At 42.8% G+C, this 264,396-nt stretch overlaps 2 protein-coding genes across 2 annotated transcripts; both read right to left on the bottom strand.

Moving 5' to 3' along the window:
* Positions 1-24,135: 24,135 nt before the first annotated feature.
* Positions 24,136-99,744, bottom strand: DAPK2 (death associated protein kinase 2). The gene is made up of 10 exons (XM_077829322.1): positions 99,733-99,744; positions 91,608-91,705; positions 55,628-55,849; positions 41,030-41,168; positions 36,174-36,303; positions 34,749-34,797; positions 34,083-34,109; positions 28,271-28,423; positions 25,886-25,931; positions 24,136-24,777 (listed from the first exon to the last, which is right to left on the bottom strand). Exons 1-10 carry the CDS (start codon positions 99,742-99,744, stop codon positions 24,136-24,138), a joined length of 1,518 nt encoding a protein of 505 aa, XP_077685448.1.
* Positions 99,745-112,293: 12,549 nt separating this feature from the next.
* On the bottom strand, positions 112,294-176,393 carry TBC1D2B (TBC1 domain family member 2B). The gene is made up of 13 exons (XM_077829321.1): positions 175,734-176,393; positions 159,392-159,545; positions 143,927-144,092; positions 138,029-138,192; positions 135,366-135,592; positions 132,955-133,347; positions 131,156-131,266; positions 126,455-126,648; positions 125,216-125,710; positions 120,200-120,317; positions 119,711-119,896; positions 118,328-118,449; positions 112,294-115,185 (listed from the first exon to the last, which is right to left on the bottom strand). Exons 1-13 carry the CDS (start codon positions 176,391-176,393, stop codon positions 114,990-114,992), a joined length of 3,186 nt encoding a protein of 1,061 aa, XP_077685447.1. The 3' UTR covers positions 112,294-114,989.
* Positions 176,394-264,396: the final 88,003 nt, after the last annotated feature.

Raw genomic sequence — 264,396 nt, 5'->3', positions numbered from 1 at the left:
GGATACACAGCAGTGGAAGTTATTGTGGACTGGATAGCGCTAGATGTAAGCAGTGACAACAGCCAACCCAGGGAAAAAAGAACAAAAAAATCCTCCAGAAACCTCAGATCATAGCAGGTTAAAAAGCCTTTTAATTCATCTTTAATTACAAAGAGGGCTGTAACTGATTAACAAACCGAAGCATGAGAGGCTTCCACAGCAAGCTGCCCCTTTTAATAGCTCCACGCTCCACTGCACTTTAAATTAACAGACTATATTCCATGGGGGATCTTATAGCTTTGCTATTTCTGTCATGTTCTGTTCCTTTTCTTTCAATGCAAAACTGTCAGAAGAGACTAAAAGACCCGAAGAACATAAGAATGGCCATACTGGGTCAGACCAAAGATCCATCCAGCACAGTATCCTGTCTACTGACAGTGGCCAATGCCAGGTGCCCCAGAGGGAGTGAACCTAACAGGTAATGACCAAGTGATCTCTCTTGATGCCATCCACCTCCACCCTCTGACAAACAGAGGCTAGGGACACCATTCCTTACCCATCCTGGCTAATAGCCATTAATGGACTTAACCTCCATGAATTTATCTAGTTCTCTTTTAAACCCTGTTACAGTCCTAGCCTTCACAACCTCCTCAGGCAAGGAGTTCCACAGATTGACTGTGCGCTGAGTGAAGAAGAACTTCCTTTTATTTGTTTTAAACCTGCTGCCCATTAATTTCATTTGGTGTCCCCTAGTTCTTATATTATGGGAACAAGTAAATAACTTTTCCTTATTCACTTTCTCCACACCACTCATGATTTTATAGACCTCTATCATATCCCCCGTTAGTCTCGTTTCCAAGCTGAAAAGTCCTAGCCTCTTTAATCTCTCCTCATAGGGGACCCTTTCCAAACCCCAATCATTTTAGTTGACCTTTTCTGAACCTTTTCTAATGCCAGTATATCTTTTTTGAGATGGGGGAGACCACATCTGTACGCAGTATTAAAGATGGGGGCATACCATGGATTTATATAAGGGCAATAAGATATTCTCTGTCTTATTCTTTGTCCCTTTTTTAATGATTCCTAACATCCTGTTTGCTTTTTTGACTGCCACTGCACACTGCGTGGACGTCTTCAGAGAACTATCTATGATAACTCCAAGATCTTTCTCCTGATTAGTTGTAGCTAAATTAGCTCCCATCAGATTGTATGTATAGCTGGGGTTATTTTTTCCAATGTGCATTACTTTACATTTATCCACATAAAATTTAATTCCCCATTTTGTTGCCCAATCACTTAGTTTTGTGAGATCTTTTTGAAGTTCTTCACAGTCTGCTTTCGTCTTATCTATCTTGATCAGTTTAGTATCATCTGCAAACTTTGCCACCTCACTGTTTACCCCTTTCTCCAGATCATTTATGAATAAGTTGAATAGGATTGGTCCTAGGACTGACTCTTGGGGAACACCATGAGTTACCCCTCTCCATTCTGTAAATTTACCATTTATTCCTACCCTTTGTTCCCTGTCTTTTAACCAGTTCTCAATCCATGACAGGATCTTCCCTCTTATCTCATGACAACTTAATTTACTGTAATAGCCTTTGGTGAGGGACCTTGTCAAAGGCTTTCTGGAAATCTAGTAAGACATGATCTCCCTTTACAGAAACCATGTTGACAACAATTTATGTTCTTCTGTGTGCCTGACAATTTTATTCTTTACTATTTCAACCCTGTTAGTTGTCCTCTTTTTAAAAAAGTATATATGAGAAGGTTGTTGCAGCAGTGAGTTTTATTTGTTGGGCCATCATGCAGTAGTTTGCTCTAATGTTAATACCAGCTATTAATTATTAGTACCTCTAACTTCAATGGACTCAGTCACAAGCCATTCTACATGCAGGCTACGTCCGAGATCCAGCAGCAGAACAGACAGAATTATTTCAGGTTTTTCCTTGGTCTATGTCACCTTTAGGTTTTCTCTGTACTTCTGAAAAGTGGCACTTATTTGAATGGTTTATCAGAATTATCCTTCCCTGTAGAGAGCACTGGAGTGAGTGCTCTTAAGGAGGAAAAGCAATATTTTCTTCATCATTAAGAAAAGTTATTCTCTCATTTGTATTTATAAGAATCCTACGGGTTTCAGAGTAGCAGCCATGTTAGTCTGTATTCGCAAAAAGAAAAGGAGTACTTATGGCACCTTAGAGACTAACAAATTTATTTGAGCATAAGCTTTCGTGAGCTACAGCTCACTTCATTGGATGCACCCGATGAAGTGAGCTGTAGCTCACGAAAGCTTATGCTCAAATACATTTGTTAGTCTCTAAGGTGCCACAAGTACTCCTTTTCTTTTTAAGAATCCTACAGAAGTTTGAAACTCAATTCTACTTCAAAAACAAAGGGTTCGGTGATTTGTTGGATAATGAGCAGCTAGCTTGCAGCTAGAATGAACAGATGTGTTGCTGTTGACAGATTTTATTTTTAAAGGAACAAAGGTCACTGAAATGTTGGTTTTTGGTTTTTGAGTTTGGTTTTTTTAAAGGAAAAAACACAGTTACGCAGGACTTTAAAAACAGATGCAAGAAAATTAGAGGTAGATCAAATTTGGGGCTATCTGGCCTTGAGAACATCCCTTTAGGCTGAACCTTAAGCGAAAAGTGTAAATTTAAGGAATGCCCACAGCCCTTAATGTGCTTAACTCTTTAACCTCACTCTGCTCCCCGAAGATTGCTCTCTGAAGAGTCACTCAGAAACCTCGCTTTCCACTCTTCCTGCAGTGGATCAGTGCTGACCACAAAAAACAGCACAGGAAGTGAAAGCTGATGTTAAATAGATAAATTCCATCTCCTCCTGCTGAGTCATTTTTACAAACTGTTTTATTTTTCATGAAATAATATGGGTGCCTACCCTCATTTTATGAAAATCTCAGATGTTACTTTTGCTTGAAGTACTCAAATATATCTTCTGTGGCCCCCATGCTACTGTATGTAGTCTATATTGTTAGAGGAACATACTACCTACATTCAAAAGAAACATAAAATCTTCTTTGTCGGAACAGAGAGATGCTGGTTTTGAGGGTGTTGAGGTTTCAGGCCCTTGGTATGCATTTCTAATTATGCCATTAGCATATTGAAAAAAATTGCCCTGCCTCTTTAAGTATGTTAAATACCACAAGGAAAAAGAGAGCGAGATGATTATAGAAACTTATTATAAGTGTGCCTTGCAGCTTGTGTTTGAAAAACTGCTCAAGCTTAATATATGTATAATAATAATATAGTTCAATCTAATGTGCAGATTAAAAAAAGTTGAAAGAGTAATTAACAGATTATTTGCTCTGAGATATTTAAAGGTACATTCAGTGTTTTCCTCTGTTTTTAATACCTTCTTAGATGCTTGAAATTATGTTTTCTTTAGTACTTGATGGCTCAGAGATTAGTCTCAGAAAAGAGAGTTTTCCCCCACACTTAAAAAGGCCCCATCTCTTGTTTCTGAATAAGGCTACATTTATTACCCCAGGAAGAGTAAGATGGGGTCAAAGGAGATGCACTAGCTGACAGCACTTTCCTAAAAAGTCTCAAAACTCAAAGGAAGTTTTGTGCAGGAAGTTTTCAAGTGAGGGTCACAGACCACATTTACATTAATAGTTTATATCAAGGGTCAACTTGCAGCAAGTCAAGAGAACCCCAGCTGCCTCTCATCACTACCTCCTATATGAACAGTAAGGAAAGTCTAATATGAAAAAAGTTCAGTAATTTAAAAGACAAACCAACCACACATGCCACCCACAGAATGGAGGATCAGGTCCAATGCACAGTACAGGACTTAGCAAATGGGAGACCAGGGTTCAATTCCCTGCTTTGCCAGAGACTACCTGCATGAATGTGGGCAAATCACTTACTCTTTCTCAGTTTCCCATCTGTAAAGCAGGGGTAATAGCACATTACTACCTTACAGGGGTGTTGGGAGGATAAATACACTAAAAGATGGCAAAGTGATCATATTCTACAATAATGGTGACCATATAAATTCCAAACACCATATGAACAGGGATACAATAAGAACTACCATATATGAAGTGTAGTTGGTGCCTGTGAACTTTTTCCAGTCTTCCTCTCACTGGCTAAAATGTGTCACTTAAAGACTTTGAGGGTGAGTTTGACCCAGCAAACAGCACCTGAATTTCAGTTTCATGTTTTGGCAGATTTCATAACAAGAATTCAAGAGAAGCTTTACTTTGGTTTTGTCTCCTCTGACACCTAGAGCAACCCTTGGATTAAATCGCTCAGGTTTAATGGCACCTAATCCCAGAATAAAGCCAGCTGCGACTATAGGAAGGCCACACTGCTTGGTGCATCAACACAGTTTACATAGGAAAGGGTGTGTGTGAGGAGAACTTACTGGGGACTGACCCACATACAGGCTCTCACCAGGGCCGATTTCCAATTAGGCACATTAGGCACGTGCCTGGGGCACCGGTGTTCTAGGGGTACCTAAAAATTCAAAGTTTGCTGTGCATGGTTCCCAGAAGGGTGCGGGGCCGGCAGAAGTGGAGACAGCCTCATGCAGCCCTGCTGGAGTGCTCCTGCCAGTAGGGAAAGCAAAAGAGCCCCCTGTGTAGGGTTGCCAACTTTCTAATAGCAGAAAACTGAACACCTTTGCCCTGCCCCGCCCCTTCTCCGAGGCCCCATCCCTCACTCCCTCCATCTCCCCTCCCTCCATCGCTCGCTCTCCCCCACCATTACTCACTCATTTTCACTGGGCTGGGGCAGGCGGCTGAAGTATAGGAGGGGGTGAGGCTCCGGCTAGGGTCAGAAATGAGGGGTTCAGGGTGTGGGAGAGGGCTCCGGGCTGGGGAAGGGGTGAGGTGCAGGAAGGGAGGAGAGTTCTGGCTGGAGGTGCGGGCTCTGGAGTAGTGCCAGGGATGAGAGGTTTGGGGTACATGAGGGGGCTGGGAGGTGGGGGCCGAGGGGTTCGGAGTGTGGGAGGAGGCTCCGGGATTGTGGTGTGGGAGGCGATATGAGCTCTAGGTTGGGGGTGCTGACTCCAAGGTGGGGAAATGAAGGGTTTGGAGTGCAGGAGGGGACTCCGGGCTGGGGAACGGGGTTGGGGTGTGGGCTCTGGGAGGGAGTTTGGGTGCAGGGGGGCTCAGGGCTGGGGCAGTGGGGTGGGGTGAAGGAGGGGGCTTCTGGCACGGGCTCTGGGCGGTGCTTACGTCAGGCAGCTCCCGGAAGTGGCTGGCATGTCCAGCTCCTAGACGGAGGGGTGGCCAGTGGACTCTGCGCACTGCCCCATCCGCAAGCGCCACCCCTGCAGCTCCCATTGGCTGCGGTTTCTGGCCAATGGGAGCTGTGGAGCCAGCGCTCAGAGGGGCAGCACATAGAGCCCCCGTGGCTTCCCCTACACCTAGGAGCCAGAGGGATATGCCAGCTGCTTCCTGGCATCTGAGCAGAGCTGGGTAGGGAGCCTGCCAGCCCTACTGCACTGCCAACTGGATTTTTAACAGCCTAGTCAGGGGTGCTAACTGGAGCCATCAGGGTCCCTTTTCGACCAGGTGTTCTGGTCAAAAACCAGACACTTGGCAACCCTACCCCTGTGGCAGGAGAAGAGCTCAGCAGTCCAGTGCAGGAGGCCCTGCCAGGCAAGTGGGTCCTGAGGGAACCCGGCCTGGACAGGACCTGCTCCTGCTCCAGCCTGTCTGATCACGCCACTCCCAGCAGACACAGTCACCTCCCACGGGGGCCGGTGAGTGCAGCTGGTGGGTAGGGCATGGGAGAGTGGGGGATTTGTGGAGGAACTGGGGGGGTTGTGGGGGAGATCTGTGTGTGCTGAGGTGCTGGGCAGTGGGGGAGGCTGTGTGGGGCACTGGACAGTTGTGGTGATAGGGCTGTGCAGGGGGTGCTGGTTGGGGGTGGGGGTGTTAGGTTTGCCAGTTCTGGTTTGATGTATTTCTGGAGGTTTCATCGCATCACATAATATTTAATTGAATATTAATCTTTAATTGCTGGAGAGAGTTGGCAACCCTACGTGCTATGCAGGACGCTGTGCAGTTGTGCTGGCGGGTTCTCCGGCCTGGGTAGCCAGGGGCGCTGAAAATGCTGTGCCTAGCCCTGGCTGTCACCGGAGAGAAATCAACGTTTAGCAATAGAAAAACAACCTTCTCTTCTGCTTCCCCTTTTCAGCCAAGGAATTTAAAGTAATTTTTACTAACCTCAAACTTAGGAATGGACTAAAACATGCAAGGAAAATCCTGATGTCCTTCTCTGCTGTCACTCCCACTTCCAGCCATTTTATCTCCACAGAGCTTTCTTTAGACTCCTCCTCCTTGCTTTGCTTTCTCTCTCCCTTTTTATTTTCTCTTCTTGCCTCTTTCCCCTCCTGAACCTCTATCTAGTTTTCCCTCCCACAGCCTCTTCTCCTTCTTGTCACCACTCAGGTCAGCAGCACCCAGCCTAGTTCACCTCAAAGGCTGTATCTGTGGCTTAGCCTGTTTTAATCCTTGGGGAAACTTATTTGGAGTTTATTTGCAGCGTTTTGAAGACACTCAAATGAGCGCAGTCAGCAAGTGCCAGCAATATCACATTTCAAACGACTACGCTTAATTGTGATGCAGACAGGCTCAGCCACCTCCAAAACTCTTCATTTACTAATCAGCTACTTTACCCTTTAAAGCAGTGCTTCTCAAGCTATCTGATGTGAGGGACCAGCAATTTTTTTTTCCGGTGTGCGCACAGACCGGCAGCCGATGGCTCACAGACCGGCACCGATCCGTGGACCACCACTTCAAGTAGCACTGCTTTAGACCACTCTCTAATGAGATGATTCGAACAACCTGTGACTCCTTGCCATCCTGGCTGAATTGATAATGAGCCTCAGCTGCCTTTCTGAAGACCCACACAAGCTCCAGAAGGATGTGTAAAACGTAGCTAGGATAATGCAGACTCTTCAAGTCCCTAGTGTCAGCTGCTGGCTTTCAATCCATTGCTGAGTGCTCAGCACTGATGACAGGGATTTACCCCAGAATACACTCTGAAGAGGGATAAGGGTTCACTTGCTGAATCCCAAAGGACTTTTTTTCTTAAAAGTCCATTAAGAGAAAGAAGCGACCAGCTTACACATCTCAGCCAAAAAGGAGGACCTAGCTCTCACCCAGTGAACCCTTATTACAAGGAGACTAAATGGCCTCAATTTTTAACAGAAGAGACTTGATCTTCTGTAGATATTGAGCATTAAGACCCAGACAACCATGTACACTATGTTTGAGCCTGGCTGACCCATGCTGGGGAAGGCCGCTTGATGGAAACAGAAGGGGCTATTTATTGCATGGGAGAATTACTTGGGGGCAAAGGGCATAGTAATCCACTGCCTGAATTCCTCCTCACTCAGGGTATGTCAACACAGCAAAGAGAAACCAGCAGCTGGCCTGTGCCAGCCGATGGCTGCAGAGCCGTTTCATTGATATGCAGACTTCTGGGCTGGGGATGGCGTCTGAGCTCTGGGACCCTCCCACCCTGCAGGGTCCTAGAGGCTGGAATCCAGCACAAGCCCAGAAGTCTGCACAGCAATGAAACAGCCCCAGAGCCCAAGTTGGCTGGCACAGGCCAGCTACGGGTGTCTAGTTGTGGTGTAGAGATATCCTCAGTGCCACTGACACACATGCACAAACCACTGCCATGTCCTTCAAATCACGATCAGCCAATTCTCCAGAAGTTTCCCCAGCATGTGGTTTGAAAGTGGATATATTTATAAACAGGACTGAGTGCCCAGTTACTTATGGCTCAGCATGTGTAACTGCTCTTCTTTCCCCACAGAATCAAAAGCCATTCATATTAAAATGCCAACTAGATAAACAGATGTTGCAAGCTGATGCAATGACCTACAATGAAGTAATTTAACTAGAAGAACATTAATTGCAGGCAGTACTTGAAATCAGCAAAACCACTGGGCTTCCTTAAAAGTTGTAACAGGACCCAAATGAGAGATCTAAATCAGTTTGTACAGCTCACCCTGGAAACGGTTCAAACATTTCCTATCACTTCAGGCAGATAACTCTATTTGCAATGCAGATTACACTGATTTTGCTTAAGTAGCTGCAGAAGGCTGGATGATCTACTGCATAATTCATCTCTCCTAATGTCATGCATGTTAAATCAACTAGCTCAGTGATGCAGACTCTTAGAAGGGCCTGTGAACCAATTCTGACTTTAACTCCCCTCCCCCACACCATTTTGAAAGAACTAGGAAAGGGAACAAGAGGTGGCTTCATCACACACCTAATCTATCCAATACCCACCACTGACCCATTGCTACAATACTGATGGACCAACAGTGAACAGCATATTCTTTCATAGGAAGCAGTCATGGAAATTGAAATGGTTTGTGAAAGAGTGGAAAAAGTACATATGTAACTATGTAATTAAACATGCATTACCTCTTCTCTCACATACACAAAATTAAGTAGCTTTCCTGACCACATCCAAATGTAAACAGTATTAACTTTTGAAAAGTCACTTACACCAAGATATGATCAATGTGTTCATGCAGGGCTCAGAGCTAGTAATAACAGAGCTTTCAGTTATTTAAAGGATGCAGACTGAAAAATGTATCTGAGGATGTGAAGGGTTTCCTGATGCCCCACACCTTAGTGGTCACATTCCAGTCCCAGTCCCACTCTCTTGGTCCTTGGGTTGGCCGGAGCTAGGTGCATCCTGGAGGGAATATGTGCGGTGCCTGGGAGGAGGAAGCATGCCTTGCATCATGTCACAATGATTCTGCTCTCCAATTTAAGTGTATCTCTGGTTATCCCCCTGCACATGCTAAAGGGGGGGGGGTGACTGTACCTTTTTTGTTTGCTTGTTTTTCTGACTCACGCAGCACTGCTGTGCTGTCTCCAACACACTTCCACTTCAGCCTGCCGTGTCCAGTGCCCTAGTTCCCCACAACTCCCCCAGCCAGCCAGCCGCTGGACTGCATTGGTGCCAGGCACCAGCTCTGGGGTGCAACTTTGACAAGTCAGCAGTGCACATAGAAAAGAGATGAAATTTGTTCCAGGCAACTGTTGAGGCAACTCCTCTAGGCACTGGCACTTGGGGGTTGGGATTTCACATCCTCTGAGCCCTACCCCTCTCCAAATGGCTGCATTCTGCAGCAGACAGTAGAAGAATGCACCAGCCTGCAGTGTTGCAACATTTCTGCCACTTGCAGCTCCAACCTGACTGGGACCCTAAATCAGTCTGCTCCTCCGAGGCTGCCAGCAGCGTAAGTGCTCTTGCATTCCATGCCACGTCTTGAGCCCAGCAGGCTTAGTGTGTCAGCCTCCTCCTGCGCTGTTGCTATTTCTTTGTCAGCTGTCTGCTGGCTCTGCTATGTTTGACATCATAGGACCTGTGTAACACTTGCTTCTGAGACCCTTAGGATCAGCGCCATTTCCCTGCTGCATAAACATCCTGCCCCCAGGTTTGCAAAATGGACAGAAACTCCAGCAGCTTTACACAGCTCTATTCAGCATTTACCCTCAGGTAAAAATCTGACGGACTGCAGAGGAAGAGCATCTGATAGCATTTCTAATATGGCAGCAGCACAGCAGAAAAATTCTTAAATTCTCTCTCTCTCAGGTATTTATATGGCCCCCATTACTGTAATATCTGAACGCCTCACAATCTTTAATTTATTTATCCTTGCAGCACCCCTGTGATGTACAGAAGTGCTATTATCCCCATTCTACAGGTGTGGAACTGTGGCACAGTGTGGATAAGTGTCTTGCCCAAGGCTTCACAGAAAGCCTGTGGCAAAGCTAAAAACGGAGTCTCCAGCATCCCAGTTAACCACTGGACCATCTTTCCCTCTCTATTAATACAAATGCACAGGGAAATAAAGAGATTACACTCATTAATATTTTGCAAAGTTTTATTCGCAAATCAGAATGACAAATATATTTCATGCGTTCTGATATAGTTTGTATTCTTGCCAGATACTCAATAAAAATCTGAGTATTTCTCCTAGTAAAAACATAGGTACAGAGGTTAAAACAGCACTGGTGTGTCAATAATAAAATATCCATATTATGTCAATTGATTTATAATAAAATATTTATTTATTCTTTAGTCAGGCTATTGCATCCCTCTTCTTCAGATTCCCAAGGGGCCAGGAATGCATTAAAAATATAGATCTTCTCCCAAAGAGGCATGTCCTGTAATATGTGCAATCATTATAATGAAGTACATTCTTACATTCTACTTTCAGTATCAAGGGGAAACCTCAAGGCTGTTGTACAAGGATAATTATATTTAAGATTCCAAATCATTAAGAGTGAAATTCACCCCTATGCACAGAGCAGGATGAGGACTATGCACCACGTAAGTCTTCTAGAAAGATCTTAACTAAGTGGTGCTTATATCTTGTACTGGTCCTTCTGCACAGGAGTGAATTTCACCCCAACAGAATACATAGGTGTAGAGGAAAGAAAATATAGTAAAACGTACTAGTAAACCAGTGACTAGAGTTTGCACTGAAACCTCCAAAATATACACAGGCATTGGATTAGTATTTGAAAAAAGATCAGGAAATAGTTTTGCTGAAATATGAGTATTGCCTATAACACCCCCTGGTGGTTCCCTTGCACTGAATGCCACATCCCATACAAGTCATGTGAAGCTACGGCTCACAGAACAGTTTAGTAAGGAAAGGAGGGCAATGCTGGTTTATCTGGGAGTGACAGTACGGTTGTGGTTATTACTGCATACTCATGTCCTTAGTTGCACAGGGGTACAGCCAAAACTAAAGGGCAAAATCCTGAAAAATGCTAACTCATACTGACTTCAGTGGGAGCTGAGTGCATTCAGTTCCTCACAGGACTGGGTCCAAAGCAATGTCAGATGTTATAATCCAGGATGTTACTATAACCAGGACTCAGGGGCCTGATTTTCAGAGGTGCTGCACACCTGCAGTTCATGCAGACTTCAAATTAGAGCTGTGGATGCTCAGCACGTCTTTAAATTCTTTCTTTGCTTATCTCAAAATCTCAGGGCCAGAGCTTCATTTCCCATATCCCATCTGACAAACTCAGGCTAATCTGAGCACCATCATCTGGGACAGGACAAAGAGAATCCTGAACTCAGAAACTGGGAGACAAGTGGAGGAGCCATTGATTTTTCAAATATATGTTTTTAGTGTTCTCTTTATAAATATTCCTCTGTAGAATGAAAAGAAAATACTTTTTCTATACACTATTCTCTTGTTATTATCCATTACTACAGTACAAATTCACTTTTAGTCCAATGTTTAAGTCTACACAAGCTGATGTGTAAAAAAATATAAAAATAGGTAACTGAACGATACACTGAAGACTTGGTCTCCATTAGCTTGTAAACACAGAGGAATTGGGTGAGTGAGTAGAAGAGCAAATATAATTTAAGATGTGGAACCTGGAAAATAACAATAATAAGAATGCAATCATACATTAAAATATCAGCACAACAGCTAATAAAACTATATATATATATTTGAGTGTAGTATATTACAACATATGACCACACTACGGACAGTGTTGAAAGTCCTCAGTATGATTGTACAATATAATTTATCAAAACCTAGGTTTTAATATTGAATTTGTACCATTTATGTTAAAGTAATATTATAATCCCCTTTCATCCTTAATAGTCAATTGGGCTATCTGGAATTCTGCATAAAAACAGAATTGATATTTTGCTTGGTCCATGTGATATAGGTGCATTGTTGCCAGTGTTCAGCAATTACTCACTGTCTGGATACCTTATTAGAAAAGTGATAACAGCTCAGGACTTTAGAAGATGAGAGAGATGAAGAATCGGATATAATACATACTGCTGTACAAACAGTGTAAAATAGTTAAGGATGGTTTTAAGGACATGCATATATGACCAAGTGGCTCGGATACATGAAATATCCGTCTCCTGGAAGTGAACACAAAAATAAATTCCTTGCACACCGAAATAAACACGAATTCTTAGTGACCTAAACTGTAATCATTAGCAAACTTACCTTAACTTGGGAGATATTAAATATTATACACACAGAGAACTGCAGAGAGTAAGCAAAGAAGTAAATGGGTAGAAACATTGCTCTGTTGGGTACCTGGCTGACTCTTCAATATAAAAAGTGCAAAGAGAAGTGTTTGTTCTGCAAAGTGATGCTGACAAGTAAGCCAGATCCAGCGTTCCTCACAATGCCATTCTGGTGTTCAGATGCTGCTGCAGTACCTGGTCTAACTCAGAAGGCAGTTGTCCTCAATTAAAAACAAGGCTTAGTACTCAGGGAACAGTTGATCAAAGCAGAATTAAGTTAATTTTTTAAAAAATGTAGGGAAGCCACCTCAGATTTTACAACAAATATTCCGAACAAGGCTCAAGTCCATATTTCCAATCATCTACCCTTGACTTTTCTACAGTGGCCTACTAGCATAGTATCTAAGTGCTGGTTCAGATTTGTCATGCACAATGTCTCTCTAGCTCTCAGTAATCTAACGTTTCCTCCACTATCATCACTGTTGGGAACCAGGCACTACTGCTGTGATAAGTGAATTTTTGGAAGCAACTTGTAACAAAAACAAAGATGTAGCACTTATTTCTTTGTGGGGAAAAAGAAAAAGGAGCTACCAAGACAATGCCAGTCACTGAGGCTAATGAGAGAGCATGGAAACACAGTAGAAACACTGAGGCAGAGCCTCAGCTGGTCTTAAATTGCCATAATTCCATTAACTTCCATGGAGCTAGGACAAGTTATGCCATCTGAGGCTCCATCTCAAAGAGTTTAGAATCAGACTTCTGAACAAGTCTAACAAGGTAAGGGAAGTCAAGAGTAGCTAAGAAAGTACTGTAGAAATCTAGATGAGAGATAAAAAGATTGCTGCATAATTCTGATACTCTGCAATTGGTCAGTTAGGTATTGTCTTCAATAGGAAAAAAAGGTATATTAACTTGAATTAGCTATCACAAGGCAAAATCCTAGTAAAGACAAGGCACTTGTAGTTTAAAATGAGTTAGCAGATCAAGATAAACCCTAGATAGCCATGTAGTCTTAACCTCAGCCAGCTAACGTGTGCAAACAAACTGCCTGGTCTTCACGAGGGTTTTACCTTGTGTTTGCTAACGCAAATTCAGAATACACCTTTTCATCCTAATGAAGACAAGGCTTTTCAGGCTGAGGATCACCATAGACTTAGCCCTGGTCTACAGCATTGTTGAACATGAGGTAGCCTATTTTTTACATCAACTGCTTCAGACTGTTGTCTGACATTTGGTGGAAACACTCTGCTTTCCATCCCTTTCCTTTGTAATCCTCCTACTCTATTTTCCCTTCTCTCCTCCAGTCTTTTCTAACCTCCCCAGTTCTTTATCTACCCTTCCTAGCTATCCCTTTCAGTCATTCCTCCTCATGGATAATTTCCCACCTGCTTACCATTGTGCCTCTTCCCTCACACTTTCCTTTCTGCTTCCACTTATGCTACTCTTTCTTCCTGGATGCTGGATACTTCTTCCTGATGCATGTGCTATGCATGTTTTTATCCCCACTTAAAATCGGATATAAAGCTATGACTCAAATTTGATTTTTAATGCTTTGCAAAATGTTCACAGTGAAACCTGAAGCCAGGCAAAATTTACCTGGTGTTATGTTTTAACACAAACTTGCAACTCTAACCTGTTAAAATCTCTAGCTTGGGATGACTGATACAAAACCATTCAAATCAGGTGAAATTTTGTAGAACAAGCAGTTAATTCAGCTGATTTTGCTTTGTGGTTTTAGCTACATCAAACCCAAAACAAAGGGTTGGTCTCCACATACTTTGGTACCAATTTAACTATATTGGCTTAGAAACCAATATAGTGAAAGTGGTGCAACCCCCTAGTGTGGATGCAATTATACCAGTGTAGAGCTTATTTTCACAGATTTGTAGAGAATGGTCCCTAGTATAAAGCACAAATAGTCATTGGTCCAAGCAGAGAGTATGGGACCAACTCTATAGCCAGTGGAGGAGGGAGACCCCAGATCAAATCCCTGCTCCAATGACTATTTAATTATTTATACACTGTAAAAACTGCTTCAACAGGAGAAACTGAGCGAGCTCCACATCAGAATATTCCATAGCCCAGTGGCTAGGGCACTTTTCTGCACCGAGGGAGCCCCAAGTTCAAATCCTTTCTCCACCTCAGGTAGAAGGGGGAACTGAATCTGGGTTTGCCACGAGTGCCCTAACCACCAGGCTAAAGCTTATAAGGAAGACAGCAACGGTGGTACCACCACTTCTCCCTGTCTTTTGCCAATAGCATCTCAGTCTTTGGGAAAAAAAAATTTTTTTGCTGAAACTATGCAGCCCTTTGTGTTGATTCTGTGAATAGTTTCAGTTTGTTGAAAAATGCATACTGTTTGTTGCAAAAAAAATTCCCTCAGGTCCACTCCTTACGCCAGTTCTGTGCCATCAGGCTAGAGCCTTCGATGATAAAATGGAAAAACACGATGACTTTTCATCATGATAAGGATAGCGGTATTATTGCAGACCTCTCTCAGACGTGTGTATCTGTGTTACTAATAATAATGATAAAAATTATTTGTAAAAGTTTGCTTAAGAAGCAATAACAGCTTCACTGCCATAAAGGCTGATCCTTTGGTATTAATACGCACATTCGTATATGTGGCTCAGGATGTGAATTGCGCTACACTTAAGAGAATGTCAGTAAAAACGCAATGTTCTGGATACAGGTGATATCACAGTTCACAGATGAATTCAAAGAAGAATGAAAAGCTCTACAAGTAAAATTATTCCGACGGTGTCGGTGCTCCCGCACTTCTCAGAGAATCCGGACTCCCCAGTTTTGTAAGTTTTCAGCGGATCTTGAAAAATATTATGCAGGTGCTCTGTGTAATTTGAAAAGTGAGCAGCACATCATCACTGAATCTGATCATAAACCAGATTTGCTCTTAGGGCTGCATTTTTAGCCAGGGTGAGGTTTTCCTCCTGTGTCTCTCTAGTGTGGAATACTAGATAAACTAAAATATGCTGCTTTTCCTCAGATGAGTGCCATTTCTTTGGGAAAGATCTTCTTCCTGGTCACTTTCACAATTTCTCTGAAATAAAGAGGCTGCCATGTTTCAGTCTGTTGAATGAGATACAGAGTTCCTACATAGATTAGCAAACACATACTTAATCTGTCACCTATGGGGGGATAAGCAGTAGTGTGAAGAGAAACATCACTGAGTTTCTCTAGAGGTGTAAGGTGCATTATGGACATTTTCCCCATCAACTGGAACATTTAGTAGGCCACAGCGAGACACAGGATTCTAGTCTGGTTTGTCCACTTTGGGGTGGCTGTTCCCAGATGAAATTATTGGGCCAAAACTAAAATAAGTGACCTCCCAGCCAAAGTACAGCAGATGGTGTGTAGTGGGGTTGTTGATCTGACCCTAAAGCAGGACATCCTTGTTCCTATTTTTCTATATTGACTAAAACTCACTGTCAAAACAGCTTGACAGAAACCCCTATTTTATCTTTGGCTAAATAGAGACTGGGAAAATGCATGTAAATAATAAAGCAAAAAATAAATAACACCCACTAAAAAACTATAGATGGTATAAGAACCTATACAGAATAGAATACTTAGACAAAAATGCATCAGGAGTACGTAAGCTTCTTATACTTGCAACCTAATGAATTTTTCGAATCACGTTTCTGCAAACCTAAAGTTTAAGCAATACAAACCATCCAGTGATGTGCTCTCATGAGAAGCCACTGAACACAAGGGTTTTCCCATTTTAGATAAGACCTTTTATATTCAAGTGCTTCCTTAGTCCATGTTTGCTCACATAGCAACCTTCTGCTGAAGTCTACGGCAAAATCTCACTGGCATCAGTAGTGCAAGATTTGCCCTTAGCATCAAATTTCCATTCCCTATGCAAAGCCCATTTATCTTGGCTTTGCACGGGGGAACTACAATACATAGTAGGGTTTGGGATGAAATCCCCCCTTCCCCACCCAGCACAGAGCAACTGCACCTCCTCGCCTCTCTCAGTTAAGGGTTTGATACTATGCTCATCACTATGGTAGCCATGTACTTAATGCAACTTTCATACTACTCCCCCATATTATAATTTTGGCCATGAATTCAGTTTGCAGAGCCACTGGCCACTCCTTGCTCCCCATTTATGCCGCAGATAGCACTGTTGGAGCAATGGCCCAGGGTACACAAAAGGTACAGTATCTCATGGTCTGGTTTCTCCATGGGTTGACTACCCAGAACCATGGCAGTTCAGATTTTTTTGGACCTTAGGTGCCCATGCTAGGGGAGCAAGATTCACTTCACAGTAAAATGGTTACTTTTCCCTTCCCTTTTCCCCTTGTTTTTTCAATGTACCTACCGAACTTTCATCCTGCATCAGTGAGACCTTTCTCATCTGTGAGCGAGATAAGTGGTTGCACAGTGAGACAATACTGTAAGAGAGCTGGGGGAGGGGAGAGATGAGAATTAAGTGACACTTGCAATGCAGAAATCCCTAGCATACTTAATACAGCGATAATGCTTTACACCTTCAAAGCACTAGGCAAATGTTAACTTGCCCTCAAAGCCCCTCAGCGTAAGTAAGTATTACCACATCAGTATTAATGTCCCAATGCCGTACCTTCCATCGCCTTCTGGCATATTGCCTTTTGAAATTTTCCAAGTTAATGACAGATTCTCGCCTCACCAAGGCCTGCCGCTTGTCCATTGGCTGGAAGACAAAAGATGACAAGTTTCAGAGTAACAGCCGTGTTAATCTGTATTTGCAAAAAGGAGTACTTGTGGCACCTTAGAGACTAACCAATTTATTTGAGCATAAGCTTTCGTGAGCTCCGATGAAGTGAGCTGTAGCTCACGAAAGCTTATGCTCAAATAAATTGGTTAGTCTCTAAGGTGCCACAAGAGATGACAAGTTGATTGCTTAGCTTTCCCTATGGACAGAAAGTAAACATAACTCTGCTTCTGTCAGTTACACACTGAACTGAGTTAAAAACCAGAGAGAGGATGGCAGAGAGGTGCTCAGCCGAGGGAGAAGTTCTTGACTGTGCTAATTCTTCAGAGCGCTTCCCTCTGTCGACCTGTAGCACCAGTGTCTTATCTGCATTGAGCCTGAGTTCGCTGGCTTTCATCCAAGCCCCTTTCTCTGAAAGGCATTGGGAGAGCAGGGAAAGGGCTCCAGCAGGGGCTGTTGAGAAGGAGATGGAGAGGTGTTGTCAGCATATTGATGACATTTTAGCCTGTATCTCCACAGCCTTCCGCAGGGTTTTGACAAGTGTCTCTTTGGAATGATGATAGAACAGAACCCTGTGGGGTTCCTTAGTCAAGGCCCTTTAGGAAGGGAAACAGGTTGCCTGGCTCTACCTCTGACTCCTTTGGAAGTAATGAGGGTTTAAAATTAATTCCATCCAGCTGCCATAGTTAAGTGCATAAGGAACCCTCACAATCCATGGTGCTGACAGACCAAGTAGTATTAACTTGAACATCTGTCATAGGGAGCTAGGAATTGTTATACCAGATCAGGCCTGTGATTCATCTATTTCAGTGTCCTGTCTCTGACACGCATTCTGTATCTGTTTAGCTTTTTAAAGCCAAGCCACTGTTTCAACTCCTGAGAGGGTTTAAGGTCCCATCAAAGGCAAAATCTCAGTTCAGCCTTAACTCTAAAGTCACTATTTGTTCCTCCAGGGTAAAGGGAAACAGACGAGTGTACTTTTTTCATTGTCCAAGCTGAGTGTGATGCTAAAAGTAAACAGCACAGATGGTGAAGGGCAAATTAGATTGATGATCAATGATCTGAAGTGTTTAACAGAGACATTACTAAGAAAAGCTGCTTTTTAAAAAAAAGAAATATATGATTTTTAAACCTGATAGTGTTCCCTTTAAAAAATAATACCCTTTTCAGAGGTTCCATAGGGCTTAGTCAATATCCCAACTGCTAATCAGCCATGTCAGATCCTTCCCTATGTTCACTGTCAGGTGGGTGGGAAATGATGCTACTGATGTCATTACTAGTACTTTAGAAATCAGGGAACTATATCAGTCCCAGTGTACTAATGAAATACTAACAATGGAAAAGCTGAGTAAGCCCCCAAAAAGCCAAATCATTGTTATTAAACAATCTGGAAATTTTTGCATTACACTAGTTCAGAGGTTCTTAACCCATGGGCCATGTCCTCAAAGGAATTCAACCAACTCTTATCTGCTCCCATTCCCTCTCTCTGGTATTCTGCTGAAACTAGTTTATTCAGTTACTTGCATTGAGGTCCCCCATAAAGATGCTTCACATTGTACCAATCCTAGTGGTCCAAAACAACTGCATAGGATTCTGGGTGCATGCGAGAGGAATCAGATGCAAGGAGTTGCACATGGGCTTATGTGATGAAAGAGGTGAAAGGAGAGATAATCTCCACTTAAGGGGAACATAAAATGTTACAAACATTTTAAGACGTGATCACTAAACCTGATTCTCTGTTTTAATGCACGCAGCTTTTTCTAGAGATGAGCCCTAGTGACAAAGTTCAGATCTAGATCCTAGCTTTCTAGCTTTGGATGTGTTAATATTTAGGGTTTCCATGTTAGGCCCTTTAGAAAGATACACTTCAGCCAAAGTTCAGAGTGAACCTTTCCCTAATTTCGTACCTCTTTTTTCCCCCCAGCATGTCTTTTTGGTGTGTAAGTTTACTGGGTTTACTATTTACCAGAAGGATTTGATAACCCCACCTCGACAGTGCTGTTTCGTGCTACCAATCGGCACAGGGAGACTTTATAGACACAAATAACTTTTTGAGGGACTTGTTAATCCAGTTTTGAAACTGGAGAATGTATAACATATGAACAAGAAATACTGAGAAACTTCAAAGAGATCTATCTACATGTCCTCTGCTACTCACACATCCAATTGTAACGCACCAAGAGTGCTGCTTCTCCGCTGACCCAGGAAGTAGGTCAGTAGCATGCTGAAGCAATGGCAAAGACCTAAATAGGCCATAACTATGAGGGGTTTGCTGATCAGTAAAACAGGACATAAGAACAAAGTTATAACAAAGATAGCTTTCAACTGGAAGTGATTCACATTACAAGAACTGGACAGTTATTTAAGATGGATTGCAGGAGGTGCTCATTTAGGTTGTGAAACCAATAGGTTCGATTCAGAACTGAACAGGAAAAGTAACGGAATACATAGGTTTCACTTGCATGAGGCCTGTCATGAAGTATCATTTTCATGAAATAGTGCAAACTAAAAATGGGAACTTTTCCCAAACTCCTCATAATAAAATGAGAGAACATTAGCTGACATTCAATATCAGTTACGGTACACATGCTACATCAGTAAATGGGGTCCAGGGAACTTATGTTGTAAGTAGATGTTATGGTGGTGGGAGATCCAGAAATGCTTAGATTTAATTGAACGAGAATGAAACAAACAAGGAAATAGAAGCACCAGAGCAGAATGGAAAGTGCACCCTCAAAGATTTAAACATCTTGTCAGAAAACTGGTAATATTGTTGAGCAGACAGATTCTCTTTCACACAAGCTATAATGCTGTTAAACAGCCAACACTGTTCTAAACAATACACCTATAACAGGGTACAACACCACATCTTTTCTTGTCAATAGTTCTGCAATTTGGCTGTAGCCCGTCTGCTGATGTATTTTACAGAATCTTTATAAGAAAGGGAGAGAGAGCAAGGAGGTGCCATAGGACATCAGCATCAATGAGGGACTCAGAGTTTTAAAGCTTTATGCACATGTATTCTGAGATACTTGTCAGCCCAAGGACAACCTCAGAGCCAGCAGCATCTAAGTGCAAGTTGTTCAGCTTTGGCTCTAAGATTTTAACAAATATTTTTATGCAACAGACAAAAGGTATGTAACACCTTGAAGATATGCTGTTAGATAGTCATGGCTTGATCATCAGAGGGGTTGAGATTTCACAAATCCCTTTCAAATGGAACCTTTTAGTGCTCAGCACTTCTGATAATCAGGTCATCAATGTAAAAACTCCAGAGGATTTACCATAATATAGCAGACCACCACTCAACCCTTTCTTCAGTCTTGGCCAATACCTGATCCTATCCCTTCTGGGCCACCAGAGGGCAGGGAGGCCATATAAATAGGACCGCGTGTTAAATGCGTACTTTTTCTAAAAAAGAGGATATGAAAATGTCAGTTCTAAAAAGAACACTTTTTGTGGGAAATCCAGGACAACTTTCACTGTTGCACAGAGAAATGTTTAAAGCCTAATGGCAAACACCTGAACCATTTGCATTGCTTCTGCTTCCCATCATTCTCCGAAACTGTCCTCAGCTTTGGAACCTGTACAAATAAATACAGAGGCTGCGATTTCATCTCCAATGACAAAGTATGTCAATACCTCTGAGAGAAAGGAGCTGAAATTATCAGCCTGCCCTCCATCTCCGTTAAAGATAGACAACATCTGTGCACAATTGACCCTGGATATTGAAGCATGAGATGTCAGTTCCCCACATTATAAGGGGCTAGGCAGCATGCCACAAATGTGCTAAGTCAAAAAGACTGGTGAGAAATCAGGTTAGACCTACAAAATGTCCCTGTTAAATGTCAGTTGAATAATCGTCAAAAAACATTTAAGTGCTCGTTCAATGGCAGAGCCCTTGAAGCTCCACCAAAATAATTAGTTTTTTGATACTCCAGACTGTTAATAATCAGTTGCCCCATATTGCTAAGTACCTTGCAAAGTTGTGATCTTGTCATTCTCAGCTGGACATGCTCCTTTCTCAGGAGTGGTACAGCACTGTCCTCCTTCAGCTCATGAAAAAAGCACAGGCCTTGAGGAGTGGGTCATAATTATACTAGCCTCAGACATGCTAAAGAGCAGAGCACCTGCTCTAATGTCCCTTCTGTTCTGTGCTGATACATTCATACACAGAGATAATCCAAAAGGACAGAAATATGGGGCCAGAAATGGGGCAGACAGATTCTGTTCATTGAGGGTCTTTTCTCCAGATTTTGAATCTTACTAGATTTTCTTATTTTTCAAAATGAGGGGAAGAGAACTTAGATTCTGAAAAAGTTGTCTAGTCCCTTTGGACAGTGGCCTCTTCAACGTACCGTGCAGCACTGGGCAGAGCTCTAGGCTTGGACTCTCAAAGGAGCCTGACGCTCAATGGCAGTTGGGCCCCTCCCTCCCTCCCTCTGGCACCCTTGAAAATTACAAACGAGATATAAGATTTATTAGGTCCTTGGTAAAATTTTCATTTAAGCACTTAAGTGACTTTTGAGCCTGAGTCCCTTTTTCAAAGATATTTAGGCACCTTACTCTCATTGATTTCAGTGGGAGTTAGGCACCTAAATATCTTTAAGGATCTGGGCCTTCGGCACTTAGCAACCTCAGTCTCATTGAAAGACAATGTCACTTATGTGCCTAAGTCACTTAGAAACTTTTGAAAATTCTACTTCCATCCTGTCTAATGTAGAATGTGTCTCAGGATAGGGTGCGTGTCTATTTTCTGCCCATCACCAGACACAGCTATTGTGCTTCAGATAGGTGTAAAACAAATATATACATTAAGCATGGTTTTTCACTAGTCTCCCAAAGTCACTATAAGAACATGGCACTTTCTGATTTATCATTCTCTGTGAACTGAATGAGAATACATTGGTGCTTTGTAGATAAAAATAATAAACAGGATTATTCTTATAACCTTATGAGCAGCAGCCCATTACATTTAAATTATTAGCTTTTCCAGAACAGAGGAGTGGGCTTTTTAGGGGAGGGCAAGGGCGGACAAAGAGAAAAGTCTGACATGTCATCTCTCCCTTTGTCCTCTTCTTTGTTCAGAGCATTATTATCTGAAAAGGGGGATTTTGGCCACTAAGACTGGAGAGTTTGCCTGAAGCTATACAGAGTGACTCTCACTTTTACCCGTTTTGGGAAAGCAACTGCATCCATTTCCAAATGGGCTGCTAGAAGCAGCACTGAGAGCAAACATTGTTGTTTGACTCTTCTCTCATGGCCCATGCCAGAACTAGAGAGCCCAGGGGGGAGGGATTTCTTGCTTGATCATGTTGTTTGTATTGTGGTAGTGCACAAAGGCCCAGTCAACATCAGCCCCATTGCAATAGCTGGCCCTGTACAAATCTGTGGGCCTGGCCCCAAGAGACTTCCACTAGATGCATCACAGAACTGGCCATGCAGATATTCTCTGACAATCTGCAGTCTTTATGTCAGGTCATTAAAAACATGGGTTTGATTCCTGCATTGGACCCCGCTATGGCATGGTCAAGTTCCCATTCCCTGGGCTTCCAGGCAGCTCTATGTTGCACCACTGGTAAAGACTCCTTGAAAGGACCTATGCCAGTCTAGAACTGCCATGTGACACACAGGTCCACCACACTCCCTCCTGACCCACGACACACCCCTCATACCAAAGTGGCAGGCAGCAGAGGGAGAGAAACGAGGAGTGTGTGTGTGTGGAGTGTGAGTGTGACAACTGTGGTACAGATGCCCCAATTCATTTTCTCTGCAGGGCATTTGCCACTGGATTACAGCCCCTTTGCAGTACCTCAGCCTCACAAAGGAGCCATAAGCCAGCTAGAGAATCTGGCCCTATAATTACTTCACTAAGTAGATGTTTAAATATCCTATTTCAGTCACAGACTTCCCCATCAGAGACTACAGCATCCTGAATAAGAGACTATTTATTGTGTCCAAAACGTGAAATGGTTACATTTGTGCACATAAATACAGCCCGAGCAGTTAACCTTTCCTTTGAAACACAGGAAAAAGGTGCATTATTCTGTTTAAACATTGACTTTTTTTCCTTTTCCTTTCTTGTAAGTTTCAAAAATGACCTTTGGAACAAACACACCAGTCTCAAGTTCTACCACACTGAGTCAATGAATTGTTTCCTTTGAGAGACCTTTCTTATTGTGGAATAAAAGTCAAAGGTCTATTGACACTGCCTGATGGATAATCATCCTCACAAATAATTTTCCACAGCAAAATATACATACACAGTTCTCCAGTCATTCCATTACAGATTTATCATTCTGTCTTTCGAACAAAATATTTCTGGTACATAAAACATAAGGTAACTGTTTTTATGGCAAGAACTTCACATTAAAGAAATAAAAATGATCTAACACTGGTCCCCAAACTTTTTGCCTCGGGCCACCCCTTACCCCTGTCCGTGCCCCCCCCGCCTCCAAGCTGGGTCTGGGAGCAGGGCTGCTGTACTGGGAGGGGGACGCTGACAGGGTTAAGGGGGCCAAGGCTGGGGCCACAGCCGGGGTCAGTGACGGAGCCTAGGCTGGGGCCAAGGCCGGCAGCTGGGGCCCAGGCACTTGACCGGCAGCTGGACCACTGGGAACAGAGACCTGGGCATGGGGGCAGGGCCAGGAGCAGAGCTGGGGTGGGGCGGGGTGGCGCTCCTACCCCAAACCCTGTGGAGGCTAGCCTGTGCCCCAGCTGCATCCCCCAGACATTCCTCTGCACCCCCCTAGGGGAGCATGTCCCACAGTTTGGGGACTTCTAACATCTGATGATAATGAAAGAGAGACTGTACCCTGAATAACTAGCCTATAAAATAACCTTAACTTTCCTTCATTAGCTGTGATTTTCATGGTGTGAAATAATAAATCACTGCATCATTTGCTCCGTCTCAAAGGGCTGCAATAACCTTCATAAGTGTTTTTAATGATCTGCTGTGCAGAATTATCCCCAGCAAGTCTGCAAGACTATTGCCCTCATCCAAACAAGAATGCTACCAGGTGATTTTATAGACTTCAAAGCATGCTAAAAAAGGAGTGACATAGTTTTTCATTTCAAGTGAATTACCTAATAATCTTCAGGACCTGTATGTTTACGTATTATTAGAACATTAGTACAGAATAACTGCAGGGTTACACATGCCCTAGAACAAAGTGATTTCTAATTCTAAGGGTTCAGAAACTGGGCTGGTCACAACATCAGCACAAAAACCACCTCAGAGTATAAGTTTTTGGTCAATAGTTTGTGCAACATTTCCATATTTCTATTTTAATGCATAGGTGGTGGTTTTGTGCTGAAGTTACACACTGAGATGATTTCTTACAGCTGCACATTGAGACAGACAGACAGCAAGGGGTTCTAATGAAGATTTTTGCCTACTAACCAACATTACTGTCTTGATTCTGCAACATCAAGATTCAAGCCTGCAAGGAATTCCTCACAGCAAGATCTATTTAACAGCTCCATTAGTGATTCATTAATATCTTTGTTGAAAACAGAGCCAAAGTTTCCATTCACACGTGCTTCATTTCCATTCTCCAGCTGAAAACTACTCATTAAATCCTGGATCCATGCGAGTTCCTCAGAAAGTTCCTGACTCAGAGATTCATACTGAGACTTTAGATCAATGTATTTCCCAGTGACACTTGCAAGACTAGAACCTACAGTCTTGATGTCATCCTGAATATGTTTCTTCAGGGATTCAATTTTACGGTGCTCATACTTCAGCTGTGAAAGCTTGTGTCTCACATTTTCATTTTCTTCTTTGTACCAAGCTTCTTTTTCATTATATATGGAAACCAGAGCATCAATGTCCTCCTGCAGGGAATCGTGGGACATAGCCAGAGTGCTGAAACCATGTTCCATCAGAGAAATGTCTTCTACCACCCGGGCAAAGCGCTCAAAGTTGATGTAGGTGTTATTTGGTGGCATACTCGAATGGCACTTGATGGTGTACTCTTTCAGACGTTTTGTCTTCAGCTGACTGTTCTCAGCCTTCTTGTTTTCTTGGACTTTTGTTTCTTCTATCAACTGGTGAGTCTTCAGACAGAAGAACCAGTATTACTGATTGTTTATCAAGATTGAAAGATATTGCACAAATTCAACTCTACACAGCAGACAAGGGATGCAAGACTGCATTTCCACAATGCTGGGGAGAAGCGTCGTTTCCAGTCATTGTTCATGCATTTGATTAAAATAAAAGGGGTAATGTGACAAGCATTGAGCATTCATTCACATGGGACAAGTGTAAATAAATTAAAGGGCCGTGAACTATTTGCATGCTACAGTTTGTGCAGTTAAATTTGCAAAACCATCAACATTTGTGGGGGAAAAATAATCCTGAAAACACTCCACTCAATGTTTTGTACAATACATAACAAAATTAGAACGATCCAGTGTTTAAACATCCACATTTGCCATGCTGAGATTGCTAAATTTATCTTCATTAAGAGATTTATCTACGGAGGCAAGCTTTGCTTAGAACAAAACAACACACACACACACACAAATCCAAATACCAAGCAAATCCAGACAGCTACTAGCTCACTACACCAATGACATTTTGAGGGAGCTGATTTGTTTTCACATTTGGTGTGGTCAGCTCTTAACACCCAAAAGCACTACACGAGAGGTATGGTTTGTGTCCATGCAAACACTGAGTTGAGATGAAAACAATACAAATTGTGTTCTAATACAGAATACTGTATGCCGATTTATTTATAGTCCAGTCACCTCTCCTTTGGCATTTATTGTAATAACAGAAGTCATAATTAAGGCTTGCAGAAATCCAAGATTTTGGAAGGAATTGAAGCAGTTTTTACTACTGTTTGTCTTGCACTCAAGGATCTCAGAGTGTTTAGTAGCCAGTTATTTCTCATAACTTACCTGTGAAGAAGGGGAGTATTCTCCCTGCTTTGCTCATAAGTGAAAGTGAGACATGGAGAGGCTAAGGTTCACTGTCTGGTTCAAACTGATTTCTGAAAGCCGTAACCATGATGAATTCTCTTGCCGTTTAGGCACATAGCCTTTTGTGTGGAAATATAAATTCCCATAAAAATTCTGTACTAGTTTGTCCTGAAGCAAATGTTCACCTGTTACAAAATCACCACCCATATTCTGTCACTATCTTTGGCCTTACCGTTATCCAAGGATGAGTGAGAGCTTCTTGAATTGTGAGCCGTTTCCTGCAATGAAACACAGACTTAAATGGGAGCCAAGCTGCTTACCATACACTTCTTTCAGGGTGTTTATGAACCAACACTTTAATATTGTACTTTGTATCTATAACACTGTCACCAGTAGTGACAGGATTACTTACAGTGAGGTACAACTTTCAGGCAGAAGGGTTCACACACAGTTTTCTGTCTTCAGTGTTAATACAGTGCTATCCCACAGCAGAGCTGTCAGCTCTACTTAATTTTCATTTCCACACAATCAAAATCTCTCCCTCTCTCATTGTTCTGTTAAAAAGAGGTGAAACGCTACTAATGTTTCATGATATGTTCTGTCTTACTAGTCTAAAGTGCCTAATGAGTGAATTCTTCCTGCACACACTTGGTCTGCCTTTTTCTCTATATCAATTGATTTAAGCTTAATGTAATCAAAAACGTCTTTAATGCACGAGCTATTAAGTCACCCCTGGAGCTCTTGCTTCCTGAAAGCAGTATTCCTGGGCGGGATGCTTCAGTACTAAATCAGAAAATCTCCCTTTCTCCTACACCCTAGCAGCACTGCAAACAGTACACTATCACCTTCAGGCAGGATGGACATAAACAGGGTACTGCCTTCACAGCTGGTTATGGCACAGATATCAATATGCCTGATCTGCCATGCTTGAAAGGCACTTGCTAAACCTGTGCAAAACATTCACATCAGGCTCTAACATATCCCAACATATCCTGGGGTCTGAAGTTTGGAGAAATGTTTGCTGATGTGTTTGGACAGATACCCTAGCTGGCATCCTTCTCCCAACAACCCCCATTATTTACCTTCTCCCCCAGATGTCTTTAAAGGGCACCCTAGTGACCTGCCTTCCCACACCTTTCTGCAAGTGGCCCCCACTCTGTTTTCAGGGGACAACCGATGACCACTCCCACTAGTACTAATAGACTCTTCAGAGGGCTCAGCAGCACATAACCCACAAGGATGCCCTTTCCTCCCCCCGCCCACCCCAACATAGTGCAGGAAGTGTGGCAAGATAGTCCTGGTGCATCCAGCTCATTAAAAAACTTCAGAAGCAGAGATCCCTCTCCTATAATCCCTACTGCAGTAGCTAAAGAATCTCTGATTCCCTAATCACCACGAGGTAGGAGAAAAGCCCCATATAGCTGCTAGAGAAGTGCCAGGTGTACCTAGCTGATGCACAAGAGTTAATGGGCCATATTTGACACGAAGACAACTGAAGAGCAAGGAGTTTGCAGCAATAAAGGGTACGAGCTGAGTGCATCTCACTTCCTAGAAGGTTCCTAATGGCTTGGGATGTGGGAGCAATTATCCAACATCCACGACAGACCAGGGATAAGAGTCATCCTGCCTCAAATGATGGACTCTGTTAGGACAGTGAAGAGAAAATGGTGGCCTACAGGTGTGAGTAGATAGGGTGTCCCTCTGGAGGTTTGAGACCAATGAACACAAGCCTCCAAGTGAACACACAGGAGCTAGTTTCCTGACAATCTCTGCAAGCCAATCTGCAGGCTTTAGCATGTGATTAATAGATTCCAAGGCCAGAAGGAACCATTGTGATCATCTAGTCTGACCTCCTGTGTAGCACAGGCTGATAGAACTTCCCCAAAATAATTCCTAGAGCAGATCTCCTAGAAAAACATTCAACTTTGATTTAAAAATGGTCAGTGATGGAGAGTCCACCAGGCCCCTTTTATTCATAGATACTAAGGTCAGAAGGGACCATTATGATCATCTAGTTTGACCTCCTGCACAACGCAGGCCACAGCATTTCACCCACCCACTCCTGTTCCAATGGTTGATTACTCACTATTAAAAATTTATGCCTTACTTCCAGTCTGAATTTGTCCATGCAGAGCAGCTGCTTTTGAAACACTGAATATAAAATCAATGCTCTCTCTCTCTAATTCACACACACACACACACACACACACACACACACACACACACTGACTCACTCACCCAGGACATGTGAATTGAGATGTCATTAGAGGCAATAAAAAAAAACATTTAAAAATTACCAGACACAAGGGCAGCTTCTAAAACCCAATAAACTCCAGTAATTTGCACTTTACAAAAAAAAATAAATAAAAAAAATCCAACCCTACTGGTGAAAGAAAATGCATGCCAAATTTTGGCACATTTGGTGAATTTTGGTATAGGGCATATTTGTAGGTCCTCTGTATATAGAGATTTACAAGGGACTCAGCAATACACTTGTACTTAATGCCTCACTCTGGGACAATGACCAACTCTGTAATGAAACTCTGAACTGCTCAGTGTGCTCATTTTTGCCTGGGTGGCATGAAAGGCAGCCAGCCATTTTTGTACATTCACTTACCGCGTGTCTTTCACCAGGAGTTTCCGGATAAAGTCTTTTGCCAGATCACTGGTGTGACTGAAAAATTCCTCATCAAATTCGTAATTCACGGCTGTGATGTTGGCGAGAGTTTCCTGCTTCGTTTCTCCAAGGAAAGGGGATGCGCCACTGAGCCTGAACAGGCCAGACAGGAAGATCATGTTTTGATTGGGGAAAAATAAAGTTACTTTGACGTGATTCTGAGATTGTGAAATGACAACGATAGAATGTGGGTCTCTCTTTCAGGGCAGCCAAGAAGATTTGGAAATAATAGGCTCAAATCTGCGTCACCATATATATAGCTACAAAACAGACTCACAAAAGCAGCATTAATGTGTTTCCATGTGCGACACCAAAGACCCTATTCTCAGACACCCCCATCCCTGAGACACACACAGGCTATTGCCCCCCAGGGTAAGAATAATCCGCACTGGAGGAGAGGTCCAGTTGCTATGAATGCATCAGGGGTACACACACAGATACTCACAGGCTATGTCAGGGAATGTCCCCCCATAGTTCCCATCAAGGAAGCCCTGTTCAGTAGCCCCTCTGTAGGCTTTTTGGGAAAACTCCTGCCCTGTGCTGTTTTTCCGCCTGCAGTTCACTGGCAAGCATCTATGCACAATGTGCACCTAGAGTTGGGCCCAAGAGGTCCACATAAATAGAGAAAATTAATTGCTCAGATTTTTGTGGCCTTGCCCTGATTTCTGCAGGGTGGGAAGAGGACATGGCATTGATTAAAACTAGTCCGCAGGACAAGCCAGGGGACTTACAGTGCAATAAAATAGAACATGAAGAGCTAATTCTATCAGAGCTCAGCTCCATGCTTAAAACTGCAAAGATACACTGCAGTCATCATCCTCATAAAACACCATTCAGCGATCTTTTAGATGGAAAGGGCTGTGAGCCTGCCTTGCATCTCTCTCAAATATAACTGACATCCTTCATCTGAGACTCATATTTACCTCAATCACACAAAAACCTGGGGTTAAAGCACTTCTATTAGAGTTCCTTTTTTAATACCATGAATGCTGAGTCAAGAGAGTTAGATATCCAGCAAGTGTTCTTTATACTAAGGAAACTGATCTAATCCCATTAAAATAGTACTACTATTCTTGCCTCCCCGTTTGGACTTTGATAGTGGAAGTTCAGGATGCAGTGGGTTCAAAACAGAAATGCAGCAAACCGTTCAGCTCTAGGAGGAGTGACGTTGCTTGTTTAAGTGATTCTGCTCACAATGGGCCTTTATCATCCAACACTGTCACACTAACCAAGGATCTTTTGCATTACACCTTAATAATGGTGATTACGTCTGCTCAGTGAGGATACGAGAAACACGGAGGCACTATGCACAAAAACAGGGAGCTCCGAAATGCTTTCATAGTGTGGACCAAATCTCAACAGAGAAAGTGCCATGTAACAACCCAGAACTGCCACAGCTGCTGACATGGGAAGGTAATATTAGAGCACCGAAGAGCTAAAAATACTTCCCTAAGTATTGCCCTATTTGATTACAGTCAATTGTTCTGACTACTTACGCTCTTCACTCATCCCCCACTTGTCCCTTTGTTCCATTTCAGTCAGCTAGAAACAAGGAGGACAGCAGGCAACACGTGAAAAGCCAGCTCTTTGTGGCCCACCAGTGGTTACAAAACAGAGCTGGGGAATCCCTGCCATAATGTCTTTGGCCATATTTTTTCCCTTTCCTCAAAATCATACTGTGGGGCACTTGGCTTCTCTCCTCCCATCCACTGTCCCCTCAATTTGTGTGTCGTATTGGTCCTTTGTGACTTTGGGCAAGTCACTTCACCTCTCCATGTCTCAGTTTGTACATACGTAGAATGGAGATGATTCTCTCCCAACTTTAAATCACTAAATGATCCTTGAAAGGCACTGTATAAATGCTGCTTTAGGACCTTGGCTCTATGAGAGTAATCATGAGGATGTAGAGAAACTGGAAAGGATCCAGAGGCAAGCAACAAAGGTGATCAAGTTGGTGGAATGCAAGCCTTATGAGCAGAGGCTGAAGGAACTGGGTATGTTTAGTTTGGAATAGAGGTGATTAAGGGGGGGCATAATAGTGGTCTTCAAATACTTGAAAGGCTGCCATAAAAAAGATGGAGAAAAGTCGTTCTCTCTTGCCCCAGAGGGCAGGACAAGAGGCAATGGGTTCAAACTACAGCATAGCAGATTTAGATTGAATCTCAGGAAAAACTTTCTACTTGTAAGAAGAGTAGGACAATGGAACTGCCTAGGGAAGTCATGGAAGCTCCTCACTGGAGGTTTTCAAAAAGAGACAGGATTGCCATCTGTCCTGGACGGTCTTTAGACACAAGAAATCCTGCATCTTGGCAAGGGGTTAGACTAGATGATCCTAGTGATCCCTTCTAACCTTATGGTTCTATGATTCTATGTCTCCATCAAGAGGCTGGCCCCAGTGATGATAACAGCTTACTACTTAGAACTAAATTAATTATTCCTTTAGCTCTGATGGTAGGGGCTCGTGCTCCTGGGGCTGAAAGATCTGGGTTTGACCCCTGCAGTGACCTTGGTGTCCATAAGAACGTGGTCATGTGTGTTACAGTAGGTGATGGTATATATACACTCAGTGTTCGTTAAGCATTTTGGGACTCCTTACAATGAGAGGCACCGTACGGTATCAACGGAAGTTAGTATCAATAAAATTAAGAAACAACTCTAGAAAAATACAAAATGGGTTTAAAAGTATTATAGTGTGTGCAGGGTCATACCCCACCCATTCAAGGGCTCACACAATCGTCTCCATCCCTTTTTACAGAGGGCTACTGTTTTTATGCTTGTTTACTATGTTAACCATTGCTACTTGTATTAGCCATTCTGGAAGCTACTGTTAGGGTGGGGAGAATATATATTCACAAGAACCGGGTAAGATTTTTTTGATTTGTAAATGCTGTCAAAGGATTTATGTCAGGTTAACTGTGCCACTAAGGATGTGGATTTTTCACACACCTGACCAATGTAGTTAAACTGACTGACTTGTCTAGTGTAGACCAGGCCTGAGAGAGCAAGATATGGATGTCACCTAGCTGTCTGCGCCTTAGTCTCCATATCCAAATACCAGGACACTGACACCTAGCAACCGAAAGCCCAGAGGGAGACAGACATCCCTACCTCTCAGCAGGGAAACTGAGCAACATACCCCTGCTCGAGAACAAAGGACTGGGGAATAGTATTCCCCCTAATTTTTTACGTCCATGTGCGGAATGAATTTTGTTATGTGCACCAATATGGAGGTGTTGTGAGACACATCACCTTCCTATTGGTGCACATAATAAAATTCATGTAGTGGGGGTTTGGAGTGTGGGAGGGGGCTCAGGGCTGGGACAGAGGGTTGGGGGGTATGTGGGCTCTGGAGTGGGGCCAGGGATGAGGGGCTTGGGGTGCAGGCTGTCCCCAGTCTGCAATGGGGAGAGAGGACTTCCCCCGCCCTCTCTTGCTTCAGCAGCTCGGGGCCAGGGGAGCGGAGCCTCTCCCTGGCTGTGGCAGCTCCAGTGGGGCTGGGCTGGGCTGGGCCAGGCCGAGGGCGGGGCACCTCTCCCCACTGCAGCAGGTCCGTGCTTTGGCTGGTGGGCAGGGGCACCTCTCCCTGCCATGGCAGGTCTGCGCTGGGGCCGGTGGAGAGGGGCACTTCTCCCCGCCGCAGCCCTGAGCCCCTGCATGAGGCTTAATAGGCAGCTGCATGGCTGCACAGCTTAAACGGAACTTAGCTGGGGAGGTATGAGGTGTGCGTTGGGGGGGTAAAAGTTGGCTGCTGGAAGGAGTCAGGGTTCTCACCTGGTATCTGACCAAAGAGACAGACAGACACCTTGAACAATGGAGTTCACTAGAGCTCAGCTAGGCTCTGGGCTGACCAGAATGGTCTTGTTTTAAGTACTCTATGCTACTCTTTAAGTACCATTCTGTATGTTAACCTAAGGACTTCCTATGCTATGTTCCAGTTGACTAATAAACCCTACTGTTTTGACAACACTGTTTGAATGTCTCTACAGAGGCTAGCGGACATATATTGATCCCTGGAGAACGTACAAGTCTCTACCAGGAATCTATCTTGGTTGGACTCACAGAGCAGAGCTCATGGTATGAAGCAGGAGTGCTGCAGGCCCAGAGATCCAGTCTAAGGAGGTGGAGAAGCCATCTGATTTACTCTGGAGGAAGAGGGAGACCCCTAGCAGGTCTGGCACACTGAAGGGGTTCCTCCTAGAGCAGTGGTTCTCAACTTGCGGCCCAATCAGCGCATGGGGCGGCCCATGTAACATCCTCATGGCCATAGTTAGTATTGATGTGGCCCACAATGGTAAATAGGGGGAAAACCACTGTCCTAGAGACTGTTCCAAAGTTGGGGGTATAGCACTAATGCTGTGGATCCATGACACACCCCAAATATACTGCGATACAACAGAGCCCGGATTAGTAGTAATCTAAAGGGATACATTGTTTGCATTTCTCTTTTTTTTTCCAATGGAGATTTTAGATATAAGTAGAGATGGGTCAGAGAAAACTCCTGTTCTGAACCACCTCCAAGTTTGGGGAAATTTGGATCTGGAATTCATGGGGCAAGCCCATCTCTGAATACAAACTTATTGTTGCAGAAGGTTTCTAGGTCATTTCGACCCGATGGAGCAATGCAAAAGCAAAATCAATGCTTCTATCTCTCTACAGAGCAAAGGTATATAAGTAGAAAAGAATTGTCCTATTGGAACAGAGTACTGCTCCACTCCCTCTATTATCCTGCCTCCAGCAAAGGCCTGTGTATGCGACACTTCAGAGGAAGGTGAAGGCCTCTCAGAACACCTGACTATCTGTGCATTACTGTCATCACAGGGTAAGCATTCTAACCTGTTTCTTCTCAACATCCCGTCTCCCTTCCCATTAATCTATAAACAGATGTAAATAGCAATTTATGAAGACATTGATGTCCTATCACGTTCAGATGTATCAGCTGATGACATGAGGAATGCAAATAAAGACAATTTTAGAATTGCTCTTTAGCTGCTGGTGGGCTACCTAATGTGTCTCGGACTGTATCCATGTGCCCCTTACTGTACCCCAGGGCATAAGGGACTTCACAGCATCCCGGCTATGTTGTCAGCTTACAGCCCTTTTATAGCGGGCGGGGTCGAAGCTCAGGGAACAAACCAAAAGCTTTCAGCATGGCCTGTGGGTGTGTTTAATTCTGCTCCACTTGCTCTGCCCACCAGAAAGAGATTCCTCTTTTAAGTGTCTCTATCTTTGTTGGGCCTGATGCTGCAAAGATTGCTAATGCAAAATTCCCAACGAGGCCAATGGGAGCTCTCGGTAACGGCTGCAGCATGTAGCCCATTGAGCCCACCCAGAAGAACCCCAGGGCTAGAGAGGCTGAGATTTAAGTGGGATTTTCAAAAGTGCTCAGTATTAGCCTAACTCTGTTCCCATTGAAGCTGATGGGTGTTTGACATCAATGGCAGTAGCGGTCGGCCAACACTTGGTGACCACTTTTGAAAATCCCACCCCCAAAAACATGAGGCACAGGTGCTTCTGGTCCTATGTAGAGGCATTTGCTGGTCATTGGTCCTATCGCCTCTCTTTTAGTTTCACTTAATTTTCTTTGCTTTCTCTATTTTAAAAGGCCTCTAGAGATCACTTGTCCATCAGTCCCTTGCCCCATTCCTGCTGTGCAGCTCCTTCCCTAAGGGACTGATGAGAAGAGCTGCTTTTCACTAGCTTCCTACAACTTTTACAGCTGTTCCCATACAAGTGGATCAAATTCTGTACTTACAGTATGTAGGTGATGACTCCTATGCTCCTAGAAAACAAAAAGAGCAATTGATTGTAGGTTTTATACATGTGTGACATGAGTCAATTATAGCTGCTAGATTGGCAGATGAACTATGATATTAGCAGTCAGACAAAACCTATGTAAAAGTCAGTGCTTCATAAAAAGGAACATGAATTTTGGATACAGGCTCAAATGATGTGGATATCTGGGCTTTCTTTATATGGATTTCTTAAGTCATGTTGGTTCATGGTAGCTAATTAGCTATGGTACATGTCAGAAGCATGGAGGAATATCCGCACGGATGTTTTAGCCACTATGACCATTTTGGGCAGAATAGCTTGGTGTCGAAGCTTTCTCTATTCACAGCACTTTTATAAACAAAGCTATCACAAGGCATTGCAGGGACAATGGTGCCTTTCAAGAGGCTCTCTCCAAAAGGTGACAGCTAGTGGCAAATTGTTAACTCCTATTTTATATAATTCAATTTTTTTTATATCATGAGTAGAAGTTTACTATAAACAGCAGGTAAAAATGGAAGGATTGAATGAACAGCTATTTACTGTATGTCAGCATTGTCTGATATGTAGAGAATGGATTTTACACAGAGCACCCTTAAGAAACTAGCAGTATAACATCTTGGAAGAAAAGTTAATGCCGAGAACTTACCACATATCTGCAGCTAGCCCAAGTGGTTCATAGTTCACTATTTCTGGAGCTGTAAGAAGCATTTATTCAAACATCAGCAACAGATTGAGTAATTAATTTTAGCAACATGAATTGTATGTGTAGGTCAAGAATTATATCAGTCCTTGGTAAAAAGCATGCCAGTAGTTATATGAGGTCATTTCTGTTTAAAGTTCTACAGTGGTGTGCACATGTGGCAGTAGGAATTTAATCTCCCAAACAGAGGGAGAGCTAATTTAGAGTCAATTGAGCATGAAAAGGGATCAAAGAATAAAGAACAGGAAGACATTACAATCCATCTACAGTACTAATTATACCTTCAACAACAAATTACTTCATGTAACAGCATCCCTAAGCAGATGGATCTAAGCATTTTCTCCCCAATTATTTCAGAATGGCAATAAACTGATGCCATTAATGCCCGGTCTTTACTTAGTAATTGGCCAGTCAGGGACTGCTCTAGCGCAACTTGCCCAAGGTTTCTTTCCAGCCAACACACCATTCATTACTATTGTTGTCAGCTGTTACTGTAACTTCATTGTAGCATCTGTAGAAGAAACACCTTGTGGATGAAAAATATCCATGTAGAGGACTGAACAAAGGAAGTGATAAACGGCAGTGTATCGAGGTGTGAAGAGGTGTCTAGAACAGGGCAGCAGGGATCAGTGTTTATTTAACAGCTTCATTTATTATCCAGAAGAGGAAGTAAATTAAACCGAATAGATCTCTGATTGGCAGATGTAAAAACCAGTAAGGACCAAGAGATAATACAAGCAAACCTAGAGGTTAGAAACATGATCAGGAAGTCACAACATGACAGTCATCCTGGAGTAACAAAAGGAAGGGAGCTATAATCCAAACAAAAGGAGTACTTGTGGCACCTTAGAGACTCTGGTTAGTCTCTAAGGTGCCACAAGTACTCCTTTTTTTTGTGAATACAGACTAACACGGCTGTTACTCTGAAACCTGTCATAATCCAAACAGGTTCAGTGGGAGGGAGTTATACTTAGAAAGCAGTAACATCAACAGAGACCTATATTACTCCATTTTACAGATGCAGAGTGGCTCTGACTTGCCACAGGGAGAATAAGTAACAGAAATGGGATTAGTGCGTGCGGGGGGGGGGGGGTGTCCAAAATTTCAACCCTGTATTTATTTCTCTAGCTCATTAATTAGATAGCACCCTGATCTCTTCAGCTCGACACCTACAGTTTACAGAAGGCACCTTTTGGCTGCTCCACTGAGAAGATTCAAGCATGCCCTCTAGATGCAGTGCACCCAAATGGGGTGGCAATTTTAGGGGACTGAAAATGCAGAGGTGTTGCTGGCTTCTCCCTGAATTCAGAAAGGTGTTGCTGGCTTCTCCAGTGAAAAGCTGCAACACAAAGGAATTGCTTGAACACTCACCTACAAACTCGGGTGTCCCAAAAATATTCTTAAATTCAACTCCATCTTCTATTTCATGGGCTAGGCCGAAGTCAATGACTTTTATGTGTGGAATAGGAATATTCTTGTCTAGAAGCATAATGTTTTCGGGCTAAAAATAATGAAACAAAGATTAGTTATATTATTTGTGAGGAAGCTAACAGATCAAGAGCCTAAGCAGTATCCTTTGAGTCACCTTTTCATGCTTGTACATGTTTGCAATACTGCAGAACAGGTAAAAACCACAAACTTACTCCCGGCAATGCAGACTTCATTGTTTTGATAAACTGAACATATTTATGTAATGTGACATTCATTGTCAAATCATACTTGACAGCAGCAAAATTAATACTCCTCAGTGTCTGAAGCCTCCCTCTCAAAAGCAATACTGTAATTCACTTCACTTATTGCCTTTATTCTTTTCTGTCACAAAAGCTGCAGCATGTCCTGCTTCCTAATAAGTCAGGACCTTCCTTGTTCTCTTCACCAGTTGCTTTCTCTCTCTGCCTGCCTATGTTTATTTTGTTAATTATAGTTGTTGTGGCAGGATGAAGATAAAATACACCTGGTTTCCAGGGAAATGATGACACACCAGAGTTATTCACATAACTGTAAATAATTGCTTGGCTCAACTAGATGAGTTACGAGATATGTTATGAGACTGACATGCTGAGCATGGTGGTACAACACAGAGGGTGAGCTTACCATGGCCTGGTCCCTTCCACCGCAATGGGGTATGTTCAGATCCTGGGATGAGGATCTGAATGTCTCTGAAATTAGAAGGGGCTAGGATTGGAGATTCTGGCCCACCTCTAGTAACAAGCTATTCTAAGAACACATGGAGAATTTCTGACTGTTATGCAACCAAAAGCACCAGGCCAAACCTGATAGAATTGTGAAAAGAGAACCATTAGCATCCCTAAGCAGCAGGTTCGACTCCATACTCTGTGCTGTATCTATTAATTATTTTTCCACTAACTTTCTTAGCCCCTGTCATTCCTCCTTTATTTTATAGTTTTTAGAGCAACATGGCTAGCACAGCTCTGACGAAGAGCTCCAATGCTATTCAATTTTCATTTTTTAATCATAGCCTGGAAGCAATAGTCAGAAAGTTTGATTCCCTGTTGGCAGCTGCCTGACCATTTCAGAACTAATTCTCATGTGCAAGGAGCTACTGCTAACACACACGCTCACTCTGCATTACACTTGCAGACAGGCTACATGAATAATTTATTTTCACAGCCACTGGACTAAGGTGATTTTGGCTCCAGGCTAACTATGCTGGTTTTCGTCTGAAGATTCAGTGCACTTAGCTGCCAGCAGTGTATGTTGCTGAGGTGATGCAGGCCTGTTTAGAACAGACTTATGCTAGAGGCTGTACAGCATGAAACAAGAAGTTATTCAACAGTCATCTCTATTCATCGCCTCTGCATCTTGGTGCAGATCCTCACCTGACGTACATAGGTACAGTTCTGCTGCAATCAATGATGCTGTGCCCATTTACACCAGAGAGAGCTGATCCCTGGTGTTCTCAGGCCTGCATCTGGGTTTCAGCAAGTGACAAGGTGCAGACTATACCAGCTGGAAGTAGGTCATGAGAACAGACTAGCAGGAAAGGGGGAGCTATCGGAAAAGTGGTTGCCTGGCTAATATCATAGGAATAAAACACAAATCCGTATTTCACTTCTCTCTAGTCACATAACTGGATACATGTACATGTCTGCCTTGTTCACAGTATAATTAACATTTTCATTATGTCACAATTCTCTACCCACCATCTAATCCTTTTTACTGCTGCAAAACATCCCCCAATATGTCCTGCTACCCCACTGATTTCAGCAGAACATTAGCAGAGGCCTGACAGTGCAATTATTATTGATATTGCACCAAGCTCTTCAGGGCAGGGTCTAGTTCTATTGTGGGTCTTTGTACAGTGCCAAGCCTACCATCAGTGCTTGTAAGAAATTAGCAAGAAATGGTTATATATTTATTTAAGCTTCCTTTGCCCCCAGAATCTCTGTGGAGAGTGCTAGGGTTTATGGGCCACTTGGGAGAAAGAAATTTTCAGTTGTTATAATGGCTATAAAATATTTTAAATGTAATTTCCCTCTTTTACATCCCCCTCCCTCCTTTGGTGTATTGTCCATCTCCAGCAGTTCAGTGGCACTGGGTTTTGAGTTTTGTTTGTTTGTTTCGCTTCAACAGCCTTTGTTTTTGCAGACACTTCCACAGTCAAATCTCCGCAAGGCCACTAAAAACAAACAAACAAGCAAGCCTCCCCCCAAAAAACCCATTTCAAACTAGTTCCCATTATATGTTCCCCAAACTTCTGTTTTTTTATGGCAAGACTGAAGAGATTGATAAGAGTGACAAGATAATTATGGATCTCCATTTCCCTAGTTGGATTATTGCTTAAAAATAAATGCCTAGCTTAATGCTGCAGAAGCTCTAAAAATAGTCCTATAAAAGTCAGATGAGTGATATCTTGAATCCTGCTTTAAATCGCTTGTGAGTGATTTATTTACTGTATTTATGAAATGATATCTCTTCTGCCCCACGTGCACATTTCTTTTTGCTCTTTTTCCAACATCATTATTGACCACTGAACTTTATTGACATGGGACGTGGATTTCAGTAGCCAGAACTCACCCTGGGAAAAGTTTTATTCATGTTCACATAATTATATTCCATCACTGAATGGTATCATATTTTTCAAATGCACAGTGTAAACCTTTGTTCTTGGGCTACGTGGCTTCAGGGTAACCCCAACATACTCACACCCATAAACAAACATATGGACAGAAGTTTGATGAAGTGTACTATATTGCTGGGATATATGCAATTGCAACAAGAAGAATATATATTCAAGAGAAGAACTTGGGCATACATCTGCCCATGTAATACTCATCACTGCAGTATCTAGGCATCACAGAATTCTAGAACCAAAATTATGGTGAACAGCATGTGATCTACTCTAGGCCCCCCGCTCCCATTTTAAAGTTCCTCATATCTCCTCTACCTTCCACCTTGCTCTGAGGAAGGATGGAGCCATGTTTTGTACATAGTCCTGAAAATGGCAACATTTGTGGAAGCAAATTCCATAGCTGCAGGCCTGCTGCTGAGAATGCTCAGTTTCCCAGCCTCAAGTTTCATCCTTGTGGGTGACAGAATCCTAGTTCCAGAGGCACATTGTTGCCGAGGCAGATCACAGTCATGGACAGAGACAGAGTCTCCCAGGAAGTCTGGGCCAGTTCCATGAAATGCTCTGAAGGACTAAAACTATAAATTCACCTGCTAGTACATGGGGAACACTGGGGTGATGTGCTCTCAGTGACCTGGATGGCTAAGCAGGCCAGCAGCCATATTCTGAACCAACTGATACTTGGTGTTGGAATGACAGTGCCAACTAAACCAGTGATTCTCAACCAGAGGTATGTGTACACCGGAGGGTACAGAGAAGTCTTCCAGGGGGTACATCAACTCTTCTAGATATTTGCCTAGTTTTACAACAAGCTACATAAAAAGCACTAGCGAAGTCAGTACAAACTAAAATTTCATACAGACAAGGACTTGTTTATACTGATCTATATACTATACGCTGAAATGTAAGTACAATATTTGTATTCCAATTGATTTATTTTATAATTATATGGTAAAAATCAGTAAGTAAACAATTTTTCAGTACCAGTGTGCTGTGACACTTTTGTGACACTATTTTTATGTCTGATTTTGTAAGCAAGTATGTTTTAAGTGAGGTGTAGCTTGGGGTACACAAGACAAATCAGACACCTGAAAGGGGTACAGTAGTCTGGAAAGGTTGAGAGCCACTGAACTAATCTACCTCTTATTTCCTGGTCAAACATACATTGCCGAAGCTGTTTGAACTCTGTAGTTTCAGAATAATGTTCCTCATTCCTCATAGAATTCTAAACACACTCACTGTTGTAGTTTGTGCTATGTTTGGTAAAGAAATGAACTGGACAGGACTGGAAGCAGCATGTAGCACTCACAACGCACATACTATAACTTGAACCCAGATCGAGTGGGTCTCTACATAGGAAATGCTTGCCAGAAGTGGGAATATGGATTAAGTCTAATATTTACAAGGCAAATGTTATATTGACTGTTATTAATATTTAAAAGTTCACTTAGACTAATTTGCTTTGATGGAGTTAGGATTCCAAAGGTAAATTACTTAGAAAAGGACTCATGATGGTTACTAGTTTGTGAGTTCTCTGGGGCAGGTACTGTACATCTTCCAGTATGTTTGTAAAAGCATCCACCACGTTTTGGGTGCTATTATATAAACAATAAATAACAGTAGCATTAATTAAAATATCTGACACCCACAAGATGAAGGCTTCTTTGATTTCTCATTCTCATCACTAAAAAGAAATACAAGGCTGGACATTAGGAAAAACTTCCTAACGGTCAGGGTAGTTAAGCACTGGAATAAATTGCCCAGGGAGGTTGTAGAATCTCCATCATTGGAGATTTTTAAGAGCAGGTTAGACAAACACCTGTCAGGGATGGTCTAGATAATTCTTAGTTCTGCCTTGAGTGTAGGGGATTGGACTACATGACCTCTTGAGGTCCCTTCCAGACCTACAATTGTATGGTTCTAAAATCTTGGGAAATACCATTTCTGCTTTCCACTGAGTGCTGTCATGTCCATCCATCACAGGAAGCCTCAGTCCAAAAAGCTAAGCATTCTACGCTTCCACCTTCTCTATTATCAAACATATTTTATATACCATCACATTTAAATGTATCACATATGCTGCATTATAGAATATATGCTATAATTATTTCTTTTAACTAGGTCAATGTTTTTTTACCTTTAAATCAAAATGAGCAATTTTCTTGGCATGGAGGTAGTTTACACCATCTAAAATCTCCTTAATGAATCTGGTTGCTTCCTCCTCACTCAGAGACTCTTTCTGTGCCAGAAAGTCAAAAAGTTCTCCTCCAGACACTCTGCAAGACATACAGGGAAGCCTTGGGTTAGCTACAGCAGGGTAAGGCACACAAACATCAATATAGTTAAAATGGCAAACAAACAAAATGCCACTCAGAACAAGCCCACTCTGAAGTGTGAGCCAGGATATGAGAGTTCTAGTCCCAGTTCCGCCACAGACTTCCTCTGGGATACTGAACAAGTCACAACCTCCTTAAGTCCTACGGTAAACTGGGGATAATAATCCCCTATCTTCCAGGTGCTTAAAGGCTTAATTCATTAACGTTTGTAAAGCACTTTGAGTCTCACCTAAAGAGTCCTACAAAAATGCACAGCATTATTAACACATATATATGTGTACATACGTACACTATAGCACTGTTAACAAGTGACTTTTTTACTGTCCATTTTAATAGGGATGGAGGAAATAGAACAAACTAATATTGTTGTCTTGATGAAAAACCATTTTCCTTATCTTTCACCATCAGTAGTATGATGCAATGAGATCTGCCAACAGAATCTGCTTCCTATCCCAGGACATAGATAAAGACCTATTAGTGCTCTTATGAGAATGCTTGTTTGACATGTACCTGACAGAGAAACCTTTATTTTGTGCCAGATTTTAAATAAGCAAATTAACTAAGCCTGGAAGATACTGTAAGCTGTTTCCCCCAAACAAGGAAATGTGAAAATAACAATCTACTTACAATTATGACCTTTCAGACCAATAGTAAAAAAATATTTACCCCAGACAAGAATTCTGCGGCCATTTTTGTTTTCTTATATTATAAGCCTCGGGACTGTTTTCTATATTGCAACATGGCAGAAGATCAACATAATGACTTAGCCAACATCTCTAGTGCTATTATTTTACAGGTCTGATATTTATACTATGATATTCCTCTTTCAGCTCATCACTTGTAGTACACAGCACGAATACTGAGTGCCTTTGGGCCTGCCTGATCCTGTCATTACTCACTCAAGGCCTCCTACTGAGAACCCAGCACTGAGCAAAGATTTCAGGATCCAGCAGTTACTATGGAAAATAAGCCACTGGCATCACTGATCAAACAACATATCACTAAAAGAACCAAGGGCTGGAGGCCTCAGATGCTTGAAGCTAAATATGCTGGAGCAGCAGCACAGAAGTAGCTTGATTGCAATATGATTTTTATAGCTGTTCCTGCCTACTGCTGATTTGTTTAGCAGCAGGGTCATATGCAATCACCTGTCTGAGCTCAGGTTTCAGAGTAGCAGCCGTGTTAGTCTGTATCCGCAAAAAGAAAAGAAGTACTTGTGGCACCTTAGAGACTAACAAATAAGCTTATGCTCAAATAAATTTGTTAGTCTCTAAGGTGCCACAAGTACTCCTTTTCTTTTTGTCTGAGCTCAGGTTCCTATGCAGTATTTTTTGTGATGTGACTATGACTCCCATTCCACCCTCTTCCAAACAAGCAAGTGATTTTCTGGGCACGGCTATAAAAGCTGCCCCAGAAAGTCAAGTGCAAACAAGAACTCGATGAAAGCACTGTTAAAATACACAACAGAGAACTGGGTGTGAGCTCATTTCTTAGCCTGTGCGGTTGCTGTGGGCAATGAAGTGTATTCAGCTCTTCCAAAGCCAATGACCAGAGCCATCCCTGGGGTACGGCGAATCAGGGTGACTGCCCCGGGCCCCATGCTTTGGGGGGCCCTGCAAGCGGGGAGGTGAGGTGGGAGGCGGGTAGGCCAGCGGGGTGAGGAGACGAGCAGGAAGGTGAGTGGCAGGTGGGGGGGAGGGGGGGTCGAGGAGGAGCCTCCCCTACCAGAACCTCCCACTCCCCGCAGTGCTTCCTGCCTGCCAGCGGGCCCCATCAATCAGCACCTCCCGCTTCCTCCCAGCACCTACCGCGGATCAGATGTTTCACAGCATCAGGAGGTGCTGGGGATGAGGGCGGAGGAGTGAGGGCACAGCACGCTTGGGGGAAGGGGCAGAACTGGGCAGGGAAGAATCATAGAATCATAGAATATCAGAGTTGGAAGGGACCTCTGGAGGTCATCTAGTCCAACCCCCTGCCCAGAGCAAGACCAATCCCAACTAAATCATCCCAGCCAGGGCTTTGTCAAGCCTGACCTTAAAAACTTCTAAGGAAGGGGATTCCACCACCTCCCTAGGTAACGCATTCCAGTGTTTCACCACCCTCCTAGTGAAAAAGTTTTTCCTAATAGCCAACCTAAATCTCCCCCACTGCAACTTGAGACCATTACTCCTTGTCCTGTCATCTGCTATCACTGAGAAGAGTCTAGATCCATCCTCTTTGGATCCACCTTTCAGGTAGTTAAAAGCAGCTATCAAATCCCCCCTCATTCTTCTCTTCCGTAGACTAAACAATCCCAGTTCCCTCAGCCTCTCCTCATAAGTCATGTGTTCCAGACCCCTAATCATTTTTGTTGCCCTTCACTGGATTCTCTCCAGTTTCTCCACAGCCCTCTTGTAGTGTGGGGCCCAAAACTGGACACAGTACTCCAGATGAGGCCTCACCAATGTCGAATAGAGAGGAACGATCACGTCCCTCGATCTGCTGGCAATGCCCCTACTTATACACCCCAAAATGCCATTGGCTTTCTTGGCAACAAGGGCACACTGTTGACTCATATCCAGCTTCTCGTCCACTGTCACCTCTAGGTCCTTCTCTGCAGAACTGCTGCCTAGCCATTCAGTCCCTAGTCTGTAGCAGTGCATTGGATTCATCTGTCCTAAGTGCAGGACTCTGCACTTGTCCTTGTTGAACCTCATCAGATTTCTTTTGGCCCAATCCTCCAATTTGTCTAGAGGCAGGGTGGGGGCAGAATGTGAAGAGGCGGGTGGAGGGGGGGTTGGGACCTTGGGGGAAGGGGTGGAGTTGGGGTGGTGCCTGGGCAGAGCAGGGGAGGGGGGAGCACCACCCAGCAGATATGCGCCGAGTTTCTAATGTCCCAGGCCCTGCACCCTCCTACGGATGGCCCTGCCAATGACTTACAAATGTTAACTGGCGCTGAGCAGGGATGATTATCAGTTGTATTTCAGAGCTTCCTCATGGTCGGAATCATAAGCAGTAGGACGCACGACATGGAGCATACTGATCTGGGAAGGAGTCGCGCAAAACTTTTGCTTTTATGAATAAATTGCTGGCAAACAAAAATTAACTTCATATGACCCAGGAGTCTGATACAACTATGGTTTCAATAGCTGCATTTGCTCCTTCTTCCTACTAGTCTCAATCTCCTCACCATACAGTCTTTTCTCATTTGATCTTCTGTCTTCCTTTTAGGTGATGTTTAACAAAGCCAACCTAAGCACTGACACCATGCCAGGTAGGTTTTCCTTCTACATTGAACATTTCAGGAGCAGGGGAACATTGGCAAGTAGTAGCAGATTTTAGGGCCTTGTAGATCAGTTTAGAGGGGCCTGGAATAGATCTGCATAGATGGTGGGAGGAGAAAGGAATGTCACATATTTTCTTAGAGCAATTTGTTTGTTTACCAAATGTACACAAGTCCCATTTCCTTGAACAGAGACAAACTGCACACAGGCAATGCCCTGTGGCAGGCACCACTGCCCTGTCACCAGGAAGTAGCTGTTTTGGGCCTCTGTCGTGAACTCTCCTGGAATTTGACAGTCTGAACACACATTCTTCCTATGGGCTTTTCTTCCGTGAAACCTGCTAGTCCACTCAGCAAGGACTTGGCCTGGAAAAGTGAGCGTGGGCATCAGTCCACCTCTGGTGCAGCTGCTTTGTAACAGGGTGCCCTCGCCTCTTGTGAGTGCCCCCTTGGCCGAGTGCATGCCTGCACTCTCTCTCTCTCTCTCTCTGACTGTCCCTCCTCTGGGACAGAGCAGCGCCCCAGGGCTCCCTTTCTGGAAACAATGTCTTCACCCTCTTGGGGCTTCCTGGCTCCAGTCCTCCAGTCGGGCCACTATAGTTCAATCCCCCCCTCTGGGGTGTCTCACTGTTCAGGCCAGTGGCTAATAGGGGTTGGGGGGGAACCCAGGTCCACCCACTTCTCTGGGTCCCAATCCAGGGACCCTGTAGATAGTAGCGGTCTGCTGTGTCCCTTTATCTAAGTCACGCTGCCGCTCTAATTCCCTGGGCCACTTCCCCGTGGCCCTGTGCCATCTACAGCTTTACCTCAGGGCCTTGTCCTGATGGAGTCCCTGCAACCATCTCAGGGCTCCTTCTCACTCTCCCTGGCTTCCGACAGGACTACCTCACGACACTACTGTGTCCCACACAGCCACTCTAGGAAGCTTAGAGGACCCTCTCCACTGCCCACTTTTGGGGGCAGGGTGTGGCAGGACCACGAGGCCTCCAGCAGTGAGCCTCAGAGGGTCTGGTATACCCCATCACAATAATACAAAAAAATCTCAGAAAAGGGTTGACTGCCTACACAGGATACTTTATTCCGCATGATCTCCCCACTAGCTCTCACTGCACCCATCCTGAATGTTTATGCATCAGTGACTTAGAACACGCACGACATTAGCACCGTCTGCACTAACAGGAATGTCAGTAATATCACGATCCATTAACAGAATCTTGGTTGACGCTGAAGAAACTGCCAAGCTTTTGAGAATGGGAACTGTAGATGTATGCTGAAATAATTCCTCTTTTCTGGATTTTCCTTTTTCATTGTAATTTACACTGAGCTTGGTACAGACTGTGACTTTAGGGAATTAGACTGTGGAGAGAAAATTTCTGAGGTAGAGCATACAAAGGCAAAACAAACATTTAACGGAAGATTTGTGAGGTAGTGAAAACTAAAACCCCTCACAGAGCTAGTTCAACACAAAAAAAAACACCACAGGAATATAGCATCCTCTAAGAAGCAAAGAGTACTTTATAAACAGTAATGATTTAATCTCCAGCACCCTGGTAGGGTAGGAAAGAATTGTCCCCACATTACAGAGAGTTTAAGTAACTTGTCCAAGGTGATATAGTAAGTCAGTTGCACAAGTGACACTAGAATCCAAGTCCCCGGACTAATAGACCTGTGTTTCAACCATTCGGTCCATGTTTCTCTAAGGAAAGAACTGTACCTTGAACCCAAACATTACCTGAAGGGGGAAACTACCTTTGTTAGTTCAGTAAGAGATATATCACCTAACTTGGAGCTCAAAGAGACACAATGGCAGAAGAACCTACTCCTTCCCAGCTGCACCTGATTTCCCAAACATTTCTGAAAACAGTGCCTTTAGACAGCCACAGGTGAACCCACAGCAAAATGCTCTCAACACACTTACTCTTTTGTACCACAACACACAGATACACATTACAACATTTGTAAAAGCGGCAAAAAGTCCTGTGTCACCTTATAGACTAACAGACGTATTGGAGCATAAGCTTTCGTGGGTGAATACCCACTTCATCAGATGCACGTAGTGGAAATTTCCAGAGACAGGTATAAATATGCAAGCAAGAATCAGGCTAGTGATAACGAGGTTAGTTCAATCAGGGAGGATGAGGCCCGCTGCTAGCATTTGAGGTGTGAACACCAAGGGAGGAGAAACTGCTTTTGCAGTTGGCTAGCCAGTCACAGTCTTTGTTTAATCCTGAGCTGATGGTGTCAAATTTGCAAATGAACTGAAGCTCAGCAGTTTCGCTTTGAAGTCTGGTCCTGAAGTTTTTTTGCTGCAGGATGGCTACCTTTAAATCTGCTACTGTGTGTCCAGGGAGGTTGAAGTGTTCTCCTACAGGTTTTTGTATATTGCCATTACTAATATCTGATTTGTGTCCATTTATCCTTTTACGTAGGGACTGTCCAGTATGGCCGATGGACATAGCAGAGGAGCATTGCTGGCACATGATGGCGTAGGTTACATTGGTAGACGTGCAGGTGAATGAACCAGTGATGGTTGTGGCTGATCTGGTTAGGTCCTGTGATGGTGTCACTGGTGTAGATATGTGGGCAGAGTTGGCATCGAGGTTTGTTGCATGGATTGGTTCTGAGTTAGTTACTATGGTGCAGTGTGTAGTTGCTGGTGAGAATCACAGGACCTAACCATCACCGGTTCATTCACCTGCACATCCACCAATGTAACCTATGCTCAGGATTAAACAAAGACTGTGACTGGCTAGCCAACTGCAAAAGCAGTTTCTCCTCCCTTGGTGTTCACACCTCAACTGCTAGAAGAGGGCCTCATCCTCCCTGATTGAACTAACCTCGTTATCCCTAGCCTGATTCTTGCTTGCATATTTATATCTGCCTCTGGAAATTTCCACTGCATGCATCTGACGAAGTGGGTATTCACCCACGAAAGCTTATGCTCCAATACGTCTGTTAGTCTATAAGATGCCACAGGACTCTGCCACTTTTACAGATCCAGACTAACATGGCTACCCCTCTGATACATTACAACATTGGGATATCCGTATGATTGTATTTTTTAAACTGGTGCCACACACATCAGACTGAGTTCCCTGTCTGCCCTAAGAACCCTAGCCAAGAAGAACATCCCCAGTCTTTCCCTCCACACAGCTTCTTCACTCCCACATTTAGCAGCTGGCATCTTATCCTTGTTGTGAAGGATGAGGCTATTCCAGCAAAAGCTAGTAAGAATGGAATGATGCTATCCGCTTATCCCTTGGAAACAGCTGATCATTTTGTTGTATGTACACAGACTTCAACACCCACCCCAAACACAGACTGTTGTTTCAGGGCTGAGAGCTGGCAGGACCCAAGAGGCCAAGAATGAAGGAAACGGAACAAAGAGCTGCAGCCCCAGGGTGACCTCCAGGTGCAAGGGCATGTTGTGGAACTGCTGAGCTGCACGTAAAAAGGATCAGCTGCCGACTTAGCAGTCTTCTTCCTGTCCCCTTGTCTTCGATGGAACATATTCTGCAGAGGAGGAACGGCAGCAGTCACATTTGCTATAGGAGGGGGCCATGGCCACAGCTGAGCCAGCAAGTTTTGGTTGGGGATAGGTTCACCTCTCTCCCCAGGGTACTGGAGATCCTCCTGTAAATACCCTGTCAATAAATCAAACGGAGGGATGGGGTGGGGTGGAATTGGGTGGAGTACAAGGGAGAGCAAGGGGAGCTACTGAGACTGGGTGTGGACAGCCAGCTTCAGGTTGGGAATGGGCATCCGGGCAGTTCCTCCTGCCATTCCTATAGCAGTTCCTCAGCAGATGGTGCCTTGTGGACCCCTCCCTACTGCCCTGTACACTGAAGCCCCCTGCCCATGTGCCAGTGCACTGTCCCTCACCCCATCCCAATGGCCTCTCCAGCCGCTTCTCTGCATCCCGCTCTCCCCTCAAGCCCCAGTGCACGCATGTGGGGTGGAAACATAGCCGGGTCCTGCTCTTCCCTCCATGAGATATTGTGTGGATGGAAAATATTGTGGCGGCAGAAACATACATCAGACCCACGCCCAACATTTTTATGGAGGGGGGAGGAGCTAGTCCCCTCCCCCAACCACTGTACCTCCCCCTCCCCCCGCCAGCCCTGCAATCAAGGATATTGGATATGCACATTCAATTCTTCCACTCTCTGCTTTCCCCTGCTTATCATTTGTCAGCTTCCCTAGATCAGGAGCATGGCCAGACACTCATTACAGTTCCCCATTTCCCTGTGGGATAAGGTTTCTGCTTCTTCAAAGTGGCACCTTTTAGAATAGGTTTAAGGGGCTGCCCTTTGACATACTCCCTTGTTGCTCCATTGAACTCTGATGATTCTGAGTGCTTGTCTACACACGCACACCAGCTCTGAAATAACTACATCTGTTTTACCAACTTGAGTTACACTGAAATAAGAGGGGCTACTCACAGACTTGCACCCAAATAAATAAAGGTCTGAACTCAAACTGATTTAGTTATTGTGCCTCCAGTTTGTGTGTAGACAAGCCCAGATGCTTTGAGCATCTCCCATCCCTGTTGTAAAAAAACAGAACATTTTGGGAGTGGGGGATTTCTTTTGGCTCAGTAATTGACAACAAACAGTTGCAAAATTTTCTTGAAAATGAGATTGAAACCAGCAAATTGATAGCAAATCTCTTAAATTTGGGGACAAACAGACATGCACTGTGCTCAGCTCAAACAAAGGCAGTACAGCACAGACTTGGTGTTTCTGTGGTGTTTAAGCTGTGATGACTGGCTTGTTCTGAGTCAATGTCATACCATTTACAGCACGTCAGAGTGGCTGACGAATAGTACTGAGATGGAACAGACACTCTTGGAAGCCACTAAAATCAGCAGCATTTGACCACTTAATGTTGCTAGTTGTCAGATTCAGCCTGTGGAGAATTTCACACCATTATGCGGTGAGCTGTTTGCACAGTCACAGGATGTATCTGAAAAAGGTCAGTGACACATTTAGGGGATGATTTTCAATAGTACCCAAGACTTACGTACATTTGGTCAGTCAAATTGCTTGATCAGCTACTTTTTTTAATACCGTCCCCCAGCTTTGTACAGTGGGACTATCCTGGACAACATTGTCGCTGCTGTATGGACGTAGCTGTATTGTGTGTCTGTCTGTCTATGCTTCCACAGTAGTACTGCAAGAACAGTACTGTGCTCTGCTGGGATGTCATTGGCAGGCCTCCTACCAAACCTCGGCCTCTGTTCGCCTTCACAGCAAGCTGCAGTGACACGGGGAGAGAGAGTTCCTGCTGCTTAGGTCATTTTGCATTACGTGTTACATTGCCCAGACTGGGTTGGAGGGGCGGACATGCTGTACCGAGTAGTGAATGCCCAAGTCCTCCCCATTGCTACAAAAACTGAGCTCCCGTGGCGTGGCTGTGGAAGGACATTTCTCCTCTACATGGTCTTCCTCACCTCTCTCCCTGCCCTGTTTTGTGCTATACAAAGGGAAGGAAATCCCTTATGTTGACATTTATTTGCATGTCTGTGGTGCTCACCTTGAGATTACTACCAGCTTCACAAACCAAACCACCCACCTACCCAGCCCAAGTATATAACCCAAACAACTTAATCATTCCTGGAGCACTGTAAAATTACCTGGCACCTCACACACAATGTAAGACAAGTTCCTAGCCCTGCAGAGTTTATAATCTAAGGCCAGGAAGCCGAGGCATTTCAGTTTCAAATTGTCACACATACAGTGACAATGTCACTGGGAAGCAGAAATTAACGTGGGCAGAAGAATGTGTGTCATAGAAAGGCATACAGTACCACCCAACCCATCTACAAAATGGGGCTACATCAACTGTTTGGACTCATTTTCCATTGGTGTAGGAAGGGCAATGCAGTGTTAGAAATAGCTGGCTGGATCCCGCTGTCATTTTGTATCCAGAGATGTTGCCTTGGGAGAAGTATTTCTAGATCAATGGGTAAAGCACCACTAGGGGGACCAGATTGCAAGTGTGAAAAATTGGGACACTTTTCCGGGGAGCGGGACTCAGGGGGCTAAGCTGCATACATAAGATAAAGCCCCTAATATTGGGAAGGTCCTAAGTGCCACTGGATCAGAAGATGTACAGCTAATTTATTGGTTATTTATTGGTTACTGTTGGAACTAGGAATTTTGATACTATCCTGAACGAACCCCATTAAAATGACAATTCTTTAATGAATAAAATCCCATGAGAGGGATTTTCGCACTCCGTTATTGTCAGCAGTATTAACCTTACATCGAGGGATTGCTGATGACATTATGATTAACCTTACACATAAAGGCAACTCCCTGAATGCAAACTCAGAGTTCTAAGCCATGCCACATGAATGCTTCCCACTCACGGCTTCGTTAACAGGATTCCCAAGCGCACCGCCAGCCTGCCGCTGCTGTACATTGGTAAAGCATACAGACACACAAGTAAAAGTTTGTTGTTATCCAAGCCAAGAAGCAGGTGAAGAAGTCAAATTGTTTTCAGTCCTTTTAAACAGCACAAACTGGTCTGCATTAAAAAGCAAAATCTGAAGCCAGATGATGCTTAGCCTTGTTTTGCAAACCATTCTTTCCTTTTAGGTCACACACTAGATGAAGAGTACGTTCTACACAATCTGTGCAACTGGTTCTTGGGGGAGGAGGTTGTTTGTGTGAGGAAGCTGCAGAACCCTAAGGATCTGCATTTCCCCCCTGCTGTTCTGGATATTATCCTTCTGGCTAAGGACAGAAACAACCACAACCTCTTTTGCCCATTACCTTCATCCTCACCTGTACCCCAGTCAGACACAGGCATTCCCATTCATTGGCCAGAGACACTTTCTCTGCAGCACTACCAGCTCCTGCTGACTCAAGGAGCAAAAGTACATGTCACACTGTACACAGGTCTGCCACATGGTGGGGCAGAGCACCACAAAAGGCTAATTAAATCGAGCTCATTGGCAGTTTTCAATTGAAAATGCAATTTCTGCAAAATCAATTTTTTTTGCGGAAAAATCTAAACAAAATATTTTGTTTTGGGTCACTTCAACATCAAATTGGTGTTTGCTGGAGTTGTTTCAGTGCATCATGAGAGCTTTAGTGCAGGCACCTTATGCTCTCCATTTTCCTCTATTGGCCAGGCTCCCTGGCAGGACTACAGCTCCCAAGATGCACTGCAGTCTGTCCTCTAGTTGAATCATCACAATGCATCATGGGAGACCAGCTTTACTTATTAATAGGATTTCACAGCAATTCTATTGTCCTTGATTCGTCATCAGGTTAAACTTCAGACACACTGCAGCAGTTTACCCAAGGATTTGACTCCAAAGCCACATGCATGTGATACACTGGAGGCGATGCAGAATTGGGCCGTAAAATAGTTAAGGCATCTAATTGTCTCCTTGAAAATAAGGACAGACACCTTAAACTTGACTTAATATTCTTTGAGAAGTGTCAATATAGAACAGAGGACAGTTTTGAGGCGCTTGTGAGAGTCTGAGTTGCTGAGGAGACATGCTGCAGCGTTCTGTACTTGTTGGAGTTTCCTAATTGCTGATGGCTTCATGCCCAGATATATCGCATTGCTGTAATCCAGCCTAGAAGTGACTAAGGCATGAATAACTGAGGCCAGGTTATCATTCTCCAGGATGGGACAGACTCTCTTAGCCAACTAGATGGTATTAAGTGTTACTCTCAGATGCTGCTATGCAAGAATTTAGTTTCAGCAAGGAATACAGGAGTACTCTTAAACTATGGACTGAATTGACCAATTGTGGGTGTGACCCTTCAGCTAAAGTTGACTGCATTGTGGCTGCAAACCTCTTCAGAATGCTTTCATATGCCCACCAGCATCACCTCTGTCTTGTTGTGGCTCAGCTTCAACCAGCGGTTCTTCATCAATAAGCTGATCTCATCCAAAGCATGGGGCTGTCTTGGTGGTACTGGTGTGGTCATACATGGTGAAAGATAAGGAGCTATATGCTATCTGCATACTGTTGGCTCTGCGGTGCATATCATCTGATCAGTTCATTTAAGGGATGCATGCAAACAGGATCTGTTGTAATGACTGGGCCTACCCATTTGCCCTAATTGTGAGTTCTACTGTAAGGAGTGAACGAACATTTTGTAAATGACACAATGACTTATAACAATACATTTTGATGGGAAAAAGTACAAAAGGGAGACAAAGAAACTTAATTAGCCTATACAAGAAGGCCTACAGATATAATTCAAGGACTGCGTTAAGACCATGCCTGGTAAACCAGAGAAGCATGGGACCAGAAATTAACGGATCAAAATTGGTGTGTCAGAAGCTAGCCTTACTGATGAACAAAACAATGAGAGGATGGGCTATCCTGCCCATCATTCCCTTTTGGGATCCTCAGAAAGATATTTTGGAGGGAAAAGTTGGCTACCATGACACTGGCTGACTGAAAGGAGGAGGAGGAATGAGTGTCACCATCATGGCTGCCACCCCCACCATTTCCTGGGACCCTGGACCTTTGTTCTAATCTAGAGAGATGTTCTGACCACTCCAGGCCAGAAAGAGGGAGCCAGATGAGCACTGCTCTGGCTAATTCCTGAACACCAGCTGGGACTGACACTATGACAACAATGCAAAATAAAAGAACCACTGCAGCAAGTCTCAGAGACCAGGTTAACTGACTTGGGCTTGTGGGGCTCATGCTACAGAGCTAAAATATTAGTGTGAATGTTTGGGCTTGGACTACAGGCTCTGAGATCCACCCCCTCACTGGTTTCAAAGCCCAGGCTCCAGAACTTCTACACTGCTATTTTTAGCCTTGTAGCACAAACCTTGAGAGGCTGAGTCAGTTGACCTGGGCTTTGAGACTCACTGCTACGGACTCATGGACTTTAAGTTCAGAAAGGAGTACTGTGATCATCTCGTCTGACCTCCTGCATATTGCAGGCCACAGACCTCACCCACCCACTCCTGTAATAGACCCCTAACCTCTGGCTGAGTTACTTAAGTCCTCAAATTATGATCCGCCTTTTACACTAGTTTAAACCTGCAAGTGCAGAGGAAGGTAAACCCTCCCCCCCACCAGGGTCTCTGCCAAACCAGCTCCAGGGCAAAATTCCTTACTGACCCCAAATATGGCGATTAGTTAGACCCTGAGTATTGGAGAGGACCCACCAGCCAGACACCTGGGAAAGAATTCTCTGTAGTAACTCAGAGCCCTCTCCATCTAGTGTCCCGTCTCCAGTCGTGGGGGATTTTTGCTACAGGCAGTAGCCAATGGGCTATTTTTGCAATACCCTTTAGTTCCCCATCCCTGGCTCTCTCTTCCAGTGGGTTCTTTTCCTTCCCCAATTTATTTCTTCTCTTTCCTATCCTTCTCCTTCTTCCTTCTGCCTATTACAAGTCTAGCTTAGCTGGCCAAGACTGCAAATTTTGCAACATTACTGCAAGCCTGTGACCAAAAAGACAGCTAAAACAAATGCCCGAAACAGTCCGGTACCAGTACAAGTTTGCCAGGTCTCGAAGTGCATAATAAGACCGGGTGCTGTGTCTGTCTTTCTCCAGCAGCAAACTTGCAAGTGACAGTTAACATCAGAGACAGAAGTTGCATTTTCTGTCTTTGCTGTTCTTTTTTCTCCCCTTTCGTGTGTGTTTGTCTTGTTTTGCCTTCTAGGAGACTGGACTAGACTTTAACAGCAGCAGCAGCAGTTCCAGCCCATCTCAATTACCTTCTTTTTTCCCCACAAAAGGACAGTTACCACTGTCTTTAACACCACTGTCAGATAAGGATTTTTCCCCTCTAAAGACTCTCTACAGCTAACAGAAAAAGGAACATGGGATGGTGTTAAATGAAATAGTTATTTAATGCTTTACATTTCAAATGCTTTTTCTTTCTGTTTTTCTTTCTTGTATCTTTAATAAAAGGTTAAAGAGGATTTCTAATAATGTTTTTGCCATGGTACTAAGCAGGCTGAGGTCTCTGTGTACCCAACCCTGAACCTTGTTTAAAACTGTTTAATGTTGGACAATATCAGGATCATGTTAACATTTTTGACTATTTGGGCACCTTTATTTCATCTAAATTAATACAACAGATCCTTGCTTTACCCCGGTCCATTGGGTTCCTTATATCCTTTGAGATTATTTGTTTATTAGACAATTCTGCTTTAAGAAACCTTTGAAAGAATCATCTAATTAAAAAAAAGCCAGATAAGGCAAGTGACACAGTGCTACCTGGGGCACTACAATAAGCTCAACCTTATCAAACCAGTCAGCAATGGGCTACAAACACAGTACCAAGTGTGTACTGGTGATAGGGCTGGGATTATATTACTACTGTGTAAAACCTTAATACGGGATGGGCTAACAGGTTGGAGAACATTACAAACTGGTCCAAACTTCTGCCTGTCTCCCTAACAATTCTGACAGGTTTAGAACATGTGCCTTCCTCCATGCTTCAAATCCCACCATACCCACAATTAACTTCCACCCTCCTTCCCCGCCCCCAACTCTCCAACCAAGGGAGAAGCAAACACATTTGTCTATAATCAGATTCCCATCACCGGCTCACCCATTCTCAACTCCACGAGTGAAAAGAGTGAAGGCAGAGCTGGTGCTAGGGAGGCGAGAACAGTGCCAGGCAATGCTTAGTGCCCCAGAGCCATCAGAGCTCTAGGCATCAGCTGTAAACTAAAGTTTTCTTTTGTAGAGCCTCAAGAGGATGCAGAGCATTTGAGGGGTGGATGAACATTGGATGTTTCTTGGGGTGGGCAGAGCAGGAGAGGAACTGAAGAAACTGGACCCTGTTAGAGATACTTGCACTTCCTCTAAATGTACGTGTTAGGCCAGCAGTGAGCAAACATTAGGTAATCTCTGTGTTCACAAACCAACAGGACTCCATGGTTTTGCAGCAGTGACCCGAGAGGACTAACAGGCACATCTGTCTCTAGAGCGTGTGCTGATTTATTCAGGGGAGGCTGTTTACTGGTGACCTCATTCTATTTTCCTGCCTAGGTCTGCTGTTGGTTTCTCTAGCCCTATGGCCCAGCAGTTCCATTTTAAGAACGCTCCTGTGCTCAGGAGGCCTCCACAGCTCTTTCCTGTTCCCATTTGCCTCATCCTACAGCGGAGGATAGGAAATCACTCTACTCACAGCTCGAGGATAAGGACCATATCTGTCCTGTTCTCATAGACATCGTGCAGCTTGATGATGTTGGCATGCAGGATCTGCTGCAGAATGTTCACCTCCCGCTCAATTTCCTCACGTCTCACCCCCCGGCGGCTGGCCCGGCTCTGACGCTTCTTAATGAATTTGGCAGCATATTCCACTCCAGTGCTTTTCTCTCTGCATTTCTTCACTATCGCAAACTGGCCACTGTAAGGACAAAGTTATAACAGCAATTACACTAAAAGCTTTCACAAATCCCATGGGCAATACCATGAAGCTCCCAGAATTAGCTTGCATAGACAGGGTCTGAACCTGCAAATCCTTTGGTGAATAACCCTTATTCTTACTAAAAAGAAAAGGAGTACTTGTGGCACCTTAGAGACTAACAAATTTATCTGAGCGTAAACTTCCGTGAGCTACAGCTCACTTCATCGGAAGCTCACGAAAGCTTATGCTCAAATAAATTTGTTAGTCTCTAAGGTGCCACAAGTACTCCTTTTCTTTTTGTGAATACAGACTAACACGGCTGCTACTCTGAATCCTTATTCTTACTGCTACAGTAACAATTTTCAGGATTGGGTTAATAAATTGTACGTTCTGCATTCACCATACTTTAATGCAGTGCTTTAGACCATGCAAAACAAAGTAACCTGTCTGAATGGAAGGGAGGGTCCTAGATACAATCATCAAAGAAATTTTTTAAATCATCAAGGTCTGAGAGCTCAAGTCATCAAAAACTAGAAAATTTAAAGTGAGTCCAAGCTGCCCTTCATTTGCTAAGTGAAGTTCAGGAACTGAAGTACACAAAATACAGAATGCCGTCTGATGCTCTGGAGGGATAGATAATACCTACTACACACATTTGTGTCAGACCTGTAGGGTGTAATTTTCAGAAGGCTCAAAGAGTACACCAGCCTTTGTAATTGGAAAGTTAGAGACAAGTGCCCAGTTTGCATGTACAAGTGCAAGTTTGTGTGTGGAAGATGCTGGTCCACACACATTATTGCACTCGGCTTGAAAATCTGGCTCTCAATGTTATTTGAAACTATGCAAGTTTCTTAATGTCAGTTTAAACTAAGAAGAATGTTTCCCTAATACTTAGCAGGACAATAGTCTAATTCACTGCATCAAACTTTTAAACGGCAGGCAATTGTTTGCAGTTGCAAGCAGACTTTTCCTGACAGCAGCTGCTAGATGTAGAGGTCATCATTCCAGTCCCAAATTTAATATTTTCTCCCATCCCATAAAAAGGAAACACTTGGAGATCAGATCACTAATACAGAGTATAATGTTCTACATGTTTCAGTCTCATTTACATGATGGGAGCCTTGTGAAATGAGACATTTCCTTTAACAGGAAAGGGCAGGGGAACTCCTCATTTTAACCTGCATGAGGTCATTATCACCGACTCTGTTCCTCAGTTAGCTCCCTCAAGACGCATTGTTAGACCACAGAGCTGCCACTTTGGGTGCACAGCTGATAGTTGTTCCATTTCGTTTCTCTTTATGAGAGCTTCTCATAACTGGACAAAGTGAAAGATCATGTCCAAGGCAGGAATATTGCACAAGATGGAGGGGTTATTCATGTGACTCTCTGACCAGTTCAGTTCTAACAACTTATTCTGGACAAAGAAATCAGTGGTGTGTGAGTATGCATGTGTGTATATATATATATATGCTTAGCCATGCAAAAAACATAATAAGTTTACAAAGCAGGATAGGAAGGCAAGGGGATAGCCTTGGACTATGCAGTTAGTCTGTACAGGACATGTACATAAGCCACTGATGTTTACTCAAAGTTTTTTAATAGAGAAACATAGAAGGAGGATGGTCTTGTGGTTAAGCCAATGGAGGGACTCCGGAGATCCAAGTTCAATTCTCGGCTATACCACAGATTTCCTGTATACCCCTGGTCAAATCACTTAATCTTTTTATGCCTCAGTTTCCCCATCAATAAATGGGAATTACACTTATTTTCTCCTACTTGTCTTCTCTATTTAGATTTTACGCATTTAGTGCAGGAACTCTCTCAATATGTGTTTTACAATGTTTCACACAAAGGGGTCTTGACTTCATTTGGGTACTACCAAAATAGAATTATTATTCATAATCTATAGATGTTTCCAGGAGTGTCACTCCAAAGCCTAGAATGCCTGTTGAATCAGTGTGAAGCAATGGAAACAGCTACAAGCATGGCTGAGAGCTTTTTGTTTAGAATATCACCAGGGTCAATCGTCACTGGGACTCTCAGACTGTTACTATCCAATTTTTAATTTCTCAGCTGTTTTTGGCACCCCCCCCCCCCTTTTTTTTTTTTTTTTTACATTTTACAAATTCCACCCGTACAGCACCATGGGCTTTCACCTAGCAACAATAATAAATGGCATTTGGCAAGCTAGCAAGATTCCTCTTAAAATCAGCTGCCTTTAATTACTAACACAGCTTATGTAGGATGTAGCAGTAGGATGTCACTTCAACTGGATCTGAAAAACAGACTAAAAAATGTGCTGTGACAAAAATGGGTTGCTTTTAACCAAGGATAACGTAGGGGATTTAAATGGAAACACTTATTGCTTATTATTATTTGGCTTGATGGAAATTTGCACTATTCATAGTAAGCAGAGAAAGCAGCAAGCACATGTGTATGAGCATATGTTAACCTTGTGCACAAAACCATGGTTGATAGGTAGGTCTGTGAAAAATATTAACAACAACAACATCTGAAACCAAGTGAACCTTGCCCAACTTTAGGTTTCATTACAAACTTCAAATTCAGACAGGTTCATCAAAAGGGTCCCTGAAGTTCACAAGCCTGGCCAGATTTAAGGTTCCACACAAAATTTGTTCAAAGTTGTTTAGTTTGGATACAAATCTCTCACATTTCAGGTTCTTTCACTCAGATTTTGTGAAACCAAAACTGAAAGCTGAACTTGGGGCAGGAGGGGGAAGAAAGAGCAGGATAAAGCCAGATAAAATGCTGGCACAAACCTCTGCCAACCAAAAGGACGAGGATTCACACAGCTCTTCTAGCCAGTACCAGTAACTCTGTTTAAATTACAGTGCTAAAAAGGTATCATTTCACCAGATTCAGATATACCTCCATATGAGGCTGCAGGGAATTCAGCCACAATTAGAAAGAGGAAGTGGTCAGTCTACTCCACTCATCGTGAGTTTAATTCGTTTACTGGCATCACTTAGTTCAGCAGAGAGTTCAGTTTTCTCTACTGGTGAAAATGCTGATCTTTTATACAAATCGACAACACCTAAACAAAATTCTTTTATAACTATTAAATAGGCCATCTCAGGGTCTTCTCCAAGGTGATGGTGCTTTCAGAAATATTTATTGATCTTTTCATTATCAGCAACACATGGCTGTTACATGGAGACCTGGTGAGACAATGCAATCATGTGGAAAGTACAGGATGAAATTCACTTCCCAGTATTAGCAGCTACCTTTTGTTACATAATTGCATCCCCACTGGAATTCACAAAATATTGATACTGATTTATGGCTGGGGGAAAAGTAGAATGAATGTTTAGACAATGTGCTGTTGTATATGTGCTGGGATAGTGACAAATGAACCCCATTATAGGGATACAAAACATTAAGCCACCTGAGGCTTGGATCTGTGGTTAACATCAAAGGCTTGGTGTTCCATCCAAGCACAAGAGGCATAAAAAATGGTGACTTGTATAGAAAGCAGAGTCGGTTGGAACATTTTTGGCAAAACTAAGTTTTAAAATCTTGAAAGTTCCTATGAAACAGAATTGTTGTCCTCAGGTCCAGTCAGCTCTAATAGTGTGTGCAGGGGAAACTTGATCCTGCATTAATGAGAGCACTTCTGTGAAGACAAAATAATTACTCATGCTTAATAGACTACAGAGGAGTTCAGAGCTATGGTCTCATTAATAAGAGGAGGATCAAGCTTAAACCTGTATCTCTTCAGAAACTCCCACTCTCTGCTCGTGCCCTGCCCCATTTTCATACTGTGTACTTGCAAGAGAAGGGATGCAAGATTTCGTACTGCACAGAATAAAGACAATGCCCAGCACTTCACTTCACTTATACCCATGAGCAGCATCCATTCCCCCTTGTGCTGGCACACTATAACTTTGAGCAACCCACTGAGCACAAATGGGTAGGATCCTGGCCCAAATGTATTTGTTCAATATCAGGTATATCCTCATTCAGGACACTATATCCCAAGCTTGCAGGTAGTTCCATAGTTTCTACTATGAGCTTACAGACTACGCTCTATGCAAGGATCTCCTGATAACAATCACAAACATACTCATTAAATGCAGGTTTCAGAGTAGCAGCCGTGTTAGTCTGTATTTACAAAAAGAAAAGGAGTACTAGTGGCACCTTAGAGACTAACCAATTTATTTGAGCATAAGCTTTCATGAGCTACAGCTCACTTCATCGGATGCATAAAGTGGAAAATACAGTGAGGAGATTTATATACACACAGAACATGAAAAAATGGGTGTTTATCATGCACACTGTAAGGAGAGTGATCACTTAAGATGAGCTATTACCAGCGGGGGGGGGGGGGGGGGAGAGGGGGAGAAAACCGTTTGTAGTGATAATCAAGGTGGGCCATTTCCAGCAGTTAACAAGAACATCTGAGGAACAGTGTGTGTGTGTGTGGGGGGGTGTAAATAAACAAGGGAAAATAGTTTTACTTTGTGTAATGACTCAATCACTCCCAGTCTCTATTCAAGCCTAAGTTAATTGTATCCAATTTGCAAATTAATTCCAATTCAGCAGTCTCTCATTGGAGTCTGTTTCTGAAGTCTTTTTGTTGAAGAATAGCCACTTTTAGGTCAGAAATCGAGTGACCAGAGAGATTGAAGTGTTCTCCGACTGGTTTATGAATGCAAACACCTAAGATTACAGGCTTTCACTTACATTGGAGAAGCTATGAGCTGCAGTGATTTTCAACATTATTATATCCTTCACTGGCTTGTATGCAAGTGCAGTTGGGAATATAAATTATGCAGCACACACTGCAATTGTATTCACTACCTGATAATGAAACACTCTAAGAACCTTACATAATTAACACAGAAACAGCTATTTGGAGTCAGTCTTAAATCTACAAAAGGCAAGGAAACCAAGAGTTAAAACCTTCCCTTGACCCTAGCTTGCCCTGGAATGCCTCGGTAGTATGGGGTAAAATCTCACTCGCTAATTTCAGATTCTTATAAAAACATATTGATATGTTTATGAACCTTAGAGCCATTCCAAACATTTCTGGTGTGGGCTAGAAGATTTATTTATTTAGAAGACTTTTAGTGCATTAGACGTGATGTGTGATTAGACTAATCTACAACCACCTGCTTAAAGAATTTTGACAACAGACTACTAGTGTTAAAGTTCTCCCTTCTTTAATTTACCATTATGCAAAATCCTTACAACAGAACTTAATAGAGAATGAGATTCCTGCTATAGAATACCATAGGTTACTTTAAAAATTCTATTACAAGATTTGATCCCCCAATAAACCCTGTAGGTTGTCTAGAGTGATTTCTATAGAACCTGATAGTTTTAATTCCTATTAAATCCTCCAGGAATCATCTACCAGAGTATTCTTTCCCAGGCAGGATTGTTTGATCATGTGTTTCTAAAGGAATTTGAAAGTAGCACTAGTTTTGTTTACTTCCTTGTCTTCATGGCTGTGTCATCAATTTTATTAGTACAATTCTGGGAAGAGAAATCACTATGTTGCATCCGATGAAGTGAGCTGTAGCTCACGAAAGCTTATGCTCAAATAAATTTGTTAGTCTATAAGGTGCCACAAGTCCTCCTTTTCTTTTTGCGAATACAAACTAACACAGCTGCTACTCTGAAACCTATGTAACCACTGATTCAGGTGTGTACACACCACACACTCTTGTACGTATCCTAAATAAAACAGTGGTGTTGGGTAGCTTGGAGTTTTATCTTTTTAAAAAAATCATTCAAGTTATCAGTTACACAGCACAAAAATTGTTTTCCAATAGGTATTTATAATCCAGGGGGGTGCTGACTATTACAAAAAAAAATTTAAATTATGGCTTCCTGAGACATGGACTTTATCGAGTACAGGGACAGTCCAAGGGCTTGAGACAGTTGAAAAGAGGATGAAAATAATGAAGAGAAAGCATAAAGGAGCCAAATACACCATTGGTTAGCCAGAGATGTTCAGAAAAAGTTGATGTAATAGCACTGACATTATGAATAGTCCATATACATACACTGACCTGGAAACCTTTTCAGGTTTTTTCTTACATTAACATCAAGTGTTAATTCCCTTCCCCACTCCCTGCTTCTTGCTATATGGTGCAAATATATCCACTTTATATATATTTGTTGCCAAGATCCCATGACAGTATCAGTGGACAATCAAAGCATTATTGGACCATTCTTGAAGATGAATGGCCCAAAATAGCAGCTAGTGTTTAATGATTTTCTGCACCACCAGCTCATTCTTTTATAAGGAATGGATATTCTTCATTACATTAAGGCAAGAGCTAAGAGTTGGAGGGAGGGATGGGGGAAGACGAGAGCACAATAATCTCAGTCAATGGTTATAAAAGCCAGCCTGTTGCTCTCCTTACACACTGACAGAACCTGTGTCTCAGTTACCCAAAGTACATATTGCAAAACCCCATAAAATTATCTTTTATGACATCAAAGAGATTTCCTCTCATCATATAGCAGTTCACATTCACTGCCAGGAATGTGCTCTAGCTTCCTTGTTAACGATCATAAAAAATGACAGCCTACCGTCAGAAAAAAACCCCGGTACTACAGTATTTCCTTGTGACCCTGACCAAAATAACAGCCCCTCCTCCCATGCACCATGTAAGAAACAGTTGCCTGCCCCAAAGAGCTTGCAATATAGACAAGACAAGGGCTAGAAGAAAGGAAATATGACCTACATATATGGAATTGAAGCACAGTTAGATTAAGCCATTTACTTACCTTAGCACAGAATCTTTAGCAAACCTGATAAATGAATCCAGATCTCCCAAGTTCTAGCCAAGAGCTTTAACACAAGCCCACACTTCCTAGTGCATCAGTGAAATAAGGATGACTGAAGTCCTACATCGCAATATGAACAGCACACACGCAATATAATCCCAGAGACAGACATTTGCTAATGTTTTTTTAAACTAGTGAAGTTTGTTGCATTCCTCAAATATTTGGACGGCAGTACTGCAGTCCTGTCTCCCCACCACAGCCCTAGGGCAGCCTGCACCCAAAACCCCTCACTCCTAGCCCCACCCCCCATCGCAGAGCCTGCACCCCCAGCCGGAGCCCTCACCCCCACAAACACTCCAACCCTTTGCCCCGGCCCTGAGCCCCCTCCCACACTCCAAACCCCTCAGCCCCACCCCCACCACACATCACCTCCACATAACAAAATTCATTCCGCACATGGATGCAAAAAATTGGAGGGAACATTGACAGTGCTTAACGTATTTAGATTCCATTTTAGAAGCAAAATTTAGATGAGTACAAAATGCAGTTTATTTTATCATCCTATAGTTTGTGGGCAACAAAAAGACCAGAATGATTGATACCACCAGTTTGGTTTGCTCTTTTTTAATGGTTATTTTTAATTCTGATCTCGGAGGGGTAATCTTAAACTGAGTGGAGTGAACGAAACACTTTGTGGCATCCCAAGAAGGCAGACAGCAATGTTAACAACAGTAACATCACCATGAAACATTAGAATAAAAATAGCCTTTCTAATAAGATGTAAATATACATATGGGATGGCATCCCCCCCCCTTCTTCTTCTATTCCAGGAATACTGCTTCCTAGAGTGGCCGTCCTGAAATGCTGCAAAATGCACGAATAATATTGAAAAGACACCGTTAGCTCCGGTGTCCCAGCCAGACCCTCTTTCCCTGTTTGTGGGATGGGGCTGTCAGGCAGCTGACTCCTCTTGTGATTTGAGAAGAGCAGATAACTTTTTTTAGTTCAAATATCACAAACATACATTTGGAAGTGATTAAGTTACTGTTTTTATATTTTGTTTTTTAAAAATGCTGCGATTTGGAATATCTGTAAGATAGTCGGGAATCCACTGACAGGGGCTCCTAGACATTGGTATACCAGTGAAAGATGTGATATAAAGCCAAAAGAAAACACCTCTTACAGTTTGACTGTAGTCAGAAAATGAGAGATTGTGCGGTTAAGGCAATGGGCTGGGACTCAGGAGAAGGAGGATAGTCCATGGTTAGGGTGCTAGACAGAGACTTGGGTTCAAGCCTCTGCTCCCCCACAAACTTCCTGTGTGACCTTGGTGTGACCCTGTGTGACCAAGTCACAGCGTCTGTGTGTCAGCTCCACATCTGTAAAATGCAACTACTACTAAACTCAAACTAAATGATAACATAATTATCATTGATTATAACAAAGGGGCCTGGATTTCAGTTTGGGCCCCCCAGGAACTACTGTCATACCAATAATAATTGTAATCACTCTCATTTTTATTTTCTCTCAATACCTTTCTATCCACATATGCCCAGCCCAGCCTAAAAGTCACGAAGCTGAGTTCTCGTGTCATCCGCCCTGCAAACTCAATCTTGGACACAAGCATTGAGCTGGGCTTCCTTCCGTTTCCACTTCTGGAGTCAGAACATGGCTGACAATTCTGTCATTGCACGAGGCAGACCAGAACTCAGCTCACTTTTTTATTCAGAGATGTTAACAGCAAGTAAGATCAGCAGAGGGCCTGTAAAGAAATGCTAATAGTAATTTAGTTCAGCAGAGGGTCTGTAAAGCCAGCAGATAGAGCTCAGGACGTATGTAGAGAGCACACAAAATATGTTGAGCAAAGCACAATTTTCCAGTAATTTTTCTGACCCTTCCTCCATTTGAATGGCACCACAGGGTAACCCTACTGGGCCTTTTAGTGACAACAGGTGCAGAAAGTTGAACATCCCAGTTTCCCTTGACACGCCTGAACAGGCTGTTCTTTCCTTTCCCCTTGAGGACAAACAGAGTGCGTCAGACTAAGGGACAGAGGTATGATAAGCAACAATGTGTAGTTGTAAGTAATTTTGGCATTTTACCTCTGCCTGATGCAGTGATATTACACATGGTAAAGTTCAATAAACTGTGGTAGAGACAGAAAAACGTGCCTTTTTAGGGAAGCAAAGATGACCTTCCCCCACTTACTTTTTTGTGTGTGTTTTGTTTATTATGTTTAGCAAGGTTACACTTAACTTCCTACTGTGGTCCAGTTCCTGCTCAGATGTGCACTTCTCTAAAGATAGAAGCTGAGTTAAAGCAATTATGCTTGGTATGCCAGCCAGCTGGCTTTAACACAGTTCAGTCACATTCTGGACCTAGGGACTTCAAGTGAACTTCGAACATCAGAAGAATAAAAAACTTAAACTGTAGATTTACATGCAACAGAAAGCTTGGGAAGGGATACCATAAATATATACGTCTTTTTCTTTGCAATTTCTTTACACATTTATTCTCCAAGAGAATATCCCCAAAAGATAAAGCCGCCAAATCAATAAGATTGAATGGGAACGCTTGACCAAAGATAATCTGTAATCAAAGAAATGTCTCTACTCCATATTATGGATCTCTGTGAAAATGCAAGGACAAACCCATTAAAACCAAATCACCTGTGCCAGAACACACAGTTATTTTTACATAGGCTGTACTGTGCTGTTAAACACTTGCTACATTTCACCCCAGCAGCGGCTGCATATCTGCAGTGGTCAAAGGAATTACACAGTGATATAGTGTGTGCAGTTTTTAAAATGTAATCTGAGATCTATGTGGATGGAGAGGAATTATATAAATTTGAATAAGATATTTAATCTTTTAGAGAGAAAATACTTATGATTTTTTACTTTAATAACTTAACCTCTAGGACAGGGGTGGGCAAACTTTTTGGCCCGAGGGCCACATCGGGGTTGCAAAACGGTACGGAGGGCAGGGTAGGGAAGGCTTTGCCTCCGCAAACAGCCTGGCCCCCACCCCCTATCCATCCCCTCTCACTTTCCACCCCCTGATTGCCCCCCTCAGAACACCCGACCCATCCAACCCTCCCTGCTCCTTGTCCCCTGACCACCGCCTCCCAGACCCCCCAGGACCCTGCCCCCTACTTAATCCCCACTGTTCCTTGCCCCTGACTGCCCCAACCCTAGCCACACCCCGGCCCCCGACCGCCCCCTCCTGGGACCCCCATCCCTAACTGCCCCCCCAGGACCCCACCCCCTATCCAACGCTCCCTGCTCCCTGTGCCCCCCATTCCCGGGACCCCCCAACCCCCTGGGATCCCATCCCAATCCAACCCTCCCTGTCTCCTGACCGCCCCCCTCCCCAATCCTCTGCCCCATCCAACCACCCCCCTGTCCCCTCACTGTCCCCCGGGACCTCCTGCCCCTTATCCAACCCTCCCTCCCCCCACCCCCTTACCATGCTGCTCAGAGTGGCAAGACAGGCTTACTGGAAGGACTGGGAGGTGGGCAAGCACAAGCCACGCTGCCCGCGCGGCAGCATCATTACAGGGGAGAGGGGACAGTGCGGGAGGGGCTGGGGAGAGCCTCCCCAGCTGGGAGCTCAGGGGCCAGGCATGACGGTCCCGCGGGCCGGATGTGGCCTGCAAGCCATAGTTTGCCCACCTCTGCTCTAGGACAAAGAAATTTCAGAAACTATTAGGCCATTGTTTTACATATTTGTCCCTTTAGGGGAACTTTTAAATTTTTTTCTATTAGAATACTGAATACATTTTAAAAAGACAACCACTAGAAGCACTGAAGAATGGAAAGTATGTATGGACTTCCAACTGTCAGTTAGATAACAGTACCATAAGATCAAAGTACATGTTAGCTTATTTCCAAGAATCATCTTGACTGTTGGCAGGGCATCCATATGGCCCTGGAAAGCAGGATGCTCTGATATTTCAATACTGTGCATATTCCCAAGAATGTGTCAGGCAGGAGAGGCCGTTGATGTAATTCACACTCATGCTTTACCCAATGCCTGTGACAGGGCTAATTTTAGGGTTGCCAGACTTTTCAGGATTTGCCAGTTGTTGGCTCTCTTACTATTTAATGGAATAAAAATAATGTTTGGTCTCTTGACAACCCTGATCTATAGAAATTTTAAAAAATAATCCCATCCCATGCTATATATCCTCTGAGCTAGGCGATACTATATTTTAATCTGAAGATAAGCATAGCCATCTATGCTTACTGACAGCAACCAATTTGTTCATTTTATACTGTACATTATGCAGAAGATTTTCAAAGTCAGTGGCAATCAGGTAACTAATACCTAATAATATCTAGTATCATGTAATGTTGAGAGGAATCCCATCATGGCTATGCAGCATTGCTTATAGTTGAAGGGTCACATTGCATAGTACCTAGTGAATTATATATAATGACTTCTAGTTATATTTTGTGTGTTAGAATAATCTGGAGATCTATCAATAGCATGGTATCCATTCTAGTAGATATAAAATGGTTCACTATGAATGTTTAACATTTTCCTTTGAATTTAAAAAAAAAAACAGATAATTTAAGTGAATTTAATGCTAGCGAAAGATGCCAGAATGACCTAGAAATAGGACTCATCTGTGTGACTTGAAAAGATCACCACTAGAGGGGAGAGGGTAACTCAATCTTTATGGCCCATTCACGCCTTGCCAAGCTCAAATAAGGGACAATTAATATCAATTATGGTGGTAGTTTTGATGCCACAGACTTCAGATATGAACTTTTTGTTACTACTGACCTGGGCTCGATTTGAACCAGTGACTTGGAGTTGAGAAATTTCTATATCCTATTACCATTTCCTCAATGTATCAGTCTCCATCTCTTTGTTTCTTCTTTACTTTTTTAGGAGGTGGGAAGGTTTACATAGTTTTAAATACCTCAGTAATTACTATAGTTGCCTGGCTTTCAAAGGTAAGCCCTTTGTTCAAAGTCTTTTTTTAAAAAAACACAGGAACTCTAACACTGCTGTCCTCTCACAGTTAAGTAATTTTTCTTAATGGAATTTGTCTTATTACTCTACTGCTGGTCAGAAATTGTCCTCTCTCTTTCTCTGTATTGCCTGAAAGTTGCCTGCCCAATTCTGCTGGTAATTTTAAGTGGCATGTTTTTCCCAGCAGAGAGGCAGCCATACGTTTTGATAATTCCCCATACTAGCTGTTTTTTCAGTTTTTGTTTTCCTATGACGCATGGCTCAGACATAAATCATGCATGGTTCACAAGCTAAATATGTAAAAGGACTTTCCTGGAGGATCTCTGTGGTCACACTTACCACTTTCTGAAAACAGAATGCCACAGTATTTTTAACATGTTTCACTTCTAGTGATCACAGACAGCAAACTATACAGTGAGGTCCAGCAGTCCTTTTCAGGCTAAGCTACCTAGATTGCAAGCTCTTTGGGGCACGGACAGTCTTTCTCCACAACACCTAGCACAATGGGGTTCTGGACCACAACTAGGGCTCCTAGGAACTATGGTATTACAAATAATAAAATAAATAAATAATTGCTTCAATGAGAGTTTAATCTGACCGCAGTACATAGTAACAATCTATATCAGAGGTGGGCAAACTAAGGCCCGCGGGACCATCCTGCCCGGTCCCTGAGCTCCCGGCTGGGGAGGCTCGTCCCCTGGCCCCTCCCCCACTGCCCTGCCTTCCCTGCAGTGACACCGCTCAGGCTTTCCAATAAGCCAGTCCTGTCGCTCTGAGCGGCATAGTAAGGGGGAGGAGGGGGTTGGATAAGGCAGGAGGTCCCAGGGGGCAGTCAGGGGACAGGGGGCGGTTGGATGGGGCGGAGGTTTGGGGAGGGGGTGGTCAGGAGACTGGGAGCGGGGGGGGGGGAGAAGTTGGATGGGAGGGTCCCAGGGGGTGGGATTAGGGGGGTTGGATAGGGGGTGGGGTCCTGGGGGAGCAGTTAGGGATGGGGGTCCCGGGAGGGGGCGGGGGTGTGGATTGGAGCGGGGCAGTCAGGGGACAGGGAACAGGAGAAGGTTGGATAGCAGGTGGGGTCCTGGGGGGCAGTCAGGGGACAAGCAGCAGGGAAGGTTGGATGGGTCGGGGGTTCTGAGGGGGGTAGTCAGGGGGCCCTCCATACTGTTTTGCAACCCTGATGTGGCCCTCGGGCCAAAAAGTTTGCCCGCTCCTGATCTATAGCATGGTATTTGAGACAATGGAAAAGAAATCTAAGTAGTGGAAAAGTCGTTGGAGAAAGTGTCACTTTACTCCCATGCAATTTTATGGAACAAAGACCTTATAGTAAATCAGGGGTGGGTAAACTTTTTGGCCCGAGGGCCAAATCGGGGTTGCGAAATGGTATGGAGGGCACAGCTGGGTAGGGAAGGCAGTGCCTCCACAAACAGCCTGGCCCCCACCCCATATCTGCCCCCTCTCACTTCCCACCCCGACTGTCCCCTTCAGAACCTCCGACCTATCCAACTCCCCCTGCTCCTTGTCCCCTGACTGCCCCCTCCCGGGATCCCTGCCCCTAACCGCCCCCCGGGACCCCACCCCCTATCTAAGCCCCCCCTGTTCCCTGTCCCCTGATTGCCCTGACCCTTATCCACACCCCTGCCCCCTGACTGCCCCCTCCTGGGAGCCCCGTCCCTAACTGCCCCCCCAGGACTCCACCCCCTATCCAAACCCCCCCACTCCCTGTCTCCTGACTGCCCCCCTCCCCAAACCTCCGCCCCATCCAACAGCCCCCGTCCCCTGACTATTGAACCTTCCATCTAAACATCTCACAGTATTTAACAGACAGTGAAATAACCCTCTCAACAGATCTTTGAGATAGGGAAGGAAAAAACACCTAGGTAGGCAGTAAGTGATTAATCTCTTTTTACTTGAGGTGTCTTATAGGCATGAGGCAGTCAGAATACTTCCACCCAAACAAGATATGGTGACATTAGGTTGTGTCACTGCACCCTGAATTATCTTATTACTCTTCTAAAAATGGACTGGCTTTTTATTCTGTTAAAGACACTTTATTTTGTTCATAAAGATCAAAAATGTCAGTTGATAGTCAGTTCAAAGTATGGCATGGCATTTTCACAGACAAGTCATATTTTTACATTTATTAATTCATTTTATGATGCCATTTCAAGTCTTCTTGCTTTAGATTAAGATTTAATATAAATGATTTGAAATTCCCGGTGCCATCCAATAAACTTGGCGTCTGATAATACTGACTGCCGTTTCTATAACATCTCTCTTCCAAAGACCTTTACAATCTAAGCAAAACTATCACAATCTGTATAAAAAAAGGGATCACTCTGCTCATCACCAAAACGTAGCTACTGTTGTGGCATACAGAGCCTTTAAAAGAGAAGTACTGAAGTAAGTTGAATAGGCAGAATGTAAATTACCCCTTTATAGGGATACGATTTTGTCATGGAGGTCACAGAAATCGTGAATGTGAATAAACGCCACGCAATCTTGGAAATGGCTGTAAAACCCATTTGATTAGGTGTTCCCTTCATTGTCTTTCCAAAATGCAGTCCATGTCATATGCTGAAGTCAATACAAATCTGTACTGATAATTGTTTAACTGTGTACACACACAGTGGAGCCCGCAGCCATGGACGTATTATGAATGGTGTGTAGCACTGGCAGGTGCGCCAATTGGGAGGTAGGGCCAGCCGGGGGGGAGAAAAGGGGCAGTTTACACTGGACCCCCGTTTGAGAGGGTCTTCCAACCGAGTGGCATGGCAACCTGGCACATAAGGTTGCAGTGCCACTCAGATTTGACCCACTGGTCCCTTGATGGGGGAGCTGCTGACACAAATCTGAATGGAGCTGTGCCCCTGTGCCAGGTCACACACCGGCCGGGGGGAGAAGCCAGACCACACCCCATTGGAGAGAAGCCATGCTACCACTGAGGTGGCAATGTGGTTCAGTTGTGCGCATCACTTGTTTAGTTGTGTTTTTATGTATGCTGATGTTGTGTACGTTGATGTAGCAAAAATTACATTGTTTGATTAACTTTCTGTGACTTATCACTTTTTTCCACACCTGTGCTGTGAAATTTACTAAAAATGTCCGTGCCAAAATTGTAGCCTTACCCATTTGTAATTTAAATCAGGACACTGGGGCTAATACCGCCACTCTTTTGAGCAATGCTATCGGTTATTAACTGCCATGGATTAAGTGGTGGGGATATTGGCTTTACAGCTCTCAGCTACACAACACCACACTGGGACACTGCCTGAAGAGTGACTCGGAAGGAACAGTGCCACCTACTGAATCACCAGCAGCATTTTCTTTAGTAGCCAGGCATTTCTTGGAAGTCTCCCAACCAGGTAATGACCAAGCAGATTTGGCCCTTCTGAAGTTGCAGGAGTAGATCACAGGCTCCAGTAATATGCTCTAGCCCAGCAATTCTGCCCGTTTCCTGATAGTCTGACAAGTATTTTACATAGTCTCAAGCACAAAAATAAAACATGCATACTAAAATATTTTTCACTTATCACAGTAATTGATGAGGCAGAATGTCAGCAACTGGAATGACAACTAATAGAATCCAGAGAACTTTGGAAGGTCAGAGCTGACACTTTTAGAAGTAATGGTTGGATTGATAGGGGTAATTGCTCTGTGCTGCTAGGCTGAGCATGCGAGTGTATAGATAATATTTGTGTAGTGGTTTAGTATAACCTTTCTGTACCTTCAGTTTAAAGGTCAAAAACTGTTTAACATGTACAGGCTGCATCAATTATATAATGCACCCGAGAGCAGGAAAGATAGAACTTATGCTGTGCTATGAAAAGACATTCAACTATCAATAACTCCTTGGTTCACATGGGCCAGAGCTGGCTCAGGCAGAAATGAAAGGAGAGGAGACATTTTTTTTTAAAGCTAGCAAACAATTCAAGTCTTTAGAAAAATCCACAAGGCCTATAGTGAGCACGTTTCTTTAAGCCGCCAATTTCTTTTTTCGTCAGGGATTTTTCTATTCTTCAGTGTAACTTTCTAGTCTCATTTAAAATCTGTGTTACAAGTAGCTGATGAGAATCCACCCTAGGTAGGAGGACAGCACAATGTCTATGCTGTTTATTCCCTCTGCTGCTCCAGTGCAGAGGGGAGGAATCTTAAAGGGGCAGTGGGGGAATAAATCTCTCATTACCACTGTTCTGAGCACATAGGATGGGACATTCAGATCAATATTGAGTTCATTTCCTGGGAAAACAGCAGGTTCTGCGGTGGGAAAGAATTGACAAACTCCTTAGCATCCAATTACAGAGCAACACTGAAGCTTCATTGAAGGCCGCCTGTCATCCAGTGGCAGATTATTGACAGGCAGAGAAACAATGGTGAAGAGAGAAAGGTACAAAGAGTGGAGAGCTCCATAATGCATCCTTTAGTTAATGAATTGACGAGCACCCCTTTAAAAAGGCAGATACACTGTGTATCTTCCAGTGTAGGAAATCCTATGACTGAGGATTCCTCCATGCAAGAATATGGCAAACAGTTATTCCAAAAAAACACCTCCTTCAAAGTCCATGGGTAGCGTGGTAGCTTGTTCCCCATACATCTGAAAGAGGAGGGGATGGCTTTCAATTGCATCAGGTACACAGCCTACTGATCTCTCCCTAACATGGACCAGTTTTACTCCAAGCAACACCTCCAAGCAGTGGGACTAGTTTAGCTATTTGGATTATTTTAAACTTCTTTCCCCTCTAAGGTGTCAACATGCTTTAAAAGCCCACAGCCCATACTGAGTTCGTTAGAAACAAGAATGAATGAAGGAAAATCCAGAAGGAACGAATGTTATAGACTCCTGATCACAACCACACATATGGTGGTGAAAGAGCCAAGTGTTGGAAATGCTCCAGCACTAAATTCAATCCACACCTGCACGTTCCCTTCACACATATGTAATATTCTTCTGGATTTAGTAGCAAAATATTAGAGAGGTGCTGGTCACAACTAGAGTATGTCAACACTGCACATTAAGCCTGGGCTCTGACTCAGGTTTGAGACCAAGCCCCCTTTCCGTCTATGCTCAAATCAGACTCGGGTCAGCAAGCACTTAGGTCCCAGATCATAGGACCCTGCAAGGGGTGGGTCAGAATCAGCGTCCCACTGTGACTGACTCCAAGCCCTGTCATTCTGCTGTGTGGACACAGGTGAAGCTGCAGACCCAAGTCAGAAGGTCTACATAGTGCTGTATGGACGCAACACGGCTGTGAGATCCGGGTCCAGCAATTGTAAACTCAGGTTTACAACACAGTGTGGACACTCAGGCACAGTTTCGAAACACCCAGTCCCACAGACCCAGGTTTAGTGTGAAGTGTAGATGTATCCATAGAGTTTAATGCCAGAAGAGACCAACATATAGTCTGACCTCCTGTATATCACAGGCCACCAATGCTACAACTCAATAGTTAAGGTAGAGTTCCATTATGCATTTAAAGCAGGGAGTCAACCTCTGTGCTTTGCATGAAAAATACAGCATAACCTCCCCAAATTTAAGCACTCACTCTGAATACTGAATGGATTTAAGGGCAGAGTTAAAGGTGTTTGGGTGGCTTAATTGTGAATTTTTTATCTCAATATGTCTGAATTTCTTTTAAGTGTAACCTCAACTCTAAATTTCCTGGGTTTGTATTGCTTGGCTTTGGGATAATTACAACATCCCGAAAATGCTTTTTACCCTTACGTTCACAAAATGTACTCTCAACCATAACACCATCTTGACAAGTTCCTAGAAAAAAACTGTAGAAGCATTAAGGTCTTTGCTGAATAAATTTTCTTGTGAGGGTGGCACAACTTAAGCCGATTTAAGCAGTACTTATTTTATTGGACTTTTTAAAAACATGATTTTTTAAAAATTGTAAAGCATTCACTCTTAACTTTTTCTCACCATAGCTTAATTTGGAAGAAATTAAACCAAAACAATAAGCACTCTATTTTCAGTTCTATAGTATACTAAAGATCAGTAGACATCTCATTTTCTACTTCCTTTGAACCGGATACAAAAATATGTCTAGTGTTCAGTTATCTTTTAAAATCAAAAAGACATATTCTAGAAAATATCCTCTCAGAGAGATAAAAATATTCTTTGGAACCTTGTTTTTTCCTTTAAAAAAATTACCATTCCTGCCTCTTTCATGAACAAGTGTCAAAATCTGCCTACATCACAAATTTTCTGGCAGAACAAAACAAGGCCCTTAGCAAAATGTTGAAAAGGAGCCATTTTAAAGTCTTTCAATCTCTTAATTTAATCAAAGTTTTAAGAAAATGTTCTAGTTTGTTAATGAGAACTAACCCTAAATAATAAAATTAGGACTTCTCTTTTTGTTAAGATGACATTTTGAAAATACAAGGATCTGTTTTCTTCTTAAATGTCCGCAGGGTGACTGGCCCCTTTAAGATGGAGCAGGGCACAATGCCCAACTGGGCTTAAGGGAAGGCACCTGGACCTTATAAAGGAGGACACCACTGCAGGCAGGTTTAGGCAGATGCCTTCAGGGAGTAAGAAGGCTCCTGCAGGGCCCTACACCAGCAGGGCGAAGATACCAGCTGGGAAGGCCAGTGGAGAAGGCCAAACTCCAGGCAAGAGGTGTTGGGAGAGAAGCAAAGACAGACCCTCAGAGAGGTGGGTTGTGCCCAGCTTGGAAGTGGGGTGGGGAAAAAATTAACTTAAAGGGATGATAGACATGGTTTGGGGGGTGGGGAAGCTGGGTCCAGCTAAACCTGGGATGAAGACTTTGTAGGCCTGTGTTCTATTCTGAAAAACTTTGTGCAGGACTTAATAAATTGGACCCCAAAGAGGAAACATTTTGAATATCTAAACTATGTTGACATTAAAGGGACCTGAGTGAAGGGAAAACTGAGAAAGACCTCAGTTGAGCCATGCTTGACCATCAGGGGGAGCTACAAGGCAGGCACACCCATTTGACTCCTCATCAGATCAGTCTTATAATGGGACGCTGCTGGTTTTAACATCAACCATGGGTAGGCTATTACTTTCCCCATACTAAACCACATACACCTACAGAGTTGAACTAGAACCTGGTTCTACTGCTCCAAACACACTGGTCTCTCCCATGTGAGTTAAAGGACCATTTCAGTTTCCTCCAAACTACAGCACTGCAACCCACCAAGAAACATGCTCTTTCATACACAGCACCCTATTTTGTTCCCAGTAAAGCCATCAGTGATGAAAAATACATAATCCACTGATATCAATGGGAGTCCAATTGGGTCCAAGGCTATTCACACACACACACAAAACTTATTTTCTTCAAATATAACTACTGCATGAGATTTCAAGGAATTGTAAGTGTCATTTGCACTGAAGGGGCATATGAATGTTTAGCATATCTGGCACGTAAATACCTTGCAACTCTGGCTACAACAGTGCCATGCAAACGCCTGTTCTCACTTACAGGTGACATTGTAAATAAGAAGCAAGCAGCATTATCTCCCATAGATGTAAACAAACTTATTTATCTTAGCGATTGGCTGAACAAGAAGTAGGACTGTGTGGACGAATAGGCTCCAAAGTTTTACACAGTTTTGTTTTTGAGTGCAGTTATGTAAAAAAAATTCTATTTTCATAAAATGCACTTTCACGATTAAGAGATTGCACTACAGTATTTGTATGAGATTAATTTAAACATACTATTTCTTTTATCTTTTTACAGTGCAAATATTTGTAATAAAAATAATACAAAGTGAGCATTGTGCACTTTGTATTTTGTGTTGTAATGGAAATCAATTAATTGCAATTATTTTTTAAAATTGTTTGACAGCCCTAAAAATAATATTGACCTGTAACTCAAAACCAGCTTGCTGCATTCTCTTCACACTTTGCAGAAACATTCTCCTTTGCCTTCAGAGTAAATCTGACTATTTTCAGGCCAAACCAGTTTTCCAGGCCAAAGTTATAGGTGGGCTAAAATAAGATGTTACAGTGGAAGCTGGCTGCTATCTTAGCCACTCCCTAATACACAAACACACACAAAAGATACATTTTTCATACATATATGTATGTGTACACACACACACTCTCTCTCTCTCCTAGTATTTGTTTGGCCGGCTGTCCAGAAAAGAGCAGTGTTCAAAGAATTAAACATTGCTTCGAAGGATTTTCACAGTTAGAAAAAATAAAAGCCCTGACCTGAAGCTATGACCAGTCCACACAAGAGATCCACTTCCTGGACACTACAGTGCTAATAAACGATGGTCACATGAACACCACCCTATACCGGAAAACTACTGACCGCTATTCCTACCTACATGCCTCCAGCTTTCACCCTGACCACACCACATGATCCATTGTCTACAGCCAAGCTCTGCGATACAACCGCATTTGTTCCAACCCCTCAGACAGAGACAAACACCTACAAGATCTCTATCAAGCATTCTTACAACTACAACACCCACCTGCGGAAGTGAAGAAACAGATTGATAGAGCCAGAAGAGTTCCCAGAAGTCACCTACTACAGGACAGGCCTAACAAAGAAAATAACAGAACGCCACTAGCCGTCACCTTCAGCCCCCAACTAAAACCCGTCCAACGCATTATCAAGGATCTACAACCTATCCTGAAGGATGACCCAACACTCTAACAAATCTTGGGAGACAGGCCAGTCCTTGCCTACAGACAGCCCCCCACCTGAAGCAAATACTCACCAGCAACCACATACCACACAACAGAACCATTAACCCAGGAACCTATCCTTGCAACAAAGCCCGTTGCCAACTGTGCCCACATATCTATTCAGGGGACACCATCACAGGGCCTAATACCATCAGCCACACTATCAGAGGCTCGTTCACCTGCACATCTACCAATGTGATATATGCCATCATGTGCCAGCAATGGCCCTCTGCCATGTACATTGGTCAAACTGGACAGTCTCTACGTAAAAGAATAAATGGACACAAATCAGATGTCAAGAATTATAACATTCATAAACCAGTTGGAGAATCTCTCTGGTCACGCGATTACAGACATGAAAGTTGCGATATTACAACAGAAAAACTTCAAATCCAGACTCCAGCGAGAGACTGCTGAATTGGAATTCATTTGCAAATTGGATACAATTAACTTAGGCTTGAATAGAGACTGGGAGTGGCTAAGTCATTATGCAAAGTAACCTATTTCCCCTTGTTTCCCCCCCCTCCCCAGATGTTCTTGTTAAACCCTGGATTTGTGCTGGAAATGGCTCACCTTGATTATCATACACATTGTAAGGAGAGTGATCACTTTACATAAGCTATTACCAGCAGGAGAGTGGGGTGGGGGGAGAGAAAACCTTTTGTAGTGATAATCACCCATTTTTTCATGGTTTGTGTGTATAAAAAGTCTTCTGTATCTTCCACAGTATGCATCCGATGAAGTGAGCTGTAGCTCACGAAAGCTTATGCTCAAATAAATTGGTTAGTCTCTAAGGTGCCACAAGTACTCCTTTTCTTTTTGCAAATACAGACTAACACGGCTGTTACTCTGAAACCTATAACCAGAATGTACATTACAGGAAATTTCTCTCAGCAAGTAATCACATCGCTGGGGAGTATCTGTGCATAACACATGTTTAAACTAGGACATCTTTTCTTATCATGGGTTGGCGAGCTCCTCCCATGTGTAGAATACCCCAGTTATCTCTGCTTTTCGGTTTCACTACAGTAAGTAAATATTTGCGAGCCATGTTACTAAAACACTGATTGTATGCCAGGCTTCAAGGTCTTATTGCTGGTTGTAAAACACTGAGTTTGATATCCTTTTAAGTCTATTTAATCAGTAGTGAATTTCACTGAAAAGGGCACTAAGGCAGTTGAAAACTCAGCACCTTGCAAGACAAAGCCCACTGAAGTCAATGGGAATTGAGAGTGATCAGCACTTCACAGGAGGCACTCAGCAGCCTGAGGGATTGGGCCTTTCAGAGCAACTAGCATTTCAGTCTTCAGCATACAAATCAATCGTGTTGATCCTACCATAGAGTATGGAAGGAAACAATATTGGCCAAAATAAATACCTACAGTAATTATGGGTATATTTGCAGAGCATACTTCCTGTTTTATTCTTCCGTGAAAGATCAGTGTCATCTAGTTCTCACACATTTAAAAAACCCACAAGAACATTTTATCTCCCATCAAAAATCTTACAGTTCAGAGACAAGTAAAAAAAAAAAGAGAGAGATTCAGAAGCAGCCTTGATAAAGTAATGAAATGACAGTTCCCAGCTGGACACCACAAGAACAAAATCTAGCTCATGCACTGATTGGACCTTGTAAAGTCGGCTACTGAGCATGGTGACATAGCCAGTTTTTCAGGATATTTAACAATAGGCGACTGCATAAACCGAGAACAAGATCAAGCCTTCAGTCTCAGGCCTTTTCAAATAAAGCCAAGTAGTTTCTCTTGTGAAGCAGGAGGAATAGCCACCGTTAGTTCACCCAGAATGACCTTTTACTTAGCTCATCAGAGTAGCAGGAGGCTGATAAAGGGTTTCCTTTTTCTTCCGACTGACAGGAAAGCAGATTTCCACAGCATTAAAGATACGGACATTCACTTGAGTCTTATTCTTTTCCTTATTATTAATCATTTTATTATGATAGTGCCTAAAGATGAGGGTCCCATGGAGCTAGGTGTGTATATCAGCAGAGTAAGAGACAGTCCTGGCCTTGAAGAGCTTATAATCTCAATAGACAAGACATGCAAAGAGTGGGGAGAGGAAATATTAATATCCTCATTTTACAGATGGGGAACTGAGACGCCAAGCAGTCCTGCCTTAAATCTGCAGAGAATAAAATGCAAGATAACAAGGCAACATACAGTGGTTGTAATTTTTAAAGCAGAGATACTGTACACTGAGTACAGTACATTATATTGGGAGCTTTATTATAGGGAGTGAACAGCCCAATTCATTAGCAAATCATGACTGATTTTTTTGTAGCCCTGTATTGTATTAAACTCCTTTGTTGTTCAGACATTTGGAGAACTGGATGTTGGAATCTATCTTTTGTCTCATTTCCCGCCCCATTCAGGACTGCCCAGAAGCGGGCATACGCTTTGATCTGCGAAGGACAAGGTAGCATATACTGCCCCTTCCACTACACAGAGCCCCACTGAAAATAATAGGTCTTGAAGATACATAATGGTCCATTCCCCAAGCTCTGAACAGAAATACCAGGACAGACAGATGATTGAGTAAGAAATGAACTAGCTGCAACATGCAGTTAGTGATATCTGAAATAACTTCGCTCCGAAAATTAAAACACAAGAAAAATGAATAAAAAGAGGATCCTAGCAAATATGCAGGAAGTGAGGATTTCAGCCAAAGTCTCTCTTCTCCAACCCAGTTTGAAACCCTCCAAGAAATGCACAGAAATGGCATGCATGTGCAGCCAAACTTGATCCCTCTAAGGTCTACAGTCTAAGCACAGCACTGACTGATGATAATGCAGGAAAGACCAACTTGGATTCAGCACAGCTTTTGTGACAAGTGAGCATTGCTCCGACTAACCCATTCCTGGTCTCTCTGGGCAGTATGTAGTACCGAGGAACAAGATGGCTGTGTCACCACACCGATTTCCGTACCTTCAGAAGGCTGTATGTGCTTCTCCAGACACCAAAAGGTAACCTGTACCGTGAAGGCACACCTGTCTGCCCCTTTGTAGGCCAGGGTGCAGTATAAGAAGCCATATCAAACAGCCAGGTGTTTCCTGCTCATTCCTATGGCCAAAAGGATTTCAGACACGCCTGAGTATTTACTAGCCCTAAGTTGGCAGAAGCGTTCCTTGCTTTTCACACATACTGAGCAACTTCTGGTTTTGGTCCCCTTCTGACATCAGCTCAGCTCCTGCCCCCTAGATCTGTGCAAAGAGGGGACCTTCCCAGAGGTGAAAGTAAGCTGTTACAGTCCAGTATGGGATACCAGCAAGAGCTGGTACACAGCTGACCGTACCGGCAGGGGGCAGCTTCCCCAGGAGGCAATTTAAAAGGGCTCCCGGACACCGCTACTGCAGCCGGAGTCCCAGACAGGGTGATCAGATAGCAACTGCGAAAAAATGGGACAGAGGTGGGGGAGGGGAGGTTAAATAGGTGTCTATATAAGAAAAAATCCCCCAAAATGGAATTGTCCCTATAAAAACAGGACATCTGGTCACCCTAGTCCCGGGCCCTTTAAATCGCTACCCAGGCCCCAGGGTAGAGGCGGCAATTTAAAGGGCCCGGGGATTTAAAGGCCCCACCCCTTCTGCCCAAGTTTCCCCCCCCCGGCCCCCTTTTAGGACCCTGGCCCTGCGTACTGGTAAGTCCCTAAGTTACTTTCAGCCCTGGACCCTCCATGTGTGGATCTTCTCCCTCCTGCACCAAAGGCTGCTCAGCCCTCTCCAAAAGAGGAGGCCTCATGGCCGGCTCCGGACCCACACAGGGCAACAGGCTCAAGATAGAGCATGCAGGGGTGAATGCACATTATTCCTCCCCCAGTGCCATAGACTTGCCTGTCACATATCGCCTAGGGCTATACGAACATCATTTTCACAGCCCCTAGTGGCTGCTATCGCCAAGGAAGCGGGAGGGTCCAAGCCAAGAATGACAGGCTGTTGGAAGCACAGGGTCTTTCAGAGAGCTATCAGATTTGGAGGAGGAAGTTGTTGCCCCACTATCATGACCGGACAAGAAGGTGGGAAAAGAAGAGGGGATCTGCAGAGATTTCTTCCCCCAGAATTGCCTCCCATGGTAAGGATATCCTGGGCCTCTGGATGGAAGAAGAAGATACTGTCCCAGGGACCCGACTCATGCCAGGCACCGCAGAACAGCACCTGAAGTTCCTACCTCTGCCGTTCCTGCAGCGCTCTGTGTTTGACGTGCTTTCTTAGGGGAAAGACTTCACGCAAAGCTTCCCTGTGAGCCACATCACACTTCCAGACAGCTCCATATGTGTAATACACAAGGTGGAACAATACTGTCAGGAGGACAAAAATGACAACATCAGCCTGTGGATGAGACTATGACATATTTAGGGGACAGTCTAATGACTCTAAAAGATGCACCCTTCCATTGATGATGATGATGATGTTAAACAGTAAAAAGCCATACATACTGGAAAGCCCTTGTCACCATAAATCCATTAATCAGAGGAGCTGTGGTCTTTACAATTAAAATACAAAACACTTAATACAGCTACTCCTTTTGCCTGCATGCAAACTTCTTTTAGCTGTTATTTTTGCTTTGAAGACCATGAGACTGCAGGCCTGGCACATTTAATAACCCAATGTTTTATGTCTATTACTAAGGTGGGGAGGGGGTGGGTGTGTGAGAAAGAGAGAGAATGTGTGTTGTGGTGTTACTGTGGCTTTAGGGGGATGAACAGAATCTTCAGGGCGTGGGAGCCGACAGTGGGAGGACGCTGTTGGTTTTAGTTTAGTTTGATAGATTGACTGAGTTAAGATGCTCGGTATATAAGTTAACTCTATATGTAATACAGATTGTTAAATTACTAGCAATGAATTATTATTAAGATTTGTGGATTACCTGAATACAAAACAATACATGTGTATGTCTGTGTGTATCTATCTATCTATCTAAATGTGTGTGTGTGCGTGTGTGTGTGTATTGACTCTAGGGTAATTACTGGAATGATTTTACCAAGAGATGTGGTGGATTCTCCATTGCTGGAAGCCTTTAAATCAAAATGGGACCTCTTTTTCTTTAAAAATGTGCTCTAGCTCAACCACAATATAGGAGTTTAATGCAGGGATTACTGGATGAAATTCTGTGGCCTGTGCTATGCAGGAGCTCAGACTAGGTGATCATAATAGTCCCTTCTAGCCTTAAAAATCAATGAATAAATACTGCAAACCACTCTAGAAGGCTGCGCTGTCAATGCTATTAATACCAGCTTTTATGCACCTTTGATACTGCACAGTGTTAACAATATAATTTAAGGAGGACAACTTGGCCCACACTGCTTCAGACAGAAGTATCTGTCAAGCCCTGTCTCATTTATGTGGGCTCTGTGTGGTTAGAATGATCTGCCACTGCACTGCAAGCACATCTGTTCAACACTTACAGAAGGAAACAAAAAAATGGACAGGAAATGCTTACAGACAGCCTGTAGTGGACTGTCACAAACTGAACAACCAAAAGGGCCACACAATTTGCCATTACGTGAATAACAGTGACATTAAGAAGTCAAAGAACCTTTTATATACCCCTGAATGGGCTTTAGGGGGTTAACGCTAAAAAACATTCTGTGGAAAATAGCCTTTGGAATTTCCATTCTCTAGGAAACATCCCTGCCGTCACATAGGTAAATGGGAACTGGCTCCTCTAGTCTGGTTTCCTGTCTACAAAAAAGGCCAGCCCCAGATGCTTTAGAGGAATGTGTAAAAGTCCCATAATGGACAATTACGCAGTTGGATACCTTTGGGTTAGGAGCAAGATGGGGAACCTCTGTTCCTAACCCTGGGACAGGCAAAAGTTAGCTTATGCCATGAAGTAGGAGTGTTGATTAGCTCTCATACAATTCTGCCCTAGCTAGTAGAACAGAGGGTATTTTTATTATCCATATAAAAGTCTAGCCTTTTTTCTTGCCCTCAGTAGTAACAACAGTGGCACAAGACCCACTTCAAATCTGCTCATCACAAAGACTTCTGGCAGGACTACAGTACTGCAGGATAGCATGAAAGTGCCATGTCCCCTCTTTCCACATCCTGGCCAGAGGAGCTCTTGGGAGCCGCAAACCAGCTAAGCAAACCTGAGTGTTTGAAGTAAACATCAGACCCAAGCATCAACCTCTGCAAAAGATTTGTTTTGCCCTTTTGAAGATGGAAAGGAAAGTGTGACAAGTGCCAATGTTTAGTCCATCAAAAATACAGTTATAGCTGTAGTCAAACGCACTCCGTCAAGAGCAGCCATCCCCTAAGCAGGAATGTATCTCCAGGCTGAATCTCTGACCCCAGGGCAGAACAATGCTGGGCTGTAATAAGAAATACTGTGCGTCTGTGTTTCTCGCCATATATTTGGGTAAGCTTTCACATTTCAAGGGTCATGATCTTCTCAGGCTGATCAATTGTGACGGAAGAGATGGCTCCCAATCCCTCAGCTGTAATAGCATGTCTGACCAAGCCCACCTACGCCATGGAAATAAAAGCCTAACATGAATCCAGTCTCTCTGACTTTAACCAAAAGCCCAAACCCTGAAGTGTCCACTGCCATTAAATGGAAAAGGGTCACAAGGAGCAGGAGAAAGAGGCTTTGTACATCTAGCAGGAGTTGGTCCCATTGCTTGCTCTCCATGTACTCTCACCTTGTGTGAACAATGTTTAAGTTGATGCTCAGCTGTGTTCTTGGCAGTTTCTTGCTGCTGTCCTCCAAACTAGACAGATGACAGTGTCCAGCAATCCACCTGCCACCCCATGTATTTGTCTCAGAAGTGTTAAAAAAAAAAAAAAAAGGGTGGAGAACTAACAACCAGGCATCTTCTGGCCACCCATTTGGGGATGAAGCTGTGGCTCTTTTCAGACTAGGAGTAGGCAGCAGTATGCCTTGGCTGAAGTTATGTTTGGATAGCCAGTTCATTTCTCTCCTATCTTAATTTCTCTAAACTGCTTTTTATATACTATGAGGGGGAGGGATTCATGATGCAGCTACTGCAAAGTTTTAACTCTGTTTCCCATGTCGGCACCTCCTAAGGATTACAGACAGGATCACTGATACATGGAGTCAGACCTGTGTCCAAATCTAGCACAGGAGCCTTCCCCTCTTCCTCATGACAGCATAATGCAGTCCGTAAAGCATGCAAAGTAAATATACAAAATTTACTTAGACTAGATTTGTAAAACAGCAATGCATGGACAGTGTGCATGAATATGCAATGTTCTACTCTATCACTCGTGTGTGCAGGAAAGAGACTACATTGTCAGCTGCATCACTTTAAATCACGCCTCAGTGTCCGATAATGTTGCAGTGGATACATATCCTGTTTCCATGTCTAATGTTGTTGTCAGCCCCATGTTTATGGTGGAGAATGGGTGCCAGGAGTTTTGAACCTTCATGTCACATTTTGAAAGATTACTGCTGCATTTGAGGGGTTCAGTACTGTAATCTCAGATAGGTGACTGTGCATAGCCACAGCGGTTATAAAGTTTGCAGTTGTTCTTGTCTTACAACTGAGCTTATCAGTCACGTGATACCAAGTCAGAGTAGGGCTGAGTGTTAGCTGATTGGGAGGGATGATTAAAAGCTATATTTCTATATCTTGGACACTGCTTTCCTCTGACCAAACTGCAGCCCCGCTTGTAAGTGTCTCATAGCCAGAATGTAGCAACTGGCTCCGAAGAGCTGCAATCCTTTCAAATACATAACTGCAAGGATACCTGAAATGAATCCCAGTGATGAAACTCTGATTCCTCAGTGTGGAGGCAGGGATCCCTCCTCCAGGATTGAAAGGACACAGAGCATCTCAATTAACTCCTATTTCTAGCTTCATCTTCAGAGCTCAAAATAGAAATGCAGGCTTTGCTTTGCATCTGACTGCAAGAACCAACTGAATCTCGGAACTGAGGACTCAAAATGCTGACTCTCAACTCTGCAGTATGTTCTGCATGGGTAAAAATAGATACCTGAGTAACCAGTAAAAGTCACATTCTCTAGAATAAGCAAATGTACTCCATTTATACTTCGTAGGTGGCACAAGGCTAAATCTCTGTGTGTCTGTATCTATAGATACACACACAGATTTTTTATATATATATTTTAAAAATATGACTTTGCAGACTTAACTCAAAGTTGCTTTTGCTGGCAAACAGACAAGTTCAGATAATCATATATTGAAAGCTTCAAAGCTTAGAACTGAAGTCCCAAAACATCTCACTTGATCGAGAGTTCTAGAATTAAAGTGCAATGCACCCTCATTAAGCAGCACCTGTCATTTTGCTTTTTCCAAGTTACGGAGGTATTGGTAGTGATAGTGACCCTAGAGTTGAAGATGAATTAAGATTTACACTTAGAGCATGACTCAATTTAGTTTCCATTTTATACACACTAACTCTTCCTAGAACAACTGAATGTTCTACACATTCTTCCTCTCTGCCCCTGACAAAACCCCATATTTTCTTTTTGAAAGAGGAAACATTTAAAGAGCAGCCCTTCCTAAAATTTGGTCCTGAGACTCTCAGTTTTCTAGGGTCCCTTTGAGCTAAAGAGCCATAATCACCATAAACTCCAGTCTTCACATGCACACTCTGATAACATATTGAAGGCAGCCTTTTTGAAAGTATTTATATCAAAATAAATTATTCCCCTGGCATAATCTATTCTAGCTTCGCCAGGTGTAGCTGATGGAACTATCAAGTACCACCAGCTCCTTCAATTTTCCAGTGCTGCCTGATGGACCAGATGTGTTCTGCACTTTGCCCGAGGGAGACAGGTTGTGCAGCATGGGTGAAGCGGGTGTGACAGCTTTCACACGGATGCACAAGAGGCCAAGGAAAAGGGAAGGAGAGGTTCTGTGCACCGGAGCTGGGGAGACTGGGACACACTATGGAACTGGGAGTGCGGGAAGCTCAGAGCCTTTACTGCTGCAGCACCCGCACATGAAGAGTTCCATCTGCAGGCTGTTGTGATTTGTACGTTGTGAATGGTTCCACGTTAGAGCTGAAAGGGATTTCGCTGTGGAATCAGCAAGCGTGTTTGGGCAGAAAGAAAAGGAGTACTAGTGGCACCTTAGAGACTAACCAATTTCTTTGAGCATAAGCTTTCGTGAGCTACAGCTCACTTTATCTGAATGCATCTGAAGAAGTGAGCTGTAGCTCACGAAAACTTACGCTCAAATAAATTGGTACTCCTTTTCTTTTTGCAAATACAGACTAACACAGCTGCTACTCTGAAACCTGTCTTTGGGCAGAAAGTTATGCTTGGTGAAGTTGCTGTGGCTGTGAACATCCTCAACTGCGGGGTTATAGCCAGTTGCTGTGGATGCGCTGATTGATGACTGTAGGGAGGGGTCCATATCACTAGTACATATTTATGGCTTGTCGAGAAGCGCCTAGAGCAAAGGACAAATGCTCCCTTTTTAAAATGGATGTGTATATAAATAAATGAATGTGTTTGCTTTACTTGCGACATCCTGGATTTTTACTGAATGTGCTGGTTGAATCTGAACTGGAACAATCTTAATCCTAGGTTAATGAAGATTTTTGTTCTGAAGTAATAAATAATAGAGTCAAGGAGATACAGTTAGAAGTTGAACAACTGCCAAAGCATGGAGATTACATTTCATACAAACCTCTTTGTTTGCCAATTACTTACCTGGTCACTGCTCCTGTAAATGAATCTTTTTATCCACCTGTTTCTGCCAGCATTGAAAGCTGCTGCAAATACGAAATAATTAAAAGCAGCTATTTGCAAAGAGCTCCATCAGCCAACATTGGAAGAAAATCTTCTCTTAAAGTTGCTGGAACATGTCTAGTATGTTACTTTACTTACACTAAAGCAAGTAATCACTTGTCACAGAACCTGTAATTACTGCTCAGAGATCAAGGCTTGATAACCAGCTCAAACTACAGATTCAATGCACAGCTGGAACAAGAAGTCTGTGAAGCCCTCACAAGATCCGAAAGAGTGAAAATAAAGCCAGCATAGGAAGTCAGTGTGACATTATATGCATTATAATTCCAACAATACATCCTGAAATTGTTAAGAATAAAAAAGGAATTCCAATGTGGATCTCCCCTGCTATAAGCGTTTACAGGTTAAAATTATTTACTTACAAAGTCTGAATTGGTAACAGAAAAGCAAGGAGTCAGAGTCTAGGCTTATCCATTAAAGTCTTTCATTGAACACGTTTTCCCTGTTGCAATCCTAGATAAGTAGACCCAAATTGCTCATCTGTACAGAGAGAAGATTTCCTCCCCTGGTAACTAATCATGATCATTCGGAACACTTGGAAGTCAGATGTGAAAAATGTACTAAAATGTTAGCTAGAATAGTTTTGCAGTGTGCGTTTCTTGGCTCCAGAGGATGGAGTCTCCTTATGGTATGCTGAGAGTACTTGCGCACATAGAGGAGTTCCCTCTTCTGGCTGATCTAATGGAGCAGTTCCTGTAGCTCACTAGGAAACGACCATGCTTCTGGATCCAAAGTCTAAGTATTGCATATGGTTGTCAGATAATCATGGTGCCACTAAGTGAAAGGTCAAGGGATTGCTACACACCAAAAAGGAATGCCGATTTTTACCCACAATGTTCTGACAATTACAGCACATAATACTAGGATATAAAGTGACACTATATAAAAGATACAGTAAAAAATTCTGTACTGAGTAGAGAACTAGAAGATATTAAAGCAAGGATGATACTAATGGCTATAATTCAGGTTACCTATGCATCTTCATTACAAACACACAGACACAAATGTCATTTCAGTCACAAATTTTCACCTTCCAAGCTGAAATATCCCAGACCCAGTCTCTGCCCAAAGTTAATCTGTTTCAGAATGTTTGAGCATTTCTGAGAGAGGAGAATGGGAGCAATGGAATAGCTGGGGGTGAAGATAAAGATTTGGCAGGTGTGACTAAGTGGGATTTTTTGTAATATTTTTATGAACCCTATGTGTGTCTCAGTTTCTCCTATATGCTGCATTGTTACCCAGTGGGGAGAAAAGGACTGTTTGCTCTTGGGACAAGCTAGGAGATAGAGGTGTGGATGTTGCCTACCTGTTTGGCCCTTAATCCCCATATCAGTGGACCTCTTGAGAATACAATGGCAGATCCAATTGCCCGGACACTTAGCAAGCAATGACCCAAAGGGATATGGACTTCACTGCCTCTCAGCAAGGAGACTGAACAGTATTTCCCCACCTGGAGAACAAAGGACTGGAGAGGTGTTAGGTGGGGGTTAACGTGGACTTGGGAAGCAGTCAGGCACACCTGGGCGTCTGACAAATAAGCTCAGATAGACAGAGAGAGATGGAGCTTGAACAACGGAGTTCACTTCAGCTTGGCTTGGCTCGGCTCCGTGTTAACTAGAACAGACTATGCTTTAATCTTCATTCTTCTATGCTAGCCTAAGGACTTCCTGTGCTGTGTTCCAGATGACTAATAAACCCTACTCTTTTGATAATGCTGTGTCAATGTCACTGCAAATGCTTGGAGGGGTGCACTGATCCCTAAAAACTCTACAAGTCTCCATCAGGGGTCTGTCTCTGTTGGACTCACTGACTGGAGTTCACAATATGAAGCAGAAGTGCTTCAGGTCCAGAGGTCCAGTCTAAGGAGGCGGTGAAGTCGTGTGGCTTATCCTGGAGGAAGAGTAAGTTCCATGGCACACCAGAGGGCTTCCTCCTAGAGACCATTCCAAAGCTGAGGCCATAGCACTGATCCTGTGGATCTGTGACAGCAGGGAAACAGCCCTTAGTGAGGAGTTTTAATATGACTAAGTTATGGGCCTTTGAAGAACACAGTATGTACATGCACAGCCATTTATCAAAGACAACTGCCTGATGTCCAGCAGGCGATAACTTAGCTGCATGTTAAAAAATTATTGGAGGTGTGATCTTTTTATGGGTCTGGGCCTTCTTCATTCAGTGCACTGTAAAGTGCAAATTTAGTGGAGGAGACTTGCCTTATTTAGTCCCCAAATCCAGCAGAGCACTTAAGCATTTGCTTAACTATCAGCATGGGAGTAGTCCCATTGATTTCAAAGGTAGTAATACTTCAGTGGTAGTTAATACCCGTAAAGCCCTTTGAAGACTGCAAGTGATATGAAAGTGCTAACTATTAAAGCTTAAAATTTGATTTTTGCAACACTTTATTGTTTTAAATGTTAGAAAGCAAATGGAGGATTGGAACAGAGATTTTCTACAGACTGAAAATAAATTTTATGCTAAAGAATAGGTTTCTATTGTAATATATTGGGAATAACACCAGTTATCTGGGACCTGTGCTGTTCAACTCAGAATGGACAAAAATCAATGATTTAAAAAAAAAATCTGATTTTTTTTTTATAAAATGCTTTTTGTGGAAGAAACCTATCTAAAGATAGCTTTAATTAAGATACATTATAGCTCAAAGATATCTCATCATAGAATAGGCATTATAAATTCTAATTCTACAGTATGAGACAATATATTCATGTAATGTTTAAGAAAGGTTTTGTAAATGAGTTCCAATAGTTCATGGATTAGGGACCCAATCTCATGGGGTTCCAGGGCCTTCTGTACAGAGATGCTTAGTTTTGCAGTTCTCAGACTATGGATTTGTGTCTCCAGAGAGAACATGCCTGTTAACAGCAAAAATGTTTTAAAATAAATAAATAATATATAGAGATGTGAGAAATAACAGACCTCAACCCTATTGTCCCTTTGCAAATTTATGTACACAGAGTCAATTCCTTACCTCTCTCTAAAAGTGCAAAGTTTCAAAAAGTTCAATGAATAGAAGATTGTTGGGGTCGGAATAGATCTGGACAAAGAAGTAGTCTGAAGATAATGTGAGAAGGGAGCCACAGGGAGAAGAAACAAAAGTGAAACTGTTTGAGCAGCAAGAAGAAAAGGAGGACTAGTGGCACCTTAGAGACTAACCAATTTATCTGAACATAAGCTTCCATGAGCTACAGCTCACTTCATCAGATGCATTCAGTGGAAACTACAGTGAGGAGATGAGCTGTAGCTCACGGAAGCTTATGCTCAAATAAATTGGTGAGTCTCTAAGGTGCCACTAGTACTCCTTTTCTTTTTGCGAATACAGACTAACACGGCTGCTACTTTGAAACCTGTTTGAGCAGCATATTCCAGAAGTCTTGAGGTCTTTCTGAGTGTAGCCTTCATTGATTTGAGATCTACCATACCATTCTCTCACTAGAAGGGAAAATCTATAATGGCAGCAGGCTGTAAAAGAGACCCAGTTTGGGAATAAGAACCATTCAATAAATATGTTTGCTGATGATGTTTTAAAGAAAGTCACACCAGTAAACTGGTGGAAGTCATTTAAGCACTTGGATTCAGAGACCCTTGAAGTGATAATTTCACTTTTAACATCAGCAGCTTCTTCTGCCGGTGTAGAAAGAATATTTTCTTCCTTTGGACTAAGTCATTCCAAACTGAGAAATCATTTGGGATCTGAAAAAGCAGGAAAGCTTGTTTTTCTTTTCCAGATTATGAACAAACAGGAAAATGAATGAGAAGACGACTGAGTTAGCTGCAGAAGTCAATATTTTAAGTTTCTCATGTTGACCTGGCGCACATAGTCGATTTAATTTTTTTTAAATATTTCATTTAACTATTTTAGTTCAAAACAATTTTAACAAAAACAAACCTGATTTTAAAAAACTTGAATGTTTAACTAAATTAAAAAATTCATATGCTTGTTTTGTTAAAATATTATATGTTTGCTGTTGAAGAAAAAAAATCCAGAATACATAATATTGTTGTTTTAGTTAAATAAAACAATTTAAATGTCTGTCTGGTGATGTTCTCCTCCTAATACAGCATGGCAAGAAAATCCTCCCAATGTTAATGATTAACCTGTTGAATTGGAGATAGTTCACCTCCCAATGACTTCATAAATATCTGCTTCAATTACCTTTGGTAAATGAAATAACCAAACAATCATTCATTTTCTGATATAGCTGTAAAACTAATCTGAAAAGTTTTCAAAATAAGTCACTTAAAAATATATAGTGTGTACCTTCTAAAAATGAAACCTACATCTATCTCCAAGTTGTGAAGAATATGTATTAAGGTTATAACAACCAACAAGAATGCACTTTTAATGTAGAAATCCATGATTAAATCGAGTCTTCCAGACTAGTGATTTAAATCAAATCCACCCTGGTTCAATTTATTCATAAATGATCCAGAAAAGTGGGTGAACAAAGAGGTAGCAACATTGGCAGACAATACAAAATTACTCAAGACAGTTAAGGCCCACGTTGACTGCAAAGAGTTACAAAGGAATCTTACTAAATTGGGTGACTGGGCAAGAAAATGGCAGAAAAAATTCCATGTTGATAAGTGAAAAGTACCACAAATTGTAAAAAAATATTCCCAACTATACATACAATATGATGGGGTCTAAATTAGCTGTTATCATTCAAGAAATAGATTTTAGAGTCACTATGGATAGTTCTCTGAAAACATCAGCTCAATGTGTAGCTAACTATGTTAGGAACCATTAGGAAAGGGATAGATAATAAAACAGAAAATATCATAATGCCACTATATAAATCCATGGTATGCACACACCTGAAATATTGCATGCAGTTCTGGTCACCCCATCTCAAAAAAGATATATTAGAATTGGAAAAGGTGCAGAGAAGGGCAACAAAAATTATTAGAGATACAGAACAGCTTCCGTATGAAGAGAGATTAAAAGATCTGGCACTGTTCAGTTTGGAAAAAGACCACTCAGGAAGATATGATAGAGATCTATAAAATCTTGACTGGTGTGGAGAAAGTGAATAAGGAAGCATTATTTATCCCTTCACATAGCACTAGAACTAGGGGTCAATTGATTAAATTATTACGCAACAGGTTTAAAACAAACATAAGGAAGTACTTCCTCACACAACACACAGTCAACCTGTGGAACTCCTTGCCATGGGATGTTGTGAAGGCCAAAAGTATAACTGGGTTCAAAAAGAAAGAGTAAGTTCATGGAGGATAAGTCCAACAATGGCTATTAGCCAAGATGATAAGGGATGCAACCCCATTCTCTGAGTGTCCCTAAACCTCTAACTGCCAGAGACAGGGACTAGAAAACAAGGGATGGATCACTCAAATTCCCAGTTCTGTTCATTCCCTCTGACGCATCTGACACTGGCCACTGTCAGAGACAGGATACTGGGCTAGATGGACAATTGATCTGATCCAGTATGGCAGTTCTTATGTTATCAAGAAGAACACCAATTCAATAGTTCATGCATTCTTACAAGATATTAAAAATATCACTGCATCTGTCACCCTCTGAAGTGTGTTGGTGCCATCTATATGCACTTACCTTCCTAGCTCTTCCCCAATTTCATAAACGTCTTCCACCTTCTGTTGTTTGAACACAGCCATCCCTGGACTCCTCATTGATGCACCTAGATAATGTGACTGGAATATAAAATACAAAGATGGTAAATTAATTGTGCAGTTCAAGAGTAGCACAAGCTCAACCACAATAAACAAAGAATCATTAAAAACACACTTCACTGTGACTCTATTCCAGCTCATTACGTTCAAAGTTACCATCAGCTGATGGCTGTTCTGTGGACTGTGTGAAACAAATGTGGTGGTGTGAGCCCAGCTGCCAGGACCTGATCCTGGGTGGTGCTGAGTACCCTCCACTCCTATTGGCTTCCAGTAGTGTACAGCACCATGCAGAATCAAGCTCCTGGGTCCTCACCCAACAAAGTGCTTAAGCACATGCTTAACTTAAAGCATAGATATAGACCTATTGACTTAAATGGGACAAGTCACATGCATAAAGTTTGCTAGATCAGGGACCCTAAGTGACCATCTCACGGAAAAAAACCACCATCAGAATCAGCACAATTGGCCTCCACGTGGGCAGTCTCAGCAGAGAGGCTCAGGATAGAATGGGCGAGGAAACTGAAATTCCTTCTTCCTGATTGAGTTGGTCAGTGTTGAAGCACATTGGTGGGGCAGCATGGGCAAGCTTGCACTACTGCTGTGCAGATCAACCGAGGGATTTGGTCTCCAAGAAATTCTCAAACATGAGTCATTTCAAACAAGGGGAAAAGGCAGCAAGGGGCAGCTCAGCACTTGTGTACCTATTGCACTGCACAGCCATGAGATACAATCAGGTTCATTTCCCAGGCTTGCTCCCTTCCCGGGTAACAGTGTCTGAGAGAGCTGCAGAAGCAGGGCCCAACACTGGGGGTTTCAGGATCAGGAGCGTATCACATTTCTATGTAGTGACTGCCTCTGACTATTTTAGGAGCAGTGATGGATTTTGAAGGGTGTCTTGCACAAAGGAAAGTTATGGTAATATAAATCACAGGGCCTTGACAGGGTGGTAAGCAAGAGAAGTAAGTGGCTGGGTGGCCTAGGAGTAATAGTCCTTACTTTCTGTGCTAGAGGTATTGGGTTCAAATTCGGGGGATGCTCTGGTGGACAGGAATTACATTTTAGGCTCCCAAATTTTTGGGGCAGAGGATGACACAAAGAACAAACCACAAGTGACAGATTTTATTCACATAATTTAAGACACTATTGGAAGGAGATCAGACGCTACAGGCATGAGGACAGTGTAAGAACCTATACAGAACAGAATTCTCCAACGCAGAGCTCCTAGGCTTTAATTTTACATTACAACATTTTTGAGGCAGCTGCTGTGTGAGAAGGAACTAAAAAGCCTATCTGAAAACCTTTTTTTTTAAGTATTCATATTCATTCAAATTCCTGTGTAGCAGGTGTTTTATCCCAAGGAGTTTTCATAATAAAATTAAAAGGATAATGCTAATGTGAGTGACTCTCAGTAGGGGAAAAAATTTAGGTCCAAACAGGTGGATCAGATATCCTGATTTTATAGAAACAGTCCCGATATTCGGGGCTTTGTCTTATATAGGCACCTATTACCCCCCTCACACACACATCCTGTCCCAATTTTTCACACTTGCTATCTGGTCCAAGATCCAAAGTGTGACACTGGAGTTGTTAGAAACTGGTCAGAATGCCCTATGGATTCCATTTTTAAAAAATACCCCCCCAAAAGCTGACCCCTCGACTAGATCTCTTTTATGAACAATGTTGCTTTTCATTCCTGTCCACTTAGTTCAGAGACTGCTACCTCCTGAGCGGAAGTACAAGATCATGGACCCTGTGCCTTAGGGCAGTGATTCTCAACCAAGGGTTCACTTACCCCAGGGGACAAGCAGAGGCCTTCCAAGGGATACACCAACTCATCTAGATATTTGCCTAGTTTTAAAACAGGCTACACGAAAAGTACTAGAAGTCAGTACAAACTAAAATTTCATACAATGACTTGTTTATACTGCTCTATATACTATATTAACGTTTGTCAACTTGGGGGGGGGTCGCAATTTATTTTATAATTGTACAGTAAAAGAGAAAGTAAGCAATTTTTCAGTACTGTGTGTGTGCTGTGACACTTTTGTATTTTTATGTCTGATTTTGGAAGCAAGTAGTTTTTAAGTGAGGGGAAACTTGGGGTATGCAAGACAAATCAGTCTCCTGAAAGGGTTACAGTAGTCTGGATGGGTTGAGAATCACTGCCTCAGTGCACATCCCCACAGTAAAGATTGATAAGTTTTAAAATGGGAGCATGCTGAGCAGCTTACAATATGGTTTGGTCTTTCCTGTGTAAACAGGACCCCACGGTTATACTCATGTCATGGACCCATGCTACAGCTACTATGCAGTTCAATATTTTTAAGTATGTTTGTACATCCCTTACAAATATTTATAATGTTACAGTAAAAATGTAACTACCCCAAACTTATCTAACAGAAATTCTAGTGCACACCTGAGAAATACCCCTCAGGTGTATTTCAGGCACAGCTGTGATTACCACACCTCTCAATTCAATTCTCATTTGCCCATGTGGATTAGCCCCAATGCTTGCAAGCAATACATTAGGAACTCCCAGTTTCTGTATTTCTGTACAACTCTTATGAGCTTTTTAAAGAATGTCTTTCACTCTATAATACTTTTGCACACTGGAGAACTAGGAGCATAAGCACATCAAAACCTATTTTGATCCTTTAAAATTATGTTCCATCTAAATGCTGCAACAAGACATGGCTATTTAGATAAATTAGTAGATTTGTAATGTCTTTAGACACTGTGTTAATAGCTTTGAAATACTGAAAAACCATTGAAAGGGACTCTGCCAAATTGAAACTCATGTTCCTTTAAAAGATTTCCCTGTGTTCCCAACACTATCTTAAATCATAGCACTGAAAGAGTTGTACAAATCGAACTTCCTTATCACAATTCATGCTATTAGTTTGCTTTTTCCACTGCATAGACTAGCCAATTTATTCTCACTCTTTTTTTGCGGGGAGGGAGGGAGGGAGGGAGGGAGAAGAAGGGAATTGTCAGGTTTTTACAATTAGGAAACAAACACTACAGGTTACTGGGATTCCTTTCCAAGGATAGTGTTTCCATTTAAACTAAGAAAGAAAATCAAGGAAACATTCCCCCCACTGCCACATACTGCTTTTTGAAAGCCTGTTTTAACAAAGCTTATATGTTGGGCCTACAATTACTCTCAGTGACCCCTAGTCTCAAGAGGAAAGATTCTTGTCTGAATGTCACATCAACCCTTAACCTGAATAGTGAACTATGACTAACATTTACACTCATAAAACCTTATCAGTAAATGAAGGGATGCAAATAAGATTACAGATCCCTTTTTTAAAAAGTCCAACTCAACTGATCCTTGCAAAGGGAGGAAGAGAACCAGTATCTGGTATCCTCCTCTGCTATTCCAGCCTTTTCCATAACTATTTAATACATTCCAATAGCTCTTACTAGATGCTACATTTAACATCTTTGTTGTGCATGCTTTTGTACAATACTATTTTCTTAGTATTTTGAGATCCAGATGAATTTTGCGATCATTCATTTTCCTTTCCTTACCGTTTCAATAATATACGATAAGCACTCCAGCTGTCTAACTGATCAGGATTGCCCTGTTATATGCCCATGCCTAATGTCCATTATCCATTCATATTTTAGTAAATGCTCTACAGAATTGCCTTTCTGCAATTCCCAAGTTTGAGATGCTGAAATGTAGCTCATTTGTTCCCTAAATCCTCTTTTGACCCTTTCCCAAATAATGATGGGTCACTATTTTACAGTGTAGTAGAACCTAAGGGAAACAATGGAAATCCCAACACTGAAGACATTTAAAACTAGAATGGAAAAAGCACTAGAAAAATATACAGTAGGGAACAATTCTGTGCTGCTGACAAGGGTGGACTAGATGAGCAAAAAGGGCTTCTATCTCTTATTCTCCCTTTCCATCTCCATTCACCTTCAGAGATCTTAATCTCCCTTGTTGATTACCGTTACTACATGTCGAGCATTCTGAAAGGTTCAGTAATCTATTATTTTGTTCATTGTTTACTATTTTGTTTTCTTCTCCCCAAATCTAATCCCACTACTGGCATAAAAACCTCTCTCCTCCAGCTGAAAATAAACAGCTCACTAGCAGCTTCACCCAAACTAGTGTATCCCTCAGGCAATTCTTTCATCTCCTCAAAAAAGTTCTAAGATCAGCTCTGCTTAGGGCTTAAAGAAACAAGTTTACTACCTTGTGTTAGGTGTCTTAAAAAAAAGCTTGTAAGGCATGCAGTGTAGAACAGTACATATTTCCATTCCGAGAAAATATTTTATTCATAGATGTTAAGATGGGATTTTCAGAAGTGCTCAGTGCTTACCTAACTCAGCCCCTCCTGACTTTAATAGGAGCAGAATAAAGGCAACTTGACGACTTTTGAAAACCCAACCCTTATACCGTGTTCATATCACTTTTCAGGAGAAAGTTCTAAGCGTGTGCAGCAGTTCACAACTAATGGCAAGGCATTTCTGGGAAGAGACTTATCTATTACAGTACTAAACTCTGCTGAGACTTGTCAAAAGAATGTAATTCCCTTAGGTTGATTGCTCCCTTTATCACAATCCAAGATGTAAGCCTAACAACAACATTACTGCAAACAAAGCTAAAAAAAAATACCATTGCCCTGAAAGAGACACTGGACTGTGACATGGAGGGACAAGTTGAAAATACTGCTCTAAAAATGAAGAACTTGCCCAAGACACCTCTGGGGAAACAGCTAGGTCCTGTCAACTGACCATTTACTCATCTCCCCTGAGGTTATCAAGTGGAAGTTTTGCCTGATTTGAACACATCACAGTGGTAGCCACATACAAAAAGAAAACCCAGACTTGCTGTTTAGAGCTTCCTTGTTTCTATAGCTTTATAATTTGCTCATCTATTTCTGAAGTGACTAAAGAAACCAGCATCTCTGTTGATCTTTGAAGCACATCTTTCTTCCAGAAGGTCAAACCAGCAAGCCTTCCTACAGGTATTATATACTGTAGTAGCATCCAAATGTCTCAGTCAGGACCGGAACTCCATTTTATAAACTGCCCCAAAGAGTTTACAACCTCCAACCTACAAACCTTACAATCTTTGATATGTTGGCGTTTCCCATTCTATCACTACAGCCTATTCTGTAAAACCCTCCACTCCACATTACTTCTGCAAATAGGCCTCACTGGCTCTCACCCAGCAGTAACTGTAGTAAAAGCCCAAAATAAATCACACACTTGAGGAACCAAATTGCCTGTCATTAGCAAATATGGAGGCATGGGAGGGGGGGGAGCTAGCATAAAATGACCTTCATGGTGTTAAAATGCCTTTGGAATGAAATATTCCATTCTCAAGTGGCATTTACTGTTCATAAACAGAACTATTTCCAGATATTCTGTGGTAATTCTAGAAAATTATGAAGATTTCTCCCATACTCAGAGAACTAGATTATGCCATTTTTGTTATGATACATTCAGAGGTTTGGAGCACAATCAAACCAAAGAAGGGATGAGAACCTTAATACTTTTTTAATCAGGTGGTCAATTTTTCCTTAGGTCAACTAGTGAAACCAAGTCAGCTGAATCAGGGTTGGGCACTCAGGTTTGGTTGATTTAAACACCAAGGCATACACAATATTCTGGAAAAGCAGAAATAATCTATTGTATTTTCTGCCAATCTATTTTTATTCCAATATTTCTCAGGCACTTCTACACAAAAACCATTCGTGATGCACTGGGCTATGATCATTTTATTCATTTTGGCTCTAATCCAAAGCACATTTAAAAGTTGATGGGAGTCTATTGACTCCCAGTGGGCTTTGGATCAGGGCTAATTTTAAACTAAGATTCAATTACTGATGTTTGAAAGGATTTTATTGTGCGAAAAAGGTTATCCAGATACCTCTGCTGCATCTAATGTGCAGCAGTGACCTCAGCAGAGGATATAGCCTTCTTCATTTTTCTCCTCTGGTTTGGTTGGACACTGTATGTGCATAAATGCATTCTCTTTCAGATTTTCTTTTCTGTGCAACAAGTAGCACCGTGTGTCCTGATATTTAGGTAAAAGGCGTTAACTAAAGTAAATACCAGGAACACTTTTTAAAAATAGATTTTAATCTGCAGAATAATCTCTATTCAGCAGCATCAGTAGTGGTAATGGAGCTTTAATACTAGTTCAGAGTATTATAGTACTTTTTAACTCAGGAATTCAAAACACTTTACAAACAAATAAGCCTCCATACCTCAGTGAGTCAGAATGGTGTTATTCTCATTTTAGAGATGAGAAAACCAAGGGAGAGAATTTAAGTGATTGGCCTATGGCCAGCAAGTCAGTGGCTCTAACCACTAAAAGGTATCCCTTTCCTTTTTTATTTTACATTCATGAGTTCTATTATATCACAAAACAGGCCTTGTCCACACAGAATAGCTTTTTCTGTATAACATAAGGTGTGAATTTGAACAGATATTGTTATATGAGTATTATCCCGGTGGGCAGACACTAATACTCCAGTATGCAACTCATTTTCCAGTTTATCTAATGTTGCTTGGAAAGGGGTTTAAACTAAACTGAACAATGCACCAGAACAAGTGACACGAGGGGGTTATATCACAGGACTATCCTGTGTAACTGGGGAAACTTTCCCATGTAGACAAGGCTTCTTTCTGTAGTCACTTAATTATTCTAGGGAGGTGACAAGTAATGACTGGCCTGCACATGATAAATCCATAATAAATGCCAACCATTCAATCCTAGTGGGATGATAGAAATTAGATCTGGAAAATGTCTAAACTCTATTAGATCATTTGGCCTGACCCCAGAGGGTACAGGATTCTTCCCTTGGATATGTTCTCCATTTATTTGCCAAACAATTTCACTTTCCCAAATACACATGACATGAAGACTCTCTCTGAACCTAGTGCTGAAATCAGAGAAGCTACTTCTGTGGCCTCATTTTACATTACATATGGTAAACAACCACAACAATCAGAACTAGATTTTTCCTGCATGGAATGTTTCACAGGAAAAATATCTTCATCAAAATTTTGTGGCTGAACACATATTGTTTCAAACTGATATACTGAAATAAACATAAAATTTCATTTAGATTTCAAATGTCATCTACTTCTGGTTTTTTAAACTCCAAAAATAGGATTGTAACATTTGAGTTTTTGGTGTTTATGTGCTTCCTCCACCTCCATTTATTTTTCCTCCTTTTTTCCACGGGAAAAGGTTGGAAGACTGTAACAAACTGAGAGAAAATGGGGAAAACCTATTTAAATACAAGAGTAAAAAGGTGTGAAAAAGTAGTTTTTCTCCACTTTGCCAGATTTCTAACTTTTGCAAGTCAAAGATGTTTTCCCATGAATAATCTAGTTTTCACCAAACCCCTATTTTTCTATAAAAAAAAACCTTTGTCAGGAAATTTTCAGCCACTTCTACTACTTATTATCCAGACATCTCTGAATGGTACATTCCAGACGTGCCAGTAACTCAATGTAACCAAGTCTTGTTTTAGAATCCCCTTATTGTTGCCACTAGTTCTCAAGAGACCCCCCCTTTTCATTCTCCCAAGTTACTCTGGGATATTTAGCTCTGTGGTGGCTGATCACACACTGCAGTTCAAACCCCTTCCACTTCCGCAATGAGTGGCTATCCTGTCCTCTCTGCAGCTAATTATGGGTCAACAGAGACAAGGATTGCCTGGATTGCCATTGTAACTGATCCTAAGGTGTTTGGATGATGCCATAGCAATGAATATAAATGCCTAGACAGACAGCAGGGGAAAGCTCCAGACTTGATACATAATGGGTCTTGGAATGGACAAGCATGGAATTGCAACCCACCTCTCTACTCCTGAGTAGGCTGCCTTCAAGCCTTTTGTTATCACAAGTGATAAACATAACGGGATTTTGACTATTAAATTTTTCTATCCTGAAGTCAAACAAGATTTGGCTTGCACGCTCTATGAACTTTGGCCACATGGACCAGTGAAGGCCAAATGAAGCCTGGGCCCACCTCTGGAGGACTGTCAGGGCATCTCAGACAAGCTCTTTACCCGTGTGCCCATGAACCCGCTGCTGAGTATGTTACAAGTCTCCCTCTGTGCCCAGTCTGTGGATGATAGGAACCTGTTATAACCCCAAGCTAGCGTGCTTTAGCTCTTCATCTGTGAACGTCCCCAGTTCAATCCCTGATGTATAAACCAGGATGGCAGCCATCACAACCCTAGATGGGGAAATCTCATTCCTTTGATCTTGATCTTCCCCTAAAGCGAGACAGCCTAGGGTGTTCAGTCAAGTGTGCACTGTGCTGCATCCTGATATTCTGTTTCTGACTCACTGTCCCAGATACCAACAATCCAATAGTTACTACCCCTGTTTGTATGGAAATAAAAAATGAAGGGATCCACCCCACATTCCTGCAAGTCATAAACAAACAAGGCTGAGGACACAAGTAGAATTTATGAAGAGGTCTCAAAGAGTGGATGTGTGCATGAGGTCACCACCACCCGATGGGTTAGAAACAAAGCCAGTGTATTAAACCAGCCTAGTCTACAACACACTTTTTAAACATAGTTCTAATCCCACCCCCCACTGGCCCATCAGCCTATGCTAAAAACAAATCTAGGTGGAACAACGTTTATGTTTGGGTCCTTAACTCTTTTTGAAGTCCAGTGTAGATGGGATCTAGTAGCAAGAATGTCATGAACCTGTACAGAAGTGCTTTTCCACAATGGCTGCTTAAAGGAAAATTAAGTAGCAAAAAACCTCTAATTTGAGAAAAAGCTAAAGAAGACAGAGGAAAACTATAAGGGGCATAAGTGAAGTGGGGCAAAAGCCAGAACAAGAAGGATTTTAGTAGGACCTAGCTGCATAATGCTCATTCTGAGAATGCATGGACTACCAAAAAAAATTTTTTTTTTGGCCAGCCCTTTGGATTACCATGCTGCAGATCCATTTTTCACCCATTGCCATATCCCGGAGTTACAGCATATTGGCATAGTAGGTGCATTCTAAGTGTGACACCTGTGCAGAGATTATTAGGCTGATGCTTTAGCCCAATCCTGTATAGCTGAAACCTCTTAATTTGGGAAGCTAACAGGATGATCGGAGACAGGTGTTATGATGATCTTCCACCTTCTAGGAAGGGCTTGATAAAGTCCAGCCTGTTAAGCTCCCATGCTTTTCCTTTCTCGGCTTTGTCAGCTATTGCCCATTCCTGGGAGCACCACGTGCACAGCAACACAGTGCCCCCTGGCACCTCTGCAGAACCCACCGGTCACCTATTTCCTTTCCTCCCTAAAGGCCACAAGCAGGAGAAGGCACCAGATGGATAAACCACCCCCTCCCCTGCCCTGGGTCCAGCCTCACCCCCGTACCTGGGAAGGCACCGCGACCAGGGCAGGGCAGACGCTCAGGAGCCGAGCCCGGCGCTGCGCTGCCAGTGAGCTCCCGGGGGCACTGGCGGGCTGAGCCCTGCTGCACCTCCAGAGCCCCCCACCGAGAAAGCCCAGCAGCAGGTGCCGACCCAGGCCGGAGGGGCAGCCCGCCACGCCGCTCTCAGCCCGGGGAGCAGGGCGCACTGGGGACGCAGGCTGGACAGCCCCCGCCCGGGGAGCTGTGCCAAGGAGACGCAGGGACGAACCCTCGCTGCTTCGGCGGGGGCCAGGCAGCCCAGCCGCCTGCACTAGGCACCGGCCGGAGGGCGCGGGGCAGGGAGCGGAGTCGGCTCGCGGCGGGGTCCGGGGCGGGCGCTACTCACCCTGGGGAGCCGCAGTGTCCAGGCGCTGATGCTGCCGGCTACTCCCCCTGCGCGCCGCTCCAGCCGACTCCCGCTGCCGGCAGCGGGGAGGAGCCGCTCCGCCAGTGTCAGGTCGCGGCTGCGGGCGAGCCCTGCGGGATGGTGAGCTGAGGGCGCCCCCTGCCGGACTGCAGCAGCCGCGTCCCACCAGCCGCCTCCTGGGAGCGCTCGGGCCCCGCGCCCCCTCACTGAGCTGAGATGCCCCAGAAAGCGCCTTTGGGCGGCTGGGGGACGGGCAGTGCCAAGAGGTTTGGAGCCCTGTGCACTATGGAAATGAGGCCCGCACCCCACCTTTCTGCCGGGGCCTGGGAGCTCTCTTTGGGGCCTGGTTGCAGTAGCGGTGGTGGGGCCAAGTGCCAGGCCCGAGGCCACCCTCCCTCCGCTGGGGGCGGCCAGGCCGGGTCCATGGCAGTGGTGTTGGAACCTGGCACACGGGGTCAGCGCCACTCCGGGCTTTGTCTTGGAGGCTTTTCTGGTGGTCAGGAGTCACCTGAGCTGGGGGCCCTGTGCAAGTGACCCAAATGCACACACATACCTGGGGTAGAGGGGGTGTTAAAGGGTGGCACCAGGCTCTGGTCATTTATGGGGTTTTTAAACATCTAGATGATTAGTTTTGAAAGAACCTATTTTGTGAGTGAGTTCCTGACAATTAGAGGAAGAAATTCAACTATTCCCCATCTACCCCCATTTAGCCAGGTTGGTGAATGTCTGTGTTGTAGATTAGAGAGACAAGGTAATATCTTTTATTGAACCAACTTCAGTTGGTGAGAGAGACAAGCTTTGGAGGAGCCACACAGAGCTCACTCTCCCAGGCAAGGATTTTCTCTGGATTTGTGCCTTGTACAGCACAGAGCACTTTGTTGGTGCTCAACAAATAGCAAATGAGAATAAGGCTAATACAACTTGTGCTTAATGTTGTAAGTAGGCATGTGTAGAATTGCTATGAAAATTCATCAATCCAGACAAACGTGCCCAGGCCCTCTCAGATTATTATCTGCTGTCCCTGGAACGTCTTTCAGCATATCTGCAATGTGTCATTTCACCCATCAAAACATATGGGTTGCTTTAGAACTACAAAATGTTTGTTCAGGATATATTGGTATAGAGAGTAGCATTTTCCCTGTTTGCTAGGAACAAACAACCCACTGGAAGAAGTGCTCAGTGTGGGAACCATGCTTGTAGGGAAGAACAGAGACAAATGACCATTGACCCCATCAGAACAGTACTTTTGCTCAAAATGCAGTGTTTTGTGATAAACTCACTCAGAACACTCATATAGTCTCCCTTGAGGAATATGCCCATATCACTTGTGAATCTGAAGCTGCAGTAGTGACATCATACACCCTTTCTAAAAAGAGTCCTTTTGTGTGACTATTTTACAAGTGTCCCAGTATTGCTGATTCCATGTGTTCAAAAATCATTAGCCAGGAAGCTCCACAAAATCACGAGATTGGTTTAAAAATCACAAGATTTGAAAAATAATACATTTTAGGTTCTTTTTATTTGCCTTTTGGTTGTTGAGCATTTAGGGTTAATGTTTTCAAGCTTTTCTCTGCAACCATGAGAGCCAGAAGCATTGTAGGTTAACATCTAATCCCAGAAAACATTAATAATACATATGCATCATTTGTAATGAACAAGCTGGAACTGAACATCAATGCCAGTTTGCCTTCATTTCCAGTTGGGTACATACCAGTTTTAGAGAGAAACTTGCATGGGGCATGCTGGCTTCTGTCTCTCCAAGCATTGGGCTTATTCCCCTTCAAGAATTCCTAGGATCAGATATAATGAATTTCAAAATCATTTCACTCTGTCACATTATTGAACTGGAGCCAGCCTCGAGGCAGTGCTCTGCATTGCAGTTCGGAAGACTTGGCTTCATTCCTGGTCCCAGCCTATCTCCTTCCTCCAAGGCAGTAGAATTCAACTGCGACCCCTTCTAGCTGATTAAGGAGTGGTGTTCATGGCCTTTGAGGAAGTTCCACCCAGTTCCCCAAATCCAAAACGAAAGTAGCTGCATCAAATGAGGTTGGAATGGGGAAAGATGGAGGAGGAGGAAATGGGGAGGGATTCTAAAGGCTCTAACAGGCCTCTGGAGGAATCCAGATTCTCCAGCCTCAGTGCTGAGGTTGTCATCTGATAGCTTGAAACACCCTTATGACAAAAGCCATGTTAGTTATCAGAGGAATAAAGACACTCATGGAAATCTTTTTTGCCTTTTGTTTGGACATGGCTGGAAGGGAAGGTGACAAAATAACATGCATTGTACTGACACTTAAAATTGCAATGGCTTTTCAAACCTGGGTGAGCTTTCCCTACCCACTCTATTACATTGAGGAGTGTAACTCTGAGGCCTGATCAAGTTGGCACCTATAGCCTACATTGCAAGCAGGGGTGGACTGGCTCTAAACAGATATTTTCTACCTCTAACCTCTACGCTTTAATCCAAAGCAATAAATATAAAAGATTAAGGGTTAGAATAAGAAGGAGCTCCCCTCTTCTCTGGGGCTTGTATACACCCCCCTTCCTTGGCTGCTGCAGTAAGAGCTTCTGTTCCTATTTCAGTCAATTCTGACCACTGCAAAAGGTACATTTCTGTGCAGCACATAGTATTAATCTTAATTTAAAAGAACACTGTGCAACCATAACCTTAGATCTCAATTAAATTTATCTTTGACAGCCTGCTGGAAATAGATCCTATGCAAAGTATGGTCCAGTGGGTTTGTAAAAAACGATCTAGATCTTACCTCAATAGAAAAACTTGCCCTTCTATCATTTATATAAATCCATCAAAGGCTCTCAAAGCCCTTAGATCAGAGATCTTCAATCTGTGGGGCACCCCCCGCCAGGGGGGCATGGAGTAATGTTCAGGGGAGCCCATCTGGGGCCCAGACCAGTCCCCACATGGGGCAGGAAGGGACCACCATGCAGCTCTGCTCCTGGTCCCAGCTGCCAGCCCTGCACCCGGGCTGCCCAGGGAGCTCAGCCTGGGGTCGTGGCTGCCCAGCCACAGTTGCAGGCTGAGGGTCCACTCCCACCCCCAATTGTGGCCCCAGCCTCAGACTCCTTACCACTGTCTGCATCCCCTCTCCCAGAGCCATGGCCTCACTCCTGGCTGGGGGAGCACCAACAGGGGTAAAAGGAGGCATGAGGTAAAATGTTTAGGGACCACTGCCCTAGATAGATATTAGCAAACTGCTTTAAGGTCCAGAGATGCCTCTCTGTATGACACATTATTCTACTCTAATGTTTCATGGCCGTTATGGATCCTGTGAAAAAGACTTAATTGTAGAGATCATGCTCCAATTGCAGAGATAGTGTTCCAATTGCTGAGAGACGTCACGTGCATGCAAGACAGTAAGACAGGAAAGAGAACTCTGCAATTTGAATGGATCTCAAAAGAGGCAGCACATTTCTGGTACTGAGCAGCCCCATAAAGCACTGAGCTTTGGAGGTCAGCATTTGCTCTCTCTTTATGGGCCATGCTCTGTCACACACATCCCTTATCTCATCTCATTTAGGAAGTGACAGAAAAGGAAGCACATATCCTACATTCCTAAAGGAGAGTTCAAACTGGATATGGACCGACCAAGAAAGCACCATCTGTGTGTCACTTACAGAATATTGACAGTGCCTTTAACTATTGCTTCAAGAGTAATTTCCCTCTCGGGTTTGAAGGGGTTATAAAATATTATGTTGGAGATGTTTCAAGTTACACACACACACACACACACACACATGCACAAAAGCCGTGTTAAAACATTATTAAGGTTGCAAAGTCAAGGACTCAAAAGTTACGAAATGCCAGAACAAAGGTTGGCTTTCCAATCTTATTTTCATCACCTTGTACATATGCATGACGATACAGCCTTTAAACAACCACATTCTAGCTTTTCCACAGGTCCCTGCAGTGAAAGTCCTGTTCAGCCCATCTTCGTCTGGAGCATACTCAATGTGGCTAGAATCTTAGGGAATTAAGATGCAAAGTTCTAGCAAATCTCTATTGAGCCTTAGAATTAGGCCAAATTTTGGCAGATTTTCACTAAAACAACAAAAGGCACATCTTGGACACAGAGGCCCTCTTTCTCCACAGCCAAATTTCAAGTCCCTACTGCACCGAAGCAGGGGTGGGGTGGGGTGGGGTGTGCTAGAGTTTTTTTAAAAATAGGTCACCAGAAATGTTTAATATGGGTAAAATAATGCATTTTCCCCTAGTTTGTTCTCAGAAATGGCTGAATCTGAACACTTTTGGCTGAAATGATTAAAAAACATCAGCCTGAAGCAGACACCCAGCATGGAAAATTTTAGCCCAAATGGTTTAGAGACTGAAAAAATTAAAAGCAACTGAAAACAGTGTCTTAAAATGGGAAATGGGCAACATTTAAAGCAGGAGATGATAGCTGCCATGCTGCAACCAATGGGTATAATTTTTCAGAATAGCTCCTTCCCAGGATGACGAAATACCAATTTGGTAGCTTGCCTTTGGCTTTTCTTTAACCTTTAGTCTTTCTGCTTCCCTGGGAAAAATATTCAAGGTCCAGTATGCCCGTTGTTTGTACTATCTGAGTGAAATAAAGACTTCCAGTACTGAAGACTTCACTATAATCAATATGATCACACAATTGTTTTAGTCTTTTATTTTTTTATTGAAAGCCTGGTTTGATAAGGTTGGGTGGGCAAAGGGGTGGGATTTTCTAAAGCACTGAAGTCAAGTGGGAGCAGAGTTAGAACAGTGCTAAATGCTTTAGATTAGAAAATCCCACCCTAGGGGTGAAATCCTGGTAAAAGAGATTGGTATAACGAGGTCCCCAGTGAACTTCTGCTCTTCTCCAGTTAGAAGTGACTCTTCCCTTTCACCCAAGACACTGGGGCAGATCCTCGGGCTAACTATGGCTAGTTTGTGCCACTCCAGAGGTTCAAAGACGCCACAGTGCTTTTTAACTGGGTTACCTACAATTTTTAGACAAAAGTACATAACAGTGGGCATACAGATAAAATCATATAAAAATAATTCCTATTAAGGGTTCAATTATTTGTCACATATGATTTTTCACTAGTATTTGAGCATATTTGCTTTGCCCTTTTATTAGACATGTTCATGATAAGAGCTTCAAGGCAAAGTATTTGCATATGTAAACATGAGCATCAAACTGCAGTTTTGTTTTTTAACTGAACTGGCTAATCGAATTTATACATGCTCATTTCACTTACTGTCTTACTGGCCTACATGGCTCCTTAAAGCACTGCAGTTCTTAAACAATAATGACAACTCTGGCTGCCTATTAAATCTAAAAAGACTCAACTTTTCAACATGAAAATTCGGTGTCACACTAAACCAGGATGTTTTCAGAATACAGGTTGTATCTGCCAGACTTTCCTAATACAGAGCATCCCCAAAATTCTGACATTGCATTCATTAGCTCTCATGATACTAATGCTCATCTGTGTCCACTCTTCTTGTAAGTTCTTTTGGCTGAAGGTTTTTCCCAGCTGTTTTACTTCCTCTTCTTTCCAAGTCTTTTAAACCAAGCTGTAAAGCTAGTCAAAAAAAATTTTCATATAAAAATTTTGTCTGTACAATGCCTAGCACAATGCAATCCTACCCCAACACAGGGGCTCATAGGTGCTGCTGCAATACAAATATTATTTTTTTTTTTATTTTTAAAAATGGCTTTTCAACTAAAGAAAAAGAAATTTCAGAAAATGTTTATCCTGAGTCAGGACATCACCTCTGTGCAATTTACTGAAGCATCTGAATGCCAGCGCTGGTTACGTCTTATCCCTTCAGATTACCATCTTCAGCACAGAAGGTCCTTAGGCCACCTACAGCCACGTTCTGTCTCAGATGCTCTTCTTTATCCTTTACCGTGTCTTGTGATTAGCAGAGATTTCCCAGTTGAATGAGCTCCCACACTTTAAGAGCCTACTGTGCTCTGACAAAGCTAACATCCTATCAACTGTCAGTGATGTGTGCTATTATGTCACTATGAAATAAAGTGATCATGCTAGCCATACAACCGTAACTGGTTGCATAACACTGTTGAAGGGGACAGCCCTAGCAACAGGTAACATTTTCAAAACTGCCTGAGTGACTTTAGGCTCCTAAGTCCAATTTTCAAAGTGGCATAGATGTTTCAGAATTTAAATCTCATTAAAAGTCAATGAGACTTAGACTACTAATTATTTTTTGAAAAAGGGGCTTTGGGACAGATTTTCCAAACTTATTTAGGCAACTAGTAGTATTTTCAAAAGCACTTAAGCAGATTACGCACCTAACTAGCACACACTTAAATGAGAGGTTTCAGAGTAGCAGCCGTGTTGGTCTGTATTCACAAAAAGAAAAGGAGTACTTGTGGCACCTTAGAGACTAACAAATTTATTTGAGCATAAGCTTTCGTGAGCTACAGCTCACTTCTGTAGCTCACGAAAGCTTATGCTCAAATAAATTTGTTAGTCTCTAAGGTGCCACAAGTACTCCTCTTTTTTTTTTTTTTTTTTAAATTTAAATGAGAGTTCGGGTCAGACTTTCAAAAGGTATTTAGGGGTCTATGGAATTTTCAAAGCCCCCTACACAAGGTAGGTTCTTAACTCCCATTGAGATTATGGTATTAGTTAGGTGCCTGACCTGCTTCAGGGTGTTGAAAATCCCATGGACTCCTAAATATCTTTGAAAATTCTGGTCTAACATACACGTTTGCAGTTTGGATCTTCCAAGTTCAAATCCAAAATTTCATGTTTGCTCTTCTACAGAAACTTTTCCATACCCCACTGCATCATGCACAAAAAACAGCCTTTAAATACTGAACTTTTCAGTTCCAAAATAGCTTACCTTACAATCAATGTAAGAAACACAGAATAAACTGCATTATTCAAGGAAAATTAGATTACTGTAGAATAAAGTTCTCTTCTTTCCCTTCTGCCCCCTTGAATCATTCACAGCCACTATAGCTGTTGGTTGCGAAACAGTTCCAACTTCAGGTAGATGTTTTTCAAGATCAGACTCTGCCTGAAGATGAATTTTTCTGGGAAGCTTGAGCAAAAGCCCTGTAGCCATTTTAAACTTAAGGGAAAGTGAAAAGAGTCTAACCATGCTTATTGCAGACAGGTCAACCGAAAAAATAGCTGTTCAAAATGTTTTAAAGAAGCAAACCGGGAAAAAAAGGACACAAACCCAATTCCACACCCTCCTCACACATACACTTTGTAGGTCTTATATATTTAAGTTTATAAAACTAATTTAAGGCTGTAGATTGGTTTAAGATGCTTATGCAGCTTTAAAGCCTTCCATCAGTGTCACTGTAAACTGGCTCCAAAACGTAATCTGGGGAGGAAGCTACAGCCTTGAAAGTTGGTCAAGGACAGAAGATACTCATTCTGTCTTAAACACTGAATGTATTGTACCAGTACATGCATGCTCAGGCATGAAAATACATATTCAATCTACAATACAAACATGCCTTTGAATGAGTAGTACCGATTATGCCTACAGGTGCACGTGAGTCATAATCAGCTCACATTGAATGTTTGAAGTCTATCTAGGCTTCAGACTTTAACTTTGCATTGAGGTTTGTCACCTTCTTGGCTGACAGAACCCCCCCCCCCCCCCCGCCCTCAGTTCTTAAGGCAAGAAGTTTTCACAGCAAAACTAAAGAAGTGGGAGTTTTTTAATTAGCCAATACTGATTTAGGAAGGTCCATTATCATGTTATGTATGTGTGTTATTTTTAAAAGGGTGCAGAGGCACTACTGTTAGAAAAGCTCATGTTCCTATGATCAGGAATGGATGGTCAGACACTGCACAATTTATAAAACGCCATCTAAAGCCAAAATTGGAGTTGAATGTTGATTGTGTATGATTAACAAGTTGAGAAAAAGAATAATTTGACTGAATGCCACAAAAGTCCTTCTGTCCCCTCTCTGTTCTTTCACTGAAAAAGGAAGAGCTCAAGAGTGGCTTATTTATTATGAACTAAACTCACAACTTGATGGAGATATCTAGTGTTATATGTCATTTGTATTCCAACCATAATCAGAAGAGACCGAGAAAAATCAGATAGTGACCTTGCATGACTGGGAAAAATTAACAAGATGGTACCAGCTTAAATAAGGTACCTACCTTAAATAAAAAGTTTCATGTTAAGAATCTCACCTATTACAAGACTTTATTATTATTATTTTTTTTTGGAAAGTGTGCATGTATTTACCCCTGGAACCTGCAGGCCACTGGCTAAGGCCCTGATTCAGCAAGGTATTTTAAACAGGTGTTTAAAGCATAGCACATGCTTAAGTACTTTCCTGAATCAGCAAATACAAAACCAAATCGTTATGTGCTAGAAGTGTAAAGCTAGCGTATACTAGTCTAGATATATAACCGTACTGCACATTAAGCAGGAGAGGTCGTTGTTGGGCTTATCAGAGAAGGTATGTACCTCTTTAAAGGGTTAGAGAGGCATGGAGTGATTTTTACAGCAGCCACAGAGCAGGTCAGCATCCCTCCCCCCGAGGTGACTGGAAGAGAGGAGGTACTATATAGGTCCATGCTGGGTAGGAAAAGCTCTCTTTTATCTGGGCTAGGCAGAGCAGCACCCACCGCCCCACCCATGGAAGTGGTCAAATACCAGGTTGTCAGGATGTGCTGTGGGCATTACACTAGTTGTTCCTTTCTCAAGCAGGCTGGGAAGGAATTTTTCCCTCACCGCCAGATTGGCCAAGGCAAAGTGGGGGTTATTTCACCTTCCCTAGAAAGTATTCAGGGGAGCTTAGTTGGGGTGAACATTAAATGGGAGTTAGGCTATGATGTCAAAACTCATTATGTAAAGGTAGGGCAGACATCCAGTGAAGGTACTGCATAGGGAAGGGATACAGCACTCAGATAAAATGGATTGATAAAGGAACAGAAACGGGGGGTTCGGGACTCCTATGACTGGCACGGCAGAGAGCCAACCCCTCCTCCTTTATAACTTCCCCCAATTCTCATTCGAGGGAGGGGATGGTGAGGTCCCAGCAACAGGTTGGCTGGGGTCCAGGATGGGTTAAGGAGAGAGCTGATGGAATCCCTCCCCCCAGGGACAATAATGGAATTACTTTCACTGTACACTTTTATCTGCTGGGTATTCCCACACAGTTAAGAATAAAGTTGCGGCCTAATTAAGCCACATCCAGTGCCTCCAGTACTTCTGGCATAGGTGAACAGTCTTCAAAATTGCATGAAATGCCAGTTGTTTTGATTAATTCAGACAAGAGAAATTTCATTAAAGAGAATTCCTGTAATATGATTCTCACACTCTCATTCCCTTGTTCTGTTTGCTTTCTTTTCCTTCATTCCAGAACAATTACAGTCAGACAATACTTGCTCCAGCCCTAGACGAGAGTGTTCCACTAAAACTCAGAATTGATGATCTGACTTTTAAAGGACTTAGAGTGTCAAAATGTATTCCTCTTCTAGAAGTTTTAATGGCTCCAGCACATACGTTTATTAAAAATAAACTCAAGCCAAATTATAATGCAAAGTAATAAATGGTTTATTTTTCTTTCAATCTTACAATAATCTTTAGCAAAATAAGATCAGTTAAGTTTTGTGATTGAAAGTGATTTATTATACCATGTACCATTGATTGTTTATGAAATATGGGTACTAAGTTTTATTTAAACATCTGTATATAGCTCCAGAGTAGAAAAAGTGACTAGTTTCATTTCTCAACAGTTTAACAGAACAAACTGGCATGGATTGTGAACATGACTTATTTGTCAAATTCAAGAATGCTCTTACTCTAGCTGTTTCAAACCACAAAATCCTATTCTTATTGCTCAGACACCCTACTATGTGTACATACCTGTACACCTACAGAAGAACAATGAAAAAGCAAATTCTTTCTCCTTAACTACATATATAATTTTAATTGGTAAAAGAACCTATCCAATAATACTGGATTATAATACTGTATGCATAGGTGGAAAGGGAATACTGTGCAGTCCTAATAATAGCTAAGATTTATGCACCATATTTCTCTGTATAAGGTAACAGAAGACAACATTTTTTACAAGTTACTTTGTGTTTTGAATCATGCATAATGGGTGAGGGAAGAATAGTCTGCAGGATTTTAATTTAGTGGCTTGGTTTACATAAACACACAATGTGAGCCATGCATAACAAATATTTTGCACATATGTACATAACCTTGAAATTATTTTTTAAAGTCTGTAAAAGTGTTGTAGTGAAGAGACATGAAAGCACTAAACAAGATGTTAAACATACAAAAAGATATTTGGTCATCAATTTTTAAGTTGATCTTTATTATTTTCATTAAGGGGTTTATTTCCAAAACAATGGCAGGGATGCACACTTAAATCCTCATGCACTGTTTTGAAAGTTGGTCCTATAATGTTAATTTTATTTGTTGACACATTCCAGCTTTTGAAGGTCACTCCATATGTGTCTGATGTCACCTGATGAAGATACTGAATGTGTGTAACCTTGCGTGTTCATTTAAAAAGGTGAACATTAGTGCTCTTGAAAGCCACCAGATTAAGCAACACTCAAAACCCTTTATTTGGCCACAGAGCAGGATGGACAATAGCAAAGCAACCTTCCCCTGCCACTTCCTCCTACTATATGCACCTCACTCCTGTTCTGCAGGGATTTCTAGGAATGAGAGTACAGTTCAGTCTTTATTGCCCATTTAAATTTTTGGCCCTTCTGCCCAAGACAGCAGCAAGGATGCCAATTGAGATGTAAGCACCAGGCTACAGGGAACCTGACTGAAGCCACCAACTCATTTCACATATGGTACTCAACAAAACAATTTGAACAAATGGTATCTGTGTATCAGATTTTACATACTTGCAGTTCAAAACAGTAAACAGTCATTCAATGTTACTGTACAACTTTTATACCCCAGCAATAACATTTAATACAAACTGCAGGAACACAAGAAATTAAATTTAACCATCAGCAACATCATTTCTTACAAGGAAGGGGCCTGCAACATTGCAAGTCATCTCTACTCCTCCATAAACTGTTCAGCTATGGGGAACATCCTGAACAGCGGTTCAGAAGTTAACAGTTTTCTCTTCATCACCTGAGGGCTTTTGTGCATTCAGTTTGAAAACGTTTGTAACATCACTTAACTGGTCTGTAATTAAGGCTCAAAATAGCAAGATCTCAACAAATGGTAGGCTAGCAAAATGTTCCAACCTAGTATTTTCAACGTTGCTATGCTAAGGAAGAACTTAAACAAGTTTACAAAAATGGACGGATTTCATTTAACGCTTGAAAATTTTTTTAAAAGAAGTAGAGACACAGATCTGGTTAGAGACCAGCTCCTCCAAGACACTGACAGCAAACAATCAGAACATTTAAAAAGTTGGTCTGATTTGTATATTCAAATACTCATTGTAGTAGTAAGTATAACAGAAATACAGAACATGCAATAATATGAAAAACTTGCCTAGTAAATTCAAGTATAAGGCAAGAGGTGCAAGTAAGAAATTTACTGCTTGTACTATTCATGCTAGAAATGTTTTAAAACACAACTGAAATAATTCTGAAGATCATTCCAGTTTTCTCTAATAAGCATAAGGGCTTGTTGCGTATTTGAACTTATATGTTTTGCTAGTTAAACAAACAAACAAGTCTTTCAATATATATCTAACCAAGATTTTCAAGTTACATAATATGCGTTGATCTTATTCTGTTCAGGCTTAACACCGGACAATTTCTGTATAAAGGAAATATTTGTTGAAAAGCAAAATATCTTTAACCAAGTTTCAGCCAAGCCAACAGAAATTAAAAAAAAAAAAAAAAAAGAAAAAAAAAAGTGTTGTGAAATACCACCCCACTCCTCCCACAATATTCTAACCTTTTTTACACGAATAGGACTGAAATAGAAGAGTAAATAAATATACCATCTAACGGCTGAATGGAAGGTTATTGAAATCTGATACTTTAAACTGCTACTGCAATTCTCACTGCTTTATTGCCAAGGAAAGGAAAACACCTTTGAGAGAGAGAGAGATATTTAATGACTTTTGTTTGACTTCTTATTTTATGTTGCCCTCACAAAGGTAATGTTTAGAACAAACAGACATTCTGATGATTGAAAAGCTGGGAAAAGCTTGGGAAAGAAGACTATCAAACAAACCTAAACAGAATAAGAACAAAGCAAGAAAAATCTATCAGGTTCTCTAGCTAACCTTCTAACAGCGTACATCACAAAGTGAAACAGTGGTACCCAACAAGCTATTCATAGTCACAATGCCAGAGACAATGCTAGGGGAATAACACTGTCTGTTTCCTGAGCTCTCTTGTGGATACATATGCATACAGCATTCACAGCAGCATGTTTTTGGAAGTGTCTATAGGGTTTATTTCCACAAAAAAAGAATGTTAACCAACTTCTTCACAGGCTCTGTGGCCTTTAGATTGCTCTGATGCACTTCTAAAATTTGTTTTCCTTTCTAAGAATACTGTAATGTAAACATTGCAATGTATAGTTTTTATTCATGAAAAAAGTTGTTCCCTTGGGTGCTTTTCTAAAATCCAAACATTATCCTAGTATAGACCCCAAACAGAGAGAAGAATAGGACTTATTAAAAAACAAACGTTACAACATAAGCAACAGAAAATCTGCTACATGTTTGTGGGACTCCTGTGGTGAACTCCATCTCCTTAACAGCTGCTTGTCATTTTTTTGAGAAGTTGTGACCAGAAGAAAAACAAAAAGATTAAATGGCAGAACATGATGGACATTTCCCTCTGCATTAAGGGGAATCTGATAATATAAAACAGCTGTTCAAAATAAATACAACCATTATGTTTTGCACTGTAATTAAAGTAGTCTGAAAGATAAAATAAAAAACAAATACTCATTTAAAGTATATATATATATGCACACACACACACTTTCTTTTTAGCTATCCCTTTTTCATGCTGCCTTTAGAGAAACAGAGCAACGTGAAAGCTCTTGCTGTGTTCCATTCCATACCCTCTCAGCTGTAACAGAAATACTGGTTGATTTATTCATGACAATACTATGAAAGACAGTTTTGTGCATCTGCCTGAAATTGAAAAATGATGTCTTTTTATGTTTTGGGGCTGTGCTATGCAAATTTATAACTATGTTCAGTATAATATACAAGTTCAGAAATGAGACAAAATGGTAGATTAAAAGAGCAAGGACTTTTCTATGCTACTTCTTCACATACGGGCACTGTGACGAGGCACTTCAGAAGAACAACTGGCAACTCATCTGTTTAACTGATTGAAAGACTAATTTTTAAGTGCTCTATACAGTGGCACGAACACAGGTGTAAACAGAACTGTTTGGCCTCCGATACAAAACAATATTTTTGAAAGAAAGTGCTGAGGTTTGGAAATCTGTCCTGCATATTTCCAAATGCTACTATTTAACATTCAGTTTTAAAGGATTAATAAAATAGAAGTGTATTTGAAGTTACCCCATTCAATAAGCTTTGGTCACGATTCCAAAAAGAGAGCGCAAGTCAAAGAATTCTCTCAACTATCTTCTTCGTCATCACTAATAAGGTCCCTTTTGTCTAGGCTGGTCTCCCGTTCACGCAGGAAGTCCTCACGAATGGCTTCAAGTTCAGTTAGCTCCAAGCGCACTTTCTCCAGGTGGTAGGTCCTCCGGTTCCTGATCTGACGCAGCGGGAAAGGATTCAGATCCCCAAAAGCAATGCTGATCAGTTTCCTGAAAGATTACCTAGCATTAGACGATCACAACAGGATCTATGGCTTTTAATGGCAGTTTTAAGCTTCATTCACTTTAGTGCTTTATAAAAGGTGCAAAATGAATCTCTGGCATAGCTCTCCCCATGTACCTGGTGTGTCTTGGGTGAAATGCTGAAATTTCAAGGTAGCTTTGGAAAAGAAGCAGTTTTAAAATGACAACTTTAGTTACAGAATCTCCCCTTAAATGCTGGCCAGACTGCAGAAGCAGCTGCCAAGTCTACACTATGCTATGGTTTTAAGGACATTGAAACATTGTGGCAGGAGGTGTAACCAAGCTTTGATTAACAAGAGTTTCGTCAACCAGGGTGGTTACTGAATATTTATTTCCTAAATATTCCTTATTTCAGATCTTCTGCTTTAGTTCTGCTGAAATTAATTCAATACTATTGCCTTGAGAAATCTGACATTAGGTTACTGTACGAGTCTAAATGCACTGCACTTTCAAAATAAATGGGCTACAACAACAGTTGCATTCTGCATTTCATGGCTCCAGAAAGTACTGCACCAGTTTCTGTATTAAAAAAAAGTACTATAATTCTATTTAGCCTATTCTTGTAGGAGAATAAGCAATATTGCTGATCTGCAACTGTGATAAAACATCTTTAATGATTATATCTGAAGTTCTCATTTTCCCCATAATAGCTCATTTGAGCACCTGAGAAATTGATCCCAACTGTTACTGAAATTAGTTAGCTTCTCTTAAGATGGTCTGCAGTTTACAGATTGAAAGGCTGGGATTTTCCTACATTCATATTGTAGAAGACTCAGAGGTCTTATAGGTTGAAACAGTAATTTCCTTGCTTCTATGCACACAAACATCAATAATCTTTCACTAAATATATACTCTAAAACAGGTTATCTAAGGTACAATTTTATCATAGTGAGACAATTAGGTATACAACTCTTATTTCCCTGTACATTATTCTGAAGCTGCACCAATGCACACATTAGTCGGGACTTTTCCAATTAGGCAGCTTAAACTTCAGAAATGTGTTAGTGCCCATTAATTATTCCAGCCTCTTGAAAACGTCCAGGAATCACATAACTGAATGTCTATCTTTTCTGTATTATGAATAGGATGTGTGTTTTTTCACAAGACTGGACTCACATCTAGAATAATCATTTTTCTACATTTTTTAAATCATTTAGCTTTACAAGTTCAAAAATATTTTTTAAAAGTAAATTGTAAAATGGTGAACTTGAGAGGCTAGAAGGGCATGAATCATGTATCTTATTTTACAAAGATTGATTTTTAAATTAATCAATTCAGCTTAAATCCACAAGGTGGCACTGTACTACTATAAAATATTTTCATAGAGTGTCCATTTTAAAGTCAAATACAGAATGGGATTTAAAAAATAGAACACAGTGCGCATGTATTACAAAGCTTTTGTACACCAATATGTGCCTTAACTTAAACCATTAGAGAATGTCAGTCTGCCATCCCTAAAATAAAAGGAATATAATTTTAAAAAAGTAAATAGTTGGGGCCCCAAGTTTTCCAGACTTAAGCCAATCTGGTTTAGTAAACATGCCTTGGTAATACAAAAAGGTTTCTGTGGGAGCTGCAGTAATCCGATTTTAAAAATCAAAATTGAATTCCATCACTAGGTGTTATACACATTTGTAAAAAAAAGAAGGTCCAGCTTGACAAGTCTTGTAAGCCTCAAGATTGACATTATCTCAAAGAAAAGAGCACCACTGTTTAAATTAGGGAGGGACAACAATTCAGTCTGCAAACATCTGTTTCTGGCAGTGTTGTTGCGGAAAGTCATTTTAATTCAAAGGAGATTATAGGTTAAAAATTCCTGGAATACTCAAAAGGCTCAGGTTTAGTAAGCACTAGTTCCATTTATCTTTCTGTTGCTTTGTATGTTTAAAAACATTTCCACCCACAAAAACACACTTTTCCCCACTCGTAGGTTGGGAGTCATGAGCATCATTTTCCTTTGGCCAAGAAGAACTAAACACAGCTCTCCGCAATCATTTCTTAAATCATCATTATCAAAGGGGTGGGGGGAGGGAGTCAATGCTCAGGTACACAGAACAGTCTGGGTTCCATCCCCTCAGAGCCACTTTACTCTGGGGAGCCAAAGGCAAACTTCCCTCTCCTATGTGGAAGTGCAGAAGATTTTCACTGGGTCAGCCCTTCACATTCATCTTTAAGCACTGAGTGAAACTATACAGACAAGTTAGTCTTTTCTTCCATTCAGAACTCCCAAACCATACAGGGAGCTCTGAACAGGAATCAGATTTTAAAGCCTAATTCGCATGCAATTTAGTATAGTAAATACCACCCAACCTGCACCCTGAGTTTAGCGGTTATCAGAGAACAGCCAAGAATGTTAAAAAAGTTTCAAGTGTATCTAGTATTGTGCCGAATTCTAATCCAAACAAACTGCTATTTTATGAAAAATAATTTTTTTGCTATTATTTAACTTACCACCCTCCCTGTATGAAATATTTAAGAACATTAGGTGCTAATTTATGCTGAACACAGTGCACATAAACTGCACTCCCTATGCAAAGAAGAAGGAAGGACAGAATAGCACTTATAGCACTGTCTAGTTCCTGTCATCTCAAACACAGGCATACCAGAATATAAAATATTCTGGCAACCCAATGCTTGCCTATGTACATGTATTAGTAGTACACAAGGTATCCTTGATTCAATAGGACATATCCACATCTCTTACTTTATGCGTACATTATAAATTGTTAAGGGCAGGGACTATCATTTTGTGTGGTTCTACTGCACCTAGCACAATGGGGCTCTGGGTGCTACTGCAATACAAATATGAATAAGAGTAAATGGCAACACTACAAAGTAACTATAGTAATATGGGGTTAAACTGCCAAATTGCTTAGAAGATGATGCTTTTTATCATTTTATCAGCAGCTACTTTTTTGCTTTTGAATTCTGAATGGGGGGAGTCTTTCATATACACATTTTAAGGAAGAGAATAGACAAAGATTAAACCAGTGACTAGAAATCTAAATAGGTATTCTTCTGAACAGATGCCACCCATCTAGATGAAGTGTCTCATTTGTGCCTCAACATAAAATATTGTAGATATTGAATATGTTTTTAAAGTACTTACCTAGCATCAAGAATGGTGCGAGTGAAGTATCGGAGATACTTGAATATGGACATTGAATCTTGCAGTTTTAAGATCTCCTCTTCTTTGTATTTAAAAAGAGCCAGGGCAAAACGGAAAATGACCTGGATATTCAAAAAAGGTTTATATATACACATTACATTCTGAATCCAATGATTCACACCTTCACTTTTATTATAAAACTGATTTTTAGAAATGTTGTGATCTTTCTCCATTAGTGTGTGCTCTTTAGCCTAATGGCAGCCTTCTGTAGAGGAAACAGCTCTGTTTGTGATGCTCAAACATTTTTTTCCCCAGGTACAATAATAATTTGGGCACCATCTAAACTAATGTCCAAAGGCTTCTGAGCTCCTTACAAAAACTAATCTGTAAAGCAAAGACAATATGGCCTAATAAACCACCAAAGCTGTTTCAGAGCTGAAATTAAAAAAAAATATTTTGCATTATATTAAAAAAAAGTAATTGGCTTTTCAAAGCCAATTCAACTTTTGCCAACAGCTGCTCAGTCAGTCACTGGTAGGAGTTACAATAGTCTTGACACTCTCTCCATGATAGAATGGGTTCAGCAGGCCTAGCACTTTGCAACTCTGTACAGGTATATCTTATCACAGTATTGTGGTCTTTTAAAAGTTATTTTAAATTAACACACTAAAAAAAAAAAAAGAAAAGAAAAAAAAAGCCACACTGTAAACTGGAATGTTCATTTATGAGAAAGCTATGGCAGTGAACTTACTACTCTTGCCCATTTTCCCCCATCTCTTTCTCTTCCCCCTTCCCCTATTTGCTTAAGTGCTGTGTTCCTGTTGTATCTAAGTGTCTGAGAAAAAAAAACCTTTTAAACAAAACTGTGCATCTTATTCAGCTACCATTTCATATGTGGGTTTCTGCTGAGGTGGGTACATTTATAGGCAACTGTTTGTCGTCTCTTTTTAATGCTAAAATTCTTAATTAATGGGTTAGGTGCCCCGAGCACTAGATGGGTGTCTACAGAAAATTAAAAAAAAATTTTGCTGTAGGGTGACAGGAAAACAACCGCCACCTCCATACTCTTAGCCAAATCTTGCACTTTCCTACACCTCTATTTTAGAATATTTGTAACCCAGGAAATACTGGTTAGATATCTGCTTATTTCTCAAAAAGGACTTTGATACATCCAAGTCCCAAAATTTAGACTTAAAATGGAAGAATTTGTTGAATGGAGAAGCTGTTCTGTAAATTTCCTCCTCACTCCATTTTTTGACCAGCTCTTAAAACTAACATACTCTTGCGAAATACAACCATCCCCCATCTTGGATTTCTCAACACCACAGTGTCTTGTTACAACGTCTGATATGAACTGAAGAACATCTAGCTCATACAACTTACCTTTGATCCCTCATATAGGAAAGAGTCCCATATTTTAAAGAGGATGTCACTGACCACGCTGTCCACAAATACTACCAGAAACCAGTTGAAAGTTATAAGTGTGTAGTCAACTTTGTATTGTTCAAAGTGAGCATGCAACCGTGGCAGTTTCTCACTCATCAGATCCTTGAACACTCGCTGGTCAACCTAAAGAGGACAGACATGTTATTACTGCTGCTAAGCACTTACACAGCTCTGTACGTGTTTCAAAGCACACCACTTTTTATAGACATTTATACTGTAGTAGTACTTAGAAGTCTCAGTCAGGTCTGGGCCCCCATTGTACAAGGCACTTACATATACTAACCAATCTAATCTCACAATAGCCCCATTGTTGGAGGCAAGTATTATTACCCAATTTCTAAGAAGTAGCTTTCAAAGTCAGGATTAGATTGAAACCATATTTCAGCGGCAGTTTTCAAGACTGTTTTATTTTGGCATAATGCATACCTGAGAGCCTAGCAGAGTTTTAGTATAATAATCACGAGGCATGAAAACTTCCACTATTGTAACCAGACACCAAAAAGCATCTTCCTGTTCCAAGTAGAGAAGTGCAATTGCTACCAATCTAAAAATAAAAAGAGAGTTTTGAAAAGAAGCCGACTAAAACACCAATCAAATCTATTAAAACAAAGTTTTAAAATAAAACAACCTTACTTTTTGTTCAGCAAGGAATAATGGACTGATAATGGGCTGTACTAACCAATTTACTAAATACATTTAAAATTATTAGGCTAGCTCAAACAGGAGGCATGTCTTGGGTGTCAGTACTTCTATTCAGCTAAATAAGTGGACTAATTAAGGCAAAAGGAAGCCAGCTGATTTGCTGGAAGCCATTCAGTCAGTGGCTTGGCCAAATTAAAGTAATAGGAACCTGTTGGTTCCAAGGCCATTGCTGTGGTTCCTAATCCTCACCGCCTCCTTTAATGGCAGAGTTGAAAATAAAGATCCTCCTTTACTTTATACACAAAGGAAGTCCTGTGCATTATTTAAATAGCCTTCTGTGACAGAATTAAAGGAGTTACAAGTTCTTAAAGCTACTGTTTTATGTATAACAACACTACCAACTTGAAATTTATCATAATTTTAAAAATGAGCAAAAAGTAATTCTAAGGACTATGCATGCCCGAGACCCCATGCCGATATTTATGATCTTACTTTACTTACTTAATATTTATGATCTTACTTTACTTACTTACTTTACTTAAAAAATATTTATGATCTTACTTTACTTAAAAAAATTCTCCCCCCTTTTGCTGTGTTTCACATAATCATTAAAAACTAACGGACTACATAGGGGAAACAGTGACAATGATTACACATAATTTATTTTGTGAGTTTGCTGCCAAACTAACAGAAAAAAGGTAAATCAATATTTCTCACCAATCTCTTCCAAGTTATAGTAATTTTAGGTCTTAGTTGAGATATTAGGCTAAAAAATTTCAAACTGAAGCATGATTTTAAGTTGATATGTTCCTTTAATTTCCAAGTTATTTAGTGAGCTTTCCAAAAGTATCTAGCCTCTAAAGTGAAATTACTGTGCAGCTTTTCAAGGTATTTTGTGATATACTAAGGCTGCTTTGGCACAGGAGAACCTTTGCACCTGCAGTGAGCCCCACTGAAGTCAATGGAGCACCATGCGCTTGCAGGGATCAGCCCACATAAAGCATCTTGTGGGTTTGGTGCCTTAGAAGTTTATTTGCCAAAAGCTATTGGGAAAAAAAAATACATTGATTATATTTTGTTGTATAAAGTAATAATCGTCTCTCTTTTCTGGTAACAGAGAGAACTGAATTTCATTTTTGCTTTTTGTGAAGAAGCTGGGATGGCCACTGAATCAGAAAAAAACCAAAATTAAAGAGTGAACTGTTTGAGGAAAAATTCCCCTAAAGCATTCGTAGTGAAGGAGCTTTCAAGAATGTAACGGCAAGTGTGGCATATTCAGGGCTTCCGAAAAAGTAACTGGTTGGGCTGTGTAGTTTGAAAAATAAAATAAAAATACTAATGTGTCAGTCTCACTTTTCCATTTCATGAAAACCATAACATGATCAAAGGACATTTAGCTGCATTTCTGGTCTTCCTGTTTGCACAGTCAAGGGGAGCGATGAAAACCAAAGTTACATTAAGTGCATATAATATCAGACTTGACTTTTCTTTTTCAAGTCACATTGCCTTAACCTAACATCACTTGCTTGCTGAAACTTCTGAATGTGGAAACAGTAACTACTTAGGACATCACAGAACTTTGACAACTTCTCAGATTTTGCAAGGGGAAGGAAACTACAGTAAGGGCACAGATACTAACTTTTCCTTAAGTTTCGTGAATCTGCTGAAGTCTGACAATTAATGTTCAAAAACAGCAAAAACATTTTATAATTATTTTAATAAGTTAGGTCACACTCAGTCTGAAATGCTTATTCAGCTGTGAGGTTTCTTGCATTGTCTCCTTAATCACCCTGTGTTGGCCAAGAGCATGATGGGATGATCCAGAATGGCCATTCCTTTTGCGATCTCCAAGGGTAGTTCATTTTTTGGCATAGTACAATTACCTTCAGGACCCAAGTTTTTCTAAGCATAGGTGACTGATAAGCAATCAAAAGGGAACACTTCTGTTTCTTGTACCCTCTACCCCTGTGTGTAATCCTATAGACCTTGTTTAGGCTCCCAATTCTTGGACAAGTCCAGTGGCAAAGTTGTTTAACTAGTTATTTCTTTCATCTATCTACCACAGTAAGCAAAACTGATTAACACACTTCATTCCACAACTTCACTTTTTGCTAGCTTCTTATGTCAGCAGCTCTCTCTGTACAATTTAAGCGTTTCAAACCAAGGGATTCCTGGGGTCTCCAGATAGCAACCCGTCTGCCTTGATTTGGGCACTTTGTTTTTTAAATCTAAAAAAAGCAAACTATACATAATTCTCTCTAATGTATGAGGATTTCATTTCATTACAAAATATCTTGAAAATTTCTGTGTCACACAGCGTTATTAGATTCACCTACATGTGAATCAGATTGGATTGCATTTCCGCACTCTCTTCTTTTGCCCTCTCTCTTTCTTCTCTTTACCAACTGCCAGTACAGCAATATTCCAATCAAGTGTCTCAAAACAATCATCAAGGAGAAGTGATAACTTTAAAAATGGTGGTGGTGGAGACAAAAGAAAACCAGGAAGGAAGTCACAGAAGAGAATATTACTTCCCACCTCCCCCCCACGCAGCCCGAGCCAATCTCCCTTACCACCAGATTCCTGCAATCCTTTATTTTAGGGTCATATTCTCTTAGTAAAAAAAGTAGAAGTACCAATTGCATAGTGAATACTAAACAGAATGTTCTTGCCCTAGCTGAGGCTTATGTGAAAATAACTGGGGAAATTTTGGAAATATTTTGCACACATTAAGAGACAAGATTAATTTACCACAAATTCCTCTCAGAGAAGAATCCTTTTGGGCTTGTCTACACTATTTTTTGTTGTTTTTCTTTTATGCACACATATGGCCTCACCAGATTCATTTGGCATAGATTTCAAATCAGGATAAAGCTGCACCAGTGCAAGTCACTTTACACCAATGCAGTAAACCTACTAAACTCCACAGGTGTTCACCAGTGTAATTACATCAGTGAAAAACTGTATCAATGGGGGAAAAAAAGTTCAGACAACCCCCTCTTTTATAGAGGTCTTTTATGGATCCTGAATACTTTTCTGTACTTAAGTTAGAAATGCTACAAACTCTTGAAATGTTTTTTAGAGTAGAAACACCAGAGTCAGGATTTCCTGACCAGATTTATTAGCGTAAGATGCACTAGGGCAAATGATAGGATCTGTGGCCCTTGACTCCTGGGAGAATTCTGTGCCAAAAAATTAAAAATTCTGCGACCAATATTTTAAAATTCTGAATATTTTTGGTCAAAATAATGCAATATAATCCAGATAGTTTCAATTATTTTGGTCATTTATTTAAACTACAATACAATGGATGGAGAATGGGAGTGTGGAGCATTGGAAGAAATCATCAAACCCCCTCTGTCTAACAGTAATGTAGCTAGCATTGACCCTTTACTTCTAATTATTAGTCAACAAATATATGCAGCCACATGCTCAGTGTTACATCATGGGCAACTGAAGAGCAAGTAAGGGCCAGGGACTCAAACTCACAGTCTATACTGACTATTGACCATCTCGAAAAAGGTCAGTAGCAAACAGTTCATGGAGCACATTTTGATAGGAAATTTTTTCAGTCCAAAAATGTATACCAATTCTAATCACTAAAGGACCATAAGCATTTATAAGACTATACTGTCCTTTACAATAAGGCTCCTTTACACCACTCTGGCAATGTAATAGAGCCTTAAAATTTACACACCTGTTTTATACTCCTGGGGGAATTCACTAAGAACAATTAACTAAGCAGACAGGCTGCTACATTCTCCTCTGCCAGAGGGAACAGAGCCTGCCCTACACCTACCTCTTCAGAAATACCCCAAAGCCCTGCCCCTCCACACTGAGCGTGCGGCAATAGTGTGTGAGAGGGACAGAATGTCTCCGTCTCACACACAACTACCCAGCCCCTGCCAGGTAGTGATTTACATCTCTACTGGCTGCTTTGGGTGTCCAAACCTACCTGTCTGCATTGCCAGAGAGTGGATGCATTACCACTCTTGCAGCTTCCCTTTGCTTCTCTGTCAGAAGTCATTTTTCTGCGGGTAAGCAAATAAATCTATGGGAGCAATGAATTCTGCGCACACGCAGTGATGCAAAATTCACCCAGGAGCAGCCCTTCTAGTGCCAAACGTTTTTAACCAATCAGCCAGAACTTTCATTTTTTTATGTTTTAAACTAAAGACAGACATTAAAGCAACACAAAACTTCAGCTCAGTTAAACACCACATTAATTGTAACAGTTCCCTCCAATCCTACCTCCTCTGCAAAAATCTATTTTTACAGGTTTCTGTCAGTCTATGTTTATGGCCCAAGCATGGATTTCTCTCCTCATTAAAAAAGCCAACAAATCAAAGCACTTGATCAAGTTGTCAACTCTTCTGAACAGAAAAAACTGTGATCATCTAGTGCATGTCTTTGAAAAATGAACTAGTACTCCAAAATGTGGCCCTTAGATTAAACTTGTTCTTCATATTATAGGAGGGAGAATTAAGCCCCTTATTTTTCAGGAAATTATTTATCAATTTTATGATCACTGTCTTAAAATGACACTTTTAAACATTATTTTGAATGACTTTTTTTCTTGCAAATTCTTCCTGTTCAATAATTCAACTATTTGATACATTTATTCCCAAACTGTTACCAAGGTTTGAAACAGCTTCCAAATTATCAAATCAGCAAGATGAGGAATATCTCTAATGAAGGCAACAATAAAAAAAAATTCATCTTCCCAAGGCACAGTGCTATCCTTACTGTACACATCTACCAAGTGTTTCACTCTTATTAATCAGATTTGAAATATAATACCTGTTGAGACCTTGGCAATATCCTATATCAGGATTTCTCCACGAAAATGCCAGAAGGACATTTCTTAGCTTCTGGATCCCTTCAGAAGTGGGGGAAGAGTAATGCTTGTTGTTTGGCAAAGTTCGCAAGAGATCCAGCTCTATTTGTTTGGATGCAGGATTCTGTTTTTCAAGGGCATTCTGAAGCAGGGTTTGGAAATATCCAGGATCAGTACTGTCCTTGCACTTTTTAATGTGGAGGTTGATGCACCACCTCCACATCTTGGAACGATGTTCATGCGGGATTCCAGAGCGGATAAGATTCTTCAATTCTGGACAGCATATCATCTCCCTGTTCATTGTGCTTGCAAAATAGTTTTCCCATTTTACCCCTGTAGAAATCTCCTGGTTTTCAGTGAGAGAAATGGATTTCAGATCTAAGGCTCGCACCTTTGCTACTAATTTCTCTTCCTCATCATCTTCTGGGACTGTCTGAAACCCATAAATATCATGTTCACTGTAAGAAAAAAAAGAATATGATTTCTACAAAAAGTTTGCAGTCTGGTATGTTCTAAGGAAATTCCAAGTAGTCATTCTTAAGTTACTTTGGTGATACAGCAATATCCTTAAACCATGCCAGAGCTTTCATACTATTTTAATAAAAGTGTCAAAGTTCCCTATTTAGTTTATTACAAAATATATTTTACTTTTTGAACAATTCTGTATTCAGAGACTGTATCCACATTTGGAATTAATGTTATGTAAGTCACTGCAAGGACGTTAAGCCATAGAATAATGTACACAAAATTATGGGACAACCACGTTACATTAATATCTGGAATAGTTAAATGTATTGGATAATTTTGCTGATATTTAATTTGATACCAAATTATTTAATACAATTGAAACAAAGTATTGTGCTTACAAGGCCTGTTATGTGATTTCACAGATATAGTTATGCTATTATTCATGGAGGGAAAGTAAACTAGAAATTAAAAAAAAAACCTATCAGTTTTCATATGCAAATACCTTTGGCCCAGCAATACACATCAACCAAGATGCCTAGGGTATAAGTGTACTGTTCAGAGGGGAAATGGAGGATGAGAAAACACTGTATATTCATTCACCTGAAGTACTTTTAGGATACTTAAGACTTTACAATACATACGAAGATTCATATCTGAAATCCACTCTCCACCCACGCCTCCCTCCAAATACAGACTGGATTCCCTCAAAATAATTAAATTAGCCTCAGGTTTACCTGACAAGGAAAGGTTTAAAGAAAGCTTGTTCTGGTTGCTCACTACTGTCCACTTTTAATGCATCTTCGAGCAATCGAGTAATGACATCATGAGTAGGTCTCTGTTCCTCAGAGCAAACAGGAGTCTTCATTTCTTGAAGCAAGATCAAGTATTTACTTTCTATCTGACAAAGTTTGGCTTCCAGGCTAGCACACTGTAGAAAATAACATGCCAAATTACTGTACTAATTAGAAACACAAATACATGTCACACTAAGTATTTCTAAACATCTGATTCAAAATTCACACAGCCTAAAGATCAAAGGGATACAAATCTATAACCTGAAAATAGTCAGTTTTCCTTTCCTATTTTTACATGTCCAGATTGCACAAAGCGACTCAAACATTTGAACAAACATTCCGAAATGGATTTTATTTTATTATACTGTTTATGACAGCAAATACTATAATTAAATGCTGCATGCTCAGACTGGAAAAGACAGTTATCTTTTCCATAACTGGTGTTCTTTGAGATGTGTTGCTCATGTCCATTCCACAATAGGAGTGTGTGCTTGACATTTATGTGCAGGGCTAGTTCCTACACGGACCACAGACTTTAAGTCTGGAGATTTCCCATGTGGGCCTCCCACCCCAAGTCTGACGCATAGGACACCAACTCCACAGTTGGGGACTGGCCCCTGAACGGGACCCCTTGGAGCATGTTCACCGGGGTGGACCACCAGCGGAGGGAAGTTAGTACAGATCCCGGCACAGTGAGGAATTTGTCCATCCTGTCTCTGGACTGGGAGAAAGCCGAGGCCAACCAGAGCTGAAGGGGCCACATCCTGAGTCTGGCATGACGAACCACATACGTGCATGCCAACATACGACCCAGAAGTTGGAGGCACACTCTGGCACCCGTCACGGGAAACCTCGTGACCACCCTGATGAGCTCCCTCATGGTTTCGAATCTGTCTGCAGGGAGGGAGGCTCTGGCCAATGTCGTGTCCAGAATCACTTCAGTGAACTCTATGCATTGCATTGGTACCAATATGGATTTGGTGCTGTTTACCAGCAGCCCTTGTGGAGCACGTGGACAGGAGTGTTACGTGATCCTGTACCTGTGATCTGGAGCTGCCTTTGACCAGCCAGTCGTCAAGGTAGGGAAAAATCTGGACCCCCCCCCGACGCCTGAGGTAGGCTGCTACCACAGACATACACTTTGTGAAGACCCTGGGAGCCATTGATAGGCCAAACGGGAGGACAGTGAACTGGTACTGTTCCTGCCCTACCGTGAAACGGAGGAAATGCCTGTGGCCCTCGAATATGTGAATGTGGAGGTATGCGTCCTGTAGATCAAGGGTGGTGTACCAGTCTCCAGGATCCAGGAAGGGGATGATGGAGGCCAGAGAGACCATGCGAAACTTGAGCTTTACCATGTACTGCTTCAGGCCTCACAGGTCCAGGATGAGCCTGAGGCCCCCTTTTGCCTTCAGGATAAGGAAATAGCAGGAATAGTACCCCTTGTATTTGAACTCCGCCAGCACTACCTTCAACGCTCCTAAGTGAAGGAGCCGCCGCACCTCTTGCTCGAGTAAGCCCTCATGAGAGGGGTCCCTGAAGAGTGACGGGGAGAGAAGGTGGGGTAGCAAGAAATTGGAGGGTATAGCCCTGGGAGATGGTGTTAAGGACCCATTGGTCCGAGGTCAGCCGCGACCACTCTGGGAGGAAAGTACACAGGTGGTTGGAGAAGAGAAGGTCGGGTGGATCCCTGGTACAAACTGTTAAGTTGTCCCTGGGCCTCCCATCAAAACTGCCACTTACCTGCCTGCTTGCCCTTGGAGGGCCCAGGCTGAGGTGCAGGCCAAGATTGTTGTTGTGGGTGCTTTTTATAGTCCCTTGATTTTTTTTTTTTTTATAAGGGGGCTCATATCTGGAGTGCGTGGCCTGACTAGGAGCCTGCTGCAGTTTGAATTTGGTCCTGGCCAAGGCCAGGACATAGAGCCCAAGAGTCTTTAGTGTCATGCGAGAGTCCTTAAGACCGTGTAACTTCACGTCTGTTTGTTCCGCAAACAGGACCTTGCTGTCAAAAGGGAGGTCCTGCAGGGTGTCCTGTGCCTCGCTGGACAACCCTGATAACAGGAGCCACGATGCTCTCCTCATGGACACGTCGTAGGCCATAGAACTTGCAGCTGTATCCACAGCATCCGAGGCTGCCTGAAGGGCCGCCCTGGCGGCAGCTGTGCTCTCCTCGACCAGAGCCTTAAACTCCTTTTTAGCATGCTCCTGGAGGGAGTCCGCAAACTTGGGCGTTGAGTCCCACAAGTTGAAGTCATATCTGCCCAGCAGGGCTTGGTGGTTTGCCACCCTCAGCTGGAAACTTGAGGATGAATAAATCTTCCTACCGAATAAATCTAGTCTCCTCGAGTCCTTATTCTTAGGAATAGGAGCTGGTTGGCCCTGGCGCTCTTTGTGGTTGACGGCCTCGACCACTAGAGAGTTGAGGGCAGAGTGGGGTACTCGTGCCCCTTCGCAGGCATGAAATACTTTCATTCTGCCCTTTTAGAGATGGAGGCAAGGAAGCTGGGGTTTCCCACAGGGCATCTGAGATCTTTGCCACCCCTTCATGGAGTGGGAGAACCACCCTGGCTGGCGCTGTAACTGAGAGGACATCAAAGAGGGAATCCGAGGGCTCCTCCACCTCCTCAGCTTGTAGGCTGAGGCTTGATGCCACCCTTTTCAAAAATTCCTGATTGGCTTTACTGTCCCCTCCTGCAGGACAGGAGGAGGAGGGGCCGTGATTGCCTCATCGGGGGAGGCCGAAGAGGGGGTGCGGTGCTCTGCGTTCCCACCAGTGCCGCAGGACCCTCCACTTGGTCCCCTTCGGACCAAGCGAGTCACCGCTGGGGGCTGTGTCAGGGCCCACAGGGCCCACTGGTACCACTGTACCTGCTGCGGCACCAACGGAGCAGACTGTCCTGCCTGGCTCACCGACTGTCGACTTTGAAGGGAGGCCAGGCTGGCATACGATCTATTGCTATCCCGGGATGGGGATAAGCGTCGGTGTCAGGAGCGGTGCTGATCTCAGGACCGTGATCCCGGCGTGGAGGAGTGGGTGTACTGTCAGTAGCGGCTGCTCTGCAAATGGCTACGACGGGCGGATCCGCAGTGGCTGGGTGCTGGCAATCTACGTCTGGGGCTGCAGGAGCGGTGCCACGGCGGGGACCTCGAGTGGGATGAAGAACAGGAGCAGCACCGACATCCGTACCGCGAGGGACTACGATAGCTTCTTGGAGTCAGCAATCTCCAGTGCCGTCTGTCCCGGTCCCGGCAGGGCACACTCTGGTGCCGTCTGTCCCGGTCTGATCGCAAGATCTGCGTTCTCTCGAGGCGAAGCGGTGCCTGGAACCCCTGCTGCTCAGCACCCAGCCAGACAACCTGGTGGGGGTCTATGGGGACCGGTGCGGGTTGCACGCGGGACGGCCACTGCGTGGAGAACAGTGTCGGGAACTTTCCCTCGAATGTGAGCGGCACCGTCCGGAAGGCGACTATGGAGGTCTGAGCCCCTGTTTGCCTCTGGACTGGGGAGCCGCTGGCGTTGGTGCAACAGGTACTGGTAGAGACATAACGTCTCAAGCCGCCTGCAGGGCCTCCAGAGTGAGCCGGGCTACTTGGAGTGGGCTACTCCACTCGATTTGAGTAGGAGGCCGCGAGGTAGATGGGGATCAAGAACTGCCCAAAGCAGGTCTAGTCTCTCTCCCAGCCTTGCCCCGGTGCCTTGGTGGAAAAGACCTCTTCGCCTTTTTAGAGTGTCCCGTGGATGGGGAGCGGTGCCGAATAGTGGAAGGCACCGATGGGTCGCCACGCATCGATGCCATTTTGATGGAGTCGACCCTGTCCCAGACACCGCTGCACCACTCCAAATAGGCACCGAGCACTGCGGCAGTGTAGTTCCACGTCTGGACATGTCCTGCTCAAACAACATATCCACATACATAAACATACCTAATTAGCCCCAACCAAACCATAACTTGACCACTTTCATTCAAATACCCTATTCACCTGTACACAAATGTGCTCTAAATCTACATACACTGACAAAGGCTACAAAAAAATGTATTCGCCCTTCACACTCACTAAAGCTTACCGTACTCAATGTGACATATTTAGTGTACTATTGTACATGACAATACAGTCTCATCCCTAACTGCATTTCCTGACTTGTGTGTACTGAAAAGCAAAATGTTGTAATATTAATGTTGAAGAAACAGCTTTTTGCATGAAATATTCCTGTGCTCATAAATTAAGACTGCATTTTTTAATTCACTGGTAATGTCAAGTCATACAAATATCTGAAAAATCATTCATGCAGCAAGATTAAATAGATTGTAACATACACAGTGGCACTCATCAGAGTCACCATACAAAACATATCTAAACAGTTCCATTTCTACTATTTAGTGAAGTTTCTTGGGCAGATTTACAAATGAAATTGCAACACGATAGAATATAAACAGCATGTGTGGGGGGATAAGTCATGCCCATATTACCATATGTCACTCTTCAAGACAACTGAGAAGTAAAACTTTTAAAAAGACAATGGATTTAAGGAGCTGTGCAGTTCTGAGTGCTGAAAGGATCATTTTCAGTGTTTAAACATTTCTTCAATATCTATTTTAAACATTTTCAAACGGAAGTATAAAAAAGATGGGTTAATCTGACCTTTGCCATCAAGTCTCTCTCCCTTGTTTCTGCATTTCTTCGTAGAGCAGAAAGTTCCAAAATCTCCTTATTTAAAAATTTATTCTGGGTTTTGTACCCCTGAAGATTGTCCTGTTAATAAAAATTGAAGTTTACCATCTATAGATATTGACATTTAAACTTCTATTTGAGAATATACAGTAGAATACAGGACAAGCAGTCACTATTAGATCTTGACCCGACCTGAAGAAGAGCTCTGTGTAGTTTGAAAACTTGTATCTTTCGCCAACAGAAGCTGGTCCAATAAAAGATATTACCTCATCCATCTTGTTTAGCTATTAGATCTCGTCAATTAAATATCACTATCAAACCAAATAAATATTCTTTTCTAGCCTTGCACAAAAAAAGCCAAACTTATATTGCTAGTACAAATCTGCAGGAATAGGTTCAATCAATTGGTACTATATATATGATTATTTCAAAGGCTATGTCCATGATGCAGAAATACACGTTATCTAGCAAAAAGCTCTCTCGCGTCAACCTGTCTCAACCCTGAACTCCAGAGCTTGAAGTTCGGGGATGAATGAGAGAAAGATGATACTTTTCAAACAATCATCTCTTGCTACTCCCACATCCTCAGCATTCCTCATCTGCTACATCCACTTCTGTCAGTAGATAAAATACTATTTGCTTATTCATTTCTGTAGTTTAATCCCTTATTATCCAGAATTCCTTATGCTCTGATGTAGGAAGTTGTGGATTAAAATGTCAAAAACGCATTTTCCCTTTGAAAGTTTTGTTTAAATAGGAACACAATCATATTCCAAATTGTTTTGGAGTACAGTAATTATCCAACGGCAAGCAAGCTTAAATGGTAGTTTAGGGAGCTATCAAAAAAAATTTTTTGTTTGAACCCAAACTCCAATATCCTATAAAACTGTGAAAGGAGTTAGGGGAGAAAGTAGGTCACTAGCAATAGGGCCAGCACTATTAATTTTGACTTTATTGCTGGTCTATTCCTCCTTTTACATCTAAATCACCTTTCCATCATTTTACAATGGTCTTTTATTCCCCCCCCTTATTCCTTTTGCTCTCATTTATTTTTTACCGGTTGTTCTTTGTTTCTGACTTTTCCCTTATATCTTTGTTTTCTTCCTGCCCCCTACTTTTTTCCACTTTATTCCTGATTACTTCTCATGGTATTCTTCCTCCATAGCAATTACTGTATTCACAGGCGCCGACTTTCCAAAGTGCCGGGGCAGGGGTGGGGGAAGGGGTACTCAACCCTGGCTCTGCCCCAGGCCATGCCCCCACTCCACCCCTTCCCCCAAGGCCCCGCTCTGCCTCTTCCCGCCCTGCCCCTTCCCGCCCCTCCCCTTCCCGCCCCCTCCCCTGAGTGCGCCACGTCCTGATTCCTCCCACCTTCCTCCCCACAAGCCTTCTGAACACAACGAAACAGCTGATTGCGGCAGGCATGGGGAAGGAGGGGGAGCACCCACCATTTTTTCCCCCATGGGTGCTCCAGCCCCGGAGCACCCACAGAGTCGGTGCCTCTGACTGTATTACTGAAAACACAATATACTGTACTACAGCAGAATTGACCAGCACAACACTTTGCAGGACAATATAATCCATAGCCACTAGAGAGCAAAATGTAGATCCCAAGCTCCACTGGGAAGAGAAAAAAAATCTCATGGGTGTGAGTATTCTAGAGCAATACTGCAGCTTCTAATGATCTCTTACACATGATGGCCTATTGTGAAGCATTATAGAGAACTAAGGATTCCTCTACCCCAAATGGAGAGACACACTGCTCTTACTTTTAGTCTGTCCAGCTCCTGTAGTTCCCTGTTAAAAGAAGATGACATGGAAGAATTTGCTGTTCCACTTTGGGAGAATGGATTGACCTCACATTCACTGAGCTGACGAGAGAGTTTCATGATCACTTCATCTTTGGCTTGAATTGTTTCCATTAACATACCCAGCTGCTCATTGAGTTCTCCAACCTTGCATTTCAGATTCTTTACTTCCTGCTGAAGACTATCTTTTTCCAGATTTAGCTTTTCAAGCTGGTTGTTGAGACCCAAAATCTGATCATCTTTTTGGTGTAGCAGCTCTAATTTGTCTTTTGGAACCCCATCACAAAGACGGCTTGCAAAGTATTTATCGTACTGGGAAGACCGAACTGTCTGCTGCAAGAGTCGCACAAGTTCCTGAAAAGAGTAAAGTAAAGTGAGGGTGGAGAAAAGGCATGAGACATTACAGCCTAAGAATATAATTATGTAAAACGAAAGAAAAAAAGAATTGGAATATTACATGAAGTAACAAGTGTAAATGGAATAAAGTCAGTGGGTTTCTGGAGGCCACTGAAGCAAAGAATAATAATTCTAAGTGGGTACATACATCTGGCACACCATTAACTGATGTATGTATTAAGCTATATTATGTGTCAGGCTTGCAGAAAGCAGTGACAGCTGGGGCCCATTAGGTAGCTGAAGAGTAGAACTGAGCTTATTAAGAGGAAGCCCTAACAGGCGATAGATTTCAATAGGATGTAATGGGGCTGTACTTTTGGGATAGGGGAATGGAGCTCCTCCCCACAAACTGAGATGAAGGGTGGAGCCTGGGGATGAGACTAGTGTTCTCTCCTGGGGGCCCAGTGAAGATGGATTTGGACGTTCACAGTGATTTGAAGAACCATGTAGATGTGTCTAGGTTGAACCAGGGCCTCACGACAGTGGAGATACTGGTGGGTTATTTTGTTCCCTAGAATAAAACAGGATACAGCAGAGAGAACTGTGCTTATAAGCCTACCTATCAAGCCTGAGATCCTTGGAGACGTTTGGAGCAACCCTATGGATTTCGAGAGAAAGGTTTCCCCATATAACAAGAAATCCAGACTCTCTTTTCTTCATCCTCCCCTGGGGTTTATCACCTTTCTTTGGGTATTTTATTCCAAAGAGCTTGAACTGCTGAAGAAAACAGCTGGAGCCCTAACCCAGCTGGAAAACCTAAACTCTCTCTTACCAGAGTGTTCTGCACAATCAAGGAACCAATGCTGAATTGACTGGTCAGAGATGAGGTCATTGATAATCTAATGGCTATCAGCATATCACAGCATCACCTGGGGTTGGCAGTCAATCAGGAAGCGGATGCTAGGAGAATCTATCAGTACACAGTGTTGACGCCAGGCTTGATTATTTTAACTCATATCTAGGAATGAATCTACACACCCTAAAAAAGTTTCAACTGTTACAAAATTCAAAGACTGTTTAATCATATAGGTTACTGTGAACAAATCCTTCTGGCGCTCAGCTCCCAAAGAACCCAGTTCAACATATCTGTCCTGATATTCAAAGCCCTCTGCTAGATTAGCCCTAGCTTCCTTTAAGATAATAATTCTTGACTATGGAAGAAGTAGCTATGACAGCTACGATCTACTTGACCAATGAAACTATCAACCAACTGGGAGGAGACCTGTGAGTGTAGAAGTTTAAGAATTCTCACAGGAGCTAGATCTAGAATAGGGAACTCACTCCTATGAGAGTGACTGACTGCTTTCCACAAGTAAATGTGGAACTCATCTAAATTGATTCAGCTTTCCCCTCAATAAGGTCACACAGGAAAATTCAAAACAACCCGCCTCATAATCTAGTAAAGTTGGAAAGAAAGAGTTGTTTCTACTAGTTTTAAAAACGTGGAAATCACTCATTTACTACAATTATAGGGGCTATGTAAGTATCTACATAGCGTGTGGATCAGTATCTAAAGCTGTTGGTCTAAGCTTTGTACCATGCTCTATCAAACCCTGTTGGTGATACAGACTGAATCCAAATGAGGCATAAATGTTTCTTTTTCTCTAATGTGATTAGGAAAGAGATGGATCTCAGACATCAGAAGTTCTCCGGGGGAGAACATAGGGGGACTGCATATACAGATGGTGAATAGTCTTTAATTGCCCACAGACACACTCTGGAAAGCTGGTTTCAATGGGTAAATAAAGGAGGATATAAAAGCCAAAAGAGCAGTTACTGAACCCTATGCAAACTAAAGACCTTTCCATCTCTTGGTACTCTGTTTTGAGATTTTCAAATGCACAGGTACATTTAGCATTGGTATTTGTTATCAGATAATTAACTACCATTGAAATTAAATAGTTTAAAAGTGTTGATTTACTCTCAGTTGTGGACAGGCCTGACAATGTTGTGCTTGTCCTTCTTGTGTGAATTACCTTTTGGCTCGACAAATCTTTCTTTAGCCTTTCCAACTCTTCTTGCTGGCTTTGAAACTTCAGTTGCATTTCAGAAGCTAGTTTGTTGCCATTCCCAGAATTCCATTCAACTGGGGATGTGTCGCTGCTATTTCGATTTTTGCTTGATCCAATCATCTCTTTCAATGGACGTCTTGCTTTGTATGGAATGCGGCCAAAATCAAATGGAAAGGCTGAACTAGTCACTCCTGTGTAAAACAATTTGTTCTAGTTCACATCTTTTAATAAAGAGGTTTCAACGTATTCAAAAAGTTCTTTATAAAAATATATATGTCTGCACTTGCTCATTAAAATTAGACTTATACTGAAGTTTAAACACACCCAACATGTCATTTTCCAAGTTGCTTCTTTTGACATCTCTTTTGGCATTAAAGGTCTTTATTTTTTAGAGAGACCATGAATGTGAGACTGAAGAAATAATACACTTGCCAAATTGAACAGAATTTTACATACTCACTACAACAATGAAAGATATTCCAAGCCACCAAGTTTACTTTGCCATGGAAGCAAACTAGAGTTAACTGTTAAGATTTCTTCTGTTTTAAACAACTATGGCCCTAACCTTAAAATCAGACCCAAACAAGCAGCCACACCTGTGCAGCACCATTTAAGCTACTAGTGTTCTGCATAGGTGTGAAGGCCCTCCCGAATGGAACAGATTGCAGGGATAAGTGCCTTTGTTTAGACCAGGGGTCGGCAACCATTCAGAAGTGCGTGCCGAGTCTTCATTTATTCACTTTAATTTAAGGTTTCGCGTGCCAATAACACATTTTAACGTTTTTTAGAATGTCTCTCTCTCAAAAAGTCTATATATTATATAACTAAACTATTGTCGTATGTAAACAAGGTTTTCAAAATGTTTAAGAAGCTTCATTTAAAATTAAATTAAAATACTGATCTTATGCAGCGGGCCCGCTCAGCCCGCTGCCGGCCTGGGGTTCTGTTCACCTAGGCTGGCAGCAGGCTGAGCGGGGCCTGTGGCCAGTACCCCGGCTGGCAAGGGGCAGGCAGCCAGAACCCCAGACAGGTAGCGGGCTGAGCGGGGCCAGCGGCCGGGACCCCAGGTCGGCAGTGGGTTGAGCGGCTCAGCCCGCTGCCGGTCTGGGGTTCCATCCGCCGGCTCCTGCCAGCCAAGGTCCCAGCTGCCGGCCCCGCTCAGCCTGCTGCCGGTCTGGAGTCCCGGCTCTGTCCACATAGAGTAGGTACCTACTTTCTCCCTGGTTCTGGCCCATTCTCTTCCTCTCTCTGCACTGAAATGAGGGTGGGAGGGCACTGAGAACAGGGCTGGGGGTGAAGGAGCAGGCTAGGGGTTGGGGTGCAGGGTCTGGCCAGGAGCTAGAATGAGGGAGGGGGCTCAGGATTGGGGCAGGAGGTTTGGGTGTGGAGCATTTACCTGGGCAGCTCCCATTTGGTGCGAGTGGTGCAGGTGGGAATGTGGGGGTGTGTGTGCAGGAGCTCCCGTTTGGTGCTCAATGTGGATGTGGGGGGTGCAAGAGTCAGGGCATGTGGGGGCTGAGTATGTATGGGGGGTGCCGGAGTCAGGGCTGGGGTTGTGGGGGGGTGCAGGGGTCAGGGCACGGGGCTGGGGTGTGTGAGGAGGGTGCAGGAGTCAGGGCAGAGGGCTGGGGGTGTGGGCTGGGGTCGTGGCGGTGCTCCCAGCCCCCTGTCCTGAGTGGCTCACGGCAGGGGGCTGGAGGGGATATGCCGATTCCACCCCCTTCCCCAAGGTCCCCGGAGCAGAGAGGTGTGCTGCGGCTCTGCTTTTCCCTCTCCCCCTCTGTAGCAAGGGCCATCAGCTGCTCGGCCACAGGGTGGGAGAGAAGGAGGGGAAGGAACCCTGCACGCTGGGGGAAGAGGCGGGAGAGGGGGAAGCTTGCCTGCCCCGCAAGGAGAGAGCGGTGGGCGGGAGCAGAGAAGAGTGGGCCGGATTGGGCAGGATTTTTAATTGCACGCTGCTGTCCCCGGCAGACAGCAGTGTGCCATTAAAAATTGGCTCACGTTCCGTCTTTGGCACGCATGCCATAGGTTGCCGACCCCTGGTTTAGACAGAAGGATGCTATCTCCTACATTAACTAATGCTTATGACAATCAAAGAGCTCTAAAGAGTAGTGAAAATTTTCATGAAGTTACTCCAAAAACTTATGACTATAAGAATTAATCAAAGCATAGATGCATTTCCCACCCATTATCCCCCTCCGTCGTCAAGTAGCAGCAACCAGGATGTTGTTTCTCCATTTTGGATGAAGAGTGACACCTCTGAAGTCTGAAGCCAGTGACTCCCCTAAGCAGCTGGCTCTACATAAGATTATAACCAAAGATCTTGACTCTTTCCTCCCCTCTTGTTGCCCGGCATCTCAACAACAAAACAAAGATACACCAGCCCACGGAGTCAAATAAAAGATCTCTTGTATACCTTGTCACATGCACCACAGTATACAGTATTATGGACAAACCCCACTGTTTGACCCTTGAATTATCTCACTACAAGGAGATAATTTCATGTGCAAAGGGGTGTCTGTAGACACAAAGATTTGGTTTACAAAGAAATGACTGAATTTGTGTTATATTTTCTGAAGATACAGCTAACGGTGTGGTATATTAACAGAAAAAGAATCTTCTGGTACCTTTGTTTCCTTCTGATGCATGTTTCCGCCTTTCTTCCAGTGCCATTGACTCCTCTAAGTCCTTTGGGGATGGATCTAACATCTCCCACTCTTCGCTGGTATAAAACACACTCTTACGATTTTCACTGTTTCCTTTTCCAGATCTTAAGGAAGACATTGAATTTCTATGGAATAAAGAAAATAATCACAATGATGCCATTTTCTCTCTTTTTTGGGGGTAATATTTTTTAATTTACCTTTTTAGTCACATTGTACATGTACAACTTATGAAAATCACCCAAACAACATACACTTTCAAAACACATCAATGAATCCACTTTGTTAAACAGAGCTTAAATTAAAACCAATGCTAAATAAAATGCAAACAAAAACCAAGTAATCGTGTCCTGTAATACTTACCATTAGTATTTAAGCACTGATCATAACATATTCAAGGGCCAAGAGAGTGGCTTGGCTGCAGCACGTGGTACTGTGAGGCAAATGACCAAAATACATGAGACTCCTATGGTCTTTCACTCCTGTCTCTGCTCCATGTGTTTTGGCAGTGAAACATTTGGTTTTTTCTGGGGAGTGGCGGTTTTGTTTTTTTGTTTTTAATCTGTTTAACTAAAATAGTTGTTTATTTTAAATTTCAGGTTAAACAACTGCTAAGTGTTAAACAGAATAGGGAGTATGCAGGTCAAAAGGCCACTGTGTATTATCGTATCACAAACTGAATTAACATAACACTTAGGGTCATCCAAAAGCTGAATCTATTGTAGTTACACAGATGTTGAGGAGAGAATCTCCATGCTAGTCAGAATGCTGCCAACTATTTGCAAGGGACTTGCAAGGGCAATCTCTAGGGTCCAATCTGACAGTTTTGTAGAAAGTGTAACCTATTTTTCATATGAGTAAAAGATTTTATGCTGTAGGAGCACTGAAATCACAAAGGCCTAAACCAACACTGCATATCAATATATTTGTGCACTTCAGATCTGGATCTGAACATTGCATCTCAAGTCTCTTTCTAAATGTAGCACCGCTACATTTAAGGATCAGTTAACTTTTCAAATACAAGTATGTTTAATCTCCATCCCTTAAGGATGGAGGCCCCATCTTCACCCTTCCCTGAGAGCAGTTCACCTCCCGTTTAAGGAAAAGTAATTGACTTACAATGCATATTTGACCATATAGGTGTCTCACTATTGATACTATTTGCTGGCTTGACCCAATGGTTCCCTAAAGCTTTACAGGAAATCTGTCACCTGAGCTAAGTGATCTAATACACTAAACATATCACAATGCCACAATTCCAAATAATTTGGTTCAATTAAGCAGTCTGATAATGATCATTTTGATACAGTTTTTTAAAACACAATGTAATCCTTCATAAAGCAAGGAGCATCTGATTTGCAAACTTGGCTGGGATTTGATTATGTATTCAGTAAACTTTTCGTGGCTATTCTTTCTGTGTATGTAGGACTACACGATCCACATGGGACAGCGAGCCTGTTATTTCTAAGTTACTGGCTCCGATGAAGCCCCAGTCCTTAGACAGACATCTACGAAGTCTGTGTGTAGTGAACGTGGCAGTCTCCGACTAGTTCCTGTGAACAAGAATCCACATCACAAAACTCACGGACATCTCTCTAGGAATTCTCAGTATAGAAGCAAAGGACTGAGCTATTCTCTTTCCGCAAGAAGTGAGCTTTCCACTGCCCATGCCTGTCTTGTCCTGTAGCTGGAGGACTTCAGTCTCAAAGGCTGTTAAACCTCCCCTTTCCAGAGTTTTAAGATAACTATATTTAGAAAGAGTAATGAGGCAAGAGAAACAATAGTAAGCAAAAGGTACTTGAGAATGTTTTTCAAATATTCCCCATGAGGGTAAGTATCAGGATAGTTGGTGTTCAATTTCTACATGTACTTCTCATAAGGACTTTGCTGACTCTTTGAGGATTGAGGATTAAGTATGTGTTATTGGACTACAAATTAAGAGTAAAGAGTATCTGGTTGAATTCCTTTATAATATGTATTTAAATAATTAAATACAGCATACCTTCCCTTTCCTCCCCCCCACACCATTACTGAAATTTATGTAAAGCAGTAGTACCAGAGGACTTTAGGTTTACAGAGCTACAACAGCAAACCAAGGTAGTTTATTCTTTTAAATAATACTTTAATTATATATAATTGCACAAAATATGTGAAAGTTCAAAAGTGATCTACTGGCTCATTCCATATTATGAAATCCCATCATATGATTAGGTAACTCAGGGGTTATTACAGTACATCCTTTTAAACAAGCAGGACTCTACATAAACAAAGGAGGCTGCAGGAACTGTCAGCATAAGAAGAAAGGACTATTGAGCTCTGAACATTTATCTGATCCAATTAGTTTTTAGTGGCTTTAATTGTTGAAAGCTGATTTAAAATGAAAGCAACTTCCATCTTAGGCAAGTGCATTAATGTGCACATATAGTACATTCTTTATATGCAACATACTCTCTTCACTTCCCTCTTGTTATGTCTTTACTGTTGCTTAAGGCATATGCAGCTATTACAACAAGCCCTTGCTGTCAAGCAGATGTTAACCATATGTTAAAGCTCTACACAAAGAACTACTGTGATGAAATTGTGCTGCATGGCTAACAAAGTAAGGATGGCCTTGTGTTTAAGATACTGACATAAGGGACTCAGCAAGTATGGGCTCCCAGCACTGCCAGACTTCTTCTAAAACTTTGGATAAATCCCTTCATCTCCGTGCCGCAGTTCACCTTCTGTACTATAGAGTTAACAATAATTCCAAATTCTTGGCCATGAAAAACACGTCACGGACCATGAAATCTGGTCTCCCTGCCATGAAATCTGGTCTTTTGTGTGCTTGTACCCTATACTATACAGATTTCACAGGGAAGACCAGCATTTCTCAAATTGGGGGTCCTGACCCAAAAAGGAGTTACAGAAGGGTCGCAAGATTATTTTAGTGTGGTCACGGTACTGCCATCCTTACTTCTGCATTGCCTTCAGAGCTGGGTGGCTGGAGAGCAGCAGCTGTTGGCCAGGTGCCCAGCTCTGAAGGCAGTTCCCCACCAGCAGCAGTGCAGAAGTACGGGTAGCAATACCATACCGTGCCACCCTTACTTCTGCACTGCTGCCTTCAGAGCTGGGCAGCTGGACAGTGGTGGCTGCTGACTGAGGGCCCAGCTCCGCAGGCAGCAGCACAGAAGTAAGGGTGGCAATACCATATCATGCCACCCTTACTTCTGCGCTGCCGCCTTCAGAGCTGAGCTCCCAGCCAGCAGCCACTGCTCTCCAGCTGCTCAGCTGTGAACGCAGCACCACCGCCAGCAGCGCAGAAATAAGGGTAGCAATACCGCAACTTCCCCTACAATAACTTTGCGACAGCCCCCCCCCCAAATCCTTTTTGGGTCAAGACCCCTACAATTACAACACCGTGAAATTTCAGATTTAAGTAACTGAAACCATGAAATTTATGATTTTTATAATCCCATGACAGTGAAATTGACCAAAATGGACCGTGAGTTTGGTAGGGCCCTACTAATAGTATGTTGCAAGAATTAATCAGTCTTTGTATAAGGCACACAGATACTAAGGTGCTGAAAATCACAATATGATCTATACAAATAAATAAAATTGCTTAAAGTTTTGATACTATCCTTCCCATTCCTCAACTATATTAGCTCTGCATCTTAGGTATTTCTAGGTTGCCTATCACGTCAATAGCCTGCTTAGCCATCATTAACTATTATAGTACAGTAAAACTCAATTCTAATCAGGTTTAAAAACTGATTTTTATTTGTATTTTAAGTTTATGATTATGAAGATGTCATTAACTACCCCTTAAGGATCGGATTCCATCAGCACTCTACAAGCAGAAATCCCTCACAGCTAATCAGAGTTCTAGCTTACGTATAAAAAAAAATATGTTAAAAGAACATTAAGATTGCAAATTCCAGCACTTAAAAGTTAGGAAGTTTAAATAAGGTTGCCTGTGCAACTTTCATTTGGATCCCTCATGCATATGCATTATGATACACTCTTTAATTACATAATCACATTCTACTCCCCTCCTCCCCCTCCCAAGATGCCACCTTATTCAGTGCACTGAATGGACAGTGCTCAGTGCTATACAATATTTTCTTTTATCCACATTATTCAATGCATGGGCCTAGGCCTTATTTTCTGCAAGCTATTCAAACCCTGCTCTGAACAAAGAATTATTAATTTCCTCATGGGATTTTCCATGGTGCTCATCTCTACGGTATGGATACTTCAGAAACAATTAATTTATCTTCATGAAACCCTGTGAGACGAGGGGGTTTAATCCTCATTTTACAGGTGGGGAACTGAGACGCAGATATTAAGGTCAAGAGTAATCACTATTTTGGGCGTCCAACTTGAGATGGCTATGATTAGATTTTCAAGAATTATAGAACACTTTATACGTTTGAAGCACAGTTCCCAATGACTGCAGATGTAAGTGCTCAGCACTTCTGTATATCAGACACTACAGTCTCAGGCTGGGCACCCAGAAAATGAAGAACACAATCAGTGACCACCTGTGAAAAGTCTGGTTAAGTAATTTGCTTAGCTTCACACAGGATCTCTCCAGCACAGGCAGTGATAGAACCCAGTTCTCCAGGACAGCACTCAATTGCCTTAACCATGAGACCATCCTTCCTCTTCCTGCAGCCTCCTGCCTCATTCACAACACATCTTCCAACTTCAGATTTCTGTGCCTAACAGATTTCATTTAAAGGTTTCCTTATTTAACTCAACTGCACTGGTAATAAATAAATAAATAAATAATCGCTTCTTCTCATTGTCAGCGCAAGAAGGATGTGGTCTAGTTGACAGGACAGCAGCCACTGCATCATGAACTGCTCTAACATCATAGGAAAAGGATCAGCTGTCCTTCGAACAGTAGCAGAAGGTCACTAGACAGATTATATGAAATGTTTCAGAGTAACAGCTGTGTATATAGTCTATAGTCTGTATTCGCAAAAAGAAAAGGAGTACTTGTGGCACCTTAGAGGCTAACCAATTTATTTGAGCTGTAGCTCTCGAAAGCTTATGCTCAAATAAATTGGTTAGTCTCTAAGGTGACACAAATACTCCTTTTCTTTTTATTATATGAAATGTTCATAAAGAACCTACAGTAGTAGGAGAGCCAGATATCAGCCACTGTATGACTGTTTTTGAAAACAATTAGTGTCGAAGAGCAAACTCAAGTAAACTTGTCTTAAAATAGTTACTTCCATTCTTTAAAATGCTTAAAAAAAAAAAAGTTTCTTACTTTAAGAAAGTGGTTGTCACAACTTGCTCAGTGTTGGCCTGAGCTTCTTGTATTTAATCTACAGTACATATCTTTTTTAAAAATGGAAAAAATAAACGAAGAATATAAATAGGGTTTTTAATCTCCAAACTACTATTTTAAGTATTAACTAATGAATCACCATACCGCCACTGAAGTAAGCAATTACTACGCCCATTTTACAGAAAAAGGATAGGATGCAGAATGGTTAAGTATTTAACTTTCCCAAGGGCACAGAGAAATAGATCCTGGCTCCTTGTCTTGTGCTCAGACCATAAAGCTATTACTCACTATCTGACAGATTGTTCATTTTACATCAGATGTTTTACTAACACTACTGTATCTCTATACCCAACTCTACCTGTTAAATTAGTAATCCTATTATGAATAAATAGACAGTCTACTTTAAGAGATATTGTGGCAATGGACAGGCCACTAATTTTTCCAATTTCTTGCTTAATTTGTACATTCTCTCTCTCCATCTTATACTGGCCCCATCACTACAGTATCTGAGCAACTTGTAGTATCATTGGCCATTTGCTAGGGACAAGTACAATTCTTACGTGGAGAAAAGAACTCACTTGATCTCAGTACCCCATTGTTTTAGGGAGAAATTGATGGCACTTTGTTGGACTGGTGCTGGCTGGCAAGCTGCTTGTTCTCCTACCAGTTCCGTGGGAGCAGTCTCCACAGCTAGGACATTTCTAGCTTTCTCTGCTGAGACATTTGGATTCAGGGTACTCAGATCTGAGAAAGGAAAAACATTTGTTTATTATGATGATTTTATCACCTTAAATTGCACAAGGCCCCCACAAATGCCATGTTCTTAAAAGATGTATTTGAACAACAACAAAATAACAGGACTTTGTCCTTATCCTCAGTATGCTAAGATCTCATTGCATTCATATTGTGTGCATCAGCTAACAAAATCTCAGAGGTACACAGTGTTCTACGTGGCTGAAAACAATGTATTGCAAATGTGTACGCTGAAGAATGTACTATGGGTACCACAAGGCATTAGTTAGAGGTTTTTAGCAGAGGCCTTTTGCTAACCCTCTGCATAGCAGTTATTTTCACCCCAGTGCAGTTTAAAAATAAAATACAGCCTTTGCTGACGTTAGCAATGAGCAGGCTTACAAATATCCTGCTTTGAAGTCACACAGAAGATAAACAGGAAGATCTCTCAGATTCTGAAAGGTTAAAAGGGAAAGTAGTAGATAAAACATTTAAAAAATATTGGTTAGGATGTAGAACACTGAAGAACTAACAAGTCAGAAAGGTAGCTGGTACCTTACACCTCTGAAAATCTGGGATGAAATCCTGAATAGGCAACAGTGAATGGCTGCTCTCATTTTATATCTTGTGCTGATAAGGTCTTGCAAAAAGTTCCCACAGGGCCAAATCTTAGACTTACAGAGTCCTAAATTCTATTGGATCAGCGCTGAATGAAGGCCAGCTTCTAGTTAAAGGGGCCTTAGCCTAGTCTGCTGCCGGGTGCACCTTTCAACCACCAAGACTGATGTGTGTGTGTGTACTTTAAAAAAAAAAAAAATCACCTGTGCATGCAGATGTTGGTGCTTGCTTGTGCATATGTCTGTATGTGCAGACTTCAGTGTTGCACAAGCACTACTGATGCAACCTTCTGAAAAATCACACCTATAGCTATGTGCATATATTTAAGAGTGCAAGTTGTAGAGTTCATGAAAAGAAGCTAGAGTATACGCTGAGTACACAGTTTTCAAATACAATTTTGCTTAGGCAAAACCATTCCTTCATACACCTCATTCATCCCAAAGTCCATCCACTACTTCTCAGTGAGGACTATTTTCCAGCCAAGTTTCAACTTTCAATCATCAGCCACTTTTGCTCTAGCCCCATTTTAAAAAAAAAAAAAAAAGGTTGCCAAAATATTCTTACACTGACAACAGTGAAATTTTGCCACTTCTTCTTAACTCTGATAAAATTCATTTTCTGGAAGAGAAAAAGTATGGAAAAGTATGGAAAATTTCAGCCCATTAGCCGAGTTCTTCAAAAAATGACGGGCACTCCCTCTCCAGCTATAGTTTTCATCCAAAACCACTTTACGGTTCGGCACAACTGACAAGACTCTCCGCTCCTGAGCGCTGATAGAGCAAGCATGTTTCAGCTCAAGAGTAGCGTGCGCAGGCAAAAACTGCATAAGGCACCTGCCTCAGTGCCTGCAACTAGCCAGTGCTCTCAGTGCCTAACTTTCAAGAGTAAATTCAAGTGGTTACAAAACTTAACAGCTGCAATCCCAGAAAATCATCAAGACTCTCTGCTTGAAAGCAGATGGGGTGACGGGATACAGACAACCATACCGCTGGAAACACTTCGGTAGCTAGGTTTATGTTGGTCAAGACTGGAAACACATTCAAGATTTTCATTACTAGGAAAGAGGTTCATTACAAAGCAGGCACTACATGTAAACCAGCAGGGTAAATTAGAGTAAACGACCGTGAAATATCTTTAAGACAAATATTAAAAAGCTGCCCCTGTACCACTGGAAAAACAGAGAAACAAGCGTAAATCCTAATGGTTGTAACCAGAAGCTGAAGTGTTATCAATTCTACTTGCACTCATTTTCCTGAGTTACAGAAAGCACAGACTTATTTTGTTACCCTTAAGTTTTATGTTAAAGCGTATGCTTTAGAGCAGGGGTGGGCAAACTTTTTGGCCCGAGGGCTACATCACAGTTGCAAAACTGCATGGAAGGCCAGGTAGGGAAGGCTGTGCCTCTGCAAACAGTCTGGCCCCCGCCCCCTATCTGCCCCTCCCACTTCCCACCCCCTGACTGCCACCCTCAGAACGCCTGACTCATCCAACCCCCCCTGCTCCCTGTCCCCTGACTGCCCCAAACCCTATCCACACCCCGCCCCCTGACAGGCCCCCCAGAACTCCCACACCTATCCAACCCCCCCAGTTCCCCGACCCCTGACCGACCCCCCGACCCCTGACCGACCCTCCTCCCCCCCGAGAACCTCCACCCCATCCAACCCCCCACTCCCCATCCCTTTACCATGCCGCTCAGAGCAGCAGGAGCTCGCAGCCCTGCCACCCAGCCAGATCCAGCCACGCCGCCCACGCTGCCCGGGAGGAGCAGCGGGCCAGAGCGCTGGCAGCGCGGCAAGATGAGGCTGCAGGGGACAACAAGGAAGGGGCCGGGACTAGCCTCCCAAACTGGGAGCTCAAGGGCCGGGCCGGATGTGGCCTGCGGGCCGCAGTTTGCCCACCTCTGCTTTAGAGTGTATCTTGAGCAGCAAGACAATCTGAAGCAGTTTTCTGAAGCTCCATGTGTATAAACAAAAGTTCAGATTTATGGCTAGTCAAACAGAAAATACAAGAGCTCTTGCACTGAATGGAATTGTTTTTCCAATTATTGATTTTTGTTTCCGAATACTTCATGTAATATTCCAGTATTTTCTTTTTAATATGTGTGATACCTTCCCACAAATCTCTGCCTTCATTCAGTTTCAGTTCCCAAGATGGACTTCCATAAGCTTTTGGCATTTCTACAAATACCACCACAACTCTTAGCAGAAAACCTCAACACTGCTACAAAGTTTCTTGCACAAAGCTTTACCAGTCAAGACAATTTATACAGTTATGCATTGCGACAGAAGAACAAATCTACATTTGACGATCTGCAGGCACTTAGCAATGAGGGCTGTAAGAGAACCTGAACAGAATGCTTATGTGGGGCAGAAATCATTGTAGAACCTTCTGCAAAATACAACCAAATGGCTCCAAAACTAACTGTATAGTTCTTCTATATTGTGTACCAGTCTTAAGCACAACTTGCTACTGAAGTCTTTTATAGAATACTTGTGATCATACTGCAGTTTTGAAGACGGTAACAGATTACAAGTAACTTTAGTAACTCTATAAATTGTGTGCCAGACGTGGGGTGGAAGAAAGAAAAAACATCAAAACGATTCTCACATTTTCCCTCCATTACATTTTGGAGAACTAGGTTGCATAACTCAGAGAATAAAGTATAATTAACGAACTCTTACTGCCACTTGGGATGGCATCTTATAGTTCCTGGCAAATAGTAATTCACCTCTTAAATCCAATACTCAAAACTGGGATTTTGGAACACATCTTCCAGTCTCATGCACAACAAAATAGACGGTCATAGGTCCATCTACTGTAGGTCAATGTACAGTAGAGAACATTACTAGGGTCATGAACAAAAGAGGATACCAAGCTCCTACAGCACTACATATGGCTAACCTGAGTGGATAAACGGAGTATAGTTTTTTTGCTGGAGTTAGTCCATTTACAGTCATGAATGAAAGTTCCAAAGAAAAATTATTAACTATACACATGCATTGTGTAAAAAAGTTAGTTTTCACCATGCTGTGTGTTTATATCGATTCTGCAATTGTTTTCTGACAGGTGGCAGAAAATATAGCATGCAACAGATGATAAACACATCTGCTACTAATTACAATGTAAGACTGTATGCAGAAAAGGACAGCTTAATTTCTTCTCTCTGGAAAGACTCTGATCCATGATGTCAGCAGTCTGACAGTCTCTTAAAAAAAAAAAGTTCTTATTTTAATTGCTACTTCAGCATGGTTTTCCAGAACTAACTACGGGTATGTCTACACTGCAATTTAAAAACCGCAACTGTCTTCTGTCAGCTGACTCGGGCTCGTGGAGCTCAGGCTAAGAGCTGTTTAAAGGCAGTGTAGACATTCGAACTAGAGCGTGGGCTTTGGGACCCTAAGCCTCACAGGGGTCCTAGAGCCCAGGCTCCAAACCAAGCCTGAAAGTCTAACACTTCAATTAAACAGCCCCTTAGCCTGAGCCCCTTAGCCTGAGGCAGCTGGCATGGGTCAGCTGCAGGTGTCTAATTGCAGAGTAGATATACCCTATGTTTTCTGCCTTCTGCAATACTGCATTTATTTAATAGACACTGTCTGAATTGACTTTCAAAGGCTCATGTAGCCGCTGAAAGGCTGCACTGGTAGCCATAGTCTCAGTTCATCCTACTGACTGCTGGACTCCACAACAGCTTTTCTGATTACAGCAGACAAGGCCAAGTTCTTTCCAAGTGGTGACATTCAGTTTTGGAGGAGTGCTTTGTATGATCTACCGGTATGTAGGGCAGCAGAAGTTAAAATTTTTGCTAAGTTTAAAAGGAAGAAAAGTGAAGAATTTTTATCTCAACCAGCAGCCACATTTCCGAATATTGCAAAAAAATTATAATGTACCATTAGCATCACTCAAATGCAGAGGATGAGGCTGCGTGAAATAATGAAGCTGAACTCTACGCCCTCCTTGTATGCTTTACAACATTTTACGTACATGATCACAATCTGTTTCTAAACTGGTACAACGGAACATTAAAAAACACATACCAATCTCACAAATGCTCCTGGAACCAATAAGATGCATGTAACCTTGTAATACTGTCACCCTTATCTTTCCTAGTCATTACTTCCTTGTATGTCTATGACCAACACCTGGACCTTGTTTTAAGCTATTTGCTCTCTGGGGCAGAAGGTAGGCCTGTTATTGTGAGCCAAGGCTCAAAGAAAACATAAAGAAAGACTTGTAACTACGCTTGTTGTATCACTTCTGTGGACAGAGTGAGACCACCAAAAGCCCCCTAATGCCAACTGGCAAAGGGGTTACAGGAATGTCCTGATTCTGGTATGTACATTCTGTTTCACCAAAGAATGTCACGTGAGGTCTTAAATCAAAACTAGGCTCAGAGTGATCATCAGTATTGTTATGAAATTTATATACAGATACTATGTAAGGAGTCGTCCTGGTTAACATGGTTTCGTTGCTGATCAATTAGAGAACATGCTCATTTAAAGTTGCACAATGCTCCCTTATAACATTTTGTTTGGCAGCCTCCTGCTTTGTCCACTGCTTGCAGGAAGAGCAGCCTGCTGGAGCTAGGTGGTGGGGGCTTGGAACCATGGTGGGCCGGCAGCTCCCATCAGCTTCCCTAAGATTCCTGTGCAGCAGCCGCCCAGCAGGCTATCAATTGCCAGGCAGTTCAGCTGTCCCTCCCCGCACCGCCCTGTGCTGCTCCCGCCCTCTGCCTTGGAGCTGTTCCCAGGAGCCTCCTGCTTGCTGTGTAGGATGGGGGAGGAAGGGGTGCTAATGTCAGGGTGTCCCCCTCCCCCTGTACCCTATCTCCACACAGCAAGTGTGGGGACACAACAGGGCTCAGGACAGAGGGAGCTTGCTGGTAGCAGCTGCTGTCTCATCTTGCTGATCTACTTAAAAAGGCAGTGTACTTAGAATGGAGTCAGCATGCTTAAAGGGGCAATGCACGTGTGTCTCTCTCACACACATGGGGTGTGCGTGTGTCTCTCACACACATGGGGTGTGCGTGTCTGTCTCTCTCTGCCACGCTGTGTCTCCTCCCTCCATTCGTGCTGCCTTGCAGAGTGTAAGGCTACATTAACAACGTATTAACCCTTGAGGGGTCAGCTGAGTGCTAGTTCATCTTTCAGCAGTAAGGCATTCCCTGGGAAATATCCCACTCTCTGACTCCACCACCTCAACCAAGCTTCACAATCATCATTGCTGTGTACAGTATCAAACTGTTTGTTTAAAACTTATACTGTGTAGATGTACGTGTGTGTGCGCGCGCGTGTGTACATATATAGTCTTTTGTATGGTGAAAAAAATGTCCCTGGAACCTAGTACCCCCCATTTACATTCATTCTTATGGGGAAATTGGATTCACTTAACATCGTTTCGCTTAAAGTAGCGTTTTTCAGGAACATAACTACAACGTTAAGCGAGGAGTTACTGTATATATACTGAAAATATGTTCTTAGATTCTGTATCAAGGTATGAGTCACCATCAGAAACAGGTCTGACAAAAAACAAGAGATGTTTATTCGCCTCTCTCTGTCAGATGTAAATTAAGCAAAGTAAGTTAACACAAAGGATATCCATTTACATACAAAGTCAACAGAGAGATATGAAGTCAACTGGGAAGGAGCACACAGGAAAACACACGTCCCACTGGTTATGCTGTCTTTGAGCAGAGACAATGAGCTTTAGCGAGTATAAGTAGAAGACAAAGAGGACATCCCCTTGTCCTGCACCTAAGGAAGTAAACTTACAGTGCATTTATATTAATGAAAATGGGATCTCAGCCAATCGTGGCTGAAAACGCTGCAAAGGACTTCAGGGGTGAGAAACTTCTTTAGACAGGAGGTTAGGCTGTTACTTAAGGTTAGTCTCTAGAAAGCACATTATGATTTTGTTTTATATTTAACCTTTTGTTTCCAATATTCTTACTCACTATCACTTGAACCTTTAATAAATTTTTGTTCTTTTCACTATAAATATATCTAAGTGTTGTGATATTAAGCAAGGCGCTGAGCCTGAGCTGAATCACACAAGATGGTGTGTACACTGTTCCTTTGGGGATGGCAGACCTGGTATTTCTGTAGGTGCTCAGTGGATAAGGGATTGGACACTACAGGGGAATGCTTCAAAAGGACTTAGGGCCTGGGGTGCAACCAGGGCCGGATCTAGGATTTTTGCCACCCCAAGCAAAAAAATTTTTGGCCATCCATGCTTTTTTTTTGTGCCCCCTCACCCCAACTCCACCCCTTCCCACCCCCTTCCCCAAATCCCCGGCCCCGCCCCGCCTCCTCCCCCAGGCATGCCGCATTTCCCCTCCCCCATTGCTTCCTGCAGCTCCCCCATCCCGCAACCCAGCTCACCTCCGCTCCGCCTGCTCCCCTGAACCCGTGGCCGCTCCGCTTCTCCCCCCTCCCTCTCAGGCGAGGGAGAGGCAGTGCGTTCAGGGGAGCGGGTGGAGCGGAGGTGAGGGGGGAGCGCAAGAAATAACTGGGGGGGGGGGAACCACTCCCCGCCCCAGCTCACCTCCGCTGAGGTATATTTGAGGAGCAAAAAGACACCCCGACATCAGGTGCCTAGGAAGTAAACTGACAGCGAGTTGGTGTCATGAAAAAGGAATCTCAGCCAGCTAAACCTGGCTCCGCTCCACCACTACCGCCACCTCCAAGTGCACCGCCGCTCGGCTTCTCCTCCCTCCCTCCCAGGCTTGCTGCGCGAAATAGCTGTTTCACGCACGGCAAGCCTGAGAGGGAGGGGGGAGAAGTGGAGTGGCGGCGGCACGCTCAGGGGAACAGGCGGAGGCGAGCTGGACCACATTTCTAGTGGCGTCCCTAGAAACATGCCGCCCCAAGCACCTGCTTGTTTTGCTGGTGCCTAGAGCCGGACCTGGGTGCAACTATTGCTAATATGCAAGACAAGGACTAGCATTGCCCAGAGGAAAGTGCTTGAGTGGTTAACAGGCTGGTGGTGTTGGAGTGGACACCCAGTTAAGCACAAGCAGGACACCCTCACATTGGAGGCAGTAAAGGTGATAACTTGACCACTCTTGTGGGTAACCTGAGAGCCATCACAGAAAGGTATGGATCCCATGTCAGTCTAGCACTTTTAACAAGTACCTATTTGACTCTAAAACATCCACATACAAGTTGATTAGGGAGGAAAGCAAATCTTGCACCTGAACAGTGAGTCACCTTACTCAACATCTAGAAGTTTTTGGACAGATGCAGTAGTAATTACAATATGCCACACTATACTATGTTGAAGATGTATGCAAATAATTTTAAAACCACATTACAGTTATGTACATTCCTTTGTTGAAGCAATTCATAGAATCATAGAATATCAGGGTTGGAAGGGACCTCAGGAGGTCATCTAGTCCAACTCCCTGCTCAAAAGCAGGACCCATCCCCAATTAAATCATCCCAGCCAGGGCTTTGTCAAGCCTGACCTTAAAAACTTCTAAGGAAGGAGATTCCACCACCTCCCTAGGCAACGCATTCCAGTGTTTCACCACCCTCCTAGTGAAAAAGTTTTTCCTAATATCCAACCTAAACCTCCCCCACTGCAACTTGAGACCATTACTCCTTGTCCTGTCCTCTCTTCTTCCACCACTGAGAATAGTCTAGAACCATCCTCTCTGGAACCACCTCTCAGGTAGTTGAAAGCAGCTATCAAATCCCCCCTCATTCTTCTCTTCTGCAGACTAAACAATCCCAGTTCCCTCAGCCTCTCCTCATAAGTCATGTGTTCCAGACCCCTAATCATTTTTGTTGCCCTTCGCTGGACTCTTTCCAATTTATCCACATCCTTCTTGTAGTGTGGGGCCCAAAACCGGACACAGTACTCCAGATGAGGCCTCACCAATGTCGAATAGAGGGGGACGATCACGTCCCTCAATCTGCTCGCTATGCCCTTACTTATACATCCCAAAATGCCATTGGCCTTCTTGGCAACAAGGGCACACTGCTGACTCATATCCAGCTTCTCGTCCACTGTCACCCCTAGGTCCTTTTCCGCAGAACTGCTGCCTAGCCATTCGGTCCCTAGTCTGTAGCTGTGCATTGGGTTCTTCCCTCCTAAGTGCAGGACCCTGCACTTATCCTTATTGAACCTCATCAGATTTCTTTTGGCCCAATCCTCCAATTTGTCTAGGTCCCTCTGTATCCTATCCCTGCCCTCCAGCGTATCTACCACTCCTCCCAGTTTAGTATCATCCGCAAATTTGCTGAGAGTGCAATCCACACCATCCTCCAGATCATTTATGAAGATATTGAACAAAACCGGCCCCAGGACCGACCCCTGGGGCACTCCACTTGACACCAGCTGCCAACTGGACATGGAGCCATTAAATGTATACAGCTATTAAATATATACAGCTCATCACTAGCACAAAATGCATACAATTGTTTGACTATAAGAAAAACAAGTTACTGTGTAACTATCTAGGCTCTAATCATAATCTTCCCTCTTTTTTAAAGTGGTGTTTTATTTAAAAAAAGTTAATGCCTTTTTTGTTAGTTTTTTTTTTAAAAAAGAAAAAAAAGTTAAGCTTAATGAGTTTCTTTTCTTTGAGAAGGTTTCCACATATACCTACACAGCTAATCAAAAATGTCAGTCCAGGTTTGTGAAACAAACAATCTGACCCAGTAAAAAACAAAATGTAGCTTTAAAACTTTTGTTCTGTTAAGGAGATCACTAGAAAAAGCACTAATAACGGAGATCAGAAGTTAATGAGAAAAGTAGACATCCTCACCACTATTAGTTTGAAGCAAACAATCCAATTTAAAACGAGGCTACATCCCTCAGTCTTGTGGTGAAACAGAATATTTGAGTTATTTCATCAGGTTTGAAGTATTTTGCAGGAATTAATGCATAACACAATATTACTGGAAACAATGGTAACTGCAATAGGTCATTTGTGATTTCAATACCACTTTACCATCTTCCCTTAATAATCAAGTACTTGATATCAAAGTCAAAATAAAAATGGATTCAATATTATAAACAGTGGAAGATGTCAAAAGAAAGGTGTGCTCTGGTTGAGCTCCAGTTTACTTATGGCTTTTGTCATACAAAACAAATTTGGTTGCAAAAAAATAAGATGGAAACAGATGAAAAGCCTCTTATCCCACTTGAAATTTTTTAAAACCAAATTTCAAAACAGGAGGATGCCATGTTACTAAGGCAGCATTGAGGAATGGTGGAATTCAATTCCAGGTAGTAATAAATTCTGTGATGACAGCTCAATCCATTGAATATATAACAGGAAATAAACACCACGCTGATATGCAAATGAAGTGATAGACATTGATGAATATAAACAAACATCTAACTAGGATTTTGTGGTTGGGGGAAAAAGGTAGCTTTGTCCCTCTCTCAGGAAGCAGTGGAAAGAGAGTGATATCCTTGCTCTCCTCTGGCCTGGTTACAAATTGTTGATACAAAGTCTGGACCTCATTCTGTTACATTACTTTGAATAGTACCTTATGCTGCAAGTGGTCCCACGGGGGAGGTGGCATAAGTAGGCCCGCTATGAACACACATCAGTCCCTCCATCTCATCTCTTTTCTAGTGTTCTACAATAGTTGTAAAAATTACAGAACCCTAATTACCACCTTCTTGCATTTATACAGCACTTTTTATCAGCTCACCACGAAGGTCTTTGCAAATATTAACTAATTAAGCCTCACAATATCCCTGAAGTTGATAATTATTCCTATTTTGCTGGCCATAGAACCTGAAGCCATAGATAAATTGTTCTCATGTGCTTTAATAATTACACACTTACTGAAAGGATTTTTATTCAAGTTTTCCATATAGCTCACCCACTTTCTTGGGTAGAGAAGCAGCAAGAGAAATTTCAACATAGTAATTTCCCCAAAAATATTATTATAGAACTTGAAAATAGGAGCTTATTGAAAATGCCTCCTCAGCCATAATTATAGCATCACTATTGGGATGCTAGAACTATATTTGAAGATACCAATAATTTAAAGAAACTGCGTCCAAACATGCTCCTTTAAAATATCAGGATAACTTTGTGTCTCGCCATTATATGAACTAAACATCAGTGCTGCTTATTAGCTGGAAGGGAATCTGAAACAGGAGACATCTACCACTGTTCAACAGTTTTGCTAGATATATAATCAGAGGAAATTATCCATTACTCAATAATTTCATAGACTCCAGAGCACCTTTTGTAGACTCCAGGGCAAGGTGAAGAAGAATGCTCTTATATGAAACTATTTCTCTTCTAATCCTGTCTTTCTCAGACTAGGATAACTGGCTTCTAACTACTTAATATGGGTGTGCAATTTTGAATATACAATATCTCCATTCAGTTGTTTTCCTTTATGTTTTAATGCTAGATATATCAATAATTTCTCAATGGATACTTAATTGATGAAGCATTAGGCATGGTGCACTGTTGTAAACAGAATTGTGAAAAGCTTACTGACATTGAAAGCAGTTGTTGCAAGTTATGTCAAAATATATGGGACTTGTTATAAAAATGCAGTATACTAATATTAATTAAAAACTAAATGTAGATGAATGCAGTAATATCAGATTGTTCATTTGGTTCTTAGTTTTTTGGCAAACTGAAGCTATAATAAATTCCAAGAAACTGAAAGTTCAAGGCACTGGAAAGTACAAATTATTTACTTGACATCCATGAATGTACAATGGCTCCATTACAAGACATACAAAAGCAGTATTACTATATTTGCTTTTCATAGCCCACTTTTTCATAAACATGAATATTAAAAGAAACTAGTAACAAGAACGCCTCCTTGTCAAGTCTACATCAGACAGAATGGTAGGACAACCTTTACTTTTCACTCTAAAATGGTTTAAATTAGAAGAAATCTGAGTAACTGAAAGAAACGAAAAATTACTTCTCTCATATAACCTAAATAAAAAAAAGATATTGCAATGAATAATTTGTTTCTTGATCTGAAGCAGCACTACTTCATCATTCAGATGATTAGTAACTGAACCTGCTTTCAAAGACTCACTTTTGTAATGCAGCTTGTATATTCTGCTACAAAGTATGTAATCACTAGCACACTAGGAGGTTTTTACAAGTTATAGAGGTAATTTACAACCTCTGATCAGAGGGGAAAAATCCCCTCCCTTTGTAAAGCACTTAATCTACAGATATAAATCACTGTAGATTCATAGATATTTAGGTCAGAAGGGACCATTATGATCATCTAGTCTGACCTCCTGCACAACGCAGGCCACAGAATTTCACACACCACTCCTGCAAAAAACCTCATACCTATATCTGTGCTATTGAAGTCCTCAAATTGTAGTTTAAAGACTACAAGGAGCAGAGAATCCTCCAGCAAGTGACCCGTGCCCCATGCTACAGAGAAAGGTGAAAAACCTCCAGGGCCTCTTCCAATCTGCCCTGGAGGAAAATTCCTTCCCGACCCCATATATGGCGATCAGCTAAACCCTGAGCATATGGGCAAGATTCATCAGCCAGACACTACAGAAAATTCTTTCCTGGGTAACTCAGATCCCACCCCATCTAATATCCCATCACAGGCCATTGGGCCTATTTACCATGAATATTTAATTACCAAAACCATGTTATGCCATCACACCATCTCCTCCATATACTTATCGAGTTTAATCTTAAAGCCAGATAGATCTTTTGCCCACACTGCTTCCCTTGGAAGGCTATTCCAAAACTTCACTCCTCTGATGGTTAGAAACCTTCGTCTAATTTCTAGTCTAAAATTTCCTGGTGGCCAGTTTATATCCATTTGTTCTTGTGTCCACACTGGTACTGAGCTTAAATAATTCCTCTCCCTCTCCGGTATTTATCCCTCTGACATATTTATAGAGCGCAATCATATCTCCCCTCAACCTTCTTTTAGTTAGGCTAAACAAGCCAAGCTCCTTGAGTCTCCTTTCCATTCCTCGGATCATCCTAGTAGCCCTTCTCTGTACCTGTTCCAGTTTGAATTCATCCTTCTTAAACATGGGAGACCAGAACTGCACACAGTATTCCAGGTGAGGTCTCATCAGTGCCTTGTATAACAGTACTAAAACCTCCTTATCCCTACTGGAAATACCTCTCCTGATGCATCCCAAGACCGCATTAGCTTTTTTCACAGCCATATCACATTGGCGGCTCCTAGTCATCCTATGATCAACTAATACTCCAAGGTCCTTTTCCTCCTCTGTTACTTCTAACTGATGCGTCCCTAGCTTATAACTAAAATTCTTGTTATTAATCCCTAAATGCATGACCTTACACTTCTCACTATTAAATTTCATCCTATTACTATTACTCCAGTTTACAAGGTCATCCAGATCCTCCTGTAGGATATCCCTGTCCTTCTCTAAATTGGCAATACCTCCCAGCTTTTTATCATCCGCAAACTTTATTAAGTGGCATGTATAATTTTTAGAAGTTTAAACAAGTAGTAAGGAAGGGAGACCTAGTAAAAATAACTAGTCTCATATTTGCAAATCCTCTGTGGTAGAGAACAGTCAAACTATAACTACTCTCTCAAATGTAGGCAGGGAACTGGGTTAGAGGGTAGTGCTGCAGCGGGCCAACAGGGGAATCTGAACTTTGGGGAGTCGGGGGAGGAAACTCTACTTAAATTTCCTCTGTTACTATGGAATGAACCAGTCTAAGTCAATGAATTTTAAACAGTTTTGAGTTTTGCCAAATACTGGAAAAATATACCTGACCTTAAAAGTCTGCATTAGCCCAAGGGAGCTTTGTTTCATGTCCCATGTGGAATACAACAGAATTACTTCAAGATCTACGTCTCCATTTCTGGATATGATGGAAGGCATCAGTTTTCTGCAATAATCAAAGAGCAAACCGAATCGAAGTGTCTGTCCTACATCAGCAAAAACAGAAAAGTTTGAAAAATGCATTGCTGCACTTTCTAGACCTCTTATATCTCTGAAAGTTTATATTAAGCTTGACTAAAGATATTCTCTTTCTGTCAAACCACACATGCAAAATTTGAAGGGAAAAGTTGTCTTTCACTGTCTTAAAGGTTAGGAGAAAACATCAAACTTCTAATGAAAAGTTGGTTACTAATTAGAGCTGCTTCCACCTCTCCATACTTTCATAAGGACAACTATCAGAATTAGTACCGAATATTCAATATATTACCTGCATGTAAGTCGTGTTTCATAGTAACACAGTAGAAAGTGAATTATTATCACAAAATGAAAGTGGCCTGTCTTGAAACTGCATTATTCAGCAAGACATCGTACTTTGTAAATTAGTTTATACCCACTCACTCTCATTAGGGCACCATATATTAGGCATTTGATTAGACCTGAAATCAGGTTCTCTTTTAGTAAAGTATATGCTTTGGAAGGACAAGACTTTTGATACCAGGCATGTCTATCAGTCTTTTTCAAATTGGGAACAAACAAGAGACTAAGTCCATGATTTGGCAAACCACTTAAGCACATGCTGTGACATTCCAGGGTACAATCTAGACTAATGAGTAGGTGTGCCACCCTGGCCCTGCAACTTTGAGTGCCTTACAATGCTTTGCTGAAGTAGTTCCCTCCTGGGCTGCTCACAAACTGTCTTCCACAGCATGCAAGTCACACCCTGAGTGTTTGTGTGTAACTGCAGGCTGCCAGCCACACTTGGGTTAGGTTCTGGCTCTCACCAGCCTTAGTTATACTGCAGGGTGACCCCAAGACACCCCCAGTCTTAGATTTTCCCCAGACATGTATGTCCTGCACTGCCCAACCCCCTCTTCTGGTCAATACAAATCCATTATTTCTTTAATAGAAATAATATGCACAAAAATGCCACCATAACTGGAGTTTCCCAAACACTTCAATTTTAACATACTGGATTAGATAAAACAATAAAACAAGTTCATTAACTACAAAGAGATAGTGAGTACAAGTAACGAGGCATAAAAGTAAGAAATGGTTACAAGACAAATAAAAATAAAACACGAGTGTCTAACAAACTATGTTAAACTCAAAATATTCTCTCACCACATGTCTTCAGCAGTCTTGTTTTGCTTATTCTCCCCTACCATAGCAATTACGTTTACATCAATGCACTGCCCTTAGCAGTAAAGACATGAGCTTTATTTGGTCTGCTACATTTGTAATAACTGTTCAGAATGTAGAACAGGATAATTTTTTATGCTTTCTGTAGTTGACCAAAGTAAAAAATCAACTAGACTCTTTCCGTCTGAAAAGATTTTTCTCCCTTCCCACTGAGGAAGTGGACCTTAAATGCCAAGAAACTAAACATGCCACATTTTAAGATATTCTGACAATAAAAGGATGAATTAACACCCTTTAAATTGAGGTCTTTCACACTGTATGACCCAAACTTAACAGTACTCCATTTTGTTTCCATTTACAAAATCTATTCTTCCAAGCATCATTATGTTCCATGACTGAAATAGGTTAGGACAGCCATATGAACTTACATTTACGTCTAAGAGGCACATTTATAAACACAAGAAATGAATATAAATATATTGATTTTAGAGAATGTGATTCTGCAAACTTTACAAGAACATTTGCAATCTGCTTTAAAGAAGGAAAAAAAGGAGGGAAATTGTAGAAAATTTACCATGAACAAAATCATAGTGGTAAACTCTTACTAAACAGAAATACTACATGCTCCATATGTGTAACTCAAGTTTTCAACCTACCTATATTGTCTTTGGCAACAAGACCTTTGGAAAAGTCACTGGGTGTAGGTGAAGTTCTGCTGTCCCTCTTTGCTACATCAAGGTTGTTACAATATTCCCATCTCTTCTGTTGAAGTTCTTGAAGCCAGTATGTCATGTCCTGACGGGTAGCAGCCTACAAAAAAGAGACCAGAGTACTGAAAAACAAAGACTGATACACTTGTCAAGCATGAATATAATTTAACTTGTGTTGAAAGGAAGACAACAGAGGTACCAAGTAGAGCCCTATGCGGATACAAAATTTGTATCTGCATCCGATCCATAATCCGCAAACATGGTCTGCACATTTGCAGGACTCTAGTGCCAAGAGAGCAGAGGTGCCAATAACATTCAACTAAATATGATAATCCAAAAACGGCTTTATTGTAATTTTAGAAAAATAGATACACACACACGTCACTAATAAGACAAATCGACCTTTAGAAACTAATCATGTATGCCTAGTTTCTCCACCTTTGCATGTCCATCTCCCCAAGTCTCAAGAAGCTGCTCCCATACTATAGCACAGCCCTGATGTGGTTGCTTCCTTGACAGCCTCCTGAACATTTAAGTTAGCCCAAGACACTATGAAGAATTCTTAATATACATGAATAAAGACTGCAGAAAAAACCAAGTCTCCATACCTACAATCAGCAAGAACCCAATTCTATGTATTTGTAATGTGCTTGGCTGAAAGTGGACAAGAATATATACTGTTACAGTGCCTCCTTTAATATAATATATTTACATGTTCTGTTACGTATCTATTGCTATATGAACTATTAACTCCTACAGCAAGAGGAAGTGTAACAAAACTGCAATGAAATAAATATTTAAGACATTTAATCTACAAATTTAAAACAGTTAAGTCCTCTGCTAATTAACAGAATGAGCAATGGAAATGTAAACATCTTTAAACTATGCAGTAAAACCCAAATCTAAATACATTTTTATCATATTTTACTTGAGAGCGTTTGTTGCCATTATTCTTATCAGATTGGTCTTCTCTGTTAAATGAATAAGGAAAAATGACTGGGTAGAACAGGGATCGGCAACCTTTGGCAAGTGGCCTGCCAGGGAAACCTGCTGGCGGGCTGGGACAGTTTGTTTACCTGCAGTGTCTGCAGGTTCGGCCGATTGCAGCTCCCAGTGGTTGTGGTTCGCCGTTCCGGGGCTGCGGGAAGAGTTGGAGCTGCGATCGGCCAAACCTGCAGATGCGACAGGTAAACAAACTGTCCCGGCCTGCCAACGCTTTCCCTGGTGGGCCGCGTGCCAAAGGTTGCCGATCCCTGGGGTATAAGGAAGAGGATTATGGATCTGGTGACCAGATTTTACACAATGACTCTCAACACTTCACATGCAGAATCAGATAGCTTAAATCTCCTGTCCTGGTGCCTTGTTAAACAAAACTCACAGAAGAGATGATACCAAAGGTTCACTTTTATTGGCTGCTGTGCAAGACAAACATCCTGCATGAGGTATTTCAAATTCCTTGCATCAGCAGAACCCAGTTTCACACATTCTGTTCTTTTTCACCCAGTAGTTGTGGAGAAAAATTTGCATTATAAAATGAGAGAGAAAATGACTGGTTTGCATAGTATCTGCCATGAATTGAAGAACAAAAGTGAAAAACAGAACACAAAGTAAACACTCATTTACCCATTCAGCTATCACTGGGAGTGACTGAGTCAGATCTCTAAATGTCTCTCCTTTTAGGTCCAATCTTTGACATCATCATAAGTGAAAATGGAAAATTTCCTGGCTATAGAGTCCTTGAGAGATTTCTAAACCAAACACTGTTCTCCACATCTATATCAGAAGTTATCTCCTGCTCAATTTTTATCCAGTAGCAGTTTTATCCAGTTACTAATAAATTATAGAGCCCAGGTTACCTGGTAGATTAGAATTTCCCTTTAGGTCTCTCTATATGTAGACTTTGTCAACTATCATGTTATTGTCTTAAAGCAGAAGGCAACTGAGTATTTACAGGGCTATATATCTATACAGTGTTTAGAATTTAAAAAGCTGTTCTCTGTTTGTCACTCAGTAGCAGCTTCTAAGTCTCACTGCCTCAAACTTTTTTTTTTTAAAAAGGTATATTTATTCACATCAGTGTTTCTGTTCATAATTTGCTCATAACCATTTTCATGCTATACTCCTCCTCCTCCTCCCCCCCCATATTAGTTACCTAGGAAGCGATAGATTAAAAACAGCAACAGCTTAAACTCAAAGCCCTGGCTATATTTGATTTCCTTCTTCAACTGCACTCAGACATTCCCAGCTTCTTGGGATCCCACTCTTGTGCCTTAAGTCAGCAGGCAATTGTGCTTCTGCTGTAGTTGCCTTAAGGTATAGAACTCATATCTTTGTCCCATTTTTAAAAACCAAATTCATCATTTTCCCAGAAGAACTGTTAGTATCACCGCTGTGCCCCAAATTTATGAGCTCTCCTTCCCCCACCCAACCCCTCTCCATTTATATTTGTTGTGACCAGATTACTGGCATGTAAAATTAAAAAGTCCATAGAGGAGTTTTTAAACTAAGGGCTGGGGTTACCATACAACCGGATTTTCCCAGACACTGCCTCTTTTTTGAGCCTCCTTTCTTTGTCCGGGCAGATTTTTCAAATAACAGGAAATGTCCGGGGCTTTTGCAGAGCACACGAGCTGCAGTTCAGAAAGAACCCTGACTGGTCCACTTCCCAACTGGTCCCTCCCCTGAAAGCCACAGCTGTGGGATCCCACCCACCTAGGACCCAGCTCCCAGCCCGAGGGAGGGGGTCCTGGAGGGAGGCGCTGACTGATGGCTGTAGCTGCATCCTGGGCTTGTACCAACCACCCTGCAACTGTGACAGGGAGCAACAGTGCCCTCCACTTTCAGTGAGTATCCCTGCTGCAGGTACCCCCTCCAGAACTGTACCATCCGCCCTCACAAATATTCCCCCCTCCCACAGCAGTGTCCTTTCTTTGGAAACCTGAAATGTGATAACCCTAGGCTGGGGGAAAGCTGACAGGTGCGGAGGAGCATGCAGTTCAGACAGAAACATCCCTCAGGGCAAGATCTATTAATGGAGGATTCTCTATATCCTAGTAAGGAGAAGAGGATGGAAGATGATTAAGTACAGGTAGGATCTAATGAGAAACAGCCAAATGAAAAAGAGTCCCATCCAATTACATCACATAATGGCAGACAGCTAAAAAGGTGTCAAGTTTTATAAGTGCTTATATATAAATGCTAGAAGACTAAATACTAAAATGGGTGAACTTGAGTGCCTGGTATTAAATGAGTATATTGATGTAATAGGTATCACAGAAACTTGGTGGAGTGATGATCGTTAGTGGGACATAGTAAAACCAGGGTACAAAATATATAGGAATGACAGAATAGGATGTGCAGGTGGGAAGTGGCACTATACGTGAAGGAAAGCACGTAATGCAGAGTCAAATGCAGTAAAAATCTAAATGAACCAAACTGTACCACAGAATCTCTACGGATAGAAATTCCATGCTTGAATTATAAAAAGATATCAGTAGGGATATACTACAAACCATCTGATCAGGATGCTGATGGTGAATGTGAAATACTCAGGGAGATTAGAGAGGCTATTAAAAAAAACCCTCAATAATAATGGGGGATTTCTCTATCCCCAAATTGACTGGGTACATGGCACCTCAGGACAGGATGCAGAGATAAAATTTCTTGACACCATAAATGACTGTTTCTTGGAGCAGCTAGGCCTGAAACCCACAAGACGACAGGCAATTCTTGATTTAGTCCTTAGTGGCGCACAGGATCTGCTCCAAGAGGTGAATATAGCTGAACCACTTGGTAATAGCGACCATAATATAATTTAACATCCTTGTGGGGGGGAACACACCAAAGAAGCCCACCATAGTAGCATTCAATTTTAGAAAGGGGAACTATGCAAAAATGAGGAATAGTTAAACAGAAATTAAAAGGTACAGACCAAAAGTGAAATGCCTGCAAGCTGCATGGAAACCTTTTAAAAACACCATAATGCAGACTCAAATTAAATGTATACCCCAAATTTAAAAAAAACATAGTAAGAAGACCAAAAAAAAGTGCCACCGTGGCTAAACAATTAAATAAAAGAAGTGGTTAGAGGCAAAAAGGCATCCTTTAAAAATTAGAAGTTAAATCCTATTGAGGAAAATAGAAAGGAGCATATTTCAGCACGGTAGCTGTGTTAGTCTGTATCAGCAAAAAGAATGAGGAGAACTTGTGGCACCTTAGAGACTAACAAATTTATTCGTAGGCTAGCCCACGAAAGCTTATGTTCAAAATAAATTTGTTAGTCTCTAAGGTGCCACAAGTACTCCTTGTTTTTTTTAGAAAGGAGCATGAACTCTTGCAAGTCAAGTGTAAAAGTATAACTAGACAGGCCAAAAAAGAATTTGAAGAGCAACTAGCCAAAGACTCAAAAAGTAACAGCAAATATTTTTTTAAGTATATCAGAAGTAGGAAGCCTGCTAAACAATCAGTGTGCCCACTGGACAACAGAGATGCTAAAGGAGCATCTCCAGGAAGATAAAGCCATTGTGGAGAAACTAAATTAATTCTTTGCATCGGTCTTCACTACAGAGGATGTGAGGGAGATTCCCATACCTGAGCCAATCTTTTTAGGTGACAAATCTGAGGAACTGTCCCAGACTGAGGTGTCATTAAAGGAGGTTTTGGAACAAATTGATAAATTAAACCAGGGGTGGCCAACCTGAGCCTGAGAAGGAGCCAAAATTTACAAATGTACATTGCCAAAGAGCCACAGGAATACATCAGCAGCCCCCATCGGCTCCTCCCTGCCCTGCCACCCCCAGCACCTCCTGCCCGCTGGCAGCCCTGCCAATCAGCACCTCCCCCTCCCTCCCCATGCCTCCTGCCTGCCACAACAGTGTACAGGAGGCTCTGGGATGGAGGGGGGAGGAGCAAGGGTGCAGCAAGCTCAGGGGAGGGTGTGGGAAGGGGTGAGTCCCTCGGAGTAAGGGGTGGAGTGTGGGCAGGGCTTGGGATTGAGCAGTGGAAAATTGGCACCTGTAGCTCCAGCCCCAGAGTCAGCACCCATGCAAGGAACCACATATTAACTTCTGAAGAGCCGCAGGCGGCTCTGGAGCCCCAGGTTGGCCACCTCTGAGTTATACAGTACTAAGTCACCAGAACCAGATGGTATTCACCCAAGAATTCTGAAGAAACTCAAATATGAAATTGCAGAACTACTAACTGTGATATGTAATCTATCATTTAAACCAGCTTCTGCACCAGATGGCTGGTGGATAGCTAATGTAACACCAATTTTTAAAAAAGTGTCCAGAGGTGATCCTGGCAATTACAGGCCAGTAAACCTCACTTCAGTACCAGGCAAACTGGTTGAAACTATGGTAAAGAACAGAATTATCAGACACATAGATGAACATAATTTGTTGGGGAAGAGTTAACATGGTTTTTGTAAAGGGAATTCATGCCTCACCAACCTATTAGAATTCTTTGAAGGGGTCAACAAAAATGTGGACAAGGGTGATCCAGTGAATATAGTGTACTTAGACTTTCAGAAAGCCTTTAAAAAGGTCCCTAACCAAAGGTACTTAAACAAAGTAAGCTGTCATTGGATAAGAGGGAAGGTCCTCTCACGGATCAGTAACTGATTAAAAGATAGAAAACAAAGGTTGGAATAAATGGTCAGTTTTGAGAATGGAGAGAGGTAAATAATAGTGTCCCACAGGATTCTATACTGGGACGAGTGCTGTTCAACATATTCATAAAAGATCTGGAAAACAGTGAGGTGGCAAAATTTCCAGATGATACAAAACTACTCAAGATAGTTAAATCCAAAGCAGACTGTGAAGTTACAAAGCAATCTCACAAAACTGGGTGACTGAGCAACAAAATGGTAGATGAAATTCAATGCTGATAAATGCAAAGTAATGCATGTTAGAAAACATAATTCCAACTATATATATACAAAATAATGGGATCTAAATTAGCTGATACCACTCAAGCAAGATCTTGGAGTCATTATGGATACTTCTCTAAAAAATACCTGCTCCATGTGCAGCAGCAGTCAAAAAAGCTATCAGGATGTTAGGAAACATTAGGAAAGGAATAGATAATAAAACAGCAAATATTATAATGTCTCTATATAAATAGATGGTACACCCATATCTTGAATACTGTGTGCAGATCTGGTCACCCCATCTCAAAAAAGATATATTGGAATTAGAAAAAGGGTACAGAGAACAACAAATTATTAGGGGTATGGAATAGCTTCTCTTTAAGGAGAGTTTAAAAAGACTGGGATTTTTCAGCTTGGAAAAGAGACCACTAAGGGAGGGATATGATAGAAGTCTATAAAATCTTGACTGCTGTGGAGAAAGTGAATAAGGAAGCATTATTTACTCCTTCACATAACACAAGAGCTACGGGTCACGCAATGAAATTAATAGGCAGCAAATTTAAAACAAACAAAAGGAAGTATTTCTTCGTAAAAGGCACAGTCAATCTGTGGAATTCCCTGCCGGGGATGTTGTGAAGGCTTCAGAAAAGAACTGGATAAGGTCCTCAAGAATAGGTTCATCGATGGCTATTAGCCAGGATGGGCAGGGATGCAACCCCATGCTCTGAGTGCCCCTAGCCTTTGTTTGCCAGAAGCTGGGAGTGGAAAACAGGGGATGGATCACTTGATTATTACCTGTTCTGTTCATTCCCTCTGAAGCACCTGGCATTGGCCAGTGTTGGAATACTGGATACTGGGCTAGACAGACCACTGGCCTGACCAAGTATTGGATGTTTTTATGACCCCTTTAATCTATTTAGTTTGAATCTATATGTGGGGTTTTTAATTATGTTGTTACTGTATTTTACATTGTTTTGTTTTATCATATTATGCCCTAAGCACTATTGTGAGTAGTGCTTTTATAAACCAGGTCAGTTCACTTGTCTATTGGTATAGATCAAAGTAACTGTTAAATGTGTAAGAGTGTATTTGGTGTTTAAACTTCATGAAAACTAATGGGATGCTACTTGCATTATTTTCACTTATCTGTATCCCGTTATAATGCAATAGCAAACATCTACATTGAGTATACCCTGTAACTAAACAACACATCAAATGAGCCATCAAACAGGAAAGAAGCCTTGTGAAATTCAAATGAAGAACTGTAACACAGAATTGGGGAAACTACGGCTCGTGAGCCAAATCTGGCCTGCTGCTTAATTTCATCCAGCCCACGGGAAAGTCTCCTCACTGTGGGCCAGAAACCCCAAGCCTTGGTGCTCCCCATGCAGGGCTGGAACCGTGAGTGCCAGCTTGCCCTGCTGCAGGGGGAACCTAGGGTTGTCAGACCATTAAAAGTCCAGTCAGCTTCGCACAGCTCCCGGAAGCGGCCGGCATGTCCCTGTGGCCCCTAGGCACAGAGGCAATCAGGGAAGCTCCGCGTGCTGCCTCTGTCCCCAGCACCGGCTCTGCAGCTCCCATTGACTGGGAACCATGGCCAGTGGGAGCTGCGGGGGCTGTGGGCACGAGCAGGATGCACCGCACAGAGCCGCCTGGCCATGCCTCCGTGTAGGAGCCAGACATGCGAGCCACTTTCGGGAGAAGTGCGGAGCCAGGCAAGGCAGGGAATCTGCCTTAGCTCCACTGTGCCGCCAATCAAGAACCGCCTGAGGTAAGCACCACCTGGCCAGAGCCCATATCCTGAACCTCCTGCCCCAGTCCTGAGCCCCTCCTGCATCCAAACTCCCTCCCGGAGCTTGTACCCCGAACCTCCTCCTGCACCACAACCCCCTGCCCCAGCCCGGAGCCCCCTCCTGCACCCCACACCCCTGCCCCCTCCCATACCCTGAACCCCTCATTTCTAGCCCCACACAGGAGCCTAAGGGAAGCCCTGAGCCTCCACATTCCCCCGTGGGACTGGAGCCATGAGAGCCAGCTCACCCCACTTCAGGGGGAAGCCTTGAGCCTCCACACTCCCCCCCGTGGGGCTGTGTGTGGCCCAGGACTGATTTTTTCTATGGGTCTATGGCCCGATAGACAAAAGGTTCCCCACCACTGTTCTAACAGAAAAATGCTAATTTCAAAGCAAGTGGTCGTTGTGTGCGATGATCAGAGGTCAAAGACTCAAAATGCATTCCTCACTCTATATCAAGATGGATAAAAATCAATGATCAAAAAAATGATTTTTTTGATAAAATGCTTTTTGAGGAAAAACCTATCTAATGATAAAGATACATGATACCTCAAAGATATCTCATCATAGAATACGGATTAGAAATTCTAATTCTATGGTATGAGACAATATATTCATGTAATTTTTAAGAAGAGTTTTGTAAATGAGTTCCAATAGTTCCTGGATTAAGGACCCAATTTTATGGGGTTCCAGGGGCTTCTGTATAGATTATTTAGGTTAATCTTCCTATCTACCCAATGGGACTCAGTGCTCAGTCTAGAAGATACCATCAGAGATGCTTTGTTTTATAGTTCTCAAACTGTGGATTTGTGTCTCCAGAGATAACATGCTTGTTAACAGAAAAAATGTTTTTAAAATAAATAAATAAATAAATAAATAAATAAATAAATATAGAGGCGAAAAATAACAGACCTCAACCCTATTGTCCTTCTGCAAATTTATGTAAACAGAGTCAACTCCTTACCTCTCTTTAAAAGTGCTAAATTTCAAAAAGTTCAATGAATAGGAGATTGTTGGGGGCAGAAAAGATCTGGACAAGGAGAATTCTGGAGATAAACGTGAGAAGGGAGGGACAGGCAGTAGACACAAATGTGAAACTGTTTGAGCAGGATATTCCAGAAGCCTTGAGGTCTTTCTGAGTGTAGGCTTCATTGATTTGAGATCTACCATACAACTCTCTCACTAAAAGGGAAAACCTCTAATGGCAGCAGGCTGTACAAGAAACGCAGTTTGGGAATAAGAGCCATTCAAGAAATATAAGTTTGCTGATGATGGTTTAAAGAAAGTCACACCAGTGAACTGGTGGAAGTCACTTAAGCTCTCGGATTCAGAGACCCTTGAAGAGATAATCTCACTTTTAACAGAAGTAGCTTCTTCTGCCAGTGTAGAAAGAATATTTTCTTCCTTTGGAAGAATTCATTCCAAACTGAGAAATCGTTTGGGACCTGAAAAAGCAGGAAAGCTTGTTTTTCTTTCCCAGATTATGAACAAACAGGTGAAGACGACTGAGTTAGCTGCAGAAGCCAATATTTTAACTTTCCCATGTTGACCTGGCTGACACAGTCTATTTAATTTTTGTTTCTTTTTTAAAAAAGATTTCATTTAACTATTTTAGTTAAAAACAATTTTAACAAAAACAAACCTGATTTTAAAAAACTTGAATGTTTAACTATATGCAAAAATTCATGTTTGCTTTGTTAAGATATTATATGTTTGCTGCTGAAGTAAAAAAAATCCTGAATACATAAGACTATCGTTTTAGTTAAATAAAACAATTTAAATGTCTGGTGATGTTCTCCACCTAATACAGCATGGCAAGAAAATCCTCCAAATAGTAATGATTAACCTGTTGAATTGGAGACTATTTATGAAGTCACAGGGAGGTAATCTTATACTTCAATGAGCTATGGTAAATGCTAATTACCAAACAATCATTCATATTCTGATATAGCTGTAAAACTAATCTGAAAAGTTTTCAAAATAAATCACTTAAAAATGTATAATGTGTACCTTCTAAAAACGAAATCTACATCTATCTCGGAGTTGTGAAGAATATGTATTAAGGTTTTAAGAACCAACAAGAATGCATTTTTATGTAGAAATCCATTATTAAATCGAGTCTTCCTAACTAGTGATTTAAATCAATTTGCTTTAAATCAAATCCACCCTGCTCTATATCGTCAAAGGAAAAGCTCACATGAGTAGTGACCCTGTCAACTTGATTTCTGTGAGAAGAAGCTACAAAAATGGATTCAGGGAAAGATCCTGCATCTCTGGAAAGTTTGGATTTTAATAGGGCAGAATAACTGAATGAGAAGACTGAGATCCCCAGAATTCTTCTGGGTAGCCCTGAGACACTTTTGGGAAACTGGCAGATTATTAGATCTTTGCTACCATTCGGAATTATAGATTGTGATTTACGCGAACATATATTTTACCTGCTTTAAACTCAAAAACTCACTTCCTTTTCTTAGCTAATAAACCTTTAGTTAGTTTACTGTAGAACTGGCTACCAATGTTGTCTTTGGTGTAAGATCTAGAGTACCAATTGATCTCTGGTAAGTGACTGGTCTCTTTGGACTGGAAGCAACCTAAATGTGATGTGATCTTTGGTATAAATGCCCCATTTATCACTAAGTCGCATCTGTCTCAGTAGCAAGATAGACTGGAGCGTCTAAGGGGACTGTGACTCCATGCTAAGATTGGCATAGTGATCCAGGAGTTCACATTTGGTACCAGCTTGGTGAAATCTAATTATAGACTACACCACCAGTTTGGGGTATCTGCCCTGTTTTCTGACAGTCTGCCATGAGGCAAGCACTTACAGTTGCAAGCCACATCAGACAGCGTGACACCTGGTAAGAAATATTTATAGGATTTGTGGGGAAAAGGATGTGACATTACACTCCATAATTTTATGGAAATATGCTTATGATATGGACATGGCATAACTGAGATATAGTTTATGCAAGATGCTCATGTAAGTTATCACTGGAAAGGTTATTATATACTGAATGTGATTATCCAATCTGCATGCCTGTATCATTTCTGACAGGTTTCAGTTTGGTAACCATATTAGTTAGTCTGTATCAACAAAAGCAATGAGTCCTTGTGGCACCTTAGAGACTAACAAATTTATTTGGGCATATGCTTTTGTGGGCTAAAACCCACTTCATCAGATACATGGAGTGAAAAATACAATAAGCAGCATATATATTACAGCACATGAAAAGATGGGAGTTGCCTTAACAAGTGGGGGGTCAAGATCTTGAGATCTCAAGCTGCAGGCCAGTGCAACTGCCTTTCAAGCCTTTTTGTAATTTGCCTGTAACAATACCGAGGGTGAGAAATTACTATTTGTAACCAATTTCTTTAGTGAATCAACCTTAGTATGTGTGTTTTGTTTTGTTTGCTTGGTAATCTGCTTTGTTCTGTTTGCTATCTCTTTAATCACTTAAAATCTACCTTTTATAGTTAATAAATTTATTTTATTATTAAACCCAATTTCTAACGGGGGGGGGCAAGAAGTCGTGCATCTCTCTCTTCACATTAAGGAAGAGGGAAAATTTTTATGAGCTTGCACTGTGCAGATTTTTCTATACAGTGAAAGACAATATACCTTTTGGTCTGCACTCCGAAGCAGGTAGACACCTGAGTGCTGGGGCAAGTCCCTTAAGCGGTGTGTTCCCAGAGCTGATCTCAGTGTCTGTGTCTTTCTGCAGTGGGGTGTGGCCCTGCCTGTGTGTGCATGCTAGAGGAGGCTTAAAAGCCTGACTCAGCCAGACCAGGTTAAAGGGGGCGTCTGCTGGCTGAACAGGCAGACTCAGTGATATCTCAGCACTTCAGGTGGCATCTTAAAAGGGGGGCAACCCCTCACAGGAAGGTTGGTTTTTTCCCCTCCTTTCTATGAAACAAAGGGCCTGATTCTGCAAACAGAAATTGATGTTCACTCTTGAGCTTATCCAGCCAAATCAATACCATTAAGTGCAGGTAGCAAATGGTTCCAGGATAGGCCCTATTATTCTAAAGCAAGGGTGTGAAGAAGTGGGAATGTTCTTAATGTTTTCTCTGAATACTGTGTGGGTGCCTCAGTTTTCCCATGACATTTCTTAAGTATCTAGGCAGTAGGATAAGGGTATGAGATTGTTACAGAGCCCTAGAGGGCCAGCGTGATGGTGTCTGCATAGAGAATGGCCGACACCCTGTCTCCTGGCAACTGATGGCCTGGGCCTCTCCTCTGCAAAGGTGCCAACTGAAGGCGTTGGAGAACAAAGAGATCAGGTGGCCTCCTGGCCCAGGAAAGAGACAAAGGCGAGAGGAGGGGCTGGAGAGTTTCAGTTTGGAGTTGGCTGGGGAAATGGAGGGAGGCCCAGATGGGACTCTGGCCTCCCTGTCCCCCAAGACGGACCTGACTGAGGGGTCCTGTTCTCTGTACCTACAAGCTCTGTTTTAGACCATGTTCCTGTCTTCTAATAAACCTTCTGGTGTATTGGTGCATGGTGTAAAGAGGGGATGCTGAATGCTCCGAGGTCAGCCCCAGGAAGGCCAAAGTTGTATAAGCTTCTTGCCCTGGAGACAGTCTGCTCAGAGACAGGAGGCTTCCCCAGAGTCCTGACTGGCTTCGTATGGAGTAGTTTCAGAGCATCGCCTGGTGACTCCGTGACAAAGGGTTCTCAAATTTTTCATGATTTGGATCACTAGAAGACAGATAATTTCGAAAACCACCTTCCCCACTCCACTCATCAACGGCCTGTGGTGGCAATTACAATAATTGCTTATGAAGCCAAGTAATATTAAATATTATGAAGCCAAGTAATATTAAAAAAAGCCTTTAATGTTCTGTTAACCTTCTTTAATGTGCTTTAAGTGCTAGAAATAAGAAGGAAAGCCAGCACCATGCAACCAGCAAATTGTCCAAGGACCACTGATGGTTAAGGCTACATTTTAGTCATGGGTATTTTTAGTAAAAGTAATAGACAGGTCACAGGCAGTAAACAAAAATTCACAGCCCGTGACCTCTCCATGACTTGTACTATATACCCCTGACTAAAACTTGGGTGCTCTGACGTAGGAGTGAGTGGGCGGGGGGGGTGGGGGAGGGACAGCCCAAGTGCACCGTGGGTGCTCTGAGGGGGGGTGACCCTGTGGCACCACTGGTGCGGGGGGGGGGGGGGGGGGAGAGGCAGTGCGCATCCTGGAACCACTGCTACTGCTGGGGGAAGGGGTGTTGATGTGGCTGGCAGGCTCCCTACCCAGCGCCCTGGAAGTGGCAACATGTTCCTCGGCTCCTAGGTGGAGGTGCGACCGGGGGCTCCACACACTGCCCCCCTCCAGAGCGCCTGGGAACCACGGCCAATGGGAGTTGCGGGGGCAGTGCCTGCAGGCAGAGGCAGCGCACACAGTCGCCTGGCTGTGCCTCTGCCGAGGGACATGTCGTCGCTTCCGGAGAGCCCCCCTGAGGTAAGCGCCACCCAGAGCCCTCACACTCCCACACCCCAACCCTCTGCCTTAGTCCTGAGCCCCCTCCTAAACCCAAACTCTTGCTGCTGCTGCAGGGGAAGGGCGCAGTGGCCCAAGACTGCCCCAGCAGCAGTCAGGGCAGTTGGCCCAGGACCACCTGCTGCAGAAGTCCCGGAAAGTTACGGAATCCGTGACTTCTGTGACGGACTCGCAGTCATACTGATGGTCCACCAAACCCAATTTGGGACCCGCATATTATTTCATGAAGACTGTGACACTTTTCCTGAAACGTTTTCAAATGGGAAAACGGTCTCTTGAGAGTAATTGAGCTGATTACCTGCAACTCCCATTAAGTTACAAGTGCTGAGCAACTCTGAGGATTAGGTCCTGAATGTTAAAAAGCTAATCTGAAGCACTGTGAAGTACTAATATGTTCTTCAATAATACAGTCATTTCAGATTGGGGTGCTGATGCTTATTTCTTATTTAAGCTTATAAATACTGAATGGGAAAGACTGTACCATGAGATTTGGAAATTATGAACAAGAAGCAAATTGAGGAAAATTAAGCATATGACATAGGGGGAGGATGAAAGCTACACTTGATTCGACTTTCTTCCTCAGTAAGGTCCTCGTGCTCCTATGTGTAATTTTTTCTTAAATCAGCTAGTCTTTTATCCTGCATTAAAAATTTAGTAAGGGCCCAATCCAACTCACACTGACTTCAACAAGGGATGGATCAGGCCACCAGTATTTTGAACATCAATTCATCTTTATTTCTATTTCTGCAGAACTTGGCTGAAAACAATTTTAGTTCTTAAAGTATTATTGTTCTGGTTACTTTTGAATAAAGAGATCAATTAAATCCTGGATCCAGAATTCTTATTTATGGTTTGTGTTGTCGTAATGTCAAGGAGCCACAATCATGGACCAGGACCCCACTGTGCTAGGTACTGTACAAACACAGAATAAAAACCTGCCAGTGCAGTAAAACATACACTAATGATCACCTCCAGCAACTAAATCTTCACTTAACCAGTTCCTTTCAAAATAGCCCCAAGATTCCAGTATAAAAGTTTGCTTGATCTTTAAATAAGGACTACATATATTAGGCAATAGCTTTTTTGATGGTCAATCACATGGCTGCTTAAGACAAGCATCCCAACCCTGTGAAAGGTAAAAACAGATGACAAAGAGATTTGCTTTTATTTCTGGTACCTATACATCACCTCTGGCCTCTTGATTGTGCTTGACTGAATGCAGACTTCTAAGTCCCTACCGTCACATAACCCCTCTCTTTCCCAAAGGCCCTCACATCGAAGAGGGGTCTGAGACCACAGGAACCAAGAAAAGCTTATGCAGGGAAACTTGAGTAGAGGAGCTATAGGTTGCTTGCACTAGCATGACTAGGTCTAATATATATATTTACTTAATTTTATTATTTATCTTTTACTACAAAATATGTGCTGCAATACAAAGTGTGTCATGTAAAAACTGACATTAAATGAATAGGAATAATATTTAAAGAGAAACACTTCCCCCAATAATGAACAAATATATTTAAAGTAAAACCTTGTTCTGTAAGATGAACAGACCTATGAAAAAGTCTTTCATCGTGAGATGGAACAAAGGATGCATACATAAAATACAAGGTCATAAGTTTAAGGTTCCAATCCTGTGAAGGCCTGAGCGCCTGCTACCAGGAGTTGAGGCAGTTCACTAGTGCAGATCAAACCTTCCACCCTCTACCGCTCCCTCCTGAAAAAAGTGTTATACTTTTTTTGTTTTCATCATATATAGAAATATTTCCTTCCTATGAAAGCCTCAGATTTTTGATAAAGCCAGATTTGTTGCATGAAATTTTCATTTAACTGAAAAGCCATTTTTTATTGGAATAGTGTTTTGACAAAAAAAATTCTAACAGCTCTAGAGCTCAGTTCCCTTCACAAGATCAGACCAGGTACCACAAACATTTTTCTTTCTCAAGGTGTTTGCTTCTGGGGGTAGTTTGGGACCCTACTTTTGGCCTGTGTTTTGAAAGCTGTTCTTTCCATTTCTTGGGAAAAGACAAAATTTATGGGTTATTTCTAAGTTCTGGATGTGTACCCAAAGATGCATTATGGGGTACTTCCACATCAAAAAGTGAACACACATATGAAGGAGAGCCTTTCATTTCCACAAACATATAAAGCAAAAAATTATCAGCTAAAGAAGCCTTTTAGATCATTCGACAGAGGAGATCTTTGCCTGTAACCATACTGTATCACTACCTTAAAAAAGAGAAACTGTTTAACAAAAGACATGCTAAAAAGGAGCAGACAGATGTGGAGCGTAGTTAATTCGCCTCCATGAGAGGCGGTAGCTGCGGGGACAGGAGAAGTTCTCCCATTGACATAGCACTGTCTACACTGGGCTTAGGGCGTACAGCTTTCTCTCTCAGGGGGGTAAATTTTTCACACCCAAGTGAGGCAGTTACACCGATGTAAGTTTATAGTGTAGACCTGGCCTAACAGAGCAGCACCTGACATTGGCAGTGCTTAACAGTAACAGTGACTGAGAGCAAGCCAAGGACTAACGGTAACATCTCATTTACAATCGCAGTCGCAGACTGTGGGGAAGGGGAACCTGCTGGCTGGGGTCACACAGTCACATTTAGCCAGACTCCATTGGAAAGTCCCTTGTTTGCTACCTGGCACCCAGAGTGTCACAAGCTCCCCTGTGTAAAAGATGGGCATCAAGTGGTATTTTATAGAGTGAGGAAGCCTCTAGCAGACATCCGCTGTCATGGGTACCCAGGCTGGGGGAACACCCCGCGGGGCTTCGGATCAGGAGCAGCTACCAAGAGGTGACGTGACTGAGGAAAGGGGTCCCTGACTGAGCCCACTGGGGGGCGGCTACAGGGCTTTAAGAAGGCCCCTCGAGTGCTATAGAGCTGGATCCCTGGCCCAGCCCCCTAGGGGATTCCGGGCATGGGGGGCCCTGAAACAGAGGCGGGGAAACTGGGGTCTCTGCGGGGGATGTGCGAGGGAGAGGGACCCCTGCCCCAACCCCTCCGCAGTCGGAGGACGTTCCTTGGCTAGGGGGCATAAGGCGCGGGTTGGGGGTGTCCTAGGGGGGCCCAGCAGGCAGCCTGGGGCGAGGCCCAGGCCCGTTAGCGGCGTGGGGGTACCTTGAGCACGGTGACGGTGCCGCCGGGACTGTGCACCTCAAAGGCGGCGGCCTCGTCCCCGGTAGCGGCGGCGGCCTCGGGCTGGTGGTAGCTGAAGCAGGCGGCGGCGATATCCAGGTGGCCGAGCGGCAGCGCCTCCTGCGGGCCTTTGAAGTAGTACAGGTAGCAGCGGCGGGGGTCGAAGACAAACCAGCGGCTGCGGAAATTCCGTAGCGGGCCCTTGCCCGACAGCTTCTGCAGGTAACCGCACAGCTTGGGGGCGCCCGGCCCGGCCTGCTCCGCCGGGCTCAGCGGCACCGCGGCGTCCCCGCCGCCGCCGCCGCCCTCCCCACCCTCGGCGGACCCCGCCGCCGGCATCTCCCCTCGCCTCCCTGCCAGCACTGCCGCGGGCACACAGCCTCGCTCCGGCCGCTCCGCAGAGCAGCCCAGCCCAGCCCGCCGCCTGACGGGACTTGTAGTCCCCGCGCCTCCCTCCGCTCTCTCGCTGACAGAGGACGGGGAGCTACTAGGGGCGCTGCCCGGGCATCTCCTGCCCGGCCCCGCACAGCCCAGGCCAGCCGGCCTCTCCCCTGGCCAGCCTGGCGCTGCAGCCGGGAATCTCCCCCGCTCAGGGCCTCGCTCCGCCCCCCTCAACCACAGCTTGTGCACTCGTGGCTGCATGTTCGTGCACACACATTCTGGGTGTGCAGGCGGAGCTGGGCCCCTTCCATGGGGAAGTTAAGTTGGGCCCTACGCATGTCTTTTCGGTCCTGAGTACGCGGCGAGCGGGAGCGTTGCTAAATCCTGCCTGCCAGATGTCCCAGGACATTTGACGTGCTCCAGCTCAAGTTTTGGTTGCTTTTACAGCAAGGAAAGTCTCCATAAGCAGGTTTCAGAGTGGTAGCCGTGTTAGTCTGTATCAGCAAAAAAAACAAAACAAAAAACAAGGAGTACTTGTGGCACCTTAGAGACTAACAAATAAATAATAAAGGTGTCACAAGTACTCCTCGTTTTTTTCTCCATAAGCAGGCGCTACCCAAACCTTCTTGGGATACTTCCTGACTTATGTATTGCCAGTAATCAGACTTCTGAAATTGGGTTTGCCCTTAATGCCTCCAGTAGCCCCTTTGCAGGAAATCAGTATGAAATGGGCTGTAATTGGTGGGGAAGATTACCTTCTTCCCTTTTTGGCTAGTATGCTCCATGTCTTCCCCTTTGAGGTATTCTTTCTTGGTGTATTGCTACCAGACTCACTATTATGACTACATTCAACTGTATATTCCATATCATGGCCTAACCTACAAATAAGATTAGATTAGAATCTCTCTCAATACTCATCTGTGAAATCTCTATATTAATTTCAGTTACTTCTGGTGTAGTGAGTTAATTAAAAAACAATAATTGTGTTACAGAAGCTCAAGATGTGCACATGCCAAAATTGAGTCCATGGACAATCTTTTTGTAATGCTTGTATTTACTCACAGGTCATTTTTTGTTGCCCACCCATTGAGTCACACAAAATTCAGCCCCAGTTCTGCCTTGATTTGCACCCTGTGCAACCTCCTTGACTTCAGAAATTTGCTGTGTATCTCTGAATCCGACATGCACAAAGGCCACTTGGCCTGTCTTTATCTCTATATCCCCAGATCAGTCTCAATTACTATAGAATCATAGACTATCAGGGTTGGAAGGGACTTCAAGAGGTCATCTAGTCCAACCCCTCGCTCAAAGCAGGACCAATCCCCAATTAAATCATCCCAGCCAGGGCTTTGTCAAGCCTGACCTTAAAAACCTCGAAGGAAGGAGATTCCACCATCTCCTTAGGTAACCCATTCCAGTGCTTCACCATCCTCCTAGTGAAAAAGTTTTTCCTAATATCCAACCCAAACCTCCCCCACTGCAACTTGAGACCATTTTCTCTTGTTCTGTCATCTGATACCACTGAGAACAGTCTAGATCCATCCTCTTTGGAACCCCCTTTCAGGTAGTTGAAAGCAGCTATCAAATCTCCCCTCATTCTTCTCTTCTGCAGATTAAATAATCCCAGCCTCTCCTCATAAATGATGTGCTCCAGCCCCCTAATAATTTTTGTTGCCCTCCACTGGACTCTTTCCAATTTTTCCACATCCTTCTTGTAGTGTGGGGCCCCAGACTGGACACAGTACTCCAGATGAGGCCTCACCAATGCCAAATAGAGGGGAATGATCACGTCCAACGATCTGCTGGCAATGCTCCTACTTATACAGCCCAAAATGCTGTTAGCCTTCTTGGCAACAAGGGCACACTATTGACTCATATCCAGCTTCTCGTCAACTGTAACCCCTAGGTCCTTTTCTGCAGAACTACTGCCTAGCCACTCAGTCCCTAGTCTGTAGCAGTGCATGGGATTCTTCCGTCCTAAGTGCAGGACTCTGCACTTGTCCTTGTTGAACCTCATCAGATTTCTTTTGGCCCAATCCTCCAATTTGTCTAGGTCCCTCTGTATCCTATCTCTACCCTCCAACGTATCTACCACTCCTCCCAGTTTTGTGTCATCTGCAAACTTGCTGAGGGTGCAGCCCACGCCATCCTCCAGATCATTAATGAAGATATTGAACAAAACTGGCCCCAGGACTGACCCTTGGGGCACTCCGCTTGATACCGGCTGCCAATTAGACATGGAGCCATTGATCACTACCCACTGAGCCTAATGATCTAGCCAGCTTTCTATCCACCTTATAGTCCATTCAACCAGCCCTTATTTCTGTAACTTGCTGGCAAGAATACTGTGGGAGATCATATCAAAAGCTTTGCTAAAGTCAAGGAATAACACATCCACTGCTTTTCCCTCATCCACAGAGCCAGTTATTTCATCATAGAACGCAATTAGGTTAGTCAGGCATGACTTGACCTTAGTGAATCCATGCTGACTGTTCCTGATCACTTTCATTTCCTTTAAGTGCTTCAAAATTGATTCCTTGAGGACCTGCTCCATGATTTTTCCAGGGACTGAGGTGAGGCTGACTGGCCTGTAGTTCCCCTGATCCTCCTCCTTCTCCTTTTTAAAGATGGGAACTACATTAGCCTTTTTCCAGTCATCCGGGACCTCCCCCAATCACCAGGAGTTTTCAAAGATAATGGCCAATGGCTCTGCAATCACATCAGCCAACTCCTTTAGCACTCTCTGATGCAGTGCATCTGGCCCCATGGACTTGTGCTTATCCAGCTTTTCTAAATAGTCCCGAACCATTTCTTTCTTCAGAGAGGGCTGGCTGCCTCCTCCCCATGTTGTGCTGCCCAGTGCAGTAGTCTGGGAACTAACCTTGTTTGTGAAGACAGAAGCAAAAAAAGCATTGAGTACATTAGCTTTTTCCACATCCTCTGTCACTAGGTTGCCTCCCGCATTCAGTAAAAGGCGCACACTTTCCCTGACCTTCTTCTTGTTGCTAACATACCTGTAGAAACCCTTCTTGTTACTCTTAACATCCCTTGCTAGCTGCAACTCCCAATTGTGATTTGGCCTTCCTGCATGCCTGAGCAATATTTTTATACTCCTCCCTGGTCATTTTTCCAATCTTCCACTTCTTGTAAGCTTCTTTTTTGTGTTTAAGATCAGCAAGGATTTCACTGTTAAGCCAAGTTGGTCGCCTGCCATATTTACTATTCTTTCTACACATTGCGATGGTTTGTTCCTGCAACCTCAATAAGGATTCTTTAAAATACAGCCAGGTCTCCTGGACTCCTTTCCCCCTCATGTTATTCTCCCAGGAGATCCTGCCCATCAGTTCCCTAAAGGAGTTAAAGTCTGCTTTTCTGAAGTCCAGGGTCCATATTCTGCTGCTCTCCTTTCTTCCTTTTGTCAGGATCCTGAACTCGACCATCTCATGGTCACTGCCTCCCAGATTTCTATCCACTTTTGCTTCCCCTACTAATTCTTCCCTGTTTGTGAGCAGCAGGTCAAGAAGAGCTCTGCCCCTAGTTGGTTCCTCCAGCATGTGCACCAGGAAATTGTCCCCTACACTTTCCAAAAACTTCCTGGATTGTCTGTGCATTGCGGAATTACTCTCCCAGCAGATATCGGGGTGATTGAAGTCCCCCATGAGAACCAGAGCCTGTGAGCTAGTAACTTCTATTAGTTGCCTGAAGAAAGCCTCGTCCACCTCATCCCCCAGGTCCGGTGGTCTATAGCAGACTCCACCACGACATCACCCTTGTTGCTCACACTTCTAAACTTAATCGAGAGACTCTCAGGTTTTTCTGCAGTTTCATACTGAAGCTCTGAACAGTCATACTGCTCTCTTACATACAATACAACTCCCCCACCTTTTCTGCCCTGCCTGTCCTTCCTGAACAGTTTATATTCATCCATGACAGTACTCCAGTCTTGTGAGTTATCCCACAAAGTCTCTGTTATTCCAATCCCATCATAAATCCTTGACTGTGCCAGGACTTCCAGTTCTCCCTGCTTGTTTCCCAGGCTTCTTGCATTTGCGTATAGGCACTTAAAAGATAACTCGCTCTCAGTGTGGGGCAGGAGTCCTACCCTATTGCGCTCTCCTGTTCATTCTTCCTCCTGGTATCACACTTCCCCACTTACCTCAGGGCTTTGGTCTCCTTCCCCTGGTGAACCTAGTTTAAAGCCCTCCTCATTAGGTTAGCCAGTCTGCTTGCAAAGATGCTCTTCCCTCTCTTTGTTAGAGATTCTCTTCGTTAGAACGTCTTGTCTGACATTCTAATTTGTCTCATAGTCTTGGCACTGTATGAAAAAAATTATGTCTGAATAGTTAGTGCTTCTGTCACTAGATCCCAATTTAAGGCACAGATGAGGGACTAGAGCTTCTCAATTCCAAATCCCCTGGTATAGCCAACATCATTAGCCCTCCATTCTGAATGATGTGTAGAAAACCGTGGGGTTAAACAGAAGTAAAATGTTTTAGTCTCAGTTCTTGGGTTTCCAGCCTTCACTGGGTCATGCTTCATTTCATATGTAGCTGAGGAGTTATTTTCTCAAATTTGATTTCTACAACTGAATTACCCATTTCCCTGTTAACAGAGCATAGCAACTTTCAGTATTGTTTATCAGCAGATGGTACATTATGAGGGGATATTTTAATCCTAGAGGACAGTTAATACTTAACTGGCATTGATGCATATTCAAGCTATGTAGGGGTGGCTCAGCTAAAGGAAGCCACATCAGTGCTGTGCTTATCTTGGCATATCTGTTAAAGCTTTACTTGATGTTGAGGCTTTGTTAATAGACATGGGGGAAAAGAAGGCTGATCTCACTTACAGGGCAAGTAAATGTCACTTCTATAATATAGGCTATTCAATAGTTCCCCTACCAAATAGTCCCATAATGCGTACAAATTCAAAACCCTGCGACTGTCAACAATTGCCAAATCATTCAAGGTCTGATCTTGCAAGGCACTGAGCATTCTCAACTTCCACTGACTTCAGTGAGAGCTGAAGGTGTTACTGGGCTAGCTGCATTGCTGTCCCTTCTCGGGAGTCTCTGAATGAACCTCCTCCCCCTACCCACACAGGTGTCAGGCCTTTACCCCTTATGGGATGGAATTCTGCAGTTCATCCACTTTCAGACCAGGACTTCATTTACAGTCCCTTGGGTACCCGCTGAGTGATTCAGCGGGTCCACCTGCGGGTGGAGCCTACTAGGGTTTCTCTGTTGGAGCCTGTGATGGCCAGGGCTGGCTCCAGGCACCAGCTTTCCAAGCAGGTGCTTGGGATGGCGTTCAGAATGGGGCGGCAGCCCGTGTCCCGCAGCGGCAATTCGGCGGCAGCTCCACCGCTCTTCCCGCTGCAGTGGCTTATGGGCGGCAGCGGCAATTCAGCGACGACTGTTTGGGGCAGCAAAACTGGTAGAGCCGCCCCTGGTGATGGCATACTTTTGCAGCGAGACTGAAACAGCTTCTGCAAACACAAAGCATGATTTATATTTTGCCATAAAGGTACACAGCCACTTACAGAGATTTAAAATAACTAATCTTCACTTCAAACTTAGGTCAACATAGCTATGGTGTTCCGGGACTTTGAGTGCTGTAGCTATGCCAACCTGACCCCTAGTGTAGACACAATTAGGTCAACAGAAGAATGCTTCCGTCATCCTAGCTAGAATGGCTCAGGGAGGTAGAGTTCCTACAATGCTGGAGTCTGTGTCTACACAGTGCTGTAGTCTGTGACTATGGGGTTACAGCAGCAGCGCCGTAGTATAGACGTGGTCAAAGACCTACATGCATATTCCCTTACCTAAGCTTAACCTCTCTCTAGCTGCAACTCAGGCAGCTCTGGCCTACACTTCTTGCAGCCTTCTCCTTCTGTCTCTGTCAGACTGCCAGCCTTTTCACTGACACATTGTGGCCAGCCTCTCTGACCACTTCCCCTTCCCTTTCTGTCACGGGCACCTTTTTAACTGGTCAGGGTCTCAGCCCTGGCAAAACAAATCCTGATAACTTTGCTGGCACCTAGAAATAGCAGCTCCCAGTAATGGACCGTTATTCTCCTTGCTGCTTTGAAGGTATGTACCTGCACCTGTCTTATCAGTCTCATTGTTTTAGCTTTCCTGTATGGTTCTTTTACAGTCTCCTTTGATTTTTCAGTATGCATTTAGTCAGGCAGCCTACAAAATTAAAACCAAGTCACACATATTCATAATACAGACATTTTCCCAGTTTGTCACAGAAGGCACTCAGCATCTCGCAGGATCAGGCCTTTCCTGTAAAGTGTCGTTTACCAGACAACACATGACACTTTCTTCTTCCCAGTTTCCAGGAGAGATGTTGGCACTATTTAGAAGTCTCACATTGCCCTGGCCTCATTCATTCAGATATGCTTAAATACCAAAGAGATTGTCTCCAGTATTTTTCCTTAACGTATCACATGACCAGCAGTGGGCCCATTCCTATGAAGTGTTTAGCACCCTGATCTTGCACCTGCAGCTGCTACTGGCATCAACAGAAATTTGGGGGTTCCAGCAACTCACAGAATCAGGCTCTATACTCTCAAGACTTTTGCTCTCAATACTTCTCTTTTTTCATACTTGCTGTACAGCTTCCTCACTTACAACACTCTAAACAGCCTGTACTGTTTTTACAGTTAGTTCATTGAACCAGAAAGTTCCTCTTCTTAGGAAGGTAAGTTCCTTATTTCATGCATGTTCTCTTTCTACAGATATAATCCAGATGTGAACTGATAAATGATAGCTGCATCTTTCAACATTATTATTGTGTTTGCAGTAAGTTTGTACTCACTTTACATGCTTTCTTTTTTTTTTTTACATCTTCAGCTCTAGAATGCAGAGTCCATGTGGGTGACATTCAGTTGTTTGGCAGAAGTTTAGAAAATGAAAATAAATAGCAAATTAATCCCAGAGGGTGAAATTCCCCTCGTATGCAGATGGCCAATAAAGGCCAGCAAAGATCTCCATATAGGGCGAAAGTGGGAGTTGATGGAGTGTAGGCATTATGCTGGTCCACCACAAAGGGTGAATTTCACCCAAAAAGTGCAACATACAGGATGAGTTTTCTATGGTTATATTGATGATCAGCTCATAAAGCTTGACAAAATATTTACTTTTTCTTGTTTTGGTAAGTTTGACCTTTCTTAAAATGAACCAGTAATTCTGTAGGCACATTATTGGTTCAAACATGTTTATTTACAAAACATATAAAATGAGAGAGCCATTTTTACTCTCAATAATGAGAACCCTTCAACTACTTATTTCGTAACATTTGGAGTGTTTTTCACCATGTTGTGGCTATAGGTATTCGCAGTGCTTGAAGTAAGTTCTCATTTCAATGCAACAGGAACAATAAGAAAATCAGTATCTAGGGCATGTTATTTAATACAAATGTATCAAGAATACAATCAGTGCAGAACCTTTGGCTCAGACTTTTGTGGTTACACAAGTGTAGGAAATTAGTAAATTCTGAGCAGCACAACATCAGTACTTTGCCTTTGGTTAAACACTTACTGCTTTTAGTTTGCAGAGCAGTAGAGCCACGCCTAATAAACACAAAGATTGGGCCTGAGCTGCAAAATTCAGATCCAGTTTTGGGGGTCACTCTGAAAAAATATCTTGCAGAGACTGAACCACAAATGCAGTCTGTCACTATCAAAGAGAATCATTTTCTCTGTTGCAAGAACCTCTGCAGGGTTCTAATGTGAAGAACTTTGAATTCGTGCTATGTCATTTGTATTGTGGGATGGATGTGCCTACCCACTGCACTTCAGGTTCTTGAGAGGGAGGGCACAATGCTGTGGAAGGCAGGAGGCCAAGGTGCCCTAAGCCACTTTTACAACAGGAGCCAAACAGATAGAAAGTTGCTCTAACTTAAGCTTGCTAGATGTTTGCAGTGTTTGTAGCTGTGTTGATTCCAGGGTATCAGAGAGACAAGGTGGGAGAGGTAATATCTTTTATTGGGCCAGCTTCTGTTGGTGAAAGAGACAAACTTTTAAGCTTACTCAGCTCTTCGTAAGCTTGTCTCTTTCCCAACCAGAAGTTGGTCCCAATAATATTACCTCAACCCACCTTGACCTGCTAGATGGTCTCCTAGAGACCATTCGGCTGGCAGGGGATCAGAGGAGCACATCATGCTCCATATACTCCCCCACCTTTAGAGCAGCTTGAAGGTCATTTGAAAGTCCCTCATGAATATCAAATGTATCCAGTTTGCAAAGCAAATCCCGCCTTATGTATGAGCTAATCACCCAAAATATTAAATTGTACGTACTATAGTTTAACTGATTGGAAGTGGTCAGGAGAGTTGATCACTATTAACATACCATAAGGTGTTCCAATATTTTACTCTATAGCAGTGGTTCTCAGCCTGTGGTCTGTGGACCCTTGGGGGTTTGCAGACTATGTCTAAGGGAGCTGCAAAAGGTTGTCATTACCATAAAACGGTGGTTTTCAGCCTGTGGTTGGCAGACCACTGGGGGTCTGCAGACTATGTCTAAGATTTCCAAAGGGGTCTGCACCTCCATTCGAAATTTGTAGCAGAAATTTGTCTGCAAATGAAAAATAGGTTGAAAACCACTGCTCTATAGAAACACTAGGTGGTGCTCCTCTGCTGTTTCACATTCTCTATTGCAAGTCTTGCTCAATTTTTCTCAAAATGGAAAAAATGTATCCTGAATAAGCCTGCAGATTAAAGCAGGAAAGATATATATGTACAGCTCTAAATCATCTGGCTTTTGTATTAAGAGCAATTAAGGCACAACACTATTTCAGTGGGAAAGATGTAATTTAGCTTTATTAGCTCAGCCTCAGAGATTAAAAAATGCCAAATATATTGTAACGGGAAAGTTGTAAAATATATTTTTTGTTGTGGTAGAAGAGCATCTCTTGACAAAGAAAGCTGCTTTTTGCTTGTTGTATGACAATGAAGGGGAAGGAATCAAAGGAGAAAGGTCGCATAGGTTTCTAGTTATATGTTTATGATTTGAATCTGACATCACAGGCAGCAGAGGCAGTGAGGATTTTAGAGGACAAAAAGTAAACAGAAAACCGTTTTTTTAATTACCTAAACTGGGGGGGGTGACTGAGACAGGGAAATAATCTACTAATTAAATTGATGGATTCTTATGTTCCTTTGTAATGAGCAATTTTTTCCATTGTATAATCTACTTTGATTTCAGATGTAGCATATAGGAGAAAGACCAAATGGAAAATGAGAAAGGAAGAGACATGGACACAAACCAACATTTCTGCATATATTTTTGTGCAATTTTTTATATTCTACATTGGTGGGAAACAGAAAAGATCCCAAAAGTTTCACTGACTGCCATCTATGAAGAACTGGTTTATAGATGAAGAAATAAGGTGTTTTTTTTTAAATTTGTACACTCCTTGATTAGACACAACAGTGTGAAATAAACAAAAATAATTTCTCTTTGTACTCCCTATGGCCTTGACCTTACAGTCAAATCCATGTAAGCAGATCCTTGCAGAACACCACTGACTACAACAGGTTTCTGCACAAGTGCAAGGAACTGCCTGGATCTGATTGCAGGGTGGGGACCTATGTCTGCAAAATCCATGTCCTGCTAGATGCATAGATCTCTATAATTCTTCTTGTATATTCATACCAATAAACGTTTTAAAAACTATCCAGACAGAAGGGGATGAAATGTAAGTAAGAGGGTTACCAATTTAGTAATGATGAATTTTCAAAGTATTAATCATGGCTTTGGTTAAGTGCTGAAAACTTGGAACACTTAACTGAACCTCTTTGGTCTAGAAATCAGCCTGGGAATCTCTCAAGAACTGCTTTTCTCAGTAGATGTTCAGAACATTCTTTTGGGGGATAGATTAGTCATATCTTCTTGTGAACAAGGAGGAAACCAAAATGGCTTCTGTTCAGAATAGTCTCTTGTAGTATGTATTTCCACTTCTGATACAGGTTAAAATTGAGATGTATAGAAACATAGAAATTAAAAAAGAAAAGTTTACTTTTTTTTTTTCCAAATGCCAGAGGTTTAGTTCAGTTCTTCTCAATTGTTAGCCAAAGTTTGCCTCAAACCTCCCCTACAGTTTTCTCTGGGCAAAATTCTGCTGTCCTTCCACACAGCAGATATCATCTTTGAAGAGAGGAGAAATTCTCTTATGGGTAAAGTACAGATCTGAGAGTCAGGTTATCTGGGTTCTGTATACGTCACTGGTTCACTGTGACCTTGCAAAGGTCATTGAGTATCTTTTTGTTTCCTTGTGTGAAGTGGGGATAATGCTTCTTAATGTTGAGGTCTTTAGAGAGACTTGTAAAATATTTATTACATCCTGCTGTACTGTACATAACTGAGTGTCCCATATATGTGGGGAAGGCTGGGAACTGCTTTGCAGATCTGAAAGCAGAATTTTACAAGTAGTCCCTTGACGTAACATGAATAATGCAAGCAGGACTAGGTGCCAGATCTAAGAGAGCAAGAGGCAGGGGCAAATTCTGTTGCCATAAAACCTGCAATGGTTGTACTGGAAATAGAGCCAGGGACTGCAGTGGCAACACTGTACGCCGTTTACACTGACTGAATAATCAAGTTTAAAAGCCAAATTTAAGCATGTGTAACCCCTCTGCCCATCAGAGTTGGCAGCAACAAGGGCCAGGTTCAGTATCTAGGGGTTCCATTCCAATAACACAATGCAAAACCGGCTCGAGCCCCCACCCAGTGACCTAGGACAAATATATACCATCCCCACTGGGCGCCTCCAAGAGGCAATACTTCCCCCTCTCACAAGCACAGAGTCTGAGTGTAGCAAAAAGCCTTTTAATAACAGAGAGAAAGAATGTGGCATTATGTTGGGGAAACACCACCAACAGGATTCATAACATAACCCATGACCAAAAAACCCACCCCAAGCAAACTGGGGCATGTCCTTTCCCTTTGGTTCTTGAGTCCAGCAACCCAAAAATCACCCAAAGTTCCAAAAGTCCAACAACCCAAAAGTCTCTGTCCCTGGTCGGGCAGCCCCAGAGTTCGAAAGTTTATCTGCAGAGTTTTACCTCCCAACCTGGGTGGAGATGGGGGAGGGGGAGGTAAGGGGCACCTTTCTTGGTCCAAAGCTGATTGCCCCACCTCTCCATGGGGCTCTGCTCTGCCAGCCGCCCTCATGAGCTGCTCCAGGCATCCAACCAACTGCTCTGCTCTGCCAGCCGCTCTGCTCTGCCAGCCATCCTGCAAACTGCTCCGCAATATATCTTCGGGCTCCCCCACTACTTAACACAACACTCAGTGATTTTAGCTCTTGGTAAGTTTAGCTCATTTGTGATTTCAGCTTGTAGTAGGGGAGCTTCAGTGCTGGTGCACCATTAGCCCAAAGTGAATTCAGCTCAGCAGCCTGTAACTAGACTCCTAATGGAATCAAAATTAGCTCTGATATTCCACAGTGGAGAGAGGAGGAAGTGCAATTAGCATAAAAGGCCCTAACCAGGGGGCCCATACCACCAAGTATTTATACTTGTCCCCAGCCTCTCTCTATTCACTGGGTTTTGGAACCCATGAATCTTGCCTAGCGAGTGCTGCTTAGTTGATGGTGAGTCCCTCCATCATAACAAAAGGCCAAGTGCAGTTCCACTGTCCTTGATTCACATAATCAGGATAACAGTTTATTCCTGCCCCACTAACAGAGAAACTGGGGCTCCTACAGCAGCCAAAGTGACCATCTAGGCAGGGTGGTTGTGCCTATGCAAATGAGATCAGCCCCTGAAGTTCTTTTCCACAACCCACCATGACTCGCCACCAGATGTCAGGGTAGAGCTCATCCTGACTCTGCTTACACATGGTATTTATTTGGTTGTGGCCAAAGGGAGCCAGAGGCAAGTAAAGACACAAGACCTGATACACCACTGCACTACTCCAGTTTTACACTTGATTTCAAAAGAGTAACACGGAGGTCTACAGTCCCTGCCCCAAAGAACTGACCGTAAGGGGCCAGTCCTGCAACCACTTACAAGAATAACCATGTGAACAGTCAATTTAAGTAAAAGGGGGCTAAATATTTTAACCTTTGGAATTACTTCTGGGATGAATCAGGCTGATCACAGGCACTGACTTGTTTTTGTTGGTGGGTGCTCCTCCCCCCAACCCCCCGTGTGAGCAGCAGGCGGGGCCTTGGGGGGGGGGGGGGAAGAGGCTAAGGGAGGTAAGCCATAATGCGGGCACCGGAGTCCATAAAAGATTAATCTGGACTTGCAGGTGCTGAGCACCCCTGTTTTTTTGAGGTGGGTGCTTGAGCCCCAGAGCACCCATGGAGTCAGCGCCTATGGGACTGATGCTATGTACCATCATCTCTTTCTCCTGTTAATCTGCAGCAACTACAAACAGGCTGTAATGAAGCAAGAAAACAATTCCATCTTCTCTCTGCAGCTTTTTCACTCTTCCCTAGCCTGCTACCTTCCGAGCTACACTCTATAGGCCAGCTACATATGAACTGGGTTCTTTCCCTTGATCCAGGGACTCCTGCAGGAATTGAACAAGCCATCACCTGATCCCTAGTCTCATAGTATCAGCTAGGAGGCAGGTGATTAGTCACAGGTGGGAGCTAAATCCAGCTTCCTTAAAGGGCTACCCTACCCTGTGACAGAGTCCTTGAATTTTCCATTGTCTTTGGTTTCAGAGTGTTTTATGACATCAGCTCTATCCTAACATATTTGCATTTTTTCCTATTATGAAATAATAAAAGTACCTTTTCTTACATAGTGGCTGATGTGATGATTTACATAACATGCCTGTGATGGCAGAGCTAGTGGAGGGTGTCCTTTAGTTTACCAAACAAAGCTCTATAGCCAGAAAATCTACGGAGTTCGTAAAATAACTATTTGCATTTACAGAGGACCTTTTATCTAGGCTTCTTAAAATGCTTTATGCAGTGCCCCTGTGAGATATTATCCTAATTTTACACAATGAGAAATTGACGCACACAGCGATTACGTTAATTGATATGCCCAGGAGCACACACCAAGTTATCATTAGAGTCCAAAATAGAACCCAGGAGTCCTGACTCCCTGTGTTCCAATAGCCCAGATCTTGAGCAGTGTCTGAGAAACATGGAGGGCAACTCAAGAGAGGGAATTGTGAAGGCCCCAGTCCTCGGTCCAATCCAGCCCCTGGCTTAAGTTAGAGGCTGCTCTGATTTATGCAGGTTGTCGAGGTCACTCCTACAGTCAAGGATGATCAGGGCCTAGGGGAGCTCCAGCAACACCTAGGCCATTGCCAGAAGAGTGGTAGTGTTGAAACCACCAAGGTATTGCTACAACATTTTACAGTCCCCCTCCATTGAGGGAATTCGCTGATAGTCAGGTAAGAAGACTCCTGCTGGTGCAAAGTTGCCATAAGGCAGGATAGTATGGGAGACAGCATGGCTAAAACCATGTTCTTTCTTTGTTTTCCAAAGCTATCTTCACATCCTGCATTCTGTTACTGTTGATATCACCACCATGTTCCCTGACTCTCAGGCTTTTAATATGGGGGTCATGATCTTCGACTCTTCCCTCTCATTCTCCCCTTAAATCTAGGCTGTGTCCATTCCTCCACAATGTTTCAAAAGATCCATCCCTTCCACTTCTTGCTGACAGCTAGCATTCTCATCCATGCCCTAATAATCTTCTGTCTGGATTACCACAGCCTTCTCCTGCCTCACATCCTCTATACCCACATGACCCCCGCACAAAACATGTAGCCACAATGCCTTCAAGCTTGTCATTCTGACAATTTACTTAATTCTGCACAGGCTCCCCATTCCATGTTACATCACATGGAATCTTTTTCCCCCCCCTTACTTTAATCTGCCCCTTCCTGATTTTTACCTGTTTCTATCTCTTATCATGTGGCCACTTGGCCCCTTCTACTTCATCAATGACTACAGACATGAAATGACATTTCTTCCACAAGCATCTTGGTGCCTGCTTTCACCCCTTACATGGAATGAAGTCCCTAACCTGATCTGCAGGTCACTACTCTCCCCTCATTTAAATCCCTGCAGCAGACTCACCTTCTCCAAGATGTGAGGCAGGATGGTCTTACAGTTAAGGAATTGGACTGGGGCTTTGGAAACCTGGCTTCAGTTCCTAGTTGTGTTGCAGAGTTCCTGGGTGACCCAGAGCAAGTCACTGAGGACTGACTTAGCTCCCACTGATTTCATTAGGAATTGCAGCTGCTTAGTGCCCCTGAAAATCAGGTTCTTAATCTGTGCCTCAGTAAAATAGGGATAACACTAGTACCTTTCTCACACTCTTTGGCTGTCTTGTCTATTTAGATTATAATCTCTTTAGGGCAGGAGCTGTCTCTTATTACATATTTGTACAGCACCTAGCACAATGGGGTCTTGATCTGATTTGAGGTCTATAGGGGCTATTGCAATACACGTGATACTAGTTCTGCTCAAGAAGTAATTCAGTGTAACCGGGTCAACCACCTCCCAGGCACCCAGTCATGCCCCTGCAGTGCCCTGCTAACAATTTCTCCTATACATTGCATCTTAAACTCCACACAGGCTTTTCTTGTTCATTCACTATCCTGTTTCAGGAGTCCAAGTTTATTCACATAAATAAAGCTCCAAAATAAAACTTAAAAGTCCCCCCAAAACACCCCATTGGCTTTACCCTCTTGTCAGGTCATTCCCAGGCTTTTCCCATGTGGGGCCTTTCCTGGTTGAAGCCTCAAGTTTCTAGCTGTAGCTCCAGCTTCCAAACCCCCTAGTATTAAGGTCTCCCTGCAGAAGCCTTTCTTGCTTTCCCCCTTGCAGTGCAGCCACCTGCTTCCCTTTATAGGGAGTTACCTGATTCAACCCTGGTGGCCTATTTAGTAAACCAGGTTTGCTAGCCCCAGGCCTTCCAGCCCTTAAGGGGCAAGCCACCATGTTACACTCAATATTAATATATATATTCAGAACATGTATTTGAATCTCAAAGATGAACACATACCTACACTGGGTATCCCCACTGCCTACTGCTGTAACTCTCATTGTTCACCTTCTTCATCCTCTTTGTACCGTGTGCCACTTTCACATCTGTAGTATAGACTGTGAGCTCTTTGGCAGGAACTGTTTTGTTTGATGTGGTCTGTGAAGCATTTAGTACAATTATGAGTGCTACTTAAAAATGTAATTATAACAAGCAGACTGGTTCTGTACAATCCAGTGTCCTTCAGAGCCCTTTACTTACTAGCTCAATTCTCAGATCTGTTAATTTCCTTTTCAAAAAGAAAGAAAGTGGGTGTATTTTGGCATCTCTGCTTTGGTCTTGGACGAAATCAAGAGGCACATTCAAATTCTGGAAAGTTCAGATCTGGATCTATCAGTTGACTAATAAAAATATCAGATACTAGCACTATGTGTTAAAGCATGAGGGCAAAATTCTCCTATCATATCCATATTATGGATGTACATATTTGGTATGATATGGGCCAAATCTGGCATTACGTTACACCAGTGACACTCTATCGGTTGCACAAATATAGCAGACTTGTATTTGAGCCACACTGCATGCATAACGCCACTGATATCTGTACTCTGGAAAAAGGTCCGCAGTGCAGACGATTGAGGAAAAATCCCCTCAGACTTTTAATTAAGATCTACGATTTTCCTGTCATCTGTTCAGAACTGCTTGGGGAAAGTTCCGAGCAATTTGGGTGATTGAAGTCGACTGCTGCTTATTGTATGTGTTTTCCCCCGAACTGCTGTTGCTATGTCAGCACTCACATGTATAGCAATCTCCTTTTCATTATCAGCCCCTTTCTAGGACTGTAGAAAATAGCAAATATGTAAAGTGTCCGCATAAACAGGGCAACTAATTATATTCCTAACTGCAAATATTGTAAATGGTGAGGGTAGCTATCTGGGGAGTGCCATCTAAAACATAAGTAACTGTTATGCTGCTTGTCATTTGTGGAACCTGTCTTGCTGCCCTAGTGCTCTGAATTCTCTGTTTAAATCAATGGGATATTAAGGCCTCATATTTAGTGCACACAGCAAGCGTTGTAGGCAGTCTATCTGGAATGTTTTAAGGGCATCAATCAGTTAATTTAAATATTTGCTACACAGCTACCCAGTCTCAATACTGGTGCCTGTTGGCATTTCCTGGAAGTGGGATAGGTGCATAAAGCCAACTATCCACCTCTCCCCTGTATCCAATGCTCTCTCTGTACTCCCAGCCCTCCTGGCTGTTTATTAGGAAATACATTGTTTGCATCGAGGGTTAATTCCCCTTAACAAGTGGGGGAAGTGGTCTGGGTCTGGTAAGTCAAGACAACCCTGTATCTCTTTTATTAAGATCTCAGTCTTTGAAAGCTCTCATTGAAAAGACAATTTACCTTGAGAGAATTATACTGTTCAGTACTAACAAGTAACATGGGGTATGGGTTTTGGGGGGTAGGGAGATGGAGGTGAGGAGGATGGTGAGAGCAGAACTTTTCTGAAATGAGGATGAGTCAGAGATGATAATGATGACGAACATGATCTGCTCACTGCCAGTACAGTATACTGGGTCAAGCCCTTCAGTCCTTATTCAGACAAAACTCCCACTGAAATCAATGAAAATTTTATGCAAGGAGGGACCAGAGGATGCAGGATGTGGCTCACTGCTGCTCAGCTCATGGTTCAAAAGATCTCTTGTGAATAATAAACTGTAATAGTGGGATCAAATTTGATTAGAAATACACTGAAGGGAGAACATGTCTCAGATTCTAATAACTTACTGTATGCAACTCAAGTCTTTCTTCCAAAACTCGTAAGAAATATTGTTTTGTTTACCTGGGAAAAATCCATTCAACAAAAAGCACTTCTTCATAATGGAAAAATAATGTACAGACAGACATTTATTAACTGTGCAGCCAGTATCACACAACAATGAGCAGCAGTCACCTAAGAGCTGTGAATCACAAGAAAGCATTACCACTGCTCAACATGAGCTCTTCACCCACATTCTAGAAATTATCTCAGCATCAGTGTTTATATATGTCATAAATATAAAGGGAAGGGTAAACCCCTTTGAAATCCCTCCTGGCCAGGGGAAAGCTCCTCTCACCTGTAAAGGGTTAAGAAGCTAAAGGTAACCTCGCTGGCACCTGACCAAAATGACCAATGAGGAGACAAGATACTTTCAAAAGCTGGGAGGAGGGAGAGAAACAAAGGGTCTGTGTCTGTCTGTATGCTGGTCTTTGCCAGGGATAGACCAGGAATGGAGTCTTAGAACTTTTAGTAAGTAATCTAGCTAGGTATGTGTTAGATTATGATTTCTTTAAATGGCTGAGAAAAGAATTGTGCTGAATAGAATAACTATTTCTGTCTGTGTATCTTTTTTGTAACTTAAGGTTTTGCCTAGAGGGGTTCTCTATGTTTTTGAATCTAATTACCCTGTAAGATATCTACCATCCTGATTTTACAGGGGGGATTTCTTTATTTCTATTTACTTCTATTTTTATTAAAAGTCTTCTTGTAAGAAAACTGAATGCTTTTTCATTGTTCTCAGATCCAAGGGTTTGGGTCTGTGGTCACCTATGCAAATTGGTGAGGCTTTTTATCCAACATTTCCCAGGAAAGGGGGGGTGCAAGTGTTGGGAGGATTGTTCATTGTTCTTAAGATCCAAGGGTCTGGGTCTGTAGTCACCTAGGCAAATTGGTGAGGCTTTTTACCAAACCTTGTCCAGGAAGTGGGGTGCAAGGTTTTGGGAAGTATTTTGGGGGGAAGGACGCGTCCAAACAGCTCTTCCCCAGTAACCAGTATTAGTTTGGTGGTGGTAGCGGCCAGTCCAAGGACAACGGGGGGAATATTTTGTACCTTGGGGAAGTTTTTGACCTAAGCTGGTAAAGATAAGCTTAGGAGGTTTTTCATGCAGGTCCCCACATCTGTACCCTAGAGTTCAGGGTGGGGGAGGAACCTTGACAATATAGAACAACAAAGACTCACTAAAGCCTTAGGATACAAACAATAGCATTAATTTTGTGATATGCAATGAGAAAATACAAAAAAATGGCAAGTGAAGGCTGATGCTTTGTGGTTATCACACCCTGTTTTCCCCAACTATTGCAACCCTTATGAGATGGAATAACAATGGGCCATATCCTGCAATCATTGTTCATCCTTCCTCAGGCCAAACTCCCACTAAAGTAAAGGTACAATGCAAGATCTGTACAGTTATTAAAGGTGATCTGCAAAGAAAATAAATATAGGCATTTGCCCTTTTTGTTTCTTTGTGGTGAATAAAGATCTGAAGATTTGTTTGTTTTTGTTTTAATGCTGCTTATTTTACATTAAAAATATCATGGCTTGATTTGTTTTAATTCTGCTAGAAATTTCCTTGGAAGACAAAAGAGCTGGAGTGAGGTTTTTTCCAACCCTCAGAACTAATACCGTCTGGCACAGAGTATCCATATAGGACCTGCAGACCCACAGTAAAGTGTTAAACAACAGAGAAGAACTGGCAAGAAGGGGCCTTATCCTTTGTGGCCTTGCACCTTTTGTCATCATTTACTCCAACGCAAAATGGATGTAAAATGCTACCAAATTAGAATGGTACCATTTTTCTCTCACTTTGCACTGTTGTAAATGACTACAGAAGGTAGAAGGCCATGGAGAATCAGGTTAAAGGTTTCAGAATCAACAGCTGGAAAAATCAAGTTGCTTGTGTTGGAAGCACAGTGGCTCCCTGGAAGGAGAATTTGGAAGAGTCTGCCTAGAAATTAGGTTTCAGAGCAGCAGCCATGTTAGTCTGTATCCGCAAAAAGAAAAGGAGGACTTGTGGCACCTGAGAGACTAACAAATTTATTTGAGCATAAGCTTTCATGAGCTACAGCTCACTTCATTGGATGCATGAAATTAGCACCATGTGAAGGTTTGATGGGGAATTGTGACCAAGTGTGGGTATGTAAGAGAAGACCCAGAAACTGAGAAGAGACAGAAAGGCAGGTAGAGGCAAAAAGGAAGAAAGCCAAGCAGTAGGTTGTGAGCATAGTGGAAAGAAATAGTGTGTGCTTTTGGGTCTGTTGGCTAAGGAGGCTGTAAGCCAGGAAACTGCTCCTTTTGTTCTTGGTTCCGTCTGCATTCAGACACAGAACTTTGTACACTCTTTGTAAATAAATAAAACCGCCTCAAAGAACTACCTGACTATCACCAATTTCTACTCCCATCTGGAACATCGCAGAGCCCTGAAATCAGAGTAGCCACTCTGCTTGAAAAGGGACAACAAAACATTGTGATACATTGATGTGATTATATATACTCTGTGAGATCAAGTTATTGTTGTTATTAATACTCAGCCAATCACTTTTAAAGATTAGCAATTTTTACCTGGTTTATCAGCATTCTAAATCAAAAGTTGTGAAAAACAGACAGCAAGAATTTACAGTGCTTTAGAAAGCAACCTGTTTTCACTGGAGCAGTGTGCTCTCCTCTCTCTACTGTTTCTCACACAGAGAAATCCCTGCTGATTGAATGAGAATACTGCCTAAAAATCTGATGTAAAGCAATGATTGTTTAGATTATGTAACCATATGAAAGAAACATGAACACAACAGAGTTCTAAACACGCTTCTGCTGATAGCAGTGGCATTACAACAAGGGTGAGGTTTTCACCCACACACACACCCTTTGTGTAAGGAAACCCTGATACCTGTAGATCCAGCCATGGGAAAATTCCTCTTGTAAAGATACCGCAGAAAATAGGCAAGGGCTGTCCTCAGAGGACCTCTTTGCAAGCTCTCGCATAGAGGGAGTGAGGCTGGGGGAAAGAGATGTCTGGAGCAGGACTGCAGCATGGAGTACTATGGTTTTCTGGGCAGTGTTTTGACCCATAGGACAGCTCCAGGGAGGCTCCTGCAACTGCAACTATGATAAGCCCCTTTGATGGTTTACAGTCAGGGCTGCTGTGGCCACCAGACTGCCCAGGTTTGGGGGGGGGGGGGAAGGGGTGCAAAGCCAGGCAGGTAAAGTCACCTTATCTTCTCCTCCCAATGGGGTGTGAATTCTTTGCAGCATCTCTTAGAACCCCAGCACAGAGTCTCATTCCCAAGTTTCACTAGGTATAAGATTGGGCCCTGTTCCCAAGAACTTTTAGTTGGAGTCACAGGAGATTATGGGCCTGATACACTACTGCCCTGCCCCTTATATAGTCCTTTGTACCTGTGCAGAATAGGTGTAAACATGCTCCCAAATTGCACTTGTAGTGTTTCACACCCACTTTGCACAGATATTAATGACTATGCACAGTCCAGGCAGGTCAGAATCAGACCCTATGCAAGTGTTTATATGGTCAACTGTCCTCCAGGCTTGTTGGAGGGTTCATACCTGTTGATTTGTAGAGCTGCCTCATTTCTAGAGTTCTGGCAGAAACATGGGCCAGATCCTGGGCCGAGACTGAACTGTACAGAGCACAGTTAGGGGGTGATGTGCAAAGATGGATTAGAGCTCTACTCTACAACCCTGGATCCTGATATTGCTGTGTACTGGGTCAGCCCCTTTTAACCCAGGCAGTACATAGTGAAGGAGAAGTTGCAGCTGCTTTGTAACCTCTTCCTCAGTGGATTTTCTGTTCTGGGGACCCCAGGCATAGATTTATGCTGGCAGAGGCTGATATAAACTCTAGAAGAATTTGACCCTTGTGTTCCTAGGGAAGATCTTATTTGGGGCTTGGCAGTAGGCAAAGGGACAGAATAACTAGTCCTGCTGTGTAGCATTGCATAGAGAAATGTAAAGTCTCAGAGCTCTGTTCCATGCAGCAATCTGCATTATGTATTAGGGAACAATAATAAAAGGCATCCCAGAAGACCCACATACAGTGTTAAGGCCAAAATTCTCAAAAGCTACATGCACTATCAGTTGTCTCTGGTTTGGGGTTCACAAGTTAAGACAATTCAGGTTTGATTTTCAGAGGTGCTGGGCACCCATAGCGCCCAATGACTTCATCTGGGATTGTGGGTGCTCTGCACTTCTGAATAATCAATCAGTCCCAGATAGCTCAAGTTTGGTATCCAAAGATCAGTGTCCACTTTTATAAATTTGGGCAAGTTTTTAAACTTAAAACTGCAGGAAAGCATCTGATGATGAAAGAGCTGATGACATTAGCTCTAAACATAAAGTCCAGATCATTTTTTTCACAGAAATGCAAATTAACACCTACCAGTTTGACATTCCTATTTTTAACAGTTTGCAAATGAATGAACAAAAGCGTTTGTTCCCTCATGCAAAGTGTAAACGGCTCTAGTCAAATGGGAATATTATTTCTTTCCACTTATAAAAAGAAATGGTAAAAGGTCCTCTTGTCAAAGGTTTTAAAAATGTTTTTATTTACCCAAGGGAATGGAATATTGAAAGACCAGCATGTTCAGTTCCTACATTAAAATGGCCATACTGGGTCAGATCAATGGTCCATCTAGTCCAGTAACCTGTCTCCCAACAGTGGCCAGCACCAGATGCTTCAGAAGGAATGACCAGAACAGGGCAATTATTGAGTGATCGATCCCTGTCATCCAATCCCAGCTTCTGGCAGCCAGTGGTTTTGGGACACCGAAAGCATGGGGTTGCATCCCTGACCATCTTGGCTAATAAGCATTGATGGACCTATCCTCTATCAATTTATCTAATTATTTTTTTAACCGAGTTATACTTTTGGCCTTCACAACATCGCCTTACACCGAGTTCCATAGGTTAACTGCGTATTGTGTGAAGAAGTATTTCCTTATGTTTATTTTAAACGTGCTGCCCATTAATTTCATTAGGTGACCCTGGTTTTTCTATTCACTGTCTCCACGCCATTCATGAAGTTATAGACCTCTATCATATCCCTCCTTAGTCATCTCTTTTCTAAAATGAACAATCCCAGTCTTTTTAATCTCACTTTATATGGAAGCTGTTCCATCCCCTAATAATTTTCGTTGCTCTTCTCTGTACCTTTTCCAATTCTAATATATCTTTTTTAAGATGAAGAGAACAGAACTGCATGCAGTATTCAAGGTGTGGGCATTCCATGGATCTTATTTATCCCTTTCCTAATGGTTGCTAACATTCTGTTAGCCTTTTTGACTGCCAGTCAAATTGATCAGATGTTTTCAGAGCACTATCCACGACTCCAAGATCTCTCTCTTGAGTGGTAACCGCTAATTTAGAGCACATTTTGTATGTGTAGTTGGGATTATGTTTTCCAATATGCATTACTTTGCACTTATCAACACAGAATTTCATCTGCCATTTTGTTGCCCAGTCACCCAGTTTTGTAAGATCCCTTGTGACTCAAAAATGACAACAACGACTTAAGTAGATACATATTTAAAGCCCCTACTGTGATTAGTAGTGAAGGAGAACAGATCAGCTCAATCTAATTTCTTAGTTAGATATGTATTTAGATAGGTTTTTAAGATGCTGTCTTATATAACATTTTGTGCAGGTAACGTGGAAGTGAAATACTGACAAAGACAGACTGAAATGGCTGTTTGATGTGGACAGAATACGGACATCAGGATGTGCCACATAGTTCTGAAAAGCAGCTCATGTGAATGCATAGGAGCCTCTATTCTAAGTGTTTACCCCCCCAAGAGAAAATTTTGACAGGTTTCAGAGTAGCAGCTGTGTTAGTCTGTATTCGCAAAAAGAAAAGGAGTACTTGTGGCACCTTAGAGACTAACAAATTTATTTGAGCATAGGCTTTCATGAGCTACAGCTCACTTCATCAGATGCATGCAGTGGAAAATACAGTGGGGAGATTTGCAACTCACTTTATTAATTTACATTGTTTCAAAATTAAAACCAAGTAGGATTTATTCAAGTATGCATCTTAAATGGGTATATATCACTGTTTAACTCCACACTGACTATTCTGGAGGAGTCAGCCTTCTGTAAAAACTATGTGCTGTGCCCAATCCAGGCTGCTGCTCGCCCTGACATAGCAAGAGGGAAAACACTGCAAGCATTTAGCCCCTTTCTATGCAAGTGAGAATATTATACACATATGGTTATATTAACAGAGCTGCTCCAAATAGAAGGCCATGCATTCTGGAAGCAAAATGTCAGGAACATATGCTGTATATACCAATGCTATACTTGTCACCAGTATGCCATATTAGTCAGCAAGAGGATGGCATTACACCTGCACAGGCAGGAAGCCCCTCTCTATAGTTGTTTGGATGACTGGCTCACTAACGTATCTCACATGAAAAGTGTACACACTGGCATTTCTGAATCTTGTCATTTTGCTCTCCCTAAATGGGCCATCATAATCTTGAGGCTCATTTTTATGTGAGCTCTCACAGCTACCTCTTTCACCCTAACTTCCTTTCTTTGGAGAAGTCAAGCTCCAGATAGTTTGCCTCTCCCCCGGGGGATGCTGCAACAGCGGAGGTCAGCTGAAGTGCTTTCACTTTCTCCCCACTCTAAGTATAAACTAGAGGGTCTAGTTGAAGGACATTCTTGGTAAGAGGGTTTTGGTTCTGGAATCTGCTTCCTTTCCTGTAAGAGTCCTGACTCAGTCACCTTTAGGACACTCTGCAAGACCTTCCCAGGGCCAAGGAAGGTCTGCTGGAGCAAGGGAATGGTACTATGAGTGGGAGATGCTGTTTGAGATTGGGAACTCATTTTATTGAAACTGGTTTAGATAAATTGTGTGTACCTCACAGGCAAATGCCTGTCTTGAAAGATGGTGGTGTGAGCACCAAAGCAGTTCTGTTAATGTGTGTCATGCTGCAGCATCATGAGTGGATAAAAATATCCAATTCTTGAGTGACGGTCATTGCCACAGATAATGCTGTTGTAAGGCGCAGGGCCGGAAGATGAAGCCAGCACACTATTGGTGCTTGAGGCCTGGTGCACTTTCCTCTTCACTCTCCTCTCTCTCAACCACCTCTCTTCAGCCTCTTTGATTCCCTGGTGCAGCGCAGACCTGCAACGTAGCCAGTTGCTAGCTGCATCTTCCAAGCTTGCAGTACCAGCTTTAAAGTTTTCAAGTTCCTCTAGCAAATGCCCTTGACATTGAGCCTTGGTTGGCAGAGTGGCCTTGGAGCATCCACTAGTTCTCCATACAGGAGATCCTTTGGAATGCATCCATCGTCCATCTGGTGCAGATGACCAAGCCTACAGAGACATCTGTGTTTGAGAAGAGTGATTAGACTTGGCAACTTTTCTTTCTCAGATACTTTGATGTCAGGAAATTGCGTTTCCCACTTGATATTTAAAATTAGAAAGACCGAGGGTATGGAAGATGTTTAGCCTTCTCTCCTACCTGCTGCAAGTGGTCCAGGTCTTGCCACTATACAGTAGCATGCTCACAATGCATGTGTGGTAGACCTGTATCTTGGGAATTGGTGTCAATTTCCTGTTATCCCATACATGCCTCGTCAGTTGGCTGAATGTGGTAGCTATTAGCCAGGATGGGCATGGAGGGTGTCCCTCGACTCTATTTGCCAGAAGCTAGGAGTGGATGATGGGGGATGGATCCCTTGATGATTACTTGTTCTGTTCATTCCCTCTGGATCACCTGGCATTGGCCACCATCAGAAGACAGGATACCTGACTAGATGGATCTTTTGTCTGACCCAGCATGGCGGTTCTTAAGTTGTATGTTAGCTCCCTTTCCAATGTGAGAATTATGCTAGTCATCTAGAGATAAGGTATCCAGTACAGTTGATCATAGATAGCAGAAGTTGTGCTACTGAAACTTCAGGGAAAGACAATACATCTTGTGCCATAATCATTGTCTTCTTTAGACTGATGGTTACTCCAAATTCATCAACAATTATCACAAAGCTATTGCAAAGTTTCTGGAGCTGCTCTCACAAGCACTGTGCTGTCAGAAAAAGAAGTTCTCTTAACAGCAAGTGTTTGACTTTACTTTTTGCTCTTAGACATGCAATGTTGAAGAGTTTTCCATCTGATCTTGCACAGAAATGTACAATTTCAGTGCTAAATGAGAAAGCATGATGAAGCACCAGAAAGAGTACACAAAAAGAGTGCTGGTGCCAAAACACATCCCTGTTTGACACCGCTGCAGATTTTAGAGCCGTCAGATTGATCACCATTTTATTGGATTGTAGCCTTTATCATGGAAGGATTGAATCAGACTGAGGAGGACTGAGGGGCAGCCAGTTCCCTCTAGCAACTGGAAAAGTCCCTTTCTGCTGACCAGGTCAAAAGTCCGAGATCTATGAAGGCCAGGCAGAGAGGTTTTCCTTGTTCTTGACACTTTTCTTGCAATTGCCTTAATTTGAAGCCCATCTTGATAACTGATCTGTTGGCACGGAAGCTGCACTGACTCTCTATATATACACACACATGTTCAGCCAGAACTTGCAGTCTTTTGAGAATGACCTGTGCAAATGCCTTGCCCACAACATTAAAGAGAGAAATTCTTCTGTAGTTGTTACAGTCACTCCAATCTCCTTTGTTTTTATACAGCATTATGATGTTGGCATCCTTCATGTCTTGTGATATCCCTCCTTTTCTCCAGCAGGCAAGCAAAACATTGTGTGATACTGAAGCACAACCTGTCGCCCTTGTTTCAGTACTTCAGCTGGAATTCCATTGTTTCCTGCCGCTTTTTCTGGTGCTAAAGAGGTGATTGCCTTTTCAAGATCATGTATAGATAGCGCTATATCAAGCTCTTCAATTTTCTGGAGCCTGGAGATTGCAGCTGGAGCCTCCCCACCTCTCCCCCGGGGCTCACAGCTGGAGTCCCCCAGCTCCAGGGTCAACAGCCAGAGCCAGAGAACAAATGTGAAATAGCAGCACTGTGAAACTATCCATTTCACTGCTGTTAGGCTCCCTGCTGTAAAATTAAGCTTGGCCAGGCTCATAGTTCAGGCTGTCAGCCCAGGGCAGGGAGGGCTCCTGCTGTGAGCCCTGCACCTGGCTGACAGCTTAGGCTGTCAGCCTAAGGGTGGTGGTAGGGAGCTCCCTCTGTGAGCCCTGCTGTTGAGGCTGAGTGCCACAAGCCCTGCTGCTGCCTCCCAATGATGGATTGCAAGGGGGGCGGGGAGGGAAGCCTGGACCTTACGTCAGCCTAACTCTGTAGTGTAGACCAGGCCTCAGGTGATTCCAAAGTAAGGACAGCCTAAACACTCCTGTGTGCTGTTCAGCTCACTCAGGGGTATATTGAACTCAGACATTTGGTTATATCTAAACCAGGGTAGTCAACAGGCGGCCCATGGTCCAAATCCGGACTGCCAGAGGCTTTTCAGTGGGGGGTGGGGCATGCCAGAACCCGGGGCTTCCAGCCCCACAGGAAGCATAGTGAGACTCAGGGTTTCAGCCTCACCTGGAATGCCAGAGGTTGGGGCTTCAGCCCCTCCCAGACATGCCAGAGGTTGGGGCTTCAGCTTGGAGCTTCAGCTGAAGCCTGCAGCCTGGCATCTCATGTGGGAATGAAGCCCCAGTGTTCCCCCGCACACCTGGTGAAGCTCTATTTAGAGAGGGTGGGGGAATACCTGCCCTCCCTGAGCTACGAGTCAGCCCAGAGCATCTGCCAGGGCTCCATTTAGAGAGAGCAGCAGGAGGGGCATCTGCACCCTGAGTTACATGTCAGCCCAGGCGCCACCTCCCCCAATCCTGCCAGCATGCAGCCAGGTACTCCTCTACCTGCACTAGCCCCACCCGCACTAACTGCCCATGGCCCCCCAGAGTTTCATGGTCCCATCAAAAGCCTTTGGCAGTCTGGATTTGCCCTGCGGTCCACCTATTGACTACCTCTGGAATAGGCATTGGGTATATTACACAGCATCTTATGTGTTCATTGAACAGGGGCACTTGGGGTGTGAAAAATGTTCCTCTGGAGTCCAGACCTTGACCAAGAAATCTGGATCTTGACAAAAAATAATTGGACTGCCCAGATCTAAATGCTAACCCACTTTTATAAAAAGAGGTGAGTAGATACACTGTAATGAATATGGATATTTGTGTAAGGATCAGCAACTCCCCATACATTTGTGTAACAAAAATATAATTGTAAAGAGCAAATAATAAAGAGATAATATATACACATGATAGAAATGTTTAGAATTTAAACTAGCATTCTTGCAGCATTCAACCAGCGTGGACTGGTCTCCTGTTTATTTTTTTCTTATTGATGTTTGTAAGCCCATCAGTATGTCTAAGCGTAACTATATAGGTCTCCATTTAACAGAGTTAATATCTATGTTAATCTGCATAAAGCTTTCTGCTAGATCTTCTTTACTGTACATATTCCATAACTGATTTAAAAAAATTGTTTGGAGCTGTTTAGATGTTTACATTCCTTTACAATATGCCTAAATTGTAATAAAGTAGGTTCCTCAGTGACTATGGTTTAGAAGTTCCAATATTTAACATGGTTTAGTTAATCCACTCAAAAGGCAAAACACCTTTTTGTAAAAGTGTCAGGGGAAGTTTTCCCATCAGACCTGTGGTATATCTAGATTGGTGTTACTGCAATACAAATAATAATTTTCTGCTTCCTGTTACATACCCAAAGCTTGCACTGACATCAGTTTTGTTCCAGAATACAGAGAAATATTGCATATTGGGATCAAATTCTATTATATGGATCAGAAAGGAAGATTTTGCATTAAAGTTCTTGCACAAGGGGAAAGCACCATATAGCCTTTGCAACAATGACAGCATTGAGCATATGTTATCTGGTTAATGAGCCAAAGGGAAGAGTGTACAATAAGCAAATGAGATGTCATATTCCCCATAATAAAGACAGTAGTGGAGGTTTACACGTAGCATTGCTCTCTTTTTTCTCCCTTCAAATGCTTCAGATTCAACCTCAAGACAGCATGGAGAATAAACAGCTGCAATTACTCTTAGGAAGGGAAACTAACCCAGCAACTGAAAACCAGTCCTTTGAGATGCTAAAAGATCTAGCATTGAAGTGGTTTATGGAGACACAGGTTCCTCTTATATTACAGAATGGTATTTTACCTGAGTGGTTCTATGGATTCATTACAAGAAAGTAAGACAGCCTATACCTTACTGTATAGCATAAAGTAGATTAAATAAATATGCTTGTCAAGTGCCTCTGTCTTCACAAATCCTCTCATATTTCAGACTAGGTTTTAGCTTACTTTGCAAAAAAACAACAAGTCACCAACCTCTGCTTACTTTAAAGTCATTGCTCTTCTAGTGAGAAGTGTTTAGCAGGATGGCATTCATATAGAGAAAGCAGGTTTTAAACCATGTCACTGTGTTTCATCACCTACATGTTGGTGTTTGGCATGTGTTCTGGAGAGGCGAGAATGCCTGAATGCAGTTTTGCATCAGCTTGTAATGTATTGTACAGTCTCTAGTCATCCAGGTATCAGTTTTAGAAATTGATTTTAACAGTCTGATAATTCATATAATTTTAATCCATCTTAATTTTTCTAACCAGAAACTTTAAAAATGAATGTTTTTGTTTGATGGTGGTATGAGAAGTGCTTTTCCGGCTGGAAATAACTGTAATGTCCATTGACTTGAACAAGTGTCTTTAGTGTGGCAATACACTGCATTTTGTGTCCCTAGGCGTCACTAGGAATTTTAGTATACTACCTTGATAGAACTGGATACTAACTTGAAATTCATTGTAATCCACTCTTTTTCAACAGGCAGAGTGAAGAGCTGCTTAAAGACAAAGATGTTGGCTGTTTTCTTATCAGATTAAGTGACAGAACAATTGGTTACATTCTGTCATATAGGTAAGAACATGGAACATAAAGCTGCTGCCATTTGATTGGGAAATGTCACCATTTATAATTTGCTCTTCTTTTTACATACACCCTTCTTTGATTCATGAACCCTTTACACCTTTGAGTTTGCTTCCTGACCTGCTCAGGTGATTAGTTTATACCTTGAGTCATGAGGATCATCTCTCTTACACTTTCTAGCTAAATATCCCAAAAGAATAAAGAGGTCAGTAATCTACACAATGGCATGAAGTGTCATATTTATAGCTATTGGGAAACCAAGAAGAAATATATTACCAAAGTCTATGGTAATGATTTTATCTTTTGGATTTTTTTATTCCCTAAGAGCCCAGTCCTGAAGTTCTCACCCCATTAAATGAGTAGGGACTTCAAGACTGGGCCCTTTACTGGACTAAAAAACCAAGGCCTATTTTAAACTGATCATTCTGGTGAAGAAAGGATCGTGAAACCCAATTACGAGGGAAAACTTTCATAGGCTAAAACCCACTTCATCAGATACATGGAGTGAAAAATACAGTAAGCAGAATATATATTATGGCACATGAAAAGATGGGAGTTGCCTTACCAAGTTGGGGGGTCAGTGCTAACGAGCCAATTCATTTAAGGTGGAAGTGGCCTATTCTCAACAGTTGACAAGAAAGGCTGAATACCAAGGGAGGGAAAATTACTTTTGTAGTGCTAACGAGGCCAATGCAATCAAGGTGACCCATTTCCAGCAGTTGACAAGCAGTTGCCATCATGTGCCAACAATGCCACTCTGCCATGTACATTGGCCAAACTGGACAGTCTTTATGCAAAAGATTAAATGGACACAAATCAGACATCAAGAATTGTAACATTCAAAAACCAGCAGGAGAGTACTTCAATCTCCCTGGACGCTCAATAACAGACTTAAAAGTGGCAATTCTTCAACAAAAAAACTTCAAAAAAAGACTCCAACGACAAACTGCAGAACTGGAATTAATTTGCAAACTGGATACCATCAAATTAGGCCTTAATAAAGACTGGGAGTGGATGGGTAACTACAAAAAGTAATTTTCCTGTCTGCTGATTCTCAGCCCTTCTTATCAACTGTTGGAAATGGGCCACCTTGATTGCATTAGCCTTGTTAGCAGTACAAAAGTAATTTCCCCTCCCTTGGTATTCACCCCTTGTCAACTGTTGAGAATAGGCCACTTCCACCTTAAATGAATTGGCTTGTTAGCATTGACCCCCCACTTGGTAAGGCAACTCCCATCTTTTCATGTGGTATAATATACATTCTGCTTAGAGTATTTTTCATGCCAAGCATCTGATGAAGTGGGTTTTAGCCCATGAAAACTTATGCCCAAATAAATTTGTTAGTCTCTAAGGTGCCACAAGGACTCCTTGTTGTTTTTACTGATACAGACTAACACGGCTATCACTCTGAAATCAATTATCAGGAAGGGTCTGCCTATCTGATCAGTATAGGAGATGGGGAGAGGCACATGCAAAACACTTCTGCTGTCCTTTCACAGTTGTTAGATATTGTGTGTGCAGCAGCAGCAACATGACTCATTGTGGTCAAATGCAAAACTGCTTTACGGTTCAACCAGCACGTCATGGGAGTTTCTCCTCTCCTTTTCTCACACTGACACCCTACCTCAGAACTCAGACAACATCTCCTCTTCCTCATTAGACTCACCATGAATTCACACTGCTTTTCAGCTAACAGGTTGGTGCTGAACCTCATACTGCTGTTTACCAAAAGGTGTTGGTGCTTAGCTCAATAGCTGGTCACTGGTGATGATTTTTTCCTAGGTTTGCTGCTGATGCAATGGATTTTCAGTCAAGTTCATGGGATCAGATTCGGAGGTAATGTGAGATGGTGCCAGAAATCTGTCATCAGCTGCTCCTGTGGAAAAAACTAATACCACATTTTTACCTTGTAAAAAGCTTTTGAAAAAAATCTCAATTTGCACATTTTCGGTAGAAATTTGTTGGAGTGTGACCACTAAATTCTTCAAATATTCTGCCTGCACTGAGCATGTTTCATCGCAGGGCTTCAGGGTCTGAGCTGGACTTTCCCTGCAACAGCCACTCCTGCCTGCCTGCAGCCACAGTGGCCCCAGGTACCAGAACTGAGAGCAGGGAGACTGCCTCTCCTGGGCTCAAAATGCTCCCCTCAGTGGTGCCCAGGCAGTGAGAAGGAGACGGAGAAATAGCCTGACTGTACTGGGTTGGAGAGGAGCAGAGTGGGAGGTGGGCAGGAGCCAGGATTGGGCGTAGTGGATAGGAGCAGAGTAGGAGAGGTGGCAGGAGCCAGAGGGCTGGATAGGAGCAGAAGGAGGAGGAGGAGGGCAGGAGCCAAGATTTGGCATGATGGATAGGAGCAGAGGGGGAAGGAGGGCAGGAGTCAGGAGTGGGTGTGGTGGATAAGAGCAGAGGGAGACAGGGCAGGAGCTGGGATTAGGGGTGGATAGGAGCAAAGGGGAACAGAGACAGGCTGGGGCACTGGGACAGAAGGTCTGTCCACTACAGCACATTCCCCTCCAGGGCCTGGCATGGAGCCCATTATTCCTGGATCTCACCATTCCTCTACGGTCAGCAAGTATCTGTGAAATCCACTGCCAGAGTAAGTTTCTCATCCCTTACTAGTGGCTGGTCCACATGGAGAATAACAGCCTACTAATGCTACAAGTTACAATCTTGCTGAGGACCCAATTTGAAGTCAATATGGTTCCACATGATGGAATTTCTATTTTTTTTTTCCAGTTTTTTTTAAATGTAGGAAATTACATTTAAAAACTACACTAAAAGAATATTATGGTTGAAAGTCAAGCATTCAAAAGTTAGGACACTCAAGAATTAAGACTGTCCATGCAACAATAGGCCAAATCCAACCCTTTCATTCAAAATCTCTTCCTTTATAGTGTTTCAAATAAAATGGAAGCTGGTTCCAAACACCCTCAGGTTTGGGTTTTGCAAACCTGAACCATGAGTGCAAACACAGAACAGTCTTCTCAGCCTGTGTGTTGTGCTTGCTATTTAAGTCTAAACTATGTATTTCAATTGCAGAGGAAAAGATCGATGTCGGCATTTCGTCATTAATCACCTACGGAACGGACATTATGTAGTATCAGGGGATACCTGTACCCACGAAAGCCTCGCAGAGCTGATAAGCTATTACCAGACTTCAGAAATCAACCCTTTTGGAGAAAATCTTACAACAGTTTGTGCTCAGGTATGTTCAACTCTTCAGAATTCACTTAGTTCCTGATGAAATGAGATCAAACGTAGTAACTATTGCCTTTTGCTCAGGCTAAATATCAGAGAATCATAGGACTGGAAGGGACCTCAAGAGGTCTTCTAGTTCAGTCCCCTGCACTCAAGGCAGGACTGAGTGTTATCTAGACTATCCCTGACAGGTGTTTGTCTAATCTGCCCTTTAAAAATTTCCAATGATGGAAATTCTACAACCTTCCTAGGCAAGTTATTCCAGTGCTTAGCTACCCTGACAATTAGGAAGTTTTTCCTAAATGTCCAACCTAAACTGCCCTTGCTGCAATTTAAGCCCATTGCTTCTTGTCCTAGCCTCAGAGGTCATTGAGAACAATTTTTCTCCCTCCTCCTTCTGTAGAATCTTTCATGGACTTGAAAACTGTTATCATGTCCCCCCCGTCAGTCTTCTCCTCTTCAGACTAAACAAATCCAATTTTTTCAATCTTCCTTCACAGGTCATGTTTTCCAGACCTTAATAATTTTTGTTGCTTTTCTCTGGACTTTCTCCAATTTGTCCACATTTTTTCTGAAATGTGGCATCCAGAACTGGATACAATGCTTCAGTTGAGGCCTAATCAGTGTAGAGTAGAGCAGAAGAATTTTACTTCTTATGTCTTGCTTACAACACTCCTTCTAATACATGCCAGAATTATCTTTGCTTTTTTTGCAACAGTGTCACACTGTTGACTCAAATTTAGCTTGTGATCCACTATGACCCCAGGTCCCGTTCTGCAGTACTCCATCTGAGGCAGTCATTTCCCATTTTGTACGTGTTCAACTGATTACTCCAACTAGGAAGGAACACTTTGCATTTGTCCTTACTGAATTTCATCCTATTTACTTCAGACCATTTCAACAGTTTGTCCAGACCATGCTGAATTTTAATCCTGTCCTCCAAAGCACTTGCAAACCAGACCTGATCCCTGTGGGACCCCACTTGATATGCCCTTCCAGCTTGACTGTGACCCACTGATAACTACTCTCTGGGAATGGTTTTCCAACCAATTATACATCCATCTTATAGTAGCTCAATCTAGGTTGTATTTCCCTAGTTTCTTTATGAGACGGTCATGCGAGACAGTATCAACAGCCCTACTAAAGTTAAGATATACTACATCTCCCACTTCCCACCCACATCCACAAGGCTTGTTACCTTGTCAAAGAAAGCTACTAGGTTGGTTTGATATGATTTGTTGTTGGCGAATCCAAGCTGACTGTTATAACCTTATTATCTTCTAGATGTTTGCAAATTGATTGCTTAGCTATTTGCTGCATTATTTTTCCGGGTACTGAAGTTAAGCTGACTGGTCTGTAATTCCCTGGTTGTCCTTATTCCCCTTTTTATAGATGGACACTATATTTGCCCTCTTCCAGTCCTCTGGAATCTCTCCCATCTTCCATGAGTTTTCAAAGATAATCACTAATGGCTCAGATAGCTCCTTTCTCAGCTCAAGTATCCTATGATTTATTTCATCAGGCCCTCATGCCTTGAAGACATCTAATTTGTCTAAATAATTTTTAACTTATTTCTCTAATTTACCCTCTCATCTTACCTCATTTTCACTGGCATTTACTATGTTAGGTATCCAGTCACTACTAACTGTTTGTTGAAAAACAAACAAAAAAGTCATTTAGCACTCCTGCCATTTCAACAGCTTGTTATTGCTTTTCCCCTCACTGAGTAATGGAGCTATGCTATTCTTGGTATTCCTCTTGCTCCTAATGTATTTGTAGAATGTTTCCTTGTTATCCTTTATATCTCTAGCTAGTTTAATCTCATTTTGTGCCTTGGCCTTTCTAAATTACTCTCTACATACTTGTATGATTTGTTTATATTCATCCTTTGCAATTTGACTTAGTTTCCACTTTTTGTGGGACTCTTTTTTGAGTTTCAGATCATTGAAGATATCCTGGTTAAGCCAGGGTAGTCTCTTGCCATACTTCCTATCTTTCCTTCGCAGTGGAATTGTTTGCTCGTGCCCTTAATAATGAAACTCTGAAAAACTGCCAACTCTCTTGAACTTTTTCCCCTTAGACTTGCTTCCCATGGGATCAACTCCCTGAGTTTGCGAAAGTCTGCTTTTTTGAAATCCATTATCTTTATTGCGCTGTTTTCCCTCTTACCATTCCTTAGAATCATGAACTCTATCATTTCATGATCACTTTCACCCAAGGTGCCTTCCACTTTCAAATTCTCAACCAGTTCCTCATTTGTCAAAATCAAATCTAGAACAACCTCTCCCTAGTAGCTTTCTCCACCTTCTGAAATAAAAAATTGTCTCCAATACATTCCAAGAACTTGTTGGATAATCTGTGCCCTGCTCTGTCATTTTCCCAAAGAGATGTCTGGGTAGTTGAAATCCACCATCAACAGCAAGTCCTGGGCTTTAGATGATTTTTTTTTTTTTTAAAAACAATTAAGAGCCTCATCCACTTCTTCTTCCTCCTTGTTAGGTGAGCTGTAGTAGACCCCGACCACATCACCACCCTAGGTTTTTACCCCTTTAATCCGTACCCAGAGACTTTCAACAAGTCTGTCTCCTATTTCCATCTCAACCTCACTCCAAATGTGTACACATTTTTGATATACGAGGGAACACCTCCTCCCTTTTTTCCCTGCCTGTCCTTCCTGAGCAAGCTTTACCCTTCCGTACCAATATTATCTCCCCAAGTCTCTGTGATGCCAGCTATGTCAGAGTTGGGTTTATTTACTAGCATTTCTAGTTCTTCCTGCTTATTCCCCATATTTCTCATATCAAATCTAAGGTACTGATTTGATCCCCCCACCATTGTTTTCTCTTGTTGCCCCCATGTCTTCCCACCTATGTGCAGGAAGCAAAAAAATTGTTCTCAGCCTGGTAAGCTGTCTTAGGTATTGATGCCAAATTAGACAAGCAGATAGAACTTGAAATGTGTGAAAGAATGCATTGGACACAATATCTTCAAGGAGCAGCTGTTGTAGAAGGATGGGGCTGCACAACTCGGATTAGATCAGGGAGCTGCAGGCTTTAGCCAACACCAGACTCTGGTTTTTGTTATGTTAGAATTATGTAACATGAAAATAAAATAAATTAAAATACAAAGAACATGTCATACTACAGGATGGATTTGAGACCCATCATCAGGAAGAATTTCCACAGTGATTTCAGATGCCAGAACTTCACACACCCAGCCAGTAAAAATAAATGGCCTGAAGCCAGTAGTAGACCTAAATTTGCTTAGTGACCAGGCTAAGAGTCAGCTGTGCCTGTTATGTATGATTGCAGTGGATGCAGACAGAATGGGTGGTGTCAAGAAAATTGCCTTATTAGGTGTTGCTGGCACCGAGGTCCCAGGTATTCTTAACAGCTTCCAACTCTGGCCCCTGGACAGTACTGATAGAGTGATCTGGATAGGATTTTAACAGTATAGTTTGAAGTTTGTGTACCTAGAAAGAATGAAATATTTCTCTTCCATATGAAAATACACTACAGACTTGAAGCTCTAGGATCAGGCCTGCAATTTTGGCCCCTTAAGATATTTAGATTTGAGACAGAGTGGGTGATAAGTTGCAGCAATGGAAAGGTGCATGAGCAACTACTGAGGGAATTCTGTGCCAAAAAATTAAAAGTTCTGCACCAAAAATAAAAATTGTGCACACAATATTTTAAAATTCAAATTTTATTTGTCAATAAATAAATGTGGCTCCAGCATGGCAGTGGGGATCACAGGCCAGTGGTTGCTTTGAGGTGGGAGATCACCCTGAAGCCCCCACCTCCTGCAGTACAGGGGATTGGCAGTGAAGTCAAGGTCGCAAAGATTTTCCATAGTTATGTCTATGAAATGCCATTTATCATAAATGAATCACAAATCCCCCTTAACTCTCCCAGAGAAGGGTCTAGGAGAAGCCCCACCCAGAACTGAAAGCCTGCTACTGAAGCTCCAGAAATATGACTACACTATGGAATTTACTTAGCAAGTTGTTTAATTGTAGCTGACACTTTGTCCATCACCTGGCATGAGATCCATTGAAGTCAGTCAAGCAAGTAAATCTGACAACATGGAAAAGTACTCAGGTGCCGTGCCACACATGGGAAAAGTTACAAGGTATTACAAACCACAGGATGAGACACGACAGTCCATGCGCCATGCTGAACATTCCAGAGGGGAAAAATAGTTCATGGCCAACCACTGTATATAGTGCAGGCATGATCTCTCAATGACCGATTGTGTTCTTCTTGGAAAGGGTTTCACAATTCCATTTGTACTCAAAAAATATGAAGGCTCATTCATGAAGGTGTATAGAAATGGAAAATGCAAAAGGAGGGTATGAGAAGCAATATATTGGCCAGGAGTAAGCATAGTTGTCACTTGCATAGTAAATGACTGTGGCACATGCCAAATATACAGATCATCCCTACCTTAAAAAAAATTATAGGCACATCAGCTGGAGTCTGGGATGCAGGGGATATTTTAATCCTAGAGGACAGATAATACTTAATTGGCATTGATGCCTATTCAAGCTATGTAGAGGTAGCTCAGCTAAAGGAGGCTACATCAGATGATCTTAAAGCTTAGAGTTATTTTGTTAGATCTGGGATTTCTAAATAGTGAAAACTAACCGATCTCAGTTTGCCAGCAAAGATTTTAAGGCCGTCTCAGAAGATTTGGGATTTCATCATATAACCTGCAGTCCTACATATCCTCAGCATAATGAACTGGCAGAATAGGGAATTAATTTTTTTAAGAAGCTGTTAAAGACTAGACATACAATGGAAGTTTCTCTCATTATTGTGCTAAATTACTTGGCAACACTGTTAAAAAGTGACATGCTAAATTACTGCTGGGATATCAGATCAGGACAAACTTCCCTATCTGGTTACGGCTCAAAGAGAAACTCAAACAAACGAGAGTTAATAAAAAGGAAAACAAAGACTATCACTGACAAAACTGCTGTATATCCAAGGATGTTTAAACCAGAAGAAATTATTAGAATTTGGACTGATGGCAGCTGAGGAGACAGGGGTGAGGTTAGACACCTGCTTGCCCCAAGATCATATTAGATTAAGTCAGAGGACACTTGCTGAAACAAACACCTGTTGCTGCTTCCAGAGATCCACTGAACAAATGACTTACTGAGTTTGCACAGAAGAATGTGTCTGTGAACTCACCCATCACACTATCTGTAGACTTGTCTGGGGCCATGCACATCTGCACAGAAATGATGCAACAGATTGAGAACCACCATCTGGCACAGAGCCACTGGGCTCATTTACTAATGATGTTGGCTATATCAAGGCCACAACGGAAGCAGCAGCTACATCTTCAGTATAGTCAGCTGACTGGCCTGTTGCCACTTCCATAAAAAACTCACTGAACATTGCCGATTCTTTGAGGAATCGTTTGATGGAGAAAGAACAGAAGTTTATTTACTAATAAAGGCAAGGATAAATTAAGTAGCTGTTATTATGTAATCACATGGGTATGGCTAAAGAGTTGGGGGGGGTCAAGGCAGATGAGGCAGCTGCAGGCTTTGGTTGCCGTTGTGTTAGAGTTCTGTAATGTTTCAAGAAAAGAATGTTAAAATATAAGCACTGTTGCTTTAGTGCAGAGACCACCACAATGTCTCAATGATCAGAGGCCCATCAGGAAACATCATCAAGTCAAACTGAAATGAAAGTGGCAAAATTGTATAAACACCTGTGTAATTTTTCCTTCTCTTTTCACCGTGGATGTTGCTGCTAATTTAGCACGGTCAAAGCCTCTTGCCCATCTAAGTCCATAGGTAGTTATCAGACATGGAGAATAGATACACTTTAGTCCCAGTTCTGCTCTCATTTTCACCAGTGTAAATCATAAATAGCTCCACTGAAGTCAAGGGAGTTGCTAAAAATTTGCACTATCATACTTGAGAGCAGAATTTGGCCTTTTTGGCTGTAATTTTAGATTACCTGCATATCTTATTTCTCCAGCACAAAACAAAAAGAAGAAATATCCCCCAGTGCAAATAGGTGCATCTGAGATCTAGTCTACTAGGAGTGCTATATCAGCGCAGCTGCACCAATGCAGCTATGCTGCTGCACCATATCTGGTGAAGACACTCTATGCCAATGGGAGACTTCTTTCCCGTCAGCATAACTACCATGAGAGGTGGTAGCTATGTTGGCGGGAGAAGCTGTCCCGCCAACATAGCGCTGTCCACAACAGTGCTTGAATTGGTGTAATTTATGGCACACAGAGGGATAGCTTATTCACACCCTTGAGTGACCTATGTTGCACCAACATAAGTGGTAGTGTGTACAATTCTTGACACCTTGATTCTTGAAGTATCCCACCTTAACTACTGTCAGAGATAGGGTACCAGACTAGATGGACTATGGGTCTGTTCTGGTACAGCAATTTGATGTTCTTAACACTCCTTGTGGAGTATTATATAAAGCTATTTAAGAAGGTATTGCCTTATGCAGAATGAATAATTCAAGATTGCTAACTGAACTTATTGATATTATTAAAAAGTAAAGATTTCATGCTATTGCTCTTTCAGGAAAGGCATGAACATCCCAGTTACCACCATAGTACTTATTCACATGTTTTAGTAACTACTAATTTTTTCCCCCACAGCCAATTGAGAATAGTTTATATGATGAGATCGCTTTGGATCAGCAAACCTCTTCAAAGCAAAGTAAATCAAACAGTGGCGAAGTCAATCCCTTGCTGAAAAGGCAAGCGTCTGGCAGCTCACAAACCACTGTGCTAATGAAGGAAGCCACCTCTGTAACTCCAAAGTCAAAGACAGAGCACAAGAACTTATCAGGAGAAAGAAAGAACTTTAACCCCCAGGTAGGTTTTATGCAGAATGCAAAAGTAACAGCCCGCTGTTGGGGACTTGTCTGAAGCAGAAAGCAGGTATCTTGAATTAGTGTTGTTAGGGTGACCTGCTGTGCTGTGACCATGTTCCAGGAAGTGCCGTACTAGTTTGGTGGTGTTTCAGAATCAGAAATACAGATTCAGTAACATTGCCCTTGGAATTATTTTCTGCCAACATAAGAACGGTCATACTGTGTCAGACCAAAGGTCCATCTAGCCCAGTATCTGGTCTTCCGACAGTGGCCAGTGCCAGGTGCTTCAGAGGGAATGAACAGGACAGGTAATCAAGTCATCCATCCCCTGTCACCCATTCTCAGCTTCTGCCAGAGGTGACCTTACTAGACAAAGGAAATGTGATCATATTTTTGGCCACTAGTGAAGAGTGAAATTCACCCCATGCAGAGGTCCAGGTACAAGGCCTGGGCACTCAAAATAGAGCGCTAAGTGGGACTTAAGTGCATAGGCCTTGTACTGGCCTTTCATACAGTGAGGAAATTTAATCCTATAAACACATATCCCCTGTTTTTCCCAGAAGTGTCACAGGAAAGCAATAAGGAGTCCAGTGGCATCTTAAAGGCTAACATTTATTTGGACATAAGGTTTTGTGGGCTAGAACCTGCTTCTTGGGATGGATGGAGTGAAAATTACAGATGCGGGCATTATTATACTGACATGAAGAGAAGGGAGTTACCTCACAAGTGGAGAACCAGTGTTGACAGGCCAATTCGATAAGGGTGGATAGTCGACACCTCATCTGTTATTAGGAGTGGACTACAATCCACCCTGATTGAATTGGCCTGTCAACACTGGTTCTCCACTTGTGAGGTAACTCCCTTCTCTTCTTGTGTCAGTATAATAATGCCCGCATCTGTAATTTTCACTCCATGCATCCCATGAAGAGGGTTCTAGCCCACAAAACCTTATGCCCAAATAAGTCTTAGTCTTTAAGGTGCCACCAGACTCATTGTTTTTGTGGATACAGACTAACCCTCCTGATAGGAAAGCAGTGATGCAGAAAGATCTAATAGTGATTGTGGACAGGTTACATATTAATTTTAGCAATGTGACTTGGCATCAAAAAAGCCAGTGCAATCTTGGGCTGCATAAGCAAATGCATCAAATCAGAGCAAGGAGGTGATTGTCTCTTCTCCTGTATGACTCTGGTGATCCCTTACCTAGAGCAGGACATTTGGTTCTGTGGTTCTCCACAGTGCACTAAGACCCACGTCTGAGCTCACCTTCTGCAAAAAAAAGGAGGTAAAGAGCTGCTGAACAGCTGCTGCTTTTCAAGGGTGAGGAACTGACTTCTGGAGACAGGCCCAAATTACTGCTGGTTGAGATTTTCAGAGAAATACTGGAGAGAATGTAACCATACATTCTCCTTGAAAATTAATGGGCTAAGTTCCCTATGTTTCTTTGAAAATCTCAACCACTGTCTTTATTCTGAATCAGGCCAAATTCCCCATTGGCTTCAATAAGAGTTCGAGTAAGGAGTTGGATCTAAGTAAGGATGTAGTAAGTGCTACAGGATTTGTAAAATACCTAAGGATTCTTTGATTTCTGTAAAGTTGCCTGGGAGTAACCACGGTCTGAATGTATCACCACCTTTTGTGGATGCATTGCATTTTACATACATTACTGACTCCTGAAAATTGTGTTCCTCTCTTTCCTACCCCCACCCCCTCATATCAGGATCCAGACATAGCCCCACCACTGCCGGATAGGATCAGCTTGCTTATGCAGGAGACATTCAAGCTAGACTTAAACGATCAAGGAAACACTATATATGCAGAGCTGAACAAACATCATCTGAAGGACAGAGGCCTTAGTTTGGAGACCCACTCTGCCACTGACCAAGTCCTCATTGAGAAACCAGCCTGTTCATCACAAGGAGACACCCTGCAAAAACCAGGAGAACCAGACCAAGCAAACTACTCTCCTTGCAAAAAAATCAGCTCGGTGTATGCTTTGGCTAAGCAAGCCGAACGTTTCTATGACAAAAAAATTGATCTTATAAAGCTATCGCCTCCAGAAACTGTTTATTCTGAAGTTAAGCTTGAGCAAGGTAAAAGCCATTCCACACTTCCTTGGGGTCAAAATGTCCATTCTCTATCACTTTGTCCATCAACTTCTGCAGACACAAAGAAGTTGACATTAAGTACTCCTGCTTCAACACCCCCTAAGTTGTCTCCTAAGTTACCTATTAAAGCTAGGACCTCTGTGGAGTCCCAAAGTTCAGAAGAGCTATTTGCACCCTATGCAACCTTCCTCCAAAGCAATGAAAGGCTTAGAAAACCAAACAAGATCCTTTGTGATTCACCTACACATAGCACATATGGGCAGACTGAGAAGGTGAAAGCTTGTAAGCCTTTTGCTTCTGGCTCTGATAGTGGGAACAATACTTATGAACAGATTCCTGTTGGACAGCCAAAGTCATCTACTCATGACCAAGCTTCTGAGAGACATTCTAAGTCTCCTCTAGTACAACTCAATGATACTTATGATGAGGTGTCTTCTTTGACCATAGGATCCTCCAGAACAGAGAAGTGTACTGAAAATACATATGAAAAGATCCCCGAGAATCTCCAGAAAGGCTCATCTGCAAAGCAAATTCCTGCTACTGATAACACATATGAGCAAATTTCCCTAGACCTTGTGAAGGGAGCAGAAGCAAGACCAAACCAGAAGGTACAGTACAGTTAATTGACTTTAAAAATAAAACCTGAGTACCATTCAGAATCATTCAAAAGGATCAGATCCTGTTTTCCTCAGGCAAATTTCTAAAGTCCTAAACTTCTAGGCACTTAAGACATGATTTCAGTTGTTTAAAGGATACTATTCAGGACAGAAAGCTCAAAGTTATAAACATCTTTAGCTTGTTATTAGATATCAAAAGCAAGAAAAAAAGTCAGGCATCAGGATGACCAAAGATGAACATTTCTTGTAATTATAGCTTGCTGCTAGAGACAGTATTCCTAGTACAGGGCAAGATAAAGGCAGAGAAATCACCATACATCCTGAAAACAGAACTTTTTGGCAGGGAGATGCATTAGGCTGTAGAATATTCGAGAGAGGTAGTGGACCTTAGTTTGGACATACAAAACTACAGTGGTCAAGGCATTAACTAAACTACTGTATAAAACACAGTCAGGACTGGATGGACCAGATGGGCCTAATAGAACTTTTTCATCTCAGACATGATTCTATGGTTAAGTAGATAAAAGTACATTTAAATGTTTAACATCTGGAGGTGGTTTGTTCCAGTCACTGAATCTGTATTTGCTAGTTTTCAAGTATTAATGACCGTAAATATACAACTGTGCTTCAGAGACTTGGGAACTATTTCTTTCCATCTAAAAAACGTGTTCTTTTTTATTGGCAGATGGACAAGCGAAGAAGATTTTTTTTTTCTGACAAGAAGAATAAATTCTGAAGGAGGAGTTTTAAATTTGTTCCATTTAGCCTAGACTAAAGATCATAGAAAAATATGCAGACAAATTCATCCCTTGTGTAATTTCCCCAATGGCTGTGGTAAACCAGGGACATGTTTAGCCTGTACTGTCTATAATAGCACAAATAGAGATAAATGCTGGAAAATGAATACCTGTTTGTCAAATAGTTATAAAGGCCCCAGCTCATAGAAATCTGCACAACTTCAATTTTCTTTTCACTTGAGCCATGTGAATTTAGGACCAAATTCAGGCACTGACCTAGAGTCCTAAGCCCAGGAGCATGAAACATATGGTGGAAGTTGGCCATCCCATGCCAATTCTCCCCCAAGCTTGTGGGGAAGCAATCCCTCCATCACAGAGGGTTTTAAATTGGAATGGGGAGACACACAGATTGTGTGGATCAGCTGAAAGTTTGTATCCATCTTGCCTTGTGTGTCCCTGGCTGGGTAGAGAAACAGGGATAGCACTGTTTTGATATCTGTTTAAGGAACCAATTTAGAGCTATTCAGCTAGGAAACCATCCTGGACCTGCAGTGCAACAACTTTATTGAACATACAAATTCATGAACAATATTGCAGACCCTGTTGTAATAACTACTGGCATATATGAACTTGTGTTCCCTGTCTGTAGAAACTTGTAACCCTTATTCTTAGCCTATAAGCTCTTTAGAAGCAAGGACTGTCAGTGCTTTTGTTCTTTGCACAGTGCCTAAAACAATGGGGTCCTGGTCTTTGACTGGGGCTCCACAATTCATGTCACACCCACCTTTTTATTAGGGTGGTCAAGAGATTAAGTGGTATTCTATTATTGCTTAACCACATGATTAATTTTTAAAATTTTTTGGATGCTTTCTATGTTTTCAATTATATTGATTTCAATTAACAACACAGAATAGTGTGCAGCGCTCACTTTATATTTTTGATTACAAGTGTTTGCACTGTAAAAAGACAAAAGAAATAGTATGTTTCAATTCACCCAACACAAGTACTGTAGTGCAATTGAGTGCAGTTATGTAACAAAAAAAATCTACATTTTTAAGTTGCACTTTCAGGACAAAGACTGCGCTACAGTACTTGGAGGTGAACTGAAAAATACTATTTTTTCTGTTTATCATTTTTACAGTGCAAATGTGTAATCAAAATATACACTGATTTCAATTACACCACAGAATACAAGATATGAAAATGTAGAAAAACATCCAAAATATTTAATAAATTTCAATTGGTAGTCTCTTGTTTAACCATGTGATTAAAACTACAATTAATGTTTCAGAGTTAATCGCATGAGTTAACTACAATTAATTGACAGCCCTACTTTCTATATACAACTCTCAACAGAAGTAATTGAGTAATGCTACTAAATTATTTCAATATGGTATTTTTCCATTTTTAAAAAATCCTCAGCCTGATTCTAATCAGACATCAGTTTTACATTGGTTAAACTCCATTTGCTCAAGTTATTCCTGATTTGCAGAGATGTAAGTAAAAGCAGGATAAAGCCCTTTGAACTTGAGTTAATGTAGTTATTTTGAAATCACCACACTGAATGTTGAGGACAGAGCAATACTTTCATACTTTGTTTAGGACTTAGAATTAAATGCCTCAGATATGCATAACTGTAACAGTCCCACCTCACCACTGTAGCACTTCCTGCTGGTCAGTCTGGGAATTAGCTCAGTCTTTTCACAGGGCACCCACCTCTGGTAGTGTCTCACCACCATCACTTCTGCTTCAGACACACATCATCTCAAGGATCGCAACATTCTCTTCCATTCTCCCCCACTTCCTGGGGAACAGTAGTCTTCTGTCAAGCCACTCACCTCCATGGCCAACTGCAGCCCAAGGTTCTAGCTACTTGCTAGAGTGGCAAACTGCAGCCCTTCACTGGCCACTCCTCTCAGTGGCAAGTGTGGGGGGCAGAGGGGGGAAGAACTCCCTCCATGCATTTCCCTTGGCCACTTCCATATAGCCCTAGCACCTTCTCTGCCTCTGTATCAGGGCTTCAGTCTTTCCACCAGTCAAACTAAAGTGTCCTCTTGCTTCCCCCCACAGTTCCCTCAGCCCTTCAGGAACCCAGTCCTTTCTCCCTAGGCTCCTAAGAGGGAACTGCCCCCTCTGTCCTGCAGCTCTCTTTATATATGGGCCTGCTCTGCCCTGATTGGCTGCTCATTGCAGCCCCTCTCTGATTGGCTGTCTGCTGTGCTGCCTCTCCAGGACTGCTTTTAACCCTTTCTCCACCAGTATGGGACAGACACGGTATCACAGTAACTAAAAATAAATTATGCTGCTATTTGTAGCTTATTTGGAAATGTGCCCTCTTTCCTGCATGTATCTTTTCAATCAGAGCTATGAAGATTGAATCTTGCAAAGATCTGAACACCCCCAAAACTTTGTGAGATTCAAAATCCAGATCTAAGCTTTGTACCTTGGGCTTGTCCATCATAACAACCCATCAGAATCTTTGCCCAAAAGTAAAAGCAAAAGTTTGCATCTCTCTGAACTTCTTCATTTCAGCAGGGACTGGAGGGAGAAATATCATGAAAAGATACATCAATTCTCATCCAGTCTAGAAGCACTGGGAATCTTGCAAGAAAGCATGTTCTTGTATAATTTCTGGCCAGTCTGATGTATTGACCACATTTGTTCAAAGACATAGCAAAGCCAAACTCTCATCCCTTTCTTGATGTTTTCTCAAGCTTGCCTACAACTATTTTTTATATTTTTGAAGATATATTTTACAATCTCAAAACTCACAGCTAGAAGACTCAGAAGAGTTCAGGTTATGAGTCACTACTATGCCTTGCAGATGGCTATAAACCATAACTGAAAACAGCAAAAGGTCAGAGGTTAATTTTCATCCAACAAGAATCATTAAACTAAACAAAGCCCGGGTCTTAAATATATATGTGAATTTAATCATAAAGAGATACATACACAGTCAGCATCATCTACAGAATGCTTAAGAGTAAAGGGGATATTCAGAGAATTAAAAACAACACTAGGTGGGGGAAAAAATCCCTTGCAAGAAAAAAATGCTCTAAAAATCTTGATTAAAAATGATAACCCCAGCTGACTTTTCTTCCTGTACTTATAATGGCTTTTTAAACTGAAAAAGAGTTTAGAAATTGGCTGCCTCAGCAGCCATGGAGGTGATTAAGGGTCCTAGGTGGAGGCAGAATAAATCTGTCATGCAGAGACCAGGGAAGTGTTCTTGACTCTACTCCTCAGCGGACAATGCATCATTTCCCCTCCTCAGTGTGACGGAAGATGGAGATTAATTAGAAGCCAAAGCCCCAAACACAGAAGTCACATTATTTGTAATAATGACTCGATTACAGTCTGCAGCAACAGATTAGCTAGTAATTCAGAAATTCCACTCCCTCTACATTTTCCCCAAGGTGAAGGGGATAGGGGGAAGAGAGGATGTTTTGCAATGGTTAGAGCTGAGGGACAGAGAGTCAGGATTCTGGGTTTCTAAGTGCTAACAGCCCCCTGTGAGGTGCTGAGCACCTTCAACTCCCAATGAAGGACTTTGCAAGAGCTCAGCACCTTGCAATATCAGACCCTTAATCTCACAGTCTCCGTTTAGCCATCAGTTTAGTACATCACTTATACACTTTAATGCTAACAGTATTCCCACCAATTCACCTATCATAATGGCTACAAAAGTAGATATTCTTTTAGATTTCCTAACTCCAACCTCAGGGATGCAAGAGGCTGCTCCCACTGTTTTTTCATCTTTAAACCCATCAGTATATATTGGCAACGCAAAAGTGACTCCATTTACCATATGTAAACTCATAAACCAAGGGTATCGGAGCCTTCCCAAAAGTGGGGGGCTAGGGGGCCTGCCCCCCTGAGACCCCTTCCCTCCCTGAGGCCCCGCCAAGCTGGAAACCAGAGCGAGACTGGGGAGCCCACCTGGGGTGAGGCTGAAAGCAGCCCCCTGCCTGTGTCCCCATCCCCCAGGGCAGGTGGAGGGACCCAGGCTCCCCACAGCTGCCCTCTTGGCTCTCCCTGACTTGGCTCCAGCTGAAGGTGGAACCTTGGAACCACAACCTGGCCATGATAAGAGCCATTGCTAGCTTTTGTGACTGTATTATGAATCTTGCCATATTTGGTATTTTTCTTAAAGCCCCAGTTCTTGTGTGTCCTCTGATGATGTAAGAATTTTTGCTTTCATTTAAAAACCTGTTTTTAGCCCCCATGATTGTAGAGAAAAGCTTGAAAATGTTAAGGCTAAAAGCTCAGAAGGGAAAAAAAGAATCCAACATTCTTTTTTTTTTTAATCTCATAATTTTTTAAAGCTAAATCTGATTCACGACCTTTGAATGTTTGAGCTTGGCCATATTGTACTAAGGAAGTGGAAAATAATATCTGAAATCTTTTTGTGTAGTAGCTGGCTGCTAACAAAATACTTGTATTCATTTAACTTGGGTTGCATATGCTGGATGGGCCAAGAATTTGTTGGAGGGGAATCATAGAATCATACAAATGTAGGGCTGCAAGGATGTCATGAGATCATCAAGTCCAGCCCCCTGCACTATTAAAGGCCTGATGTATTTTTGTAAAGTATTCTTATTAGTCATGGCTTTAAAATTGAAACTGGACAAGATGGCAGTGTTTGCTTGAACCACCTAACCTCTGAGCCAATGTTCGTTCTGCGGGGGAAAGGGTTAAGTGGATCCTGATGACTCATTGAGGCAGGTGACTCATTACCCCACTGTATATAAGGGAGGAGGAAGTGGCTCTCAGAGGAGAGAGGATTTAAAGTATAAACTGATCAGGCCTGAAATCAGAATCCTAGGAGTAGCCAAACCTAAGGAGATAGTTGAGATGAACTATGTGTTACTAATTTCTTAATAAAGTCAAGCCAGAGGAAAAATGTGGAGTTTTGACTCTATACCATGCGTGGACTTTGTTTTAGGACAAGCTGGGAAAGACATTTGCTCACAGGGAAAATAAAAAGCTGTCAGCTGATGGAATGCAGATACTACTTGTCTTCTCAGCTCTTTGGGGCAGGGATTATCATTTTGTTCTGTGTTTGTACAATGGGGCGCCCGGTGCTGGCTTGTGACTGGAACTCCTAGGTGCTACTGCAGTACACATAATAAATCAAAATAAAATATATAAACATACAGACAATGGATCTGAGTCTCCTCTAACTTATATAACTTTTACACCAGTACCAATCCATTGAGTTCAGGGGAGTTACTCGTGGGCTACATCAGAATGATCAGAATCAGACCCAAAAGCAAATTCCCTTTGTAGCGCCTGAAAAACATAATGTGGCCCAGAAAGACAAGGATATTAATGCCAGACCTATTCCACTAACTCAATCCTCTGACTGGCTCTAAAGAAATGAGAGTAACTAATGAGTAAACCTCTAAAGCAGCAAATAAGAGGCTGAAATTCTCAAAAGGCTGGGTTTCTAGTTGGGGTGCATTTGTTGATGACAATTTCAAAATATTGTTCATTATTTTATATATTTCCTAGTGAATATTTTATCAGCACACTTTTAGTAAGTGCTCATTCTGTAATGCCAAAGGATAGGGAAATGCTGGCAAGAAGCATGCAGCCGCTATATGTACAAGTTGTACTCATCTCAACCAGGGGCATGATGGTAAATGCTAGACAAGTTCACTGTAGAATGTTACAGGAAATGAGAATACAATGCATACTCAAAGAACAGTGCTCTTCATAAAAACCCCAATGCTCATTGCTGTGGGCAGCGTACACTCAAGAAAACTCAACTGGAAAGGTGCACCAGAGACAATGAGGTTAGACAGCTCCGGTTTCAGTTTCATTTCACACACACTCAGGGCTTTATTCTGTCTTCCCTTTACCAACACTGATTAACACCTTAGTCTGCAACTGAAACAAATGGGACTTCTTGTACAGAACGATGCTACTCATTGTGAGTAAAAGGGAAACATAACTGGGCCCCCAATGGGCAAAATTCAGAGGTTTTGTGTACATCTCAATAAGGTAGCTGAAATTGGTATAACTTAAAGAGAGAGCATAGTAGAAAAAGCCACTAACAGAAAATTATTAATTTAATAGCCTCCCTGCTACCAAGAAATGTATGGCTGGAGTTTGGAAAAGGCCTCGGCACCATTTCATCAGACATATCAGTCTCCAGATGGCACATGCCCCATTCAGAGTGGCCTGCGTATAGGAGCCAGAACACTGTGCTAGGCATGATGCACATTTGTTTTGTGCTGTGTGGTACTCGCAGAGCACATGAGCGCAGCTCAGCAGGAACATCTCTCTGTGCTGAGTCCTGGGCTTCAGGACCAAGTGCAATGTTCCTGGGAGAAAAGAGTGATGATTTGGTGACTCACTTGTCATAACTATTAACATTATAAACCTGAATGCCTAATGATACCAGAAATTATGGGGTTCAATAGAAAGTTTGTTATTTTCTTCTGAAGGAAGGGATGTGATTAAATGTGAGCAAGCCATAACAAAGAAGTGTGCTTTGAACAGATTGAGTGAATTCTTTCATTGTAACTATGTGACAGATTTAGGGTACCAGGCCTCAGCAGTGCTGGCTCATGGGGTATTCAGTAACTCTCCTTATTCATTTTTCATGTATAGGGTTCACACTTTGGCAGTTTTGCTTTGACTTTTGAAGGTGCTGGCTGGAGAAGCCAAAGGGGAACTTGGCTGAAACTGCTGAGTCTCATGTGGATACCAATTGATACTGGAAATCCCTTGCCCAGTGAGTAGAATGTGAGTTGCCTGAAATCCAGTCCCACCTTACCTAAAAATGGTCCAAGTTTACCAGACTGGTTGTGAACCACAAAAGTTCACTGCTCCCCTCAGTTCTAGTGCCTACTACTATCCAAACCTTCTCTTAACATATTTTCTAAATATAAGCCTAGCGTCTTTTCTTCTCTTCTTGCACCTCACCCACTGAACAGTGCAATGAGACAATAATGAAGGTTGCTTGGCATTGCCTCGTTTCATACCCTCTTTGAGGGGGGAATCCGTACCAATGTTCTACAGAAAATAGAGCCCATTTGTCATCTGCCCTCTTTGGTTTGTCATCTACTTGCTTTATTCACCCATATGCTTGAATAAAGCAAGATATCACTTGATTATCTGTTCTGTTCACTCCCTCTGCAGCACCTGGCATTGGCCACTGTCGGAAGACAGGATAGTGACCTTTGGCCTGACCCAGTATGGCCATTCTTATGTTTGATGTCTATGTCTTCTTATGCCCACTAAGACCTTTGAATCATGCACAGAGTGTTTAATAAATCTGAGTCCTGGAGGAAAGGAGAATGGAGCATGGGTCCCTGATCTTGGTGTAGTGACTATGTCAACGACATAGTCTATGTCAATTGACATTTTCATCATGCAAATCTAAGGGAAGACCATTTGTATAATGACTGACTATGGTACAATCAAAGATTTTCAGTTCCTCCTCCTGCCCATGAACAGTTTCAGTGATGAAGTAATTAACCCCGAGAGGTCCAAATCAGATCACTCTGAAACTTGTAAGTGAAATATTTTTAATGACAACTTACTTTTCAGTAATGACAACTTCCTAAAAGTACCAGGGGGTTTGAATCCATATCTATGTTTTTTAAATTTCAGAATCACAATTAATAAGGTGGTAATAAAGGATAGGAGAGGCTGCATTATATATTCTTTTAATCTAGTGCATTTCTGAAATCTGCTTTTAACTTTTCACACTATATACAGTCTCTCTCATTTCTCCTCTCTTCTTCTATTTCCACATAGCACTTTCTTTTTTACATATCACAGGCACATGACCACCACTCTGGCAATTGTGAAATCCAGATGGGGGATTACCAAATTGCACTTCATCTTTAAACTACAGGAGTAGAAAATTTTCTTTGTAAATAAACTTGATGGATGTTAGTATTCTGAATAATGATAGAAACAGGATAGCAAAAGATTCTTAGGAATTTAGAAACACATGCATCAGTGCTTAATGCTCTGGACTTTGTGAAAACATCTTCCACTGGAGCTGAAAGACCGGGGAATAGTGAGAGAGGGACTCTGGTGGTGGTTTGATGGGTGGGACACATTCCATTTTTATTATATTCATGTTGCTGCCGGGATAGTGTTATTATCTGTGGGTAATTGCCAGAGTCTGTTTATGTATGAAAGTAATTTTAAGAGCTTGTCAAAGGTGCCCAGAGCTTGGGTTGGGTGCTCTTATGTCAGGTAGCATGAACAGACAAAATAGATTGTGCTTTCTGCTGTTCCAGGAAAGTAAAGCTCCACCTGTCTTTAATTCTCATTAACAGGTTCAACTAGCCCCCAAGGCTTTTGAAATTAATTCCATCAGTTTAGAAGGCTTATCGTTCCAACAGTTTCCAGTCTGTCATTAATCCTTAACCACACATTACTCAGTAACATTGGCCACTGTGACTCAGGAAGTACAAGACCCAGGAGTGTGAATGCTCCAGGCTGCTTGCACCCTCTCCCTAAGACCTGGCTCTATGCTTTTTCCATTGATTGGTATATGGAAGGTGCAGCCTTTCAACCCTGCACCCGCATCTAACGGGGAGAGTCATCTTCAAAGAAACGTTTCTCCTTCCACTGCATCATTTTGTTTATGTCTCGAAGTGGCTTGTTTCCTTACTTAGTAGGGAACAAGGCTGTAAACATCGGCTGATGATATCAAAATTGGTAACATCCATACATCATAATACATCAAGAGTCTAATAACCTCTCTTGTATGAAAAAATCCTCTATTAGCCAGTTGCCTCTCCCAACCCTTTTCTCTCTGAAAGTTAGCTCAGTTACAAATTCCCTCTGGCTGGGCATGGACCTTCTCTGAGCAATTGCTTTTTATTCATCTCGATGGAGAATTATTTGCTTGGAAACTATTCCAGACTTTTCCATTACTCTGTTGGGCCCAATGCTGCAAGGTGCTGAGCATCTTTTCCATCTACTTGCTTTATTCACCCATATGCTTGAATAAAGCAAGATATCACTTGATTATCTGTTCTGTTCACTCCCTCTGCAGCACCTGGCATTGGCCACTGTCGGAAGACAGGATAGTGACCTTTGGCCTGACCCAGTATGGCCATTCTTATGTTTGATGTCTATGTCTTCTTATGCCCACTAAGACCTTTGAATCATGCACAGAGTGTTTAATAAATCTGAGTCCTGGAGGAAAGGAGAATGGAGCATGGGTCCCTGGTCTTGGTGTAGTGACTATGTCAACGACATAGTCTATGTCAATTGACATTTTCATCATGCAAATCTAAGGGAAGACCATTTGTATAATGACTGACTATGGTACAATCAAAGATTTTCAGTTCCTCCTCCTGCCCATGAACAGTTTCAGTGATGAAGTAACTAACCCCGAGAGGTCCAAATCAGATCACTCTGAAACTTGTAAGTGAAATATTTTTAATGACAACTTACTTTTCAGTACTTTTTCAGAGCACTTGTAGCTCCTGCTGAAGTCTTTTTTGTTTTAATTCACTCCCCCACATAGCAGCTGACATGCATTTTAGCACATTTACTATTGTTTACTCCCACTTTTCTTTGTTCCCTGTCACCCTCTAGCTTTCTTTTCCTTACAGAGGAGAAACCACTGGATCTATTTCAAACTGATAAGAGGGAGGAACTCCCTGAGTATGTGAGTGTAATAGAGAAGCTTAGAAGTAGTGGCTATGAACTACAATACAATATGAATGCAGAATAGTGAGGAAGGGGTTCCCTAGAGGCAGCGTGGTGAGGAAGGGGTTCCCCGGAGGCAATGTGGCAAGGAATGGGTTTCCAGGAGGCAGTGTGGCAAGGAAGGGGTTCCCAGGAGACAGCGTGGTAAGGAATGGTTCACAGGAGGTGGCATAGCCAGGAATGGGTTAATAGGCGGCAGTGTAGCAAGGAATGGGTTCACAGGAGGCAGCATAGCCAGGAATGGGTTAATAAGTGAATGGGTTCACAGGACAAAACAGAACCAGGGGATTGGATTTCAGCAAAACAAATATTGAGAAATTAGGATTGGGGCCCTGTCCAAAACCCACTGAGTCACTGATAAGACTCTTTGGCTCTATGAGGAGTTGGACCAGGGCCCTTGGGTGTAAATATAATGGGAGGAATGACTAAAATCCATCTGTCTAGCAAAGGCTGCCAAATCCTAAAATGGAGCATGAGTGCTGTGGAGGCTAATGTGCCCCCCCTCAAGCTTATGGGGGGCAGGGAAGCTGTTCCAGGGGAGTCATTCAGAATGAGGACAGGTAGAAGGATCATGGACATCCCGCCACAGGTTCTCTCTGCTAGTAGAGTGCAGCTTTAAGTTCAGGACAGGTGTCTTTTGGAACTTTGATAGGGGAGAGTGCCCAAGAGACATGGTGCCTTGGCCCAAACCCTCCTTGCCCAGTATTGCTCACGCTTTGGGCTGTCCTAAGTAGCTCCAGTTGCTTTGTGTCCTCCCCTGCAGGTGGACGTTCCATCACTGGGAACCTGCAGCCTGGAATCCACCATCAAGGCCAGCCAGAATGAAGGCACAACATATCAATTTTCAAAAGGGGAAAGGAAAGGGATGCCTGCCAATGTTTGCCTCATAAGCCTGACTTCTGGTTCTAGAAAAATGACAGGATAATTATTCAAAGAAAAATGACCCACTCGACACCTGGAGAATAGTGGAACTGTAAGCAGCACTGGGTTTCTGCAGTGTTAATCTTCCCAGATGACATTGATCACTGTCTTTGATAGAACAATTAAATCAGTGGCCAAAATGAAAGCAGCAAATGTAATGGGTCCAACTGAGGCTGGCATTTGTGTCGGGGGAAGAGGGAGGAGCACTCCCTATACTCTGAGGGCAGGGATTGCTCCCACCTTGACCCTCCTCCCCCTGGAGGGGACTTGGGGGAAGCAGGCTGCACCACCTAAAGACGGTGTAGGCTATGTGCGAGCCCCTGTGCACTGAGAAGCTTGTGCCTGAAATGCAGCTCCCTACCTGAATACAGCTCGGTATCAGCCCCAGCATGTTTCAGGGCCTAACTGGCCCAATTTGGCTCAATGTGTTTTGACTTCAGTGATGCCTTTGTTACACTATCTCCCAAAAACTCACTCTCAGAACTAGTCCCAATTGGCTCAGGTAGGGGTACAGTCACGTGGATTAGTTACTGGTGCAGAGGCCAAAGATAAATTGTGGGGAGGGGCTTAGTGGGTAGTACAGGGAGCGGGGCTGGTCCTGGTCCTGTCTAATATCTTCTTTCATGATCTGGAAGAAGGAGTTAGCGACACATTTGTATAATCTACAGAAGATACTAAAATGCACCCACTCACGCTGGCTTTCAATTGGGCAGTTCCACTCTGTCCTTTACTGTTAGTGTTATGGTGGCTGGTGGTGTCTCCTTCACTGAAGAGTTATTATTTATTATTTGTATTGCGGTACCACCTAGGAGCCCCAGGCATGGCCCAGGACCCATTGTGCTAGGCACTGTACAAATACAGAACAAAAGGATAGGCCCTGTCCCAAAGAGCTGATAATCATTTAATATTTGTGGTTCTGTTTTAGAGCAAACTCCTGTGACAGTGTTTGAAGCACTGTCATAGCAGGCAGCTCTTATTTTCATAGACACATGATGGAAAAGCCCTACTTGCCCATCTTCTGCCCTAGTGGGATTGTTCCCTGCAGTCCACTGTCCATTACATTATTGCATGTCCCAAATGATGGGGCTTCCATCACTTTGCCTAGGAGACCATTTCTCAGTCTAACAGATGGCCCTGCTAGAAACTCTCTCCTGATATTCAGCCTTAATTGAGTCTGATGAATTTAATAACCATGAAAATTTTTTCCTACATCCTAAATGGTTGGATTGGCTTCTATAACAGAAAGGGAATGAAAGTGCTAGATTGAGAATAAGGGGTCCAGGATGGAGTAGATAGATCCCATGCTGGCACTGAGAGCATTGAGGAGAGCTTGTGGATTCAGTCAGCCCCATCCTGCTACACCTGCAACAAATGACTGGCATGGAGAGAGGAGTTAAAAGAAGGAGACCTAGTCCAGTTCAGGGCCGACCAGGAAGGAGAGCAGAGCTCTGCTTCTTCCTTGACGAGGGAAGCCTGGTTCCAGACAAGAGCCTGAGCCAACATGGTACCTGAATGAACCTCCCCGTGGATGGCATGTGTAGGCCAAAGAAGACTGACTAAAAGGATTAACTGCATAGTGACAAGCCCTGGGTAGAAGGGCAAGGTCCTCTTGACTAATCCTCGGGTGACCCTGATTTTAAGTTCACTGTTATCCTTTTATTTTGGACTCTGCTACCCTGGAAGGGTAGGATTCAAACATGCCATAGCTGGAGGGGCAGCATCCAACAATAAGGAGCTGCAGCTGGGTGCACAAGGGAGTGTGTGGGGGGGTTGCCTAGGCAACCTGATTACAGGGCTCGATCCTAATATCATTATTTTATTGTAGCCACAGACACACACACACATAGATGATAGGTTCCTGCTCCAAATAAACTTACAATGTAAACAACAGATTTACTATTGTCTTCCATGTGACTAATTTCATGAGTCATATGAGTAAAGATTGCACAATCAGGCCCTCAGTCTTTTCTGACAAAGAAACAATTAAGATTTTTGAAACTCCTATAAAATCACAACTGGAAACAATCAGCCACCGAAGTGGACACTTCAATTATGCAGACACCATAAAGGCAGCCAGTCGGGCCCAAAATATTTACATGCAAAAGCATACCCGAATGAAAGATAGGATTGCCTAGAGGTTACAGTGTGAGATTGGGAGGCCAGACGCTTGTGTTCTGTTTCTGGCAACCCCTGACTTGCTAAGTAGCTTTGGGCAACTCACTGTCTCCATTTACCCATACATAAAACGTGTATAACAAGCAGCTATTTATTTATGTTGAGGGGAATATCTGGATCTATTGACCAGATATTGATTGAGGAAAACATGAACACAGTGGTCCAGACTGATCCCCAGTGTATTCTGTGGAGCTCCTGAACTAACATAATGTTGGCTTGTCACTAGTCTCACAAACATGGGGCATGTCGAGAAGGGGGTGGCAGTAGTGAATTTGCCAGGAGCTCCCTCTTCGGCTTCCTCTTCTTCCAGACTGTGGAAAGGCTAGGAGCTCTTTTAGAGATAAGAACCGAAGAAAGATAGGCACTTTACCCTGTAATACTGATACCCTTTAAATTCCAACCAGAGCAGTCTCCTCCTCTTCCCCACTGGAGGGAATGTGATAGTCACTTAGTGTAATTTATCTCTCTCCATGAATACTGCGTGCACACACATAAGTGGAACCAAATTCAGAGAGGAAAAGCAGGACATTTGCTCAGCCCTGCTTCACTGTGCCCTTCCTTTCTGTCTCTATCATACATATTTTGAAGGGCATCACCAATAATCATAATCCTGTTATCTTTTAATGCCTTCCTTATCTCATCATCAAATTTCATTCCACTGTCTGTCCTGCAGAGAAGGTGCATAGTGCACTAACATTATAAGTCCTCTAATCCTTCTGTTATTTCAATCCAAATTGATTCATTATGGCTCTCTTGCGCTGACAAGTGCAATTCCTTCCACTATACATTTTCACTGACATACAAAACTACACCTCCGGCTTCCTTTCTCCTCTGTTATTCCAGGATATCAGGTGGCATTGAAATCTGAATTCATTCAGGTCTTTCATGCTACTGTGACTCTTGCTTTCTGCATAACACTATAAGAATTTTTAACTTATATTTCAGAGTTTCAAATATTTTACTTGCAATATTACTCTAGCCAGAATCTAGAAAAGCAAAAATATTGCATGAGGTTCTGGCTACTCAGGGGACAGGTAATGTGATATGGACCCTTTCATCAAGAAGACCCCAATTCTGGAAAGCATTCCTATTCAGGACAGTACTTATGCATGTATAACTTTAAGCATGTGCTTAAGTCCCACTGAAATAAAAATTTTGCAGATGACACAAACTTATTTAGGTCAGTGACGACTGTGAGGCACTTCAGAGGGACTTAATGCAGTTGGTGAACAAGCAACACAAAGCAGATAAAATTCAATGCACAGGATAATGCACATCTAAAAGATTAATCTGAATTACTCCTTCACATTAGCAGGCTCTATATTAACCGTAACAGTGCAGGACAAAGACATGTGGATCATTATAGACAGCTTAATTAAGACCTGTACTCAATGTGCAGCAGTGTTCAAAGGTAACCAAGATATTACGATTTGTAAAGAACAGTACAGAAAATATTGAAAATATTATGCAAATCAATGGTTTGCTCACACCTGGAATAATATGTTTTGTTTCAGTCACCATATCTTCAAAGGATATAGCAGAAATAAAAAGCGTCAGAGAGAGATGACAAAAACTATGAGAGGCTTGCAAAGATTTGTGTATGAGGAAAGACTGAAAGACTCAGACTTTAGAGAGGAAATAAGTAAGAGAGGACATGATAAATACATACAAAATAACAAATGGTGCAGAGAAGAAAAAATGGGTGCTTGTACTTACCCTTTCTCATAATAAAAGAATCAGGGGACATCCAATGAGAGTGAAAGTTAACATATTTAAATTGGTAAAATTACACACACATACACTGGCATAATTAACCTGTAGAATGCACTGCCACTAGATATTATTGTGGCCAAGAACTTAATAAGATTCAACAATAAATTTACATAATAATAATAATAATAATATTTACAGTAACTCCTCACTTAATGTCATCCCGGTTAACAGTGTTTCATTGTGACGTCGCTGATCTGTTAGACTCATTTAAAGTTGCGTAATGTTTGCTTATAACATTGTTTGGCCATGGGGGTTTGGAACCAGGCTGGGCCGACAGCCCCCCATCAGCTGCCCTCCACCTCCATCCCCACCAGTGCCTCCCGCTCGGCGGTGGCCCCACGGATCAGCAACTCCCACATCCCTCCACGTGCCTCCTGCCTGCAGCAATTAGCTGTTTCAGGAGGCTGGTGGGGAGGAGGAGGAGCGAGGACAGGGTGAGCTCGGCGGGAGGGGGTGGAACAGGGCCGGGAAGAGGCAAGGTGGGGGTGGAGTGGGGCAGGGTCTTGGGGGAAGGGGAGGAGTGGGGTGGGCCTGGGGCAGAGCTGGGGGTTGAGCACCCCCCCAGCACTTTGGAAAGAACAGCAAGAGGAGCAGTCGGATGATCCACCCTCTTTCACCCTCTGACTCCACCACCTCAACCAAGCTTCACAATCATCATTGCTGAGTACAGTATTACATTGTTTTAAATTGTTTAAAAATTATACTGTATATGTATATAATGTCTTTTATCTGGCAAAAAAAAATTCCCTGGAACCTAACCCTCCCCCTCATTTACATTAATTCTATGTATGGATAATCGTATGATATAAATCCTCATGTATTGGGGCATAACCCAACCTCTAAATGTCAGAAGGTTAGAAAAATACTTCTCCTGTGGACAAATTTTTCTATAAAATTGTCTAGTATAAGTTTTCTTGCACTTGCCTTCAAAGCACCTGGTACTGGCCAGTATCAAGAGGCAAGATACTTGACTAGGTGGAGCACAGACCTAATCAGGTACAGTATTCCTATGTAACTCTCTGTAGTACTGTGTCTCTGCTGAAACAACAATTTTCCTCTTTTAATGTAGTCTCATACAGGCCACAGGGACATCATACATGTCAGAGGAATGTTTAAATAATGACCCGCTAGAAGAATTCTGTTCTGAGAAAGGACAGGCGATAGTGTTATGATGCCATCCAGTGGTAGTGTGTCATCAATGCTTCTAGCATGCATAATGACATGATGAGCCAGCCAACAGGAAGTGGGAGTATGAGCCTGGTTCCGGATGACAGGAGCCATGTGAGGATATAGTCCTGGAGTTCCAAGAAGTGTCAGAGAAGTCAGATGACTGTAGCATCATACACCTGCTGACACAGAGGAAATTGTGACTATCAAGCAGCAGAAGAACATACAGCAGCAAATGTCTAAATAAAAGAAATAAGAAGAGGCAAAGCAGGAATGGAAGCACTGCAGCAGAGGATCATCTGCTTTCCTCAGGCCAGGCGCAGAGGTTGACCTCAGGTATATTGATGTAAATCTGAATTTATTCCAATGGAGTTACTCTATACCACTATACCAGAGATCATGCTCCTAACTCACTTAGGTATTTTTGAACATTTTACCCCCCACCTCTCTTCTTTAAGGAGCTCTTTAGGTCAATATGCAACAGAAATTTCAGACAGTCACACATTCCCTGAAAGATTTAAGATTACACTGATTGGAGGAAAATACTGACAGAAAAGGGAATTAATGTTCATATTATAGCTCAGGACAAAAATCCTCAAAGCATGATAAATCAGTCAGATGTTTTAATTGTAGTTGACTTTGATACAGAAGCCATGTAAATGACAGAGCCCTTCTATTGACTGTTAGAACAGGTATACAAGTATGATTGTCGTCATGCTCCAGTACCTAACCAATAGTGGAATTTAAAAAAGGAATGACAAAGCTGATTTTCAGGAGGGATAGGAGAGAGAAATACAGAGCTGCATTCATGCATTTTATGAGAAAAATTGCATAGCTGGTTTAAAAAATGTCTTTTTTGTGTCCTTGGTACTGGTGCTGTGCTTCTTGGGGCTACAGATGACAGTATTCTTCTATCCAACAGTATCCGCCCAAGACATGAGAAAAGGAAAGACCTACTTGAAGAACAAAGACACAAGTTAAAGTTGGTCTTGGGAAGAAGTGAATCACTTATGCAGATGTCGTACAAAAGGCAGATACTTCAAGCTTCATACGGGATATGACAACCCATAAACTATTGGTTGCGGGTTAAGCACCAAACCCAGCAACCTGGCATTTCTCTGGCTTAGATGGCAAACCCAGTATGTGGGTGTCTTCAACACCCTGAACTTGACCTTGACTGCAAATTTTAATCAAATGATTTCCATGCATGATCCCCAGCTGTGTAACACAATGGTGGAGGCATCTTGTTATTTTAAGGCCAGTGCTTTCTTTCAGTTAATAACCTCTGGGAAAGTCACCGTAGCTTATATCTGTCTTTCTTTTTTGCTTTGAAGAACAATATTAAATTTTCATAAATATAAAAACTACAGGGAAATACATTTAATAGTATTCTCTTTGTTTAAAAAAACTCAGTCAACCACGCTTTTCCAGAATGCCATTGTTGGACAACACTGAAGATAAAAACGTAGACATCCCAAAGGTCTTGTAGATCAGTGATGAGTCTTTCTCCGATGGGCCAGAATGATTCCAGTCCTTGTTGCCAAGTTCTAAGAAGCCATAATAAGAGGACAAAAGCCCCCAAAGTGCCTGAGATTCAGAGAGGCAGGACTGATGTCAAGTCATTTCTGATAACAGTGGCTTACACCAACATCTTCAGATTCTTATGTGGAAGGTACTGCAAAGAAAAAAGAGATTAAGATGTATCAACACATGTTGTTATATAAGATATTTTTTCAAAGAGCCCATTTTAATGGAGAAAAGTGGGAAGGGATGGATCTGATCACTGGTCCATCATGCCCTTTATCCAAATATGGATGTTTCAGAAGAAGGTGAACTGTGCCAACCACACAGTGCTGTATGTGAAAGGGAAATCCCTTCCTGACTCTGTGGTAATCAGTTTATACCCTGAAGCATAAGGTTGGATTATACTTCTCTTAGAATGCTTAACAACTAAAGGGATCAGGTACTAAATGATGAATGGATGTCAGGATTAAGAAGTGTATGCCATGTTGAAAGTTTCTACTGGTTTGAGAAATATTCCCTATACTTAAAATAGGGCGTTTTACTGTAAGCTCTAATATCTTCAATTGTTTTAGAAATGACCCTCATAGAAAGATAGTGAGAAGCAGTGCTGGCCACAAAACTATTCAACCCTTTTTAAAATCCAGACACAGTATTTGACTTGCCAACCTTCTGCATCAGGGAGTTCCCTTTCCAGTTTCAATCAGTGTGTGACAGGAAGGTAATTCACAGCACAAAACAATAGTTTATCTAAATAAATATATGGAGATATACCTGTCTCATAGAACTGGAAGGGACCTTAGAAGGTCATCAAGTCCAGTCCCCTGCTTTCACAGCAGGACCAAGTAATATCCCTTATTTTTGCCCCAGATCCCTAAATGGCCCCTTCAAGGATTGAACTCACAAGCCTGGGTTTAGCAGGCTAATGCTCAAACCACTAAGCTATCCCTCCCCCCGAAATATAGTCCTGGGGAAGGAAGCTGAGATTCAGATCTGAACTCTTTCAAAACTTGGACCTGTCTATATACAGAAGGAGTTTGACCTCTCAGAGATCGGCCCAAGTAGAAAGCTTAGCCTTGGATATTGAGAGTTCAGTGGCAGAAGGTTTTGAGATCTGCTGTTTCAGTTTGGATCTAACTCGTTGTTGAGCCTCAGATGAGGGGTGTCCATATGCAAATTGCATGCATTTAATTGTAGTGGCTAATTTACTTCTTCAAAAAAGTACTTAAGCATGTGCTGAAGTCCTATTTTGCTCAAACAGGTGCTAAAGTGGTTTGCTGAACTGGGGCCTTGGTCATTAATGACTGCCAGCATGGAGACCCAGAACACCGCAGTATGGCACTATTTTTCTACCTGCTGGTAGGAGGATCTTCTAGGAAAAGCTGTGTCGGATGTTACATTGCCTTTCCTCTTTCTGCAGGTCAGTCAAGAAACCATGGGCCGGATTCATCCCAGGTACAATTTCACTAAGCCACTGGAGATATGGCAGGGCAAACTGTTCCCTGTTCTCTTCTCTGCTTCGTGTTGTGTGCGTGTTTGAGGCTGGTGGGAATGTTCTGGCAGTTCTGCTGAATGTGGAGAAGTTTTTATTTGGGGCAATCTCAGGAGGTCACTATTGGTTAGATCCTTTAGGTGACTAATATTCAGCATTGGGTGGGTCTGGTATTGTCTACTGTGGCTAGACTACAGGACAGCATGTTAACTTATTTGCCACTAAACAGTACACAACTCCACAAACCAAGAAGCTACCAGAGCTATTGATGATTAAACATATGGCACGTAGAGCCATAGTCTGGTCCATCACTGTGTCTAGCTTTTTGATGGCATAGTTAATAAAGAGGTTCGAGAGGTGCTCTGTCTTATTCAACCCCCTGTCCTTTTTCAACAGAGGGCCACAGACTGTGTGGGTTGGGAGTGGGATGGGAAGGGACAAGATTTTGAGAGGCACAGAGTCATGCTCTGCAGGGTCTCCTTGTACACTGCATTGCTCCTTGTTCCCTGTGAATCATGCGTGGGCCAGGGAAGGTGCAGGAACAGAGCTGGTGGATTCACCACTACACTAGGAAGCTTCTGCAGCCTCAGGACAGTAGTAATAATAACTAACGCTTATATGGCACTTTTTATCTGCAGATCTCCAAGCACTTTACCAAGGAGGTCAGTATCATTACTCCCATTTTACAGATGGGGAAATTGAGGCACAGAGAAGTGACATGCTTAAGGTCACCCAGAAGGCCGGTGACACCCAGGTCTCCTGACTCCCAGTCCAGTGCTTTTATACACTAGGCTACACTGTTTAGTAATGGCCATGAAATGGCCTGGAAAAAGATTCTTTCTCTTCGCCTCCACAGAGAAACCCAACTACTCAAAATGTGTGTTAAATGTCAGTACTTGGGGCATAGTGATGCTATTCTCAGGAGGGAGAGTACTGCCCTTTAAAAAGGTTTTCACCATGTTATCATGGATGAACAACTCTGGAAGCCTAACTTGACAGGGACACATTTACAGAGGCGGGATGGATAGAAAGCATCACACCGCACAAGTTCAAACTCAGAACCCTCAATGTACCTCAATAAAAAAAAATTAGATGCATTTCCTAGTAGTAGTGTCATATTTTCTTTTCTCTTTGCAATAAAGCTAAGTAAACACTGGGTGGTAATATGTCTTTAAAAACACAATCAGAGCAGCTTCAGTTATGGAGTAACATAGCAGTAGCGATTTAGTTCAATATTGTCACAACTATGATTTCTAGAGCCCCTTTCCAGTGTATTGCAGTTGCCCTCCAGGAGTTCTTCAAAACCACTAACCCAAGGCTCAGTCTACCGAGCTGTTCTTTAGAAATTTTAATTAAAGAGACTTTTCGTTCTGGTTCTGGCTGTAAACCAGACTACAGAGCTATGCACATGAATGGATGACAAGGTCAGCCAGGTTAGAATGCTTCCCTGATGCTGGAAGATTTCATTAGTCTCTCAGCAAGGAACACTGCGATGTCTTAACACTGTCTTGTGTGTGTAAGCCCAAATCCTGCTCTCAGATACACTCATATAAATCTGGAAAAACTCGGCTGATTTCAGTGGTTTTGATCTGGATTTATACCAGTGAAACAGAGAAGAATTTATTCCAGAATACAGTGTATACAATAAAGTAACTGATTCATTCATAATTATGGTGTTGTGGAGGGTGGAGTTACAAACCAAGACCTATGGAATTCAGGGGCATCTTATATTCAAGCTCTGATTCAGAAATTTGCAATGGCTTCAATCTTTGTGCTGTACTGAATCAAGACCCTAGAACTGGATTTGAATGTTGCCACCTTAATTTATCTCAAACAGAGAGATGAGAAGAATGCAAACTTATTCTGGAGTTCATATGACATCAGCAGAATATAAGCAAGGTACTGAGACCTGAGGTTGATGGAGCCTGAGCATCATGCTCAAGTTCTGAAATGACATGTGGACTTCCATTCCCTGGGATGGTTAAGATCCAGGGCTGGACTCTGCATTAGTACTTGCTAGTTATCTGTAGGACAAGTCCTGTCCTGTCAAGTCCTGTTTTTTTTGTGTTTTTTGTGGGGTTTTTTTTTTTTGGGGGGGGGGGGAGGAGGGAATGTCCATATTCCCAGAAATATCTGTTCAGTGAGCCAAGTTCAGTCCTGGAATAAGACAGATGGAACTGCACTGACCTCACTGGGGGAAGGCCTGCTAATAGCAGTGCTTAATTTGGCCGAGTAGGTCCTATGCAGCTGCAGAACATTTCTGGATCCCTGAAAGGCCAGTTGAGACATGTCTGTTTGTGTTTCTGTGAGGACTGCGTGATTGGGACCTTTGGGTCTATCATCAGCCCTGTGTTTGAAGTGTATTGAGTGGTTCATCCCCGCTGGTAGCAAGGGGGTAGAGTTAAGTAGCAAGGCTTAGTACAGAAGTCAGTTGCCAGCGAACTCAGCCGGTGAATAGGAGCAGCAAACAGGGGAATTTAGAGAATGTGAAAGGTTTTCTTTCTCGGTACAGTTCTACATTCAGTACTGCGATGGAAACAATGGAACAACCTCAGGTCTCAGTATCTTGCTTATATTCTGCTGATGTCATATGAACTCCAGAATAAGTTTGCATTCTTCTCATCTCTCTGTTTGAGATAAATTAAGGTGGCAACATTCAAATCCAGTTCTAGGGTCTTGTGAAGGTTCTGGAAACAAAGCGCTGGCTATAAGGGGGAAAGTTTTGATTTGGTGGAACATTACCCATAGAAGATGGACCAGAGGGGGCTGTATAGTTTGGATAGCCTACATTCAGAAGAAGAAGAACCAACCATCTAGAGCAGGGGTTCTCAAACTGGGGGTTGGGACCCCTCAGGGGATCGCGAGGTCATTACATGGGGGGTTGTGAGCTGTCAACCTCCACCCCAAACCCTGCTTGCCTCCAGCATTTATAATGGTGTTAAATATATTAAAAAGTGTGTTTAGTTTATTAGGGGGTGTTGCAATGTGGTTGCGATGTGAAAGGGGCTTGCCAGTAAAAAAGTTTGAGACCCACTGTTCTAGAGCAGTGGTCTCCAAAGTGGGGTGCGTGCACCCCAGGGGGTGTGCAAGACTATCCCTGGGGGTGCGGCAGGAGGGGCGCCGCTGAAGGAGCACTGCTGGCATGGCGGCAGCAGCGCTCCCGGACCTTTGATTCTTCAGCGGCATGGCTCTCCCCGCTCTGTCTTCGGCAGCACGCCGCTGGCAGCTCTTTTTTTTTTTTTTGGTGCTTCCCTACAGCTGGCCCTGGGGGTGCGCGATCCAAAAAGTTTGGAAACCACTGTTCTACAGGACAGTCTGGGTAGAATATCCAGGAGGGCATTAAACTAACAACAAAACAGGAGGATGAAAAGTAGGAACAAATGAAAGCTCATGTGGTAGAAAATCCTGATGTCAAGAACAAAATTAATCAACCCCTGAAGAGAAGAAATTCTTTATATGGCCTATATCCCACAGCCAGGAGCCTGGGCAATAAACAAGAGGAATTGGAATTGCTCATTTATGAGCATTAATTTGATCTAGTTGGTATTACTGAAACTGGGTGGAAAGAGTCATATGAGTGGAATAAAGGGGACAGGAAGTGGCACTCATAAAAAATGGCATTACCTGTTTCCAAGTCACTGACAACTCAGAAGCAAATAATCTTGTGCTTCATATAAAAAACAAGATGGGATACTAGTTGGTGTCTGCTGCTGAGCACCAAATCACAATAGGGAACAGGATGACTGGCTCTTTAAGCACCTATCTAAAATGTGTAGGAAAACAAAGTTGCATTATCATGGAGGACTTTAACCTGAATGATATGTGCTGGAGGTCTCAGGCTGCCAGTACAATTCCCTCCCCCTCCCCCAACCTGGAATATTATAGATGACAATTTTTTAACTCCAAAAGTGTTGCATCCAACATGGGAGAATTCAACATTAAACCTCTTGACAGATAAAGAGGAAGTGATCACAGAATTAAAAGTTAGTGCTTGCTTAGGTGAAAGTGATCATGACTTGATTACATTTATTATGTGCAAACAGAATAAATCCCCAACCAGTAATATATATACTTGGTACTTTAAATCAGTGTCTCTCAATCTTTCCAGACTACTGAACCCCTTTCAGAAGTCTGATTTTTTTTGCATACCCACAAGTTTCACCTCACTTAAAAGCTACTTGCTTACAAAATCAGACATAAAAATACAAAAGTGTCACCACACACTATTACTGAAAAATTGCTTACTTTCTCATTTCTACCATATAATTATAAAATAAATCAGTTGGTATATAAATATTGTACTTACATTTCAGTACATAGATCAGTATAAACAAGTCATTGTCTGCATGACATTTTAATTTATGCGTACCCCTAGTAGAGAACTGTCGCTATAAAAGGGCAAATTTCACAAAGCTGAAAATAATTATGAGCCAAATCAAATGGGAGAAAGAATTTAAACAGAAAAATATGAATGATAATTGAGAGCTGTTTAAGAACATTTTACTAGATACTCAAAAAGCCACAATTCCAGAATTGGGAAAAAAGGCCATAATAATTAAAAAACAGGCTGGCTTAGAGGTAGTGAAAGCAAAAATAAAAATTAAAAACAATATAACAAATGAAAAAAGAAGTTGATAGCAATGAATAAAATTATAAGATAGAAACTGTAGAAAAACAATAAGGGATGCAAAAGGACACAGGGACACAGGGAGAATCTATTGCCAACAGAGTTAAGGACAGTCAGAAGGAAATTTTCAGTGTATCATGTAGCATGAATAAATGGAACCCTAACAATGGTATTGGTCCATTGCTAGCTGGAACTAGTAGAACTGACAATTGTAATGCAGAAAAGGCAGAAATGTTCAATAAATATTTCTATTCTGACTAGAATATTTGAGAAAAAGCCAGATGATATATTCATATCAATTAAAGATGAAATATTTTCCACTCCAACAGTAGCTAAGGAAATGCTAGACAGTAACTATTAAAGTTAGACATTTTCAAATCAGCAGGTCCAGTTAAGTTGCATCCAAGAGTTTTTAAACGAGCTGGCTCAGGAGCAAGCTGGACCACTAATTTTGATTTTTAATATCTCTTAAAACTGGGGAAGTTCCAGAGGATTGGAAGAAAGCTAATGTTGTGACAAATAGCTTCAAAGGGTAACCAAGGTGACTTGAATTATTATAGATCTATCGGACTACATTGATCCCAAGTAAAATAATTGAATGGCTGATATGGGACTCGATTAACAAAGAATGAAAGGAGAGCAATATAATGAATGCCAATCAACATGGGTTTATGGAAAATAGATCATGTCAACCTAGCTTGATATCATAGTTGATAAGATTACAACCTTGGTTGACAAAGGTAATAGTTTTCAGAGTAACAGCCGTGTTAGTCTGTATTCGCAAAAAGAAAAGGAGTACTTGTGGCACCTTAGAGACTAACCAATTTATTTGAGCATGAGCTTTCGTGAGCCACAGCTCACTTCATCAGATGCATCTGTGCCAAAGGTAATAGTGTTGACAGAAGCTGGTCCAATAAACGATACTTCATCCACCATGTCTGTCTAGATGCCTCTAGTAAGGCATTTGACTTGGTGCCACTGAAGCTAAACAAATTCAGACTAGAAGTAAAGAGCAGATTTTTAATAGTTAGGGTAAGGAACCACTGGGACAATTTATCAAGGGCTATGGTGGATTCCAGAATTTTTAAAATCAAGATTGGATGTTTTCTAAAAGGGATGCTCTAGCTCAATTACAGCTCTTGGATTTGAAGCAGGAATTAATCCAAGGAAGCCCCATGGGTGTTATGCAGTAGCTCTGATTAGATGATCAAAATGGTCTCTTCTGGCTTTAAAAATCTAAATCTATGGCACAGGCAGATATGGTGCACCACAATCTGGACCGTTAGCCTGGAGATTGTAAGATACGGATTGCATTTGTCAAAGAGCTTCCCAGTTATTGGGTTTTGAAAAAAGGGGTGTTAAACCAGTTTCAGTTAAACCTCTAGGGCTAGCGTGTCTAGTAACTCCCCTAACCCCAATCGCCTTTAGCACTCTAAAATCCAAGTGCCCAGAACCTGCAGTTTCCATGAACAAAAAACCCCATCTATTGCTTGTGAAATCATTTTTGTTAGGGCTGGTCAAAAATTTTCCATCACTACTGTTTTTGATGGAAAACAGGGTTTTTGAGTAAACTAAATTTTGCACTGAAAGCATCTGGTTTCCAGGGGAAAATCTCAACTTTTGTCAATAAAACAAAAACCAAAAAGTTTTTGATTTTAGAGTTTTTGGGTTTTTTTAAATGACAATAGTGTTTCCTCCCCCATTTTTTCAAACTTTTCTGCAGTAGCCCTCCTGCTCCCCCAGGTACCTGACTAGCTTTAGTCTTAGGTCTTAAGATCTGAAAAATCTGCATTGTGGGGAGATCCTGTGAGATGCTAAGTGCCTCTTGTGAGGTGGCTTCAATAGAAGCTTAGAGCCCTCAACCTCAAACAGGATTGGGCCCAAGGTGCAGACTGTTTGCTTCCAATGGATGAAGGCAGATGATGAAGGTTCAGAGATGGTACATCTCCCATCAGGATATATACTTTTTATCCTCTCTATTGTTTCCCTGTCCGGTTTTGGCAGCTCTGGAGTGTTGCTAATGTCATGTTTTTCTCAAGACCTGTTTCAAATTGCTACACTGTATATCATCCTCAGGCCTTAAAATAAGTTTAAGCTTCCATGATGATTTATAAAACAATTTCCTGTGGAAAACGTAACCAGTCTTGTAGAACAGAACACTTATCCAGTGCCAGTTCAGAGTGCTAATGCTTCCATTAAGCGACAAGCAGGCTCTTAATAATAACATTTTTGAGTGAAATAAACCCAGTGGGATCAAATTTTCTGAACTAGCAACTGTCACTATCATTTACAACTTATTCAGCTTCTGGGATAGTAGCCAAGAATGCATATTTCCTCTGCCCTGGTCAGTGATTATAGCTGAGTTTTCTCAAAGTATTTAAAAAAAAGCATTTCCTCAACACAGGAGTGCAAATCAGGCAAAAACACTTTACTGCATCTTCATTTCCTTGACAGCAATACAAAGCTTGGCAGACTGTCTCTAGGAGATTAAACCCACTCAGTATCATTAAATAAAGGTTTGCAAAGGGAGAAATGAGAGAGAAAAAAGTCACTATTCTATGAGTGAACTTCAGCAGGTATCAGGACAAATGCTGGGCCAAAGATAATGACTGTACTATACGTACAAGTGCATAGCTGTGTGACATGGCTTAAAAAATCCATGGTTGGTTGTACATGCAAGAGCAAATATTTAAAAACAGCTTTCTCTATCTGAATATGAAACTGGCCTTCATCATTTTCCTAACAGGCAGCATGGGGATGATATAACCATCACTTTTATAATTATGCAATTGGCTTCATTTTAATGATAATGATGCTTTGTACTTAGCACCTTTCATAGGAGGTTCTCAAAGTGTTTCACAAGTAGGGTCCCCATTTTTCAGAACAAGGAAGAGAGACAGAAATTATGAGACTTACCACAGGCCACACAATGAACCAGTGGAAGTGTCAGGAACAGAACCCAGGAGTCTTGAGTTTCTGACTCTAATCACCTGAAGGATTTGCTTTCATGGGGGACGGGAGGAGAGATAGGAGGAGGGGTCCTTTGTCACTGACACCAGATCAATAGATGAAACTAGTATAACCAGCATTTTCAAAAGGGATCAGATATTAGGTGCCAAACTTGAAATACCTTGGGCTAGATATTCAGAGATGCTGAATGCCCATAGACTCAGTGGAAGTCACTGAAAACTGCAGGCACTTAGGACCTCTGAACATCAGGTTCAAGAAGGACCACAATTTTCAGAAGTGGCCATGGATTTTGGGTGCCTCCGTTATTGGGATCCTTTGGACCTAATTTTCAGAGATGCTGACCACCCAAAACTACAGCGGAAGTCAATGGGTGCTCAGACATCTCTAAAAAAAGGGCTAATGTGTGTCTCAAATTGGGTATCAGGAAATGGAGGCACACAAAATCAGTGGTATCTTTGAAAATGTGGCTGTATCTGTACATGATTGGGTAGGTATTTCCTCTATAGATCTGGAGACCTTCACAGGAGCATTTTTATAAAGAGAAAAAATGTTTTACTACCACACTCCAATATTATGAAGATAGTTGCCACTTACAGGACCATTACTGCCTTTGGCACTGGATAGACAAGAGAACCAGAGGCCATAAATGGAGCTTGAGATAAATTCAGTCCAGACACAGGAAATGTTGTTCCATTCAGTGAGCAGTAAATGTTTGGAATGGCCAATCAAGATTGTTCCACCAGAAATAATTGAGATCAATGAATAAGCAAACTTATTTAATGTTGGGGAAAATCGAAGGCAATGCTTCTTAGGGCAAATTGCTGTCTTTCCTGTGTGTTAGCCCACACAGAGAGAAATGCCTCACTGTCGTAGGTGTATTGTTACCTAAGTGATTAGTCAGAGTGTTTTTTACATGGATTTAGGGTTTGGACTGTAACTTGATAATCCAATCCAAGTAATAGGCTGCACATAGTTGAGCTGCCTGTGACAGGATGACTGGCCCCTTGAAGAGGGAGCAGGGCCCATACACCTATGACTGTTCAGCTGACCCCAATTAGGTTTAAAAGAGTGCATCTGGGCCTAGTGAGGCCTGGTGAGTTAGAGCCAGGGAGCTGCAAGACCCAGGAGCAACAGGAAGGCCAGCCAGCAGAATCCCCTGGAGGGGAGGCAAGACTCCAGGTATGGCAGTGGGTTCTCTGTGACCTGGGGAGAAGGCCAGCTTGTTAAACGTGATGGAAACTGTGGGTGGAAAATTGGCCTCTGGAACTGAGGGGAGATTGAAGCCTTTGCACACTGACTGATACCCCACCCAGTTTGGGTGACCAGGCAAGGTGGAGGAGACGATATAACTGTTGGTAAGGACACAGTGGCAGCAGAAACAGAACAGCCCCAGCCCAGGCTGCTGCAGTTAATGGAGAGCCTGCAGAAACAGCAGGAGGCACATTTGCCATTCAACAGCAGTGGCAAGAGGCTCATTTCTAGCAATAAGAATGGTTACAGAAGTGACTGGCCCAAGAGACTCTGGGGAATTTGGTTGGTATTAGAGAGAATAGCTTAGGGTTGCAAACTGTCTAATTGCACAAAACCGAACACACTAGCCTTGCCCCCTTCCCTGAGGCCACGCCCCCTTCCCCAAGGCCCTGCCCCCCCGCTCACTACATTTCCTCTCCCTCGGTGGCTTGCTCTCCCGCACCCACTTTCACTGGGCTGGGGTAGGGGGTTGAGGTGTGGGAGGGGGTGAGGGCTGTAACTGGGGGTGTGGGCTCCAGGGTGGGGCCAGAAATGAGGGGTTCAGGGTTTGGGATGGGGCTTTGGCCTGGGGATGAGGGATTTGGGGTGCAGGAGGGGGCTCCAGGCTGGGAGATGGGATAGAGGGGTTCAGGGTGTGGGAGGGGGCTCTGGGCTGGGGTGGGGAGTTGTGGTGCAGAGGGGCTGCGGGCTCCATCTGCAGGTGCTGGCTCTGGGGTGGGGCTGGGGATGAGGGGTTTGGGGTCTAGGAGGGGGCTCTGGGTTTGGGGGGCCTCAGGGCTGGGGCAGGGGATTGGGGCTGGGGAGTGGGCTTACCTCCGGCGGCTCTTGGTCAGCGGCGCAGCGTGGAGTCAGGACAGGTAGGGACTAGCTCCCAGCCTTAGCTCCGCAGCACTGCCAACCGGACTTTAATGGCCTGGTTGGCAGTGCTGACTGGAGCTGCCAGGGACCCTTTTCGACCGGGTGTTCTGGTCAAAAACCGGACACCTGGTCACCCTACGTACCTTCGAGTTAGTGCCCAGTGCAGTGGATTGGGAAGAATTCACTGGGTCATCCCTCATAGCACGGTTTGACAGGTGAGGGGCTGGCAGCCTACCAAGCACTGAGCAATAAGCAGGCGCTCCTATCCTGTGGTGAAGGCTGCTATCTTAGACAGATTGGTACTGACCCTGGAGACATACCAGCACTATTTTTGGGCTGAGTCATTCCCGTGGAGGGCATGAACATGGGTAGTGGACCTGGCTGCCCAATGGTTATGCCCAGAGACTAGTTCCATAGAGAAAATTATGGACTGAGTGGTCCTGGAGACATTTTTGAAGGCCTTTCCAGTGGGACCCCACAGCTGGGTAAGGTGGTTCCAGACTGGTTTAGTGGGCGAGGCACTCAAAAGAAGCCTTCTTTGAAGCCAAAGAAGCTGAACAGTGTGGCAAAGTAGGGGTGGCCCATCCAGGGAGACAAGAGAGTCAGAGCCAAGGAGCTGCAAGAAGCAAGTGCAGCAGGAATTCCCTTGCAGAGGTTGCCAGATTCTCTGGGGAAGCAAGGTGGTGGAAACCTGCTGGGGAAAAAGGGCCCCCAAGGAGAAAGCCCTGGTTAGCAGTGTTCAGTAAGCAGAGCATGGAAGATTCCTGCATGACGCCCTGAAGCAGAGAGGACTGAGAAAAGAGGGATAATCCCCTGGGAATGGTAGCCCAGAGTCAGCTGAGAAACTGATTTTGTTCATTTAGCCTATATTAGGAAAATAAAACTGGCTGGGGGAAAACTGTGTGTGGGAGTGGATCCTATGTGAGCTGGGGAGAAGGCTAGCTTGTTACACTGCCCCACAAACAGAGCAGGGTCCCAGTTTCCCCCTCTGTACCCATTCAGTTATGCTAGTCAGCGAGTTGAAAGGGTGGAGTCTTGGCTTTGCCCATTCTCCACCCCTGCCTGCCCACTCTCTGCCCATGTGTGTGGGAGAGGTACCAGCAACCCTATGGTTTCTCCTTACCACGCGGAGTTCATGATTGAGCCCTTGGAGATTGCAAACAATGGCAGAGCAAAAACACTGGAAGCTTTGTAATCAGACCGCAGATGTAAGAATTGCAAGCTTCTGCCGCACTGCTATCGAATAGCAGGCTCCAGCCCAGGTTCTGAAGGGACCATCAGAGAGAGCTGTTTAGTCTCAGTGACCCATTCAGTTCTTGGTCTCCCTATTGTGATGGTAGTTTGTGAAGTAGATCCCTACCCCATTGGGGGTTGAATCTGAATGCCTCATATTAAAAATATATTTGCACAGATTTTCAAAACCAAGGGTAAACAACTGAAAACACAGAGTTCAGTATAAGACTCAAGTATGACCAGGATACAGAGCACACAGGAGGCATAAGGTAATGAAGACCTCTAATAAATGCCTTCTGTAGTATAAACAGATCAGGTACAGACCCTGAGAACCAGGCAAGACAATAAAAGAAGTAATGAAGGTAACAAAGGGATATACAGAGGCATCCGAATGGTAACTTAAAAGGCAAGCCACAACAATGCCAATTTCTCTCTCTTTAAGGGGCAAATGATACCTTCCACAAAATGTGCATTGAAAAAATGACAAGGGCCATACTCAGTGGTGAGCTGGAGCTGGTTCGCACCGGTTTGCGTGAACTGGTGTTTAAATTTTGAAGCCGGTTTAGAACCGGTTGTTAAAGGGGTGGGCAAACCATCCTGTCCGTCCCGTCTGAGCTCTCGGCTGGGGAGGCTGCCCTGTGAATTTTTACTCACCCGGCGGCACTCCGAGCCTTCGGCAGCACTTCGGCAGCGGATCCTTCAGTGCCGCCGAGGACCCGGAGCTACTGAAGGACATGCTGCTGAAGTGCCGCCAAAGGCTCGGAGCGACTGAAGGAACTGGTTCTTCAGCTTCTGGCAGCTCATCACTGGCGATGTTAATCTGAGATACATATGACTGAGTATGTAGAATAGCAGCCTTAGGCCCAAAAGCAATCAAGGATTTTTTGAGACCTTCTGTGTAGTGATGATACACTCATGCCACAATATATACAGTACAGGAAGTGTCAGAGTGAAGTATTGCACCATGGTTTGGTGACAGCAGAGAAGGGGGAGCAGCTGGCCACCCAATGTTTTATAAGACCTTATTCAGTGTCAAAGAACCAGTCCAATGGAATGCTACTGTATTGTACACAGAAGGTGCAGCAGGTGTCGTCTGTTAAATAAAAAGCTTCCTTACCACTGAAAACCTAGAATAGAACTTGATCTTTAGTCGATGAAATGGAAGTCGCCAGTCAACTTACTATCCACCCTGTCTATCATTAGTATACGAATTCTGAGTACTAGTCCCTATTCAATGCACATCTACATTTATTGCCACTAAGAAAGTTTTGTGAGATTCAGAATGATTGGTCATTGCATTTCAATAGGAGCTCCAAGGTGAGACTGGGGAGGATGTGTAGTTTGGGACAGAGGTGCACTAACAGGAGAGGGTAGGATCAGTTGGCCAACATGTGCCTGCAGTATGCTTTGCTGTGATTAGTAATAATATAATTCCCTTATTTCAGTGGATAATTAAACATACCAAATCCAGCTACAAAAAATAATGCAAACAGGCAGTAAGGTAGGCACAGCTGTTAGAAACAATACTAAAGATGCATCATACTCATGTTCCCACAGTCTCAAAAACATAGCCAGATGAATTTCATGGGGTGTGAATGCTCAACTTCCACCTTTGAACATGCCCATCAATGTGTGTTCCAGGTTCCATTTAAAACAGAAGGAAACTATTTTCCAGTTAGGATGCAGACCAGACAGCAGACGTCTCATGAACCCCTATCCTATGCTGGATTCATCCTCATGTCTGAATCCTGAAACTTTCAACCATCTCTGTTGATAGTGTAACCAAAGACTTGTGAAGCTGCTGAATGTCTCTTAATTGTCTCTTAACAATAAATCAGCAGATAAAGGCGACTCAAGTTCAGAATGCAGCCTGGCTTGCTTAGAAGAGGCTCCTGGGAACTGTCTGTTTCATTTCCTGTAGCCATTACATGGTGGCTCTAAGAGAAACCACTGAGAAAACACAGCATGCAGCCTCCTCTTGGCCCTGAGACTGCACAGGCATTTGTACCAGTGTTGCACAATAGAGGATTGAAATGTGGAAGAGATCAGTTGCAAGGCTCAGGGTCAGAAGCTATGAGCCAGATGGCTTTCAGTGAGAGACTGGAAGGAAGCCCATCACTTCAGGGCATGCCTTATCAGGAGCACTTCAGTCTGAGCACATCAAGACTCTTTCTACAGACTCTTCCCTGGGGAAAGAGAGGATCCTGTGTCTCACTCAACCTGCAATCAAAGCACAACCAGAGGGGCAGCATTAAGTCATCTTTATGCTCCCCGGAGGCCAGATGGGGCCAGCCTTGCCCTGGAATAGATTTACAGCTGGCTGCCTATGGCTCTGTGAGGCCATCGTGGTAGCAGCGGATCACTGGGGCAGAAGTGGTTATTAAAGTGGGGGTTGAGATGGAAAGGAGGAAGATTGCTAACATAGTCCTTTGAGTCATCCGTATTGTCAGAGATCCCTTGTTCTCTGCTAGCTTTCTCTTTATACCTCCTGTGTAACTGTTTACCAGGTCTTCCATCCATATGCTCTCTCACCTACATCCACAGTTCAATTCCCACCACCTTCTGCACTCAGCAAGCCCCCCCCCCCCTCACTCCCTTGCCAGCATCCCAAAATGTCACAAGTTGTGGGGAAAAAAAGAAAGGGTGCAGGGACTCTGTGGCTGCAGTGACAAACATTCCACTGCCTCATCCTCTCTCAGGAGCTGCTGAGTTCCTGCGATTGTATAGCATCCTCAGCTGCCTTTGAGTTCTAGGACAGCAGTTTGCAAGTCTCCACTGCACAGCCATAAAGAAAGGGGTGGTACTATCAGCCTATAAAACTACAGCCTCTACAGAGCTCTCATGCCTACCCACATCCCTTGCAGCTGATCCATTCTCTCTACCAGGTTTCCATGTATAGTTGCAGCATTTTCTACTATAAGGAAAAAAACAACAAATCTACATGGAGAAATTTAAAAGGAGGAGTTTTTTTTAAAACTGATTTAAAAATTAGAATGCTGCCTATTATTTCAGAGGACATGCTCAACTGCCTGAGGCTCTGGTACTACAACTGCTGAAACTGACACACTTGATTAGTCAAGTGATGTCTGACATGGAGCCTTTAATATATAGGAAACTCTCTCACTGATACTGTGGCAGCTCCTCTTGAGTTGGTACACTGTCAATGACCTTCTTCAAGTGATGTCCCTGTGGGCATGCAGCACTCAGTTCCCACTCAGCATCAGTGGAATAGAAAATTTCATTGCAATGTGACATTTTTCGAATTTTGTGTGCTGAATAAATGCATGTAACTGCTGTGTGTCCTCCTGGCTACTTACAAGTCATAAAATTAGCCAGTGGTACCAAGATTAACAGTCCAAATTTGGTTTGACCTGTTTTTTATCTCTTTACAATACAGGTGTTTGTAAAGTCCATGTAATTCTCTAGACATACATTTTCTCCCCAAGTTCCCTTGTTCTGTTGTTCTTTTTAAAATCAATGCCAACAGTCCAGTGCATGCTAACTAAATGCTCTATGTCTGAACAAAGAGTTGTGGGGAAAACATCTCAGTTTCAAGTTAACAAGGGGCAATTTTTAGGGACAGATGAGCCCACGCCTCAAGTTCTGAGCCAGAACAAAACAGAGGGAGACTTTGTATCTGGAAGTTTGGTTATACAAATAGAGTCTGGATCTAAATCTGATCTTCCTCAAAATTTGAAGTATTTAGGTTTGTGGTCTTGGTTCAGTCCCCTCTGAAACATTACTGGTATAATTCAGTCCTCCCTGCACAAAACCTGAGGAACTAGGGAAGGTTGGAATTTACCCATCTATAGGCATTTGGGGTCACAGAAGTGCAGATCCTATGACTCTATTTCCAACCTGCACCCCACCCTGCCCCACAGGCCTTTTTAGCAGTGATTATTTGTGTAGAGGACACTTGAATGGATGCTCCACTCACACCCTCTCTCTGATATGCAGCCACACAAAGGTAGGTGGTGAATTTCACAGGTTAAACAATAGTCATCATGGAAATTTCTATAGATGATGTCATAAATATAAAGGGAAGGGTAAACCCCTTTGAAATCCCTCCTGGCCAGGGGAAAGCTCCTCTCACCTGTAAAGGGTTAAGAAGCTAAAGGTAACCTCGCTGGCACCTGACCAAAATGACCAATGAGGGGACAAGATACTTCAAAAGCTGGGAGGAGGGAAAGAAACAAAGGGTCTGGGTCTGTCTGTATGCTGCTTTTGCCAGGGACAGAACAGGAATGGAGTCTTAGAACTTTTAGTAAGTAATCTAGCTAGGTATGTGTTAGATTATGATTTCTTTAAATGGCTGAGAAAAGAATTGTGCTGAATAGAATAACTATTTCTGTCTATCTTTTTTGTAACTTAAGGTTTTGCCTAGAGGGGTTCTCTATGTTTTTAATCTAATTACCCTGTAAGATATCTACCATCCTGATTTTACAGGGGGGATTTCTTTATTTCTATTTACTTCTATTTTCTATTAAAAGTTTTCTTGTAAAAAAACTGAATGCTTTTTCATTGTTCTCAGATCCAAGGGTTTGGGTCTGTGGTCACCTATGCAAATTGGTGAGGCTTTTTATCCAACATTTCCCAGGAAAGGGGGGGTGCAAGTGTTGGGAGGATTGTTCATTGTTCTTAAGATCCAAGGGTCTGGGTCTGTAGTCACCTAGGCAAATTGGTGAGGCTTTTTACCAAACCTTGTCCAGGAAGTGGGGTGCAGGGTTTTGGGAAGTATTTTGGGGGGAAAGACGCGTCCAAACAGCTCTTCCCCAGTAACCAGTATTAGTTTGGTGGTGGTAGCGGCCATTCCAAGGACCACGGGTGGAATACTTCGTACCTTGGGGAAGTTTTGACCTAAGCTGGTAAAGATAAGCTTAGGAGGTTTTTCATGCAGGTCCCCACATCTGTACCCTAGAGTTCAGAGTGGGGGAGGAACCTTGACATGGTGGCATAGTGGTGGGATTAACCTGAAATCATTTTGAGATCCAGTTGAGATTTTTTGAACTAGAAATACAGATTTTAAAAAGGAATTTTTTTTTCCTGTGGCTTTGAAGCAGCTTTGAAACTGAAAGCAGCTTGGGTTTTCCCTGCTTTGTGGCCAAGCAGAGACAAAAGGGGATTATCTTTGTGAATTGCAGGTTTTCTTTGCCTGGAGGCAGGGTACTTAACTCCTGCAGGGAAATTCACAGTCTTCCAACCCAGAGTTTTTTTTTTTTTTTTTCTTTTCTTCCGAAAAGTAAATAGGGGGGGTGTGCTCTACCCATTTGCCTGGAGACAAAAGTGGCAGGGTTTTTTTTTTAGGATTTTGATTTTTTTTGTTTTACAAGGAGCACAGGTTTGAAAGGGAATTTTTTTTTCTTTGGGCTGGGTAAGCAGGTTTCCAAGTAGTTGGGGGTTTTTTGCTTTAATTTGGGCCCAGAGCAGAGACAAGGGAATTGTCTTTTTCTGTAGGCTGACAATCCCTATCAGAGAATAGGTATTCTATTCCAGCACAGCAAAATTTTACAGCCAAGTTTTGTTTATTTCTAAACCTCGGGTGTAAAGTTAGTTAAAAACAGAGAGGTTAGAATGGCAAAATCCGCGGCTCGACTACAGCTCGAATTAGCCAAATTTCAGGCTGAGGAAAGACAAAGGGAACATGAAAGACAGATAGAACTCATGCGGCTGAAGAAGGAACAAGAAAGGGAGGCAGCGAGAGAAGCAGAACAACACCAAGCGGCTGCTCACAGGAGAGCTATGGAAGCGAGGGACAAAGAACTGGAGGAGAAGGAAAAAGAGAGGAAGTATGTGGAGGAGATGGAGAAGATAAAGGCTCAGCAGAATATCCCAACAAACCCTAGTAATCCTTCTCCAAGTACCACTTCCCATCCCAGAAAGTTCCCCACCTACAAGGCAGGCGATGATACTGAGGCCTTCCTAGAAAACTTCGAAAGGGCCTGCCTTGGGTACAACATCTCTACTGACCAATACATGGTAGAGCTGAGGCCGCAGCTCAGTGGACCCTTAGCTGAGGTGGCAGCTGAAATGCCTAAAGAACACATGAACAAGTATGAACTGTTTAAATCCAAGGCGAGAGTCAGAATGGGGATAACACCCGAGCAGTCTCGTCGGAGGTTCAGAGCCCTAAGGTGGAAACCAGACATGTCATTTACCCGACATGCCTACCACATTGTGAAACATTGGGATGCCTGGATATCAGGAGCAAGTGTTGAATCTCCAGTAAATTTGCCCTTCCTAATGCAAATGGAACAATTCTTAGAGGGTGTTCCTGAGGAAATAGAAAGATACATCCTAGATGGGAAACCCAAAACTGTAATCGAGGCAGGAGAGATTGGAGCCAGATGGGTGGAGGTGGCAGAGAAGAAGAAAACTGGTCGCAGTTGGAGCGGAGACCAGAAGGGACCACCCCAGACCACACCCTATTACCGGGGGCCGCCCAAGGCCCCACCTACCTCCCAAAGAACCCTCCAGACCCCTTATCGTCCTGCCACCCCGTTCTCCAGCAACCGTCCTCGCCCCAGTGACCCGTCAGCTGGACGATGTTTTAAATGTAACGAGCTGGGGCATGTAAAGGCCAACTGCCCCAAGAACCCCAACAGATTACAGTTCATTGCACCAGAATCACACCAGAGGTCCACAGGCCCAGATACCTCCCAGATACCCTTGGAGCGGAGGGAAACTGAGTGTGGGCGGGAAGAAGGTCACCGCGTGGAGGGACACCGGAGCACAAGTGTCAGCTATCCATGCTTCCTTAGTGGACCCCAATTTAATCAACCCAGAGATCCAAGTGACGATTCAACCCTTCAAGTCCAACTCTTTCAATTTGCCTACAGCCAAGTTGCCTGTCCAGTACAAGGGCTGGTCAGGAATGTGGACTTTTGCAGTCTATGATGATTATCCCATCCCCATGCTGTTGGGGGAAGACTTGGCCAATCATGTGAAGCAGGCCAAGAGGGTGGGAATGGTCACCCGCAGCCAGGCTAAACAAGCCGTGAGGCCTAGCTCTGTTCTGGAAACTTCTATCAGGACCCAGTCAGAGGTGATGGACCCGGACCCCAGGCCAATGTCTGCAACAGCAGTAGTGGATCCAGTCCCAGAGACCCAGACGGAACCAGTCCCAGAACCGGAACCAGCCGAACAACCAACACCAGACCCCGTGCCAGCACTGAATCCAGTACTTGCAACCTCAACACCAGAGGGCCCCACCGAACCTGAACTGGCAGCAGCCGATAACCCTACACAAGAGGCTCAGCCGGAGCCTGAATCCCAACCTAGTGCACCAGCGGAGAGCGGTTCACAGTCAACAGAAACAGCTCCATCCCCTATATCGCTTCCAGAGGGACCAAGCCTAGGTCCACAATCCAATGAGGAACTGATGTCCCCAGCATCAAGGGAACAGTTCCAGACCGAACAGGAAGCAGATGAAAGCCTCCAGAGAGCTTGGACGGCGGCACGGAGCAACCCACCGCCTCTCAGCTCTTCTAATCGATCCAGGTTTGTTGTAGAAAGAGGACTTTTATACAAGGAAACTCTTTCTGGTGGACACCAGGAAGAATGGCATCCTCAGAGACAGTTGGTAGTTCCAACTAAATACCGGGCCAAGCTCTTGAGCTTAGCCCACGATCACCCTAGTGGCCATGCTGGGGTGAACAGGACCAAAGACCGTTTGGGGGGGTCATTCCACTGGGAGGGAATGGGCAAGGATGTTTCTACCTATGTCCAGTCTTGTGAGGTGTGCCAAAGAGTGGGAAAACCCCAAGACCAGGTCAAAGCCCCTCTACAACCACTCCCCATCATTGAAGTTCCATTTCAGCGAGTAGCTGTGGATATTCTGGGTCCTTTTCCGAAAAAGACAGCCAGAGGAAAGCAGTACATACTGACTTTCATGGATTTTGCCACCCGATGGCCGGAAGCAGTAGCTCTAAGCAACACCAGGGCTAAAAGTGTATGCCAGGCACTAGCAGACATTTTTGCCAGGGTAGGTTGGCCCTCCGACATCCTCACAGATGCAGGGACTAATTTCCTGGCAGGAACTATGAAAAACCTTTGGGAAGCTCATGGGGTAAATCACTTGGTTGCCACTCCTTACCACCATCAAACAAATGGCATGGTGGAGAAGTTTAATGGAACTTTGGGGGCCATGATACGTAAATTCGTAAATGAGCACTCCAATGATTGGGACCTAGTGTTACAGCAGTTGCTCTTTGCCTACAGAGCTGTACCACATCCCAGTTTAGGGTTTTCCCCATTTGAACTTGTATATGGCCGTGAGGTTAAGGGGCCATTGCAGTTGGTGAAGCAGCAATGGGAGGGATTTACACCTTCTCCAGGAACTAACATTCTGGACTTTGTAACCAACCTACAAAACACCCTCCGAACCTCTTTAGCCCTTGCTAGAGAAAACTTACAGGATGCTCAAAAAGAGCAAAAAGCCTGGTATGATAAACATGCCAGAGAGCGTTCCTTCAAAGTAGGAGACCAGGTCATGGTCTTAAGGGCGCTCCAGGCCCATAAAATGGAAGCATCTTGGGAAGGGCCATTCATGGTCCAGGAGCGCCTGGGAGCTGTTAATTATCTCATAGCATTCCCCACCTCCAACCGAAAGCCTAAGGTGTACCATATTAATTCTCTAAAGCCCTTTTATTCCAGAGAATTAAAGGTTTGTCAGTTTACAGCCCAGGGAGAAGATGATGCTGAGTGGCCTGAAGGTGTCTACTACGAAGGGAAATGTGCTGGTGGTGTGGAAGAGGTGAACCTCTCCATGACCCTTGGGCGTATGCAGCGACAGCAGATCCAGGAGCTGTGCACTAGCTACGCGCCAACGTTCTCAGCCACCCCAGGACTGACTGAACGGGCATACCACTCCATTGACACAGGTAATGCTCACCCAATTAGGGTCCAACCTTACCGGGTGTCTCCTCAAGCTAAAACTGCTATAGAACGGGAGATCCAGGATATGTTACAGATGGGTGTAATCCGCCCCTCTGAAAGTGCATGGGCATCTCCAGTGGTTCTAGTTCCCAAACCAGATGGGGAAATACGTTTTTGCATGGACTACCGTAAGCTAAATGCTGTAACTCGCCCAGACAACTATCCAATGCCACGCACAGATGAACTGTTAGAGAAACTGGGACGGGCCCAGTTCATCTCTACCTTGGACTTAACAAAGGGGTACTGGCAGGTACCGCTAGATGAATCTGCCAAGGAAAGGTCAGCCTTCATCACACATCTCGGGCTGTATGAATTTAATGTACTCCCTTTCGGGCTGCAAAATGCACCCGCCACTTTCCAAAGACTTGTAGATGGTCTCCTAGCGGGATTAGGAGAATATGCAGTCGCCTACCTTGACGATGTGGCCATATTTTCGGATTCCTGGGCAGACCACCTGGAACATCTACAAAAAGTCCTTGAGCGCATAAGGGAGGCAGGACTAACTGTTAAGGCTAAGAAGTGTCAAATAGGCCTAAACAGAGTGACTTACCTTGGACACCAGGTGGGTCAAGGAACTATCAGCCCCCTACAGGCCAAAGTGGATGCTATCCAAAAGTGGCCTGTCCCAAAGTCAAAGAAACAGGTTCAATCCTTCTTAGGCTTGGCCGGTTATTACAGACGATTTGTACCGCACTACAGCCAAATCGCTGCTCCACTGACAGACCTAACCAAAAAGAAACAGCCAAATGCTGTTCAGTGGACCGGAAAGTGTCAGAAGGCCTTTAACAAGCTTAAAGCGACACTCATGTCTGACCCTGTACTAAGGGCCCCAGACTTTGACAAACCGTTCCTAGTAACCACAGATGCATCCGAGCGTGGTGTGGGAGCAGTTTTAATGCAGAAAGGATCTGATCAAGAATTCCACCCTGTAGTGTTTCTCAGCAAAAAACTGTCTGAGAGGGAAAGCAACTGGTCAGTCACTGAAAAAGAATGTTATGCCATTGTCTACGCTCTGGAAAAGCTACGCCCATATGTTTGGGGACGGCGTTTCCACCTGCAAACCGACCATGCTGCACTGAAGTGGCTTCACACCGTCAAGGAAACTAACAAAAAACTTCTTCGGTGGAGTTTAGCTCTCCAAGATTTTGATTTCGACATCCAACACATCTCAGGAGCTTCTAACAAAGTGGCTGATGCACTCTCCCGTGAAAGTTTCCCAGAATCAACTGGTTAAAATCGTCCTTGAGATGTGGAAAATATTGTTAGTCTTTATGTACTTGGTAGTATATTTAGAGATGCATATGTCTTATTAACTCTGTTTTTCCTAGAGCTCCAGGAAGAAATCCCAGCCAGTGTTTCACCCTAGCTGAGATTTGGGGGGCGTCATAAATATAAAGGGAAGGGTAAACCCCTTTGAAATCCCTCCTGGCCAGGGGAAAGCTCCTCTCACCTGTAAAGGGTTAAGAAGCTAAAGGTAACCTCGCTGGCACCTGACCAAAATGACCAATGAGGGGACAAGATACTTCAAAAGCTGGGAGGAGGGAGAGAAACAAAGGGTCTGGGTCTGTCTGTATGCTGCTTTTGCCAGGGACAGAACAGGAATGGAGTCTTAGAACTTTTAGTAAGTAATCTAGCTAGGTATGTGTTAGATTATGATTTCTTTAAATGGCTGAGAAAAGAACTGTGCTGAATAGAATAACTATTTCTGTCTATCTTTTTTGTAACTTAAGGTTTTGCCTAGAGGGGTTCTCTGTTTTTAATCTAATTACCCTGTAAGATATCTACCATCCTGATTTTACAGGGGGGATTTCTTTATTTCTATTTACTTCTATTTTCTATTAAAAGTTTTCTTGTAAAAAAAACTGAATGCTTTTTCATTGTTCTCAGATCCAAGGGTTTGGGTCTGTGGTCACCTATGCAAATTGGTGAGGCTTTTTATCCAACATTTCCCAGGAAAGGGGGGGTGCAAGTGTTGGGAGGATTGTTCATTGTTCTTAAGATCCAAGGGTCTGGGTCTGTAGTCACCTAGGCAAATTGGTGAGGCTTTTTACCAAACCTTGTCCAGGAAGTGGGGTGCAGGGTTTTGGGAAGTATTTTGGGGGGAAAGACGCATCCAAACAGCTCTTCCCCAGTAACCAGTATTAGTTTGGTGGTGGTAGCGGCCATTCCAAGGACCACGGGTGGAATACTTCGTACCTTGGGGAAGTTTTGACCTAAGCTGGTAAAGATAAGCTTAGGAGGTTTTTCATGCAGGTCCCCACATCTGTACCCTAGAGTTCAGAGTGGGGGAGGAACCTTGACAGATGAAATCTAGTTTTTAAAAATCCCTTTTAATATACTCAGTGTAAATTCATGGCTGATGGGAACTAGTGAATTGAAAATAGATCTCTCTCCTTCACTAACTATACAAGAGAGACTCCTGTATTGGAATGGACACCATCCTTCTGTACCATAGTACCCGCTGTGACACTGTAAGCAAAGCATGAAATCTTTACATGATAATGAAGTATTCCCCTTCCATTATCAGGGAAGATAATGCAATTGAAATGCATGAGACTTTCCAATGACTGGAGAGTATGGCAAATGAAATGTAATGTGGATAAATGTAAAGTAATGCACATTTGGAAAAAATAACCCCAGCTATACATACAATATGATGGGGGCTAATTTAGCTACAACTAATCAGGAGAAAGATCTTGGAGTCATCATGGATAGGTCTCTGAAGACATCCACGCAGTGTGCAGTGGCAGTCAAAAAAGCAAACAGGATGTTAGGAATCATTAAAAAAGGGACAGAGAATAAGACAGAGAATATCTTATTGCCCTTATATAAATCCATGGTACACCCACATCTTGAATACCGCATACAGATGTGGTCCCCTTATCTCAAAGAAGATATACTGGCATTAGAAAAGGTTTAGAAAAGGGCAACTAAAATGATTAGGGGTTTGGAACGGGTCCCCTATGAGGAGAGATTAAAGAGGCTAGGACTTTTCAGCTTGGAAAAGAGGAGATATGATAGAGGTCTATAAAATCATGAGTGGTGTGGAGAAAGTGAATAAGGAAAAGTTATTTACTTGTTCCCATAATATAAGAACTAGGGGCCACCAAATGAAATTAATGGGCAGCAGGTTTAAAACAAATAAAAGGAAGTTCTTTTTCACTCAGTGCACAGTCAACCTGTGGAACTCCTTGCCTGAGGAGGTTGTGAGGGCTAGGAATATAACAGGGTTTAAAAGAGAACTAGATAAATTCATGGAGGTTAAGTCCATTAATGGCTATTAGCCAGGATGGGTAAGGAATGGTGTCCCTAGCCTCTGTTTGTCAGAGGGTGGAGGTGGATGGCATCAAGAGAGATCACTTGATCATTACCTGTTAGGTTCACTCCCTCTGGGGCACCTGGCATTGGCCACTGTCGGTAGACAGGATACTGGGCTGAATGAACCTTTGGTCTGACCCAGTATGGCCATTCTTATGTTCTTATGAGAGGATTTCCTGACCAGTGGACTATCTGCCTGTGGTAGCTATAATGTGGTTATGACTGTAGTATCTAGGTACCATGCTAGGCTGAAAGGCTATGTAGAGTATTTTATTAATATGTACGAGTGGAAGCTCTGCCTTTTCACAAGGTTCCTTTAAATATGAAACGTGCAAGGGAAAACACGCATGGTTTTTAGAAGTCCAATATGTTGGAAAAATTGGTATGTGTGGGCTGAATAATTGATTTTGATTCTGGTTTTAAGCTCAACTTTCCCTTCTTTGCTTAGAGGGCATCTTTCTTGCTCAGTAATAGGCCCAAGTAGCATTTAGAAAACAAAAGAAAATCAATCGCCAAAAAAACAAAACAAAAAACCAAACTAACTGCAGATTCAGAAAAGATTGCAGTATTTAATTATTTTAATTAGTTCTGTATTACCAGTATGAATTATACAGTTGCTATAGTCTCTGGCTTTAATTTCATGAGGACAAATTACCCAGTGTTTTCATGTGTATTCATAAATTATGACTAAGGCTACGATTTAGTCACGGGTATTTTTAGTAAAAGTCATGGACAGGTAAACAAAAAGTCATGACCCCATGACCTGTCCATGATTTTTACTAAAAATACCCATGACTAAATCTTACCTACTGGGAGCGGGGTGCTCCTGAAGACTCTGCGGAGGAGAGAAGGGGGGAAGACAGAGTAGGGCGATGCTTCTGCAGGGGGGCAGGGGCGCAGCCAGGGGCCCCCCCGCTGCCACTGGAGGGGGTGTGGCCTGGGGCCCTGCTGCTGCTGGAGGGCAGGGGAGCGGCCCAGGGCCAGGCGGGCGGTAGCCCAGGGCCCTGCCACCGCTGGTCCGGGCAGAGGGCGTCCTGTGGCCCTGCTGCTGTCGGTCTGGGCAGGAGGTGGCCTCACAGCCCCACCACTGCTGGTCCAGGCAGGGGGCATCCCAGCATCCCACTGGTCTGGGCAGGGGGCGGCCCAGGGTCCCACCGCCACCAGTCCCAGACTGCTGCTCCTGGGCAGTCCAGGGGACCAGCTGCCTGGGGCTGCCAGAACAGCAGCCGGTGAGGCTGGCCCCAAGGCTTTACCAGCTGCTGGGGTGGTCCTGGGGTCAGCTGCACCAGTGCTGCAAAATTCACTGAGGTCATGGAAAATCACAGAAGCCGTGACTTCTGTGACCTCTGTGAATGATTCGCAGCCTTACATGTACTATATACCCCTGACTAAATCTTGGGTGTTCTGGGAAGATCTGGGGGCACCCGCTGGTGCTGGGGGAGCTCAGGGCATCTGCTGGTGCTCATGGGGTGGTTCCAGGGAGACTTCTGGTGCTGGAGGGAAGCTGGGTGCCCACTGGTGCTGGGGGGTGGCCTGGGACTGCCGTTGCTGCTTCTGGTGCTTCTGGCAGGGGGTGACCCAGGACCACCGCTTCTGCTTGGCGGCAGGGGGTGGCCCAGGACTACCACTCTAGCTGTGGGGGCTGGAGCAGCTGGCCCCAGGGCTGTCCAAGCTCCTCAGGCAGCCCTGGGGTCAGGCACACCAGCAGGCTACAGAAATCACAGAGGTCCCAGAAAGTCACAGAATGCGCAGCTTTAATCATGACTTATATTCCATAAATTATGCCAGTGAATATAATTCCTAATTCCATTAGGTGCCTGGCATCCTTATCTCCTCATGACTACAGTGGGAGTTGAGGGGTATCTGCCCTTCACAGGAGGTTCTCTGCACCTCACAGCATTGGGCCTTTTGTTAGCCAGCCTTCCCTCTCCAAAAAGTCTGGTCTTTTCTTATCAGAGTAAGCGCTGCCCTTTCAGATCCCAGAGCATGTTGTTCAGATAATACACCATTTTGCAGGCCCAGTGGGCTTGGCAATGCTGAGAAGAGATCCCAAGAGATCCCTCTATTAAACAAATGAGTTCCATTTCATTTTAAAGGCTATTGTGCTCAGAGCAGGATTTAGACAAAATGTCTGTACTCTGCTAGCACTCTCACTGTTGATTCCACTGGGGAAGCAGCAGTGGTACTGGTGCACAGTAGGGAAATATCTTTTACGCATAGGTTTTATGGTCCCCCTGTTATCAGAGAGGACCAGCATGTTGTAAAAGAGTTAATAAATTGAGGGACCTCTGGATAGGAGATCATTCTCTGCTAAAGGGCTTACAGTCTTGTGTCTCTGGGCTCACATTAGCTGTGCCAGCAGTGACTGATCCACCTCCAGAGGGGGGGAGAGGGAGGAAAAGAAAGGAAAAGAAGAAAAAGGTCAGTGTAACTCTTTTGCAGGGAGAGGAAACAGTCTGAGTTCCTCACCTGCCAGTACTAGAGCAGGCCCAGAACAAGCTGGGGCTGAACACAGAGAGAGCAGAGAAGGCTTGAAGAAGGGCTTTGAGAGCAGGAAAAGCTCCAGCCTAGAGAAGAGGTGACAAGGACAAAAAGAGGGAGAATACAGAAAAATGAACTGCAGCATGGAGCCCTAGAGAGAGCCCATGGAGAGCTGCAGCATGGAGCCCTAGAAACAGAAAAGGGGGGCCATCTCTACAGGAATAGAAAGACAGATCAAACTACCTTAAAGGATAGAAGCAGCATAAATAGAGTCTGAAGAGGAATAAGGACAATGGAGTTAATAGCTTCCATAACAACTTCAGATGCTGTAACTGCTGATAAATCAGTACAGCCAAAATGGATACGCCATTCTGAGCGGTTTCATGTGGCATCAGAATGTGTAAACAAGAAAGGGCCATGCCAGACAGGGTTACAGAGTTGCCAATTCCCCGATTGTGACAGTGCTGAAAGTGATGAAAACGAATCCAGAAAAAGGAAAAATCCACAGCAGATTGGACAACCGAGCTGCCAATGGCTGATTATGGCAATATTGAAAAAAGGTAAAAAAGAGCCAGAGAAAGCGATGCCCATAATAGTCATGACTGTGGAGTAGCAGATATTGGTGCATGGTACTGGTCAGAATGAAGTTTCTGCTCCTCTGCTGCTACATCCTACTGAGGAGCAGTTTAATGAAGATCATAGACCACTATTGGATTAATCAGCAAGTTTAACAGTTCAGTGGTTAAAAGTAGGAACTTTGATGCCAGCCATACTACAGGGGAACCTTCATATTCAGAACCTCAGAAAAGAGTGAATTTAGGGATTCTCCCAGTTAGGCATCTACTCCTGATGGAAGATACCACTTGGGCTGCTTCCAGCCGACAATTTTTTATAACCAGTACTGGAATTTCAAATGGTGCTGTATAGTAGAAATCTATCAGGAGGAAGGGAAGGTGATCTCATACATGGCTGTTGCTGGAGTGGGAATCTGGTTTGCCTGTATGTCTGGAGCTACACTCCACATATTCCACAATGAAACACTTAATCATCTCCAGGACATTAACATTGCCATTCCTGTATACAATATGTCATGAGGACAGCAATGTGTTTCTGTGACTGTTTTACTGTGCTATGGATCATGTTATTTGGAACAAATCTGGGCATTTCAGTAGCACTTCCAGTTCCTTGTTAGCAGAGAATTCCAAGAGGAACTGGAAGGGACTGATATCCATTTATGAACATAATGGCTAAATTAAATTCCTTATGGCTACAGCTTTAAGCAACAAAAACAAATCCAGAAACAGTCTGCCCTCTAATTCAGGATCTAAAGATGACGACGAAAAATTGTCCTGCACAAAGAAAGACCAAGTTCCCCTAAGTAATACAATTGTGCTAGGAGTTTCCACAGAGGTCCATTACACAAAGAAGGAACTTGTCTACATCATCTGGGTCTCTAACATTGTCTCATGGATCAAATACCCTAGAACACAAGTGTCACAGGGTGAACTGGCCCTTTAAGGGGATTGGGGGAATCAGCCTCACCTGTGGCAGGTGTAGCTTACCTCCCCAGCTGGAGGGAATGAGAGAGCACAAGGGTCATGTAACTAGGAATCAGGACTGCTGGG

This window comes from Eretmochelys imbricata, chromosome 10 (assembly GCF_965152235.1).
Source record: "Eretmochelys imbricata isolate rEreImb1 chromosome 10, rEreImb1.hap1, whole genome shotgun sequence".
In the NCBI taxonomy this organism is placed as follows: Eukaryota; Metazoa; Chordata; order Testudines; family Cheloniidae; genus Eretmochelys; species Eretmochelys imbricata.
This window is presented reverse-complemented; position numbering and strand designations above follow the sequence as displayed.

Bases quoted from the DNA above. Each gene is read 5' to 3' on its own strand.
- TBC1D2B (XM_077829321.1), bottom strand. From the start codon at position 176,393: ATGCAGCCACGAGTGCACAAGCTGTGGTTGAGGGGGGCGGAGCGAGGC. The intron at 135,593-138,028 runs GTACCAGAAGAT...TGTTTTACACAG, and splicing joins TGCATCAGAAGGAAACAAAG to GAGTGACTAGTTCAGCCTTT. The intron at 131,267-132,954 runs GTAAGAGCAGTG...TTTTATTAACAG, and splicing joins AGGAGCTGGACAGACTAAAA to GACAATCTTCAGGGGTACAA.
- DAPK2 (XM_077829322.1), bottom strand. The intron at 28,424-34,082 runs GTAAGTACAGAA...TGGCCTGTTCAG, and splicing joins GGAGTCATCACCTACATACT to GCTCAGTGGCGCATCCCCTT. The intron at 25,932-28,270 runs GTAAGTGAATGT...GTTTCATTGCAG, and splicing joins CTCCTGGTGAAAGACACGCG to GAAACGGCTCACAATTCAAG.